At 42.4% G+C, this 283,776-nt stretch overlaps 1 protein-coding gene and 2 long non-coding RNA genes across 6 annotated transcripts; 1 reads left to right on the plus strand and 2 right to left on the minus strand.

The window, feature by feature from the left end:
* Nucleotides 1-50,069: 50,069 nt before the first annotated feature.
* Nucleotides 50,070-57,443, minus strand: LOC309871399. The gene is made up of 3 exons (XR_014315256.1): nt 55,553-57,443; nt 53,525-53,776; nt 50,070-50,160 (listed from the first exon to the last, which is right to left on the minus strand). It is a non-coding gene; the product is annotated as an uncharacterized lncRNA (long non-coding RNA).
* Nucleotides 57,444-61,509: 4,066 nt separating this feature from the next.
* SYNDIG1 (synapse differentiation inducing 1) lies at nt 61,510-240,859 on the minus strand. Of its 3 annotated transcripts, none has more exons than XM_082744373.1 (4): nt 240,353-240,859; nt 158,519-159,078; nt 124,948-125,085; nt 61,510-62,715 (listed from the first exon to the last, which is right to left on the minus strand). In XM_082744373.1, the coding sequence occupies exons 2-4, from the start codon at nt 158,996-158,998 to the stop codon at nt 62,557-62,559; spliced, it is 777 nt and encodes a 258-aa protein (XP_082600499.1). In that variant the 5' UTR covers nt 158,999-159,078; nt 240,353-240,859; the 3' UTR covers nt 61,510-62,556. The 3 variants fall into 3 exon arrangements, with proteins under 3 accessions (XP_082600499.1, XP_082600501.1, XP_082600500.1); XM_082744375.1 differs by lacking the exon at nt 240,353-240,859 and adding an exon at nt 240,198-240,291; XM_082744374.1 differs by lacking the exon at nt 240,353-240,859 and adding an exon at nt 239,880-240,248.
* LOC309871398 lies at nt 170,182-195,528 on the plus strand. 2 transcript variants are annotated; one of them, XR_014315254.1, is made up of 6 exons: nt 170,182-170,375; nt 170,462-170,667; nt 171,818-171,923; nt 176,063-176,213; nt 180,954-181,019; nt 195,242-195,528. It is a non-coding gene; the product is annotated as an uncharacterized lncRNA (long non-coding RNA). The 2 variants fall into 2 exon arrangements; XR_014315255.1 differs by lacking the exon at nt 171,818-171,923.
* Nucleotides 240,860-283,776: the final 42,917 nt, after the last annotated feature.

Here is a 283,776-nt window from a genome sequence, read left to right on the forward strand (position 1 = left end):
GAGCTAACTGCCTACTAGTTTCTTTATCTTTGGTTTTCCCTTTGTTCTTTCAGTTCTAGAGCAAACAGAGCTTTGTTTTGTTTTGCTTTTGTAAATAATTTAATTGAAAAATAACCACTGGATGCCAGAGGCAGCATGTATCAGCTCCTGAGGCTTGATTGTTACATTTTCAGGAATCTTGGGACTGGCTGTTAACACAGCCATTATTAAAAAATAAATTATATTAAATTTACAATTAAATTTTATATTAAAAACAGTGGTAATAAACACTCAAAACTTATCACTTCCTATTTGTTTTACTACATTTTACAGTATCTGTGTTCTTGAGGGCATTTACATCTGTTGTATCTACCACTTCTCCTGTGTTGGTGAACATCTCATTGGGAGCTTGAAAGTGGCCTTGGTTCGGAATATTTATACCACAGAATTTGGCAAATATTGCAGAGAAGAGCTTTTCTGCCTAGACAGCTGGTTGTTAAACATTTGCCAACTCACCATGGGGGATGACAAACATGAAGCGTGTAGAACTTGAGTGTTGTACCCCGTGTAACGAAAACCCAGCTCAAGATGTAGGTAGTTTGCAGGCCCCAGGAGAATCCCTCATGTCCCTTCCCAGCCTACACCACCTACTTGCCACAAGGTAAATGCTGTTCTTGTGTTTCTCACCATAGTGTAGGTTTTCCAGGTTTGATCTTCATATAAACAGAATAATACAGTATATTCTCTTTAGTGTACAACTTAGTTTGCTTTACGAGTGTTGGTGAGATCCATCATGTTGCAGTGTGTAGATTGGTTTATTCCTTTTTATTGCTGGACAGTACTCCATTATATAAATATCCTGTAATGTATTTGTCCACTCCCCTGTAGGTGGACATTTGAGTTGGTTCTAGTTTGCAGTGCTTACGACTTCTGTGGAAATTTTTGTCCATGGCTTTTGGCAAACAAAAGACCTTTATTCCTTGTGGGCACACATTTAGGAGTAAGGTGGTGGGGCTTTAGGGTGGTGTCCATTTATCAGCTACAGATGTGAGCAGGCAGTTTGTTGAAAGCCTATATTAAGGCTCTAGGATTGAGACTGTAGTTGATAGAAGAATAATTTAGAGACATACCCTGTCCTCAAGGCTTATCACCTTTTGGGGAAGATAGACCTATGTGTGCATGATCTACAGCAATAACATTTTGAGAGTTCAGTGAAGAAAGAAGATGCATCTTTTGGGCGATGAGAGGGTGCTGGGGGAAGGCGGCGAGATTGAGGAAGGGTACCAGCACAGAGATTACAGGAAGTGCACTTGAGTGAGTCCTTGTGTGATGGGATAGGCTAGCCGTGGAGAACATAGGGGCACCATGATTGAAGCCACAGTGTCAGTGTGTGTGGCACTGCAGTGAGCTTTATATCCATTCATACTTGGGGTGTGTGTCTGGACTAATGTGCTTTGGTCACTATCCTTTGGGAAAAAAAGGAGATGATATTTCTCAGGACAGCAGGCATGTCTCGACTGGTATACAAGGGCCACCAAAAGAAATTCTGATTCAGAACTTGCTTCACTGAGAGATTCTTTGGCCAAATCTAATGCACAATTTGATAAACCTAAGTGACAAGAAGCTAGACTCATTTCCTTGGTAAATCCTCCTCTCCTTACCCTCTAGTTGTCTTCCTATATCCAGTTCCCTTTTTACCTCCCATCTTTCTGATCTCTGTCCCTCTGCACTTCTCCTGCTAGTCCCTCCACTTCCTTTGTCTAGACCCCTTGATTTGTCTTGGCAGCTCTCCTAAGACCTCAGAATGCCTATTGCCTCTAAAGATCCATCCCACCCATAAACCAGGTATGCAGGCAAATGCAGTTTGAATTTTGGACCCAGGCTGACTCAAGTGCTATAATTAAGGGTTTCATAAATCCAGACAAGGCTAGTTATTCATAGAAGAATTTAGTATTCTTTTGGATATATATGACCCAGGATTACTGTGGTTTTATGTGTCAAACTGACTAGCCTGAATTGCCCAGATATGTGGTTAAACATTATTTAGATGTGTCTATGAGAGTGCTTATAAGTAAGTTAACATTTAAATTGGAGGATGTTAAATAAAGCAGATTGCTGATTGCCCACCTAAATGAGCCTCACACAATAAGTTTTGGCCCTGAATAGAATGCAAAATCTACCTGCTCCCAGCAAGAGGGAATGCTACAGCAGATGGTCTTGAAATATAGCGCGGGGTCTTCTTGGGTTCCCCAGTGAGCTGGCCCTCCCTGAAGATTTTGGGACTTCCCAGCCTCCATTATTGTATGAGCCAATTCCTTAAGATAAATTTCTTTACACACACATACACATACACATACACATACACATACACATACACACACAACACTATTGATTCTGTTTTACTAAAGAAAGCTGACTAAAATAGTTAATTGACCAATACAAATGTGTACACATATTGATCAGAACCTCAGATGCTAAAGCCTGGATGGCAAAAGCTGATTGGATAAACCTGGAAAGAGACCCACAAAAGTCCTTCTTTCCACAATAAACCAGAAGGTCAAGAAAAAGCCTGTAATTTAGGGCAAATCCTCCTAAAAGCCATGACTGAAACATATTCAGTAAAAATCTATTGGACTATAACTCTATAATGTAAATAGAGAAAAGATAAAAATACAGAAGATTTTAAGGATAGACTAGAAAACACATTTCATCAACATTTGAGACTTAAAGAAGGTGCTGACGTGTAAGGCTGAGACTTTCAGGTCATTTTGTCAGTGGAATTAAACTGAAATTGGAGATCTAATCCAAAAACAGAAGATAGAATAGGAAGCAGCCCTTAACCTAAACTCCAGCACCTGGCAGAGTATGTGGGAAGGACTTCAGAACAAAAACAACAGAACCTAGGATAGAGGTACGCCCCTAGGACCCAATAGTCATATGGCCCAGTTCCCACCAATCACCTGCTGACAAGGACACTATAGACACTGTAAGCAGAAGGGACATTGGAATAATGATTGTCCAATTGTACAAAGGAAAAGCCAAGACAAAGAAAAATCATAAAATTCAAAGCATCCAGTATCCTGCTATATACTCTTAAACATGCAAGGTAATTAACTGTAAGTATGGACAGTCCACCTCATTGTTCCTGATAGATGGGGGTGCTATTCCTTCTGCATTCAACTTCGAGTTCTTTGCTCAAGTCCTTCTCATTTTAACATAACATAAAGTGGTCACAGATCTTTGCCATTTCCCAGTCTTTAACTGTAACCCTTGGGCATCTGACTGACAAAGGTTACTTTCTGCTTTGTGATTCCTGGTAACTTAACAGGGTGAGACTTGCTCTGCTGTGGAAGTGTAATTTTAAATCTACACCAGAGGACTATTTCCTGAGGTCCCAGGGGACTCCTTTATTCAAAGTGAAGTGTCTTCTCTGGATACACATTTGCCTCCTCTGCCATGTTTGATACATGGCCCTGATCAAGATCTTGTCACTGTTGGTGATACTCTATGGGCTGTGAGTTCCACTGACAGAGATAAATTAGTTTGAGGAGAACCTATCAAAATTTAGACATATTTTATAGAATGGTTACGCAAATTTACCCAATGTCACATGAAGCAAGAAACAAAGAAAAGTCTCAAACTTAATGGTTTAAAACCTTTTATAGAAAGTCTTCTCATACTCTGCACTATCCCTTAACACTCCTTTCCACCAATAAATAAAGCAAATGGATGAGGATATTGGTTTGTTCAAGATCTCAAGGCCATCAACAGAGCTTCCCTATGGTGCCTAACCCAAATGCCATCCTGCCATCAATTCCTCCTGAAGTCTCTTGCTTCACTGAAGTGGATTTTTGCTCTACATTTTTTAGTTACTTTGAAGGTGGAATTTGGGGAGGATAACAGTGCCTCTGACAGCCATGCCCCAGAGACTCACTGAAGCTTCTTCCTAATCCTTTCAGGTCCTCAATGAAGAGGTTAAAAGATCTAAATATTCTTTGTAATTTAGTTCTAATACAATATGTGGATGATATCTTGTTTTGTTCAGAGAAAGGAAAAGAAGAGAAGCCTATAAAAGATTCCATTTGCTTGTTCTAGCTATGGCAGAAAAGGGACATAAAGTTCCAAAAGATAAATTATAATTCTTCCAGAACACAGTCCATTATTTAGGGCATGACCGATCTCAAGAGGGAAAAACACTCTGTGATGGACAAAAGGCTATCCAAGCTTATCCTAGACCTGTCACAGAATGGCAGTTGAGAGAATTTCTGGTTTAACTGCACACTGCAGACAATGGGAGACAAATTTCTCTGAGACTGTGACACCTCTTTATTAATTGACTAAGTCTCCCATGAGAACACCTCTGCTCAGGGACCCTACACATAAACAGGCTCTGGAACCTGAAGAGGACTCTGAAGAGGGCTCCTCAACAGCCTCCTTCCCCAGGTATCCTTAATTACAAAAAGCCATTTCACCTCATTGTGCATGAGTGATCTAGATAAGCCCCTCGTTGGCCGGCAACCCTGTGAGCTTCCTAGGTAGAATCTGAAACTGTACCCCCTACACAGAGGGCAGGGAGAGGAGGATGAAAGAGGCAGGTACTCCGTGTTGGTAGATGACTTGTCTAATAAGCAAGGAGACTTACATAAAAGTCTTGTCTTGGGTGTAGCAAGACAAGTAGATCTCTGCACCTGTCTGCCATAATCTTAAAGGTTTATATTAAAGTCTTAACTGGGTTTAGTTATATATACTGTCCAGATGGTTTCAACACCACATCACTCTCTCAAGGCTATATCCTTTAAACAGTTCCTATTACGGAATGCAACCTGTGCAGCCACTATGGAAAACAGTATGGAAGTTCTTCAACAAATTAAAAATAGAATCGTCCTATGATCCAGTAATTCTACTACTGGGTATTTATCCAAAGAATTAAAAAACACGAATTCAAAAGGATACATGTGCCCCTATGTTTACTGCAGCATTATTTATAATAGCCAAGATACGGAAGCAGACCAAGGATCTACTGATAGATGCATATAAATTATATTATGGAATATTAATCATGAAAAGGAAGGAACTGTTGCTATTTGCAACAATATGAATCGATCATCTAGAAGGTATAATGTTAAGCAAAAGTCAAAGACAAATACCATATGATTTCACTTATATGTAGAATTTAAGAAACAAAACAAACAAATAAATAGACCCTTAACTACAGAGAACAGAGTGATTGTTATCAGAGGGTAGGTGGGTGGGGGGGGAATGTGTAAAATATATGAAGGGAATGGATGGCAGAACATACATTCCAAGGACAGAATAGGGGGCTCCTGGGCTCAGCTATGAGGTCAACTGACCGTTATGGCTCTTGATGACTTCCTTCAACATTCCATACCTTGTGGCCTTATCTTATATGACCCTCTTCTGCACTGGGCCTGGAGTGGTCAGCAAAGGATTTCAGGAGCATGGCTCCTTTGACAGCTATCTAGCTGCCATAGAAATAGTATAGGTACATGTAGAAGGAAAACAAAGATTTAGGTAATGATCCCAAAATAAGTAGCATTTTTTTTTTCCACCAAGAGCCCTGAACCATGGGGCTCTTAGTGACTTCTTAAGTCCCCAACCTAGGTGTCAAATCACTCAGGGTATTCAGTTGTGTCCTCATGTGATTTCATAAAGATGACCCATTATCAGATTCATCAGGTATGAACACGCAACATTTGGTTGATAACCCTTGCAACTGGTGCCTTTCTGTGAATCAGTAATACTGTTCAAGTTCCTTCTATTCTGGAGTATGGTTTATCTTATTAGAGACATTTTAGTGTTCGGTTAAGACAGGCTTTGTCAGCTTATTGACTTTAGGGCTTGCTGGCTGAATTTATAAGAGCTTCTCTTTGTGCTATATTGTCCTGCAGGCCAATGGAGGGGACAAACATTGTGGTCAGAAGACTGTACCAGTGGAAAACAGAATGTATCCATCTACTTTGAGGAGAGGGAGGTTGTGGCTTTAGTAACTTAACTCGGTTGTAATACCATGCACATTGGCTGGGGGAGGCAGCACTGCCAGGTATGAAGAGACAGAATGGGGGCAGGACCAGGACCCCCACTGTCTCCCTCTTTCAGTGATGCAAGTTCCATTACATGAACAGTGTATTTCAACAGGTCTGGTTTGTAGCAGGGTGATGGGATCTCTGTGGAGACTGAGTAGTTGCCCTCAGGGTATGAAGTAATTTACCATCTGGGAGGGATGTCCCATTGCAAATTCCACTAGATAATTCCTTTCCCAGGTGTGATGGTACTTGGTGTTCTCAGCAACCTCACACATTGACCCATGATGAGAGTTGGGGCAATGGCTGTTTTCCATGACTTCCATACCTTGTGGCACTGGGTGTTTCAACAGGGATCCCCATTCTGGCATATGGGGCAACAGGCCCTACTGGTTAATCACTGAAATGTTTTAAACCCTGGGACAGTACTGTAGTCCTCCCAGCCAAAGTGCTTTTACCTCTTAGTAATCTAACCAGCTGCTTTAATCTTCCATTTTTTCCTTTCTACTAACCCTGCTGATTGTGGATTAGAGGGGGAATGGGACCTCTATTCAATGTCATATTCTTTTGACTAGTCTCACACATGATATGTGACCTCCACTCACTGTCTATTTGATGAGGATATCTGTACATAGTACTCAGCTTCTTTAATCCCCTAATGGTTTGCTTGGGAACAGGGAAAACCTTGGTTTAGGATAAATGTAGTGTCCACCCAAACCTAGACATATTTAGAATCCTTACTTGGAGAGAGGGGACAAATATGAACAATTTGTCTACCCTTCCTGGTTGGGAACTTCAGTGGATATTTCCAGATTTCTTTGGCAGTGTCTTTAAACATTGATTAAAATACATAGGATGTGCTGTTACTGTGTTCACTGAGTCACTGTATCTTAAGGATAATCCATCACCCTTGTCAATAGGCCATGCCACCTGGGCAGTCAATCTGATGTTTCCACTGGTGGATCAGTTACAAGGCCTTATACCTGAGCTGGGCATCCACTTACATTTTCCAGTGGATGTCAACACTTTATGAACAGTAATGTGGAAAAGAGTTGAGAATTGTCTCACGCTTTTTGCAAGTGAAACCAAAAGTCTTTTCATCTATCCTGACTCCATGAAGATTTATTTATGATTATCAGTGCCTCAGTTTCTTATTGTCTAAACCATTGGGGTAATCCATTTAGGAAAGCCCAGCTGACAGAACAAAGGTTTGATGGCCAAGGCTCATGAGTGTTTACCAACCAAACCTCCCCAAGTTCAATCTACTAGTGGTTATGGTTCCTTTCTGTTTCTAGATATCTGTATACCAGACATTAGTGAGAACTTCCCTTTTTCCCTCCCTACAGGCCACAGGGGTCACTATAGGAACAGGGGTGTAAGTATTTGGAGGATCTACATGCTTTACATGTAGTAGCACCTCCATTTCTAGAGACAGTGGCCTGGTGGACAGAGTGCTCCTCTGCTGCAAATAAGCATGCCCCTTAATAAAAAAGGGAGTGGTTACTTGTTACTTGTTAAAATGTGTTTATTGTTACTGCTAATACTTCTTTCTGTTCTTGAATCAATAAACACACATGATAGAACAGGCTGCATTGCTTTAAAGAAAAAGCACTGGGCTCTGTAAGGCTGAACCTCATGCCCTATGGGATTTGTTCATTTGGCCTGAGTTGAGCAGTTGGGGTTTCTGGGGTACTGACCAGGGTTTTAGCTCCTATAAACTTGATGCTTTAATGTCTCCCCTGTTTGCATATACTTGATACTTCTTGCTCCGAACAACCCCATGATATACCTTTGTCACCTTGTCTTGGCCTCCTGTTTACTCCCTACCCCTACTCCCCGAACCTTCTCCTCCCAGGGATGTACTTTTCAAACACAAACCAATCAACCCACAGTCTACACCCCACCCTGCCAACAATGAATAAGGGTAATTTCTCCTTTCCTATGCTACCTTCAGAAACCATATAAAGGCTTAGACCCATACATCATCTCTCTGCACTTCTGGCTCTGTGGCCTGAGGCTTGGTGATTTCCCTATGTGGCCCCTTGCAGTGTGATGTGTACTTCTTGTACTGGGAACCAAGTATAATGAACTACCTTTTCCATAGCAGTCATCTCCCAGTCTGAGGCCTTGCTATACCTAAATAATAATATTTTTAAACACCTTGTTCTTAGACATTTTACAAGGACTATTAATTGTCCTTGGTTTTATTTTAGTGGTCACAATGCTGACTCGTTGTGTTCTACTCAGAGTAATAAGTGCTTCTGCACAGTCTAGCTCTTATTAGATGATGGCCATTATAATACAGCAACCAAAAGGTCAAGGAGGTCTTAAAATATGATTTGCTATGGAGATGGCTGGACACGTTTGAGCAACACAGCTCTGGATCCCCAGCCTCCCAGAACTGGTCAACCACTTGCAAGTGAGAGAATTGCCCAAGGGCGGGGGGAGAGAAACTGATTATATAAATGGACAATGGTTGGGCATTGGGGCAGCAATCAGCCCGAGTGTTCAGAACTTAATAAACAATTGTGTTCTGACTTATGACCAACCACGGAAAGCCAAACATGATACCCAAATAAACCACGAAGACACCCCATTTCTAACTGGCCAGCTTCCAGCCCTCCCTGAGGCCAACAATCTTTAACGAAACCATACCTGAAATCCTTCCCTTTTTCCCACAATAAAGCTTTCTTGCCTACCACCATCCTCCCCCAGCCCCACTGCCTGCCTTTAAGTCTCTGCCAAATGCAAGTGATGCCAAACTCCTGACTTTAGAAAGGAGAGATCTTATTTGAAGCGATTATTTCAAGGGGACTATTGTCATAGTGGGGCAAGGACCAGGGTTATAGGGGACAAAGAAGGATTGCCATGGGCTGAGCACTGGGACCTGAGGTATATGGTGGCCAGAGTCAGACACTAAGGTCTTCCTTCCATAGGGAGGACTGGACAAGGCTGGGAAAAGCCAGCGGTGCAGTGGGGTGAATGTGTGTCACCCCAACATCCACCTGCTCTCAGAGGGGTTGCATGGAGGGCTGTGTGCTGGCTCAGGCTGGAGGTGGGCAGAGTTCAGAGCCTGGGGAAAGGAAAGACTGCTAACCTGAGTTTGACTGAAGAGCACTTTGTTTAGATTGGTTAGTGCGTATGAAATAATTCAGTGGGGTCTGATGGGCCTGTGCTGGCTTCATCACAGGTAGATAGACAGTGTGGGTCTTACCTAAGTTATACAGGGAAGTGGTCCTTTGTAGTAATCCCTTTCCACAAAGGGTGGGAGATTTCTTACCTTCCATTTTTTTTTTTTTTTTTTTCCAGGAGTACTGGGCTCGTAAAGGTCAACATGGTCAGTGCTACATAGTGAGTTCTGGGTAAATCATCTCAGCTTGTTGTCCTTTTCTTTTACTTCCATAGTTAGGAGAGCTCAGGACCCAGGACATCACCTTGGCTTCTTCTTCACCCTCTGTTTCCAAGCCCTGTTTCCTGCCCCTCAATACTACTTCTGTCTTGGTTCACACACTCATTTTCCAGTAACCTCCTTAGAAACAATCTAGGGGATGCCTGGGTGGCTCAGAGGGTTAAAGCCTCTGCCTTTGGCTCAAGTGGTGATCCCAGGGTCCTGGGATCGAGTCCCGCATCAGGCTCTCTGCTTGGCGGGGAGCTGCTTCCCCACCCTCTGCCTGCCTCTCTGCCTGCTTATGATCTCTCTCTGTCAAATAAATAAATAAAATCCTTAAAAAAAAAACCTTAAAATCCATAATCTAGGAAGCTGGCATTTGAGGCTTTGTAAGTCACATGTGTTTTTATTCTTTGATAATTTTTGGTGGTTTCTATGAAGTAGAAGTCTAGATCAGATGTAATTTTCCTTTCAATTTTTCTATCTTTGTTCTTGGTCTTCTCACCTTCCGGAGGTGGCAGGTGAGATTCTAATGATATTTGAATAGATGGTCTTCCATACAACAGTGCAGTCCCTGAGAGGAAAAGGCTGATGGGACTCAGCCACTAGAAAGAGACCTTTCTCTGGTTTCTAATGCAATTAAATGATTCTTTTTGGATTTTTTTCTTTACCTTTATTAATTAAAAAAATTTTTTTTTATAAACATATAATGTATTTTTATCTCCAGAGGTACAGGTCTGTGAATCGCCAGGTTTACACACGTCACAGCACTCACCATAGCACATACCCTCCCCAATGTCCATAACCCACCACCCTCCCCTCCCCCAGCAACCCTCAGTTTGTTTTGTGAGATTAAGAGTCACTTATGGTTTGTCTCCCTTCCGATCCTAATCTTGTTTCATTTATTCTTTTCGTACCCCCCAAACCCCCCATGTTGCATCTCCACTTCCTCATATCAGGGAGATCATATGATAATTGTCTTTCTCTGACTGACTTAAAATTTAATGATTTTTTAAAAATTACAAAGTCATGATAAACATCATAGAACATTTAGAAACCATCAAAAGTAGGAGACAAAACACCAAAAATCTTGACATGGAGAAGGAAGGATGGTTTTCATTGCGCATACTTATTCCCTTTCTTCCTATCTATTGTTAAATGTTTGCCTCTGGAGATAATAGGTGTCCTGCTCTGCTTTAAAAACAGAAATAAAACAAAAAATTGAACTTTAAAAACTTTAAACTGAAGTTTTATGAAATCCAAATCATAAATGAATAGCTCAGAAAATTTTTACAAGCTGACCTCACCTTGTAAGCAGTCTTTAGGTCAGCATGCAGAATGTCTCCAGCCACCTGAAGCGCCTGTGTATGAGGTCCTCCATGCTGCTGTGTCCAACAGCATTACTGAGTCAGTGCAATGAGAAAGGTTTCAATTCTCCTGCAGAAGCAGGGCAATTGGCCAAGTAACTGATGAAATTTTGGCCATGTTGTTTTTTCTCTTTCTTCGTATTCTATTTTCACTCCTTTGTTGTTGTTCCAGATAAGGTGCTGTCAGCAGAACCTTCCTGGTTGACAGAAACATGATTTAATGGGGTTGGGTATAGCAGCAGCCAGCAGGCTTGTGAGTCTGTCCTCATAGGACAGGCAGGGCCTTGGCTCTGACTGGTCCTTGAAAGAGATTTGAGGTCAGCTTTTATGGTCAGAGCCACCTGGCATGTCTGTCTGCTTCTAGAATTCTGTTTCTCAGAAGCTTAGCCACTAGCTGTGCTTGGTTTTCCCTGTAGCTGAGCCCAGGGCCAGGAAGAATCCTGGGATAGGGTGTCTGGCTCTGGTCTTATGGCCCAAACCTCAATGGCAACAGAAGTAGATCTTGGAAGCTTTGGGGAGAGGGCAGTCAGTCAAATCCCACATTCCCTGACCACCTTGAACCATAGTATAGAAATAGCACCTCTCAGCTTGGCATAGGTAGATGTTCTGTAGCTGAGACTGCATAAAGTTCTTTTAAACATCACAGCAGAAGTGACTTCTGCACAGTGTCAAGTCTCCTCAAGGGTATCATATGAGCTAATAGGGCTTGGTGTCCAGTGACATATTCTACCTGGCACACAGGTTCTTTCACAAGCACACTTGAGCCCGAGTATGAACTGGGCAGGGAGAGGTCCCAGGGCATGTGCTTGAGGCCTTCCTCACGACAGAAGAGCAGGTAATATGAACAAGCTGAGCTGTCATTCTGTACCTAAAGGCTCTATCTGAAGGTGGAACCGATGGCCCAGCATGAATGATGTCAGCACCCCTAGCGACCAGGAGCCGACTTTACCCTGACAGCACCTCTAGGACGGCTGGCTAATCCTCTGCATATCTGCCCTACCTTTCAATCTTTTCCCATGGATCAGAGTGCTGGTGACACCTTGATAGTGCCCCCAAGTGCCCTCTGGAAGTGACCCGCACATTGTTGTTCTGAAAGCCAATGGCCCCTGGCCTGTCTGCCGGAAGATGCTTTCCCTCTCCCTGGGCATGCACAGGCAGGCCAGTAGCAGGCAGGAATGACTGTCATAGGAACTTCTTTATATGCCTTATTTTACTTTCTTGGTTGTAGATCTAAAGTTGGGGTCTGCATCTGACACATATTTGTGTCCCCCACAGTGGCTGGCATGTAGTCTCACAGAGGGTAGGTCTTCAGTAAATGCTGACACACAAACATGAATGTGATTATTTGGGAATTGCTCTTAAATCATCAAATCCCAAGACATCAGTGCATTTCCTTATCTGCTTTTCCAGACCCTAGAGGCATAATAAAATTAGTCAGAGGGGCAGAGTTCATGCTTTCCCCAGCTGATGGGAGCATAGCATACACTTTAAGCATCTGACTCAGAGCCAAAAATGTTAACCTCTAATTAACTTATATCCTCCTGACACCTATAATGTTAGGATTATGCTAATCCATGAGGTTATTAATCATGTCTAATTATTCAATTAAGGAAGAGCAAATACCAGTGGAGATGCAAGCTTGTGAATGATTTAATAGAAAAGTCCAGTTTGACAAGCCTGGAGCCTGCTGCTTGGTGGTAAGAAAGAGGATTTCCAGGCACCAAGTGGCTTTCAGGGAGAAGTGAGGCATGGCACCCAGTCTCCCTGGAGATCAGATTCTGTTTGTGGGCTCAGAGCTTGTCCTGCCAGAAAGCATACATCTATCTTTCTTCCTTAGAGCTGAGGGAACTTCTAGCTCCCAACACAGACCTCTGCCCATGGCTGGGTGGGCCTGCTGTGGCCTCTTAGCAAATGGTGACCTATTTAATACATATCAACTCAACATAGGTCTTAAATGTTGTCTGGGTTGTGGGTATGATATTTGGGCCATCATGTCCTGGAGAAAAATGTGGACTCCACATTAATTTGGTAAACAGAAGGTGATGTGGCTTTTCACCTGGGTGCTTGAGTCCAGAGGTACATAGACTTTTCAGTGGGCCTTGGTAACAGGGGATAGTTCTGGATCCCCAGAGTCCATGTGCTGTCTTCCCTAAGTCAGATCAGGACACATGCCTATTCCCTCTGCCATCCCCCAGTAATGATGCTCACAGATCCCTCCTGTCTCCTATTCTTGGAAAGCAGGACCATTGGAACACTGCAGGTGAATGTGGGATCCAAGCCCAGCAAAGATTTTCCCCACATCAAACCTTCACTCTTAGGGTGGCATGTTGGAATGCTCTGAATCCAGATGTCATATATACAGCAGAAGGATTGGTAGACTTTTCCTTTAACATTGATTTAATGGCCATGCCCTTTCTGAAAGACCCACCCCCTCCGTTGTTAACTAATTAACTGCTCTTTTGTTGTGTAAGAGTACCCCTCCTCCCCTTGCAGTGAAAAGACCCTTCCCCCAGGGTTGAATTCAATGTAACTGCTCTTTTGCCTTTCTGTAACTGCTTGGCTTTTAGGGCATGACACTTGTCTCCTGTTTGAACAAGATACCCTCTCCTAATAGCCGGGGCATGGTCACGTAGGCAAGGGGGCTGCATGGTCATGTAGGTCACGTAGACAGGGGGCTGCATAGTCAGGTAGGCAGGCTTTCTTTCTGCTGAGTAATAAGGTCAAACTTCCCCTCTTTGTTTCCCCTTCCTGCCTTTCTATTCGCGCAAGGGGGTCTTCCAAAGCCAAACTGCTAACACCAAGTATGCCTTTTTTCAAATGTTCAAATTGTCAGCCAATCGGCCCCGTCCCATCCGGGACTTGTTTGTACCTGTCTATAAAAATCTTGCACCACCCCAGCCAGGTGTGCTCAGCTAGCAGGAGCTGCTGACCACCCGCAGGCGCGCGCTGACCACCCGCAGGTGCCTGCACCTGCGTAACAATAAAGAACCTCTTGCTGTTTGCATCCTGTGGTAGTGTTGAATTCTTGGGTAAGGGGATTGGGGTCTTTCATTTCCACACGTGGACTGTAGCCAAAGACTGCAGTGGTCTTGGTAGGGTGTCCTGTGGGAACAACGCAGAGAACATCAATAAAAAAAATTGAAATCAATTATTTTTCATGAATTTCAAAGTAACAGCTTCTTCCCTAATCTTGGTGATGCTTGTCATCTGGGTATATCATTTTATCAGAAAGAAAAGTACCTTTGAACAGCCAGAGCAGTTTTAAATATAATTTGAATTTTGGGAGGAATCACCATTTTTTTTTCTTTCTCACCAGTTTTTGTTTTCAAGATATACAAGCTAAAATTTGTTGATTCGAATTTTGTGTGCCTTCTTACAAAAGAAGTTAATGCCCATTTTATCAAATCAGAGGGTGAAACATTATTCAAATTACAGACAATCCTCATCTTTATCAAAATACATATTTACTACTTTCTTATTTTCATTAACAAAAATTATATGCAATCATCGTACCCTTAGGTTTTTAGTACTTTTACCTTCTTTTTTCTTAACTATAAGACAAACTTTTGTCATTATGTCTCATAATGTTGACAAAGCCATTTGTGATTTTAATAATATGTTCTTAATTCTTCCCAAAAGCTTTTATCATATATTTTATGAATGATTTTTTCCTACATATGATATTCTACTATAACAAGTTCAATAATGAGAAACAGCATTTGGACTTATTTTTACAATCTGTTATAACATAAATATGGGATTGACTACATTATTTTTAAGCATTCTTTGTTTTTTAATGCACTTTAAAGTATTACACATTATACTTTAAAATATGCATTCATTTTTATTGTGATAAGATATGCATAACACAAAATGTACCATCTTAAGCATTTTTTTAAGATTTTATTTATTTATTTTGAGAGAGAATGAGATAGAGAAAGAGAGAGATTGAGCACAATTCGGGGAAGGGGCATAGGAGGGAGAAGAAGAGGGAGAAGCAGACTCCCTACTGAGAAGGGAGCCCAATGTGAGAGTGGATCCCAGGACTTCAAGATCATGACCTGATACAAAGGCAGACACTTAACCAACTGGGCCACCTAGGCACCCCATCTTAAACCTTTTTTTTTTTTTTTTTGTCTAAAGAATTAGATTATTTAAATGAAATGGAAATATAGTTTAAGGCAGCAGCTTATTCTTTTTTTAAAAAAAATTTCTTTTCAGTGTTACAGAATTCATTGTTTATGCACTACACCCAGTACTCCATGCAATAGTGCCCTCCATAATACCCACCACCAGGCTCACCAAACCTCCCACCCTCTTCCCCTCCCAAACCCTCAGATTGTTTCTCAGAGTCCACGGTCTCTCATGGTTTGTCTCCCCCTCCAATTTCCCCTAACTTCCTTATCCTCTCCTGCTCCCCATGTCCTCCGTGTTATTACTTATGCTCTAAAAATAAATGAAACCATATGATAATTGACTCTCTCTGCTTGACTTACTTCACTCAGCATAATCTCCTCCAGTCCCATCCATGTTGATACAAAAGTTGGGTATTCATCCTTTCTGATGGAGGCATAATACTCCATAGTGTATATGGACCACATATTCTTTATCCATTTGTCTGTTGAATCTGTTGAAGGGCATCTTGGTTCTTTCCACAGTTTCGCAACTGTGGCCATCGCTGCTATGAACATTTTTTTTAAAGTGCACAATTCAGTGGCATTAAATCCATTACACTGTTGTGCAGCTAAAATCACTGTCCATCCCCTAACTCTTTTCATCTTATAAAACTTAAACTCGGTTGAGTTTCTGTTCCCCCTCCTCCCAACCCCTGGAGACCAACCTTTTACTTCTGTCTTTTGCAAATTTGACTGCTCCAAGTACCTCATAAAGGAAGAATCACACAATATCAATCTTTTTGTGATGGATTTATTTCATTTACTCATTAATGCTGTAGCATATCAGAGTTTGCTTCCTTTTGAAGGCTGAATCATTTTCCATTGTATGGATATGCCACAGTTTGCTTACCCATTCATCTATTAGTGGACTTCTACATTTTAATTATTGTGAATAATGTGGATAAGAACGGGTGGGTGTACAGGTATCTCTTAGAGAGTTTGCTTTCAATATGGGAAGGGATCTAGAAGGGCAGTTTCTGGGTCATATAGTAATTGTATTTTCATTTTTTGAGGACTCTCTCTACTGTTTTTGACAGTGGCTGTCCATTTGGAATTCTGGCCAGCAGTATCAATTCCCATTTTTCCACATCCTGGCCAACACTTGTTTTCTGTTTTTTGATTTTTTGATTTTGGTGTTTTTTTTTTTTTAATTTTTTTAAAGTAACCATTCTAATGAGTATGTGATGGTATCTCACTGTAGTTTTGATTTGAAGTCCCATGATGACCCTGGATGTTGAACATCTTTTCATGTGCTTTTTGGCCATTTGTGTGTCTTCTTTGGAGACATGTCTATTCAATGTCTATTACCCATTTTTTAATTGGGCTGTTTTTGTGGTTGTTATTTCAGAGTTTTTATTCTCTACATTTTGGATACTGATTTTTTGTTAGTTTAAGGGATTATATCCTTTATTGGATTAAGATGATAATAATTTTAATCTTGATCACATTTAGTAATATTTCTTACAAGGTGCATATCACAGTTTATTCATCAGTGATTTTTTTAAAATTTTTTATTTTTTATAAACATTTATTTTTATCCCCAGGGGTACAGGTCTGTGAATCATCAGTGATTTTTATACTGTTTATTGAAAGACACATCCACGATTTCTTTGAGGTGAGAAGTGGCATATGCCTTCAGCCTTGCAGGAATACCCATTTGGCAGTCGACTTGAGCCAGCTGAAGCTGCCACGCTCATCTTCCTAAGCACAGCGTTAGTGGCTCTCCATCATTTCAGCTGGCTGACCCTCAGCCTCAAGGTCTGGATGAAAATATATTTAAAGCATATGATAAAATAAGACCTAATTCTTTCTCTTCATCAGTTGAACCCAGTGCATCTGAATGAAAGCTGACAGGCATGTCCAATGGTCCTCTGCGAGTCATGCAATGGGGTCTTTGTGCAATGTCCCAGACACTGAGTAGTCATGATCTGCACAACTTGGTACCAAAAACCTTTCTAAGTCAGGCGGTTTCTAATTATTGGCTTTCAGTAAAATCAAAAGGAGATCTAATCGCTATAACTAAGAAGGAGTCCTAGGTACTGAATAACACTTGTTGGTGTAGCAAAATCCTCACCTACTCTCAGATGTGAACAAAGTTTCTCTATGTCTACAGGTAGAAAACAAAAACACAAAAACCAAAGAGCACAATAAAATCAAAGCTAAGTCTGTCTTGTTGATTCTAGAAGTAAGCAAATTTCATCCATGTTTTTGCAAAGACAAATTATAGGGCCCTGACAAAATGAATTTGTTTTGTATGAAACATAGGAAGAGGAGATCCAGTAACTTCTGGATAGGTGGTTAAGACACGCTGTCCCTCCCTTTTCTCTCCTGACCTAGGGGACAGATCATCAGGATACAGAACAACTCCAAAATCATCTCCTTGAGAAAAGCATTCCCATATAATTTCACTTATGTATAATAATTTACTAACAACTCTATTCTTTTTTTTTCACCTTTATTATTTACTTTATTATTATTAACTGTGTGGCCCTTGGCAATCTATTTTACCTCTGTGACCCTCATAACAACTCTATTCTATTATCTTGATTTGATCAATTATGTGTCAAGAATAATTGTAATGATAATTCGATCTAGAAAAAACATTTTAAACACCTAAGGCCTTTAATTCATAAGAAATTTCAATTCATATACATGTTTCTGTTGCAGAATTTTATAAGGATGATAATAAAGCACTTTCAAGCATAAATTTTATGACATTAGAATAAAATTCTATGAGGGAAGTGGGGTGAAGCTATGCTCAAGAAGAAAAAAAGAAGTAGTAAGATTTCTGACTCCTAAAGTGGATGCTACCTATCTTATTTTTGTTGCTGTTCATGTATTAAAAAAAATGGATAATGGTGGGTTTTAACTTTCCCTGGTAGGTTTTTGCTGTTGTTATTCTATTGCACAAATTCTAAAGTAAGACCTAAACGTTTTATTTTGAAGCAACAGTATTTATAGTATATAAGAAATTATATATTTGTGTTCAAAAGTTAGGTGGTACCTTAAAAATATGTGAGGGGAACTTCACACTTGTGTTAAATTTTGTTTAGTGAGTGCAGTGGTGGGAGAGCTGCTGAGGCAAAGAGATTGGGCAGGACCCACTATGTCCATCTATTTAGGTAGGGTGGAATGACTGAGTGAAGAGAAGTGGATGCAGTGAGCCTGTGGGTGGGGAGGCATCTAATCATAAAGGCCTTGGGTGAGAAGCCAAGGATTCTGCTGTTTAAATGGGATATTTAAGTGGCAGGCTAGTGATGGTGAGGGCCATCTTAGAAAGTTTGCTTCATGCTGTGATAATGCAATCTGGCATATAGAGAGGGTAGAGGGACAGAGCAGGAATGTGAAGATTTAGGATCTGAGAAATGAGAAAGGCAGAAATTAGGCAGGGTGGCAGCAGGGAAGAAGAGAGGTGGGAGGACACATATTTGGCAAGTAGAAATAACAGGTGTTTGTGACTCAGGAATGGGATGCAGATAAAGGAAGGGGAGGATTCAGTCTCAGGTTTCTGACTGATTCTCTGGGAACAAATACTGTCAAGGATATTAGAAGCAACCTCAGGTCATTAGATGATAACTCAAACTTCTTTAGGCTTAAAGAAAAACAAAGTCTCATTCCTGTTACTATTATTTTTCCTAAGGTGAAAAAAAAGTGTGCTCTTTAGTCTCTCAACTGGATCTCAGTTATGGAATCAGGGGGAGAAGTCTGGAATTGTGCTCCTCTCTGGATAGGTGTGCATTGTGTCATTGCATTTTGACTGTCAAAAGAATAATAAAATTCTGTCTTATTTTAAAGATGAGGAAACTGAGACACAGAGGGAGAAACTGATGGACAAATGTAATAACTGGTGACTTGGTGATGCCTTGGTAAGGAGTGAAATGCATAATAGTTTATACTCTGTGGGTAAAGGATAAAAATAAGTGCTTTTTCTGCTATCTCTAGTGGTGAAGGAAGGTTTCAAGGATCAAACTTTTCAGTTAAAAGGCAGAAATTGGAAGAATAGATCAAGAAGCACGATGCAACCCTATGAGAACTAAGAGACACACTCAAGATTCAAAGATATGAATAGGTTGAAAATAAAAGTATGTGAAAAGATAATCCATGCAAATAGTGACCTAAAAAAAGCTGGAGTGGCTATACTAATATCAGACCAATTGATTTTTCAAATAGATTTATTTGAGGGAGAGGGGATGAGGGAGTGCATGCAAGAGTGGGGGAAAGGACAGAGGGAGAGAATCTTCAAGCAGACTCCCAGCTGAGTACAGAGCCTGATGCGAGGCTTGATCCCATGACCCACAGGAGATCATGGTCTGAACTAAAACCGTGAGTCAGAGGCTCAACCAGCTGAGCAAACCAGGTGCCTCCAGGAAAATGGAATTTAAAACAAGAAAAGATGACTAGAGACAAAAGATATTTTTATAATGATAAAGTAGAAAATCCATCAAAAAGCTATAACAATTATAAATACAGCAAGATTTCCAAAACATATGAAGCAAAACTGACAGAAAGAGAGAAATAGACAATTCAAAATAATAGTTGGAAATGCTAGTACCCCATTTTCTTTGATGAACAGAACAATTAGGCAGAAGATCAGCAAATAGTAGAAGACTCCCAACACTACCAAAGCTGATACCTAATAAGGCAGTCTAACAACAGAAAACATTCTTCCCAATCACACATTAAAATTTCTTCAGGATGAATAATATATTAGCCACAAAATAAGTCTTAATAAATTTAAGAGGATTGAAATCATACAAAGTATGTTCTCTGAGCACAATAGAATTAAGTTAGAAGTTAATACCAGAAGTTATTTTGAAAAATTCATACATATGGAAACTAAAAAATATACTCCTAATTGATCAGTAGGTCAAAAAGAAATCACAAGAAATTGGAAAATATTTTGAGATAAATGAAAATGAAAACACAACATATCAGAAATTATGGGATAAAGTGAAAGCATTGCTCAGAGGGAAATTTATAGCTGTAAATGTCTACATAAAAAAGAAAAAATATCTGAAGTCTGCAGCCTAGCTATCTACCTTAAATTAGATAAAGAAGAGCACTAAACACAAAGCAACAGTAGGAAATAAATAATACAGATAGAGTGGAAATAAATAAATTAGGGAGCAGAAAAATAGCAGAAAAAATATACAAAACTAAAAAATGGTTCTTTGAAAAGATTAGCAAAATTGAAAAAGATGTAGTGAGACTGATTAATGATGAAAGAGAGTGGACTCAAATTATTAAATCAGAAATGAAAAGAAGGATATTACTATGTATTACACAGAAGTAAAATAGATTATAAGGGAATACTATGAATGATTGAGTGCCAACATTTAGATTATCTATATAAAATGGACAAACTGCTAGAAAGATAAACTACCAAAACAGACTCAAGAATAAATAGGAAATCCATAGATTTGTGACATGTAATGAGATTAAGTAAGCAATAAAAAAAAAAAAGCTTCCCAAAAAAAGAAACCCAGAACCAGGTGGATTCACTAATAAATGTTACTAAAATTTAAAGATTAATTAACACCAATTCTTCACAAACTCTTCCAAAAAGTAAAGGAGGAGAAAAGACTTTTCAACTCATTTCAGGAATCCAGTATTATCCTGATACCAAAGCCAAATCTATCACAAGAAAATAAAACTCTACATCAATTTTTCTTTTTTTTTAAATTTATTTATTTATTTTTATTTTTTGATGTTTTAATTTTTAATTTATTAATTTTTTATTTTTTATAAACATATATTTTTATCCCCAGGGGTACAGGTCTGTGAATCACCAGGTTTACACACTTCACAGCACTCACCAATTGCATTCAGTTAGCCACTGTTTAGTACATCATTAGTTTTTGATGTCGTTTTCAATGATTCATCAGTTATACCAATTTTTCTTATGAAGACAGATACAAAATATCCTCAACAAAATACTAGCAATACTAGCAAAATACTATTAAATTACAAACTAGCTATGTGTAAAACTTACCATTCACCATGTCATATTTGTCCAAGGAATGCCAGGTTGGTTCAGTATACAAAAATCAATCAATCAATGTAACACATTCTAATATTGATAGAATAAAGGGTAGAAATCACATAATCATCTCAATAGATACAAAGTCTTGACAAAATCCAAAACCCTTTTATGATAGAAAACACTAAAGAAACTAGAGATGGAAGGGAATTTCCTTAAGTTAATAAGAAGCATCTGTGAAAAACCCTTAGCCAATTCATACCTGAAGGCAAAGGATAGAACTTCCCCCTGAGATCAAGGATAAAACAAGGATGTTGCCTTTCAACACTTATTCTCAACATTGTAATAGAGGTTCTATCCAAGTCAGTTAGGCCAGGAAAAGAAGTAAAAGACATGTAGACTGGAAAAAAAGAAGTAAAAGTACATGTATTTGCAGCTCACATGATCTTTTACAAAGAAAATCTTAAAGAATACACAAATAAACTATTAGAGCTAATGAAGGACTTCAGTAAAGTTGCAGGATACAAAATCAATGTACAAAATCAGTTGTATTTCCACACATTATCAATAAACAATCTGAAAATAAAGTTAAGTAAACAATTTCATTTGTGAAACCACCAAAACTAATAAAATGTTCAGGAATAAATTTGACCAAAGAAGTATAAGGCTTGTATGCTGAAAACTACAAAAAAAAAAAAAATGTTAAAAGGACTTAAAAGAACCCCTAAGTAAATGAAAAGCTATCCCATACTAATGGGTTGGATAATTTGTTAAGATGGCAATACTCTCCAAATTGATTTGCAGATTCTATGCCTGTCTTATCAAAATTACTTTTCCCCCAAAATGGGCAAGCTGATCTAAAATATTTATGAAAATGAGACATAGAAAAGTTAAAACAGTCTTTAAAAAGAACAAAATTAGAACACCCACATTCTCTTGACTCAAACTTACTACAAGCATATGGTAATCAAGACAATGTGGTACTGAGTGGGAGACAAGATGGCGGGGAAGTAGGAGGAGACGCCGTTTCAACCTGTACCCCAAAGTGAGTTGATTACCTACCAAAGAAATCCAATCACCCATGAAATCAGCCTGAGATCAGAATTATACATGTCTGGATCTCTACAGGGGCAGAAGACACCAATGGACAGGTAAAGCAGAGTGGGAACGTCGGACTGATATTGGAAGATAAACAAACGTGGGAGGCAGCCACCAGAGGGGACCTTTTGGAAAGTAACACCCCTAATACAAGAGTGCCCTGCATCTTGGGACCAGCATTAACTTGGAGACTGGTTGAAAGCACTCCAAAAGAGCAAAGGATTGTGGGGGGGGCGGGGATTGTGGGAATCGGGTGGGCTAGGGACAGGGGCTTAAGTCCCTGGACCCCAAGACAGCCTCCCCTGGCACTGAGCCCGAGAGAGTGCTGTGGAGAAACCAGGTCTTGGTCCCTAAGCTGCCAGCGTGCCCGAGAACGTGGGGTCCAGCTTCTGGGAGGGGCTGGGAGCCTCACCAGCTAGCAGAACGCCAAGCCATGCTACACAGCCTGAGATGCACACGCCCCTCACCCTCCCCTGAGAGAGGTGCACGAAGGCCCAAGCCAGCGCTCTTAAACCTGTGCCATTGTTTCAGAGCCTGAGACGCAACCGAAACTCTCCCCTGAGAGAGGTGCGAGAAGACCCAGACTGGTGCTCTCAGACTGCGCCCTGCTCTCAGAGCCTGAGACGCGGGTACAACCGACAGCCTCCCCTGAGAGATGTGCGCTCGAGCCCAGCGCTCTTAGACCCGGAAAGACCAGGCACTCCCAGCCCAGGCCAGCAGGAAAATCTCAGTTTGCAATTGCTGCTTGGAACCTCTCTGGCAGTCTGGAGCTGCCCAGACAGCTGCCCCTGCTGTGGTTTTGGGTACAAGCGGATGATCCTGCATCCCCAGGGACCGCGACCCAGAACCTGCTCTGCCAGTGGACAAGAGGGAATTGAATTTATATGGACTCTGCAACACCCACAGGGGACCAGACTGAGGCTTCTGTATGAGAGGGGGGTCAGGGTGCAGTTTGCTTTCCTCTAAACCTACAAAAACCATCAAAAGCGGTCAAGGCAAGAGAACAACAACAAAAAAAGTGAACAAACATAAAAACCTCCAGAGAACAAAAGCCTGAAAAAAACCAGTTTCCTCAGAGCCCACCCCCTTGAGGGGGGCAGGAGGACTTAACTCAAGGAAAATCATTGACTGAAAACCCATGTGTCAGGCCCCTCCCCCAGAAAACCAACCAGGAAAGAAAGAAAGAAAAAAGACTACAAGAGAACAACCACCACTACATCATAGGACAACTTTTATTTTTAACTCGTTCCCACTATTCTGGTTCATTTTTTTTTAATATAGATAATTTTTTAACCTATTTACCATCACAATGAGATGTCCAATACATCAAATTCCATAATAACCTTCTAACCTGAACTTTTGATACATACACCTGTGTTTTTCTTTTGCATATCTATTTTTTAAAAATTTTTCCCCTAAATTTTAGTTTAGTTTAGTCTTGTTTATTCCTTTTTTTAATTTTTATTTTCTAATATTCATATAGAGTTAAACTTCAAGATACTCCCCTTTCCCCAATCAATGCTATCCCTATAGGTAAACCAATTTTTAATCCCCCTTTATCTTAGGAAAGTTGAGTCCTTTAACAAAGATACCAAGATATATCCAGGAAGAATCAAAACAACCTCCCTTGCCCACACTGAGAATTTATAACCACTCTCCCATCTTTTTCTTCCGTCAGTGTTTCTGTGTTTTTGTGTTTGTCCTGATAGTATATAAATCTTATACTTGGGATTCTTTTTGATGAGGTTCTTCCTTTATTTGCTTAAATATATTTTTTTCTCTTGTCATATACTTTTATCAGTCTTTTTGTTTGTCTGTTTTTGTTTGTATACTTCATCAATCTTACCTTGGGGCCCATTTGGGCTGAACCTTATCTTTTATCTTCCTTTTTTTTCCTGTCTCTCTCTCTCTCTCTTTTTCTTTTTCTTTTCTTTTTTCTCTCATTTGGGTGGGAGCCCTGATTGCTCAGAAGCGTTCCAGGATGCACCTTGACTGCACCACGGTCGATACATCCAGATACATCCGTTCAGTCATCTCTCACCAATAATGACTAGGAGGAGGAATGGCCAACAGAAGAAAAATACAGAGAATGGGCTTTCTGCAACAGAGCTAACGATTATCAACATAGACAATATGTCGGAAAGAGAATTCAGACTAACAATTATCCAGGCAATAGCTAGGTTGGAGAAAGCCACGGATGACCAAATGGAATTGATTAGGGCAGAACTGAAAGCAACCAGGGATGAAGTTCACAATGCTCTCAATGAGTTTCTATCTAATCTAAATTCTTTAAAAGCTAGGGTAACTGAGACAGAAGATAGAATTAGTGATCTGGAGGACAAACAGATAGAGAGAAAGGATCAGGAGGAAACCTGGAACAAACAGCTTAGAAGCCACGAAAACAGAATCAGGGAAATAAATGATGCCATGAAGCGTTCCAAAGTCAGAATTATTGGAATCCCTGAAGGGGAGGAGAAAGAAAGAAGTCTAGAAGATACAGTGGAACAAGATCTTCATGAAAATTTTCCCAATCTTGCAAATGGAAACAGCATTCATGTACTAGAAGCCGAATGATCTCCACCTAAGATTAGAGAGTCCAAAAAAAATCAAGTCACCTCATAGTCAAATTGAGGAATCATAATTGTAGATACAATCTCTTGAAAGCTGCTAGGACAAAGAGGATCCTTACTTACAGAGGAAAGCCCATCAGAATAACGTCAGACCTGTCCACAGAGACCTGGCAAGCCAGAAAGGGCTGGCAAGATATATTCAGGACACTAAATGAGAAGAACATGCAGCCAAGAATACTTTATCCAGCAAGCCTGACATTCAAAACGGATGGAGAGATAAAGAGTTTCCATGACCGTCAAGGCTTAAAAGACTATGCAACCACCAAGCTGACACTGCAGGAAATATTAAGGGGGGTTCTATAAAAGAGGAAAAATCCTAAGAAAAGCACTGAACAGAAATATAGAGACAATCTACGGAAAGAAAGACTTCAAGGGTAACACTATGTCAATAAAAACATATCTATCAATAATCACTCTCAATGTGAATGGCCTAAATGCGCCCATAAAATGGCACTTGGTTGCAGATTGGATAAAATGACAGGACCCATCGAAATGTTGTCTACAAGAGACCCATTTTGAACCTAAAGATACACCCAGACTGAAAGTGAAGGGATGGAGAAACATCTTTCATGCCATTGGGCCTCAAAAGCAGGCTGGGATAGCTATTCTCATATCAGATAAATTAGATTTTAAACTAAAGACTGTAGTCAGAGATCCAGAAGGACACTACATCATTCCTAAAGGGACTATCCACCAAGATGATCTAACAATTGTAAATATCTATGCCCCCAATATGGGAGCAGCCAATTACATAAGGAAACTGTTAATCAAGAGAAAGAGTCATATTGACATGAATACAATCATATATTCATGTATCCAGGAGATCTTAACACGCCTCTCTCAGAAATAGACAGATCATTGAAGCAGAAAACCAATAAAGAAACAAGAGCATTGAATGACACATTGGACCAGATGGACCTCATAAATATATACAGAACATTCCACTCTAAAACAACAGAATACTCATTCTTCTCAAGTGCACATGGAACCTTCTCCAGAAGAGACCAAATACTGGGTCACAAATCAGGACTCAAATGATACCAAAAGACTGAGATTATTCCCTGCATATTCTCAAATCACAATGCTTTGAAACTGGAGCTCAATCACAAGGAAAAGTTCAGAAGGAACTCAAACACCTGGAAGCTAAAAACCACCTTGCTTAAGAATGCTTGGATCAACCAGGAGATCAAAGAAGAACTTAAACAATTCATGGAAACCAATGAGAATGAAGATACTTCAGTCCCAAACCTATGGGATACAGCAAAGGCGGTCCTAAGAATCTCTCAAAAACAAACAAACAAACAAACAAACAAAAAATCCTGAAATATCTGGAATACACCAGCTGTCTCTACACCTTAAAGAACCGGAGAATCAACAAATCAAACCAACAACACACGTAAGAAGGGAAATAATCAAGATTAGAGCAGAGATCAATAAGGTAGAAACCAAAGAAACAGTAGAACATATCAATGAAACTAGAAATTGGTTTTTTGAAAGAATCAATAAGATTGATAAACCATTGGCCACGCTAACCCAAAAGAAAAGAGTGAAAGCCCAAATTCATAAAATTATGAATGAAAAGGGAGAGATCACAACTAACACCAAGAAAGTAGAAACAATCATCAGAAGTTATTATCAACAGCTATATGCCAATAAGCTAAGCAACCTAGATGAAATGGATTCATTCCTGGCAAACTATAAACTCCCAAAATTAAACCAGGAAGAAATTGACAACCTGAATAGATTGATATCTAGTAACGAGATTGAAGCAGTGATCAAAAACCTCCCAAAAAAACAAGAGCCCAGGACCTGATGGATTCCCTGGATCCATCTTTCAAAGAAGAAATAACACTTATTCTCCTGAAGCTGTTTCAAAGAATTGAAAGCAGAAGGAAAACTTCCAGACTCTTTCTATGAAGCCAGCATTACCCTGATCCCCAAACCAGGAAAAGATCCTACCAAAAAGGAGAATTTTAGACCAATATCACTGATGAATATGGATGCTAAGATTCTCAACAATATCCTAGCAAACAGGATCCAACAACACATTAAAAAGATTATCCACCATGACCAGGTGGGATTCATCCCTGGTCTACAAGGATGGTTCAACATTCGCAAATCAATCAATGTGATAGAACAAATTAATATGAGAAGAGAGAAGAACCACATGGTCCTCTCAATTGATGAAGAAAAAGCATTTGACAAAATCCAGCATCCATTCCTGATTCAAACACTTCAAAGTATAGATAGAGGGAACATTCCTGAACTTCATAAAATCTATCTATGGAAGATTCACAGCAAATATCACCCTCAATGGGAAAAAGCTTGCAGCATTCCCTTTGATATCAGGAACACGACGAGGATGCCCACTTTCACCACTCTTGTTCAACATAGTATTAGAAGTCCTAGCAACAGCAATCAGACAACAAAGAGAAATAAAAGGTATCCAAATTGGCAATGAAGAAGTCAAACTCTTCTCTCTTCGCAGATGACATGATTCCGTATATGGAAAACCCAAAAGACTCCACCCCCAAACTACTAGAACTCATACAGCAATTCAGCAACGTGGCAGGATACAAAGTCAATGTACAGAAATCAGTGGCTTTCTTATACACTAACAATGAAAATACAGAAAGGGAAATTAGAGAATCGATTCCATTTACTATAGCACCAAGAACCATAAGATACCTGGGAATAAACCTAACCAAAGAGGTAAAGGAACTGTACTCAAGGAACTACAGAACACTCATGAAAGAAATTGAAGAAGACACAAAAAAATGGAATACCATTCCATGCTCTTGGATTGGAAGAATAAGCAATGTTAAAATGTCCATACAGCCTAGATCAATCTATACCTTTAATGCCATTCCAATCAAAATTCCACTGGTATTTTTCAAAGAGCTGGAGCAAATAATCCAAAAATTTGTATGGAATCAGAAGAGACCCTGAATCGCTAAGGAAATGTTGAAAGACAAATATACACCTGGGGGCATCACGTTACCTGATTTCAACTTTTACTACAAAGCTGTGATCACCAAGACAGCATGGTACTGGCATAAAAACAGACACATAGACCAGTGGAACAGAGTACAGAGCCCAGATATGGACCCTCAACTCTATGGTCAAATAATCTTTGACAAAACAGGAAAAAATATACAGTGGAAAAAAGACAGTCTCTTCAATAAATGGTGTTGGGAAAACTGAACAGCTATATATAGAAGAATGAAACAAGGTCATAGTTTTTAGATATTACATAACAATCATAAAAAAATCAAAGAAAAAACTGGACTTTATAAAAATTAAGAATTATGAGCATCAAAGGACACTATCTAGAAAGTGGAAAGACAACTCAGAAAGTGGGAGAAAATATTTGCAAATTATATATCTGATAAGAATCTATTATCTGGAATATAATAAGAGCAAGTAAAAAGACAACAATTGACCAGAAAAAGGCAGAGGACTTAAATAGCCATTTCTCCAAAGAAGATCTACAAATGGCCAACAAACACATGCAAAGGTACTCACTGTCATTAGTCAGCAGGGAAATGCAAATCAAAAGCAGGATGAGATACGACTTCCTATACCTGAAAATGACTATTATCAGAAAGGCAGTCAATAACAAATATTCAAATAACAAATAACAAAGATGTAGGGAAATTGGAACTTGTACACTGCTGATGGGAATATAAAATGGTGAGACTGCTATGAAAGATAGTTTGGCAGTTCCTGAAAAAGTTATACACAGAGTTACCTATGATCCAGGAGTTTCAGTTGAAGGTGTGTATCCAAGAGATTTGAAAACACATATTCCCCAAATACCTTGTAAACAAATGTTTATAACAGCATTATTCACAATAGCAAAATGGTAGAAAAAGCCCAAATGACCATCAAGTGATAATGGATAAATGGAATATGGTATGTCCATGCAATGAAATATTATTTAGCTGTAAAAAGGAAAAAGGTACTGATATGTGTTACCATGGATGAACTTTGAAAATAATATGTCTGATACAAAGGCCACTATTGCATTACCATGCCATTATGGAAAACCCATGATACCTATGGCATTTATATGAAATGTCCACAATAGGCAAATCCATAGAGACATAAATTAGGTGAGTAGTTGCCAGAGACTGGGGGTAAGAGAGAACTAGAAGTGATTAGTAATGTTGTTGTTGTTGTTGTTTTGGGGGGGGCAGGAGGGAGTTTGATGAAAATATTCTGGAATTGAATAGTGGCTATAGTTGCAAAATCTTGTGAATCTACTGAAAGCACTTGAGTTTTACTCTTTCAGTAGATTTTATGTTGTGTAAAATTTTATGTGAATTATACGTCCAAAAAACAATAAAAAAATCTCTTCATGTTGTGATGATGCCAAATTACATATCCTGAGTTGCTTTTCCCAGTAAGGATCTTGGTTTGTCTAGGTTCTAGGAGGATATATAATAATTTACTATTACTTTTCTCTTTGACCTTGTGTCATTTTCTTCTCAAAGAGCACTAAGCCCACTGCTGGGAAATCATCCTATGCCTCTTCTAGTAAAAAACCTTGTCTTAAGCCTGAGAGAATGTCCTTTATTCTGAGCAAAGAGGATATGGCTGTCTCTATTTCTCTTTTAAGCTGTACCCTGCATGGCATCTGGCACAGAGTGTGTGTTTAATTGCAGGTAACTTACCAGATGTCTTCACAGCATTCATTCATTTACTCATCTGCTCCATTCATCCCTCATCACACATTTCATGTCTTTAACACACATTATGTGCCAAGCAATGCCATTTTAACTCAATCCAGCCAACATTTATTGAAGCACCTACTGTATACCAGATGTCATGTGTGTGGGGGCAGTCAGGGAGTACAGTGAAAGCAGAAATTAGACTCTCCAGTGGCTCATAACAGGCAGTTATAGACCCAAAATGGCTTATACCAAAGTTAAGGTCACTAAAAATAATGGTGGACATTAAAACAAGCACCATGGGACCTGGAAAAGTCTATCTCAGATACATTGCACCAATACAAAGAAGGAATTCCAGAAGAACTTTTGGGCCTCTGCTACTGGAGTATACAAACCAACAATTACCAAATGATTACTGAGTACTCAGATCTCTTGAGTTCAATGACTCCCATGTAAGGCTTTTTTCTGCTGTGCATGGACAGTAAGTTTCACATTCAATTTTGAGGGCACCAGCAGGGGTGGGAATGCTGGCATTTTCTAACCTGGGGAAAGGACAGGAAATATACACAAGGGCACAGCTCTCCACAACATCCTATAAGGAAGATATCATTAATCATCCTCATTCTACAAGTGAGGGCTGGAAGACTCAGTGTGACTTAAAGACTTTCACAAGACCACCCAGCCACAGGTTTCAGTCCTAGTGCAGCAAGTGACACTGGCTAGTCCTGGCTAAGCAGAGGAAGATTTCAAACTGAAATTCATCAATGTCATTTTTCCTAACACCTGGCCCAATCTTTCCCCAAAATGACTAAAATACTATGACTGAGAAACCTCCTAATTAAAAAAAAAAAAAAACATATTCTGTTATGTTAGTCATAATACATCATTAATTTTTTTAAATTTATTTTTTAATTTATTTTCAGCATAACAGTATTCATTATTTTTGCACCACACCCAGTGCTCCATGCAATCCATGCCCTCCATAATACCCACCACCTGGTACCCCAACCTCCCACCCCCCCACCACTTCAAACCCCTCAGATTGTTTTTCAGAGTCAATAGTCTCTCATGGTTCACCTCCCCTTCCAATTTTCATCATTAGTTTTTGATGCAGTGTTCCAAGATTCATTGTTTATGTACAACACCCAGTGTTCCATGCAATATGTGCCCTTCTTAATACCCACCACCAGGCCCACCCATTCCCCACCCTCCTCCTCTCTAAAACTCTCAGATTTTTCTCAGAGTACAGACTCTCTCATGGTTTGTCTCCCCCTCCAACTTCCCCTAGTTCACTTTTCCTTTCCTTCTCCTAATTTCCTCCATGTTATTCCTTATGTTCCACAAGTAAGTGAAACTATGTGATAATTTGCTTTCTCTATTTGACTTATTTCACTCAGTATTTGGCTATTGTGGACATTTCCACTATGAACCTCCTAATTAAAATGGGGGACCCTCTTAGGAAAATGTCCAAAGCTTTTATTCAAAAGCTTCAGCATGATATTCACATCTTCAGTAATTGATCCTACTGAATTTTTAAAATTATAAGTTATATATTACCTCCTTGCAAACAGGATTTCAAGCTGCATATAGAAAGACTTCAAGTAGGTATCTACATCATAAAAAAAATCAAAAGAAGAATTTTGGAGGATAAATGTAAAAACTAGAGTTACTAAAAAAATAGAGTTACTAAAATTGACCTTTATATATTGTTTTGAACATCTTAAGAGTTAAGGAAGTATAAAGGAAACATAATGAGTTATAGAAGTACAGAAGCCTTTTCTTGCACTCCAATTCAACGTATTTAATTACAAGAGACCCTAGACAGCTGTGATGGATAATGGCCTCAATACCAATTTAATGCTTTGTAGCTGAAAATACCAATGTAAAGTTATTTATATTCTATTACTTATTAACAGAAAGAGCCCAAAGAAATGAAAAAAATATTGAAAAGAAATCTCCATGTTCAACTAACTAGAAAAAAAAAAAGCCACCAACTCAAACCACACATCATGAATAATAGCTAGAAAATAGATAAAATTGGGACCTAGCAAAAAATAGAAAGCACAAAGTAATATGACTATCTAGGTGGGGTAAATTACGAGCACACACAGCCATTAACAGATCTGATTAGCTTAAGTAAAAGTTAAGTGATCACAACATGAAGCTATGCACCTGTGTTAGAAGTTTTACCAGCTCAGTCCACGTCCTTTCCTTCCCTGACGTCTATCCCTTCCTTCAGTGGGTAACACTCAGAACGGACCAGCAACTAATGTGTGATGCTATCTCCAAAAGAGAACTTAACAAACAAGGCTAATGAAGGACACATGTCTGAAGACTTGAGATCTAGTAGAAAGGAATTTTGGGCAAAGACTTGTGAAGTCTTTCAACAGTAATTATATCAACAGTAATTGATATCTCAATGTTTCCCTTTTTCTTTTTCAGTTCTCCAGTACTTGGTTGACGATGTTTTATATTAAATTATGTCTATTAAGATGCTGCAGTGGCTTATTTTTCCTTATTGAACACTGACTGATGAAATAAGTTGTAAGGAAAAATAGCACAAAAATATACTAGATATAAGAGAAGAGTAAGACAACAGAGGGATAACATTGGTCTGGGTGAGTTTAGGAAAGAAAAAAAGGTAAAAAATAATATGGTAAAAATAAAGTTGCATTAGCACAAGGTGTTAAAAAAAAAGGCCAACATTGAAAGTATAGACAAAGGTATGGATCACATACTTTGAAAATAACAGAGAGATATAAATAATTAGAGAAAAAATTAAAGAGATCCAACCATATATACATATAAATGGTGGTCAAGAACATAAAAATTTAAGAAGTGGAAGAGAAAAAATATGTTAAAAGTATAATAAAAGAAAATACGTGTGCCTGGGTGGCTCTTTCTGTTAATTGCCTGCCTTTGGCTTGGGTCATGATCTCAGCATCCTAGGATTGAACGCCACATGGGTTTCCCTCCTCCCTCTCCTCCCTGTTCATTCTCTCTCTCTCACTATTTCTCTCTCTCAAATAAATAAACAAAATCTTAAAAAAAGAAGAAGAAACAAAACACTGGAATGAAGCAATCTGACTAAACATAATTAGAAGGAATGTCATGACTTAGGAAAAATTAATATGGAAAAATATCTTCCAAAAAATATCTTGGTGAACATTTCAGAATTTGAAGATAAATATTTCTATAGTGTCTCACATAATACATACAAGAAATAGGAAAAAGAGAAAATCAGTTTGGTCCCAGGCTTCCCTACAGAAATAGTGAATGCAAGTAGATGGCAATGAAATATGTTTGGATTTCTTAGAGAAAAAAAAAACACAAAAATTAATTTTTTGGAAAATTATTCTGATATAAATGCAATAGTAGATATTTCCAAATATATCAGAACTTAAGGCACACCATCTATACATCAACTATTCCAGAAAAAAAGTGTCTTTCAGCTAAAAGTGGAAGTTTTTATAAAAGTAATTAAGTACACAAAGAGAGGAGATGATGTGAATGCAATATACACAAAAGGCAATAAGAAGAGATCCATAGAGGATTCAGATATTGAAGTTATTAGATACAGACTTTAAAATAAATTTTTTTCTATGTTAAAGAAGATAAGAGAACAGCATGAAACTTTTAGTCATAAATCAGAATGTATAAAATGAATCAAATGCAAATTTTATTATTATAAAATTAAAGTAAAATTAAAAATTCAATGAATGAGTTTAATGACAGACTAGATCCTGTTAAAAATAGAATTAGTGAAAGATAAACTTGAGGAACATATAGAGATTAATGCATAGAGAGAAAGGAGTTAAAAGTAGAGAAAAGATTTTAGGAGACATAGAATATATGGAAAAGATCTAACATATGTCTAATTGGAGCCTGGAATGGAGGAAAAATAGAGTATAAATAATATCAAAGAGATAATTGATGAAAACTTTGCAGAATTGGTTAGGCAGATCCAAGATGTAAAAACTCTAGGTAAAATAAATATAAAGTAAACCACATATAGGCACAAAACATTAAGACTATTGAAAAACAAAAGTTAGGACAAAATCTTTGAAGTATTCTGAGGAAGAAGATACATTTCAGTCTAACTTCCCAACAGATAATGGAAGTCAGAATACAATTCAAATAATAAAATGTAAGGTACTAAAAAAAATAACTTCCAACCTAGAATCTATGTTTAGTGAAAATATCATTTAAAAGTTAATGTGAGGGGTGCATGGGTCGCTCAGTGGGTTAAAGCTCTGCTTTCCACTCGGGTCATGATTCCAGGGTCCTGGGATAGAGTCCCACATCTGGCTCTCTGCTCAGCAGGGAGCTTGTTTCCTCCACTCTCTCTCTCTCTCTCTCTCTCTCTCTCTCTGTGCCAGCCTCTCTGCTTACTTGTGATCTCTATCTGTCAAATAAATAAATAAAATCTTTAAAAAAAGTTAATGTGAAATAAAGATACATACAGAAACATACACACACACACAAATGAGAGAATAAATCAAATGCAAACCTACCATAAGATAAATACTGAAGGGAAGAGAAAAATAATCCCTGATAGAGATTTGTAAATTTGGTGAGGAATGAACACAAAATAGGTAAATTTACAGAAATTTAAATATGAATTGAATGCATAAGAATGTCTTGTGGGGTTTAAAATATACAGTGAATTGATACATTCATATAGAATATAATTAGAGGTTGGAGTAAATAGAATTAAAATGTCCAAGTTCCTAGAATCGTTTATGAAGAAGTAAAAACAATAAAAACATGAGACTTTGATAATGATATATAATATAATTTCTATGGCAATCATTAAACAACATAGTAAAAGAATGTATGACTACCAAAATAATAAAAATAGGATAGTGGAATAATAAACAATCTGAAAGAGGCATGAAATGAAAACAGAACAAATAGGAGATACAGAGACTAGAAATGTGGTAGATCACATCCAAACATATCAATTATTTTATTAAATATAAATAGAAAAAATTCTCTAATGGAAAGATGAATAATTTTAGTTTGCATAAGGAAAATAAAACATAGTTGCTTATAATATACTGTCTTTAAATATAAAGAAAATGATTGAAAACAGAAGGATAGAAAGTATATAAATTAAACAATAACCAGAAGAAATCTTATATAGTTAATACTAATGTCAATCAATGTGCATTTTAAGGTACAAAACATTTATTAAAGAAAATTATTTCATAATAATAATGGACATAATGATAAAGGAATGTGTAATTATTTTAATTTTTATATATCTAATAATATAATATCAAAATATAGGGCAAAATTGGTAGAACTAAAAGGAAAAAATACAAACCCACAATCTAATGGGAGAATTCAATATGCATCTCTCAATTATTGATAGAATAAGCAGACAAAAAAAATCAGTGAAGAAACCAAAGGTTTCAACAACATTGAGAAACCTGGTCTGACTGATATATTCAAGTGCTCAGAGAGAATAAACATGGTTTGCTACTGTGGCATAAACATGTCTCTTAAGTTTGAAGGATTGTGATAATTCAAGTATGTTTTATAACAACAGCAGAATTAAGATAGAAAACAATAATCAATATGATTAGAGAATCCCTGTATAAATGGAAACTAATAAACATCTAAAATAATACATAGGAACAAGAAGAAATCATAATAAAAATTTGGATATATTTTGAAATAGCTTAAAATTAAACTTGCAGGGTAAAGCTAAAAATATGATTAGAGGGAAGTTTATAGCTTTAAGTACATATATTAGGAACATATAAGTATATAAGTATCTGCTTAAAGAAATTATAAAATAAATAGCAAATTAAGCTCAAAATAAGTAAAAGGATCAAAATAATTAAGAAAGCAACTACTAAAATAGAAAACATATATATAATAGAAATAATCAACAAAATTAAAATTACTTTCTTGAAAGATTAGTAAAATGTATAAATACCAGTTGGACTGATCAAAAAGTAAGCAAATATCAGGAATAGCAGTGAATGAAACTATAGGTTTTAGAAACTTTATATATTGAAAACAGAAGACCATTATTTTCAATTATTTGTGCAATTATAAAAATTATCTATCTGTTAAACTCTTAGGAAAAGCAATGTATAGAGCAAAAGTTCTATTTTCTTTTTTACCTTTCTCTTCTTTAAAAAAAAGAACACCATATTCTTTGACCATAATGCAATTAATTCGACTTTGATAACTATCTAGACAATAGTAAAGGGAGGAGTCAAGATGGCAGAGAAGTAGCAGGCTGAGACAACATTAGGTAGCAGGAGAACAGCTAGATAGCTTATCTAACCATTGCAAACACCTACAAATACAACCGGAAATCGAAGAGAAGAAGAGCAACAATTCTAGAAAAAGAAAATTGATCACTTTCTGAAAGGTAGGACCTACAGAGATGTGAATCCAAAGTGACGGGAAGATAGACTACGGTGGGAGGGGCTGGCTCCCGTGGCAAGTGGTGGAGCAATGGAGAACAAAATCAGGCCTTTTAAAAGTCTGCTCCATGGAGGGACATCACTCCAGAGGTTAAACTGGGAGGAAGCTCAGGTGAGGTCAGCATAACCCCATGTCCTGCGGGGTCACAGAAGGACCAGGGGTGTCTGAGTGTAGCAGAGCTCACAGGTATTAGAGCAGGGAAGCTGGCTACAGCGAGAAAGCTGAGGAGTAAACTCTCAGCTCAGGGTTACCTTGAACCGGTCGCAGGCTGGGTGAGCTCGGAGCACAGCCAGAGGCCAGGGAGATGGAAGCAACCGGGAGCTTTTCTCCAAGTGCGACCGATTGAGCGCTTTCCTCCAATCGCGACCAGAGGCCAGGGAGATGGGGGCGGTTGGGCACTATTCTCTGAGGGTGGACTGAGGAGTGGGACCCCAAGCTCTCAGCTCCTCCAGGCCAGAGATTGGGAGGCTGCCATCTTCATTCCCATCCTCCAGAACTCTACAGAAAGCGCTCAGGGAACAAAAGCTCCCGAAAGCAAACCCGAGTGGATTACTTAGCGGTGCAATTCCGCCTGAGGCAAAGACACTTGAGAATCACTACAACAAGCCTCTCCCCCAGAAGATCAACAAGAAACCCAGCCAAGACCAACTTCACTCACCAAGGAGAACAGCAGAATTCCAGAGGAGGAGAAAGCAAATCTTATCTGGACAAAATGACAAGGTGGAAAAACTCACCACAAAAAAAAGAGCAAGAGACAGTACTGAAGGCTAGGGACCTAATCAATACAAACATTGGTAATATGTCAGATCTAGAGTTCAGAATGACGATTGTCAGCATTCTAGGGCGGCTCAAAAAAGGCATAGAAGATATTAGAGAAACCCTCTCTGGAGAGATAAAAGCCCTTTCTGGAGAAATAAAAGAACTGAAATCTAACCAAGTTGAAATAAAAAAGCTATTAATGAGGTGCAATAAAAAATGGAAGCTCTTACGGCTAGGATAAATGAGGCAGAAGAAAGAATTAGTGACATAGAAGACCAAATGACAGAGAATAAAGAAGCTGAGCAAAAGAGAGACAAACAAATATTAGACCACTAGGAGAGAATTCAAGAGATAAGTGACACCATAAGACAACAAAACATTAGAATAGTTGGGATTCCAGAAGAAGAAGAAAGAGAGAGGGGAGCAGAAGGTATACTGGAGAGAATTATTGGAGAGAATTTCCCTAATATGGCAAAGGGAACAAACATCAAAATCCAGGAGATGCTAAGAATGCCCCTCAAAATCAATAAAAATAGGTCCACACCTCATCACCTGATAGTAAAATTTACAAGTCTTAGCAATAAAGAGAAAATCCTGAAAGCAGCCTGGGAAAAGAAGTCTGTAACATACAAGGGTAAAAACATTAGATTGGCAGCAGGCCTAGCCACAGAGACCTGGCAGGCCAGAAAGAGCTGGCATGATATATTCAGAGCACTGAACGAAAAAAACATGCAGCCAAGAATACTATATCCTGCTAGGCTATCATTGAAAATGGAGAGATAAAATGCTTCCAAGACTAACAAAAACTGAAAGAATTTGTAAACAGCAAACCGGCTCTACAGGAAATATTGAAAGGGGTCCTCTAAGCAAAGAGAGACCCTAAAAGTAGTAGATCAGAGAAAAACAGAGACAATATACAGTAATAGTCACCTTACAGGCAATATGATGGCACTAAATTCTTATCTCTCAATAGTTACCCTGAATGTTAATGGTCTAAATGCCCCAATCAAAAGGCACAGGGTATCAGAATGGATAAAAAAACAAAACCCATCAATATGATGCCTACAAGAAACTCATTTTAGACCCGAAGACACCTCCAGATTTAGAGTGAGGGGGTGGAAAACAATTTACCATGCTAATGGACATCAGAAGAAAGCTGGGGTGGCAATCCTTATATTAGATCAATTAGATTTTAAGCCAAAGACTTATAATAAGAGATGAGGAAGGACACTATATCATACTCAAAGGGTCTGTCCAACAAGAAGATCTAACAATTTTAAATATCTATGCCCCTAACATGGGAGTGGCCAACTATATAAGCCAATTAATAACCAAATCAAAGAAATACATTGACAATAATACAATAATAGTAGGGGACTTTAACACTCTGCTCACTGAAATGGACAGATCATCTAAACAAAAGATCAACAAGGAAATAAAGGCCTTAAATGACACACTGGACCAGATGGACATTACCAATATATTCAGAACATTCCATCCCAAATCAATAGAATATACATTCTTCTCTAGTGCACATGGAACATTCTCCAGAATAGATCACATCCTGGGATATAAGTCAGGTCTCAACCTGTATCAAAAGATTGGGATCATTCTCTGCATATTTTCAGACCACGATGCTCTGAAGCTAGAACTCAATCACAAGAGGAAATTTGGAAAGAGCCCAAATACATGGAGACTAACAGCATCCTTCTAAAAAATGAATGGGTCAACCAGGAAATTAAAAAAGAATGGAAAAAAATTCATGGGAACAAATGATAATGAAAACACAATGGTTCAAAATCTGTGGGACACAACAAAGGCAGTCCTGAGAGGAAAATATATAGCGGTACAAGCCTTTCTCAAGAAACAAGAAAGGTCTCAAGTACACAACTTAACCCTACACTTATAGGAGCTGGAGAAAGAACAACAAAAAAGCCTAATCCCAGCAGAAGAAGAGAAATCAAAAAGACCAAAACAGAAATCAATGAAATGAAAGAAAAAAGAAAAAAAAAGTAGAACAAAACAACGAAACTAGGAGCTGGTTCTTTGAAAGAATTAATAAGATTGACAAACCCCTGGCCAGACTTAACAAAAAGAAAAGAGAAAGGACCCAAATAAATAAAATCATGAATGAAAGAGGAGAGATCACAACCAACACCAAAGAAATACAAACAATTAAAAGAACATACTATGAGCAACTCTATGCCAACAAATTCGACAATCCAGAAGAAATGGATACATTTCTAGAGACATATATACTATCACAACTAAACCAGGAAGAAATAGAAAAACTGAACAGACCCATAACCAGTAAGGAGATTGAAACAGTCATCAAAAATCTCCAAACAAACAAAAGTCCAGGGCCAGACGGCTTCCTGGGGGAATTCTACCAAACATTTAAAGAAGAATTAATTCCTATTCTCCCGAAACTATTCCAAAGAATAGAAATGGAAGGAAAACTTCCAAACTCATTTTATGAGGCCAGCATCACCTTGATCCCAAAACCAGACAAGGATCCCATCAAAAAAGAGAACTACAGAACAATATCCTTGATGAACACAGATGTGAAAATTCTCACCAAAATACTGACCAATTGATCCAACAGTACATTAAAAGAATTATTCACCATGACCAAGTGGAATTTATTCCAGGGCTGCAAGGTTGGTTCAACATTCGCAGATCAATCAATGTGATACAATACATTAATAAAAGAAAAAAGAAGAACCATATGATACGTTCAATATGCTGCAAAAGCATTTGACAAAGTGCAGCATTGCTTCCTGATTAAAACCCTTCTAAGTGTACGGATAGAGGGCACATACCTCAATATGATCAAAGCCATCTATGAAAAACCCCCTGCAAAAATCATTCTCAATGGAGAAAAACTGAAAGCTTTTCCACTAAGGTCAGGAACACGGCAAGGATGTCCGTTATCACCACTGCTGTTCAACATAGTACTAGCAGTCCTAGCCTCAACAATCAGACAATGAAAAGAAATTAAAGGCATCCAAATTGGCAAAGAAGAAGTCGAACTATCACTATTTGCAGATGATATGATACTATATGCAGAAAACCCAAAAGGCTCCACTCCAAAACTGCTAGAACTTGTACAGGAATTCAGTAAAGTGTCAGGATATAAAGTCAATGCACAGAAATCAGTTGCATTTCTTTACACTAACAAGACAGAAGAAAGAGACATTAAGGAGTCAGTCCCATTTACAATTGCACCCAAAACCATAAGATACCTGGGAATAAACCTAGCCAAAGAGGCAAAGAATCTATACTCAGAAAACTATAAAGTACTCATGAAAGAAAATTGAGGAAGACAAAAAGAAATGGAAAAATGTTCCATGCTCCTGGATTGGAAGAACAAATATTGTGAAAATGTCTATGCTACCTAAAGCAATCTATACATTAAATGTAATTCCTATCAAAATCCCATCCATTTTTTTTTTCAAAGAAATGGAAGAAATAATCCTAAAATTTATATGGAACCAGAAAAGACCTCGAATAGCCAAAGGGATATTGAAAAAGAAAGTCAAAGTTGGTGGCATTACAATTCCGGACTTCAAGCTCTATTACAAAGCTGTCATCATCAAGACAGCATGGTACTGGCACAAAAACAGACACATAGATCAATGGAACAGAATAGAGAGCCCAGAAATAGACCCTCAACTCTATGGTCAACTAATCTTTCACAAAGCAGGAAACAATGTCCAATGGAAAAAAGACAGCCTCTTTAATAAATGGTGCTGGGAAAATTGGACAGCCACATGCATAAAAATGAAATTGGACCATTTCCTTACACCACACACGAAAATAGACTCAGAATGGATGAAGGACCTCAATGGGAGAAAGGATTCCATCAAGATCCTTGAGGAGAACACAGGCAGCAACCTCTTCGACCTCAACCGCAGCAACATCTTCCTAGGAACAACGCCAAAGGCAAGGGAAGCAAGGGCAAAAATGAACTATTGGGATTTCATCAAGATCAAAAGCTTTTGCACAGCAAAGGAAACAGTTAACAAAGCCAAATGACAACTGACAGAATGGGAGAAGATATATGCAAACGACATATCAGATAAAGGCCTAGTGTCCAAAATCTATAAAGAACTTAGCAAACTCAACACCCAAAGAACAAATAATCCAATCAAGAAATGGGCAGAGGACATGAACAGACATTTCTGCAAAGAAGACATCCAGATGGTCAACAGACACATGAAAAAGTGCTCCACATCACTCGGCATCAGGGAAATACAAATCAAAACCTCAATGAGATACCACCTCACACCAGTCAGAATGGGTAAAATAAACAAGTCAAGAAATGACAGATGCTGGCAAGGATGTGGAGAAAGGGGAACCCTCCTACACTGTTGGTGGGAATGCAAGCTGGTGCAACCACTCTGGAAAACAGTGTGGAGGTTCCTAAAAAAACTGAAAATAGAGCTACCCTGTGACCCAGCAATTGAACTACTGGGTATATATCCTAAAGATACAAACGTGGTGCTCCGAAGGGGCACATGCACCCAAATGTTTATAGCAGCAATGTCCACAATAGCCAAACTATGGCAAGAACCTAGATGTCCATCAACAGATGAATGGATAAAGAAGAAGTGGTATATATACACAATGGAATACTATGCGGTCATCCAAAGAAATGAAATCTTGCCATTTGCGACGACATGGATGGAACTAGTGAAATAAGCGAGATAAGTCAAACGGAGAAAGACAACTATCATATGATCTCCCTGACATGAGGAAGTGGAGATGCAATGAGGGGGGTTTGGGGGGTAGGAAAAGAAAAAAGAGGAAGAAGGTGGGATTGGGAGGGAGACAAACCATAAAAGACTCAATCTCAAAAAAAGACTGAGGGTTGCTGGGGGGAGGGGGGACAGGAGAGTGTGGTGGGGATATGGACATTGGGGAGGGTATGTGCTATGATGAGTACTGTGAAATGTGTAAACTGGTGATTCACAGACGTGTACCCCTGGTGATAAAAATACATTATATGTTTATTAGAATAAATAAATTAATTAAAAACGAAAAAAAAAGAAAATAGTAAAAATAATGTCATATAGCTGAAGATGTGCTCAAATAAATTTTTTTTAGACTTTAATATCTATCTTGGTCACAAGAGTAAAGAAAAAAAGAAAATAAAGTTAGCCTTCAAAAAGACAATGCAGGGAACTTAGTAAAATTAAAGCAGAATTTGATGAGTTTGAAAACAGAAAATGAGCAGTAGAAAAGAATCTCAAGAGCCTATTTGAAGATATACATCTGCATGAACATTCACAAGCTCCCACATGCACATAATACATGGGCAGGTAAGCATGTGCACACACACACAATGAATTCAGCAGCTTAAAATGAGGGCAATTCACAAGGAAAATAATGTTTCAAATTCAAATTCAAAAGAATACTTTGCTTAACTTTGTGTAAATAAATTTGAAAATTCATATTGACTGGATGATTGATTCCAGAACACCCAAGAAACCTAAGCAGATCAATGGCCAATGGCTGAGTCTTCAGCTGAGAAATTGCCCAGATTATCTTCAAGAGGCATCACCCAGGAGAAAGGAGATTAAGACCAGGAAGAGGGAGTTGTATGTGTCAGAATAGAAAAGGCTCCTAGGTGCTCTGCCAAGTTGAGCCTTCAAGGGCACATAGGTAGGCACACACCCATATTTAGGGTGGGCTGCCATTGGTGTAAATCATGAGCACATGCACGCAAACGTATTGTTGTGTTTGCATGTACATCTTCTGAGCATCCCAGAGCCTGCACTCAGGAATACTGGGGTCTGGCACACAGGCATGTAGGATGGAAAGAAGCTGATTTTTCACTGCAATTCCTTTATGACCATCTGGGTCATTTTTACCATGCTCTTATTATTTTATAATTTTAAAAATGGGGACAAAAAGATTTTTATAGACAATGCCAGAGGAATCTCCCCATTTATATTACTTATAAACAGTACTGGAAGCTACCACAGGAGAACTTTGAAATGTGAGCTAAAGATGCTGAGAGACAGTCACTGGCACTGTGGCCATTGGTCTCCTATGATGACCTCTGAGTGTCCAACCAGTTACATCCCCTGTTGGTAATAATAATAACACCTGGTGTGAGGCCCTGATTCTTTTTTTGCCAGTGGCAAATTCTAAACCGTTCTTTCACCATGAAATAATAAAATTGAGTTGACGGGATAGTTTCTGAAATGAGAACAGTGATTAATACCCACAGCTGTCAGTCTTTAGCAAAAATTTGTTATATTATCTAAAGAATTAAATTCATCCTCCATTAAAATATGACTAAAATAATTAATTAATTTTCAATGTAATAACTTAAGCAAGCAAATCTTGTATGACAATGAGAGTTTCTGAACTTCTAATGAACTGTTTGAAATGTTCGAATGAAGCTGAATTCAAAAAGCAGCTCTCTGATAATAAGTGCTAAGATCCAAGACTCCCCTAAATGTGTTATTTGGTGAGATAATTTCCAAGCGAATTAATTTTGAAATAAGGACTGATGAATAAGTACAAATGAAGAAGGGAATCAGAGGTTAGAGGTGATGGCAGACTGTTGTATTCTTGGCCCATGAGCCACCTTGCCTGGTGACCTTGCCCTTGAGTGGCCCACTCCCCCTTGCCCCTGGGCTTGGGAGTGTGACTTGTTCAGGATGGGTTATCAGCAAGTGTGATGCCTGCAGAGGCTTGATAAATATTTGCATGTGGGGTTTGTCTTCTTGGAATGTTCCTTCATGGAAGCCATCTTCCATGTAAGAAGTCCAAGTGGCCCGAGGCCACCATGTTGTCAAGGAGCCAAAGCTAGTGTGAGCTAAGGTTAGCTGGAGAGAGAGCTGTGTCTGATCAGCTCTGAGCTGCCCTAGCTCACTCAGCTGGAGTACCAGATAGGTGAATGTTGTGTGCCACAGCACCAGCCGTATCCTACTGGCATAGAGGAACCACCCAGGCCAGACCAGATGAAATTCTTTATTGTTACTTAAGCTGAGAAGTTTTGAGGTGTCTTGTTGGGCAGCAAGAGATAAATGAAACAGGGGACTAGAAGTCTGAGCTGGGACACCTTGAAAAAAAGGTAGTGGTTACCAGAAATGTACAAAGAGTGATAATACTTTTATCAGTAATAGAGTCAGAACACCGACTACCTACCTCATGAAGATCCATGGGTGACAGATCCTTTGGACGAACGTATGGTCCCTACACCAGCAGCCTCAACAGACCCCGGCGTTTGTTAATTTCAGTGAATAAGTGAATGAATGAGTGAATGAGCAGTTCAGGCTCTATCCTGGACCTGCCAGGTCAGAACTTGCTTCTTCACAGGATATCCAGGTGTTCTATGTGCATGTTCAAGTCTGAGACACGCCAGTCTGGATAAAAGAGCAGCAGTGTGGGTCTGCATCCTTGTCTGTAAACTCCCAGGGATGTATTGCTCTGAGCAGCAGGCAGGTGGAAGGCTGTGACTCCCCACGCATGCACCAACACGTATTTGACATATCTGTCGCCACTGGAGGGCTCTGAAAGGGTGTGGAGGTCTTACTTCCAGCTACACATCAAACAATCAGTCTTTTACATTTCAAACTTGTAACTAACCAGGCTACTATGGCCGTTCTTAGACAAAGTCAGTATGGGGCTTTTTATTAACTGTACAAGGAAAGACACTGCTGAGCAAGAAAGGGAGGTGAAGGCAAAAGTGACCCCACCTGAGCGGGGTCTTGAGGAGAGTGGAAAAGACAATGGGGGAGGGTTCCACGGTCTCTGAACCAGTGGAGGTGAGGGGTGGGAATGAGAATTTGCACATTAGTAGACACATAGTTACTAAAAGTCAATGCAGGTGACTCCAGGACCATCCTTTGTAATTTAATTTCAGAAGTAAAGAAATTTGACAGTCAGCGGTGTACTAGTAAACTGGCAACCCAGAAGGAAAATAACCCACAAGGAGACTGATCTGCACTGTCTTCCGATCTCTGTGGTGTAAACATTCCTACCAACGGTTTAAAAATGGGCTCCCCAACTTGCTGACTATTTAACAGTTGGTGCTCAGACTTACCCAAGTGAACCACGTGTAAGAGTGGTTTTTCTTGTTGCAGTATTTATACTGATAGTAACCTTAATTCTGCCTCTTTAGTGTGGTCCGGGCAGCTTACAGACCTCCCCTCCTGTCCCCTGTCCTTGACAACAGCCTGCGCAGGGCAGGGAGGATGAAGGAAGTCCAGGCTTACCTCATGCACCCAGGACTGGTTCTCTGCTAAGTGATGGCCTTGGCTTTCCTCTCTATGGCACTGCTGCCCCTCCAGGAAGATCACCTGGCTCGTACCCCATCTTTGTAGACCTCAGAAGGGAGGACCCTGTCCGCAGCTCCATCGCCACCTGGTGGCCGGGCTGTAGTGCCCAGGTGTTCAGCAAAGGGCAAGGGTATTTCTTGGGATCTGGTCTCCCTGGTAGCTGCCTGGGGCCCACCAGATGGTGCAGTCTACCCAGGTGAGAGATGGCTGTCTCATGGGATGACTTTTGATCAATGGGAGATAGAAGTCAGAGAATGATTTCTCCTTTCCTCTGTGTCTGTCCCACTTGTACAAATTCTTTCAAGACAGCAGAACACATGCCTCCCTGAAGAACCTGGGAGAACTATGAGTGGTGACCAGCTCAGTAATACAGCTCTTTGGTTCTGACCTTCCCTGCCTCACTGCCCTGCCCACTCACGCCTGCTTCCCTCAGGTTGTAATTCTCAGGGAAGTATTAGCAAGGACACCCTTGTTTCAGGCTCTGCTTTACAGGGGACTGAAATTAAGACAAACCCAATTCCAAATCGGGGTGGTTTTATTAGGAGTATGAACTTGTACCTGCCGGGCTCTCAGCATCCCCTCTCCCTGGTAATGCTGTAGGGACTTCACAGAGTTGGTGTCCCCACTCTGGCCAGGAACCCCTGGTCCAGCAGCCAAACCCACCTCTGTCAGGACTGAACATCAGGAGCTGGGAAAGTAATCGTCTTCCCACTCCTGAAAGTCCCAGGGTTAGGAAACTGTGAGGCAAAAAAAAATATTTCTTCCTAAAAGCCTTTTAGTAATGTTTCAAAATCTCAACTACTCAAACATATTTAATATATACGTGTATATCATTATATATAATAATATATAATATTTAGTTTTATTACATGGTAATATATAATATATAACATATTATGTAGTCTCAGCTTCCCAAATGCCCCAAATATATACATAAAAATGAGACGGACACGCTACCTACTGCGCTAACAGTATGTAATATTTATGTATATAAATATTATTTATATACATAAATAATAATGTATTTGGGAAGCTGGGATTTTAAGAAGATACTAAAATACTTTTAGGAAGAAAGACCTCCCTGCTAAGGAAGAAAGTTCCTAAATTATAAAATGTTTGCTATAATTTGAATCCCACAGGTGGTTTAGCACATATTTCACCAAAGCTATTCTTATCTCAATAATTTATGTACACCTATCTAATATAAAGTGATATGACTTTTGCCGCCTCAGATTTTTTTAACTGCTAGTCTCAGAGCGTTTCCAGAGGCATTTGAGCACATGCACTTCAAGGCCTTCAAGGCCCGATGGTGCGTGTACCCTTGAATGAATGCCTAGGATTTATTTCCAGTGTGTTTCATCAGTCCCTACTGTAGGGAGGCATCTTGCATCTCACTTCCCACTATAGCACATACTCTGCTGCTTCCCAAGCAAGCACATCCCAAATCAGAAGTCCTTATAGGGATCAGTCAGAGATCCCAGGACCCCAGGCAGGCTCCTTGGCGCCTCCCAGGCCAGGCTGGTATCTATGTTTCTCCTAGGGCAAACCTCACCATGAGGAGATTCTGAGGGGCCAGGCATGTGAACAAGCTTGCTCCCATTATCTGCTATAAGCCAGAAACACACCATCATGCATTGCTTGTTCAGTTTTGCACATTTGTTGTTTTGCTGTTCTTGAACTGCAAGGCCTCAGCAACTCAGAGAAAAAGCCCAGTCACATTTGGATTCAGAGACTTGAAATAAGGACCAACAGAGCTGCCTGAGAGAGGAACTGCTGTCTCCCCCCAACCCCTGTTAAAATTGACTGTAACCCCATCCTTGCTCACCACCCAGTGCTTCCCACCCCTAGGGCCCAGGCCCCAGGCCCAAGCAAACCTGTCCTTGGAGACACACGCATTGTAGCAGTGTCTCTCCACAGAGGACCGCCCATCCTTCTGGAGCTCTGGAGGCAGCTCCCTGGCTTGAGTCTCTGCAGACTTCCACCCTCAGGTCCCCAGGCTCCACCTGGTTCCCCGCATGCTCATGCTCACTGCAGTTGTCTGTGGCTTCCTCTTGGCGTTTGACTTTTGTTCCAAATTTTAAGATGTCACATGTGCTCTTGTGAGAAAGGACTTGGAAAAATTGCACTTTTGGTTCCAGCAAAGCAGCAGCCCTTGCTCACGATGTAGGAAAGGGAAGGCGGCACTGGCCAGAGCCTATCAGTGACAGCTTCGTGAGAGAGATGGATCAATGGTGTGGGTCAAGGAGGCTGCTGGCTCACTTAGAAGTCTGGGCAGTGGGAAGCAGGGAGGCAGGAGCATGTCAACACAAGTTTTGGAAAACACCCTACCCATGCCTCCCTCAGGCAGGAGCCTGGGAAGGAGAGCTAGCGCTCTGCCTGCAGGCCCAGCCTCCAGGAACCAACAGCCTTGCCTAGAGCTGAGCTGAATGGTTGGAGAGAAGCCCATGAAAGACACGTCCCTGCCTGGACGTGGAAATGTTGGACTCTTAATTAATTTAAATGTACTTTACTCATCATCAAATGGAGCTGCTGATGGGGTTGCCATGGCCACTGAGCTCTGGTGAGTGAAGAGCCCTTCATGCTTTCATGCCATCACTCCACACGCACACGGAGTTCAGGCAGCTCACACTCTGAGCAGCGGCTGCCAACAACAGTTACCGCGAGTCCCCGGTACCTGTTCCTTCTGGCATCCGCAGAATCCCCCTGCTGTCCCATGGCTAGGAACCTGTGGCAGTAGGTGGCTGTGTGGCATTTGTGCCAGCTTCTGTGTGTTCCAGGTGCCTCACAGAGCCACCACTGAGGATGGCAGGGAAGAGGCTCTTCCATCACCCAGCAGAAGGGAAGACGGAGGTTCATGGAAGATCAGCGACTCCCACCAGCTCAGTGCTGATTTGTCAAGGTCTCATGCCTTGTGAGGATGCTGATGCTATGGGCAGTTCTGTGGCCTCAGGTGCAGAGCTGGTGCTGATATTATCCCAGCCTGGGATATGATTTCCCTACGTGGGAAATCAAGTGCAGGTATCATGGTTGCTTTTCAGGTGATGAGAAAGGCCCAGAAATGGGGAGTAACTTGACCCAGGTCACAGGGCAAGTAAGTGGCTGAGCTGGGATTTCAAGGCTGCCAGTACCATGCTTGAGAGTAGAGATGGGGTCCAGGATGTGCTGTTTCCTGTCTGTGGCCTGGCATTAAGAAGTGTCCATAGCAGGGATACTTAGCCCCCCACGCCCCCCACCTCTTACCCCCAATGTGTCACCAAGGGGCTTGGCACTGGAGCAGGAAGGCAGTGAAAGTGGGGAGAAGATTTTACCACGGTCCATGCTTAGATAGGTCTGAGTTCAAGCACAACCTGGAACACGTTCCAATTGGTGAAACACCTCAATCAGACTCACCCTGATTTAGAAGTGAATTCTGCCCAGAAGGTTGTCGTGTCTCCTTCCAAAGAGGGTGAGTCTTTCTGGCCTGGGCCAGCACCCAGGGAGGAGCCAGGCCAGATGTGTGGCCAGTCCTGTGCCAGCTGTGGGTGTGGTGGGGAGCACGTGGGGGAACCAACAAGCAGCCTGCATCTGTCAGGAGTGGCCCCAGCAGCTTGTCCTGCTGTTCCAGCCTTCTAATTAGAGTTTTCTCTTGCTGCTTTTTCAAATTTTTTTTCTTCACCAGGTTAAGTAGGGCTGTTAGACCTAATCATATTACACAATTATGGGCTACACATGGTCAGACATTTATTCTGGGAAGTTAGGTCTTCAGAGCAGGGAACTTCGGCTTACTGGCCTCCCTCTGTGATCTGGGATGAACCTGCCAGTTTTCAGGAAGGGCTGTGAACCCTAGGCTGGGACAAGTTGGAATGGGGCTTGTTCTCTTGCCTGAGGCATGTGCTTGACCAGATAATAGGACCACAGCCCTGTCTTCTCTTCTGAATCCCCTTGTTTTGTTTAGACAGACAGATCTCCCTAATGCCACTCTCCTTGTAAGAATTTCTACAGATAATTTGGGTCTGTCTCAGGACAGGCTGGCTCCCAAAGCAAAAAGACCCACAAATATCCAAAGTCTCAAAGACAGAAGTTTATTGCTTATTCATTGAAACGTCCACAGTGGTGACTTCCTGGTTGGCAAATGGCTCACCTGTTTCTGAAGGTCCCTCCCAGGGATCTGTCCCCCATGCTCTCCATTCTTTAGGGCCTCATCATCCCTCTCTTGATTCAGCTGCAGAAGGGGAAGAAGCATGGAGAAGACACAGCCACTTCTTAAATCCTGGACTAGAGAAGGGCTCACCTCCCTCACCCACATCCCTTTGTCAGGAAATCTGGGGTCACCTGGCTGCACCTGTCCACAAGAAAGGCTGCATTCAGTCTGCTGGGCACTGAGGAGGAGGAGGGAGGACATCTGAGGAGTACTTCTCAGCACAGTTGTGAGTGAAGAGGAGTAGGAGGATGTAGCATGGAGGACATTAGGAGAAGGAGGGGAAAGATGAAGGGGTGGATCAGGAGAGGGAGATGAATTAGGAGAGACTGTGGACTCTGGGAAACAAAATGAGGGTTTTAGAGGGGAGAGTGATTGGGGAATGGGTTGGCTCAGTGATGAGTATTAAGGAGGGCACGTATTGCATGGAGCACTGGGTGTCATACACAAAACAATGAATCATGGAACACTACATCAAAAACTAATGATGTACTGTATGGTGACTAACATAACACAATTTAAAAAAAAAAAAAGAAGAAGAAGAAGAGTAGGAGGATGGAAGGCAGCTCATGGAAGCCTGATGAAGACCTGCTGCTCTCGGCTCTTTTCCTTCAGCCTCCTCCTTTCTTCGCAGTCTGCTAGGAGGGAACTAGGGACAACTCTCCATCCAGGGGGGGCACAAAACTCAGAGAACTGCTCAAGATTACACAGAGAGAAGTAGTAGAGTAGGATTTGGGTGTCCTGTTTCTGGATTATGACAGCCTATAGCCTCAGGGAACCTGCCCACTTAGGGAGACAGGACAGTCTATCTGTTCAGCCTCATTCCTTTGTATGACCAAAAGTCTGAATCACCAATGTTAACACAAGTCCATTTGGTTACTTTCTGGTGCCTAAATAATTCAAGGTAGGCAAATGGATCTCCTTGGGTGGCCCATCTGGAATGGGTGGAAAGCACCTGAGAGCAGAATATTGGGGTAGGTCATGAAGCTGATTGTTCCAGAGGCTGCAGCTTCTGTGTGTTCCAGGTGCCTCGCAGAGCCACCACTAAGGATGGTCAGCCGTTTGATGACAACCACACATCAGACGAATGCTCCCTGGGACCTGGACTCAAGGACCTCCATCTGGCTCCTTTCCTGTGCTCTCACTGCCCTAGAAAATCAAACAGAAACTTGCCTTTGGGAACAGATATCTTGAAGTTTGCTCATTTTTGCTTTAGTTGCAGGGAGTATATTTTTCTATTTCTCAAAGATTAAAAGAAGAAGTTTGTTAGAGCAATGTCACAAAGCAAATCACCTCCAAGGAGACTTTTTTTCTTAATTTTTAAGCAAAGTATTTTCGAAGTGAAGCTAGAGTCTCCAGTTCCCCTCTTGTAGGAAACTAAGGCTTCTGATGATGCTCGCGGGTGGGCTTTCATGATGTCCAGCAACGCTGGACTTCTTTTCCTCAACGCTTTGAACCATTTTCTTTTTAAGTTTGTGGTTGAATTCTCAGAGGCAGAGAAAATCCACTCTCTTTGAATAGTAGCCTTCCTGTTTCTGCATTTTCCTTTATGGTAAGAGGAACCGCCTTGCCCGCTGAAAGGGGCTTCCATCTGACCTCTGAGTCTCAGTTTCCCCACGTACAAACAAATGTCCCCACCTGCTTACTTCACAAGGGCATTTCGCGAGAGGATTAAGTCCAGTCAGATTCAAATATATAAATCACTTTCTCAAATGATCAATTAAAAGGGAAACAAACTAGTGCATGAAATAAGACATCCGTTCTCAAAAAAGTACCCCTGAAACAAATAATACTAATTATATGTTAGTAAAAAAATAAAAATTACAATGTTAAAAAGAGAAAAAAAAAAGAGCGAGGAAGTTATAGTCATGTCAACAACCATGATGCCAGGCGGAGTTAGTAATCATAATGACAACAGCCCAAGCCTGGTGCAGGCTTCTCCCCTCCCAGGCTGTGTCACACTGGGCCTGTTACCTGCCTCACCTCATCTACTCCTCATGGCGGTTCCGTGGGAGACGATGGGCCCCCCACCTTCATGATGCAGTCAAGGCTCAGAGGTGTTTGAGAACATGCCCCCTAGGACCCCAGCACGTCCTGCCAACCTGATGTCTGTAAGTGGAATAGCTCTGTTTCCCTGAAGTTCACAGGCATGGAGACAGGGAGCCCTTGAGCAGAGGGGCATGGTCTTCTTAACTCTTTATGCCTCAAACCCAGCAGTGTGCCTGGCACAAACTAGATCTTTTACCTTTTTTTTTCTTTTTTTAAACCATGAACCATATCATTTGTCCAAGCAATATGCATAATGTGGAAGCTGTCCCCCTCTGCTGACCACCCCCACCCCCGCCAGGGAATAACCACTACCATGAATTGTGTGATTTCCATGCCCCAGCTTTTCATTATACTTTTATCCCCGAGGCATCCTTCATTATGGTTCAATTTTTTCCCCTTTGAACCAGATCTAAATGGATCACAATGTGTATCTTCTGTGACTTGCATTTTATTGCTTACTGCCATGCTGAGATTTGCTCAGTTGATGTTCCCTTGTTTTCAGGGCCCCAGAGTCCCTCCAGGGTTAATGGCCAAGAGTCTGCAATAAATGCTGTTGAGTAAATGAATGGATGAAGGTCTGCATGTGTCCCAGCATGAAGGAAGGAGAGAGAAGTTCTGAATCTGCAGGCAGCCTGAAGGCAGGGCCTGGTAGGTGTCCACACTTACCTGGACCTCTAGGGGTGTGCCCATCTGTGACATGTCCTTGTGTGGGCTGGGGGTGAGGTTAAAGGATGGTGGGGGACCTGGTTAGGACTGGGCATGCCACACTCAGGGATCAGGGATCCAGGGAAAGTAGAATGAGAGGAGCCTCCTAGGGGCCAAAGTTAGGATTTCAATTCCCTATTCCTACTCTCACCCCAGAGGAAGCTCCCAGATGCATGCTGTATGGGGAGGAAAGTCAGGCTCTAAGCACCTCTTAATTCCACTCCCTTCAACATCTCAGAACAGGAGGGCTGAGGTACACACCTAAGGATCACTGATGAGCTCTGAGTTACCAGATTGCCAATATTTGTAGGTGGGATCATGGATGCAGCCATTCATAACGTCTAGAGAGACCATCCGACATGTTTTCTATGTTTGCTTCTTGTGCACATTGATATCCCCAGCTTTTTGCTCACCCATGACTTTCCTCAGGATATCTGTCCATGGACACAGACTGACAAAAGTTCAGGATGGTTCTGGTGAGTGCCAGCAACTGAGGTCCTTTGGAGGACAACTGCTGGGGCCATGTATCCCCAACCTCTGTGGATTTTTTTGTTTTTGCTGTGGGATGGCTTCTGTTTCAGGCCCCATTCCTGCTTGGTGTTTCTGAGGTCAGGGTATGTCCTGGAGAGGACAGGCCACAGAGTGGCTAAACATCAGATGGGATGGACTTGCCCCTCAGGCTGAGGAGATGGAATGCAATTCTGCAGGAAGTGTAGAAGACTTTTAAGTAGAACTATGATATACCACTTGGATAATCTGTTATCTTGTGAGTGTGCCCATGAGGGAGAGAATTAGAGGCAGTTTGCTTCTGGGCCCTTGGGAAATATTCACTTTTAAGTCACTTACTGAGCAAAAAAGAATTAACCTCAAACTTGAAAAAAGTTAAGGAGAAAATTGGTGGCTCAGTGAGCTGGCTGCAGGGATTTGTCAACAGAAAAGCCAGAGGAGGTTAAAGCCACTAACCCTTTGTTCTCATTGTTCAAGTTCAATCAACACTTGGAGAGGACCCTGCAAAATTAGCCCCTGGAGGATGTGAGCAGCATGGGGAAAGATGTGCCCTGCACACTAAGGAGGGTTATCCAGGCATCGGGCAACCTCATCACCTGTTTCTGGGAACTCATGTATGGGATAGGGTTGTGGTGACAGGCAGAGTCCACACACCGTGGTAGGAAACTAATCTCACTGTGTTATAGTCCTATCTTGCCCACCTTTCTCCATGATTATATTAAGTGCCCTCTTTCCAATGTGTGCACAAAAAAAAGAGAAATGCCTCTGCACTCGCCCTCACAATACCCCTTGCTCTCTGAGTTTCTCAGCTGGTCAGGATCACTTTCACATGTCCTGCTTCTGCCAGTGAGCCACTCAGGTTGCTGAAGGGCTGGATTGGGGAGCCTGAAATGGAAGTCCCTTCCTAGTGATCTTAGAATGAATTCATTTTATTTGTAATCAAAGAAGACCAGAATTCAAACTCTGAGAAACCAGGGCTGAAGACAGGACCCTAACATAATGCCAGAGCATGGGGTGCTCCCAACTCATCCTCCTGGATCCTGATTAGAGGTTGCTGGCCCTGGGGGCTAACTGTCAGGACTTGGATAACGGAAAGGACCATTGAGAAAGTCCCTGTGATTGATGATCCAGGGACACTTCCTGTGATCTTTCATTACTAAGACCTACAACCTTCATTCTCCAGCTTCCATATCTTACTCACTTCAAGATGGGCTTCTCCTTTTGGTTTGGACAGGCTTAGCACATCACTCACCTGGAGAGGATGGGCTATGCATAAAATCGCAAATTCAGTTTAATTGAATTCAACAAACACTTAAGGGAAGCCTTCTTTCCACAGCATTCCAGACGTTACAGCAGTGCTCCATCATCAAGGTATTTAATTGCAATGCACTCCACGGATGCAAAGAAAAAGAGAGCTCTGGAGGCAGGGTAGAGGGAGGGACACTCCTTAAATAGTTGTCTCAATCAATGAGCATTTATCTAGAGGCCACAAATGCAATCAAGCCTGAAAAAAAAAATCAATGCATTTAAAGCCAACCCAGGCAAAGAATACAAGCAGTTTTAAGGTTTTCCATCCATTGATGAGGGGGATAAAGAGGTTCCTGAGGGGATGGTCAGTGTGTGTAAGGTGATGATTCCTTCAGTATTCTGAAGGAACAACAGGTGGCCTGACAGAAAACTGACTAAGGGACCCTCAGAAAACCCCATGTCAAGGGTAATGGCCACCAGGTTGGGCTGGCACGTTGTAATATTCCTGCACATGCTGCACTGTTACCCACGGTGAGACACCGAGATGACCCCTTGATGAACGGGGGCCCCTCCCTGCGGTAAGATGAGGTGGGCCATGCTGTGCACAGGGTGCCAGAGCGTTGCTGTGCAGGGCTATGAATCCCAGCTTGTGATACCTGCTAAAATAATGTAAACCTTTTACATTATACTCTTAGTTTATTGGATCTCTCTGTTTTACATTACAAAATGTCCAGGGTAACTTTAACTACATGAGATTTTCTCTTTATGCTCTTTGAGAAACTATTTCAAGAGGCATCCTGTAACACCCAAATATAACATCTTTGTCATCTACATCATCAGTGATTATCGCTGGAGCCGGCATGCGTCACCCCTATGGCATGATAACCTGAACTCACCCCTCATTCCGGCCATCCTAGCTCTTCTCCGCAAGCCTCCCGCATCCTTTGCTGATGTTTACAGAAAGAGGAGCACAGACAACGAGGTACGTCCATGCCTTTGTTAGGAAGGGAAGGACACCAGCCTGGGGTGGAGGCCCTGAGTGAACCTCAGCTGGCTTCAGGCACATTTGTGTGACACCCCTTCACTGATGACACATGAAGTTGGAGCATGCCAGCCATTCATGAAGCTCTAAGCCTCTTACTATCCCAGGACTTTGTGTGTGTGGTGACACCTGAGCTGGCCTCGGGGCATCTCAGTGTCACCCCCTTGGATTCACCATCCCTGCAATCCTGGCCACCTCTGCCTGGCCCCTTCCATGCTCATTCTGTCACTTGCCTTTGTTTCTTCATGACTTTCCCAAGCTCTGCAGTTACTTCAACAGCTGTTGGTTTATAGGTCCACTGTCTGTCTCCTGGTTCTTTCTCTTACTGATCACCATATCCTGTGAGCTCAGATCAGCACTGAGCCCCGAAATAAGTGTTTTGGATAAATTTATGCATCCTTAGTCATGCATATCGATCATCTGGGAATGAGTTCTAGGGGCTGATGTTATATGTTCCAGAGTTCACATCAGGCAGGGGCCCCTGTGTGCTGGGGTTGTGGTCAGAGAAGGCTTTCTGGAGAAGGCAGGCCTTGGCTGGCCCTAAATGATGGGCAGAGTTGTTCATGGGCACTGGATGGGGCAGGAAGATGCTTCAGCTGTCGCAGAGGCTTGTGTGCCCGGACCACCATCAGCCACCTCCCAGCTGCTGTTTACCTCGGGGGCAGGGGGCTATAGGGTCACACTGAGATGCCCTGAGACCACCTGGAACACTCCAGGGCAGTGGTACCCAGAGTGCTTTTCAGGCTGGGGCAAAAACCTTGTCTTTCCAAATCTGAGCTGCAACATGAGAGCTCTACTGGAAGTGTGGGTCTGGAGGACCCCTATTGGATGCTAAGGGAGAGCCCCAACTTGTAGGTGTGGGGTGGGCAGGGTCCAGGGCAAAGATGTGGGCTCCTTATGCCTGAAGTTGCTTGAGGAGGATTCTGAGGATGCTGTCGGGATGCTGGAGCTGCTGAGGAGGTGTGGGAAGCAGAGCACAAGGCAACCCACCTGCTCATGGCTTCTTCGTTGTGGCACATTCCTCAAGATCCATCCTTCAGGCTCCGTGGCTCCACTGTGGCTGGGGGATCTTGTCTGGCTCATTTTTCATGGAATCAAATTTGCTTTTCTAACTTTTAAGTTGCAAAGCACATTTATTTTCACTTTGACATACAACTTAGAAGTGAGGGGAGTTTTCCCGGTTCCACCACTGTAATGCAGCTCTGCTCCCAGAAAAACGAAGCTGGGTTTTAGTTCAGGCATAAGGAGCCCATATCTTTGCCTGGGAGGTGCCCAGGCTTTCTTCTCTGACTGATGCACAAGCAGAGGTGCCGCCATCTAGGAGACATGGGTCTTGTCTGAACTCTGGCCAGCTATGGACCTGCTCTGTCATACAGGCAAAGTCCTGGTCCTCAGACCCTCAGTTTTCTCATCTGTAAAGTGGGAATGAAGAAACTGCAACCACCTGGAAGGGTTGAGGTGAGATTTAAGAGGGAAAGGGGACATGATGATGTCTACTTCCCACTGACCATGTGCTGGCCCTAAGGGCACAGGCTTCCTCCTTCCCCAAGGCCACCACCATCTTCCAGAGATGTGGGAACATGGGCTTGATTTTCCTAGGCTCAAAATAAAATAAGATCGATTCCGTCCAAGGAAGGGTAAGGGGCCAGAAATCTCAGTCCAGGGCAGTGGAGAGAGCATGCTGGACTTCCTTGGTCCTGGGGCTTCACATCTGACCCGTGATAGTTTTGGAAAACTAGAAAGGCCACCCTCTGTTTCTCCTGAGCACCAGTGGCAAACATATTGGATTCTATCCTAAGGAATTTGTTGGAGATTTGACATTGTGAACCTTGGATTCAAGTAGAACAGTAGCGTGATTCAGATTCTTGTTACTTGTGTGACCTGGGACCAATTCTTTCCCTCTCTAAGCCTTGGTCTTCCTGCCAGGATACGGTGGACACAGTAGTGTGTAGCACCTAGCCCCTGGCATGGACAGAAATTACAACCCTAGAGCCTGGTGACTGACAGATGTCCTGCTCTCTGTAACTCCCTGTTATCCTCTGTGTCACTGTTCCTTTATCCTTGGATTCTTAACTAAAGAGGACAACCGAAATCAATTCTTCAGCCACCAGATTATTATTCTGTAGGTAGGTGGCCTTCTTATTCTGTGGAAATCGAGACCTTAGCCTTCAGCTGTGCCCAGCATGAACAGATGTACCGTGATGACCATGCCCTCTTCTAATTTAAAGTCCTTGTTATTTTAAAAAGACCTATTACCTGAGAATGCACAAGGTGCCAGATGGAGATTGGTTTGGGTTACTTGAATAGCTAGATCTTTCTGGGGATGATAATGAGGGGAGAGTCATCTGGGACCTCTACACTTCATTCCATCAAGGACAGAAATGAAGGGTGTGGGATACTGGAGTGACCTGATTTCTGTTTCTAAATCAGGCACTGTTGCTTGATAGTGACCATCTCTTTCTTCCTGTTGTACAAGGATCTCTTGAGGGAGTAAAGGAAAGTCCTATGTCGAGGTGCCCCATTGGGAGACTGCAGCCCTTTACCAGCTCTCATCTAATCCAGGCTCTCTTCCTATTTACTGGGAATACATTATGCACCAAGTCAATAGGAAAATGCATATTTAAGAAAATTTGTTGGGACCATATGCAGGGGATGAAGACATTAATTGATTGAGAAGAATGCTAACTGTTCCCTATCTTGTCCCAGCTATACATCCAGATTAGCTTAATAGAATAGTTTGAATCTAAATATGGATTCTCTGGTATAGACAGACAACAGACCCAAATCCCTGTTTGCTTTCCAGCTGAGTCATGAGCTGCATTAGGTGACATGAGGTGTCATAGTCAAAAGGCCCCAGAAAATGGACAACTATATGTGGTGTGGCCCTCCCACTCTTGAAGCTGTAGTGACATTTTATCTGTCATCTATCAATCATCTGTCAATCAATCAATCATCTGTCTACTAGCTACTTATCTACCTCCCTACCTTTTAAATTGGCCCCAAATGACCCTATTTCAGTGAAAAACCAGGTACTGCCCCCTAAAGCCATCGGGATGCAGTGGACACATGCCCTGGCACTTGACCAGCCCCTCGCAGAATGACTTGCTTTCCATCAGTTTCTAATGGGCAGTTGGACACATTGGCGGGGTGGTGAACTGAGACAGGTGAACCTGCCTCATTGGCCTGGGTAGGCACAGCCCTGCACTCACTGTGTGTTAGAGAAAAGGGCATCTGGGTGACAGAGGGCAGTGATGGCTGTCATCTCGCTCTCCAGAGCCTGGATCTGCCACAGTGACTGCTGCATGGCAGGTCCCGGTGAAGCAGCAGTGGGGACCACAGCACACAGGCCAGAGCAGTCACAACGCTGTTTGACAAGCTCAGTGGAGGCAGAAAAGCTGAGACAGTGTGTCCAACAACACCTTGTGCCTCTCAGCACTGTCTGTGTTTGGAAAGTTCGGGAATGTCTCCAGCCTGGTATTTCTCCCTGGAGGCACCTGCGTTCTCTTCTGTCACCTCCATGATGCTTCCTGAGACAAAGAAACTGCCTTTTCCACCTGGTGGATTTGCACACATCTTTTGAGCCTTCAAGGGCCTGCCCCTGCCCTAAGATGCACTCTCTAGGACAGAGACCTGTGTAGCGCTCCACTCCCTGTGGTTACCATGCCCTGCTGTGTCAGGCTGCTGCACTTGCTCTTCTCATTTCCCTGGAGTTTGTTCAGAGGCTGCAGCAGGCCATGGTCCACCTGTCATCCCTGCAGCAAGGGGCAGTCACTGGCCAGCAGAAGGCTGCTGCACCCTAAGTGCAGGGCCGGCAACTCCCACCCCTTCCCTCCTCATCCATGTGGAGCTCTGACCCCTTGCTCAGCAAGGGGCTCGGCAAGACCTGCAAGGGCTGGTAAACGGGACTCAGCAAGATGACAAATTCCTTACTCATTTTACATGCTTGTCTGGCAGGGAGCCAGCTGTCTGCAGGCCCCGAGCGTCTGTGAGTTTGATGTCCACTGTTGCTTTGCTAGGTTGAACAGAATCTATGGATGAGAACCTCTTGGGAGTGCACCAACCCCTTGAGCAGTGCAGCTCATCCTGGAGACCAGGGAAGGGTTTTTGAGAGGTCATAGCAGTGGGAACATCACACAGACGTCAGAAATGTCTTTCCACTTAGGGCTCTATCTGAGGCTCCTAACCTCAAAAGCAGGAAGAGGTGAGAACGTGGCCTCTAGATAAGAGATGGTACAGCTATACTTCCTGAGAGGGTGGCCCTAGCTCAGAGTATGAATTCTAACATTTATTGCCAAACTGGGTCACCAGATGTCAGCACCTATGACAACAAATACAGGTGAGCTTCGAGGTGCATAAAATTGTCCTCATAAGGGCTATTGCTCAAGCCAGTTCACCAGGGGCCTCTAAGAGACACTATAAAACTTCAAAGGCAAGGCCCTGAAATGAGCTCTGAAAGGCAGTGCTGGCCGTGACTCAGCTGCTGTAACATTTGGCATCATTTCCTAGAGCGATAGCAGCTGTTGGCAAATGGTCAGGCTGGTGTGTTGTAAACCCAGGGGCTGCTCTGAATGAGAGTTCCTCTAACATCTCAAGAGGTACATGGTGACTGGCTGGGTGTTAGGAATGCCCTGTCCCAGCTTTTGGAGAGACCAGTCCTGTTTCCTAGCTCTAGCTGTGACGCCTGACTGTGACATCTTGGGCAGCCGCTGAGGGCTCAGGGACGGATGGATGCAGCCTCTCTCACTGTGTCCTCCATGGGAGTCACTGTGGTTCTCTGGGGAAAGCTGGACTCTCGGCTCAGGCAGGGACACCAGGTGAAGCAGGGGACACCTGATGAATCCAGGGGTACCTAGTGAAGCAGGGACAGAGAGGAGCTTGAGGGGGAACATCTCTAAGGATGAGGGAAGGAGATACGTAGAGGAAGAGAACCCACCCTAACCATGTGTGCCAAAGTCACCTTTTCCAGGGAAGTCAACCCAACCCCCCTCCTCATTCCCACCACCCTCCGGCAAAGATATGCTGTGAAACACAAACCAAAGCTGCTTTTATGTTCCCAAGAGTCTTGACCCACAAACAATGTGATCTGTGCCCAGAGTTTTCTTACTTTGTAGAACCATGGTCAAGGCTGCATGGTTCTTAAGAGAAAACTGATGGTTGGGTTTGCATCTTGACTTTGCTGTTTTCCTGGCATGTGATTCTTGGGGGAAATTACATATAAAATGCTTGTAGTCAGGAGTTCTTGCAAGATTGAAATGAGTGGCTTGTGGAATGGGGAGCTTCTTCTATGGTCAGGAGTGAGGCGGCAGGTTCTATCTGTTGTGTGGGCAGGGTGGCACCAGGCTGGGGAATCTCATCCTCACTGTATAGTTGCCACGTGCTGGCTGAGCTACCTTCTCTGAACCTCAGTTCTGTTGCCTGCCTGACAGGTTTCTTGGGATGATGTGAGCTGATGTGGATCTAGTGCCCAGTGCAGGGCCTGCCTGCAGCGGTCAGTGCCCCATCTGTGGTGGCTGCACTAACTAGAGAAATGTGAGTCTAGAAAGGCAGACGCAACCCTGACACACGAAGATGGCCGTGCTAAGCATCAGTCAGTAATAGCTCCGCTGAGGATGGCATTCAACCACTTCCTACGACACCAAGGCCGAGCCAGTTGTAGGAATGGGCCACAAGGGGTCCACCTGTCTTATAAGCTGCAAGGGCACGCATGCTTCTTTAAGTTGTCCTCTGACTGGTTTGGCCTTGACCCTAACAACCTGAAACTCACAGGGCCACCTGTACCATACGGTCTTGTGCTGGTTCTTGAGAAAGACGGGACAGAACTTGAGAAAGTACAGGGAGGCCCAAGTCCCTTTAGCATGGAGCATTTCCATGTGGAAAGACAGGAGGCTGAGAGAAGATGGGAAGGTGGTACAGCAGGAGACAGAGCATGTGGGCATCAAGGGGCTGGGATACAGCAGCCATGACAATGGTAGTGGAGATGGTTGGGAGGACATAAGGGGTGGATTCTACTTCTTAACCAAATCCAAAGAAATGGAACTTTGGGTGCCTCTTGAACTTAAAATGGACCAATTTAGGACAAATACAAATAGGCCATTTTACACAAGTTTGGTCATGATGAGATATCGGGCTGAGAAGATGGGACACACAAGTCGTGGGATGGGTTGTCCAGAAGACTGAGAGCAAACACAGGGACCCCATCACCAGCACATGAAGTCACCGGTAGTCCTCAGAAGTGGACATTTGTTATCCTTTCCTAGAGATGAGGTTCAGAGATGTGCACCCATAAGGATGACACAGCTGACTTGACCCCAATCCATACACTCCATCACCAAGTTACCCTGACTCTTACAGGGAGCTTTGGGCTTCCTCCATATATTCTTCTTTGGATTAGGGCCTTTGATTATATTTCTGGAGCATCCACTAAGGAGAAATGCTAGATGGAGCTTGGATTTAGCCCAGAAAGGCAGTGCTAAACACTTTTAGAATATTAAGCATTTAAGGTCAAGGGCAAGGAGGCAGGTGAGGGAGATGAAACACGTTGAAACTCTTTTTTCTAGGATGGTGGCTCCTGACTTGTGCTGCATATGGGAATGACCAGGCAGTGGCCCTGGTCAGGGACATCAGGATTTCTGGAGCTGGGATCCAAGTAGCAGGGAGTGTTTAAGTGCCATGCATGGATGGAACCACTGTCCTAGAGAGATGGCCTCTGTGTCCCCTAATATTATTATTAGGATAAGGATACTAACTTAAGCAGCCAGGGGTGTTGTGACCCTTGTCTAAGGAGACCCTCCTACTCTTTTATCAGCTGAGTTCCAGGTTGCTCTGTAGTTAGACAAGTGAAAAGTAGAAATGAAACCCAAGACTGGAAATTCATCAGGAAAAAAAAAAAAGTCTTAAGCAAGAAAGCTAAAAGATAATTTTTTTGTTAAATAATGAACACTCGTAAAACAGCAGTGAAATGGTATTAAAATGTCTGATTACTTATTTCTCAGCATTCGTCTGATAACTTAAGCAGCATGAAGCAGTAGTTGCACTTAAAAAAATGACAAGAAAATAGCTATTCATTTAGTCGACAGGGAAGGTTCATTTCTTTTTAAAGATCACTGGTGTCACTGCTTATCACCAGGGCGAGTGTCAACGCAGGCGTCTTTATGCTGAGACGGTGTCCACAGCTGCTTTGCCTTCAGTTCCTGGAGCAAACCTTGGTCCTTCCAGGAAGGGTCTTTGGAGGGTCTGCAACCTGCCCCCCACCCTAGATCAACGAGGCCCAAGACTGAATATTGCTGCGTGGTGGCTGCTGAGTTTGGACACATTCCAAAAGAGGCTGGATGTTCCTAGGCTGGGGCAGCATGGAGGGAGTGTCCAGTAGGCCTGGGGATAGACCCCATGCTATTCTGGTTTTGCATTCTCAGGGCTGGACCCATCTGAAGTCCAGTGATAGCTGGGAGTTTTGCTGGAAGTGTTGGTTCTCTTCCTGCCAGCCCCATTCTCTTCCTGCAAGGGAGGTTCGTGGATGGGGGAATGCCGGTGGAGTGAAGCAGGGCCACAGACAGAAGTGGCGTGTCCCCTGCCCTCTGCCTATTGCACCATATTCCATAAAAAATAAACACATTTGTACTGTTTGTGTATTGCTAATGCTATGGCATTCCAGGCACTGGCAGGCTGCAGAGAGAACTACACTGTCATGAATCCACCAGAATCCATCCAAGAAGGCCTTGCAGATCAGGATCTCTGGAGCTTCCCTTTGGAAAGGTCAGCAGTGCCCATCTGCCTCGTGCTCTACACAGTGCTGTGAAAATGATATTAAAGGGTAAAAACAAAAGAAATCCACAGGTAGAAAAATCCCAGGGCTTTATGGAGCCGTTCGGCAATAACTGAGAGTGTACAGCATCACACAGGTGTGTCTACCTGCGCGTCCACCCCTTGCCAGCCCTGTCTTCTTTGCATCTGCGTACGACTGGCCCCGGTTCTTCCCCTGTGCGCCTGGATGAAGCTCATAGGTGGTTGTTCTTGGAGAGGTAGGCGATGAGGGCCACAGCCACGCCCACGTAGATGCCGGTTCCGATTGTGATGGACAGCACAGCCAGGAACAGGGCCCGTCGGGAGCTGGTGCTGGCCTGGTGGAAGTCCCCCTTGGCCACGGCTTTGTTCGTCTGTTGGGGAGAAAGGAGGGAGGAGAAAAGGAAATCAAGATGAGCAAGCGGAGCAAACGTTGTAAGTGTAGTGCTCACCTGTGGCGCACTTCCAACCTTGAACTTAGTGACAGCAGACAGGGAGAACTCACTAAGAGGTAACTGGGCATGCTCCAGCATGGTGGAGGCATTCCATAACTGGTAAGGAAGAAATAGAGCAGCTATTGCCTGCCCAGACAGCAAGGCAGTCAAAGCTTTAAAAAAAAAGGAAAGAAAAGAGCCCCTAGGAATGCCCATGGATGGCAGCACTCCACCACCAGTGTGGGGCCTGTGGCCTTCAGCACCAGGATGTGAGGGAGAGAAGACATATGACACCCCCAGCACCCTCATTTCTATAGAAGGCTATCCTTTCTTTCCTTTGAATAACACTGAATTTTTTTTAACACCACAAAATTATTTAATTAGTAAGTGACAGAGCTGGAGTTTGTACCAACATATATTGGTTTCAATCATTGGTTTTTTTTTTTAATTTATTTTCAGCATAACAGTATTCATTGTTTTTGCACCACACCCAGTGCTCTATGCAATCTGTGTCCTCTCCAATACCCACCACCTGGTTCCCCCAACCTCCCACTCCCCGCCCCTTCAAAACCCTCAGATTGTTTTTCGGAGTCCATAGTCTCTCATGATTCACCTCCCCTTCCAATTTACCCCAACTCCCTTCTCCTCTCTAACACCCCTTGTCCTCCATATTTGTTATGCTCCACAAATAAGTGAAACCATATGATAATTGACTCTCTCTGCTTGACTTATTTCACTCAGCATAATCTCTTCCAGTCCCGTCCATGTTGATACAAAGTTGGGTATTCATCCTTTCTGATGGAGGCATAATACTCCATAGTGCATATGGACCACATTTTCCTTATCCATTCGTCTGTTGAAGGACATCTTGGTTCTTTCCACAGTTTGGCGACCGTGGCCATTGCTTCTATAAACATTGGGTACAGATGGCTTTTCTTCTCACGACATCTGTATCTTTGGGGGTAAATACCCAGGAGTGCAATTGTGGGGTCATAAGGAAGCTCTATTTTTAATTTCTTGAGGAATCTCCACATTGTTCTCCAAAGTGGCTGCAATAACACTGAATTTTTAAAAATATGTTCACATTTACCTGATTTAATCTTTACAAACTAGTAGTGGTGTGGGGAAAGAAATGATAGTTCTCATTTCCCAGAGAGAAAACAATGTCATAAGATCATTAAACTGATTACAGTATACTTAACACTTCAGTCTTCAGCTGGCAGCCATGGAATCATGCATTTCTGACTATTATCCTTCCTCACCATAGCTGGTGTTGGTAGAATTCATCCATCAATAAAATATTTGATATAAGAAAATACCCATATTTCTCTTCACTCAGTTGCCTAGTGAAGTGTTGCTTTGGTGATATTCATGTTTCCTGGAGTCATAGGTGGATGGGAACATGGAGATTTTGGATGTTGTATCTGGTTGGGTATTTTGTAGCAGATCCTATGTATCCATCCTCAATTCCTTCCTTTGCTGTCCCCCTCTACACGTGAGACTAGAAGGATGACACAAGAGTGTGGGGACCATCATGTGCTTCAGCTGGAACCACCCTCAGGGACTTGCTGAGGAAAATGGTGAATTTGGCTGATGTGGGTGGAGGCTATCATGGCACCATGACCCTTGGGAGGGGCAAGTAATGCTGAGGAGAGCTAACCCCAATCTGGCTGGAGATTCTTTGTGGTCAGGGTACAGGCAGAGCCTACTCCCCAAGTAGATGGCCTAGGTCATTCTCTGGCCGATCTCCAGAAAGCCAGATTTTCACTGGCTCCCATCTCTGCGTGTCATCAGGGGGTATTTCTGCATTGTGTAGGCTGGTAGGGGAGTGGGTATGTTATTTACTCAAACTTAAATATGCTGTTGCATCTGCCACAGACCACAAAGAGTGAGACTCAGAGGTAACTTATGAAATGGATTTCCACCCTCCACAGTCCTGACCCTGATTGATGAGATGTGGAGCTCTGTGTCAGGCTGAGGAGGGACCCTGGTCTGCTTGGTGGCCTCTCTTCCTCTTCCCCTCTCTGCTGGATTGTGGAGCTCAGTTTTTGCCCTCCTCCCCTCATTTTCTGGCTTGGAAGGGAGCTTGGGAGCTCACTGCTGACAGTTCTTCATGAAGCAGAGCTAAGGGAATGCAGAACGGGAAGCCTCCTAGGACAAAACTAATTAATTAATTAAGCCTTAATGAGCTGCATTTCATTTTATCTAATGCAGTACTCTCAAATACTCCAGCGTCCCATAACATCACAATGGAACTGTCCTTCCTTAGCCAGGCAGTCACTCTCCATTAGAATGGGCCTTTGCTGCTCTGTCTCATGATCATCACCCTGAGTCCCCAAGGAGAGGACACAGTTTAGAGAGAAAGGTAGGGCACGCTGGGAACTCCCTCACCCTCAACACAGGCCCCGCCTGGAGTGCCTTGGTCCCAACTGCCTATCTCATCAGAGCTCACATGTTTCAGTAACTATGTTAGTAGTTGCCTTTCTGGCTCAGCCATAATCTCCAGAGGTAGGTCCATGTCTGCTATGTCCATGAGGTCTGCCTGGAGCCTGGAGGAATGGTAGGAACTCGCTGAGCACTTGAGCAATGACCAGGTGAATGGGCTGTGCGAGATCAGCTCCCTTCAAACTCTTCCAGGTCGTACGGGCCCCAGGTGCATCCTGGTGGCCTCTACAAGGAGGGTAGTGGCGTGGGGCAGGTTTGACCCAAGCTCTGGCCCAACTCCATAGAGCTCCCCTCTGCTGGGTTCTGAACTCACAGTGTCAGCGCTTTCATCTCCAGGAGCAAGGAGTGTCTGCTGGGGAATCAGGCTCCACAGTTGATTCTCATAGCCAAGGCTGGGAGAATCCCATTTGTGATCTGTTTGGTTATAGGGCAACTGTTCCAATGGGAAGAAGAGTGTTGTGTTGAAGGTGTTATCAGCTGAGATGTATCAAAACCAGTAAACAGAGAGAGCCTCATTGACAAGCAGGCTGCTTTTCAACAATGCCTCTCAGTGTCTGCTTTTCGCAGAAGCTCCTGTGAGGTAGGTATGTCATTTGCACTCCACAGATTGGGCATCCTGACCTAACAAAGGTGGTGTCTGAGGCATCCTTTGTTTCAGACAGTAGATCCTGTGGCTATAAAGCAGGTTGCATATCTATCTGAGAGGGTGCAACCACAGAGAAATATTTCTATTCTGAAAACTTTTGGGCTAAGTCTCCAGGATCTTCTTGCTAGGCACGAGGGCAGAGATTCTTGTCCTGGGTCCGGGGGCTTTGAAGCCGTGATGCTGAAAGCAAGACTGTGTGTGCATGTGAATTTTAATGAGATGAGGCTCAGCCATGCTCCCTGAATTCTCAAAGCAGCCCCTTTCCCAGCTGCTCTGACTGCTTCACTGGGGTTGAGTGGGGGGCAGTACCAAGAGGAGGTACCAAGGAACAGAACCAACATGGTGTCTCCTGATAGGGACAAGAGGACGTCACAGGTGCCTCTTGGCTGGAATGAGCAGATGTTGTTTGCTTGTCCTAATTGGGAATCTTACATTGTCTACAACCTAATCTGTGCCTGAAGCCCATGGTTTGTAAGTGATTATGCTGCAGGCACGCTGAGAGCCCATACTCAGAACGGCCTGTGGGTCTCGTTGGCACAAACTGCACTCCGTCAGATGTCTCTGCAGCAGGAGTTCTCGAATCTGGTGCACATTCCAGTTGCCAGGGAGTTTTGAGGACTCCTGATTTCCTGGTAGCACACCAGTCAGGGAAGTCAGAAGCTCCAGGCTGGGACCTGGCTTCTGTGTCTTACATTTTCTCAGGTGATTCCCACATGCAGGCAAGGTCAAGACCACAGTTGCCACCTGTCCTGGCTTGCTCAAGACTGGGGGGATTTGCAGGACTTAGGAACTTCAGTGTTGAAGTAGGGCCAGTCCAGGCAAACTGGGATGAGACTTCCTGCATCACAGAAAGGCAGCCCTGGATCTGTCATGGAGAGCATCCTGGTGACCCACATTTTCTGACAGAAGCATCTTATCATGTCAGTCTCCCTGTGATAGAGCAAACGAAGCTGGGTGAGTTGGAGCTCAGGGGGAGAACTCAGCCTCCTGGAGAGTATCTCCAGCCTGAGGTCCACCCACACGTTTGGTTGTGACAGCTATGTGCCCTTGTGGCCTGTCCAATTGGTGTGCAAGGTGCTGTATTGATTCCTGCAATGTGGACATTTGCAGGAAGGGAAGCTGTCCATATCCGGGATAGTCATAGCTTTGTTTTTAGCTTGTGGGGTGTCATTTCCAAACCTCATTCCCTCTTGACTAGTTTATGGTCCTAGGAGTTTATAATTTGCTGGTATTTCACCTTCTGATTGCCTCCTTTCTAGCGGTAACAACGGGCTCAGCCCTGTGTTGGCAGGGCCGGTGTGCCTTGCAGGTGAGGCCCCCATCCTTAATCCGAGTCTGTCCTGGGGAAATGCCTTCCTCTGTGGAAAGTGACATGTGCTAAAAGAAACGGAAGTCTTACGCCCCATCCTACTTGTTCTCAGACATCCACATGGCTTGAGTGGTCTTGGGCCCCTGCCTCCTGATTTGCTGGCACCTCTCCCACTCTCTCTAAATGCTGCCCACGACAGACCCTTCCACAGCACACCTGCTGTGGCCCCTGCACCCTGCAGCATGGCTTGTGTGGTCTTCTGACCCTGAAACCTGTTCCTGCCCAGCCTCATCTCCTCCCAAAGTGGGTTGGCCTGCCACCAGAGCCCTCCCCACGGAGGGATTGTATGTGACTACTTCAAACCAAATGTTCCACTGACATTAAAGGGGAAAGAGGGAGCATGAGACTCAGGGTTCCCATCTGTGCAGTGGGCCCATGGGAATGAGGCAGGTGTGGTCAGCGGGGGCTCCGATACCGCCTCCTGCCCTTTGCCCTCCAGACCCATGCTCTTCCCACAGTGGCCAGGAGACTGACTTGGTTCCTTCTCTGGTCCCCAGCTTCTCCCTAAGAGCTGCCCAGAAGCACCATCAGACCTGAGGAGGGAAGGGCTCAACCCTCAATTTGTGAGGGTCCCAGCGAGGATGAGTCCTGTAAGTTGTAACCCTCCATCCTGCTCTCTCCAGGCCTCTCCAGGCCTCCACATGGGCCACCAAGCATGCTCTGATGCACCTGCCTCAGTCACTGCAGTGTCCCAGGCCAGTCACCTCTGCAAATCGACCCTTCTCAGATGATCTAGCTGGGGTGAGCCATCTACTTCCTGAATGAACCAGCTATGGTACGGGGGTGATAGAACATTTGCATCTGCCAGGACCCGGCTGTGGGCCTGGAGCAGCCTCTGTGAGGACCTGGCCTGCAGGCTCTTTGTCACCAGTGAGACTCTTGCCGCTGTCCAGACACACAACACAGCCTGCTCTCTCCTGATGGCTGTGCTCATCCATTGCAGAGAAACACATCATCCCCAGCTTGGTGGCTTCAGACAAAAGGAAGCACTGACATCTGTATCAGTTTCTGAGGGTCAGGAATTTGAGAACTCGGGGGCCAGCTCTGACCTGACCTTAGGGGGGTCTGGGCTGTGTCTTCTCAATGTCCTTACTGTGTTGTGGGCTGAGGTGGGCCACTGGGCTGGAGGTGAGGTAGGTTTCACTTGCTCACAGTGTCCTCCTGCTGGAACCTTCTGGGCTCCTTCCTCATGGCTCTGTTCACCTCTAGTCTGTCCAGAGTCCCCTCCTAAGACAGAGGCCTATTCTTGGGGCATCTCAGGATCTGCTCTATGGGCCCCTTCACAGAAGCGCTCTCATGGCTCAGGCTGGCTTCTTCTTGCACAGTGAATGTAACCTCCCATGAAGCCACAGGACGCACACATGATGTCATAGTCCAGGTATCCTCCAGCCAGAGTAGGATCAAATCGGTGCCAAATCATCCAGGCAGTGACCATTTTGGCTCCCCGGACTAGGCTAAGAGGTGCTCCTCCCCATGGAAGTCATGTTTCAAGGGCAGTTGCCTACAGGCAGCTCTCTCTCAGTGCCACCTCTGTCACCCCTGAAGGCCAAACTGTGAGGGTCACCACACTGGGCAGAAGGACATGTGACACTGTGAGCTGACCCCTCTGGTCTAGTCTGCAAAGAGCCCTTCCCATTCAGGCCCCTGCAGAGAGGAAAGGAAATCCCACCTGTTCCCACTTTGGGCTGGGAACCTTATCTCTTGGGACTGGATTTTCCTTCCCTGCCAAAAGGTCATGAGTGAAGTTTGTTACTTTCTTTTTGGGACTTTTTGCTTAGAAAACAGCAAGGTCCTGAGCAGCAGCCAGCTGTACCTTCTGTGGGACCCAGACTTGCACCCTTTGGAAGGAGGCTGAGAGCAAAAGTCACAGGGTGGGGGGAGCATCAGAAGGCAAGAAGCCCTCAGGCCCCATTGTGCACTCTGGAGGCAGGGCTCCGTCACAGCCCCAATTAGAGAAATGTCCTCCAAACCCATACCTGGAGGCATTTAGCCCTTTAACACCCTGCTGCTGGAACATTTCACACTGAGACAGTAAATGTGTGCTCTGGTTCTTTAGTTACATGATTACCCTCACTTATCTGGTTGTGAAGATATATAGAAAATCTGACTTTTAAAGAGCAAAAGGAAAATGTTAGTGCTAAAAGTCATGAAAAACACTGGCTTCCTTTCCTCTCCCTTGAGTGAAGAGATTTACACTGAGGAAATAAAAATAATATCAACAAAGAATTCATAACCAGGACAAACATGTTTGGGCTAAGCGTGAGGTCAGTCAGCTGTACCACAGGGGTCACACCTCCTGAGGCTGGGGCCCGCACAGAGTCAAGACTCTGTGTCAGGGGAATATGCCATGTATCACAAGGCAGGAAACCTCTTATACTCAGTTAAAGCTCATTTTGCTCATGTTTTCATGAGAATGGCCAGCTTGCAGAGGACTATAGACAAATTTATATTTTGGGGGGGGCACTTTTTAATGCTTATGCTTATTTATCTCCCCACACCTTTCTCCAGTGGTGACAGAATCTGTTGAGTGGTGACTTTTAGGGGCTTTATCTGCAGAAACTGTCTTCTCCTAGTGGTCTCCAACCAGATTGGGGACCCTGCTTTCCTCTGATACTTCTTGTGTGTCCCGGTCCTGCTATAGCCAGGGCTACAGCTATCACCCAAGTTATCCAGTTCTCCCCACTTCCTAATATGGCTCCCCTTCTTGCTGCCCACTCAGCTCTGGGTTTACCTGAGATTTATCTTGGCATTCATTGGCATGCTAAAGCCCATGACCATCTTTGTTCACTTTGCCCTGCCTTCCTTCTTCTGCTCACTCACAACAGCTAGAAGTTCTGTCTGAGGCTCAACATGGCCCAGCGATACAGCTGCTCATCAGCCATTGCCGATTTTCCAAATAAGAGAGCAGAACCAGATCAGATGTCTGTGCTTCCATGAAGAAGACAAAGGGGTTGGGTGTTTGGAGGCAGCAGAGAGAATCTGAAGGGATATTATAGCATGCTGTGAGACCCAGGTTCACTCCAGTAGGAGGGTAGGTGTTTGCCTTTCACTTTGGGAGAGCAGATCCAGTGGCTTCAAGGTCAGAGCTGAAAGAAGTGCTTCTCTGTGGGGACAAGACAGGTCCCCTCATCAAGGAGAAGATATGGTGGTCTGCCACAGGGTCTGTCTTAGATCCTGTCCAACAGAGACCAGCTGAGGGGCAAGCAGATCTCCACAGAAAATGCTGATGGAAACCGTATGGCTTGTCTCAAGCCAACTGTAGTTTGAGGATGCAGAATGTGTTTGGGGTCTGCTAAGAACCTACCAAAATGCACAGATGGGAAAGAAAGCCGTATACATCCTCCAGGCCCAGAGGGCATGAGGCCTGGCATGCCAGGCTGAACTAGGTAAGCTGCTCTATTCCCTATCTGGCCATGCTCACGACACCTCACTCCAAAGACGCAGACACCATGGCTGGCAAGCTAGAGGAAGGGGTAGGGGGTAGAAATTGTACCTCTCCTTCCTGAGCGTGCAGGCATGTCCCTGCAGAGTGTAGCTTGAAAGAACAGTGCTGTACACTAACCCACAGGCTCAAATGGAAAAGAGACGCAATAGCAAGTTTTGGTGAGAATGTGGAAAAACCAAATTCTCATATCGCCCTGGAAGGAGTGTAAATGCTTAACACTACTTGGGAAAAGGATCAGTACTTCTTACAGCTGAACATATGGGCGTATGATCCAACAACAAATCTCCTCTTGGTAAATACTTAAGAGATATTGTTTATATGTTCACCCAAGGACATCTACAAAAATGTTTATAACAATAACCATCATAATAGCTCCAAACTGGAAGCCAGCCAAATGTCCAACAGCAATAAAAAGGAATACATAATAATGGTACACAGTAGTGGTAAAGAAGTAAATCTCAGAAACATAATGGGGAACAGAAGAAACTAGACAAAGGATTGTCTTTACATAAAGTGCAAAATATTCCGTGCTGTTAGCGTAGAAGTCAGGTTACTGGATATCTTTGGGGAGGGTCAGCCACTGGAAGAAAGCATGATTTTAAAAAAATCTACTCTTTCACCCCAAGACACTTTAAGAAATGATTCTATGAAAAATTAAATGAGCAGATAAGAACTATTCATAAAGAATAGAGAAACTCATTTTATAAAATTAGTAAAATCTTGATATCAAAACCAAAGAATGAAAGTAAGGGAGAAGGAAAGGAGATGCTTGTTTCTCTATAAACACAAATGCAAATCAAGTGAAGGTGTGCTCTGGCTTCCCTCTTCACACTGTTCACTGGCCTCTGTATTTGCAGTGGCCTTTTAAACCCTTAACTCACCTACTATATCCTCATGGGAGCCCTACATGTCCCTGCTGAGAGAGGGGCTCCTAGAGCTCTGGTGCTTACCATCCTGGAGCCCTACGGCTTCACGTTTCAAGAGCCTGGCCAGGCTCAGCACACATTTGCTCAATGAAAAAAGAACAAAGGGCAGCATGGCATTTTCTCCCGCTGTTTCTGAGTGCAAACATGCTTTGGTCAGAAACATTTCCGCCTTGTCCAGGAACTCCCTGGAGACAACCCCATGGCTGACAATCACTGACCTTATACACAGTCTACAAGCTGATAAGGAAGATATAAACCAGGGATATCCACCAAGTAAATATTTATAACCACGAGGTAAAATCCACTTGACTCTGCTGCTGAGCACCAGGAAGGACGAGGCTCTTGGTGCTTGGGCTTGATGCAATGCTCTGCAGCACAGAGGGTGAGGGGTGTGCTGCCCCAGGTGATCCAGGAGAGGAGGGGGAAGAGAACAGGGTCAGAGGCTGGGTCAGAGAGGGACTTTGTAGGTGTGTGCCTTGCAGGAGAGCTTTCTGTGAGAATGGAAGTGTTTTATGTCTGTGCTGTCCAGCATGGTGGCCATGAGAACATCTGCTTCATGTGACTGTGAAATCTCTCATGGGGACATGCACTGGCCCCAACCAGGCTACCATCTCCGCTTCTTGAGATGATCTGGAATGTCCCAAAGGATCTAGGTTATGGTCCTTCACAGACAGACCAGGAACCTTGGGCCAGCTTTTCTCTTAGCTCTGGGCTGAGTTTCTTATAAGCTTTGTCAATATCTTCACTTCCTTTGGCTGGAAGTATTTGAGGTTCTAGTAAAATCATAATTTTCTCTAAGAAACACCTGCTGCTTTGTTTCTCTTACACTTATTTTGAGGGTAAGGTTGAATAGGGTCAGATGTTTCCACATTTTGTGTCACCCATGGACACGTTCATTCCGTTCCTGTTGAGGAGCAAGGTCCAGGCATGGCTGGAAGGGCCTGAGCAGAAAATGCCAGCACCTGACACCAGTCTCTAAGATTTGTGATGGGCTCCCAAAGACACCTGCTGTCTCCAGAACCATCTCTCTGGAAATTTACAGCACTTTGGGTACTTTATGGCTCATTTTTCCTCTACTACCAATATCTGTCTGACTGGATTATGTTTCTTTGCATTATTGCAAAGGTTATTTCCATTATTTATTACTCTTACCATTCGCTATACACTGACAGGGTACTGAGAGCTGTACTTGAAGAAAAGACAGACTTGTGTAACGTTCTGAATGAGAGCAGCAGGATAATTTGGACCTAAGCCACAAGGATGGAAAGCCTCCCAGAGGCAGGCATGTCACACCAATCCTCAACATGCTTGTTTTTTCCTCTCATGTATTTAGCTCCACATACACTTTATGATTTCCCCCTTTTAAGCAACTGTTCTTGTTAAAGCCATTTAGAACAATGGATCTTCTGTTGTTAGTCGGTCCAAACACCAGAAAGGACAATGGATATGAAACAAGTGTACAACTGTGTAAGGGTAAAACCTGACTCGAACCTTGGTCACCTGGGTGCGGGCACTAAGCATGGGCCTTCACAGAGCCACTCCTCCTGCCCTTGGTCTGGGCCATTGCCCTCGGGTCCAGTCGTCCTCCAGGGACATCCCAGGGCCCCTATCATCAAAGTGATTTCTTTGTGGATCTCATTTCATAGAGAACAAAATTGCAATCACACACATCAATAGGAATAACGGCTGCTGTGCCACACTCATGTGGGATGCATGAACTACTGTCATCTCGCATTCTCCATGCGGATTAGAGAAGCTGCCAAACACTGGAGAGCTCCCAGCTCCTGAGAGGCCTTCCCCAGGGCCTTCCATCATGTGGCCTCTGGTCAGTTGACACTTTCTCCCTGACAGGCTGGCCTCTGGTCACATCGTGAGAGAAGTTTGCCATGGCTCCCCCACATACTTGTTCTGTTTGCCTGTAAGAGGAGTGCTGGAAGACTGGGACTCCTCCAGTGAAAGGCCAGAGAACATGAGTAAAAGCCAGGCAAAATGGGAGCCTCTGTGGAGGGTAAGGGGAGGCCTTCTACTCTTCTCTGCTTCCTGGTGTCTCTCACCACCACCTTCCTGCCCAGGCCACCCCTCTACATTCCTACTCAGTATCCCAGCACCTCCTGCTTCTTCTGGGGCCACAGGTGCTCAGAATGTAGGTTTTTAGGGAATGACAGTGATCACAAGATCATGGGAAATTCTATTATTAGTCAGGATATGGATGAAATAAACTAAAGTCCATTTTTTAAAACTTACTGTCCACCTTCCGTCCAGTGCCCCAACCAATATACCACATTGCATTCAGATGTCAGGTCTCCTTAGGTTCTTTTTGGCTGTGACAGCTTTCAGGACTTTCCTTGTTTTGGATGAACTTGACAGTGTTGAGGAACACTGGTTAAATATATTGTAGGATGCCCCTCTACTGGGAGCTATCTAGAGGATTTTGGGGATGAAGACCACAGAGGTAAACTGCCCTTCTAATGACTTCATGTCAAGGTTACATCCTATCAACAGGGTTTATCACTGAGGTTGCTGACCTTAATTGCCTAGCAGAGATAATATTTGTCAGGTTTTTCCACTGCACAGGCATACTCCTTCCTGCGCACACTTATGATATGGGGCATGTGTTTTACTTCCTTCAGGTAGAGTCCCTACATAAATTATTTGTAATTCATCTGTATGGGAGATGGTTATGTTCTCTCCCAGGAATTGATTCATCCAGTCATTTATTTACATAGTATGGACCCTTGGATATTTACATTATACTTTGGTTTATAATTCAATACTACATTATTTGTTTTGTCAATTTGACCACTGAAAACTCCTTTAGGCTGATTCATTTGTCCCCTTGACATGCTCCCAACCTTTTGCTTTGGGGCACTTTCTCCTTTTTGTACTATAGGATGCTGTTCCAGGTTCATCTTGTATATTTTCTGTCTAAATCCTACAATCAGCCATTTTATCATGGAGCTCTGATCTCTTTTACTGGAAGATTGTGTTAGAAAACAAGATCTGGAAAAATAAAATTGGACCATTTCCTTACACCATACCCGAAAATAGACTCAAAATGGATGAAGGACCTCAATGGGAGAAAGGATTCCATCAAAATCCTTGAGGAGAACACAGGCAGCAACCTCTTCAACCTCAGCCGCAGCAACATCTTCCTAGGAACATCGCCAAAGGCAAGGGAAGCAAGGGCAAAAATGAACTATTGGGATTTTATCAAGATCAAAACTTTTGCACAGCAAAGGAAACAGTTAACAAAACCAAAAGACAACTGACAGAATGGGAGAAAATATTTGCAAATGACATATCAGATAAAGGTCCAAAATCTATAAAGAACTTAGCAAACTCAACACCCAAAGAACAAATAATCCAATCAAGAAAGGGGCAGAGGACATGAACAGACATTTCTGCAAAGAAGACATCCAGATGGCCAACAGACACATGAAAAAGTGCTCCATATCACTCAGCATCAGGGAAATACAAATCAAAACCACAAGGAGATACCACCTCACACCAGTCAGAATGGCTAAAATTAACAAGTCAGGAAATGACAGATGCTGGCAAGGATGCGGAGAAAGGGGAACCCTCCTACACTGTTGGTGGGAATGCAAGCTGGTGCAGCCACTCTGGAAAACAGCATGGAGGTTCCTCAAAATGTTGAAAATAGAACTACCCTATGACCCAGCAATTGCACTACTGGGTATTTACCCTAAAGATACAAACGTAGTGATCCGAAGGTGCACGTGCACCCAAATGTTTATAGCAGCAATGTCTACAATAGCCAAACTATGGAAAGAACCTAGATGTCCATCAACTGATGAATGGATAAAGAAGACGTGGTATATATACACAATGGAATATTATGCAGCCATCAAAAGAAATGAAATCTTGCCACACGTGGCAACGACGTGGATGGAACTAGAGGGTATCATACTTAGCGAAATAAGTTAAGCAGAGAAAGACAACTATCATATGATCTCCCTGATATGAGGAAGTGGAGATGCAACATGGGGGGTTAAGTGGGTAGGAGAAGAATAAATGAAACAAGATGGGATTGGGAGGGAGACAAACCATAAGTGACTCTTAATCTCACAAAACAAACTGAGAGTTGCTGGGGGGAGGGGGGTTGGGAGACGAGGGGTGGGGTTATGGACATTGGGGAGGGTATGTGCTGTGAAGTGTGTAAACCTGGCGATTCACAGACCTGTACCCCTGGGGATAAAAATATATTATATGTTTATAAAAAATAAAAAATTTAAAAAAAGAAAACAAGATCTGGGTGCTGTCTGTCACTCTAGAGTTCTCATTGATTCTGGGCTTTCTCAGCAACAGACCTAGGAATGTATATATATTATAATATGTATATTGTAATTGTGTACACACACACACACACAGTACTTATTGTCTCAAGCCACTCAGTACTTAGCTACAGAGCAAGAGATCACCAGAACATTCACTACTCTGTCCTAGGTACTGGGTCTTAGTACCAAGATGTCATGACATAATGACGGATTATCCTCAGTTACAGAGGAGGAAGCTGAACCTCAGGGAGGGACAGAATCTTGTTCAAAGCCACACTACTCTTAAAGTGATGGATTTGAAACCTGCTGCAGGTCTGACTCTAGAGGAATGCTCTTGCTTTAAGCTGTGCTGCCTCCCCAAAAGGCTCAAAAATACTTTGAAAAGGAAATGAAAGAGAAATTAAAGTCCTCAACCACACCCCCTGGGATCACTGTAGTCAGATGATGATGCTGTGTCAGCGTGGTTCTCTCCTGGCTGGTGGACTAAACCTCCTGTTAGAACAAGGAAGCAAAACCATCTTTGAGCACCCTTGCTCATTATAGTTATCATTATTGTTTCAACTGAAAGGATCTGCACTCTGTTGGATGTGGATCATCTGAATAGGAACGTCAGTCCATTTACCCAAAACACAGATGAGCAGAACAAATAGCTGGTTTTTCAACCACGAGCCATCTTTCCCACGCTGCCAGTCGGGATGTTGATGGATGAATAGGCACCGTCTGTTCCTGTGGCTGCAGCTCCCACTGAAGCAGCCGGGTGAGGGAAACCAGCACAGGGCTCCAGAGAAAGGAGGGGGAGAGGATGAGGGAACAGGCAGGAAAAGAAGTAGGAGGGAGAAACACCTCCCCATTATGTGAGGTGAGCCTCAGCCTTGAGCAGGCTCTCTGGAAAATCAAATGTCTGCACTAACAGATGGTCCTGCTGCCCCTTTGACCTATGAGCTGCTGGTCTATACCTAGGCTGAGAAAGGTGGGGCCAGGGGAGAGAGAACCTCATGCCACCAGTATATATTGCTATCACTGAATTTATCTTGTATTTACTAGGCTGACAATTCTCAGCAAATCCTCAAGTGATACCATCTCAACAGTCTTAGGAACCAAAATATTCATACCCTGGGTCCCTCCTCTCTAATCCAATGGGCTGGTAGTGAGAAAATCTGGTGCTGGCCAGCTGCAAAGGACAGGGTTCTTTCTCCAACAGTGGCTGGCAGGAGTCAAGGCACCCTCTCTCACCAGGTCAAACTTGAAGATTATCTCAGGATGGATCTTAGCATATAACGTTGCTGTACACAGAGCTGTTTCCAGCTGTCTTAGACTTCAGGAAGTTCTCCTGCCCACATGTGGGCTCTTTTCCAGTCAAATTCGGTATCAGAGTAGAGATTTGCCCGTTGAAACCCAGCATCTCATTTTTAAGCCCCCAAATTCATGTTCAAATACCATTCTGAGGAACCCATATGTTTCCTCTGTTGCTGGGAGGTCCTGTGGACAGATAAGGGACCGTGTATACACCCCAGTTCCCCACTGAGCTGCACTGCCTGCATACAAGGATGCTTTAAAATTACTGGCATTACGGGACTTTAAAAACTTCCCTTATTCTTTTAAATCCAATAAAAGCATATTTCCTGTCTTTGCTTTTGAATTCATTCCAACCAAGCAGATTCTCATTAACTCGTATCTGACATCCGGCACTTCATTAGAAGGTCTAACAAAGAAGTCAACATAGGCATATTTGTGATTTTGCACTCTGCTCCCAATCAGGGAGCCTGGAGAACTAGAGTGAGGAGTTTGTGCACACGTGGGTAGAGTGAATTACAGTGTTTTTTCCATAGCTTGAAATCCATGCTTCTGAGCTGACAGGGCAATGCAGTGGAATAAAGGGGACTCTGCCTGCTCTGCATTCATATCACATCAAATCATGCCTCAGAGGCAAACATTCTCAAAATAGGGAAAGGAAAAGCTGCATTATGGCAACATCCTCTTTGAACCAAATGTTTCCTAAAATGTGGCACAGGGGATGTGACCCAACAAGCATCTGTGGAAAAGAACAGGCACTTTTTCCTTCAGGTTGAAAAATCAGGATACTTCTTAAATGACAGCTCTCAAGGACCCAGAGAGCAGGAGATGTATGGACACCTTTCAGAAAATAATCCCAGTTATGACAGCTTGTCCAGCTGGAAACTGGTTTCCAAATGGAAATTCCCCTTTTCATTTGGGATTTAAAAAGCAAAAACAAAACTAAACTTGGGAAATGAGTGTTTTATATTCATAATTAGGTACATGCAAGGGAGGACTGTAGGAGGCTGGGGAGGGATTATAAAGTTTGTATCTTAGCTTGGGTTTTTGTAACACATTACCATAGATCCCAGGAAGCTCTTTCTCACAGTTCTGGAGGCTGGAAGCCTGAGATCAGGGTTCTGGTGAGGACTCTCTTCCTGGTTTATAGATGGCTGCCTTCTTGCCATGTCCTTACATGGAGGAGGGAGAGCACTCTGGTCCTTTTATTCCCTTAGGATGGTACTAATTCCATTATGGGCTCCAACCCCATGGCCTCATCCTAATCCAGTACCTCTGGAAGGCTCCACCTCCAAATGCCATTGCACTGGGGGTCAGGGCTTTCATATGTAGACTTGGGGACACAAACAGTCTTCAGCAGTCCAGTTCACAGGCATGTTCTGGGGGAAAAGATGCAAAGTCAACTGAACTGAAGCCTTTATTTTGAAGTGGACACTTTTCCTTTCAGCAGAGGTGGTTTGTTGAGGTTTCTGTATGATTTACAACTATTGTCCCTTGGGGTATGCCCTCGTGTCACGTCCCAGGGATGCCTGCCATGACCACCTCACCTTCATTCCACTTGACTAAAAAATAAGTTTTGAGACTTGACTACCCCTTTCCCACTGTCATCACACATTTGGGGTTGCCTTAGGTGAGGAATTCTTACAGCAGAAAAATAAAACAAATTGCAGATCCCTAGGAAATAACATTGGAACATACACAATCCCAGCTGGCAGGCCTTGCAGCCAAGCAGAAGGCAGCGAGGTTCCCCGGAAAGAGGCCAGCCAGCCAGAAGTGAGCCCCAAACAGGGACCAGCATGAGCTACTCACTGGCAGGAGACGTGAAACTGTTTTAGCAAGTTCAAATCCAGCTCCTTGCTAAGCAAGCCTTCTTAAGAGGACTGACTGAATGTTAGAAACCAGGGAGCCAGCCAAGTGCAGCAACATGAAGGCCCAGCTGCCAGAGCCAGACACAACCTCAGCAGCAAACACTGTGATATAGCTTAGAGTGGGAGTGGGGGCATCCCGCAGGACACATCATTGCTGCATTCACAAGTCAGCATGGTGTTTGAATTCATGATGGAAAAGGTACTGCTTCACTCAAGCATTTGGGATTTAGCTGCAAAATCCTTCCTAAAATCCTTTATTCATTAAAGGAATACTTTTTTAGCATCATTCTTATGCGAGGTGCTGTTGCATGTTGTGCTGTGTTGAAGATAAAAGGATGGGGAGCTGAACATTAATGTTGAAATGGTTCCATGAAAGTATGGTACAGAGGAGCATGACCTGCCCTGAGGGCCAGGGAAGCCTTCCCTGGGGACTCAGGGGTTGACCTTGGAGATGTCCTGTCCTTTGAATAGGCAGGGGAAAGGGGTACTTCTGGCTGAGGGTGACACACAAGAGAAAGGGCCTGTAAGGAGAGAACAGAATGGAGAGGCAGAGAGGCCCAGCACGTGTAGGTCTGGTGAGTCCCTTAAGGATGGAAGATACTAAAGGTCTGCCTGAAGAGGAGGGAAGGGAGTGTGGGCAGGAGACCATGAGATGTGCATCTTCAGATGTTCCCCATGCCTCTTCCAGATCAGCCCAAGGGAGGGACAGGGATAGAAGACTGTGGCTAGTCAGAGGCAACACCAGTGAAACAGGGGGAATTGTGTAGATTTGGGGGGACAGGGATCCACAGGGTGATGGCAAATTGGCCCTTGGGTCCCAGATTTGAGGTTACCTTTGAGATATTCAAGTAAAGACAAATATTTGCCTCTGGGCTGCAGTTATGAAACCAGAAGTTGACTATATGTAAGTGGCAGTCAAAGCTGTGGGCAACAAAGAGGTGGTCAGGGGTGAAACAGTAAAATAGGGAGATGAAGGGCTTTTGTTGCCCTTTGTTGATTCTTCTAATCCGTGCTCTACAGCCGTGTTCCTATATATACTCGGCTTACTTTTTTCTGCTCAGGACTCAGTGAGTTACTTCAGTCTGACGATTATACCTGTTTTCACTTTGGGCAATTTCTGGGCATTACCATTTTAAATATTACTGTTGCCTCATTTTGTACTCGTTTCTCTCTTTCTGGAATTCCTATTGGTTTCATGTTAGAACTCTTCTTTCTGTGTGCTGTGCCTTCTTGTTTTCCATCTCTCTTTCCTGCATGATTCCCATGTATCTATCTCCTGGCATACAAATTCTTCTTCGGTTGCATCCAGTCAATCTGCTTTTTATTACAGGCATGCTAAATTTTCCAATTCTAAAAATCCAAGCTGTATGTCCATTTTCCAAATTTAGGTTTTTAAATTTTTTTAAAAAATATGATCTTTTATCCATATGGGTTTCTACTCCTTCTTAATCACTTAAATGATTTCAATTATTTTAATCTCTTTGAGTTTGTTATAAAGTACTGTAATAATCTCAGATTAAAGATGAGTTGTTTTGAGATAATTAAAATCTGGAAGTAATAGCTCTGTTTTGGGATGTAAATCTGCTGTATGATTTCCCCCCTTGTATGGATTATAATGTTCTAGTGTGGTTTTATCAAGAGCTAGGATACATTATTTTCTTCCTTGCTGGTTTGCAAAACTGTCAGTCCTTAGAAAGCATCTTTCTTTTGTCTGTAGTATAAATTCTGAATCTATGTGTATTTTAATTTTACAGCAGGGTTCCTGTACATGCTTATGTATAAATTTGGGGCCCACACCTCGGATTAGACTGGCCCTGAGTTTCTGACTGAGCCCTGGTAGTCCAGGACAGATACAGAGCTTGCCTCCTTGTTTCTGAAACCTAGGGGGAAAGTTTCTAGGTCCTTTCATAGATGGCACACTCTGAGGCTATGGATTTGTGCATAGTCCTTCCTGGCCAAACACCATATTCTCTCTCTCCTCAAAAGAATTAGAAACTCAGGCACAGTCCCCAGACCTATATTCCAGAAATAAGTTACCCTGGTTCTGCATGGTTCTGTGCCTTGCCAGGTTGGCCAACTTGCCATCTGGTTGGAAGGCAAAACATATTTCCTTGCATAGATGAATACTGATGACAGTAGCTTGTATTGTAAGGATAAGTAAGTATTCCTGAGAGCAGATCTGAGATCCAAGAAAGAAAACACAAAAGATCAAAAGGAACCCCTCAGATGAGCTTAAAGGGAGGGCATCAAAGAACAGTCAACTTAAATTGGAGCAGAAAGATAGAAGGAATCCATAGTTTGTCTGATATTTGAAAAAATGTATATAGAGGCTATTGGTGCGTGTGGTAAGAAAGATTAAGTCCATGAACTACAGTAATTGAGAGCTGAGAGTAACTGGACATCCTCAGAAGATAATGAGTTAATTAGATGCTGTAGTGACCATATTGGGAGGATGGGATGGGCAGAGGTGTGGAGGCATACACTGCAGGGACAGAGGACTTCTGTAGGAAAGCAAGTCTTTATTCACCACAATGGTTGGCCAGTGATAAATTAATAATAAGCCAACCAATTAAGGAATAAAGACCTTTCATAACTTCTTTTTTTTTTTGACCTTTCATAACTTCTTAAGAAGTTAGTAAATACCAGACATATCCAGTAAAATGTTCCAAATGTGTCTGTGAAAGGGCCTTGGATGTTGGGAAGGACTGGTGAGACCGCCATGGATTCTTTGTGCTACAAACCTTTAGTACAATGTATTTATTAGTTGTGACAAATGGACACACCCTAAGATGCCAACAAGAGGAGAGACTGGACAAAGAGTAGATGGGAACTTTCTGTACTGCCTTTGTAAATTTGTATAAATCTAAAATGGTTCTAAAGTAAAAGGTTTATCTAAAAAACAATGCCAGGCTATGGGATAGAAGTAGGTGAGAGGAGGAGCGGTGACTACAGATGGAGGTCCTCCTTTCTGTGCTCCGTTCTTGGGGACCTGGAAAGCAGGACAGGGTTTTGGAGAGGCATTCCTAGCTCAAAACCAGGGCTGACCCAACCTGGCTCAGCCCTTGAACTACTCATTATTTTTTGAGTACCCAATTTTATTCTCACCAAAACAGAGTATGATCCCTATTTAGCTGGTTGTTGTGACAGATATTAGCAATGATGACATACTGACTTACTTCTTTATGTGAGACACCACACTGACACTTGACTTGTCTCATTTCATTCCTTCTTTCCACAGCACCGTGAAGTATGTGCCATTATTAATACTGTTTTCTCTAACACTGTATTATGAAAATTGTCAAGCATACAGAGAAGTTGAAAGAACCTACAGCAAAGACCTATGTATCTACCACGTCAGCTGGCTAATTGTATTTTGCTCTATTTATGTTATTAGATGTCTGTTCATCTGCACAACTCTGCCCATGCATCAATCTATCATTCCAGAAAAGGGGCTCATTTCAATAGAAGTTGCAGATACCTCCTGCTAAACATGTCTGCATGTGAATCCATCAATATGCTCCTGGAAATGTGAAATTAAGGATCAGTGAGATGAACTTTTATCCAAGATCACAGTCATTGAGTGACAGCTTCCAACAGGTGTCCATCAGTGGAAGCTACTGCCATCATTTTCAATCTCTAGGCAAAAGTCCCTCTTGTTTCCTGGAGATAAATGGTGGGGTGGAGTGCAGAGATGAAAGATTTTTAAAAGCTAGAAGATGAAGCACAGATCTTTCCCTTAAATCCTCAAAGTCCCGGGACATATACAAATTCTCAGGAGCACAAAGTTTGGACATTTTAGATTGATCAGTTGAGTCCAGGCATACCTGGGGTCTCCTGCGGTGTCTGGGGTGCTTCCCTGTCATATGTGTGGCAACTGGTTTGCCTGTGGAATTTGGTCAGGGTGTCAGTTACATGTCTCCACAGAACTGGGGAGTTCTGTGGAGAACTGTGATGTCCATGTTGTGATGTCCAAAAAAGAGAGCCCCAGAACTCGAACTGATGTGCACACTGAACTTTCTCGTGATGCTCTAATATGGGTGACATGTCAGTTCTCTTGTTCCTCTCTTAATACCCTCCTTCCAGTCCATTTAACAGAAAACCAATTACATAATAAACAAAACACACTTGTTTTAAAAAGTACCCCCCCACACAGTAGGGGGCTAGATAATCAGGAATTAAATTGCTTTAATCACGTTAAGAAAAGCTTACTTATTAAAAAAATAATAAATTAAAAAAAAAAGAAAAGCTTACTTAAAAAAATGAAAAGCTTTTTTCTTAAGAATTGACAGTAAAGACTAGCAAAGATTTAGGTAAAACATGAAAGAAAAAACCTACCAAGTGTTATTTATTACACTGGAAAGTTGGGGGAAATCTAAGGGCTTAATTTAAAAGGTGAGTAATTCAATAATCATGTTATCTCCCTAGGATAGGGTATTTGGTAACAATTATGGTCACTGAACATTGCTAATTATATGAAAAATGCTCACAATATCAGTTAAAAACAGTAGCTTTTAAGACTTAATCTTACTTTTATATAGAATAATGGATAGAAAAAGGGGCTGGAAGAAACAGACTAAATTCTTAAATGTAGTTGTTTTTACAGTTTTCTCCATTGTTTTCATAGTTAATGCACCACCCAAAATTTCAGTGGTGGTAAACAGTAAGCCAAATTGATATGCAAGGGTCATTTTCTCTAGACAACCTCAGGCTGACCACTCAATTCATCTGTGAATGTGTGCAGGTGAGAGGTGTTCGTGTGGGTCCTCCGGGTGGGGGGAGTTCAAGTGCAGAGACCCCAAACATTCCTCCAGCCCTGAGGATGCTGAGATGTGACACAGAACCCAGCGCCCTGCTGTCAGTGCGTCTGATCTGACTGCACTCTCTGACCCTGATGTACACCACCTGCCTGGACCTGGAACAGGCCTCCCCTGGGGATGCGGGTCCCCTGCTGGCTGTTTGACAGCCCTTTCCTAAACCTGGTCACACTCTCCTTGGCCACCACTCGCTTCACAAAGACAAGCTTTTTGTGCTGTTCTGTACCAGCCTCTCCTGTCTCCACATTTCAGAGGGTGGCAGGTGGCTCTGTTAACATCATGTGAACATCTCTGTCTTTCTTGCTGTGAGGACCACACCTCCCTCACCTCTAATTCCTGGGCCCCCTGTTCATCTTCCTACACCACCCCTGGAGAGAGGAGTGTGAGGAGAGCAGGTGGCTTTCTAGACTCAGGTGGCCTGATGATTCAGTGCAAGGCCTAAGAGCCTGGCCTTTGACCTTGGGCATTTGTGGGCTGTTGGGGGGATATTTCATAAATAACACAGTGTGTTCACTCTGCACACTTGGAAAAGGAATGGATCACAGCCCTGAGCTGAGAGTCATGGGGAGCCCAGGGCTCTGGTTTCACATTTACTACACCAACAGCCCTGTCCTTTTCTTTGGCTTGGTTGGTTGGTTTTCAGTAGCAATCACAACTACAGATATTCATCCAGGGCCACATTTTAAAAAAAAACACGCCAATTCTATTTTTACCTTCCACCATATTGCTGTTCTCAATAAAATTTGTGCATTCCTCGGTTATTGTCTCTTCTTGCAAAAAATCTCATTTTGCATCTAGAGCAGAAAGATGAGAGCTGGCGAAGAGGCCCATGTGTTCCGGGGGATGACCTCACCTTATGTGCCAGGGTCAGGGATGCTCTGCAGCCTCCTGGGCCTTCTGTACCACACTGGGTATCTATTCCTTTCCTCACAGATCCTGCTCTTCCCGATGTGTGTGTCTCAAATAGGGTGTTGTCAAGACCTTGGCAATTGGCTCCCACTCCTGTGTCCTGTGAGGTCCGGTGTGGTTAGCTTCTGAGACTCGGAGAATCTCCATCTCTGGAAGCCTCACTCCTCCTGGCATGTGGTGGTATGCCAGGAGCCAGTTCAGGCTTCCATAAGTCCAGGCTTCACCCAGTCTGGGTGTCACACCATTTCCACCAAGTTGGCCAGCATGGCCAATCCATCCTGCCTTCTGTGGGAGCTGGTTTGCTTGTCCTGGCCGTGTCTGGGTTCTCTGTCACCTCGGTTCCTTTCAGCTGTACTGTCCCTGAGGGGCTCAGCATCGGTCCTATCAGTGGTTGGTTGTGCTGGTAGATTTCTTCTTCTATGCTTAGAGGACCTATTTGCCTTAATGTTTTATGATCCTTGTTAGGTTAGGGAATGTGACATCTGGAGGGAGCACTCTCACTGACACTGGATAGGCAGGTAGGAGTCCTGGCATGGCATGAACCAGCTGTGGGCTTGGTCAAAGCATTTAACCCCACAGGGTCTCAGCAGGGTCTAAGATGTTTCCATGATGGATTGCGTCCAAGGAGTTCTGACTACACAGAGTCCACAGGAACTAGAGAGGTTTTCTGGAGAACAGGATGGAGGAACTGTGAAGTGAACCAGGTAGGTAGAGAATGAAGCCCACTTGCCTTCATCTCTGTTCCTGCAGCCCCTCCTTCTGGTGAGACCTGCTGCCTCTGGCGCTGGATCCCTGGATGGTGCTTGTTGGGGAAGCATGTTTCATTCTTTGCTTGTTTGTTTTGTTTCTGGAACATCTGCCTTCTCCTTTCCTTGATTTGGAATTTAGGACTTTAATGAATTGGTATATACCACATTGAGGGATATCAGCACTTGAGAAAGCTGTCCCCTGTGACAGGAGGCTAGGGAAGCTCACACTTTGCGGGGGGTGCTCCATGTTAGCAAGAGGCTTCTGAAGAAGATCTGATGGCCAGGTGGGGCCTGGAGACACACGTCTCTGAATTGAGGGAATGTCATTGCAGCTCCACTTTCCCTCTTACCTCTCCAGCATCCTTCTTTTTGCTGGGGAGAGATTATTCAAGTGAGGGAAAGAGGCAAGGGACAGAAGGTGGTCTTGAGGAAAATGCTGCTCTGGGTGGAAGGAATTTTAAGTTATCATATATACACATGCACAGGGTGTTTTGTTGCTCTTTCTTCATTCACTAACCTGTTCACGATATACCTGACACCTCTCCTCTATATGGTGGATCTATGGGGGCGGTGCCCTGACTCCTCAAACCCTCTTCAAGGCCAATGCCTCCTGTTTGACTGCAGGAAGAATGGGTTGTTGATGACTCCCAGGAAACTGTCTGAAGCTGTAGGGAATTGCCTTCCTCAAGGTTCCCCTTCAGGGGAAGGTTGACCAATGCCTGGCAGATGTAGAGGGGGGCATTCTCAAGAGAATTCTCTATAGGATTGACCAAGACAAGGTTCCCTTATAATGCTACATTCAAATTGCTTTCAAAATATGTATGATGAAAAAGAGTTAATTGTTTTCTTCAATAAAGGAAGGATCTTACATCCAGGTTAGTCTTAAATACCAGTAAATAGGGACATAAACTTTCACCAAAGGCTACATTTGACTGGAACTTTGTTCATAGTAACCCTCCTCCACTAATCCAGAAGGAGTAAATGCACTATGATGGAAGATAGTTGAATGAATTGCAATTATCTTCCTGTAGATTTCTGCATGGATGTTAAAAAGAGTAATATGAGTTTAGTAAGAAACTTCAAGAGTGTTGGGAAGTATTGTCAGAGAAAACAATGAGATGCAGTGTGTCAAATCTTATCTAACTTGAAACAAATGATAGGACCCCCACACAGGTGGGTGTACTTGATGCAAAAGTGCACAGATGTGTGCATAAAAATGGCTGAGGATAGAGGGGTCATCTGGGCATTTGAGGCATTTGAGGTTGTTAACATAGATGCCCAGTGAGGGAACTAGTGTAGGGACCTGAGCACAACACGGAGGGATAAAAGATTGCATGGAGAAATATGGAGTGTGTACGAATAATTACATTGCTGCAATCATGCCAAATTATGTATGTTTTTAAATTGCATAGAAAAAAAAATAAAGGCTGTAAAAAGTATTCCTTTAGGGTCCTCACTAAGATTTTTTTTTTTTCCATTTTAGAAGTATTTAACATGAGGCAGGAGAACTTGGGGAAAGACTGAGTAGCTCCCAGAAGACACCACATTGTTCATTTAGGGAAATGAACTAGCACCCAACTAGTCTTTACCATGCCCATCCCTTCCTTTCTTCAGCATCGCTGCTGGGAAATGATAAAAGACTACAAGAGCATGAAAAGTCAGAAAAGTGGAAAATCGCAAAACCTGTGAATAAGAGAAAGTAGAATAAATAAAAGTTGAAATAAGAAACTGCCTCAGTAGGAGGTTCTGTGAAGCATGTGTAGGAGGTGCATGTAGAAAGAAAATGGGAGCTGAGCAAAGGGTTCTACAGCAGGACAACAGGGCTCTTCTGCACACGGTTTTCTCCTCTTCTGCCTGCATGTCATGGCGGGAAGAAAGTATACCCGATTCCACATGAGTTCACAATTCCCCAACCTGAAACGAGCCCAGTGTGGAACAAGTCGTGGGCTTTACTACTTTTCTTCCCATGTGCTGGAGGGCCTCCTGCTGGAGGGACGGGCAGGTGGAAGCCCAATTTTCCTCCCCTCTGGGAAACACAGGTGGCTACAAAGTCATGCAGCCAGGCTGCTCTTGGGGCTGCTTTGTGGGAGAGGCTGATTCAGATGGGGTCTGTGAGACACCGGCACTATTTTCTGCTAGGTCATGGTGTGGTGCTCAACAACCTGCCCATGTCAGCTGTGCACACTGGACCCCGTTCTCTCTGAGTTTCCTTCCAACAACCACAGAGAAATCCCAGGATTTCTCTGTATGGCAAACACCACTACTGACAAGTCTGCTGGGAGGAAATGGGATGATAAAGCTAATGGCCAATAGACTAATAGTTACAATATGAAAAGAGTATCTGCCAATCAATAAAATGTAAAAGCCCAATAAAACGTAGTTAAGGGTATGAACTAGCGTGTTATAGAGGAAATAGAAAAACAGCAAAGATGTTTAACATGGTAGTAACTGATGACATGCAAATTGAAAAGTGGTAAGGTCTCTATTTTTATCTGTCAGATGAATGAAAACTGAATCCTGGGCCCTGGTGGGGAAGATAGTGAAATCTTCTTAGTGGCACCAACTCCTGGAGGTCAATTTATAGTATCTACTGAGTGTACATGTGTGTGATCTTTGATTCAGTGGGTTTCACTTGTGGGTGTGCTTGCAAAAGGAGAAATCGAAATGAGTTGTATGCCCATTTTTTAGGGAAATGGTTAGACAGTGCATATTCATATGAGAACACCAGAGAATCACTAAAAGCAGCGATGTTAATCTCTATGTATTGACACCAAAAGTACTTGAAAAGCAAGTTCGGTGCATGTTGGTCCTCTTTTATTTGTAAACACAAACTGCGCTGTGCATGGATTTATAAATGTGTAGTATGAGGACATCCTCTTGGGGCTGGCTTTGAGGAACAGGCATGGAGAGCGAGATTCACTTTTATCCTTGTTTCTCTGTTCTCCTCTTCTTTCTGTTTACTGTAAGAGTGTGATGTGTCAGGTGTGATGACTGAATGGTGTCATATGTCCGTGGGTTTCCTGATAATTAAAGGAATATGGGGCAGAGAATGGTGGATGCTGGCGAACTTAATGGAACTGGGTCTGGAAAGTACCAGGTGACAGTGTGCTGATGTGAGCCGTCAATCATGACTTAGAACAGGGCATCTGGTGCAGGGTAAAGTGCTTGGCACCTTCTTCCCATTTCCTCCTAGTGAAATGTGTAAAGCAGAATAAAGCTCTCCCACTCAAAGGCTCATTGACAACTCGAACCTTAGATTTTACTTTTGTCATAATGTACTGTTTTTTTTTTTTTTATATACTTTTGGGCAATCTCTTCTGCTAGAGAGGAAAAAAATAACACTACTTCCCCCCAATATACAACTAACTAATAAAACTGCCTGTTAGAACTCATCTCTCCAACTCAATTCTGAATGCAGTCCCAACCATGTACCAGCCATGGCAGCAGACAGCAGGACACCTGAACAGGTGGGGGCCCACCCCATCTCAGGTAGCCCACAGGTGAGAGCAGAGAAGCACACCCTGCATGGCAGGGCTTTGACAGGAGTCCACGCAGACCACAAGAAGTAAGTGATGGGGACACCTGACTCAGACAGAGTTTGGGAGGTCAGAAGGCTATCTGTGGGGGGTGCTGTCTGAGCTGAGTCCCACCTTTCTCATAAGGACCAGCCTGGTGATGAAGGCATTCCAGAAGATAGCTCAGTGAGAAAGTCTGGAGATGAGGGAAGGTTTGACTGGTCTGAAACCCCAGATGAGAAACTTCAGAGTTGGATGATGTTGGGGAGGAAGGCAAATGCCAGTGATCCCATATTTGCATTTAGGGTTGTAACATCTGCCCAAATCAGCAGGGTAAGGGTGTTCTTGGTCTAGAGATGATCTTTGATCAGCGGGAGACAATCTCCAGGCCTGTCTACTCACCAAATATTTATAGCAGCAGTAAACTTGCCACAGGCTACCAAACCACATCATATTCACATTAAACACAACCCATTCATCGCTTCTGATTATCCTGGGGAGACAAGGACCAGAACGGAATATGAAGAGCCACTGGAAATGATGGAAAGATTACTCTGTGCTACAGAAGGTGACAGTAAATTTATTAGCCAAGAAGAAAATAAGAAACATCACATCATCCATGGTAGTACCCTCCAGGGCCTTTGAAATGCAATGGTTTCTTTCACGTTGTTTTAGCTTCTCACAGATTTATTCTAGAAGGGAGCAAACAGTCTCTGAGCCCCTGTTTGTGGGCTTCTCCAGCACCTGCCTTTCTCAGTGCTCTTTGTATTCTCCAAAAAAATTTTAGGGTTTGTTCTGTGGCCCAAAATGTGGTCTATCTTGTTGAATGCTCTGTGTGCACTTGAGAAGTGTGCTCTGCTGTTGTTGGATAGGGTGTTCTTTTAATGTCTGTGGGGTGAGGCTGGTTGACAGTGTTCATTCTTATGTGTCTTTACTGATCTTCTCTCTGGTTGGTCTATCAAGTCCTGATGGGGGTGTTGAAGTCTCCTACTGTAATTGCATCCAGTTCTCTACTGGTTTTTGGCTTAGATTTTGACTCTGTTCTTAGGTGCATACCTATTTAGGGTGGCTATATTTTCCTGGAGAATTGACCCTTTTACATTGAGCAATGTATTTATTTATCTCTGATAATCTTCCTTGTGCTGAAGTCAGTCTCATCTGAAATTCATATAGACATTTCAGCTTTCTCTGTATCTTTACTTTTAATATTTAGCTTTAGTGTATGTGGGTCTTTACATTTTAAGTAGGATTCTTTAAATGTAGACAGAACATAGTTTATATTGTAGACAGCATATAGTTGGGTCTCATTTTTCTTTTTCTTTTAACCAGTCTGATTATCTGTTTTGCAACTAGTGTTTTTAAACCCCTTACCTCTAATTGATTAATAATATAACTGGATTAGTATCTGCCATCTTTGCATATTTATTGTATCTATTATTTCTATTTTCCTCTTTATGTTTAGCTTTCCTGGCTTTATTTGACCATTTTATACGATTCCACTTGATATCCTTTATGCTTCTTTTAAAATATATATATATTTTAAATTATATATATTTACATATCATATATTATTTATTAATATATATAATTAATATAATAAATCATATATAAGTAATATCATATTATATTATGATTATAATTATATATAATACATTATATATTATACCTATATAATATATAATATTAATTATGTTAATTATATTATATTAATAAAATATTATATTATATTAATATAATGCATTATATTAATATATCAACAATATATTAAAATATAATTCATATTTATTAATATATTAATTATTATATAATAATATATAAAATATATAATTAATTATATATAAAAATATATTAATATATAAATATATATTAATATGTATAATTAATATAATATATTAATATGATATTATATATTATATATGTAAATATATTATATATTAAGATATATATTAGAATATATCTTTATATATATCTAATATATAAGATATATATTAGAATATATCTTTATATATAATATATTTACATATATAATATATTGGTTGTCTCAAGGGTTACAGTAACAGTTTAAACCAATTCAAGTTTACGTTCAAATAACACATTGTCCCATGTGTAATGCAGGTATATCTTATGACATAATCCTCCCTAATCGTTCCTCTCCTCCCTTGTGACATGTTGTTAATTCTAACTTTCACATGTGTATAATTATCTGATACACTGTTACTATTTTTGTTTTAAATAGACAGTAAGTCTTGAGATAAATTAAGAAAAGTAAAAGACTACATTTAACTTTTATTTCTTCCTTTATTTTTTATTCCTTTTTATTTATTCCTTTTTAAAATGTAGATCTAATTTTCTCACTGTATCATCTTCCTGCTGCCTATAGAAAATTAATATTTCTTCTAGACTCCAGGTTACTGTCAATGAAATCCTTCAGTTTTTTGTCTGAAGCAGTTTTTATTTGTCCTCACCTTCTGAAGGATAGTATCACACATTTTTTTTTTCTTATTGAAGGACATACAATTCTAGATTTAAGGGTTATGTTTATTGGTTTTAGTCCTAAAACACTTTAACAGATTGTACTCAATTGCATTCTTAGCTGCATGGTTGCTGATGAGAAGTCTGCTGCAATTTTTATACTTGCTTCTCTATAGATCAGATGTTTTCATGCACCTTCAGGAATGTCTAAGATTTTTCTCTTTGTTTTCAAATTTCTACAGTTTAAATATGTCATAACTACTTTTTGTTTCTTTGTTTCAGTCCTGTTTGGTGGTCTCTGCACTTCTTGGAACAGGTCACTGATACTGGAAAACGTTTGGCCATCAGTTCTTTAAGTATTTCATCTGTTTCTTCTTCTTTTGGTATTTCAATTATATTACATGTTACATCACTGTATGTTCCCATAGTTCTTGGATGTTCTGTTCCTTCTTTTCCCCCATTCTTTTTTCCTCTTTGTGTTTTAGTTTGGATGACCTCTTTTGACCTATCTTCAAGTTCACTGATTCTTTTCTTATCTCTGTTAAGTCTACCAACAAAAATGTTCATTTCTGTTGTGGTTTTTAACTTCTTCCTTTTTACTGTTTTCATCTTTGTGTGCTCATTACCTGTATGTTCTTGCATGTCTTCTACCTTTTTCATTAAAGCTTTTTCATTATAGCTTTAACATATTGATCACACTTTTAAATTCTCTGATAATATCAGGTGACATCTGAGTCATAATTTGAGTTTGGTTCTTATGATTGCTTGTCTTTTCAATCTTTTCTTGACTTCCAGAATGCCTTGCAATATTTTGTCATCTAGGGCAGTAGATATTGAGGTAAATAAGCATTTAGCATGGCAATTTTTATTAATTTGGCCAGAAGTGGAACATTTTTGATGTTTGTTGTAGCTTTAGGTATGAAAAGTTTCAAAATCCTCTAAGGTCCTTATTTTCATCTTCCCTTCTGGCTTTGGGGCTTCTGTATATACTGTTCTTTAAACAAAGTTTATGTCTTTCATCTCTCCCTGCTCAAATCCATGGTCATTATACTGGAGGCTTATGCAGCAGTGACAGGATGTGAGAGGAGGGGTTGTTCTCTGATCTTCTGATTAAGTATCATTTTTTGGAGTGCACAGTGGGCCTGAGGTACAGTACATAAAGAATGACAAACTCTTTCTGCAATACTTCCAGGGTAGAGATATCCCCCCTATCAAAAAAAATCCAACCAATCAACCAACCAACCAAACAACAACAACAGCAACAAAAACAGAGACCACCTTGTAGCAGATAAGAATAGAGGAAGTAATGAGATCCTCACAGACCTATCATCAAAGGAGCGTGGGCCCAATTAGCAAAAGAGTTATTTAAAAATATGAAATAAGCAGGGTGTTGACTTAGAAATGTAGTATTTCAGCAAATCTTAGATGATACATTTTGCAAATGGCCACATAAAAAAAGAGAGTGTGCCCAATTGGTGTTAACCTTGTGCTAAGCCAAGCTCAAACCTTGGAAGCAAAATGCACTTATAATGTGATAAATTGTTTACTTAAGTAGCAAAAGCAAATAGGATAGGTTTTCCTGGCACTTTGATTTTAGAATAACAAATGAGGTTCATGTTGAAGATGAATAAACGCTTTAAGGTAGCTCTTTTGTTGACACAGTTTCTATTTCTTTTCTCTACATACACATAGCATCAGGTGGTAGATATTTATAGAAATGTGCCAACTTGGCTTATTTTTAAAATAATTTAAAATATTTAATGCTATTATTTAGCCTTGCTATCATAGTGCTGTTTGCTTTGCTGATCAAAGATTCACAAGATTCTCAGCCCTTCTATCTTCATTAGGCAATGTGTTTATCATCATTTTTATCATGCCAACATCTGCTGGTAAATATAATAGCTTCTGAGTAAAGATGCCTGTAATAATGCCATGACTTCAGAAACCAGAAGGGATTTTAGGTCTCAAAAGTGTTGTTAATTTGACATATTCTTTTTCAATATAATATTTAGGAAAGAAAGTTGTTCTGTCATTATTCATTTTCCTATAAACTTGACAATGCAAATATATTATGTGACTAATTTTCTTCGTCCCTACAAAAGCGGCTCTGACAGACTATATTTTCCCCCAAAATGGCTGCTACAATATTTACTATCCCTCATATTCTTCTAGAGCCTTGACATCTATGTTTTCTCCCATGAGTCTGGATGGACTTTTACAAGTTGTACCAGTACAGCCTAGCAGAAGTGATGCTACCTGGTTTTGAAGGCTAGCTCATGCAAGGTCTCGTGCTCCACCTTGATAACTTGAGACACTTTTTCTGAGAATGTAACTTCCATGTTGTGAGGGAACTCAAATTAGTCCATGTGGAGAGACCACTTGGAAGGACACACAGTGGATACTCCTGTGGACGATCTGGTTAAAGTCCCAGCCGACAGCCAGCCTCAGTTAGCAGACATAGTTGCAAAGATAGCACATTTGTTGCCAGCCCAAGCTGTGAAGGCATCTCAGACTTGAACCTTCCCAGACATTTTGAGAGCAAAGACAAACCATCCAAATGGTGCCTTTGGAACTCGTAGCACACAGAAACTATGAGCATAATGAAATGGTCATTTTCTGCCAATAGGTATAAGGTGGTTTATTTTCCAGAAATAACTGGATCAGCATCCTAAGTAAAATGTAGAGGTAAAACTCAATTTTCACTGTAAAACCCGGAAGAATAACATAGATTGTGGGAGTTTGCAGGAAATGATACAAGATTCCTGAGGTAGAAGAATTCACATCTTCCTGGAGGAGTCGTAGGGTAGTTCTCCTCTTACTAGCTGCTAGGATTTTGAGTCCATATTTAAATGGCCTGGCCCTCAGCTGCTCCACATGCAGAAATTGACAACGTACCAAGCTCATGTAGGCATCATGAACACAGAAGACTTACTTCTACCCCTTCTCCTCCATCCCGATGATGCTCTGAACCAGAGAATACTGAACTGCGTGAGTTTAAACAAGAAGTCCGGGTTGGGCTGCACCACATGGAGTCAGGGATATGGCATGCTCTGGTCACTATCTAGGAGATGACCATCCTTTTACCCCTAAATATTTGTTTTCTGTTAGCTAATGAAAATATTATAGTCAATAATAGGTTATACTATTATATGATCCCAATGCTACATTTATTTGACTTACAAACATTAAAAATAAATACAATGTATCATAAAATTCTTAAATTGTGGGTGTATGTGTGCTCACATGCAAATGCAGTTTCCTGTTTCTAGATACCAGCTTCCATGAGACTCATCTAGGAACAGGAACACCTAGATGGCAGCTGGAGGAGGAAAACATTGGAAAGGGGAATTTGAGAGGTGTCTCTGGCCCGTAACTTCCTTCCTGTTCTTCCTTTGTTGTGTAGCTGTGTCTTTTGGAAGACTCAACATCCTTGCCACCCTCTTTCCCATTGTAAGAAACAAGAAAAATCTCCAGAATAAAAGGTCCCTCCTGCCTGGAGAATTAGTACAGAGAGAATACTTTAAACTTTGCTCCTTCTTACTTCCCACTCCCTTCCAGACAATTCCTTTTGGTAAGTCCCATGTTGGGGCCAGGTATAAACAGACTGACCTCTGTCTTGTATCTCTTATCACCTCCTGAATGCTGAAGAATGAAAGAGGCATGATTAATGCTGTACAAGTGACTTGCTGCCTCCAGTTCCCTTAATAATGGCAACATTAAAAGAACAGACCTAACTATGACAAGTGACAGTTAAGGACAGAGCGGCCTGGGGGTGCCTGCTTCTTAGAAGAGGCACAATCCAACTTGCTGCCCAGTGAGGAGCATACAAGGACATGCTGCTCTTGTCCTATCCAGGTCCTCAGTACCCACCTTGGTTAAGGATCCTTGGGACCCAGTAATTGTCAGGCTCAGCTGGGGGCTCCAGTAAGTCAGACTTTCACGCTTTACACACTTTTACACTTTTCCATCATTCATAAAGGTGATACATTATATACTTTAAATATGTCAATTTTATTTGTCAATTATACTTCAATAAAGCTTGGAAAAAATGATAAACCCAATATCATAACCTCCCTCTAGACCCTTTTGACAGATCTAAATTATAGGAGTCTAACTGAAACAAAAGCCCTCCATCTGGGTTGTGAACTGTGCTTTTATCTGTTCCCCAAGATCTGAATCTTCTCATACAAAAATGTGATATTTTAGAGAGGTCATAACTGGAGGAAATGAGTGCTTTTGTTTCCCTCTGTATTATCGGATGATTCCCTTTGTTATTATTGCTTCATTGAGGAAATACTAATTCCAGAAGATACCCTGGTAGTTTGGTTATAGGGGACTGACATCTGAAATGGAGGCGGGGGGGAAGGCAAGGTGGAGGGAAGGAGTGAGAGAGGGGAAAAAAGAGAGAGAGAGACTCTTCCAGAAAGAAGAAAAGGTCACTGCATCTATTTTCAGTGTGTAAACTATTCCATTAGCTTTATTATGTAGAGGACATTAGCATTATGCATGGCAGGAAGGAACATTTTAATACAGAACATCTTTTCCTAGCTTCAAAAGACAAGAGTAAAATGTAAAGGTAATGAAACTGCTGTTGGGATGATGTCTTTTTCTCCTCGGGGTCTTTGAAGGTTGGCAGAGTAACAGGCTAGCAGGAGCATAATTTTCCTGGTCAGAAATAACCCTGGCAAGCAGAGGAGAGGCAGGCAGGGCCCTCAGTGCTGGGAAGGCCGAGTGCTCTGATTTGTAGAGAGGCTGCTGGACCCCCCTCTTGGGCTCCCTTCTGCCCTCAGACAGGAGGAACCAAATAGCTTTCCTGGGTAAGCCCAGGGACTCAGATCCCCTCTGGTTCCCTCATAGTAAATGGGCCTTCTCTGGAGCTTTAAATTCACATAATAGAATGCAGAAGCTTACAGTAGGAACCAAATACACTGAAATAAAGCTGTGAAAAAGTCATAATTGTGATCGTGTTAACAAATGTGCTACTTTATTAAGGGACTAAATAGTAACTAGTACTTGGGTTTTCAAGGTAGTGATGAACATAAATAACATCTTGGGATGTGTAGAGCTGTGGTTTCTGCTGGTGATGTAGCCACCACAGTGTGGGTTGTTGCCTACATTCATAATCGAAGAAAACATCACATTTTAGTTAGAGGTTGGTAAAAATCATGATGTACTTCATTTCTCATTCAAGCTCACGGATGCTACAAATGATCCCCACCAAACTCTTAAGGTCCAGGGAGGAAAAGGAGGACAAGCTTATGTTCTCTGGATTGACAGGAGGACACTCAGGGCTCTGGGGAGCAGCATGTTGGATGGACCAGGTAGAACATAAAAGATCCCACTAACCCTTTGTCTCAAGGACAGCAGTGTGGGGATAAACTGAGGACCTGTAAAGGTGCATGTGAGAAGAGATCACCTGGAGAGGAGTTGGGGTGTGTTCTGGACAGGGAGGAAGACTGCTGAGCCCTGGACCTTGGGGAAAATGGGGAGGGCACAGTAGTGTCTGGGTGCTCCCAGGCCCCCTGCAAGGTGTTAGGAAATTCAGATGTGGCCTCTCACACTTGGGTAGGAGCCCAATTCAGGAAGAGGAAGGAGCTCCAGAGAAGACCCTCAAGGAGGCAGGGTCTGGGTTAAGAAGACCAGGCCTGAGTTACCAACCAGGGATTTTAGGTGGGTCATGTGGTGTCTCTGATTCTCAGAGTTGTGTCTCCTGACACACTAGAATAACTCCTATCCTACGGCTGATTTCAGATGGGTGTCAGGGTACCCAGAACTCTGTAAGAGCATCATGTGGGAGGGGTAAAGTATTAAGACAAAAAAAGCTATGAGGACCAATTAGATGGATGTTAAAATATTAGCAAGGAAGCTGTCGTAACTACTTTACATTAATGTCTGTAAGAATTTGATAAACATTTACAAATCGTTTGTTAATTTCAATGATTAGCTTTCATTTATTAAAGTAGGTCATTGAAAAAACTCCTTTGAAATATAAACTGGTTAATTGCCAGGTGGTAGAAGTCCTTGAAAGTAATAATGCTCCATTAAAAATACCTCACCATTCATATCTTTTAGGACTTTTCCAAATACATAGTCCAAACTCTAAGCTATTGTTACATTCTGTTCATTTCCTTTCCCCAACATGTATGTGTTGAAAAGAAAGGCTCCTGTATTTGAGTTACATTAATTTCCACATGGTAAATATTCTAAATATATTCTGAGTATTTAAGTAGGCAAAGCAGGACTTCACCTTGACGACAATTTGTCAATTAACACTTTAATCATATTTATGTCTTATTTATACCCTGACAACCTCCAAAAAATCCCAGTGGAGGGTTTGCTCATTTCCTGCATGTAAGTGATCCTTCTCATTGCATTTCCCTAGCCCCAATTTCTAAGCTCTAATTGCATATATTGCCTTGATCACTCCAGAATCTTAAATTAGGGACTTTAAATTAGTTCTCCCAGATTGCCTTTTTCAGCCAATGAGAGTGGAAAGCTTTGGGGAAATCACTCTTGCTTGCCAGGTCCTTTATTCTTGAAGTGTTGCCTCCATGTCTTAGTGTTTACACCAACCAATCAAACAGAGGGACGAGTATTTATTATACTCCTTTGTTGGGCCACAGATCCCATGAATACCAAACACTATAATGATACATGTTGGGGTTGTAGAGGGATGCATAACTCCCTTGATCACCCATGTGTTCTCCTTTGTCAACTTTAATCAGCACTGTGAGTAGCCCTCACCCCACTTGGGAGAGACCGTGTCCTTTCTGTAGAGCCACCCCAAAGCCTTATCATATGCCCATTCTTTCCTGACTCCAGATGCTAAGTTTTAAGACTCCAAATCTTATTTACATCCTTGTCACCTGGGGGTCACATTCTTTTCACATAACTGGAGAAGATCTTCCTGTCCCAGGGGCTATAAGGCAAGGCAGACAGCAGATCTCAAAGATGTCAGCAAAGAGGTGACTCACTCTCACATAAGCATATATTCTGCATGATGACCAGAGGGCAGGCAAAAAGAAAGAGCCTCTGAGTGGGGGCTCAGAGGCGGGTAGGGCAGGAGGCTTTGGCAATTACAATGAGTGGGAGCAGGCAAGCTGGATGCAGGCAAGACATCATGGGCATGCTGCCTTCACCGTTGTGGGCTGAAGTGTTTGTATTCTATTCTGGGGGCCCTGCAAGGCCTCAGTGTTTCTCAACAGGGGTCCCATGTGTGTCTTAGGAAGTGGATCATGGGGCCAGCAAGCAGATTGCATGGGGCTTGGGGGATGCTCCTTTGTTCAGGGAGGCAGATATGGACATGGGGAGGCTGTCCAGGTATAAGATGGTGCCATTCCACTGAATATGCAGAGAATACATATTCACCCAGGGCACACAATAGCTCTGCAGTGCCAGGATGGTGCTGTGGCCTTAACTGATCTGGTCTTGTCTTATCATAAAGCCCCTGGAAAGCTGAGAAACTTGCTCTGGGTCACAGAGCTGGGAACGAATGTCATTGAGATAGTTTTGAAAATTCTAATCCTAGGGACCCAGACCCTTTATCTGAACAGCATGGAGCTAAGATATCTTCTGGCTTGCTCTGCAGAGAGGTGGGTTAGAGACATGTTGAACAGAGAGACAAGAGTCCCGACTGACTGATTTTCTCTGAGGGTGCAATGAAGAGTGGGGCCCTGAGTTTGTCATTCCCCTGGGGCCAGAGATTAAGAGGCCACTGTTTTCATTCTTGTCCTCCAAAGCTGTACAGAAAGCTTTCGGGGAACAAAAGCCACTGATAACAAACCAGAATGGATTACTTAGCCTGGTCCCTGGTAAGGGTGGTGCAGTTACGCCTCCAGCAAAGACAGTTGAGAATCACTGCAACAAGCCCCTCCCCCAGAAGATCAGTAAGAACATCCAGCCAAGACCAAGTTTACCTATCAATGAGAACTGCAAAACTCCAGTGCTAGGGGGAATATAGAACATAGAATTCATAGCTTTCCCTCCACATGATTCTTCAGTCTTTCAAAGTGAATTTTTTACATTTATTTTTTTTTTACTTTTCTCATTTTTCTATTTTTTTGAATTTTTCTTCTTTTTCAAGTAACATCTTATCAATTATTATTTTTTTTTAATTCAGGAGGGCATGTATTGCATGGAGTACTGGGTGTGATGCATAAATAATGAATTTTGGAACACTGAAAAAATAAAATAAAGTAAAAAATTACATGTATTTGGGATAAAAGAAAAAATAAAATCTTTTAAAATTTTCATTTTATAGTCATCTTCTATCCTTCATTGTATTTAACCGTATTTTTTGTATATACATATACATTATATATATATATATATATATATATATATATATATATATTCTTTTTCTTTAAAATATTGGGATATAATTCCTTCTAACAGACCAAAATATATCCTAAACTTAGTATATGGCTTTGTTCTAGTCTCCCACCTGATCACATTCTCTCTCTCCCTCTTTTTTTTTTTTTTGTATGTTTAAAAATTTTTTTTCTTTCTTTTTTCAACCAACTTTTTATCTTCTCAATTCCTTTTTTCAAATATTTTTAAATTTTCATCTTTACAGTCATAGTCCATCCCTTCATCATATTTATCCTTATATTTGTATATAAATAAGTTCTTCTTTCTTTGAAATTTTGGGAGACAGTTTCTTCTAACAGACCAAAATACACTAAAAATCTAGGGTGTGGTTATGTTCTATTAACCAGTCTGATCATATTCTTTTCTTTCTTTCTTTTTTTCCTCCCCCCAACCAATTTCAAGTCTCTTCTGATTTGTTCAGTTTGTATTTTTCTGGGGTTGCTGTTACCTTTTTAGCATTTTGTTCTCTCATTCATTTACTCTCCTCTGGACAAAATGACAAAATGGAAAAAAACCTCAGAAACAAAACAAAACAAAACAAGAGGTAGTACTAACTGCCAGGGACCTAATCAGTATGGACAGTAATAAGATGTTGAACTAAAGTTCAGAATGACAATTATAAAGATACCAGCTGGGCTTGAAAAAAAAACATAGAAGATATAAAGAATCCCTTTCTGGAGAAATAAAAGAACTAAAATCTAAACAAGTCAAAATAAAAAAGACTATTAATGAGGAGTAATAAAAAATGGAGGCTCTAACTGCTAGAATAAATGAGGCAGATGAGGGAATTAGTGATATAAAAGACCATATAATGGAGAATAAAGAAGCTGAGAAAAAGAAAGATAAACAACTACTAGATCATGAGTGGAGAATTTGAGGTATAAGTGATACTATAAGATGAAACAATATTAAAATGATTGGGATCTCAGAAGATGAAGACAGAGAGAGGGGGGCAGAATGTATACTGAGCAAATTATATTGGAGAACTTCCTTAATTTGGGGAGGGAAACAGGCATCAAAATCCAGGAGACACAGAGAACCAAACTCAAAATCAATACAAATAGGTCAATACCCCACCATCTAATAGTAAAACTTACAAGTCTCAGAGACAAAAAGAAAATCCTGAAAGCAGATCAGGATAAGAGGTCTGTAACCTACAATTGTGGAAACATTAGACCTATCCATAGACACCTGGCAGGCAGACAGGACCGGCCTGATATAGTCAGAACACTAAATGAGAAAAATATGCAACCAAGAAAATTATATCTAGCTAGGCTTTCATTGAAAATACAAGGAGAGATAAAAAGCTCCCAGGACAAACAAAAACTAAAAGAATTTGCAAACACCAAACCAACTCTACAGGAAATATGAAAGGGGTGCTCTAGGCAAAGAGAGAGCCTAAAAGTAACAGACTGAAAAGGAACAGAGACAATATACAGTAACAGTCACCTTACAGGCAATGCAATGACACTAAATTCATATCTTTCAATAGTTATACTGAATGTAAATGGGTCAAATGCCCCAATCAAAAGACACAGAATATCAGAATGGATTAAACAAACAAAGAAACAAACAAAAAACAAGATCCATTGATATGCTGTCTATAAGAAACTCATTTTAGATCCAAAGACACCTCCAGATTTAAAGTGAGGGGGTGGAAAAAAATTTACCATGATAATGGACAGCAAAAGAAAGCTGGGGTGGGAATCCTTATATCAGGTAAATTAGATTTTAAGGCAAAGAGTATAATGTGAGATGAGGAAGGACACTATATAATACTAAAGTGTCTATCCAACAAGAAGATCTAACAATTTTAAATATCTATGCCCCTAACATGGGAGTAACCTATTATATAAGCCAATTAATAACAAAATAAAAGAAACATATCAACATTAATACAAATATAGTAGGGGACCTTAACACCCCTCTCACTGGAATGGACAGACTATCTAAGCAAAAGATCAACAAGGAAATAAAGGCTTTAAATGATACATTGGAAGAGACGAACTTCACAGATATATTCAGAATATTCCATCCCAAAGCCACAGAATACACATTGTTCTCTAATGTACATGGAACATTCACCAGAATAGATTACATCCTGGGTCACAAATTATGTCTCAACTGGTACCAAAAGATTGAAATCATTCTCTGCATACTTTAAGATCATAACTAAAACTCAATCACAAGAGGAAAGTTAGAAAGAACTCAAATACATGGAGGCTAAAGAGCACCCAATTAAAGAATGAATAGGTCAGCCTATAAATTAAAGAAAAATTTAATGGAATTGTTTCATGGAAACAAATGAAAAGGAAAACACAACTGTTCAAAATCTTTGGGATGCAACAAAGTGGTGCTAAGAGGAAAGTATATATCACTACAATCCTTTCTCAAGAAACAAGAAAGGTCTCAAATATACAACCAAACCCTTCACCTAAATGAGTTGGAGAAAGAACAGCAAATAAAGCCTAAATCCAGCAGAAGAAGAGAAATAATAAAGATAAGAGCAGAAATCAATGAAATAGAAAGCAAAAAAAAAAAAAAAAAAGCCACAGAATAAATCAATGAAACTAGGAGCTGGTTCCTTGAAAGAATTAATAAGATTGATAAACCCCTGGCCAGACTTAAGAAAAAGAAAAGAGAAAGGACCCAAATAAATAAAATCATGAATGAAAGAGGAGAGATCAGAAACAACACCAAAGAAATAAAATTATAAGGACATATTATAAGCAACTACATGCCAACAAATTAGACAACCAGGGAGAAATGGGTGCATTCCTAGAGACTATAACTATATATATAAACTATCACAACTGAACCAATCATAAGCCTGAACAGACCCATTACCAATAAGGAAATTGAAGCAGTCCTCAAAAATCTCCCAACAAACAAGAGCCCAGGGCCAGATGGCTTCCCAGGGGAATTCTACCAAACATATAAAGAAGAATTAATACCTATTCTCCTGAAACTGTTCCAAAAAAATAGAAGTGGAAGGAAAACTTCCAAACTCATTTGATAAGCCCAGCATTATCTTGGTCCCCAAACCAGAGACCCCATCAAAAAGGAGAATTACAGACCAATATCCTTGATGAACACAGATGCAAAAATTCTCACCAAAATAGTAGCCAATAGGATCCAACAGTACCTTAAAAAGATTATTCACTATGGCCAAGTGGGATTTATTTCTGCGCTGCAAGGTTGGTTCAGCATCCACAAATCAATCAATATGATACAATACATTAACAAAAGATATGATACTCTCAATAGATGCTGTAAAGGTATTTTACAATGTACAGCATCCTTTCTTGATCAAAACTCTTCAAAGTGTAGGGATAGAGGGTACATACTTCAATATCATCAAAGCCATCTATGAAAAACCCATAGCGAATATAATTCTCAATGGAGAAAAACTGAGAGCTTTTCTACTAAGGTCAGGAACATGGCAGGGATGTTCATTATCACCACTGCTATTCAACATAATACTAGGAGTCTTAGCCTTAGCAATCAGACAACAAAAAGAAATTAAAGACATCCAAATCAGCAAAGAAGAAGTCAATCTATCACTCTTTGCAGATGATATGATACTTTTTGTGGAAAACCAAAAAGACTCCACCTTAAAGCTACTAGAACTCACACAGGAATTCAGTAAATTGTCAGGATACAAAATCAATGCACAGAAATCAGTTGCATTTCTATACACTACCAACAAGACAGAAGAAAGAGAAATTAAGGAGTTAATCCTATTTACAATTGCACCCCAAACCATAAGATAAGTAGGAATAAATCTAACTAAAGGGGAAAGAATATGTACTCAGAAAACTGTAGAGTATTCATGAAAGAATTAGAGGAAGATACAAAAAAAAGTGTAAAAAAGTCCCATGCTCATGGATTAGAAGAACAAAAATTGTGAAAAGGTCTATGATATCTAGAGCAATCTACACATTTCATGCAATTTCTCTCAAAATACTCTCAAATTTTTTCAAAGAAATGGAACAAATAATGTTAAAATTTGTATGGAAACAGAAAAGACCCTGAATAGTTGGAGGAATGTTGAAAAAGAAACCAAAGCTGGCAGTGTCACAATTCCAAACTTTAAGCAATATTACAAAGCTGTAATCATCAAGACAGTATGGTACTGGCACAAAAACAGACACATAGATCAATGGAACAGAATAGAGAGCCCAGAAATAGACCCTCAACAGTATGGTCAACTATTCGGGACTTCATGAGATAAAAAGCTTTACACAGCAAAGTAGATAATCAACAAAACCAATGACATCTGAAAAAATGGGAAAAGATATTTGCAAATGACACATCACATTAAGGGGTAATAGCCAAAATTTATAAAGATATTATCAAATTCAACACTCAAAGAACAAATAATCCAATCCAGAAATGGGCAGAAGACATGAACAGATATTTCTGCAAAGAAGATATCCAAATGGCCAACAGACACATGAAAATGTGCTCCACATCCCTTGGCATCAAGGAAATACAAATCAAAACCTTAATGAGATACCACCTCACACCAGTCAGAATGACTAAAATTAATAAGCCAGGAAGTGAGGTGTTGGTGAGGATGTGGAGAAAGGGGAACCCTCTTACACTGTTGGTGGGAACGCAAGCTTGTGTGGCCACTCTGGAAAACAGCATGGAGCTTCCTCAAAAAATTGAAAATAGAGCTAACCTATGACCCAGCAATTGTACTAATGGGTATTTACCCCAAAGATACAAATGTAATGATCCAACAGAGCATGAGTACTCCAGTGCTCATACCAGCATCGTCCACAATAGCCAAACTATGGAAAGAACCTACATGTCCATCAACAGATGAATGGATAAAGAAAATGAATATTGTGCAGCCATCAAAAAATAAAATCTTGGGGTGCCTGGGTGGCTCAGTGGGTTAAAGCCTCTGCCTTCCGCTCAGGTCATGATCCCAGGATCCTGGGATCAAGCCCCGCATCGGGCTCTCTACTCAGCAGGGAGCCTGCTTCCCTCTCTCTCTCTCTGCCTGCCTCTCTGCCTACTTGTGATCTCTGTCAAATAAATAAATAAATTCTTTAAGAAAATGAAATCTTGCCATTTGCAGCAACATGGATGGAACTAGAGGGTATTAAGCTAAGCGAAATAAGTCAACTAGAGAAAGACAATTATCATATGACCTCACTGATATAAGGAAATAGGGAAACAAGACAGAGAATCATAAAGGAAGGGAGGGAAAAATGAAACAAGATGAAACCAGAGAGTAAGACATATCCTAAGGGACTCTTAATTTCAGGAAACAGAGTTTGCTGAGTGGAGGGTGGTGGGAGAGATGGAGTGACTTTGTGTTGGAAATTGGGGAGGGTATGTACTTTGGTGAGTGCTGTGAATTGTGTAAGAATGATAATTCACAGACCTCTACCCCTGAAACAAAAAATACATTTTATGTTAAAAAAAAAAAAACAAAACACAACCCCCCCCCCAAAAAAACAGTGTGTGCTCTGAGGCAGGTCTCCAGCCCAGGTCTGTGTCCTGATCACTGGCCGTTATGGTGTGGGGGCCTCAGACAAATTACCTAATCTCGCTGAGAGTCGGTTTCCTTATCTATAAACCAATTCTCCTGTCAACTAAGCATCGGAAGGGGGCATGTGTGATAATACTCATGAAATGCCTATCCCTTGCCTGGCGCATGCAAATGCTTGGGAGACCATGGCCACTGTCACTATTTCTGTCCCTGCGGTGGCTGCTGGGTGACATGCCCTGTCTCTGAGTGACCAACAGTGATGTTTTAGATGAGGGATACTCTCCATTCCCCAAGTGCCTAACTCTTAAAATCATTTGCTTCTCGACCCCCATGTGCTGAAACCCTTAATTCGCACTTCTTGATGGTGACAGACTACTATTATAATTCTATGTTGGGAGCTAAGGGGGACTCATTCTGAGTTAAGATATATTTAGAGCCACAGCTAAGGTTGAGTCTGCTTTAAGCCTTTCCCCCTAGCTTCTGAGTTCTGTTAAGTTCTTGGGCCATAAAATCAGCTAAAATCACTTGCAAGCCCAGCTCCAAGAGCCCTTCTTTGGTTTCTTGGCTTGTGACACACCATGTCACACAGGATGGGCAAGCACTTCTTTTCTCCCCAGCTCTAAGGCAGGAACACCAAGAAGTCTATGTCAGAAGGCTAGTCACCATCTTCCCAGTCAGATGGGGGCTTGTGCTTGGGACACACTTGATTTCTGTCCTGGACACAAAGAGTTAAAATCCTAACTCTAAGCCACCACTTCTCCATTACTTTCACCTTTAGCCAGACTGTCTCTATTTAAGGGAAAAAGCAGCATTTATCTAGGGAAGACCTCACTTAACTTGTGAGATATAGCAACTCACTTTGGGGCCTCCTTGCTCATGAAGTGATGAGGAATGATAAAGAATTTTTGGAAAGAATTGGTCTTTCTCTGAGAAAGTCAATTGTCATATAGTTTTACTTACTTGTGGAACATAAGGAATAGCATGGAGGACATTAGGAGAAGGAAGGGAAAAATGAAGGAGGGGAATCAGAAGGGAAGATGAACCATAAGAGTCTGTGGACTCTGGGAAACAAACTGAAGATTTTAGTGGGGAGGGGATTGGGGGAAGGGGGATCCTGGTGGTGGGTATTAAGGAGGGCACGCATTGCATGGAGCACCAGGTGTTATATGCAAACAATGGATCTTGGAACTCTACTTCAAAAACTAATCATGCATTGTAGTGACTAAGATAACATTTAAAAAAAAATTGTTCTTTCTCATGAAAAGCTGTTATAACAAGAATGGAAGCAAGCAGAACTCACCTGCACTTAACCAATCATGTGCTTAAGAGACTCGATATATAAATTAATGCAATATTCACCAGGGCGATATTTTTTTGTCTCTGACAGGAAGAGGTTATGTAATGCAGCACAGTCACGCAAGTGACTTGGATAAAGCAGGAAGACTCCCGTGAAGATGTGAAATTACAGGACAGCAGGGAGGGCTCCATGTACTCCCTGAACGTTGTGTTAGAACTCCTGAGTTATAGGTTTATCCCATCCTGGGGATAATGTTTGACACCCACAGAAAGATGGGTCTGGCCCAATTCCCTATGAGTCTTGAGCCACGTTGGTCCCCTCACCCATCTGAGATGGGCACCAGGGAACGGAAACAGCCAGGAAGTACTAGAATGTTTCCCTGGCGAGGCTGTATTATATGAAGGCCTGGGTAGTCCAAGAAGGGCCTGAGAGAGGGCACCCAGCATGGAATTCTGCAGACCAAATGAGTAAACCACAAGGTTGGAGGGACAAAGCCTCCTGAGGAGGAGGTGGCAGGTGAACCCTAATATGTCTTAGGGCTGAGCGTAGGATAGGCTGTTGAAGGTAGAGACCCAAGTCCAGGCAGAAGGTCTCCAGTCTGTTCTACAGACCGGCAAGAGCCCCTGCAGTCTGTGAGCTGGGGACCCACATGGGCTTATCTGTCTTGACAGATATATTAGTAATGGAGGCTCCAGAACAGGGTTATGGGCTGAAACATATTTCATGTCTCAGAAAACAAGTCGTGAGGCCCTAGAGTCAGACAAAGGGACTGAGGGAGGCACAATGATGACAAGAGCTTTGTATAGAGAGAGTTTGAGGATTCCCAGAGGATGTGGTGGGCAGAGTGGAGGGAGCCTTGTATGTGGGCAAACGCTACTTCCACAAACAGAAATCAAGACAACTCTCACGTAGCACCCAGACTATCCTAAGCATCTCCAGATTCACACATAGGAGAGATTCTAGATAATCTTCCGTAATTTGTGCCTGAGAACCCACCCTGGACAGAAAATGTCCCTCTGACCCAACAACTGAGATGCCAGCTCCCCTTCCTAATTGGACAGAAGGTCCTACAGGGAAGAGAGAAACTTTCTCTAGAAGACCAAACTGCCTGGAACAACTCCCTTTCATCCGTGGCACAAGGCCCCCTCCCTGGGAGGTGCCAAGTAAACGTCCAGCAAAGAACACCCACGGTTGTCTGAGTGGGACAGGCCAGCGGCTGCACTCAGGGCTCTGGCTTCCTTTAGCATGTCAGCTGAACTTTGGGCAACTCCATTTCTCATGATTCAACATTCACGCATAATAAATCATGCCATGCTGTAAGTGTTCCTTGCGAGATACCTTGCCAATTACCTAAAACCAGCTTGAGGGCCGGAGCAATCAGGCACTGCATAAATCTGAACTTCTTTTGTGGGTGGTGCGTGTGACTCAGGCATCCTGCTGTGGAATCAGATATGGTGCCATTACCAGAGGTCTAGCTGATTAGCACTGGCTCTCTCATGTGTGATGCTACATGCATAGACCTGCTCCCAGGTGCCCTTGACAGGGTGATTAAAAATTGCGTGTGGACACAGATGGCTCTAGAAGGAAAATTTGCCTGTTATAAGATTCATTTGGTTTTCAAACTCTGCATGTCATTTCCAAAGGAATGTGAGGCACTGTAACAATCAAGCAAAATATTCAAAATCATCTCAGGAATGCAGATAATTTTTAATTTAATTTAATTTTTATTTTTATTAAAGATTTTTATTTATTTTAGAGAGAGAGAACGAGTGAGAGAACATGACTGAGGGGAAAGGGCAGAGGGAGAAGGAGAAACAGAATCCCTTAATAGGCAGAGAGCCTGATGCGGGGCTTGATCCCATGACCCTAGGATCGTAACCTGAGCTGAAGGCAGATGGTTAACTGAACTGACTGGGCCTTCAAGGCATCTCGAAGTGAGCTCTAGAAACAGTCTTAAGATGTCTACGTCTTTACCAAACTATCATGTCTCCACAGCATTTTAGAATTTCTGGGATGATCATAAAGTATTGCCAGTGTGTTTTGCGGGCTTTCTGTGCCTGCAGACCATCCCAGGACAACCTGGAAGTTCCTGGGACTCCCTTGATGATAAAGAAGAGACCACCAGCGGTGGTGGTAGGTCCTGCAGTCCTGGGAGGGGGCAGATGGCCTTCAAGGGTATCAACTTAGTAAGGCTGGGGGATAATGGCAGAATATGGGTAATGGAGAAGCCGTGGGGTTCATGCTTGCTTTGAAAATGCCCAGTGAGTTTGAATGGAAGGTATAGTAACAGGGAGGCTCCTGTTGGGTGATATTGTTCTCTTGGAGGCTGGATCTTGTAAGGGGAGCTCAGATAGGAAAGCTAAAGTGGAAAAGCTTTCTGGAGAGCCACAGTTGTTCTGAGATGCAGGATGGCAAGGGTCCAAGACATGGCCAAAGGAGGTGACTGGCCCCAACAGCAGCTGACTCATACTCATAAATTCAGCACATATATTTCACTGTGCCCCAGTGCACAGCCAGTTCTAGAAGACATCTCTCTCTGTCTGTGTATCTTGCTGCTACCTAGTCCCCCAATCAAAGTGCAAGCAAGTCATTCAAGAACTCATTGCTTCATCATTTATCTTTGAATTACTTCTGGGATAACCAGCCCCACAGCTCTTCCCTACTAGCTCAGGAGCTACCCCTGTGGGGCTCTCAGTTCTTGCATGGGCTTGCACATTGTGGCGATGCAAAGCTCAGGTGGACAGAGATACAGAGGGACATAAACACATTCTGAAGTTGTGCTCCAAAGACTCCTTACTATTGTATGTCAACCTAGACAAGTTAAAAATTTAGAGGGCCTCATATAAGAAGAGACAAGGAAAGTTAAGATGAGCAGTATAGTGTGCATGCTCTGCAGGTCATAGTACATGCTGGGCTCAGTACATTACATGCTGTACAGTACATTACAGAAGTACAGTACACGCTGGGCATAGTACATGCTGGGCTCAGTACATAGTACATTTTCTCAGCTCTAAATTTAGCATCTGCTAAGCTTTATGTCTGAAGTTCATATGATTCTCAAAGTTCCCGAAAATGCTCAAGTTCATCAAAAAGGCAAGAAAAGGGAGATTATCTAGAATACCCACCTCTAGAGTCATCAGTCAGGGTCCTGTCCTCTTTCTATATCATTTTTTAAAAAAGACTTTATTTATTTACTTGTGAGAAAGAAAGAGAGAGAGAGAGAGAGATTAACAGGGAGGGAAGAGACAAAGGGAGAGGGAGAAGCAGACTCCCTGCTGAGCAGGGATCCTGATGTGGGGCTCTATTATAGGATCCTGGGATGAGGACCCAAGCTAAAATCAGATACTTAACTGATTGAACCACCAAGGTAGCCTCTTCTGTACCATTTTTTTATGCAGAGGTGAAGATGGTAATGTTATAAAATACAAGATTGGCCCTATGGGTGAGGTAGTCAGGTAAGGGACTCTCTGACAGTGTTAGAGACTGAATTTCACTGATGTCAAAATGGGAATATCAGAGATATACAAAAAATTGCCCTAGATTCCCAGGAGGATCTACAATGTGCTCATCAAACAATGACTCACCAAAACCCTTCTTGAATTGGTATGTTCAGCTTGCATCAATACACATGTGAGCTGAAACAAAGGAAATTGCTGCCCTCTATGCAAGCTGGCAATTGCTGGTATGAACAGCAAGCTGGATCAGTAGCATTGGCCTGTTCCCAGTTCAGAGGAGAGGGAGGGGGGTATCCCACTGACCACCCCTGACAAATGCTGACTTGAAGCCATCTGAGGCTAATAAGGGCTGTCCATGTAGCTGCATTTGGAGACATGTGTGGTGACCCTTTGTTGCCTCTGTCATGGACCAGGGCATGCCTGGCTAGGCTGGACTCAGCACTCAACAGCTTGGCCAAGGGCCACTGCACAAAACCAGGAGCCTGTGGTGTTGCAGGTCTGTGTTAGTTCTCAGGATGTCACAGGACTGGTGTAGGCACCTTAGTCTTAAAAGAGATGCAAAAGAAACAGGAACAGCCCTTCTTTTAGAGGCACACTATATCTTCAAAACTTTATATACATCCTCTAAAAAGAAAAAAGTTTACACATTTGGAAATGTAATTTGAGGCAACCCATACAGCCACATGGAAGAATGCAAAATTTAATACATTGAGATTTTAAACCTAGATTGAGAATCTGCTGGCATTGTCTGGCTCTGCCCTTGGACAATCAACATGTGGGTTTCTCTGCTACAGACAAATGATCACAAAATCAAGATACTAATTACTGAGATAATGCATCTTCTATATCTGAAAAAAAAAAATCCCTGTAATACACTCCAGGGAACAAAACAGACATGATGTATTTGTTCATTTATACACTGAAACCAGTTAAAAATCAGTAACTTTTATCCAACAGTAGATTCTGGGACATGGAGGGAACAACAAAAATCAGAAATCTGATTTGTCTTGGCTGCCCCAGATCATTAATATTTATATGGAATTGTTTAAGGTTGCAAAACAACTTTCAGAAGCTACAATCAGCATATTAAATGTGCATATGAAGACAGAGATATCCATTGAGCCGGGGAGAGGGAGGGAGGAAAGAACGGAGGAGGAGAGAGGGAGAGAAGGGGAGAGATCTTTTGATGGTCACTGAGCTTCCATTGCACATTTTCCTGATAGAAGGTAAAATATATCCATCTTATATAGTTAGACCACTATTTTTTGTGTGTGTGTTTTTAAATCATTTGTCTGCAAAGTCAACTATATTTCTGTGCCAGCCTAGGCTTTTGCAGCCCTGGGTCTCCCTCCTCATAAGCTCAATTGACATGGCACTCACCTTGGGAGACTGAGGTGGACTTGTTTCAAGTCCTTTCCATTCATCTGTCCCTTGGTAGCATTTTTCTCCCCTTGTGACCCCTTCACCCCTGTTCCTCTGCACCCACTGGGGCAGAACTGTTTTGCCAGGCCTTTTTCCTGGACTCCAGCACAGGTTTTGTGGCATTAGTGGTTACCCGGCTGAGCCAGAAAATCTCTACCTCTCTGTCTATTACCTTGGATGACTGGTGATTCTCAAGTGGAAAGTCAGATCCTACGCTAATGCAGAATCTGCTAGTGCCCACAGATGCATTCATTAGGTGATATATTCAGTTTACTATGAGTCAGGGGACATTTGATATGATGAACTTGAGGACAAAAGAGAGGTGTGTTGAAGTGTGTGAAACACGGACTCCAAAATGAGTCGATGATTATAAATAGCACCATTTAGCATGTGTGGAATAGGCAAGGGTCCAGTTTTATGTAAATGCATCTGTTATAAACACACAACTTTGGAGCAAAAAGAACAATGACCATTTCAGAAGTCTGTCCTTATGACTGTTATAAACACACAACTTTGGAGCAAAAAGAACAATGACCATTTCAGAAGTCTGTCCTTATGACCTTTCAGAAGGTTTAGACAGGAGAACATGAAAATGCTGGTTTGTTTTAGTAAGAGAAGTGGTTAGAAAGATGGACAGAAGACAGCTTCTGAAAACACCCAAAGCATTTTTCTACAAACATTTGAAAAGATCCCAGTCCATTTTCACACCAGTCAAAGGTATGCTGTAACTAGCGTCTGGCTGATGGGAAGGTGAGGGGAGATGAATGGACCAGGGTCTTCCTCCATCTATCTCTAGTGACCCCAAGGGTATAAAGAAACATCCACAGAGACCCCCACAGTGCCTGACAAATGTGTCTGCTCACTTCCTTGCAAAATGATTTTTTAATCTAGAGATGAGTCTATTTTAGAACATACTGTTTCCATTCTGTGCTTCCTGACTATTCTTCAGGTTGTAATTCCAACCTGTTACTCTCTGGTTTAAAATGCTCTGTTAACAGGCAGACTCTCTGCTCTGCATTCAAGGCTCTCTAGCCCTTCCCTGCATTCTCAGTCCTATGTCAGTCTGCTTCCTTCTGCAGCATAAAGCTGATGTCAGCGTGACTTATTCCTCCCCCCATCCTCAGTCAGCTCTGTCTTTATTTTTCCCAGGTATGATGTGGGAACAAGCCAGATGGGGCAGAGAATTAACTGTCCCTGATAGCTGCTCCCAACTAATGTCTGGAAGCACCTCCTCCTTTCAGTGGAGTGCCTTGGAGGAAGGAGCAAGATGTGCTCTGTCTCCCAGAGGTTCCCCATTGGCTTATTGCTGTTGTCCACTGTCCTTCATGAGGCATGTCCCCAGAGGATTATTCGGAGGCCTGATTTAGTCTCTGTCATGGCCAACTTCTCCCAGCTGTGTCTGAATATCCCTACGTGATACTACATTTATAAGCCACATGGCAGAACATGGGTGTTTAGGAAAAGACCAAGCAGAACATGAGTGTGCACATCTCTGCATCAGACACAAATGTAACCAGGATTCAGTGAGCCTCTAAGTGCCAGACCCTGTACTTGTTATCATTTACACCAGGATGTGATGTCCTCTGAGTATGCATAAGACACAGATGGGCTTTGTCCCATTTTCTCACATACCTGTTGACTGCAGTAATTTTGTACTTGGTCACTCATGCAGAACAAAGATCCAGTTGAACTTCCTGTTAGCACCAGAAGGAATGGGCATTCAAGCAACAGATAATCTAAGTTCTTCAACCAAGCCTTCAATTTTCTAATTAAAAAAATATTCCTTTCATGAAATAAATATATTCCCCATATAAACAATTAAGGAAAGAGAGGCATGCAGACTTCTACTTCTGGTAATGCCTCTAGTAACTTCTCTGCAGAAGAAAGCTAAAAGCCCTAGAGCAAACATTGAAGAACATTTTTATAAGTATCAAAAATATTGAAAACAAAATGAGATGTTATTAGCCAGAGGGAAGGCAAGAATCTGGAGGGGTAGACCAGGCACCGGGAGACACTTCTGTCCTGGTGATGTTTGCTGACCCACAAGAGGAGCCTGAGTGAGAGTGTTTTGGTTACTTTTGGGGCTCAGAGCCCACTAAAGACAGAGATCCTGGCAAACCAGCCACTGCCACAGGATAGGGCACCAAAGAATTATCATTGAAGAAATATTGAAGTGAAAGGATATCTGTCCTCTCATGAATTACAGCCTGGCTTTGCATCTACCCAAAACTTGAGCTGGGGGCTCGCTGGGTGGCTCAGTCAGTTAAGTGACTGACTCTTGGTTTCAGCTCACGTCATGATCTCAGGGTGGTAAAATCAAACCCAAAGGCTGGCTCAGTGCTGGGCTTGGTGCTGAGCCAAGGGTGGGGTCTGCTTAAGAGTCTCTCTTCCTCTCCCTCTCCTCGGCCCCTACCCCGCTCATGTGCACATGGTCTCTTAAAATAAAATAAATCTTAAAACAAACACAAAACAAAACAAAACAAACAAACAAAAAAAAGTTGAGTTTGGACTAAGGTGACCCTGAATTCTTTGTGCCAAGTCCTAACAAAAGCAAAGAAATACCTATCTGAAACTAAGTGGCATCCTTCTAATCCTCAAAACATTCCAGTAATATGTTTTAAAAACATTTTATTTATTTATTTGACAGAGAGCAAGAGCATGAGCGAGCGCACAAGAAGAGGGACCTGCAGGCAGAGAGAGAAGCAGACTCCCCACTGAACAGGGGACCCTAAGCAGGGCTCAATCCCAGGGTCCTGGGACCACAACCTGAGCTGAAGGCAGATGCGCAACTGACTGAATCACCCAGGCATTTCTTCATGAATACTTCCCCCCCCCACCCCCCGCCAAATAATGACCAGCATACAACAACAAAAATCTAAAGAACATATGTCATGAGTAAGAACAAAGAGAATTTAAAAAATAGACTCACAGGGGGCACCTGGGTGGCTCAGAGGGTTAAGCCTCTGCCTTCGGCTCAGGTCATGAACTCAGGGTCCTGGGATGGAGCCCCACATCAGGCTCTCTGCTCGGCGGGGAGCCTGCTTCCCTTCCTCTCTCTCTGCCTGCCTCTCTGCCTACTTGTGATCTCTCTCTCTGTCCAATAAATAAATAAAATCTTTTAAAAAAAATAGACTCATAGGATTCCCTGACATTATAATCATCAGCCATAAACTATAAAAGACCTCTGCTTACTATGTTCAAGAAAATAAGAGGTTTAAAATTCTGGCAGCTAATCACTCTAAAAAAAGTGTTACAGCAGATCTGAAAAAGAGCAAACAAATTCTAGAGCTGATGCATTAAAAAGAAAAAGAATATTCTAACTTCGTGAATGGTTTATCAGAAGCTTCACTACAACTGAAGATGGAACTGCCACCCAGAATTCCATATCTAGTGAAAACACCTAGAAGAATGAAATTAATAAAACGATATTTCCAATGACACAAAACAGATAGCATTTCACCAGTGACCCATATTCAAGGAAATTCTAAAGGATATTCTCTAGATAAAAGGAAAACCATGCAAGCCAGAAGGTCAAGGATTCAGGGAGAAACAAAAAATGAAGTGGAGGACGCAGATACAAGCAAATAAATATTGACAATATAAGACAGTAACAATAATATCTTTTTGAAGGCACATCTGTCTACCCACCCTTCTATGTATATACAGGCCCAAATTGATACTTTGAAAACATTAATAAATTTATCATGTAGATGAAACTGACAAAATTCTAGAAAAATACAACTTTCCAGAATGTAACTTAACTTATCAATGTTAAATACATTAAATCAGTAATTAAAAACCTTCCTCCAAAGAAATCTCCAGGCCCAGATGGCCCCATCAGTGAATGCCACAAGAGAGACAACAAATAAATAATTTCAGTTGTATATAAAATTTCAGGGAACAGAAAAACAAGACAATGAATGCAAGCTCGATTTAACATTTTTCAAACAGCAAAGGCAATTTGCCTCGTTGTAGGTTGAAGGAAAACACTCATATAATTTTTTTCATTTGCACAAAAAGCTTTTGATAAATTCAACATCCTTTCATGATTAAAAAATAAGATATATGAAAGCTCTTATGTCAATATTAAGATTGGAAATTTTCCTTTAGACACCTGAGACACTATAAGGATGTCACTTATACTCATCACAGCTTTTGCAAGTGCAGTCAGGAAAGATAATGAGGGCTTGGGAAAGTAAACGTAGGGAATAAATAATAAAAATGCAAAGAAGCGAGCCCTATGTAAGTCATGACCATACTCACTGATGGAGTTAGGGGCCAAGGTCAGAAGGGAATGTGGCAGGGGACATGGAGGTGTTGTATTTCTTGACCTAGCTGATGGTTACTTGGCCACCTGCTTTAGACTAATTTGTTAAGCTATGTGGTTATATATGTGTACTGTTCTGAGTGTTATTTTCAAACTACGAATGGTTTGAAAATCACATTCACATTACTGGTGTTAAAATAAACACACAAATAGGGGCACCTGGCTTGCTCAGTTGGTGGAGCATGCAACTCTTGATCTCGGGGTTGTGAGTTTGAGCCCCTGATGGGGGTAAATACTACTTGAAAATAAAATCTTAAAAAAACCCCAAAGAACACACACACACACACTTGAAAAATAAACACAAACACACTTGTACAAAGGAGAGAAAAGCTAGTCATTGCCTGTATTCGGAGTTATTTTCTTTCCAGTCCCTTTCCGTTTTTCTGACTTTCAGAAATGTATAACAACATATCCCACACTTGGAGAGCTGAACGTTGTAATAAAGGAAGACTTAAAAAAGGAATCAATTGGCTGATTCTTCCAACAAACAACATTGGGATAATTTTTCAAGCCACAAACTTGTTCTTGTTGGAAGGATAAATGGGGACTGATAAGAAAATTAATAAAAGATAATTTTTACATGGGAACTCAAATCAATCAGCACTAAATTAAAAAAATAAAGTGATCATGGATGAGACTGAATTAGAGCTTCTCGGTACCAAATGCCGGTACAGAGGAACTCTCTTGGCGCTGCAGTGATTCTGTACAGCCTCACCCCCAGGACCCCCCTTTTGGTGTGCCAGTGAACCTGCTATTGTGATCCTGAATAAACAAACTTGCTAAGCTTCTGCTTCCTTACTTGCTGGGCCCAAGAGAACCTGTGTCTTGGCCAGTGGTCCTCATGAGGATGAAATGTTATCCATGGTAAACTTCCTCTGCAGAAGTGGCTCTGAGTGTATCTGAAAGATTCATAAATAGCACAGACCCGGATGTCAACAGGGTCTATCCACCTTTGCCAGTTGTGCAGTGGTGGTAATATTGCTACCTCATTTTATAGGGCCTTTGTGAGAGTTAGGTGCCCATAAAGCACATTGCATCCTGCCCAGCTTGAATTTAAGACAATGCTCTTACTGTAGTTCTCACTCCATGGAAGGGTGACGCTCTTGCCCAGTACAGGATAAAGGCTGGATGTCAGCTTATTATACCACCACTTTCCTTTTGGTGTCAGGTCAGTGCAGGCCACAGAGAGTCTTCCTGCTATATTGTCAATGCTCCTGTGTTCGTGGAGGAGGGGCAGCCCTCCAGCGATAACGGGACAGAACCTCAGGTTGCTGATACCCAGGTGACTAGCTCAGCACCTGTGCACCTGGAGAAGGGACAGGAGGAGGGGCATGAGACACATCTCCTGCAGCTCAGAGTCCCTCAGCCTCCTGCCTCCTGCCTCTGCATGGTCACTGACTGCTTTGGCCCAGGCCTTTCCCCCACCACAGCCCAGGAAGCATGACACTCCACCTGTGCAGGCCATGGGAGTGAGACAGCACTCCCTCTCCAGTGGCCCCTGCCGGAATGGTCCTATGAGCTGGGAGGTGGTAACCAGCATGGTAAGGCACCTCCATGTCTTTCCTTCCTTCTATGTACCTCTAAATAAAGCACCCCGACCTTGCTGTAGGGTGCAAGTCCAGGAGGGTGACAGATTTTTCTGCTTGGCGCCCATCAGCCTGCTGCAGTGGTGTTAGGCATCTCCCAGGGCCGCATTCCAGCTCCCAGGCATTCCAGCTCCCAGGCCTGGGCACGGCCCGGTCATCCACTGCAGCAAAGGCTCACTCTCTTTCAGCCCACCATCTCCTGGAGAATAAGACCAAAACGGATACACTGCCTACCTAATAACTGTAGTTCTTTCAGAATCAGACATAACAAGGAATGGGGCAGTCCTTGGAGAAGTTGAAGCATGTCCTGAAATACTAGAACAGAAATAAGGAAAAACATACGCAGCCTTTCCCACAACATAAAGCCAGAATCTCTTCTGCACAAACTATTTCTTCCCTTCAGCTTGCATTTTTAGCTGCAGAAAAATGCACAGTGTACATCCATCATCTGTCTCCCAAGCAACGCTGCCAAGGCGGCTCCTCCAAGGCATCCTGGAAGACCTTGAGAGGCCTTGGGTGATAGGCTGGGGGTAAGGAAGGAAGGATGAGTAAATTCAGGGCCAATCCCTTTCCTGATCATGGAGGAAACAATCCCATCACTTCAGCATGCCCCAGACACCACATGCACCCCAGCAACAAGGGCCTTCTGCATGAGCCACACTTGTGTACAGGGAGTGACACTGGAGTGCCCCATAGTTGGCACAGAGACTAATCATGTAAACTTGAAGGTGACCAGTTGATGGTCATATTGACGTCTGGGTGTGTGTGGGGGAAGAGCAAGGACCCAGAAACCACATGGAGGTAAACACATGTGTGGGCACTGTGGAGAAGTGATGTAACAAAGAAAAAGGTGTCTTCACATTTAATCATCTCTCCAGGTGGCAAAATAAACACACACACACACACACACACACACACACACACACACACACACACACACACAGAGATAAGCAACATGGGAATCATTCCAGCTACAAGAGGTCAGAAGTCTAGGCAATGAGCAGAAGTCCCTAACAGTTTCCTGCTTCATATTTTAAGTCATCTGACCAATCTCGCATTTTTCTAAGAGCAATCAGTTTGTTCCTTCGATGCCAATAAAGTGGAGGATGGAACAAGTAATCCAAGTCCTGATGGCCCCCTGGGTTGGTTCTTTTAGCTCCAGTAGAATGGTGTCTCAAGAACCAGCTAGGGAAGCAAATCCAACAAACGGCATTATTTGGCAGTCTGTAAGGAAACTGTGTCCTCACCCTCTTTGAGAGGCACGTCTCGAGAGTGATTACAGAAAAGTTTGGGGTCTTTCCAGGAAATGGGGTGAAAACATTGACAAGAATCCTATGAATCAGCTGTAATCAATTAATGTTGATATCTAAGGTGGAGATTCAGGGGAGAAGCATTTCATTCCTGCTGGACAGTGATGCTGACCCTCATGTCTTCTCCCAGGGCTGATCTGAGCAACAGGTTTTTATGCCCCAAATTCCATAATTGTTTTCTTCCACCTTTGTAAAATTTACACAGTCACTTATTCAGAGGGGGAAAAAAAACAGTTTACAATGTACCCAACTTGTGTTTCTACTCTGCTAGAGAAAGTAAAATTCAGGAAAAATAATAAGTACCTTTAGTATATATTACTACTAAGGATTGCTTGGTTCTCTCCCATAATTTAGTATTATCCAGTCCTACTGGAGTCAGATGGGGAAAGGACAGACACATCCCTAGGAGCTATTATCAGGGTTGTTATTTCACTGAGAAAACAAGAGGGGAGGATTCTATGGTCTAGACTACTGCTGGATGATTATACCAGTCTCCAGCAAGGTGTCCCAGTTTCTACCTCATCCTCTACAGGCTCGCTTGATAGAGTATACACAGGTGGTGTCTTTCCTCTGCTCCAATACCCCAGTGGCTTCTTGGCCCAAATAAAAAGCCTGAGTCTCTGTTACAACCTAAAGGGCAGCACTATGAAGTCTGCCCCCACCTGCCCCGCTCTTGGCTCATTTTCTCTTCCACACCCAGAGGGCACCTGCTGCAACCACACTGGCTTCCACATCATTTCCTGTGTGCACTGGGCATGTTCCCCACTCTTCCTTTGCGCTGGCGGTCCCTCTGCCTGAGATATTCTTCCTCAAGAGGTCCACATGGTCAGTCTGTAATTTCATCATGAAATGGCACTGCCTCAGCAAGGCCTTCCATGGACACCTATTTAAAAATGTATGCTTCATATCCATTTCCTACTTAATTTTTCTCTTGTATAATGTATCCCTATTGGACACTTGAAGTTTATGTTTACGTGTTCTCCACTTTCCTTGATGAGAATGTTGGCCCTGTGAAGGTGGAGTTCTGCTTTGTTCACCGCTGCATCCCTGCACACGGAGCAGGGCCTGGTGCATAGTATGTGTTCAATAAATAGCAGATGAATGACTGTATTTAAGGACACTCTTATAGGTTAGGTTGTACTCTCATTCTTCTATTTTTCATATTGAGGGATTCCTCTTTTTTTCTCCCTAATTTGTCTAATTCCCTTTGCTGGTGCTATTCATAATCTGGTTTTAATCTGGTTTCAATACTCCTTTCTCATTTAATTTCCGTTATAATGTTGCAGTTAGTAAAAGAAAGAAACTTTTTTTTTAAGATTTTATTTATTTGTCAGAGAGAGAGAGGGAGAGACAGCGAGCACAGGCAGACAGAATGGCAGGCAGAGGCAGAGGGAGAAACAGGCCCCCTGCCAAGCAAGGAGCCCAATGTGGGACTCGATCCCAGGAGGCTGGGATCATGACCTGAGCCGAAGGCAGCCGCCTAACCAACTGAGCCACCCAGGCGTCCCAGAAGAAAGAAACATTTTATAAAATGGAATGAAATCAAGACATAATAACTACTGGAATGCAGGAGATGTTTGCTGCAGAGGCAGCCCATGCAACCCTCCAGCCTGTCTGGGGCTCAGCTCCAGACCCACGGCCTCCTGGGGGAGGATTCCCAGCCTCTGTCTTGATAGCACCTGCCCTGTGGGATTGAGTAAAGGTAAAGGTACTGAGGGCATGCACCACTATCCTGTCTAGAATGGACCTTTCTTTCTTAACTACAACATGCTTTAAGCGTGGTAAGGCATGGTAGATTCAGAAACAAGTACTGTACTACCATTTTTGTTTGCAAACAGATAAAAGTCAAACTATATTGCAGAAGATTGGGTTTTCAGGGTTAGAAATATTGCTATTTACCTCATGTACCCATACTTGCTATCTCTCCAATTTCCATACATCATTTAACCCTTTGAAACTTCAGTTTTCTCATCCATAAAATGATAACAACTGCCCACCTTTCAAACTCATGGCCAAGAGTAAATAAGAAAAGATGTGCTCAGTAACCAGCTCCCAGCAGGCACTCAGCAAATTAGGGCTTCATTTCTATCCTCCACATTATTCAGAAACCTCGGTTCCTAGATGGAGCTACCAACATTGCACATGACACTTCCTGCCCTATGAACTGGTTTATAAAACCTGCTTGCATTGAGAGCTGGGTCGGACAACTGATGCAGCTGGAGTAAAACAAGGCTGTGGACGAACGCCACGCCCCTCTCCCCACCGGCCTCCATGTGGACTCGTGAGTCCTCCATCCCCGTGGGCCCAGGAAGCTGCCTCCTCCAGCGGTGCTCTGCACCAGGCCATACCAATAATCTCAGTGGATGGCCAGACACCCCTGACCTTACGACAACATCCGACTTTGCTGAACCCTGATTTCACGGCCCAGAGAGTGATATGATGGCAGTGCTGCATCACAGATGCCCTATGCTCAAATGCAGATTACAAGGCCCTTTTCCCAATGCTCTGCCCAAAGACCCTAGCAGGTCTTTGGTGAGGTCAGGCAACGTGCATTGCAAACTGTGCTGCTGTGTTGATGCTGTTGGTCAGGACCAGGACCCGAGAAAGCATGTTCACAGTATTTAACATGGGACCAGCACCTATGACGTGCTCAGCAGCTGTCATCTAGCTTGCTAACACCTTCAGTACTGTTGTTCCTATTACTTAACTAACCTTATTTGAATTATAAAATCTGTTGGAGAAAATATTCTCTGTCTCCTTCCAGGTCTCCCTTCACGAGGGACCCACATGGGTATAGACAACTGGGATTTCCAGTAGAGCACGGTCAGCCCCTGATACTTTGCAGGAACCTTGCAGGGACCATCTCTCTAAGTTCACTTCTGTGGCCTAGCTGGCTACATGCTGTAGGCTATTCTGATACCATTTTGTGGATGTGGAAACTGAGGTGTGGTAAAGGTGCCTGCTGACCTGGACCCACCTGGGATAATGCAGAATAAAAAATAAGCCAGGTTTTGTAAGTCCAGGGAACCTATTAATTCTCCTCCCCACTGCCCTGTGTGATCTATTCATTGAGATTTGCTTTGTTTTGTTTGCCTGGAATGGACTCACACGTTTCTGAATGGCTTGCTGGTGATTATTTTGACAACGCACAGACATGATGTAATTGTCAGTAACTACACTCAGATCTGATCTATGAAAAAAGGAAAAGAAATCACCCCAAATCACACTTAGGTGTCGAAGATTTCCTTGTGAATAGCATTTGCAATGTGAGGGGTCCTGTCTTCCCAGATGGCTGTAACCTCCCTGCCTCAGTACTCCCACACCTGAGGGCAGCAGGAGGCCCTGGGAGCAGCCCACAAAGGACCCCAGAGAAATGGGGTTGGCTCTGGGCTCTCCTCTCTCCAGTGCATGCAGGGAGAGCTCCCAGCTGGCTTTGCTCAGGAAAGCACTGATTTAATCAAGAGTAATGACTCTCAGAGTGTCTGTTCTATGGCGTGCCCATCCTCTCCCCTCCAATGCCTGCTGAAGATTTTGTGTCTGCAGTTGGGCTGAAGAGACACACAGAATGCCCAGCAGCCTGATGGCTGGGCTGGAGCACCATGTGCCTGGGGCTGGGTGTCCCCCAGATCTGCAGGAAAGCCGTGAGCTGCCAAAGCTCTAGGTTGTCAAGCAGCAAGCATTGTGGGAAGAAGGTTTGGGACATGGGACCTGTGAAAGGCACTAACCTGCAGAGAGTTCTCCAAAAGATGTAGTACCCTTTCTTTCCTGGGGTTCCACTGAAGAAAATCCATGCTCACAGTACTAGGAAAAGAAGGACTGAGAGCCTGGGAGTTGGAGGGACCCTGGAGCCTGTCCTCTAATTTCAATGCTGTAGGCAACCTCTCAACTCCTCAAAAGTATTTGCTTTTCACTTCAGAGCAGTGTGACCAGAGGCCTCCACAGACACTGCATTTCACATTCGCTGTGAAACAAATAATCAGAATGGTCTTTACAACCAAAGGTGTTAACCGTCATGAGGCATCAGGCCCAAGTAAGAGGTTCTTAAGGTGTGAAGAATAAAATTACTTTCCGAGAAAGAACCTAAATGCAAGCCTTGGCAGTTGTGGTCCTGATATTTATTATAGTTGCAATCTTTCAGACAGAGACCCTGTGCACAGTTCGTCCTGCTCCAGAGATGGGGCCTCACCTAGGATGTGAAGTAGCCAAGACAGGGCAGCCTCTCCAGCCTTTTTCTGTTGCCAGTCATTTACCAGAGCTCATTTCTGCCCAGCGCCCTGTCTGCACATTCACGCTGATGTCGGCTGCCACACCTTTGAGCAGGTAACATCTGCCCCCATAGAATCCAAGGGGAAAATATCCCATTGTAAAATTTGGCAATTAAAATATAGCTCTGATGTCAATGGTACTTCCCAACAACCCCAGACAAGGTAGGTAAAGGGCTTTCTTAGCTGGGTTGACCCAGGAGGCTAAGAGTGACCTGCCCCACCTTACCACTACAGTTGGCGGGACTGGGATTCATGGGAGAAGGCTGATATCACACATAGCTCTCATGGGAAAAGCCTGAATTCCCTGTGATATGGGAGAAGCTGGTTCTCTATGTCCCATACTCCTGTCCTTCCTTTTCTAATAGTGAGACTACCCTGGCCTCTTTGCAGCATGCTCACGCATGTTCTGGGTGCAGTTTACACAGGAGAAGACAGGCTCTGGGCCTTGGGGATCTTCTTCAGAGCATGTTCTGCACACTGAGGGCATCTGTGTACATGTCTCCCAGTCCCACTGTGTGTTCCTATCCTCGCCCATGTAGTAGTGCCCATGTCCCTTTCTTGGGGACGAGGTATACCCAGGTCTGACTCCCCCCACACAGCTACCCAGGCCTCTGCCAGACCTGGAGTCTTGCTCCCTGGCCCATGCCTAATTCCCCAGAGAGGGGTGTTTTTGGCATTTGTAGGATAAACTCACAAAAGTGAAGGTCAGACAGACCCCCCCAGACCAAGCTGGATAAGGAACAACCGCTCAACACAACCTCAGCAATGCAGGACTGTCCCATCCTCCATCTCGCCCCCCCCCAATAGCTTGTAGAATCTGGACCACAGAGCAGGGCTGGGAGGTGGGCCTGCTTCATTCCTTCCTGGAAGGGTCTCTCCAGAGTCCCTGCTAAGAGGCATCTGTTCTCAGGGGTGTTCACTGCTCTTCCCTGGTCCTCCGTGATGTCACAAAAGGAAGGAAGAGAAAAAGGAAAATGTATCAAAGGACTCTCCTCTCACCAAACAAAACGAGGTCAGCACAGAACCCTGCAAAAAGCAGTGAGAGGTCACTGTTGGACTCAGCCAGGAGACCTGTTTTCAAGCCAGGAGAAATAAATATTTCCAACCCAAGACCTGCCAGAGTCCCAGAACCCTAGAAGCAGGAAAGGGAGCACTGACTGCTGAGGGATGTTCGGCATGCCCCAAGAACACACGTGATTGTGGGCTCTGCGCTCACCCCACTGATTCAGAGAGCCACCTTCCTATGGTCTGGCTGGGATGATGGTGTGGGTGTGGGGATGCTGACACACTCTCTGGCTGGCAGACTAACAAACAGGGGGAGAGAGACTGTTTCTGTGCGAGTATTCTTCATTTGCTAGAGAACATCTTCCAAAGCCTGGCTTCCATGAAGGCACAACAAGAAGGATGCTTTGCATGACAAAGGCCTGGGTACCGACCCCCAGAAGCCCTCATGCTGAAGGAAGGAGGGCAAGATTCACCATCTGATGGGCTATGTCTTCCAGCAAAACTTCATCTAGGGAGGGGCACACATGGACTGCTGGAAACTAGAACCTAATTTATATGAATGAGACTGACTGCAGAGAGATCCACCCCCATGCCCCACTTGCTTTCCCGGCAAGTCTAGGGTGTCTCCCAGGGCTGAGTCCATCCCACATCCCAGCCTGCTTTTGCCAGGAATCCCCCTTCCTGAGGACAGCCTGCCTTGTCCTGGTGGCCATGAAGCAGTCCCAGCATGCTGAGGTGAGGCCTCCTGATCTCTCTCTTCTGGGCCTGTCCTCCATACAATGCAGGCCACGTGGGAAAACCTGAGCTGCACAGTCTTCTCAGGATCTCCTCCTCAGTGGCCTCACTGTGCTGCATGTGGGGCCGATGGAGAGAGGCTTACCTCATGGGACAAGTAGAAGGCCGCGATGCCTAAAGGCCAGAAGCAGCAGAGCATGGAGAAGACGCTGAGGCCCAAGTGGTCCCTTGGGGGCATCATGAGGAAGTTGTCCTCGCTCTCTGTGTCACTCGAGTAGTCACTCTGCAAGAGAGAAATCGGCAGGGATGAGCAAAAGAAGAGATCATTAACAATGTAGTCACTCTACAATGCCCCAAATGTAGTTGTCAAAACTGGGATGGTCACTGATGTTACCATGCAGTGATGGGAAGGAAAATTCCTTCTCCGAGAAAGGAAGAAAGGAAGGCCCCAGTTAAGGATATCAAGAACAGGAGAAGAAAAATCCCAAGTACTTGGCTCTTGGGTTCCATAGAAGACCAAATCCTTAGAAGTCCATTATTTCACAGATCTTTGGGATCCAGGGACACAGGGTGGGGACAGAAGTTTAACCTATGCGAGGATGGGATGGGCACATTCAGAAGGCACACTCACCAGCGTGTGGACTCCTTTCTTTATTCTAAGACTTCAAACTGGTTTACAGGGCTAGGCAGGGGTGGTGTGGGGCAAGGGGACACTCCCTGAACCCCCTCCATTTCCTCAGACTCTGATCTGAGTTAGGAAATTGCTGGGCCTAGTGTCAACCCTGGGTGTCCATGTTCCTTCCAGAGGAGCTGATGGCTGCTTCGTGAGAAAGCAGCTCTGTGTTGAGGCCACTTGGCAAGCCCATGGGCTCATTCCCAGGCCTGGCAGAACCTCCTAGGGAGTCTGGTGCAGGGGTCAGAGACTGGCACAGAGATTTATAAAAAGCAGCTCAGAAGACTCCAGCACGCACCACGTATGGGAGCCATGGATCAAACCTCCCTGCGGAAGGCTCCCTAGCTCCAGGATGCTAGACAGCTTGTGTCCCCCCCCCACCCCCACCTCTAGATGCTGCGCCTACAGGATGCTTTCAGCCTCATGGGTTGTTCCATTTGTTGGGTCCCCATCATGAATCTTTTCTCCTCATTAAAACATGGCACACTTATGCTGGTTCATCCAAAAACCTGGGCCAGCGTATCTCCGTGCTTATTTTATACAAAGACAGAATCACATTTTACTCCAGATTTTGTTTCCTAAAAAAAACCCAGAGCATCTCTTCCTGAGAGGGTCATTAGCTTCCTCACTCCCTTTGCCAGCGCCAGAGGTGGTTAAACACACAGCCTCTGGCTGTAGGGAGGGCAAAGGCACTCGGTGCACACTGCAGACAACCTGGTCACTGCCTCAGGTGGCTTCAGAGCAGGCACTGACCTGAGGCCCCAAAAACCCAGGTGGACACTGAGTGTGAGTGAGCCTTGTGCTATGTGGATGCCATCACTGCCACAACCACCCCAGCAGTGCCACTGTGTGCTGCCCCTGACATTCCGGTGCACAGACAGACAGACAAAGTCCCCAGGGGGCCATGGGCCCCCTCCTTATTTGGGTTAACTTAATGCACATAACACTACCATTCAGAGCCTCCTGTCAGTGTGCAGACAGCCACAGGGCTGCAGGGAATTAATGGGAACTTCCCGTTAGTATTCTGTTTCTGTGTTGTTGAGGGAGAACAGGCACATTCTGTTGGTCTCATTCAAATCACAAACAAGGACCCTCTCCAGGGGCCCAGTGCTTGAAATGGGCTATGCACTGTCTACACAGCCCCCATCCACCCATCACACACTTGCACATATGCACACCGCCCCCCTTCCACCATGGGTCAGAGACTGGGAGGGATCCCTTGCCACAGGGAGCTGGCTCCTTCCTACCAAGCAGGTTCTCTACCCTAGGAAGACACTGGCCCCTGGGGTGCCAGCCACTCCAGAGTCTGGACCACAGGGGTTCCCCAAGACAGAGCCCAGTCTGTGAAATTTCTATGCTTTTCACTCTGTAGCACTGCTTTCCATAAGGTCTCTCAAATAATGAAGGGAAATGAGAATCATGGTCCTTATGACTATCTGAAATGGCACTGAGCCACCCCTGGAATGGACAATTCACAGGTGAGACCTGGGGCTGAAGGGCTGGCCAGGGAGAGATGTGCATGTGTCAGCCTGCTGGGAAGCCAACATCTTTGATCTGAATGGAGGGGTGCAGTATTCTAGGCTGAGCCTGAGTGTCTTCGTGGCTGTGTGTCTCCAGAAAAGCTTCCACATGTCAAGGCTCTCCTGGCCTCCAGACTCTCACTCTGGAAACAGGAGAGTGTCAGCACCATTGGGTGGCTTAGCCGCAATGCAAAGGGTCCCCTGCACGAGGAGCTGGCGAGCTCTGGGAAGGGAGGCACCTGTAGTGACAGTCCCAGGGCAGGGGGCACGGTGACCAGAGGCCCTGGGAGGGGTGGAGGATCAGGTATAAAAGAGCAGCCACTTCTCCTAGCATTGGACACAGACATGGAGCTAATGAGCTTTACACCAACCCAACAGGATGCTACAGGTGGAAGTGCTTGCACATGGCCAACAACTCTGTATATGGGTATTTTTGTTTCTTAGCTTTTGTAGGGCTGTTTGTTTGTTTCAGTTTACTAAGAGTTTTATATACCTGCACTGGATGGAGTCTCACAGCAACTCTGGAAATAGGTGTAGTTACTATTTTTATTGTTATTTCTATTTATGAAGGACAACACTGGGCTCTGAGAGCTAAATGTCTTGCCAAATCCCAGAACTGACCAATCAGTGGCCACTCCTTCTAGAACTGTGCTGTAAAACTGTGTTGTAAGCTGTGCTGGACAGCAACCCCTGCTGAAAGCAAACCCCATTTTGGCTCAGGTGCATCTTGCCCAAAGGTGAGGTGTCTTCTCTGCCCTGCCCATGACAGGGATTCCAATGACTGGTCTGGACTGGTCTGTTTCATGGCGGCAATAGGGTGGCCAGGGAGAGTAGTAGACAGTGAGAGCTTCCCTAGGCAGGTGCCATGTGAACTGTTGCCACAGACCACATAGGTACACTGAGATCCAACTTCTGTTTTTGGAATCTGCTTAGAATTACACCTCCAGCCCCTGGAGCAAAGAATTAGATTTCAGGGCACTCCCCCCAAATCTTCACAGATTTTTATTTAGAAGCATAAGGGAAACACACTCTGTAAATTGCAAAGTTGTGGCTACATGGTACCAAAATAATTAGCCAATTTTGATTAAAATAGATTTTAAAACTTCAGGCAAATTACAGGGCAGACAGAAACAGCCCGGTTCATTTTATGTTCTGTCTTCCATCGGCGGCTGTTCTGTGGGTATAAGTGGCCGTGGGCATTGTGCCACAAACAGGGAGAAGAGGAGATAAGAGAAGGCCAGCCTGGGCGAGGCTGCATGGATACCAATAAGCCAAATAGGGAAACACACACACAACCACCAGCACCAAGAAATTCATCACACACAGCAGCTGTTCCTAAAAGTCCTCTTCATGGGTCATCAGATTAGAGAATTGCAAATAAGACTGAGAGCATTCCAAGGGGGCTTACAGTTCCTGCGGGAGCCTCCTCTGCAGCAGCCAGCACTGAGCGGGCACCAGCAGAGGAAGGGGATGTTGAGTCCCTTGGCTCTGCCTGCTGGTCCACCAGCACCTCATACAATGGGCCCATTCTCTGCCCAGTTCTAATACCTCCACCCAGGGCAACAGCTCTTGTCCCCTTGGGGTTTTCTTCCTTAGGATATTTTAATAAAATCGTCATAATGCCAGGCATGATGTTCTGTATTTCACACATCCCAATTCACTTGGCTACTGAGCCTGGACTGTGAGGATGCCATTTTTGAGGTGCAAAGCTGGGCTCTGGTGTGTCATTTGGAGTCACTCAAGACCTCACATAAAGTCCCCCTGTTGACCCCCTCTGGGCCTTGCATTGCCCTCCCATTCCCCCCAAATTCTGCTTGCTCATCTGGCACGCTGTTCTGTGTAACACCAAGGAAAGAGTGGGAGCACACAGAGCAGGGCGGGACAGAAGATGGGTGGCTCAAATGCAGGGCTCCCCACAGAGGGTCACTCTCTAGGAATGGAGGGGTATTTGTTCAAGAGTGTTCTTAACAGCACTATTTAAAAACAGCAAAATCCCAGAAGAATTCTACATAGAATTCTATAGATTCATGGAAAACGATGATATAAATGTTTACTTGTTGCCCTAGAAAGATGTTTATAAAAACTCAAATGAAAAATTAGAGTAGAATGTTAGAAATTAGATGATTCTGGATGGTGAAGACATTGGTGATTTTTTTCTTTCTGCATGTCTGGGCTTTAGCATTTTTCTACAAGCAAGGTCATTCGACAATGACAATTATAAAGGTGTAGACCTGCTCATAGGTGCAGGGGCTTCTGCCACTCCTTCCTCTTCATATGGAATCCTGTAGAATATGGTTTCTCTGAGATTTGGTATAGAGAAATCGCATAACGTGGGGGGCCCAGTGCCCAAAGAGCAGCTGGCAGAGCAGGGTCAGAACTGAACACAACACCTGAGCTTGCTCGCTGAGACATGGGTCAGACCTGACCTCATCCCTGGCCCCTTGTGCTTGTCTCACTGAGGGTCAAGACCAGAGGCCTCCAAGCAGCCAACAGCACACATCTGGGCTGACTAGCATGGCAGCCATAGTCACATGGAACTACTGAAACTGAGATTACCTAAATCAAATACAACTAATGATTAGTTCCTCAGCCAAACCACCACATGCCACATGCTCAGCTGCCACAGGTGGTTAACACCTATAGCTGGCAGTGTAGACCATTTGCAACAGCTCAGAAAGTTCTATTGGACAGCACTATCTTGTAAGATCTGACTCCTATTAACTCTGACCTCACTGTCTTTCACCCACAGGGAACTCTGTGCTATTCCTGCAATATGCTCAGTGAGTACCTGACTTAGGGCTTTTGCACTTGATGCTCCCTCAACCTGGAACTCTCTACCCCAGAGACACAGAGACACACATGACCGACTTCCTCACTTCATCTGGGGTTTTACTTAAATGCCATTTCTCATTATAGCTTCCCCAGATACTCTATAAGACTGCCATTACTATACCTTTCCCTGCCTGGTGTGTCGCCTTTGCACCACAGGTGGCATTGGCTTCTTTACTGTTGTACTCTCTTCCTTGAAGCATGAGGAGGGTAGAAAGTTTTGCATGTTTTGCTCACAGCTGCATCCTGAGTGTTCAGAGCAGTGCCAGGCACATTGTGTGCCCCCAAAGCACGTGTTTTGAGTGAAAGTATTCACATGTGCACGTAGCCAACACTGAAGCAAAAAATCTCCCAGGATTTGATTAGAGAGCACTGGAATAACCAGGGGATTCGCTCCATTTGGGCTATTGGTGCCCATGAATATACTGCCTCCAGCACTGCTTCCCACCTTGGCTCCTCTCCTTTTCCCCTTTCAGTGCCTTCCCTTTGCAGTCCAGGATACACATCCTAATCATTCATTTAGGGGAGACCACAGGGAGGGTGGAGGAGAATGATGACTTGGTCAGGTTCAGGGCTGTCCTGCTTAGGGAAGCTGACTAGCAGAACAGAGGAGAAGGCAGCACAAGCATGCAGGTAGGGGGATTCCATTCCCCCAACCTCTGTGTGCCTGCCAGAGTCAGACCCAGTGTTCTGTGGTCTTACAGCTGGCATGGAATGTGAGATCCCCTGTCCACATTAAATTATTCACTAATTATTTTGGGCATATAATTTAATTTCTCCTACTAGGTAGTAATTATCTTATAAACAGAAGTTATTTGCTACATCGGTGCAGTGGGGGCAAGAATAAACCAACAAAGTTTTCTGCTTTAACATGTAAGACTGCTTCTTCAGGCACTTCTTGGAAGTGCTTGTCTGTTGGTTTGTTTTCCTTCGTGTGTGTGTGTGTGTGTGTGTGTGTGTGTGTGTGTGTTATGTTAGTTACCATAAAATGCATCATTAGTTTTTGATGCAATGTTCCAAGATTCATTGTTTATATACAACACCCAATGCTCCATGCAATACTTGCCCTCCTTAATACCCATCACCAAGGCAACACATCCCCCCACCTCCCTCCATTCTAAAACCTTCGGTTTGTTTCCCAGAGTCCACAGACTCTCATGGTTCATCCCCCGCCTCTGATTTCCCCTAACTCAATTTTCCTTTCTTTCTAATGTCCTGCATACTATTCCTTATGTTGCACAAGTAAGTGAAACAATGTGATAATTTACTTTTTCTTCTTGAATTATTTAACACAGCATAATCTCTTCCAGTCCCATCCATGTTGATACAAAAGTTGGGTAGTCATCCTTTCTGATGGCTGAGTATTATTCCATTGTGTATATGGACCACATCTTCTTTATCCATTTGTCTGTTGAAGGGCATCTAGCTCTTTCAACACTTTGGCTATTGTGGACATTGCTGCTATGAACACTGGGGTACATATGACCTTTCTTTTCACTACATCTGTATCTTTGGTGTAAATATCCAGTAGTGCAATTCCTGGGTCATAGGGTAGCTCTATTTTTAAACTTTGAGGAATCTCTACACTGTTTTCTGAAGTGGTCGCACCAACTTGCCTTCCCACCAACTATGTAAGAGGGTTCCCCTTTCTCTACATCCTCTCCAATGTTTGCTGTGTCCTTCCTTGTTAATCTTTGCAATTCTAATATCCAGGATCTATAAAGAACTTCTCAAACTCAACACCCAAAAAACAGATAATCATGTAAAAAAAATGGGCAGAAGACATGAACAGACACTTCTCCAATGAAGCACTTGTTTGCTGACTGTATTGTTTCATTTGAATAGCTCAGTGGAGGATGGAGCAAAGCAATAGAAAGAGCCCCACTGCTTCTGGGCTCCCTAAGGAAGCCTGTGTAGGAGAGGGAGTGTAAGGGAGGAGAAGAGATGGTAGGTGAGGGTGGGTACAGGCCTGGGGTGCTGCTGAGGGAGAGCAGCAGGGTAGAGACCATTCCAGAAAGGATCATGTCTGTCATGTCTGTCATCCCTTCCTGGTGCTCAGCAAGGGCCAAGGAATTTGTGAATTCAGAATTTGGGAAACAGCCCAGACAAGGAGCAAAGCATATTATGAAGGCAGAACTTTGGCCTTGCCCCAGTCTCTTTCAAGTATGAAATATTCAGACCACATGCTTCACAGAGCAGCTCCTTACTGCCCTGCCTGGTGACAGCCCAAAGCAGGTGTGACCAGATTTTCCCCAGCAACATTCAACAGACATTGCTCCAAAGCTCATGTCCTGGCTCATCTTTGGAAGGTGAAACTATGTGCAGTGTTAGTAAAGTATCACATGTACTTCACATGCTATTTTAATTCCTAAAATCTGGGAATTCAACTTCTTTTTTTGTTTTTTTTTGTTAATCAACTCCTCAATGACTAGGGGGAGTTGATTGCTTCAGTAATGACAATCAATGCTTTTCTTTTCAGGATGGAACATCACAGTGTGCATGTCATTGCATATGCTGCATTGTTTTTCACTTAATTGGGGGGTGCCTCCATTCTACATTTCATGCAGCGGGCCAGGGGCCTCCTGAAAGACAGTCCTCAGACCCCAAATTACCTGCACCTAAACAACTCCACCTCTTCTTATATTCATGTTGGGTTCCCAAGTAAATGTTTATAAAACAAATAGCTCTCAACTGAAGGAAGGAAGGAAAGAAGGAAGGAAGGAAGGAAGGAAGGACGGAAGGAAAGAAGGAAGGAAGGGAGGAAGGAAAAGACTGAAAATGAGGGAATTTATGCATCACTCAGAAGTAAACTATCCCCCCTGCCGCCCGGTAGTTTCTGGCACAATATTCCCTTAATGATTTTATATTCCTTGAGGAGGGAGTTATTTTTAGAAGATGATAATCTGATTAAGAGCATAGAAATATGAAATTTTTCTGAAGACAGGGGAAAAACATAGTTAACTCAGAAGGGATATCCCAGGGGCACCTGGGTGGCTCAGTGGATTAAGCCGCTGCCTTCGGCTCAGGTCATGATCTCAGTGTCCTGGGATCAAGCCCTGCATCAGGCTCTTTGCTCAGCAGGGAGCCTGCTTCTCTCTCTCTCTCTCTCTCTGCCTGACTCTCTGCCTACTTGTGATCTCTCTCTGTGACAAATAAATAAATAAAATCTTAAAAAAAAAAAAAAAGAAGGGATATCCCATACTGACCCATTGTCGTCCATGTTCCAGGATGAATGAGACTCAGTTCCCATGACCCACAGTCCAGGATACCTCTGTTTAAACAGGCACACACAATGCAGGGTCAGCCACCCCTCAGCACTCACCTCCCACCTTTCCTGTCTCTTTGGGAAGCTCCAACTTTGATTCCAGGGTTACAGAGGATTGACCATAAGTAATGTAAGGAGACTATTTGCAAGGAGACTGAGGAACAGACCATCACTGTGTGCAAATGTGATACAGTGGAAACTAAACAGACACCCATTTCTGGGTCACCTCTAAGAGCCATGTTCTTTGTTCTATTTCTTCTAAGTTTGTTTTCTCCTTTGTGGTGGGGCTTCAGGTTTCAGCTCCTACTATAGTCCCATGAAGGCTATATTCCCATGGTCAATAGATTTGATTTATCTGAGAATTTAATTCCTTTTAAAAAGTTTCAGCCTTGGGGCGCCTGGGTGGTTCAGTGGGTTAAAGCCTCTGCCTTTGGCTCAGGTCATGATCTCAGGGTCCTGGGATCGAGACCCACATCGGGCTCTCTGCTTAGTGGGGAGCCTCTTCCTCCTCTCTCTCTCTGCCCGCCTCTCTGCTTACTTGTGATCTCTCTCTCTGTCAAATAAATAAATAAAATCTTAAAAAAAAAAAAAAGTTTCAGCCTTTAAGGGCAGGTGTCTGGTATCCAGAGGGTGACTCCAGGGAGAGTCTAGGCCAGGCTGCATACAGTATTCATTACTTTCAGACAGCCAACTCAGCAAAGGTGACAGATGAGACGGGACACACAAACACAATTTCCTGGGCCAAGTCTGCAGTACTCTGGGGACACAGACATTCTTTCACACAGAGTTATTGTCAAAAAGGAATCTTCTTCTGCTGATTGTTACTTGTCCTGGATAAAGTGCAAACTCATCTCTTGTCTGGGAAGTGTCTAATTATCATCTAAGGACAGTTGATGCCTTAACATCTGTAACGTTCTGGAAATAGGAGTTAAATGAAGCAAGGTTCATTAAGATTTATGTCTGGGCATTGCTCCTGGTTTGTTCGAAATTAGGGTATGCTGTGGGGCGCCTAGGTGGCTCAGTGGATTAAAGCCGCTGCCTTCGGCTCATGATCTCAGTGTCCTGGGATCTAGCCCCACATCGGGCCCTCTGCTCAGCAGGGAGCCTGCTTCCCCCTCTGTCTCTGCCTGCCTCTCTGCCTACTTGTGATCTCTCTCTCTGTCAAATAAAATAAATAAAATCTTTAAAAAAAAAAAAAGAAATTAGGGTATGCTGGTTAAGACATGATCACTCTACAGGGCGATTCAATATGCTTGCATTAATTTAAAGCCGGTTTTCTATCAAGATATGGGTATTTGATCCATTGGGTAGAGTAGGAGGACCAAATCTCTACATTCCCTGCCCCCTCAGGTCAGGTCTTCTTGCAGTCTGGAGTGCTCAGGGGCTCTGGGAATCAACTTATAGCAAATGCTTGCTTGAGACAGATCATAGTGTGGCTCCACTTAGAAGCAGATTTTGAGCAAAAGACTGGGGTGCATTATTTTCCTGGGAGATGATGACAGGAGATACTGGCAGGAAGGAGAAGTGGGACCTGCCTGGGAACACAGCTGATAAATGGCGTGTCACTGAGGCAGGCACCTGTATGACCTAGAGCCTGGTCCTGTTGGGACCTCAGAGGGCCAGAGTTAGATCATTCCCCAAGTCAGCCCATCAGGAGGAACCATCTCCTTGTGATTAGTAGGTGGAGGTTGCTCCTGGGGGCAGAGGTTCTCCAACACTTTGCAGATGATCCCTCAGGTCCTCAGAGAAAGTCCTCAGCTAGGCAGAGGCCAGGCCAGGGGGCTTCTTGGTCCTCTTCTCCTGAGGGGCTATGGAGAACACCTGTTACAGAGCCTGTGGAGAAACTGAGGATGTTCGTAGACACCCTAGAATTTGAATCAGAGCAATGCTAGATGGAGCAAGACTACCACACCCAACCAACACCTGGGAGGGGTGAGGAGATGGGAGCCCACAAGGAATGTGGGAATCCGGGATGATAAATCTCATTCCTGCCAAATAAATAAGCACAAAGCACAATATGCATCATGTGTGTAAGACATGATATAAAATAACACCCCACGAATGAGGTAAAACTGATCTGGACACAGCAAGCAATCACTGTGTGTTGGTAATTAGAATACTTTTTCACCGTCACATTTTTGTGTTTTATCCATAGTGTGGATATAACTGAGTTGTACACTAGACTTCAGATTTTGTGAAGAAATTTAGATTCCCATCTGAAGGCCCCTTGCTTGTGAAGGACCTGGGGGCAACATGTGCAAAGGCCTTGGGTCAGGAGCACTGTACACAGACAAGGCTCTAGACAGCGAGAGAGAAAATGGTGTGAAGTGGGAGCAAAGAGGTGCTCACAGCCAGACCATGCAGAGTACTGGCCATTTTCCACAGCTTGAGAAAACTAGAGCTTATTCAGTATCAGGAAATAAACAGGAAGCTAATGTTTTATGGCTAACCCAGAGGGTTGGTTTACCCAGTCCTAACATGTCTAGTTATCATTAAATGCCGACCCAGTTTCTAAAGGGGCATCCCTGCTTCTAATCTGTGCTCTTTGCATGTATGATTTTTCTCCACAGAAAAACTGTGTACATCATTGCATAAGGTGATGATGCTTGTTTATCATCTACATCTACATTACATTTGTCTGAGGAATGCAAAACATCATCCACCAAGTTCCTCACTGTTTTCAGAAGGAAAGTCCAAATAGTTGTAGAAATATGGATTTGAACCGGTTTTAAGGTAAAGAGGGGAACTAGGACTGAACTCTTAGCCCAGCGTCATTGCCACTGTGGTGCTCCTCACTCTCAGAGGCCCTCATGCGCACGGCCAGCATCTGAGATGGGGTACCACCTGAGTTTTATGACCTGGGCATTTGTCCTGCCTCCCCCTAGTCCAGGTGGAATTATGCTCAACCTCACTCTCAGAAAGAATGAGGAAAACTACACCAAGAAACCATTTTTCACCTATTGAGTTGTCAGAAATTAAAAAGTACAATCAAGTTTATTATGAGTTAGGCTGTGGGGAAACAGGCTGATTAGGATGCAAATTGGTATAACCTTATGAAGCATATTTGTCGATATAACACAATTAAACTTGTGTTTATTTTGGACCTGTAATCTCACTTCTAGGAATGTATCCTGAAGGTTCACCTCCAGTCATATGAAAACACATGTGCTTGAAGTTATTTGCTATAGCATTATATGCAATTGTAAACTACTGGAAATGACTGAAACGCTCATTCAAAGGAGAATGCTCACATAAACTGTGAGACATCCACACCATGGAATGCAGTGAAGCTTAAAACAGCATGAAAGGCACCACTGTGAGCTGACTGGACTGAAACTGAGAGTATCTATTTCCATCAACCTATAACACACAGTTATATAGATAAATTTATGTATTATATGTACGTGAGTATTTCCCAGCTCAGTCTGCTAAGAGTGCCTGGAAACAGCAATCCTCTTCCCAGGGGCAGTGAGCAGACTTAACACTCAGATGTTGGTTTCTAAATACCGTTCTCCAATAAAAACAGCCAGGGTTCTTTGGGGGAATGGCTGATTTCATAGCTGGGGTTGCCAAAATAAAAGATACATCTAAAAGAGCTTGTTGTACTAGAAAATGATGATGCAGATGATTAAGGAATGATGAGTTATATCAAAAGGACACAGAAGCCGAATTGAAAGGACTGTCAAGAATATAAAAAAGTAAGCATCATAATAAACACAAAATAAATACTGTAATAAATGGAAGAGTAACCCATTGAATAAAAAAAGAATCAATGACCCAGCCTGAAATAAAATTCTAAATGAGGAAAACAATTCTAAATGAGGAAACTATGGGGACATCCTATATCTCACTAGTTATTCTACTGGTTTTAGCATTCTCCCATAACAGGTAATCCCATAATTCATTCTGTAATACAGAGAATGCTGAAACCAGTAGAATAACTAGTGAGATATAGGATGTCCCCATAGTCTCATAGTACCACCCTACAAGATACTGATTGACTGTAAAGAAACACTATCTCTTGGCCAGTGAGAACATTGGCCAGCACCATTGTCAACAGGTGACAAAATAATGGGTCACACTGACACCATGTGCCTCTTGATGCCCTATGCCAGGCTCGCTTCTGTGGTGGTCTTGCCCAAAATGCAGGAGTCAAAAACAGTGTGGAGCCAAAGATCCAAATTGTGGAAATAGCTGAGATGTCCATTGACACATTAATGGGTAAAGAAGATGTAATATATATATATATATATATATATATATATATATATATATGCAATGTAATATTATTCAGCCATCAGAAAGGATGAATACTTAACCATTTACATCAACATGAATGGAACTGGAGGGGATTATACTGAGTGAAGTAGGTCAATCAGAGAAAGACAATTTACATATGGTTTCACTTATACATGGAATATAAGAAACAGCCCAGAGGATCATAGGGGAAGGGAGGGAAAACTGAAGGGAGAGTCATCAGACAGGGAGAAAAACCACGAGAGACTATTAACTATAGGAAACAAACTGAGGGCTGCTGGAGGGGATGTGGGTGGGGGGATGGGGTAACTGGGTGGTGGGCATTAAGGAGAGCATGTGCTGTGATGAGCACTGGGTATTATATGTAACTGATGAATTATTGAACACTACATCAGAAACAAATGATGTGCTATATGTTGGCTAATTGAATTTAAATTACACACACACACACACACACACACACAATAAAAACCCTCCAAAACCTGAGTGGGTCAAATATGTGGATTTTTTTCAATAAATACAGTACTGTAAATGTATTTTATCTTATGGTTTTCTTAATAAGGTTTTGTCTAGCTTAATTTATTATAAGAATACAGTATATAATGCATACAACACACAAAATGTGTTAATAGTTGCTGGGTTTTTTTGTAGTTTATGTTATCTTGAGGCTTCTGGTCAATAGCAGGCTATTTGTTGTTTCATTTTGGGGGAGTCAAAAACTGTATGTAAATTTGTGATGATGCGGGGTCAGTACCCTACCCTTTGTGTTGTTCAAAAGTCACCTGTATATGGATAGAGAGAATGATGAAGGAAGTATGGGGAACTATTGAGACTGAAGAAAACAGGGTGACAAACATACAGAAGTTCTTATACTGGTCTTGAAACTTTCCTGTATTCCTAAAATTATTTCAAAAATAAAAAGTAAAAAAAAATATATTCCCTACCCATGCCATTTTAGAAGGAGAAAACATACTTTAAATTGATTTTTTTTCCTTTTTTTTCCTTTGAGGATTGCATACATTGTTTTCTTTTTTCAGTTGTGCTTTAATGGAAACACTGCGAGCATTATGGGAAAAAAATGGAAAAAATGTTGAATTCACTTTTTTCATGAAGCACGAATAATTCATTTTCCATTGAAATTTGGTATTCTATCAAACTTGTCCTTTTCATGCTTCCTCAGAGAAGCTACTTAGTGGTGTTTTGGTGTCACACACCTGCCCACAGGAGCATAGCACATCAAACACCTCAGAGATGTCTGGCTGAACTAAACAAGGCCAATGGGGCTTCCAAAATAAAGCACAGACATCATGCAAAGTCAGAGGTATCATTTCACAGGACAGGGCCACTGAGTGCCACTGCTAGGGGCCAAGGGAGCAAAAGGAGCCTGGGGGAATCTGGCAGAGGATGGCTCATTAGTGCCCACAGTGAGGCTATTTACTGGGGAATCCCAAACTTAGGAGCTCAGAGAAAAACAGTTAATGAAATTTCAGGCTGTGGAGGGTGAGGAAGGACTGGCTAGGAACAAGAGGAGCCTGGCAGAATGTGAGTCCTCCTAAGCTTATGGGAAAGCTTGGGGTAATGAGGTATCATCCATCCAAACGATCCATCTACCCAGCAAATAGTCTACATGTCTCTAGTAAGAGATTATTCTAGATGCTATGGGAGGGGTGCAGGTGAACAACACAGCACCCCTTCTTTTAAGAGATCATGGGTCATCATCTCTGCTCCCCCTAACTTGTCCAGCCTTGTTCTCCACCCCAGGGTGCCAGAAACCTCTTTTGCTTGAGAGAGAGGCATGCCCGTCTTGCTCCAGAATGTGTAGAAGGTGGATCCCCCACCTGGCTTGTTCAACATCTCTTCTGTCCCCTCAGAGTTTCAGGCACTGGTCAGTCACAAGCCCCTATATGCTGTAAGACCCATGAATTCACATCTTCCAACCCTACAATACAACTTCCTGAAACATGGGATCAGGGAGAATCTGGTGTTTACATGGTTACAGAAGCCACCTGCTTGGTCTCCGCTCACTGAGGGCCCATGGACCACAACCACATATATCTGGAAGTACCTGTTGGCCCACGTGGGCTCCCTAGTTTGTAAGAATTAGAATATTTTCTAAACAGGGGCACCTGGGTGGCTCAGTGGGTCAAAGCCCCTGCCTTTGGCTCAGGTCATGATCCCAGGGTCCTGGGATCGAGCCCCGCATCAGGCTTTCTGCTCAGCAGGGAGCCTGCTTCCCTGCCCCTCTCTGCCTGCCTCTCTGCCTACTTGTGATCTCTGTCTGTCAAATAAATAAATAAATAAATAAATAAATAAATAAATAGAATATTTTCTAAACCAAAGGTTGCTTCTGTGCAAAATCCAATTATAGCAAACCTCTGACTACATATCAAGGGACTGACAGGGGTGTTTTAGATAATCAGATATAAGCCATTTTAAAAAAATCATTAATTTCCCCATTTTCTTATTGTTCTAAAATATTCTGCTTTACTAAAAGGAATCTAAGTTGTATCTAAGTGTTTTTTTAGTTAGTTTTTGAAACCTATAGAGAGAATTTTAAAATTCATTAGCAATGACCTCATACAATATGTATACGTGTATATATGTGTATATGCACATATAAACTATTTCAGTGTGTGTGCAATTGAAACAATTTTAGACTCACATAAAAGTTTCAGAAATAGAATAGAGTTCCTGTAGAAATTGCAAAGATAGAACAGAGAGTTCCCACATACCCTACACTGCCTCTTACATAACCGCAGCACATGACCAAAACCAGGACATTGACACGGGAACAAAGCTAAACCAGAGACCTAATCAGATCTCACAGCTTGGCCAGGCCTTTTTTTGTTTGTTTGTTATCTATAGCCCTATAGGTTTGTTGCTGTGTAGATTATGTAATTACTACAACAATCAGGATATAAGGAAGGTCCCATCACCTCCAAAAAACTCCTTGTTATTGCTGCCTTTTTATAGTTACCTTCCTTCCCCCAACCTGAACCCCTGTAAACCACAGAGCTGCTGCCTATTGCTACACTTTTGTCCTTTGGAGAATGTCAGAGCAATAGAATCAAACAGTGTGCCCCCATTAGAGACTGGCCTTCTCTGCTTAGCACAATACCTGTGTCAATCAGCAATGCATTCCTTTTATGCCTGAGTGATATGGCATGATGAGGAAGTGCCACAATCCATGAATGAAACCCGTCCATTCATCCACTGGAGGATGTTAGTTTCTAGGTTTTGGTTATTACAAATAAATGCTATGATGTACACATACATGTCTCTGTGCAGACATAAGTTTTCGTTTCTTTAAAGCAAATACTCAGGAGTAGGATTGTTGCACCAAACTTTTCCAGCATGGCTATAGCCTTCTGCATTCCTACCAGCTATGAATGAGAGTTCGTGGCTTCATCCTTTCCAGCACGTGAAGATGCATGTCCGCCATTCTAACAGGGGTGCCCTGCACCTCATCATGGTTTGAGTCTGTGTGTCCCCGATGGCTAATGATGCCGAATTTTTTTTTTTCCTGCTTACCTGCTATGTGCATACCCCTATTTGATGAAGTGCCTGTTCAAATTGTTTGCCCTTTTATTTTTTTTTTAATTTTTAAAAGATTTTATTGACAAAGAGATAGAGAACACAAGTAGGCAGAGTGGCAGGCAGAGCTGCAGATGGAGAAGCAGGCTCTCTGCTGACCAGGGAGCCCAATGGGGGACTTGATCCCAGGCCCCTGGGATCATGACAGGAGCCGAAGGCAGCCGCTTAACTGACTGAGCCACTCAGATGCCCTCTTTTACCCTTTTAGAAGTTAGATTGTTTAATTTTCTACTTTTGAGCTTACAGAGTTTTAAAATATACTCTGGATACACATTCTATGTCAGACATGTGATTTGCAAATATTTTTTCTTGCAGTCCTCAGCTTGTCTGTTCATTACATAAAGCATCTTTTTTCAGAGTAAATTTCTAATTTTGATGAAGTCAATTTTATCTATCCTTTCCCTTAGGGATTGTGCTTCTAATTTCACATCTAAAAACTCTTCACCTAACTCTAGGTTACAGAGATTTCCTATGTTTTCCTCTAGACTTACACACTTCACATTTAAGTGTGAATGTGGCAGCCCATTTCTTTTTCAGAGAAAAGTTGCCACCATTTGTGCAGTAAATTGACTCAACCACAAAGACATATTGGCCTGTCAACACAAACTCCAGAAATAAAATATGACCCTGGGATTCGTGTATGATAATTGTGAAACAGAAGGTTAAGAGTGGATTACTGAATAAATGGTTCAGAGACAACAGCTTTCTTAAACCTTACATCAACATGCACTCCGGATGTGCACGAATAAAATGTGCATGGCAGTGGAAATAAATATATAGAGAATCTACACATCCTTCACTCAGACTCTACTATTATTATCATTACTCTACTGACTTTATGATATAGTTACCAATTTGTTCATTCTTCTATCCATCCATCACTTCATCTAACCTTTGCTAGGATACATTTCAAAGTAAGCTGAAGACATCAGCACACTCCCCCCTAAACACATAAAACATGGATGTCACCAACTGAGGTTCGGTATTTGTTTTCCAAAGTAAAATTGACAAAAATTGATTTTCTAGAAAGCTTCTGATTTAGATAATTTAATCAATATGACTTAAAGATACCAGTTAGTTATTATAGTAGAATAGAAAAAAGTAAAGGATTTAGAGCTCAAGTTTGATCTGTCTCTCCTAGCTGTGTGATCTTGGGCCAGTCACCAATGTCCTGAGGTCTGGTTGTCCTTGGGGGTTCACTTAGGTACTTCAAGATTCCCAATGCTTGGGTCTTCTGATGCTTTAAGCATCAGGAATTTGTAAGTATTATATGTGATTCTAATATGTGTATGCGTATATGTGATTCTAATATGCAGCTAAGATGGAAAACCACTCTCTGGAATCTCAAGTTCATGATCTGTAAAGTATGGGTACCACATCTTCCTCTTCAAGCTAGTGAAAACACTAGGGATGGAAGCATGCAGGACATGAGTCACTCTTCCTTCATATACTACCTGAGTATTGATTCATTTCTTTTGCCTTTTATTTGATCCATATAGAAACTCTCCTCATATGGTTCAAACATAAATATCCTTAACAAGTTAAGGGTAGGGAGCGAGGATAACTGTCAGTTTGAAGACATTCCAGAATTTATATTTCTGATACTAAGAAGGGCCAATTTCCCTTTCAACAGGTTAGCTCTTGCGGGGCATGCACACTTTCTGTCTCCTGACTGGGGTGAGACAGTTTCTATAAGTAGATTTTGTGATGAGCTAGGAGGCATTAACCCAGCTATGCAGCACCCCTTGCCCCTGCCACAGCTTCTTGGGCCTTTACAATGAGTTATGTACTTATACTGTCTCAGAGAACTCCAGTTTATCAAGTAGTGGACTTGGTGACTCCTGACACTTCTTTTTTCTATTAAATATTTTATTTATTTATTTGACAGAGAGAGAGAGGGGGAGCGAGCGTGCATAGGCAGAGGGAGAAGCAGGTTCCCTGCTGAGCAGGGTGCCTAATTGGGAACTCGATCCCAGGATCCTGGGATCATGATCTGAGCCAAAGGCAGATGCTTATCTGACTGAGCCACCCAGGAACCCTGAATCCCGACTTTTCTAAGAAGTTTGACCAGTCGGCTCAGGATCACACCATTTGTTCAGATGAATCAGTTTAAGCTGCAGTGAATCTTCTGAAAGAGGATAACAAAAAAAGTGGTACCATCTTGTTTCATCCCCAGCCTGGAGACTAGCCCTTACTGATACAACAAATACTATGACTACCCTTCCCCTTCTGATAGCACATTATGAGAGTTTATGGAAACATAGCAATTTTAAAAAAAGATTTATTTATTTTAGAGACAGAACAGGAAGGGGAGGGAGGGGCAGAGAGAAAGGGAGAGACAGTCTTAAGCAGACTCCCTGCTGAGTGCAGAGCCTGAGATGAGGACCTGAGCCAAAACCAAGAGCCAGATACTTAACTGAATGAGCCACCCAGGCTCCCTAATAAAGAAATTGCTAATTTTATCCTGTCTTGAAAATCCTCTCTGCTGCTTTCAGATCCATAAAGGTGACTGGGATGATATGGGCCTCTCATTTGTTTGGCAGGTGGCTTTTCAAAACTCCCTTCACATTCCTTTCATTTTATTGTGGGACTTCTGAATACTGAAGTCCTGCCAGCAAGGGTGATTCCAGGTGCTATGAGAAGGACATCCAAATAGACAGATCAGAGACAGCTTCCCAAGGGTATCAAGTTCCAGGAGGTTGATATTCATACCTCCTCCCTAGTGTACACTAACAACAGACAGATGGGGCTGTTACAAGGGACAATTCCAGCTGGGATAATATGGCCCAATCTGCTAGCAAAGCAGACAGCTGTGTAAGTCCCTTTTATGAGCACATTTATCTCCTCCAGGTCACTGCCTAAAGCAAAGATAAAACCTGAACCTCCAGGAGCTACCTCTTCTTCTTCTCTATAGAACTGGAGCAGTGGCTGGCATTTTAAGAAGCATGTGAAAGAGATGGATCCGAGCCATATTATAGCCAATACCTCAAAGGGGGGCTGAGTGTCAAACCATGTGAAGGGCCCATCCTTGTTGTGGAAAGAGCAGCAGTGGGAGGCAGAGGTCAGCCGTGAGGGAGGTAGATCCTGCCCAGATGGGCACAAGGCCCTGGCAGGGCTCACAAACCACAGAGTGGGGAGGAGTTCCAAGGAGGGAAGTAACCAGAAGGAGAGGCAGGAGGCTCCTGTCAGCTTCATGCAGGTCAGATCACTTATGGATTATCTATTTCTTGGTTCACTTCAAGAGGGGTCCAGAGTGATCTAGATGAGCAGAAGAGTAGAAGAGTATCCTAAAATGAAGAGTGGAGATACTGGATATGTGGGGTGGGTGTTCTGTCTAGGCCCTGGCAGTCTTGGTGGTGACAGCAAAGGGTGTGAGGGACCATCTTAGAAGAAGACAGAAAGGAATCCCTGGGCTTCCAGAAGCATCTGTAAGGGGTAGGTCTACCTCTGAAGATGGAAAATATTTCCAGTAAAGGTTGATCTTGAACGTTCTCTGACCATAAGTGGATTAGGAGAAGCCATCTGGACCACTGGTCAGGGAAGCTCTCTGTCCTTGCTGCTGAGTGGTCCAGGGGTAGCAGCAGCATCACAAGCTTGGGGATGTTAGAAATCCAGACTCTCAGTCCCCACCTTCACCTTCAGGAAGTGATTCTTTCGCACACTCATGCTGGATGAGTTTTGTTTTGTTTTGTTTTGTTTTGTTTTGTTTTGTTTTTCAGAGGAACTCTTTCTTTTATTTTTTTCTCTCCCATTTGGGGAAGGGGATTCCATTAATGATGAATAATCTTTCCAGAAATAAAGTCAAAAGGTATTTATTGAAATATACTTGAGTATGCTGGGCTCAGGAATTTGAAGGAATAAAAATAATTATTAGTTAGTTAATTAATGGAATGGTATCTGACGATAAGTAGCTTATGTGTCACTTTGATTTATCATCAGAAGTGGGTTTTTTAAAAAATTTCTTTTCAGTGTAACAGTATTCATTGTTTTTGCACCACACCCAGTGTTCCACGCAATCCGTGCCCTCCCTAATACCCACCACCTGGTTCCCCCAACCTCCCACCCCCCACCCTTCAAAACCCTCAGATTGTTTTTCAGAGTCCATAGTCTCTCATGGTTCACCTCCCCTTCCAATTTCCCTCAACTCCTTCTCCTCTCCATCTCCCCTTGTCCTCCATGTGATTTGTTATGCTCCACAAATAAGTGAAACTATATGAGAATTGACTCTCTCTGATTGACTTATTTCACTCAGCATAATCTCTTCCAGTCCCGTCCATGTTGCTACAAAAGTTGGGTATTCATCCTTTCTGATGGAGACATAATACTCCATAGTGTATATGGACCACAACTTCCTTATCCATTCGTCCATTGAAGGGCACCTTGATGCTGGATGAGATTTAGAAGAAGCGTGTGGACAATTAGTCATCAGGGATCGCTCCTTCCCTGAAAGCTTCTCTCCAGAGTGGAGCACCAAGGAACCTCTTAGCTGGGACCCTCCCCCGCTTTCTGCCCTGAGCTACTTGGCTTTTTGTCCAGCCTCCACTTTGGCAAGCAAATAGCAGCAACAGTACAATAAGCTAATAGCCTCTCCCCTTGTTCTCCGCGCACAGTTCAGAGTCCATCCCTCCTCCAGGACCCTCAGGCACCATGAGCTTCTTCATTTTGTTTCAAGAGGGAGTGTCTCCAGGTGACAGTGGCCTTCTGGAGCTTGTCTGCGCTGACTTAATCCTGCACCGCGATGCAGGTCCTCATGACAGGGCCTGGAACGACCGTCACAGGCACTTGGCTGTCACATAGCTCACCTGGAGGGGTGCCAATTGGCTGAGGAACAGCTGGGCCAGTGTGTGCTGTGACACACCGGTTCAAGAGACCAGAATCGATGGTGTTTTTGAAAACCAAATGGCTCAGGGTCAAATTAACCCAAGAATCAATAAATTAAAGGCAGCCATGTGAATTTTGACACAGCCAAAACTGGCTGATAGGACTTGCAGGGCTGTCACTTTGCAGGAATATCAGGAGTGTCTAAGGGTTGTCAAACCCTTTCTCTTTTTCCAGGTGAGTGTTCCGTGGAACCTGTTTTAAGTTGCCAGGTTTGCTGCCTGCCTCCAAATCTACTTGGAACAGGCCCACAGTTCATGGGATAAGATGTCCAAGAACAGCTGTTTTGGTGAAGATCGTGGCATATACAAATATACGAACGTGGTGTCACACTTCTGGGACTTAAATTAGAGCCACTTGTAGCCTTTATGAAGAATATTGACTCCAGCGATTGTGATTTGATTGGTTTGGGGTTTGACCTCTGAATCACTGGGTTTAAAAGCTAAGGAGGACATGGATGCCAGTGGAGAGTAGGGCTCTGGACTGAGGACAGGCATGGGAAGAAGGTGGGTGTTGTCTGGACCCCCAACGCGTTTTGGTTGCTCCAGCTTTTCTGTGGCTTCTCCCTACTCTACAGCCCACAGAGTGAGAGCCATCCGGGCAAAACCACTGTGGGATTTTTTTTTTTTTTTAAATGAGACACCAACGGTGTGTCATTTATAACATTCATGTCATGTTTCCCCGTTATTCCTTATTTGGAGGCTGTCTTTGTTTTTGTGGTTTATGAAAAACACAATCTGCTCTTGTGTTGCAACACAGGACCAAAAGTTCCTCAGGAGCCGTTTGACTGGCACCGCTAACCAGCAGTCCCAAGACGGGAGATATGCTGATGCTACTGCAGTGCAGCTCACCATGTGCCAGGAGGACGTCCATCCTATTTCTGTTTCTTGCACTTGATACAGGTGACTTCATAAAGAGTGTATCAAACAAAGTCAAGGTTATATGAAATTCTTGCTAAGAAAATTCTTCAAGGAGCTTGGGTGCTCACATAGTTTGGCTTCATTACTATTAAAAACAATCTTAGGAAACTGATGTTGGAATTTCCCTCCCTCTTGTAGATTCATTTTTTTCATTAATAAAGGAATGAGCACAAATCCTAATTATGTGCCTACCCTGTGGAGTTGGGGGGTTAAGCACTGGAGACATAAGTGGGAGTTTATGCTTCTGTTCCTCACTCTGGAGGTTGCAAACCACTCACTGACAGCCCCTGTGGGAGAAGTCGTCCTCACACCACCAGTACCTGACCATACTGAGGACTCCCAGGGCCAGGCTGGGACCCCCTCAGTGAAACGTAGCCTGAAACTCCCCTCCTAGGCTGCCTCTCCCAGTGGGCTGGTTTGTCTTCCCCAAGAGCAGTTCCTTAGTCAATCTGAATCCTCACATCACTGTCTACTTCTGGCCAACTCAACCTCAGACAGCTGGGGCAAAGAAGACAGAAAATAAAACAGTAAGCAAACAGATAAAGAACTGAAACTGCAACATGGGTGCTGAGAGAAGAAGGCAGGCCAGCGAAGGGCAGGGGAAGGAACATGCCAGGCATCAGGAATGGCTGCAGAAACCCCATGGTCATGGTCGAAAGACTGAAGGAGGCCCCTGAGGCTCAGGTGGTGGGGAAAGAGCAGGGGTTTGGAGGCCTTGGGGGAGGAGCACGACTCATGGCCTTCCTAAAGGCCCACAGGGAGTCTGTGTTTTATTGAACTCTGGGTGATCTGCTACCTAGCTATAGTTTAGAAGAGATAAAAGCAATAGTCCTGGAAGGGGAGCCTCAGAGACTGATTAACCTATCCCAAGGCTTGATTTTTCCTCTATTTTCCAGCAGAAGTATCAGAGTAAAAGTCCCTGCAATCTACTGTATTGAAACACACCCAGATTGCACCCAGCCAACACAACATGGACAGGTTGCTAGAAAGAAGGCCATTCTCTGGGATCCGACTTCAGTTTAAAGATGACCACCCCCACCCCCGCCCTGTCCCCTCCATCGACAAGCCTCCCAGAAACACCTCCATCTCTACTAAACACCTCCATCTCTACTAACTCATTCTTGAATCTGTATCTCACAGTCTAGACTCAAAGGCTAATATCTTATTTAAGGTTATAAGATTCCAGGCAATGTATTCTGTTTCTAAATATATTTCTTCTAACTGTGAGGACTGTTCCCTGACTCCACACATTCAATTTGTCTTATGATGGCACAGACTTCTACCATTTCCCCTGGTAGTTCTCAACTTCCCAAGCATGAAATTCTAGTGACTTGTCCTTGGACATATGACACCACTGTCCACTGTAGGCTGGCTTACATTTTGCTCACGGGTACTTTTGAAGCTCCATGTGAAAACTTACTGAAGACTCGGATTAACCTTATGGAGGGGACATTTTCAATTAACATCAATGTACAACAGTATATACATCTTATTTTATACATGCATTTCTTATTAACTGGACAGAAGCTATTTATCCTCACATAATCTAGCATTTGTCTGGTGACAGGTTCTGGGTCAACCATGGGGTTTTTTATCACCTAGGAAAAACAGCTTTTCTTCTGAGATCTTCAGCCAGCTCCAAATTTCAGGACAGCCACGGTGGCACCAGTATGCTTCGTCCACTCACAAATGAGAAAGATGAGCGTGGCAAGAATCACTCGGCATACTTTCCACACTGAAGGCCTCCTTCTTACTTCCTTCCCTCTCCAGCTCCTCCACGTGCATAAAACACAGGCCACATGCACCACGGTAATTGATTCCACTGAAGATGGCTGTGCTTGTTCTTCCTCCGTGAGGACAGAGTCTGTCTCACCCTTGTGATGATTGAATAGAAACAGCTCCTTGATGCCACAAAACGCCTCTTGTCATGGAAATTTCACTGAAAAAAATCCCAGCACACTGTGTGGCAGGAGACCTACCATGTTAAGTTAGTGATGCATTCCAGACCACCTGTTTCACTTGTGTGATTTTTTTCCTTCTATTTTTAAGAAGCACTGGAATGATTTGCTGGCGAAGAAAAGTAAAAAAAAAATATTGGTTTAAATAAAAGCTGGGCTCACATCAGATTTTAGTGTTGTAGCTGTCACTGCTTCCCGGTAGCATGATTCATGAATGCTGAGCTGTGCTGGATCTAAGGACCCTACTTCCCAGCACATTTGCATCACCAGACACTTTGAATACAAAGGATACATCTCTCTAACAAACTTCAATACCTGTCGTTACTTTCTTTTTCTTATGATATGGTAAGAAGGAGATGATGTTTTTTATCAGCATTGGTCAGGGTTACATGGTACCACCAATGTCTCAAGTCTAATCACCAAGGAAGTCTGCCTCACACACTTACTAAAGAGTCACCAGAATACTGAGGTTAGTAGTGGTCTGGACACGGAATGTTTTCATGAACAAACGTGCAAATTTACATTACATGGATCTCTAAAGGATCCTGTCTGTACTGGCTTTCATTCAAATGAATGTTACCAGAGATAAGTGGCCCTTCAGCTAAGCTTGGGGAAACTTTATTAAAATACAATTGGGTTTAGAATAAACATTTTGCTGGTATTTGCTCAAAATAGAGTATGACGGAAATTCATCAGAAGCCTGAGTCTTCTCTTCGCTGGTATTCAGACTGCATTTACCCATGTTAGAAAGCATTTAGCTCACAGCTACAAGTAAATATATAAAAACTGATTTCATTACAAGAAATACAGTCTTGCAATGACAGAAGATTCCAATTCTCTGGCACTGGTTCCCTTCGTTAAGGCAGCTGTAGATATGACAAGCCCCTCCTCACCCACAATTGTGACGAGTGGCTCAGAAGTCCCAGTCAAGAGATCTGGTCAGCACAAATTTGAAAAATTAAAAGAAAAAAAAAGGCTTTTATTTATTTGACATATAAATTTGATTTGATGCTCCCACCCTTTTATATATTGAAGAGTATTTCAGAGGAATATGAAAAATGATCAGCTTGCACTATTACGACAGATGGATTTATTATCTTGGGAGATTCTCTTCCCATCTAATGGCTATAATTACACACTCCACTGCCTTTTATTGATATATAAGATGAGACTAAGTTAGACGAGAACATAAGAGATTGATTTCTATTTTTTAAGAAACGTGCCTTGAATTTCACATTCAAATGAGTTACCCTTAATACAAAAGATTAAAACAATAAATAGCATACTATTATGCTAATCACGTTTATATTTCACAAAATAATTTTGAACTTTTTTTCTTTGGAAGTGGTATTTAGAATGCCCTCATTAGTGGAAAATATTTCATAAAAGTATATTTAATTTCTAGATGAGTCAAACATACTCATACAGTGCCCTTTGAAAAAATAAGGTGGTTGCTGCCGTTTGGGCAACACAAATGAGTTATGACCCTAATAAGATAAAACTATTCTTTCATTTTGGATCCACAGGTGGATCCAAAATAAACTGGAATATCTAAATATATTTAATTTCAGACTGTCCTAAGGGAGTAAAATGATAATTTAATTTTCTAATGCTATAAGCAAATATATGTCATATTATTTAAAGATAATTAATTTGATTAAAATTCTTAACCTAACTGCAAGCCATCTGTGGACATTTGAACATATTCTTTGTCTGAATCTAGTGATGCTGGAAAATGCATGTCTAATACTTCAGGCAATATCCTAGCAAGGCTTCTTGTATGATGGCAGTGTCAGGAGGTAGGCATATGTTATCTTCCAGACACAACTAGAAAAAATTGTCAATACAGCCTTATAAAGGCTCTCAACATTGACCAAAGACCAATAGTATTTGAGAAGTATTTACTTACCACCCGCTGTTAAAATCTGAGTAAATACAGTGGGGGTCTATGCCTGGCCCCCATGCTTGGCCCATGCAGTATTTCTCTGAGGGTGGAGCTAGCCATGGGAACTAATCACTTCATTGTTGGAGGGGCTTAACTGATTGGGAATAGAATGGAAAATCCATTCCCAGCTATGAATGAGAAAACCTTAAAGCTCTCCCAACCTATGGCTATAGTCCTGGTTGGGTCAAATGGCAGATTGGAGGACAACCCAGAAATTTAACAGGGAACTCCTGGAAGTGAGAGAACCACAGAGGGGTTTTGTAAACTCTCTTCACATCCCTGGCTGACATGGTGGATAACATTAAAAAGTCAGGAAGAGGTAAAAAGAAAACAACAAAACCAAGGAAAAAGTAGAAAACAACAAGCAAAATGGCAGACAGAAACCCAATCATATAAAAATTACATTTCATACAAATGGACTAAATAGTCCAATCAAATGATAGGCTGGAAGACAATTTAAAAAAAAGGAAAAAAAGAAGGAAAACAAGATAAACTATATGTTTTCTATAAGAGATATACTTTAAATTCTGAGACAAAAAGAAATTCTAATCAAAGAGATGGAAAAAGATGTATCATGCAAACAGTAATAATAAGGAAGTGGGGTTGGCTATATTAATAACACACAAAATAGACCTGAAGACAAAAAATATTATTAGACATAAAGAGGAACATTTTATGATACTAAAATGGTCAATATTTAAGCAAGATATAATAATAATAAGAGGGACACCTGGGGGAATCAGTCAGTTAGGCACCTGACTCTTGTTTCAGCTGAGGTCGTGACCTCATGGATCATGAGATTCAGTCCCATATTGGGCTCTGCACTCAGCAGGGAATCTGCTTGAAGATTCTCTCCCTCTGCCTTTCCTCCTGCTGTCTCTTTCTTTACCTTTCTAAAATAAAATAATAACTCTTTAAAAAATAATAAATGTGCATGAACCTACCAATGGAGCCCCAGAATACATAAAGCACACACTGACAAAATCAATGGATTAATTAGGCAGATAAACAGCAAGGACAAAAGACATGAACAGCACCATCAGCTAACTTGACCTAATAAACATTTATAGAATACTTTGCACAATGACAAAATACACATTCTCTCACAAGGGCACATGGCACATTTCCCAGAACATATTATATGCTAGGTCCCATATCAAATCTCAATAAATTTAAGAGAGAAATTATACAAACTATGTTCTTCAACCACATGAAATAAAGTGAATAAATAATAAAAAACATTGGGACACTTAAGAATATTTTAAAAATCAAACAATACTTTTATAAATAACTCATTAGTAAAATAAGAAATCACAATGGATATTAGAAAATATTTAAAAATATTTAAAATATAAAATATAAAAATATTAAGAAATGAAAACAACATATCAAAATTCGTAATCAGGACAGTGTTTGAGGGAAAGTTATAGCTTAAAAATATATATTATGAAGGGAAAAAACTCAAATCAGTAACTAAGCCTCATGTAAAGAAAGTAAAAAAAAAAAAAAAGACAATTTTAACCCAAAGGGAACATTTTGGGTAAAATGGAAAAATCCCTAGAATGACACAAATTAATAAACTTGAGTCAAGAATAAAGGAAAATCTTAAGATTTTCTTTAATACAATAGATTTAAAACAATAAAAAAAATCAGATCAGATCTGTAATCAAAACTCTTCCTACGAAGAACAGCCAAGATCAGATGTCTTCATTTATGACGTCTAATAAATGTTAAAAACAAAACCAAAAACCATACTATGCAGAATATTTCAGACAAAAGAAAAGGGAACCCTTTTTAACTCTTTCTAAAAGGCTGATACTCTTCCTTTAAGGCCCTGATACCAAGGCTAGGAAGAGATATTACAAGAAAAGAACCACAGACTAATATCACTCATGGACAAAAACATAAAAATTCTTAACAAATTATTAGTAAATCAAATCCAGCAATATTTAAAGTAGAGTATATATCATGACCAAGGGATATTTATCCCCCAAAGTAAGGAGACTTTAATATTTGAAAATCAGTTAATGTAAGAGATCATATTAATAGAATAAAGGTCAAAAAAAAAAAAACCCCACACATGATAATGTAAAGAGAGAAAAAGCATTTGTCAAAATTAAACGACTATTTTTTATTTTAGAAAGACCAAATTGTTCAAAGAAGTTGTGATGGAAGGGAATTTCCTACTCCTGATTAAGAGCATGGACAACATTATCCTTCATCAGGAAAGTCTGAGTGCTTACCTAAGATCAGGGGCAAGGTAAGGATGCCTCCTGCTCACCATTTTCCTTCTACATCCTATCTGTTTCTAGCCAGTGCAATGAAGCAAACAAAGAAAATAAAACCCCAAATCCCCCTGTCCCAAATCTCTCAAGGGAGACTAAAAATATTTTTTATAATATTGTCAATTATTTTCTGAATTATTTGTTTCCTCCGGGTCAACATTTCTATTGTTGTTGTTTTATTTCATTCATGTTTTGAATTTTCTTCAAGTGTTTGTTGAATCCCTCCTCTTTACTCACATTTATGAAAGGGGCACATGTCAAGGCTATATCACAGTTGTGAAATTCTGCCTTTCCTGACAGGCTTCAAATTTGTAATAGGAGGGCAGACTCCTGGTATTGGGAAGACCCAGCTGCAGGCTCATGGCAATGAGGAAGTGGTCTTTGACCGCCCCAGCCCTGCCTTCTTGTTCTTTAACCTGTGGCCTCTGAAACAGCAGTTTACAGTAACATGTATATCCCTCCCCCCCCCCCCGCCCCAAAATAGGAGGACAGCATCGCCATTAGGCCGCAAGAGTCTGAAATCAGCATGTCTCAGTTCTAAGAGCTGTCAGCAGAGCCAGCTGTGTGACCTTGGACACTTCCCAAGTTTCAGTGCCCTTGTGCACAAGGTGAGACAAGACCAGTACCTGTGGCCCAGTGCTGTCAGGGGGTTACCTGACAGCGGGGTCATGAAGGGCTTGGCACAGACTGCTACTCCTTCAGTGGGTCCTAACTTCCCTTTCCTTCCCATGGTGAAGAAACAGCTCCTCCCACCACCTTGGACACTGTTTCTAAGTGATGATATTCCATGTGCTCTAGGATCCTGAAGGGGTTGCAATATTACAAATATAAGGGTAATAATTGGCCTTTAAACATTGGATAAGTATCTCTAACAGCAGCAGGGAGCTTAGGTCTCTCTAGCCATGAACTCCACCTACTTTATTTCATAGCTTTAAACTCAAATTTTCCATTTCATAGAACTGCTTTATTACCCAAGCCTGAAATCACTGTTTGAGTTTATCTGTGTGAAAAGAAGTGGTTTCCTGCTGTTGGTGTTCTTGAAACCTGCAGTTTTAGCAGTGGCCTGGACACTAGATGAAGCAGTAGACAAACACCAGGGAGGCAGCCCTGGGTTTTGGAATACCAAGCCCCAAATCATGCACCCAGAGTGGCTAGATGGTCCCTCCTGGGGAGGCCTGTCTGGTCACACTGAGTGCAATGGGCACCCTATGCAGAGGACCTACCTCTGCACTCCCATGATCCCTCAGAGACCCCCTGAGTTCTCCTGATCTGATTCAGAGCCCCAGCAATTCAACATCTCTTGGATAGAGCAGGACAAATTTCAGTTTCTGAGGCCTTTCCATAAAGATTCTTGACATTATTTACCCAACCTACTCACACTAGTAAAACCTTGAGGGTTAACTGAAAACTCCACATGTTCTTGCAGAAATGTGCATCAAGTGAGCAACCCTCTGTATCAGGGATGTCTTCATTATAAATGTCTGGGATGAACCTCTCTAGGTAGCGTGATAAGGTAGGAGGCATGTTGTCTGGTACACAGGAACTCTAGTGACAAGGACCACTGCTCTTCATCAGTACAATGGCTTTCTGAAAATTGCAGCTTTTTGGAAATAGTATCAGTTTGCTATAGACTGAGTGAAGAAGTTGAATTCTTATTTTTTGTTGTTGTTTTCTCTGAAGTAGTGCTGTCTTCTGGGAAGGGCTTCAGATCAATATCTACTGTGTTTTCTGTTTAAGTCACAAAATAACTATGGCTGTTGTCTCTCTGTTCAATAAGATGATCTTAAAAAGAAAAAAATAGACCTCAAATAGGCCAAATGTTTTTGCTCTGTGGTAGACTACAGACTACAATAATTAGTATCCAATTTGTTCACATATTGTCATCCTAAAAAGTCCCTCCCACACTGACTTTGGTCTTAGCCATGCACCTTCCTTTGGGCAATAAGACAATGGCATGCATAACACTAGCAAAGACTCGGAAAGGCCTCATATGCAGGGACTCACTCTCTCTTGCTGCTCCTGGGATCTCTATCATGACTGCTATGTGGTGGAGTGACCTGCTGGATGATTAGAGACATGTGGTCCAGCCACCTCTGTCATCTCAGTCAATGGCCAGACAGCAGTCTCTAGTACAGCTGCATAGCTGAGCTGCAGCTACCTACAGACTAGTGAGGGAAACTGAGTGAGACTAGCAGAGCAAGAACCATCCAGCTGACACCAATTCCAGTTGTTGACCCCAAGAATCATGACCTAAATAAATGTATTAAGCCATTAGGCTTTATAGTATTTGTTATGCAGCAAATGCTAACTGATACTTATTCCTTTATTATTTCATGGAATGGAAAAAACAGTAAACTTTACAACAGCAGCTGCATGCACACTGACTCTTCTAGCTACTCATTGGTTTTTCTTCCTAAATAAAGACTGCCATGGCTACACCATAAGAAAGTTGCTGAAAAAATATCTTGTTTTTACAGAATTCCTCATGGACCAAGTCAACCACTTTGGATTTCCATGGCTATATTAAATAGCACTGAAGGAATGACAGGAGACATACTGAGTCTTGATTCTTTCCCCTCAGAGCCTGTGCAAGGAGCCTTTTCTTGGTCTGGGTTTGCCAACCAGAAAGTCTCTGATGAGGCTATCCAACTTTTAAACAACTTATTCCACCAATGTCATTGGGTGTGCCCTTTCTGGCTAAGATATGAATGCCAGCATGTTTCACCTTATTGTATCAGAAGTGATTATAAACATGTTAATACACAGTAAGTACTACATCATTTACTCATGAGAACTACATCACAAGTAAAGAGTCCAGCTGCTGTGTCATTAAAGTTAACTGTTTCTTTTTTTTTTTTTTTAAGATTTTATTTATTTATTTGCCAGAGAGAGAGAGAGAAAGTGAGCGAGCACAGACAGGCAGAGTGGCAGCAGAGGCAGAGGGAGAAGCAGGCTCCCTGCTGAGCAAGGAGCCTGATTCAGGACTCGATCCCAGGATGCTGGGATCATGACCTGAGCCAAAGGCAGCCGCCCAACCAACTGAGCCACCCAGGCATCCCAAGTTAACTGTTTCTGATGGGCTATCACTACTGTTGCCAGGACAGGGAAACAGACTGGGTGGGAGAGCTCATTTCCCCAGAAACCTGTATTACCTGTCAAACTCTTAGACTGACCAGGTAGGAAAGCCTGTTGCACCAGCCACCAACCTCCTAGCATTTACTTTAAAAGATTGTCTCTAAGTATGTTCTGGTCCTCTGCAGAGTTCCGAAGGCCATATTTACTGGTCAAGGTCATTGTCTGAAAATTGTTGCCAAAAAATGGACTCAGTAATTGCCAAAAATGTGATTTGAGACATATCATGAAATGACTATTTGTACTTAAATAATGGCTGTGTTTATGTGCAAGCTCAATCTGAAGCCCATGCTAGTCTGAAAGAAAGAGGAATACAATTCCTTTTAGTGTAGTTCATTATGAAGTCTCAGAACAGAAGTAAACTAAGGACTAAGAAGATAAGTTACTCACCTGTTCATCCTCACCTACCCTGGTGAAATGTAATTATTCAAGGATATGGACTTTAAGTTGATGGATATAAGGAGAGGGAGGGAGGAATGCAGCTCACACAAGTGACAAAGTGATGATGGAAACATTCACAGATTTCTTTTACATTTTTAGTATTATTTATTATTTTCCAAATATTCCTAACAAAGCTGAAAATCTTCTGATGGCCAGCTTGACCATTTGAAAGCTTAGGGACATCTCTGCACAGGACAGACCTGACACCTTCTTTCCCATTGTGGCTAAACAATGGCAAACTTCACTTCTTCTTCACTTCTAGTACTGTCCTGATTCTCTCACCATCTCTTAGAACAAGTCCCAATACGCTCTGTAAATCCAGTCTGGTCTTAGCCCCATACCCCTCCCCTCTCCTCTCTATCTCCCCACTCTGTTCCACTCTGTAGCAACAGCAGCTTCTGAAAACTCAATTTGACCCCAGCCCTCCTGTCTGAAAACCCTCAGGGATTACCCCACCCATGACACCCACTGGGGTGCCTAGCAGTGTGGTCTATGAAATGCAGCAAGCAGCACTCCTATAGCTGACAGTGAGCCTGGACTCTCAAGTCTCAGGCCATTCTCCTCAATATAGGGCTCCTTCTTGATGCTGTTACCTGTCCTTACTTTTGTAGGCATCTAGGTTTGTGATCTTGCCTAAATTCCAGCCTCTCTCACAAGGCTGGTATGGTCCTGTCTCCCCAGCTTTACCATGATCCACAGGTCTTAACTATTGTAAACAGTTACAGCCCCCTGCAGACCTAGGTTGGATGCCTCTGTGTTTTTTCTGCTCATGATATCCCCTTGGATCAGAGTTCTCCCACCACCACTCCCCATAAGCCATTTTGCTCTGGTTCTTTTCAAGATGTAATGCGGGGTTGCTTCTTCTGTAATGACTCCTGACCCTCCACATTATACTTGGGAGTCTCATCTCCTCTCTCCTTTGATGCTCTCAGAGCAGGATTGGTACTCTACCATCATAACTCCTGTATTTTGTGAAAATTGCTTTTTTGTGTATTTGTTTCCTGAATTTCATGCAGGCCAAGCGACATTCATACTTTTGCATTTAGCAATGCCCTCAGGCCTTGAAAACAAATGGACATGTGAAAAAGGCTTGTGAATGGAAGCCAAAGTACTTCTTGCAGCTTTCTAAAAACTTCAGCATTGCCAGAGCCAACCCCATCCTATTCCCCTTAACAAGTGTCCCCAAAGGGTATAAAGGTCTCCTCTGATGGCCTCTCCTACAACTTGACTTCTCTGGACTCCCTCCCAGCTGGTTTTCATAGGCTCCATTTATAAGAATCACTACAAAACATTTCCCATTTCTGAATTTCCTTTCTGATTAAAACCATCTCCTTCCAGTTAATTATGGTTCTCATTCCACCTCCAGGCCCGATGCTTCTGGTTTCCTTGGCTGCTGTGTTGTGTTATACCATGCCCAACATAACATGTTTCAAAGCATGTAACCCAAATGCCCTTACCTGCCTCCAGTCTACTGAAGCAGTGACTCTTGTAACAACTCAACTGATCTACCCTTTAGGCCAGCATTCCTACTGTTTCTACCAGCAGGCTTAGCTATACCAAGTTTCCCTTAGTAGGAACTCTGGAATGCCAAATTAAAGAAACTGTTGGTGACAGCAAAAAATCTTCTTAAATTGTCCCTACACATGACTTTCCAGCTTCATGTGGCACTAGGACCATGTACTAGGTCCTCTCACCTTGATCACCTTTGTCAATGACCCCTCTCTCCCAAGTGGGAGCCATTAGGAGGAATCTCCAGCTGACTTCTGGTGCTGGCAACACTTTAGTTTACTAGTAGCTCCATCCTCATAGCTATTCCCTTGGGTCATCTCTACCAGCATCTCTGCTGAAGCTCCTACTAGTCTTTCTCCACTTCATCTTCAATTAATATTTAATAGTGCTTCAGTTTCTCTGCATTTCTGCACATTAATTGCAATCCCTAACTTTTGCCAGGCACTCATAAGTCCCCACCCAATCTCTATGTCCCGTTCCCAAAGGCTCATGATAAACACATCCTCTGACCTCTAGCTCCTGGAATTCCTCCTCCTCCTCCACATCATATGAGAGGGTGTGGATCTTGATGTCATCAGCCGAGAGGTCGATGAACTTCCCATCAGGGTACTCCAGACTCTCTTTGGTGGGTGACCGGTCCTCAATGAAGGTGGTCTCGCAACAGTCGGCAGCCACGCCATCCCCCCAAGAGCGCAGCACGCCCTCTGAGTAGAGGATAATGTTGGGTCGGAAATGGGACTCCACAGACTGTTGAAGTGTGTTGGGGTCCAGCAGTTGCTGGACCGGCTCATTCCTGCTGTTATCCAGGCTGGCTGGAGCTGTGTTACCCACTACCCGACAGCTCTGGTACTGTGGTGCTGGGTAAACGGACACCAGGCCATCTCTGCTCTCGGCCATGAAGTTTCTTGTGTTAATTAAGCCATTCCTCTTGCCAGCATCACTGATTTTACTGTGCACCAGCATGCTCTTCTGTTCAATTATGCCATCCATGATGCTCTCCCTCCCTGACTGGGCGTCAGGCTGGCAGTCTGCACTCCAGGGTCACACTTGCCTCATGGGACCCATTTCTCCTGGAAGAAGAGAAAACAGAGATGAGATTTAAAAAAAAAAATTGCATCTGAAAACAAGCTAATCACCTGCAACCTTTCTGTTTCAGCTTGCACTAGTCTGCTGATATGCACAGGAGCTGGGGGGTGGGGGTGGGGATCCAGTCAGACAATAGTCTAATCCTACCTATGCTACCAATTTTTAAAAGGCTCTATCAGGGCAACTAGTCAGATAAAGCCAGAAATTGACTACTCACATCCCTATAAAGTCTTTGCTTCCAAATAAAGGAGGCTCTGCAGAAATTGGAACCACTAGAAAACATACAACCAAGGAAGAACAGGTTTAAATAAATGTCCCACACAGATTTAGAAGATAAATGACAAGAAAACACACACCATTAGTTCTGTATATAGACAAAATTCTCCAACTAAGGAAACACTCACATGTACATTCTAACGTATGTATTAGCACTAGCTCAATGCTCACACGTGCCTACTGGACTTCCAACACAGTTGCAGAATTGAACTAGAAGTTCCCTGCCTTAATGGTACTCAACTTATAGAAACATCTACATATATGGGATACAATTAAAAACCCCTCTAAATTATTTCTCCCTAAATAACATTCTTTCCTAGCATATTGAATGTTCCAAAAACAAACAAACAAAATGTTCCAAAAAAAGAAAGAAGAAAGAAAGAAAAAAGAAAGAAAGAAAGAAAAGGAGGAGGAGAAAGAAAAAGATACCAAAGATTAAGATTTTGGAGATAATGCATTTCCTTGCACAGCAAAGAAAACCCTCAACAAATAAAAAGACAAAAAATATTTGCAAATGATGTATCTGATAAAAATATGTAACTGATAAGAGGTTAATTCCAAAATATATGAAGAACTTACACAACTCAACATCAAACCAAACCAAACCAAATAAAAAAAATTAATTAAAAATGGGCAGAGGACCTAAATAGACATTTTTCCAAAGAAGACATACCTATGGCAAACAGTCATATGAAAGATGATCAACATCACTCATCATCAGTGAAATGAAAATCAGAATCATGGTGACCTCATACCAGTCAGAATAGCTAGTATCAAAAGGACAAGTAATAATAAGTATTGGCGAAGATGTGGAAAAAGGGAACCCTCATGCACTTTTGGTGGGAATGTAAATTGGTGCAGCCACTATGGAAAACAGAATGGTGCTTCCTCAAAAAATTAAAGATAAAAATACCGTATGATCAAAATACCAAATACTACTGGGTATTTACCCAAAGAAAATGAAAACACTAATTTGAAAATATATATGCACCCCTATGTTTATTGCAGCATTATTTACAATAGCCAAGAATAGAAGCAACCCAAGACGTTCATCAATATGAGTGGATAAAGACGTAGTGTGTGTGTGTGTGTGTGTGTGTGCGCGCGCACGCACGCATGTGTATACACACGTATATACATACACACATATATAATGGAATATTTCTCAGAGATAAAAGAGAATGAGATCTTGCCATTTACAACAACATGGATGGACCTGGGATTAGGAGGTACAATTCTCCAGTTATAAAATACATAAGTCATGGGGATGAAAAGTAAAGTAATAATGTTGTATGGTGACAGGTGGCAACTACACTCATCATGGCAAGCACTGAGTAATTCATAGATTTGTTGAATTACTATGTTGTAACATAAAACTAAGATGGTATGTCAACTACAGTTAAAAAAGAAATAAAAAATACTTTAAAAATTTTAAATAAAATAATTTAAAATAATTTAAATAAAATAATAAATAAAATAATTTAAAAGCACTTGAGTAATTTCCTGTAAGAAAAAATAATGATGATGTAAGGACATTTTCTTAAGATTTATAAATGCTTAGACTTTTCCTAACAACAAAAAGAATGAATTTTCTCAAGAATTTCCTCTTTGTGAGTTAGTAGCTATTATGAAAACTTTTCCATCTTAGGGACTTTGAATACTCTAGCTTTTTATTAGATCTTGGAATTTTCTGATACCATAATTGCTTTATTGGTGGTTGCTACAAGAATTTAAAATTTCAGACTGGCCGAGAGAGAGAAGTCACCTTTGTGACTAACTGGAAAATAACATTTTAGTAGACTTGACAAATGACTAGTCAAGCTACAGCATATGCACGGAGAGATGGTGGGTATTATTTATGTGACACTGTGTCAGATTTAAGAGAGGTCAAAAAACACACTGTCACATCTGCTAATGTGCTACTGAGAAATACTTAGTCTGGAGACAAATTTACAGTCTGAGAGCTAAAAACATTAATTAAACTATTTAGACAAGATCTTTTGAGTACTGGCAACATGCAAGGCACAACATGTGTCAGCATCATCTCTGGGATTGATCATCTTCCAAGCTAGCACAATATGTTCATTGAGGTGCTTCTGATCCAAACCCTCAAACTCTCTAATCTTGTCCTTCTACAGAGAAGCCACTCAAAATCTGACCCTTTGTAGGGTTTGTGATTGCCAGATGTACTACAAAGCTTAGAATAATCTTCTTGAAGTGTAATTTGGTTCCTCAGACTGAGCTCCTTCTCCTCAAATCTGTTTTAAGTATCTTACAAAAGAGATGTGGATGCAACCGTTCCAACTCCACATCTTCAATAGAGTTGCATGTTCTTGCCCAGCTAGAAGGACCTCTCCCATTTCTGGTGTGTTCTCAGCCGCAGTATCAGTTTCTGTTATGGCTCCTATTGCCTCCTTCTCACAAACATGACAGCTGCTAATACAAACATCCTCCTCCAGCCCTCGGCCCTGCTCTTCTCCCAGAGCTCCTTGAGACTAAAGAACCAATATTACCTTTTCCCTCTCTAGCACCTGGTATGCAGCAAGTACTCAATGAACAGTTGAGTACTGTTCAAGTGTTGTGTAATTAGAATAATCCCCACTTAGTAATCTCCTTGAGCTGCACAAGATGCAAATGTGAATCTGATGTTACAGCATCTTGTAGGCACAGCTTAGGTCTCTGAGGTGCTGTCCACAGTTTGATACCTCAAGTACCAGCCGAGACCTGGCAGCATCAGCACCACCTGGAAGTTTGTTAGAAAGGTGGACTCGTCAATACACCTGGGAGCACTGAATCAGAATCTGCACCACAGAAAATGATAATTCTGAACATAAGGTTGAGGCTTTTTTTTGTTGTTTCATTGTATATAGTGCAAGTTTTGGCCTGCTGCACTAGTTGGCTCCATTGTACATTGGATAATTTACTCTCTTTTAAAAAAAGTCTTCAAATAAATATATCGAACACACTTAAATTCACTTCCTCTTTTGGTGCATGGCTATCTATGATTCTTTTGTTTTGTTTTTGTTTTCTTTTTTTCCAACTATGAGCATCATACGTTATAATTACTTCGAGATGAAAGAAGCTGAAATCAGTGAAATCTTATCTTTATCACTTGCAGCATCCTTCACTATGTCTTTAAACACAGACCAGCTTATTATATATATTGTATTTCACTTGATAATTCCTATTAGCTCATTTCCTCTGTGTTCACTTCTACCCCATCCTCCCTGAGAGCAGGTTTCCACCAGCGGGAGTTTAGCAGCTCAGAGATAACAAGGAGGGAAAATGTTGCTACTTGTTGGGGTAACCCACCAACCTCCTCCTCACTGCTTTCTGGAGTCCTAATCCAGTGACTGTGCTGTTCTTCCCAGGCTCCTTACAATACATATAGGTTTATATAATATCACTTGTTATATTGTATAACAAATAATACTTTGCTTATTTTATATATATTTTTTCTCAGTCCATGATATTCAGAACCAGTGGCTGTCTCTTATTTGACCCTTGATCTGCTTAAATAGCCTTGACTACATCTTGCATGCTGCCTCCTGTTGACAAAACTCTTTCTGGAGTGCATCAATGGCCAATCCCCCAACTTCATTCTCTGTGTGAAGTCTTGGAGGCTATTTCTATGCGTCCAGCACTGGAAGCCAGTTGGAAGTCATCACACCAGTCAGTTATGCTGCATCTTCTCCTCTTACAGCTGCTGGTAGGTGGGGGTGGGAGAGTGGGGTGAGGGGGCAGCTCCATATGTCTGCCTGTGATCCCCAGTTACTCCCCCTTCCCTAGTTCTTGTTATCTGCAACAGTGTTTGAAGAACCCTCCTGTTCACAAGTTTAGATGAATACCAGACAGATAAGAAAATGATGCGATCCAATAATTACATTACTGGGTATTTATCCAAAAGATACAAACAGTGATTCAAGGGGACACATGCATCCCAATGTTGTTTTTTTTTTAAAGATTTTATTTATTTATTTGAGAGAGAGACAGTGAGAGAGAACATGAGCGAGGAAAAGGTCAGAGAGAGAAGCAGACTCCCCGTGGAGCTGGGAGCCCGATGAGGGACTTGATCCCAGGACTCCGGGATCATGACCTGAGCCGAAGGCAGTCGTCCAACCAACTGAGCCACCCAGGCGTCCCACATCCCAATGTTTATGGCAGCATCGTCCAAAATAGCCAAAGTATGGAAAAAGTCCAGGTGTCCATTGACAGATGAATGGATAAAGAAGTTGTGGTATATACACAATGGGATATTACTCAGCAATCAGGAATGATGAAAGCTTGCTATTTGCAGTGCTGTGGGTGAAACTAGATGATATTATGCTAATTGAAATAAATTGGTCAGAGAAATAGAAATACCATATGACTTCACTCATATGTGGAATTTAAGAAACAAAACAGATGAACATAGGGTAAGTGAAAGAAAAATAAAGTAAGACGAACACTGAGAGGGTGGCAAACTATAAGAGATGCTGGACTATAGGAAAAAAACTGATAGTCATTGGAGAGAGTGGGGCGAGGAGGGATAACTGAGTTATGGGCATTGAGGAGGGCACTAGATGTAATAAGCACTGGGTGTTAAATGCAACTGATGAATCACTCAATTCTATCTCTGAAACAAACAAACAAACAAATAAGTAAAATTTAAAAAAATGATGAATCTAAGTAACCCAAGCCATTACGATCCTTTCTACTTAGGATCAGAATATCACATCTGATGTTTCAAAGTACATGGGCTTCCAAGAGATAAATTTTATGGCTCAAGTAAATACTTTCAGTGAATTGAAAAAGAGAGAGAGAGAACCGATAGAGATTGTGAAAAAGAAAAAAAAAATAAAACGAAAGTAGGTATACAACATCTGTACAAATTTCATATCATATGGAAACAAGTTTTCCTTACTTTGGAACTGTCATGATACAAAGAAAACTATTCCAAGAGCCAGGAAACCAGGGATTTAGTCACAGCTTTGATACTGTGTTTGTGTAATCTTGGGCAATTTGCTTATGAAAGTGGAATTGTTAATAAAGTAGTTAAGCAATAGAAACTTTAAGGTCCCTTTCAGCTCCATGATTTGTACCTCTCGCCCAGGAGTCTTGGATTTTATGAAATTCGACAGAACTTTCCACAAGGTAGTGAAAAAAAAAAAATCTCACACCGATCATAAAAAGTTAGGTTTCAGTTTAACAGAAAAAAAGGTGTGTGTGTGTTTGTGTGTGTGTGTGTGTGTGTGTGGTGTGTGTATAAAATTTATTATTGTAAGACACCATGTTAGGTTCTTATGGGAGATAGAAAGATGAGTTTCTAATAGTAAAGGTCAAATCAATGAAAAGATAAGCAATGACATAAACCAATTAAGAAAATGATAGATATTATGAGCAAACAATATTTATCAGAACTGGGGAAAATTCAGAAGCAATGTAATTTGAGAATAGAAAGAGTTGTGAACAGAACCTAGGAAAGAATTTGAAAGAAAGTAATTTCACAAGTCAAGGCTAAACCAGAAGGGACACAGGAGTGGAAAAGCACAGTGGGTCACACCTTAAAAGAAAGATAACATGTAATGTTATGATTTAACATATTAAATTTGAAAAGCATGAATACTTCAATTTATATGAAATTCTAGAGCAGACAAATTGTATTGTAGAAGTAAAGGGAAGGTTGTTTGGCTTAGGGTGGGGACAGCTCCATCATGGACAGGGCAAGGGAAGGGTCCTCAAGTAATGCACATAGTATGCATCTTGGGGGAGCAGAGGTTCCAAAGCAAATTCAACTGTGACACTAAAGATGTACATTTCCCTTTGTGCATTGGGAGTGCTGAAAACATTCTGAAGGAAAATAAGGCATATAGAAAAGAGACAAAACAAAAGGAGACTTTAGAAAAGCAAACAAACAATGGAAAAGAACAAATGTTAAAACTATGATTTAAGAAAATTTTCCTGTAATTAATACTAAAGGGGTACACTGAGTACCTGGGAAAAGTAACCCAGAATAACTAAATCCAATATAAATTATAGTAAGTCTACCTAACTTTAAAGGAAAACAAACAAAAAAACACCTTTGGTTTTCTGGGAATTAAAACAAAAACAAAAACAAAAACAAAACGGAATTACCTGAGTCACTAAAAAGAGTAAGAAAACCAGATTATTACTAAACTTGTGAATAAAAATGCTTAATCACAGAAGCCAGTAGAGCGAGGCAATGAATGCTCACTAAAGCATAAGTTCAGGGTTTTATACCCAGTCACACTGACCTCCAAGTATAGGGAAGCCAACACAAAGAACTAGAGAAATGCCATTCACAGATCTTCCTATGGAATCTAAATGAATATAAACTACACTCAGATAATTAGACAGGTGTTATATAAGGGCTGGTAGTTGCTGATGGCTGCTAGCAGGGCAAAAATAAAGACAATGGACATTATAGGCTTTCTGATGACAACACATGCCAGCACCCATGATAAAGGAAATTCTCAGCTTTTAATGCCTGTGGGCCCTGCTCCTGGGCTCCCAGGGAAGCCATACTTTAACATTTACCAAGGTCAAAACGACTTGGCAAAACCTGAAAGCTGTTTCTGCCCTCAGCATACGTTGTACATCTGCTTCATTAGAAAAACAACTAAAAAGGAGTATTCCAAACACAAAGATAAGAAAAGCAAAAAAAAACCTTTCCTGGTTCCTGTAAGATTAGAGTCCCACAGCCTTGCACATAATACAGACACAAGATAAAGTCAATAATTTTCTGGTGTGTCCTTTGTAATGATAATTTGTAATTATCATTTATATTTATATTAAAAAAAAACAAAAAACAAAGGAATCATAGATAGCCATGCACCAAATGTTCCTTCCCTGGATCACTTTCTTCTTTGTGAAGATTGTATATTCCAGGCAGCTGTTCTCACTTGGGTTTCAATAAATTTCCTTAACTGTCTCTTTAAAATTTTTAAAAATGATTGTTCATTTTGTGTCAGCACCCACAAAAGTCTTCATGCCAAACAAAGCAAAATGAAGCAAAACACAGCCTTATTTTAATTGAATCTCTATATCTAGCTACCTATTATAGGAAATTCAGAGGACAGGAGAACATATAAAATGATATCACAGTTGTATGCAATCAGTAAAATCCAGAATGTGGACAACTCTATAGGAAGAATGAGAGAGAGAGAAAACACAATAAAGATTCTGTATTTTAAAAAGACTTAGAAGACATAGCAACTAATTGTGTGTGTGTGTGTGTGTGTGTGTGTGTGTGTGTGTATTAAAGATTTTATTTGTTTATTTGACACAGAGACAGAGAGCACAATTAGGCAGGGCGGCAGGCAGAGGGAGAAGGAGAAGCAGGCTTCCTGCTGAGCAGAGAGCCTGACACAGGTCTGGATCCCAGGATCCTGAGATCATGACCTAAGCCTAAGGCAGATGCTTAACTGACCTAGCCACCCAGGCACCTCCTAACTTACATGTTAATCTTATTTCATTACATTTAATCTTATTTCAATCTAATCAAACAAATGAACTGACATGTTTTTGTATGTACGTGTGTATGTACATGTCTCTGTATATACACAAACACATCCATATACTTCTACAAACATACTCAGACATAAGAGTCTCTACATTTATACATGCATTTGCATACATTTCTATATTAGACATTGGAGAAATGAGAACACGGGCTAGCTAGTTGATGACACTAAAATTTTCCTGTAATTTTTTTTTAGGCATTGTTGATTTTTGAAGGTATATGATGAGTACTACAAAAGAGGTACCTGAAAAAGGAAGAACTTCCTACTTTCAGAGATTCATACTGAAATATTCACAGATTTAATAAATGATGTGATGTCTGGGATTTGTTTGAAAACCATCTGTTTTAGGAGGAGGAGTGGGTAGCATACAGAGAAAACAAGATTGGCCACAGGCTCATTATCAGTGAAGTTGGTTGATGGGTACATGGTCTCCATCCATTGTCCACTTCTTTCTACTTTCGTGTGGGTTTGAAACTTTCCATAATAAAGAGTTTTTAAAATATCAGGTGATGATGTATAAGACAGATGCTATAGGCAGAGAGAAGAGCATGAGACCAGGCAAAGGGGCAGGGATGCATGCAGGTAGTGTTGGGACAATTGTGGCAGGAGGGAAGCTAGCAGAGAAGTTGAAAGTGGAGGGGAGAGAGGAGAGGCTTCATTAGGAGGATCTTGAATGTCAATGCATAAATAAACTCTACTTTGGCAATGGGGCCTGTGGAAGAAAGGTCCTCGAGTGGAATATGAGGAATATGGAGGCAGCTGGGTCTATGGACAGCATGGGAAATGGGTACCTGAGAAAGCACTGCCAGCACTGGGGGTCTGGCTCTGATGCAGAGAGAACTCTGTGCATATTCAGTTGGCCTCAGCACAATGGGGAGGGACCAATGCCCTGCAGGAGACTTTAGGGTGCCATGAGTCAAGAGAGCACTGATTAGGATTCCTGGGGTTTGTGTATTTCATCCTTTTGGCAAACTGATCATGAAGAGGTAGTGTGAGTAGTGACATCAGTGTTCAGAAAAGGCCTAGCCACCAAATCCTGGTCTGCTGCTGTCACAGCAGATGATGAGACCTCCATGAGAGTCCCAAAGGCCCTGCCGGAAAGCAGTCACTTCTCTTTGTGAGTCCTTCTGATATATTTATTTTTTTTAAGATTGTATTTATTATTTGATAGAGAGAGAGAAACAGACTCCCCCCTGAGCAGAGAGACCAAAGCAGGGCTCAATCCTATCCCAGGACTTCGGGATCATGACCCGAGCCAAAGGTAGATGTCTAACCAACTGAGCCACCCAGGTTCCTCATGAGTCCTTCCTCTTTAACTGAGGGGTTTCTGTGTAAGTGTGTCTGACGACCACAGGTGTGCTCTTACTCATCCATCACAGGTACAAATACGACTGTTCTCCCAGCTATGGGTGGTTTTCCATTTTTCAGAAGATGGTGTTCAGCTAGGTTTACAAATACAGGGTTTCAAACACTGAGATGGCTGTGTCCTGGGGCCATCTCCCAGAAGCCCTGCGAGAGCTCTGGAGGGGCAGAGTGCTCACTGCACAGCCCCCATGACCCAGGAGCACTGACCTGGGTCCCTGGGCTGTCCGTCCGTCTCCCAAGACACAAGGCAGCAGGCAGCCTCACTTACTCAGGGGTGTCTCTGTGAATGACAAGATAAGTACTAACCGTAGCTCATTCACTGGTTTAGAGGCAGAGTGGGGCTCGACCAGAGGAAGTGAAGGCGACAAAGCTGGCCCCAACTCCTATCGCTCACTACTCTGGTCAGAGGCAAGGATTTCCATGGAATAATTCATGGGAAAATATTTATGAATAGCCTGTCAGACAGAGGACTCACCCAGAAAGAGAAAACAGCCAAAATCGACGATCATGAGGAAGGGGAGGTGGGGCACAAAAATTGGGAGCACAGCTCAGGGTAGAGCTCTTGGTCCCCCCACCCATTTTGTTGTTTTCATTTGTTTATTTGCTTGTTTACTTGGTGTTTGATTCTTGGTGCTTCTTTTGCCAATAAACCGAGTTTCAAAGTCGCTCTCCACATGGCTCATCCTTCCAATTTCAGTTTAGAAGCAAGTCTCAACATATTTTTTAAATTATGTTATGCATGTATAGTAGTACATCATTAGTTTTTGATGTAGTGTTCCATGATTCATTGTTTGCGTATAATACTGTGCTCCATGCAATATGCGCCCTCCTTAACACCCATCACCAGGCAAACCCATTCCCCCATCCCTCTCCCCTCTAAACCCTCAGTTTGTTTCCCAGAGTCCAGGGTCTCTCATGGTTCATCACTCCCTCTGATTTCCCCCTTCATTTTTCCCTTCCTTCTCCTAATGCACTCCATGCTATTCCTTATGTTTCCCAAATAAGTGAAGCCATATGATAATTAACTCTGCCTGCTTGACTTATTTCACGCAGCATAATCTCCTCCAGTTTCATCCATGTTGATGCAAAAGTTGGGTATTCATTCTTTCTGATGGCTGAGTAATATTCCATTCTCAAATTTTTACTCCTCTTCACTGTGCCCTGCAGTCACCAATTCTGTTAGTGTGCCTCAGAGATGCACCTCAGATTCATGCCACCCAGAAAGCCCTCCTCAGCTGATGGTCAGACCAAAGGTCTCCAAGGCAGTGCTCCCCATGACCCCCAAGCCTGACAGGAACACATGGATGTCTTGGGGCAGTCTCTGGCTCCTGATACCTGCCTGCTTCTGTCCCTGATGAAATGTGTTTTTATGCTGCCACTTCTAATTTTTCAAAATACACTTCAAGAAGAGATGTTTGTGAAAAATCTCCCAAATTTATTTAGGTTGACTCACTTTTGCACAAAAACTATGAATGGTGCTCTCTGTGTTGACAAATACTGTTGCTCACCAAGTCCTTCCTCAGCACTGTTGATGTTAGGGACGGGATTACACTGGGACTTGTGATTATGTCTCTCCTGAGAGGCATGTCATGTGAGCCTACCATCCAGACTCCATGCTTGAGGTTAGACTATAGGCCTGATGCCCCATCTCTCACTTTACTGAAGGCAAATTTATGCTCTGAACTGGTACAGACCAGAGCCCACTGAGTGTGTACTGAGCCCACTGGGTGTGTCATAATCTCCTGTCCCTGCTTTCCCTACCCTGCCTTCCTGTTAGCTCCATGTTAACTCTGTGCTATGTATCACCTCCCCCATGGAGTAGCAGCCAGCGCAGGCCTCTGTGACATCACCCACAATGCTCTCTCTATGATTCACCTTGGACAGGGTTTTGTCTCAACTGGTCTGTGAGCTCTTCCAGGTCAGGGATCAGCAGTCCCACCCTCCTTGCCATTCTCAGAATGGGTCCTGGGTTATCCACGGGGTCCACAGGGGCTTGACAAATAACTAATGATGCCTTGTCAATATAGGCTTCAACTGGATCCTAAAATGTGTGTGACAAAAACTTCACTGATGAAAAAAAACCTTCTTTATCACTGCATAGTCACTAACCTAGAGAGGTAGGTATTTTAAGAGCTCATTTATCATAGGATGAGTTATTGAGTGCTATGGGTTTCCTTGATTTATAAATAATCTTTTCACTTAGGAAGAAGCTACTCCAGCCAGAGATTCTATATTATATAGGTGGAAAACATATTTCCATACATTTGGTGATGAGAGTTGGATTTTCATCAAGCCATTTCCTAGAACTTCCTTTGGCACAAAGAACAAGCATTCTGTTCTCATCTTGAAAGTTTTTGCACATAAGCCAGCTGTAAACCAGCAAACTACTATGATCCTTCTCCCAAACAGGTAATGATTCCCATCTCATTCCTATTTTAATTAAAAATAATTATGTCCACAGGTAATAGAAGTACTGTTTTCCTAGGAGTCTGGATGCTGAAGCCTTTTTAAGTTGGACCAGCAAACATTCCCCATGCCAAGCGACAATGATCTCTGTGTCTGAGGTTGGAGAATCAGGCTCTGGGGCAATGAAAGCCAGCTCTCCAGAGCAGACTGTGGCCGGAGCATAGGTGGCCTCAACCTTTAATGCAACATCCCCAGAGAAGTTTCCAAATGGAATTTGAACTCCCTCCCCTAAAACCAGGGAAGGAAGGACGTCAGCATGTATCTAGCACCTGGCATGTGGTGAACACGTACCAGGCACTTCCATGTATACACCTGACAGCATTTAGTGGACACAGGAGAAAGACTGTGAATAAGCACTAAAGTGTACCCAGTGATCTAGACAAGGAGAAGCCTGCCTTTAGAGAATACACAAAAAACTAGGAGCAATTACCCAGAATAAAGATTGGGAAAGAGTCTCCAGTGGAGCTGTCACTAAAGATAATGTCTGAATAGTGAGGAGGAATTAGGGGTCAAGATGGGGGAGAGAAGAGTGTTCCTGGATGCCAAATGCTTTAGGGTTCAAGGCAGGGAACCAGCATGACAGGGAGCAGTGCAGCTGGATGGTATAGAGTGTTGGGAGAGAAAAGAGGGTGGGGATGGTGGCAGGAGCAATGGAAACTTCCCTAACAACCTCAGGAAGCCAGTGAGGGAAAGGGTGGAGAGGGAGGCCCTCCAGGTATATCTGAAAAGGCTGGATGAGGGCATCTCAGCTGAGGTCCTGGTGGCTGGACCTCAGGAAAGTCCATGAATGGAGAAATGTGTTCAGTCCTGGAGCATGTACAAAACAGAAACAACAGACCTGAATGCTTCCTTAAATATGTATAATGAGGTAGGGGAGTGGAGAATATGGGAATGAAGCACCCCTCCTTCCGTCCCAGGGCCCTGGTGGACTGAGATTCTATTGTCAAAGTAGGAAACAATGAATGAAGGCTGGATTTGGGAAAGTAAGAGGGATGATGATGAGTTCACATATGCAAGATGAGTTAAATCCATGGGTGTCCCTGCCCTGGTTCCTACCATTCTGAGACTGATGGCACCATTTTGGCTATCATAGGCCAGGTCAGAGGGGTAAAGGCCCCTGATGCAGCTCCAGCTAATGACAGATGGGAAGTGGATGGAAGAATGCCCAGCATCTTTGTCCCTTGGTGAGACAGTCCAAGGCAAGTGTCCTGCACAATCTCTCAAGGCCCCAGCAGCCTGTCCCCTGAGTTGCCCAGAAGTTATCTTGCTGTGAATGTACCATTTGTTGGCACCTTCCCTTCCTGTCTCACTTCCCCTCTCCTCTACTGATACTCTTGAACTCTCGTTCTGAGGCCTGCTTCTTGGGAAGGAACCCAAGGCATCAGACTATTGTCCAACAAGCCTGGGAGGTACTACTACCACTTCTATAGAGAAAAGATAACTACGTGAGCCAGTCACCTTGAATGTCTACACATTCACAAGATATGAGATTATTGATTGACTGAACTCATTTCTCTTGTCAGAACTTGCAGAAGAGGCATCCATCTGTCTTTATATACCCACATAGAAGCCACTGAAGGAGACAGAAGCCCTCCTAGGCCAGCCAGAGCAAAGGGCAGCATGTTGGTTTGGATGAATGTGTTTTAAAACAAAAATTAAAAACAGACCTATGGGGCAGTTAATTCTCTTTGAAAATTCATAAGTGGCCTTATTACAGGGACAGGGTGTGTGAGATCACTCATACAGGCTTCATGCCCTCAGTCCCCAACAGAGCAATTCTTCATTGCTAATTGATAAATTTGCAATCAGGGTCCAGAGAGCAGTCTCAGGTAGGATAATGTAAGTCTGCCCTCTAAAAGATGGATTTGCTCACGAGTTGGGAATCAGTTAGGTTTTCTGGCCTCTAACACATGGGCTGATTTACCAGCTTTCTTCACCAAGAACCTCAGGGTTCTCAGGGATTCAGGGGTCACATCTCTTGTGGTGTCTTTCAAATTCTACAAGGTCCTAAATCCTTCTTGTGAATGATCTAAATACAAACAGAGAGGATATTTCAGTGAGGGAGATGAATAGGTGAGATTTGAACCCAGGTGTATTGGACTCCAAAGCTTAGGGTCTCCTCATTTGGTTGTAATCATGGTGACACATCTGAGAAGCTGGGAAGACTGTGGGCCTGCATCATCAGCTCTCACATCTGAAAGGCACGAACTATTTCAGGAAGATCCTGATTCTGTTGCGTGCGCACTCTCTCTCTCTCTCTCTCTCTATCTCTCTCTCTTTTCATTAGTAGATTTATTCATTTTTTTAAATAACATCATTATTCAGTTATATTGCACAATATAAAATTCACCTAACTTTTGAAGTGCACAATTCTGAGGGTTATAGTATATTCTGAGGTGTGCAGCCCCTCACTGTTATCTAACTCCAGAACATTTTCATCATTTCATAGCCTGTAAGCTGCCACTCCCTATTCTTCCCTTCTCTAGCCCCTGCCAGCCACTGATCTACCTTCTTTCTCTATGGATTTGATTATTCTGGACATTTTACATAAATGGAATCATATAGTATGTGGTATTTGTACCTGTCTTCTTCCACTTTGCACTACACATATGATGTTATTGTATTTATCAGAACTTCCCTCCTTTTTATGGCTGAATAATAATCCATTTTAGGGATATATTGCATTCTGTTTACTGCTTTCACTGGGGGGTGGTTGTTACCACTGGATTCCTATGTTATACTGGGGTAATTATGATTGATCTCTCTTGTTGAATGGTTGATAAAATAGTACACTCTTTTTCTGCCAAATATATTGTGAGAATGAAATTGTCTTAAAACAAACAAACAACAACAACAACAACAACAACAAAAAAAACAACACAAAACAAAGTCCCTGTCTTCACCTCTGGAGTGAGGAAAAGGCATTTCACATATGGCTGGGAACACTGACTGATGCACAGTATAAATGTTTAATAAGCAGAGGTGGGGTCACTCAAACATTAGCTGGACCAGAGAAGCCTCACTGGCAGACAGGCCATGTGATCTGCTGATGGACAAAATACTACAGGCTAAGCCTGCCGCCTCCTGTGAAATAGAGCTCTCAGACACCCAAATGTAGCAGATGGTTTGGTATAGCTGAGTTTCAAGTCAGAATAGGCAGCCCATGCTGCAGCCAAAGTATCCACCTTCCTTACTAAGAACAGGATATGAGCAATTTTGTGTTCTACCTGCCTCTAGCCCCTACAACCTACACCCTTTCTAAAGAATCCTTAACATGCTCCACCAGGAATTATATATTATGACTATGGTAGAATAATACATGGACCTATCCATGGAGAAATTGGGATTATACATTATAGAATGCATTTTTCTCAAACATGTCTTTAATGTTTAATAGATGCTTTGCTCTGAGGAATAACTAGAAAAAAATCAAGTGTAAGTTTCAGGAACCAGTGTCCTAAGTACCATGATTTCCAAACAGACATGAACATAGACAAACGGAAGTACACTCTCTAATATTTTTCTTTATTTCTGAGCCTGTGAACAATTATAGATTTTTAATAATTCTGCCTCCTGCCCTCCCTCTCCCCCTTAATAATTCTGTCTCCTGCCCTACCTCTCCCCACTCCCACAGGAACATTTAAAGATTTGCACTTTTAGGCTTAGAATTCATTTAGTGTGCAGTAGAAGGGATTTTACAAAATAGTATCTAATATCTGCACCTGCATGGCTGATTAACGACCTTATACACCACAGATTTTGTGTAGTAACAGTTACATTTAACACATAAAATAACCTTTAGAGCAATATCTCCAAGTAGAAACAGATCAGAGCAAACTATGCAACTGATGTGGAAAATTAACTAATTAGCAGTTAAGTTTAGCCAGGATGCATGAGATGTGTGACAGGCATGGATTGCTCCTAACACTTTTAATCCTTTCTCATACGGCTCAATTAAGGAAACCATTAGGGCACAGGTGCTAGGTCTTCTCCAAATCCCAGCACTGTTAGATGCATTTTGTGCAAACAGAAATACTTGCCTCCTGCTAAGCAAATGATGTATGTGTTTCTGCCAGTGCCCAAGTGTTGAGAGAAAAGAGCTGCTTGCAAATCCTCATTAAAACAATTAAAATTTGCTTTTAGCAGAAATACATAGAAAAGCCTGTGATTTGGCAGTGGAGATAGTTAATGAAGCATTCAGAACCAGATCAGTTATTGTTATTTAACATTTAAATGGCACTTTACAATTGCAAAATGTTGCATCATCGAAATTATCACTTTGGGTGACCTGGGACTTCCTGTGCACAAAGCCAATCCAAACTTCTGCTAGTGAACAAAGCTGTGTCACAATATCTCCAGGAAGAGTCTGAAGGAATTCTAAGTCTGATTCACTAATGATGAGAGAAGTGCAGAGGAAGTGCTGTGATACTGGAAATGAGAAACCTGTGTATTAAGATCATTGCTGCCATTAAAGTTATGCTAACTTGCTTTAGCTTTGTGGGTCTCCATCTCAGTTTTAAGGAGGATGTTAAAGGAAGGTGGCTTCTTCACCAATAGCACCTACATGCCCCACTATACTAGTTCCACATTTATCACCTTTAGTAACATCATCTACCACTGCCTGCCTTCACCACCACAATCACCTCCACCACCATCATCACTACCACCACATTATCAGCACCACCACCACCATATCAGCACCACCACCATTAGTAGGAGAAACATCACCATCATCACCACCATCACCACTACCACCTCATCATCTTCATCACCACAATCATCATCATCACCACCAGCATCATCTCCATCTGTCACCACCACCACTATCATGACCACTGCCATCACCACCACCACCACCATAACCACCATTACTATCACCATGAATGCCATCATTTCCACCACCACCACACCCATCATCATCACCACCACCATCGCTGCCACCACATCACCATCATCATCATCACCATCAGCATTATCATCATCAACACCATCATCTCCATCACCACCCATCACCGTAACCTCCATCACCACCACCATTATCTTTATTACTACCACCATCACCATCTTTATCTTTATCATCACCACCATCATTTTTATCACCATCATCTCTATCACCACCATGATCACCTCTACCTTCTCCACCTTCTTCACTACTACTTCACCATCTTTATTACCACCATCATCATAGCTGCCATCACCACTGCCACTACCACCACCATCATCATCCCCAACACTAATATTACTACCAGGAACTGGCAAACTGTAGCCCACAGGACACATCCAGCACACAAATTTGTATAGTCCACAAGCTAATAAAGCTTTTTTTTTTTTTTTTAAGGTTTTATTCATGACAGAGGGAGAGCACAAGCAGAGGAAGGGGCAGAGGCAGAGGGAGAAGGCAGCTCCCCATCCGATGTGGGACCCAATCCCAGGATTCCAGGATCATGATATGGGCAGAAGACAGATGCTTAACTGACTGAGCCACCCAGGTACCCTGATTTTTGTATTTTTAAGTCTCAGTTGAAGTGATTGAAGAAAAGTATATTCTAAGGCACATGAAAACCATAGGAAATTCAAATGCCAGTGTCCACAAATAAAGTTTTGTTGAACCACACTCACATCCATTCATTCATATATGTCTATGGCTATTCTGTACTACAAAGGCAGAGTTGAGTCATAGAGGTCATATGTGTAAAGATCATATGGTTTGCAAAGCCTGAAATACTTATTGTCTACTATTTCACAGAAAAAGTTGACTAATTCCATAACCCTTTCCATACCACCATCATTACTACCACCATCCACAATCACTACCATCGCCACCACCAACACCACCACCTCTACCATCACTATCAACAGCAGTGGAATCCTCACCAGAAGCCCACACACCATTCTATGGTTTAGAGATATAAAGACTGCCCATATGGTGATGAAAAATTAGTGATAAGACTATGAAGGTGGACACAGGCTCAAGCAAGAAGTCTTCCTTCCCACCAGTGAGTAAGAGAGACAGGAAAACCTTGAAGTTATTTTTATCTCTAGAATTCTTATGGGTAGCCTGTTGTTTTGGAGAGTGCCAGGGTGACTTCAGCTCTGAAAATTACTAACCACGAGCCTACACTCACACTCAGATTTCACACCTCACTGTGCCTTGAAAAATGCAGTCAAACACTTAGATTGGTATGTTTGGGGCTGGAAATCTCGCACCCTGATTCTTGGCAGAGGCAAATGCAGATCCCTTCTGGAAGAATGTGTTAAAGATAGTCCTCAGAAAATGCCCATAGATACTGTTGAAAGAAACCTCAGTTTGAAATTAAACATAATAAGAAAATGAGCTACAATTAGCAAGGGTGAGCAAAAATATCACTTAATTAGAACTCAATAACTGTAGCTATTGATATTATCAGATAAAGGTTATAAAATAAATCTGCTTAATATGCTTAGAAATGAAGAACTTAGAATTTAGGGATAAAAAATACATTTGTCCAATTAAAACCTCGGTGGACAGAGTGTCACTTGCAGCATTATGTAGCTGACTTGATGCTCTGAGGGCTTCTCTTACTACAAACTGAGACCACACTTTGAGATATTGCTGGTTGAAAAGGAAAACAACAAGATTACCACCATTCCATAAAACTTTACTATAAGGGGGAGAATTGTATTGATTTAAAATGCCAACAGTAACAATGATAGTAAATTATATGGTCTAATTAGAGACACAAGATGAAGAAGTCGAGACTGAATCCTCATGCTCAGCTAAGATCTTTATGGAAGTTCTCAAATTTTAGCATGCCTTAGAATTACCTGGAGGGCTTGTTAACTGTAGATTGCTAGGTTTCAACAGCAGAGTTTCTTATTCACTATGTAATGGCATCCAAAATTTTTTGCTACTAAGAAGTTTAAACTCATCCATGAGGGCTGGAATCAACTTCTTCCAACTTGTGATAATGTTGATATTTTGGCCTTTTTCCATAAATCACAAATGTTCTTAGTGGTATCTAGAGTGGTTAAGGCTTTCCAGAAAGTTCTATTTACTTTGCGCAGAACCATCAGAGAAATCAATATCTATGTAAGAAATATTTCTTAAATTATAAAACTTAAAAGTTGAAATTACTCCTTGATCCATGGATGTTGTGTTAGCAGGCAAGAAAATATTAATCTTGTTGTACATCTCCACCAGAGGTCTTGGGTGGTTAGCTGCATTGTTAATGAGCAATAATATTTTGAGAAGAATATATTTTTTTAATAGTAGGTCTCAAGAGTGTACTTAAAATAAACCACGTTGTAAACAGATGCGCTGTCATTGGGCTTTGTTGTTCCAGTCAGATAGTAGGGCAGAGTTGATTTAGTACATTTCTTAAGGGCCCCGGAGTTTTGGAATGGTAAATGAGCATTAGCTTCAACTTAAGTCTCCAGCTGCATTAGCGCCTAACAAGAGTTAGCCTGTCCACTGAATCTTTGAAGCCAGGCATTGACTTCTCTTCTCCAGCTACGAAAGTTCTAGATGGCATCTTCTTCCAATAAAAGACTGCTTTCATCTATGTTAAAAATCTATTATTAGTGTAACCACCTTTATTAATTGTCTTCACTGGATCTTCTGGAGAACTTGCTGAAGCTCCTATAGCAGCACCTGCTGCCTCACCTTGCACTGTTATGTTATGCAGACAACTTAAACCTTTTGAATAAAAAGACTACATATCAAAACAAAATACATATCAAAACCAACAGATGTAGCTGAAGCAATACAAGAGATAAACACAGAGTCTTAAATGCATATATTAGGGAAATAAAGGCTAAAATGTAAGGGGTAGACATCCAAACAAATAAGTTAGCTAAAGGGAGAGAATACATGTGACAAGTGGTAATAAAGATAAAAGTAGAAAATAGTGAAATACAAAGCAAAGCTACAACATGGAGAATCAACAAAACTAGAAGTTTGTGTTCTAAAAGCAAGCCTATGATGAAACTAACCAGAGAGACAGAGAACCATATCCATAAAGAAGCTGTCCTTCTCATGCAAGAGGGAGCATTAAGCACATTACTTTTCTTCCCTCTACTGAAGACCTCATTAAAATGTTCATAAAATAATAAAAAAATAAAAGAAGAGAAAATAGTAACAAATACTTAACAAAATAACAAATTTTAAAAAGCCACAATAGATGTAGTGAAAAGAAGGAGCACATACACCCCAATGTTCATAGCAGCAATGTCCTGTGGAAGGACCCAAAATGCCCTTTAACAGATGAATGGATAAAGAAGATGTGGTTTGTATATACAATGGGATATTATTCAACCATCAGAAAAAGATGAATATCTACTAATTGTATCCACATGGACGGAACTGGAGGTCATTATTCTAAGCGAAATAAATCAATCAGAGAAACATAATTATCATATAGTTTCACTCATATGTGGAACATAAGGAATAGTGCAGAGGACAATGTGGTGGGGAGGAATTGAATGGGAAGAAATTAGGGAAACACACCATTTAAGACTCTTGGCTCTGGGAATAAAAAATTGAAGGTTGTGGAAAGGGAGGGGGTAGAGGGATAGGGTAACTGTGTGATGGGCAATAAGAAGGGCATATGATGTGGTGAGCACTGGATGTTATATTGAACTGATGAATCATTGAACATTATGTCAAAAATCAATTATGTACTATACCTTGGCTAATTGAATTTAAAAAAAAAACAAAAAACAAAAAAACCCCAGAGTAGATATCAAGTTGCACAGACTGCTAGAAAAAGAAAGTCAGTGGAAGCCCAACAAGGCAGCTGCAGGCCAGACTTGGTGAGGGAGGTGGATGGCGGCTGAGAACATGGGGTATACAAGCTAACATAGGACTTCCCGTTATAACAACCCATGCTGGAAAGACAACCAGGTAATGCCTTGAGGGCTGACAGAAAATCTGTTAAGTTATGCACTCAACCAAGAAATCACCCAAGATTGAGCAAAAGCAAAAAAGGAAACAAAACAATGACAAATATTTTCAGCACTCAGAAAATTTATCTCACAATACTCTCCTTAAATAAGTAACTTATAAATTTACTCCAGAAAACAAACAAACAAACAAAAAACACACAATAACAACGAAAAGAAAAAAAAAAAACTGATAGCAGACACTAAGGAAGTGGAAAATCAGGGATAAAATAAACAGTGAATAATTCCAGAAATGACTAAAAAGAAACCCGTGTATGGCAGATATCTACCAACAGTGTGTCCAACTTAAAACAAATACCTGTGAGCTTCACAAAAGCCATCTTCCTGAGTAGGAAAGGCTGAACAAATGTGAAGCTGGAAGATACAGGTATACTTGGAAGAAAATGTGAGTTTCTTCTCTCAATGTTAAAAGAAAGTCCAAAAACTTTAGAAAAAAAATTTAGAAACTTCAAAAAACACATACACACACCAGCAGAAAAATTGTATATGAATTTTGTAGAACTAAATAGAAAGCAAAACAAAATTTCCCATTCCACTTCACCTAGACACTAAAAATATTTTCTTACTTCTGGTATAGTGGTTCATGATACCGGAAACCAGAACTAAAGAAATATTTCCTCACTGTAACTTGGGCTTACAGCCCTAGTGTTTATAGAATCATGATGAAAACTGTTTAATAATTTAACATTTGGAATCAACATAATTAAAAAACAGATTTTAAAGGTTATGAGTCCTGACAAAGTCACCATCATCATCATCATTTTGACCAGACACCTAAATGCATGACAAGCACTGTGGCATATTTATAAGGATTGCCTTAATTTTCAAAATAACTCCATGAGGTAGCTATTGCTATTATCTTCATTTCACTGATATGCAAACTTATCAGGAAGCTCAGTAACTTGCTCAGTATCTTCCTCCTGTAAGCAGCAGAGCCAGATTAATTTCCAGGAAGTCTGATCTTAGGGTCTGACTCATAGCCATTAAGCTAGACTCACTCATCCTAATGTAAAAGTGAGGACACAGCCAACCTTGATGGGAAGGCAAATAGGACCAAAGAAAGCAGAGATGAACAAGCCTGCCACTTACAGTCTCATCCTGCCTGGTAGGAAGACAGGAGATGGAAGTTTAATGATGTTCACTTAAAGATATAATAGGAACCTATGGGAGAACTCAAAATTTTACAACCCTGAAAACTTAGAGGAGGTAGGATGTGGGCAGTAGTATTATTAACTATTATTAACTACATGCTAACTTTGAGTAAGCTAAATTCTACTCTTTCAAAATAGGACACCCATTGGACAGAATCTAATGTCAACAGATCAAGAAATAACTGGATGAACGCAAGAGTCCAGGTATGGCTTATGACAGTAACTGTCAAAAGAGAAAAATGAACAGGAGCTGCCTCTGGGTAGCAGGTTGGGGTTATGGAAGAGTATGTTAGAGTTGAGGTGAGAGATTTGGAATTTTTAGTACTATGTTTGTGTACTACTTAATATTTTACATGCCATTATTATGCTAGCCAAAATAACCACACATACACACACACACACACACACACACACACACACACACACAGAATTTTTAAAATCACTTCATCTTGGATAAATTGGAAGCCTCATCCATTGCTGGTATGTAAATGGAAATGGAAAATGGCACAGCCCCTGTGGAAAATAGTCTGGCAGTTCCTCAAAAATGAGACGTAGAATTTCCCTATGATCCAGTAATTACATTTCTGGATATATATCCACATAATTGAAAGCAGGGTCTCAAAGAGATACTTTTAGGCCCTTAATCATAACAGTATTATTCACAATAGCCACAAAATGGAAGCAGCCTAACTTCCTTCAACAGATGAATGGATTAACACAATGTAAGATATCCATACAAGGGAGTATTATTCAGCCTTAAAAAGGAAGGAACTTATGACACATGTTACCATATGGATGAAACTTGAAAACATTATGTTAAGTGAAATAAGCCAGACGCAAAACAAATACTGTATGATTCCACTTACATGAGGTATCCAGAATAATCAGATGTATAAGACAGAAAACAGAATGGTTGCCAGGGACAAGCAAGGGAGTAAAGAGGAGTTATTATTTAATGAAGACACAGTCTCAGTCTGAAATGATGAAAAAGTTCTAGAGATGGTCAGTGGTAATGGTTGTATAATTATGTGAATGTACCTAATGTCACTGAACTGTACACTTTAAAATGACTAAAATGGTCAATTTTATGTTACGTATATTTTATCACAAAAAACTCACTTTCCTCAAAAGAGGAAGCAATAACTTTGGCCTCCATGCCAATAAGATATGGTACTTTTGAACTTATTTGAGTTTAATATAAATTGGTTCTTTTACCATTTCCTGAAAAATAAAAGAAATTTAAAGCATGTTAATTCTTATGATAGTCTTTCAATTTAGCACTATTGTTCTTATTTTAATTATATGTAATATATAGAGTATTATAAAGAAGATATATAATTATATTAAATATATATAGTTAAGCCCTATAACAGTTTATTGTTATTTATACAGCCAATATTCACAAAGATATGCTCAAGGAAAACTTTGTCATATTTCATACAGTCTCAGTAGCCTTTGATTGTAAGATGCATCCTTATTTCAGAATTTCAGGAATGTTAAAAAGTGAAAGAAATTTTCATGTTATAATTGTAGAAATATTATATTAAAAAGAAAATAAGCTAAAGAGAGAGAGCCTCAGAATGTAACATTTACTCAGAAAATGAGTTGTTATTAAACAGGATTAATCTTAGCAATTATATTCTGTGTTTTGTGTGGTGGTAGGTGTGAGTATGTGTTTGTGTGCATGTCTGTGTGTGTGTGTGTGTGTGTGTGTGCACATGCAGGAAAGAGAGACAGAGGGGAAGAGTAACAAGGGAGAAGGAGAGAGGAATCCACTGTGTACCAAGGGTTTCTCATAGATCAGAGTTTCACAAGGAATATAAATTATCAAGGGATCAAAGAAACAAATTGGCCTTCTCTCTGTATCAATAGTAAAGACACAGGACAGAACTAGGATAGGGATTGGTTGTTGCTAGGATCCATTCCATGGAAAAGGGTAAAAAAGGAAACTGCAAGAAACAATGAACCCCAAGTGAAAACTTGTCCAGCTCATCATCTACATCATAAATCATCTTCTAGAAGATACTTAGAATGCAACATAATTAATCCCAAATACCCACAAAAACAAAATGGTAGATTGATTTGCTATTTCCAGGATACTGGTTCTACTAAACCTCAGATTTACTAAAATAAACTAAAAGCATAAAAACTAAAAACAATATCTCCTCACAGTGTTCCAATAACAAAGAGCTTAGAAACACAATTTCTTTCTTACAAAGATTCAGAAATGAATGCACACCCTTATGGGTGGCATCCATGGTCTACCTTCCAATTAATTAGCATAATAAACTCAGGCTGCTTCCTGAACTTTCATGCAACAAACAGAGGGCAGCTCAGGCTGAGAAACACATAAGAAAAATCAGTAGCTGAAATTAATTCTTCAGAGTTCTGACATAGAAAATGAGTCACATTTCAACCAAGTGTCTCTATGCTATTATCTCAAGTTTATTCCCATGGCCATTTACTCTTCAATTATTCTCTGCCTGTCAGTGATGGGTTTCACAAACCTAGTGAAGGTCAAGGAACACAAGCTGGAATGAGGCACACGCTCCAGGGAATCTGCTCAGCCAGTCTCCTTTCACATTGGGGTGTTCGGACCAACAAAAGTAAATAAAGTTTTTAGGAGAATGGGGTGGGGATGGCCTTCACCACAGGTCACCTGACTGCTTCATCAGTTTCATTGCATTGACAACAGAAGGGAGCTGCTATTTCCTTAGGTTAATTCCTCAGAAAGAGTGAAAATATAGCATATAAAGAGTGAAAATATAGCATTAAGAGATATACTCAGACAGTGAATATGGTGAGTCACATATATGAAAGCTTTATGGCCCTTATGAATCAGAACTTGGCAGGAAACCAGAGACTGGAACATGGGCAGGGCCAAGAAGCTAGTTACTCCTGCTGCAGGAGCTTCAGAAGAACTGTACTTTCATTTGGAACAGGGATTTCTTTTTGACAGAAACCGTTCACCCTAAGAGGTGAGAAAACTGAAAATCAGACTTAATGATTGCTCGTGCTATAATGTTCGGGACACAACATGGAAAACCCCCATGACGGGACATGTTTCTGCATAAGAAACCTACTACAGCTAGAAAACTACTTTCAATCTGCTTCTGAACAAATACAGGTCTTACCAGTGGTGGTCCCAGCTCTGCTTGGTTCTTCTACCTCCTGAACACAAGTTACTGAGATTTCCAATTATTAAACTATGTATACTTCTCCACAATATCATTATGGAGTGACATCATTGTGGTTTTCCTTCCCCAATTGTTCCTGAGAATCATTTAGCACTGTCCTTTTAAGAGCCTTGAAGAACCTTCTCCTCCCTGCTGAGGATGCTCCCAAGATTCTCTGTTGCCCATTTGACTTGCTGCAATAGCTAAATATAAGCAATTTTATTTGATTACAGGTACTCCTGTTGGTCTTCAGCTCGTGGGCTATGACAGAAGTGAGCCTCAAAGTTAGAAATATTAGACACCTTTCAATGCTGGATCATAAATACCAACACAGGGATGAGAATAATATTGCAAGTGACAACTTAGAGACTGAACACAGAGCACACTCCCCCGCCTAAGGTTCTAGCCTATTTCAGTCCTGCTGAAACAGACCTGGTGTTGCCAGATCTTAAGATTTCTTAGGAGAAATCAGCTTTAATCATGGAGGCTGACTACACAATGTGAAACCTTCCTGCAACACAGTATCTAAGCATCTTACATAATACAGCAAAGATTCCTTTAAAAGCATAGATGAGCTCACAAGAAAGCTAGGGAAATATTCAGAGGCAAAAATTAAAGAGAGACTGAAATATAGAATCTGAAATGCAAGCTGTTTCTGGTACTGAATACACTTTTTTTAGGGTGGCTGGGGGTGGCAAATAGGGATAGGGTCCCTGGGTTATGGACACTGGTGGGGGGTTATATGCTAAGGTGAGTGCTGTGAAATCTGTAAGCCTGATTATTCATATACCTGTACCCCTAGGGCAAATAATACATTATATATTAATAAAATATTATTTTAAGTGGACAAATGAATGAACAAACAGGAACTAAAGAACTGGAATGTGAAACTAATGATACCAGGAATCAAGCACAAGATAGAAAATACAAAACAGAGATTAAAAAGTAGAAAGATTTAGTCTAACAATGTCCCTCAGTCATCCAGTAGAAATTCTGGAAGAATTAAGGGGCCTCATTACAGAATGAGAGAATACTAAGATTAGGAGAGAGGCAATGTCTAAAGAGATTTGAGAATTAATTGGAACTAATGAAAGATGTGAGTTTGCAGATCCAGAAACACATAATGCAAATTAAATGAAATGGATTCCACACCTATAGATCTTGTAGTAAATCCATACAAAAATATATAGATTCTCTATAAGAAAAAAGCAAACCAAGAGTACATTTCTCAACAACAGCTATATGAATCATAAAAAAATAAAAAATATGACATGATACTTTATGTGGAAAACCTAAAAAAACTCCACCCCCAAATTACTAGAACGCATACAGCAATTCAGTAATGTGGCAGGATACAAAAATCAATGCACAGAAATCAGTTGCTTTCTTATACACTAACAATGAAACTGTAGAAAGGACAATTAGAGGATTGATTCCATTTGCAATGGCACCAGAAACCATAAGATACCTTGGAATAAATCTAACCAAAGAGGTAAAGGATCTATAATTGAGGAAGTACAAAACACTCATGAAAGAAATTGAAGAAGACACAAAAAGATGGAAAAACATTCCATGCTCACGGATCAGAAGAATAAACATTGTTAAAATGTCTATGCTAAAGGAAACAGTCAAAAAAACAAAGAGACAATCCACAGAATGGGAGAAGATATTTGCAAATGACAGTACAGACAAAAGGTTGATATCTAGGATCTATAATGAACTCCTCAAACTCAACACACACAAAACAGGCAATCATATCAAAAAATGGGCAGAAGTTATGAACAGAGACTTCTCCAATGAAGACATACAACTGGCTATAAGACAAATGAAAAAATGTTTATCATCACTAGCCCTCAGGGAGATTCAAATTAAAACCACATTGAGATATCACCTTATGCCAGTTAGAATGGCCAAAATTAACAAGACAGGAAACAACATGTGTTGGAGAGAATGTGGAAAAAGGGGAACCCTCTTACACTGTTGGTAGGAATGCAAGTTGGTGCAGCCTCTTTGGAGAACAGTGTGGATATTCCTCAAGAAATTAAAAATAGAACTTCCCTATGACCCTGCAATTGCACTCCTGGGTATTTACCCCAAAGATACAGATGTCGTGAAAAGAAGGGCCATCTGTACCCCAATGTTTATAGCAGCAATGGCCACGATCGCCAAACTATGGAAAGAACCAAGATGTCCTTCCACGGATGAATGGATAAGGAAAATGTGTTCCATATACACTATGGAGTATTATGCCTCCATCAGAAAGGATGAATACCCAACTTTTGTAGCAACATGGATGGGACTGGAAGAGATTATGCTGAGTGAAATAAGTCAAGCAGAGAGAGTCAACTATCATATGGTTTCACTTATTTGTGGAGCATAACAAATATCATGGAGGACAAGGGGTGTTAGAGAGGAGAAGGGAATTGGGGTAAATTGGAAGGGGAGGTGAAGCATGAGAGACTATGGACTCTGAAAAACAATCTGAGGTGTTTGAAGTGGCAGGGGTGTGGGAGGTTGGGGTACCAGGTGGTGGGTATTATAGAGGGCACGGATTGCATGGAGCACTGGGTGTGGTGAAAAAATAATGAATACTGTTATGCTGAAAATAAGTAAATTAATTTTAAAAATGTCTATGTTACCCAGAGCAATCTATACTTCCAATGCCATACTGATCAAAATACCAGTGGCACTTTTCAAAGTGCTGAAACAAACAATCCTAAAATTTGTATGGAATCAGAAGAAACCCCGAATTGCTAAGGAATTTTTGAAAAAGAAAAAGCTAAGGACATCACGTTGCCTGATTTAAAACTTTACTACAAAGCTGTGATCATCAAGACAGCATGGTACTGGCACAAAAATAGACACATAGACCAATGGAACAGAGTAAAGAGTCCAGCTATGGACCCTCAACTCTATGGTCAAATAACTTTGAAAAAGCAGGAAAAAATATCCAATGGAAAAGAGACAGTCTCTTCAATAAGTGGTGTTGGGAAAATTGGACAGCTATGTATGGAAGCATGAAATTCAACCATTCTCTTACACCATACACAAAGATAAACTCAAAATGGATGAAAGACCTCAATGTGAGACAGGAAGCCATCAAAATTCTGGAGGAGAACATAGGCGGTAATCTCTTCAACAGCAGCCACAGCAATGTCTTTCAAGACACTTCTCCAAAGGCAAAGGAAACAAAAGTGAAAGTGAACTTTTGGGACTTCATGAAGATCAAAAGCTTCTGCACAACAAAGAAAATAGTAAAAAAAAAAAAAAAAAAAAAAAAAAAACAAAGAGGCAACACATGGAGTGGGAGAAGGTATTTGCAAATGACACTACAGACAAAGGGCTGATATCCAAGATCTATAAAGAACTCCGCAAACTCAACACCCAAAGAATAGATAATCATGTCAAAAAATGGGCAGAAGATATGAACAGGCATTCTCCAATGAAGACATACAAATGGCTAACAGACACATGAAAAAACGTTCATCATCATTAGCTATCAGGTAGATTCAAATCAAAACCTCACTGAGATATCACCTTACACCAGTTAGAATGGCCAAAATTATCAGGACAGGAAACAGCAAGTGTTGGAGAGGATGTGGTGAAAGGGGAACCCTTTTACACTCTTGGTGGGAAAGCAAGTTGGTGCAGTCACTTTGGAGAATGGTGTGGAGATTTCTCAGAAAGTTAAAAATAGAGCTACCCCATGACCTGGTGATTGCACTACTGGGTATTTACCCCAAAGATACAGACATAGTGAAAAGAAGAGCCATATGTACCCCAATGTTTATAGCTACAATGTCCACAGCTGCCAAACTGTGGAATGAGCCAAGATGCCCTTCCACAGATGAAGGGATAAAGAAGATATGGTCCATGTATACAGTGGAATATTATGCAGCCATCAGAAAAGATGAATACCCAACTTTTGCATCAACATGAATGGGACTGGAGGAGATTATGCTGAGTGAAATAAGTCAAGCAGAGGAAGTCAATTATCATATAGTTTCACTTACTTGTGGAACATAAAGAATAATGTGGAGGACATTAGGAGAAGGAAAAGAAAAGTTAATTGGGATAAATTGGAGTGGGAGATGAACAGACTGAGGATTTTAGAGGGGAAGGTGACCCTGGTGGTGGGTATTAAGGAGGGCATGTATTGCATGGAACACTGGTTGTTCTACATAAACAATGAGTCTTGGAACACTGCATCAAATAATGATGTATTTTATGGTGAATAAAATAACACAATAAAAAATAAATTAAAAAATTAGTAAAGTTCTAGAGAGGAAAAAAAACACTTTCAGCCTAGAATTCTATACCCAGCTAACTATTAAGTCACCAATAAGAATAATGTCTTGGTTAAAGACAGAGAGAATGAACTCCTATGAGATCTTCATTAAAAGGACTAGGAAAGTGTAACTTCGAGACCCGAGGAGAGACATCATAGAAAGCAGAAATAGATGCAAATATAACGTAATTGAGGAACATGAGTAAACTTTAATAAGCATTGACTATAGAAAATAATAGCAACAAGAGTGACAATAATAATGATGAATTTTGGTATGTCAAAAGTGAGAAGGAACTAAAATTATGAACAATAATGTAACATGGAAAGGTGATTCTAAGATCCTTATACTCTTAGGGTGAAGGGTGGTAATGGCATTTAATCTGGAATTTGTACATTAAGGAGTGCATATTAAATTTTAAGCATAATATCTAATGATAAAAATAAAACACATACATTTTATTTTTTTAAAGATTTTATTTATTTATTTGACAGAGAGAGAGAGACAGCGAGAGAGGGAACACAAGCAGGGGAAGTGAGAGAGGGAGAAGCAGGCTCCCACCTGAGCAGGGAGCTTGATGTGGGGCTTGATCCCTTGACCCTGGAGCCGTGACCCAAGGTGAAGGCAGATACTTAATGACTGAGCCACCAAAAGCCCCTAAACATTATACATTTTAAATAAGTTGAGGGACAGGAGAGGAGCTTGAATGGCTCAGTTTGTAGCAGCTAACTCTTGGTTTCTGCTTAGATAATGATCTCAGCGACCTGGGATCAAGCCCTGAATCAGACTCCATTCTTACCCAGGAAGTCGGCTTGTGGATTCAATCTCTCTCTCTCTCTCTCTCTTCCTCTATCTCAAAAATAAACAAACATGTGCCCTCCTTAACACCTATCACCCGTGCTGAAATGAGAGAACTGGTGTTAAACATAATGAATGAATCATTGAACACTACATCAAAAACTAAGGATGTACTATATTGTGGCTAACCAAACATAAAAAAAAAAAGTAAAAGAAAAATAAACATACAAATAAATAAATATTTAATAAGTTGGGGGACAAGAAAAGAATAGCGAGTTTAAGAGAAACTAGGATCTAGACTTTCTTTAAAATGACAATTGAAGTGTGTATACGAGCCCATGAGTGTGTGTGTGTGTGTGTGTATGTGTGTGTGTGTGCATGTGCACACATGGCCCTTGAATTCCTCCAAGTATAAAATAAAATATACTTAGAGCACTTCAGGTTGTAACCTCTAAGTGACAGGTGTTTGTGCCAGGAGTTTCTACAAAAATTACAAGGACTCAAGGACATCACACAGAAAACATACTCCAGAGAGATTTACACATCAAGCCAGTGAAATCCTTTATATATTTTATTTATGGTCTTTTTTACACTCTGTTAGTTTCTTAAATCACTATGAATTTATTCTGTTGCAGGACTTGGCATCTAGGCAACTGTCTTTTTAATTTCTTACTGACTTAATAGCAATACTCTTAATTTAAATTTCAGGCTCCTTACTTCTACATCTGTTTATTTCCTTTCTCCTTCAGGTCTCACAATTATTCCACTGTGGGGAATTATTCCACTGTGCCTGTGGGGAAGGTGGGCTGGGAGTTGGACAATCATATTTTTTCTTTCTTTTTTTTTTTAATCATTTTAGAAGAACTGTATGTATTTAGCTTCCAATTCTTAGTCTTGTTTTAACATTTACTTCCTCATTTGTTTTTTGTTTTTACTTTAAAATACAATCTTTAACTTCTGGGTCTCCCATTTATTGTTTCTATGTTTTTAAAAAACATTTATTTAAAAATATAGAAAATAAATAAAACATTAATTTTAGAGCACCTGGGTGGCTCAGTGGGTTAAGCCTCTGCCCTCGGCTCAGGTCATGATCTTAGGGTCCTGGGATTGAGCCCAGCATTGGGATCTCTGCTCAGCGGGGAGCCTGCTTCCCCCCCTCTCTCTCTGCCTGCCTCTCTGCCTACTTGTGATCTCTGTCTGTCAAATAAATAAAATCTTTTAAAAAATTATTTTAAATCTATTTTATTTCATGTACCTTTTTATTCATTAGAGCTTTTAAATTATCTGATATTTAAATATTATTCCCCTTAGTTTTAACTTTCTATTCACTCATTGTTACCATTGTGTTAATCTTTTAACTTTCTTCTACCTTTCTTTATCCTCTCTTTCTCTCTGAGAGTTTCTTTTTTCTCCTTTTTTGCTAGCTCACTTATTTACTTATTTACTTATTTACTTATTTATTTATTTATTCTAAGCACACATTAAGTGCCTTGAGGAGATTGAGATTCTTCTATTTGTGCCTGAGTGGCCCCTTTGTGCTGAGGCTCTTAAGATGGAGGATGGCAGCCTGCTGACCTTTTTCTTGCTTAGTGGTTCTAGATTTGTGGGAACAGTGCACCTCCCCACTAACCCCCTGGCCCATCTCGGTAATGAGTTCCTTGTTTGGGATCCACAAATTTTAAGCAAACTATCCACAGCCTGTCCTGGACTAGGAGAAGACAGATGGTTAAAGGAGGCCAGTTTAGGTTGTTTCTCTCCTACAGGATGGTGGAGAAGGCTTGGCCAGGCTGCAGGTGTCCTTCTCATATGCTACTAGCTCCCTTTCTTTTCTCTATCACAGAAGTCCTTAAAAGCCATAGGAGGAAACTATAGCCTCACTTAAACTTATCTTGTGTGTTGAGTAGGTCTGCCTTGGGGGCCCTGCAGCTCCCTTCCCTCTGGGCTCCCATGGTCACAGCAGTCTAACCATGGCGAAGTTTGGGTTCCTGGTGGTGCCCAGGGATAAACTAGGAGTAGGATTTCATACAAAACAAGGGCCTAAGTAGTGAGCTCCAATAGCATCTTCTTGAAAAGCCCAGGCTCTCACCAGCCAGGGGTAAAGTGATACTATTGTTCCCTCTTCCCTCCAGAACCACTTGGGAATAAAAATAGTGAATCAGAAAAAGTTGAGACATCTCTGTGTTGCAGATGCTGATGGTCCCTCCCTGCACACCCTCAACTCTCATCCCCACAACATGCACTGATGCTTCCTACCTCAAACAATTGAAGGCACTGTCTTGATCCACATGCTTGGTGAGCTTGGAGGGAGTCAGTACCCACAGGAGCAGCCTTGGACACTGTGCACTGAGAGGTGGAGAATGAATCCACCAGCCCTGGACTTCAGACATGAAAACTCTAAAGAGATTCTACTCCAACTCCCAGAACTCACCCAGCAGGACTGACCCCAGCTACCCATGCTGGTGATGACTCTGGATGTATAGCTATTAACTGGCCCTCCCGTTCCTACTCATTTTTCCACTGTCCCCCTGAATCATTTCCTAAGAAAACCACACACACACACACACACACACACACACACACACACAAACCCTTGTCCTAGAGTCCTTTACCCCAGTCTCTCCTCTGGACTAGATGAGGGCCAAATCGTAGGTTGCCTCGCCCTCTGCCCAGCTGCTCTCCTTGTATGGCAGACTTGCATGTGCCCCTGCCACATGATCTGGGTGACGAGGTGCACTCTCTGAAAATCACAGTATAGTAGACTTTAAACAAGCCAGAATAAAACCAAAAGGAATTTTAGTTTAGGAGAGGACAATTTCCAGATTTCTGGCCACAGATCCTCTCCAGCAAGAAGGCCAGGTTGGAGCTTCCAGAAAAGGGCCTTGTCTGGTGGTTGTTAATAGTATGTGACTCTCAGAGACTTGAATTTTTAGAAGTTTATAGTTTAAGATCTCGTTTCTCCAGCTTTCAAGGGCAAAAAAGTGGCATTTTATGAGGACATTGGCCACCCCGGTGGCATCAAGAGGACTAGCGTCACATTTTCCATATCTTCCAGAGTTTTTCTTTCTTTCAAAGGTGACTTGCTTTGTTGACAACTTAAATGTGTTACCTCACTTGCATTTTTTTTTTTCTTCCTGGGGACCTTAGTTTGCTGCTGTTTAGACACATGACATGTTTTGGATAAAGGTTTCACTTTACCTTATTCCATGTGTCCTTGCTCTCAAAACCTGCTAAAAATAGGGGTGCCTAGATGACAGACCCCTAACTGGGTGTGCTTCCAGCCACAGATGGAAAATTCCTCCTGGGGGTTATTGATGAATGGAACCAGATGGAGCCAAATTGAAACACTTGGGATAAATTGTGGTTATGGGGGTCTAAGTCATAGCCCAAGCCTCACAATTAGCATTGAGATAATGCCATAGCTCTCTTTTATTTCTTCCATGCTGGGACACTTATTCTGGATGTGTTAAAAATATATATATATCTCCCTGTAGCAATGTTGTTCTGAAGCTGGCTTCTGGCTAGTTAACCCTGGACCACAGCATTCAGCAGGATATGGAGACTGAGGTCATTGTGAAAGAGTGAAACTTTTAATGATGTGTCACTATCTAGACTCTTAAAAACTTGCTAAAAGTGCTGAAGGGTATGGTCTAGCCTCTTACTTTCTGTGTTGAGATTTCTGATCCCCTCAATAAGCCCTGGCCTCACTATGCTGTGGTCTAAGCTCTGGTCTCCTCAAAAAGATACTTTGTTCTGCCATCAGCAGACACACCTTAACCTGGTGGATGGAGTACTGTATGAAACAACAGATACAAATGAAGACTTCCTGGAATTCTACTAAATTTAAATTTTATCAAAAATGTTGTAGGGCCACTGAAAATTGAATCCCATGGTACAAGAAATCAATGTGGATACCTCAAATCTAACCAAAATTAGCTGCAATGGCAAGTGAAGAGAGAAGATCTGGGGCAGGGGTGTGCAGGAACCAATCTGGTCCCCTCCCCACCATTCCTGAGAGAACCCAAGGCCTAGATGTGAATGAGACAGAAGGAGATTTTTACACCTCACAATGCTTGACTTCTCAGAAACATGACCCCCTGGCAACTTCCTTCTCCAGATAATTTTGCCCGTGGCTTGTCTGGTTACACCTTTTCCTATGTTCCCTGCTTCCTCCTGAGGTCCTCCTACCCACTCTCTGCCAGGTCATCCTTCTCTGCCCGGCCTTCAAATGTTGGGTTTAAATCCTTTCTTACTCATCAGTCTTCCTGTAACTCATGGTTCCAATGAACACCAGACCCACTAGAATCCCCCCCAGGAGCTCTTGAAAGCGTCAGACTCAAGGAGCACCAAGCTCTCAGCTGATTCATCACTCCACCCTGTGTCCATGGACTACTACCGATCCAAGTCCCAAACCTTGCTATTTTTGTTACCACTGTCTCCTCAAAATCAGGCCACTGACAAGTCCTGCTGATTCTTCCACTTGTCTCCCATGTCACCCTAGACCAAGTTGTCACCATCCCTCACCCAGACCATCTCAATATCTCATAGGTCCTCCCTGACAGCTTCACTGTGCAGCAGGGTCTTTCAGACATATAATTGATCTTGTGACTCCCCTGTATACATTCCTTCAGTGACACTGCTCCTGGGGTACAGCCCAAAGGTCTCAGCATACCTTAGGAGGCCCAGTATAAACAAACCTTTGTCTTTCTACCTTCATCCCACCCCCATGGCTCCAAACTATTCCCAACTTTCTGTTGATCCCCACTGGCCTTCTTTTACTTATTTGAAGTGAAATATAATCTTTATGAACTATAGATTTCAAATTTAAAGTTTGATCTACACAGAAAAAAGGTGAAAATTAAAAGTTTACATGCTTCACAACAGGGCAAATAAACCCCAGGACCCAGCTCACCTGTAGCCTCACAGCCACAGATGGAGACACATAGCCAAGGTTAGGGATGGTCAGCACTCAGGTGGCTGATGGTGGCCCAGCCCAGCTTATATGGGACTCTTCCTTTTGTTATAATCTTCAATGTCCCCCATTTTCCTTTCAATAGGCTTTTAAAAATATTTAGTATTTATGCATGCCCTTTAAATATGTGCATCTATTTGATCCTTGGATGAGGTACACCACAATCTACAATACACAGCCATCAGAGACCCATGTACCATGAATGTCTGCAGAGCGTAAAACTTCCCTTGCTGAATCCCTTGGATCCACTTTGTAAGGAAAACCCTTGATTAAATGAAATTTCTCCAACCAAATTATTCAACAAATACAAACTGACCAACTGCCCTGTACCAGACACTGCTCACCATACTGGGGACACATTGGGAAGCCAGCCAGGAGCCTCTGTCCTTGCCAAGCTTATGCTCTGCTTAAGGGTGGGGTGCATGCCATGAATTTATTATTTTTCTTTTTTTATTATTTTTTATTATGTTATGTTAGTCACCATACAATATGTCATCAGTTTTTGATGCAGTGTTCCAAGATTCATTGACTATGTATAACACCCACAGCTCCTTGTGATATGTGCCCTCCTCAATACCCATCACCGAGCCAACTCATACCCCCACTCCCCTCCCCTCTAAAACCCTCAATTTGTTTCTCAGAATCCACAGTCTCTCCTGGCTCATCTTTCCCTTCAGACCATGAATTTAATTAGTGAGTTATGTAGATAAGGGTCAGGGAAAAGGTAGAGCAGGGCAAGGGAGACTGGAGATTTGGGGGAGGTATTCCCAGTGGGTATTTTTGGGGATGCTGCTTATTGCAGTACAGTGTTGCTTCAATGAGAACTTTGCATCTCATCTCAGGAACAGAAATAGATGAGCTTCTCATGAGTCCTTGGTCTATTTTTACCACTTGGACACTGTGAGTCATGTTGCTGATTGTGTCTCCCTCTTTGCATTGCTGCTGGTGAGCTTACAGCCAGTTCTGGACATCAAAATATATATTTGGAGTACTGACTTCTCTCCTGGTTTTATCTCGTTTTCCCCCTAATTTTTTTCCCCTTCATTTTGTTAGCATCACCTACGTATTTAATTGGCTGGTTAACCTATCTTGTTATATTCCCACATGCCTTTGTCATGCCCTGGGTGATAAATACCATGTGTTAGCAATCCACTCCTGAGGTATACTTCCATATATCACCAACACTTTTTCTTGCAGAAGAAACAATTCCTTCCATAGTCTCCAGAAAAGAGGTACTGAGAAAAAGGGAAAAGGCCTTGGTTTGCTCACCAGTCTCACCTGACCACAGAGCTTCTGAGACCAGACCATGAATCTGGGACAAAGGATCATTCACATATCTGGGATGAAAGATGTTTGAAATTTGGAGAGCAAATGTGATAAGCTTAATGCTATGACTTCTAAATGAGCATTGAGCATAATTTTGTAAAAGTCCATATCCACTGAAGTTCCTAACTAGTCAGAATTTGAAGTAGAATAAATATAAATGCAAATAAAACTCTCTTGAAGGTATTTTTCGGATACATCAGAAACAGATCTGATCACACTTTAAATCATGCTTGTTGGCCCACTATCTTACTTCAATGACCTTTGTATATTATTATCTTTACTGGCAGAAGACAGCCCTGCAGGTCTTCACACCTTTCTGATCAGAAACCAGAGGTCAGTGAACTGTGGTGGATATGCATTTGATCTGGAAAAGCAAGTTAACATGTTCTTAAGAGATTTTAGATGGTACATCTATAGAATGACACTCTTAAAAGTCATTAAGATAGCTGTGAAGATCAAATGAATGATTGTTTCAAAGTCAGATTATTTCCTATTAGATCTACAGGGGAACATTGATTTGTGAGGATCTAGAGAAATTCTGTCTCCCTGCGATTCACTCTTGATGTGCCTTGGATGTGATTCCCCCTGAAGAGGTTGTGAATCGGAGCAGCATCAATGCATGAACAAAGCTACATGACACTGTCTCCGGTGTGACGCAGTAGTCCCTGCTTCCCACTGGTCCTGTGACAGAACTCACTTACAAGAAGAGAAGCTCATATGCAGAACAGGCCTATCATTTCAAAAAAGGCTATGACTCCTTGTCCATAGTGATATCCAAGACTTGCCATTAGCAGCTCTGAAACAAGAATTGGAATATAAATCATTTATTTGGGGAGGGTGGTTCCAGGAAGTGCTGGACAGGTAAGCGTGAGTAGGGCAGGGGACAGAGAGAAGATAAGAAAGGATGTCCTATTAAAAAGCAAGATGGGATTGGGAGGGAGACAAACCATAAGTGACTCTTAATCTCACAAAACAAACTGAGGGGGAGGGGGTTTGGGAGAAGGGGGTGGGATTATGGACATTGGGGAGGGTATGTGCTTTGGTGAGTGCTGTGAAGTGTGTAAACCTGGTGATTCACAGACCTGTACCCCTGGGGTTAAAAATATATGTTTATAAAAAATAAAAAATTATAAAAAAAAAAAAGCCAGTTTCTGCTGTAGGCAGCTAGTGCTCAGTCTTTTGGGGGAAGTCTGAGAGACCATGTCATACATGTACTCAGTGTAATCTGACCTGAGGATCAAGGGAACTGGGGTATTTGTACACCAATTTTCTGTCCATCATTGGTCAAAACCTGATCCCAGGGCATTCACTCTCTGACCCTTGAAACTTGTCCTAATATAGGCTGAGTGGTCTTCTACTGCTAGGAAAGTGGTGGAAAGCTGGAGCTGTTAGCCTGTAAGAAGCTTTTGACTTGCAGAGGTAGTGTGCAGAAGATACACCTGTACATAAAACTCCTGGATGAGACCTGATAAGTGAAATTCTTCTTTAGATCCCTAAGGATGGACAATGTCAGAGGCAACATGGACCAAGCACCTCACAGTTCAGTATGTCACAACCATCTTGTAAAATGGTCCTTATTATTACCACTGTCATAGTCAGAAGAGAGAACGGAGATACAGAGAGGTAAAGTCAGGTCTGACAGTCAGACAGGTAATAAGTGGCAAAGCTGGGATTTGAACCCAGCCAGTCTGGCCTCAGAAACCCTGCCCCAGCCTCTGCTCCATACTGTCTCTCATCAGAAACACAGTAGGCCATGCAACGGCCTAGCTGTGAACAGCCTAGGTTAGGGCTGAAATAAATGGAATCCAACAAATGAGTGGGAAAAGTCTTCATTAGCTGCTACTTCTTGGCAGTGTCACATATGACATCTTAGCTACTACCCAGGGCCAGTGACTGTGGGTAATAGAAAATCCTCTTGGGCTGCGATCAAAACACTACAGAGTGGACAGCTTAAACTGCAGACATTTATTTTCTCACAATTCTGGAAGCTGGGAAGCCCAAGGTCAAGGTGCTGGATGGTTTGATTTCTGGTGAAGGCCTTCTTCCTGGCTAGCAGAAGTCCGTTTCCTCCCTCTGTCCTCACATAACCTTTCCTAGGTGTGTACCTGTGGGGAGACAACAGCAGTTCTCTCCCTTCCTCTTGTTATAAGGCACCAATCCTATCATGAGGACCCCAAACTCATGACTTCAAATAATCCTTTTCACATACCAAAGGTTCCATCTCAAAATACCATTGTATTGAGGGCTAGGGCTTCAACATAGGGATTCTGGGGGGACAAAAACATTTAGTCCATAGTGCAATGAGGTAAGGACTTTCAAGAGTCTTAGTATAGCATCTATAGAAGTACAGTTTTCAAAGCAAAACACATACTACTATATAAAGTACAAAATAGAATTTACAACATAATAAAATATATGAAATATGCAAATATGTTATTTACCTAGATTAGTAGATAAAAAGAGATATATTTTCTTTTCCTAAAAAAATTCAAGTTATTTCACATTCTTGCTAGCTTGAGGAAATCTCATTTTTACTCATTTTAAAAAGTGTTTATATAGTAGAGTTGGTAAGCCACCTGCTTCCATTTTCAATTTATCTTCACTAATTAGAAAATCCTCCCTTGGGCCACCCCCTTGGGTGGTCCTACTGTCCTACTGTCAGCATCAAATGATGAGTACAATTCATTTTGCTTTATGGGAAATGGATCTCCCACAGCACAGACTTCTGAGTAGAGACCCCATGTTCTTTGTCTCCTGCTCCTCTGGGGCAGTGTTCATGCTCTGATAGACAGGACTGATATGATCAGGATTTTAAAAGCTATGCTTTAACTAAGCATGTGGTAGAGCAGGATGACAAAGCCACATCTACAGCATAATAAATAATAGGAAGGGGCACATTGCTTCAATCAAAACAGAGGGGGAAAAAAGAGTATTTGCTTTTGTTTGCCAACTAAGAAACATCAGATTCTCTAAGTTGATATAGAAATGCCCAAATAGCCAAATATCTTGTGAAAATTCACAGACAAGGGATTAAAAACAGAACTTGGAGGAAAGGAAGGTGGTGAATCCTTGTTCTTCTTTTTTTTTTTTTAACTTATGTGGTGTTTCTACGTTTTCTGGCATCTTCTTCCAATTTTATTTATTCCAGTTGCATTAAAATATTCAAAGTAATATTTGTTTATTTCTAAAGAAACATTACAGTCATCATTTGGTATTTTTTTAAACGCCATTTGTGGGCTGCCTGAGTGACTCTGTAGGTTAAGCATCTGTCTTTGGCTCAGGTCATGATTTCAGGGTCTTGGGGTCAAGCCCCATGTCAGGCTGTCTGCTCAGCGGCGGATCTGCTTCTCCCTCAGCCTGCTATTCCCCCTGTTTGTATTCTCTCTCTCCTTTTCACTTACTCTCTCAAATAAATAAATAAAATCTTTAAAAAAAAAAAAAGTAAAATGCCATTTGTGAGCTGTAGATGGGCAAACTGACACACTCCCTGGAGGACAGGGCTGACACACAGCCCTTGAGCTTCTGTCTGTGCAGAGCTACAGACACTGGCTCCTCAGTCTGGGTGATGGAGGACTAACTGGCCCATGTGGTCTTCCTCTCCTGATACTTGCAGGCCATCTGACTTCCTGCCTGACCTCAGAGGAGAGCTGGGCATGCAGTCACTCTGGGAGTGACTGTGGCATTCACAACGGCAGATATTTGTATTAGGAACACGCTTTGCTCAGAATCATTAAAATTAATGGCATGATTCACACGGCATCTATTATCCCTGTTCCCTAGGCTGATAATGGGAAATCAGCTGTTTATATGGTTTCCAACCATTCGTAAGGAATTACATCTCATTCTGGAGATTTTTTCAAATGACAGGAAAGGGGTCACTCTTTGCTTTATCAGGAGTGCTTCTTTCCCTTGTTTCTCTCCCACCGGTGAGCAAATCCTGCCTGCAGAAGGCAGGCAGAACTTCTGTTTGCATGGATAAGATTCTCTGGAAGCTCATGAATCTAGACTGGTACTGACCCATCCTTTGCATGTGATTTCTAATTATTAACACTAAGTGACAGAAAGGTTTATGTCACGACAGGTTGCTTTACATCGGTGCTTCTTGTGTGCTCATATGGCCACTTACTTCAGGCTTGCCTGGGACCACAGAGGTGAGCGCTGGAGAAGGGGAGGCCATTACCCTTCCTCCCTACCTGAAGTTAAAACTGAGTCACTAAGCGTGAGACACTGCATTCTTCTGTTCCTCTTCCGATCACTCATGCCTATGAGCGGGATCAGGAAGGCCTTCCTTCTCTCCCTAACAGGGTAGTGCTCAGTGCTCATCAGCATGCTCCTTCAGGGTCTAGGCTCTGACGTCACCCTGTGGGTAACACCACCTGCAAACGAGGCTGAAGGCTGTCAGAGCATTAGCTGCAGGAGACTGAACACAATCTCCGCCCCACAGGAGAGCCTGCACTATTTCCAACGGAAAAACACAGATTGTGGCAGTGCAAGTTGGGAAATCCATTTCTGATCCTACTTAGCTGTCAACTTACCTGTCACGGAAGTGAACATACATGTCACATTTAAGATCAGCATGGCATACGATCCTAAGATTCTCAATAGAATTAGCTAAATTCTGCCTGTCGGCTGCTGTTGTTGATATCTTCTGTAGCTCGTGGGTTTTCTGTCTAGGAGCAATAGTCCCCAGTGTTGATTAAAAACCCCTGTTCCTATTTAACTTTGGGAAAGAGACCCTGAGTTCCTTAAGAGGATTTGCTTTGACAATTCTATCCCTCTGAGTGCTGGGGGAGCACGTACCCCACCACGCTGCATGCAGTGTGGCATACACAGGGAGATGGCAGCTTGTCCCCTTGAGGCCAGGTCATCAGGTCTTTACTAGGTTTTGAAACCTGAGCCCTCTGTACAACAGAAAGCACTGAATTAAAAGAAGGGAGACAAAGCTTGCTTGATTTACAGGGGCTGGGCATCAATCACCTCAGGTATTAAACATGGTAAAGTCTATTTAAAGATAGAAGAATAGAAGAATTTTGATAAAATTCCATGCTTCTAAGAACATATGAGCTGGTAATGAGATAATAAATGACGTGAATTGCATTAGTACAACTTTGGGGGAGAAAATTCTTTAATAAGCCCACAAAAGCCGGATGTAGGTCAAAGAATCTCAAGAGGATTTTTTTTTTGAGGGGGAGAAATTGAGAATTATAAATAGATAAAAATTGTATCACTAAAGAGAAAAGAAGGGTGAAAAATATTTTTAAATATCTGAAGTACAAAAGTAGGCAGATGTGTGTCCCAGAACCACGTTGTGGTGCTTTGATACAGCACACACAAACACAATATCATGTGTGGAATGGTAACAAGTCTTACTGCAGGTTTAGTGAAGGAAGGAACCCAACTAATCTTCACCAGCACTGTGCTGTGTGCTTTCTCGCACATCTCCCAACGTGAACAGTTTGCCTGCCCCAGCAAGAAAGAACTGGAAGGCCTACTTTGTACATGAGGCCTACTTTGTACTTGAGGAAACATATTCAGAGAACATTAGTGTCTTGCCCAAGGTGCAAAACTAGTCAGTTAACAGAGCCAGAATTTGCACCCAAGTCTGCTGGGTGCTGGAGATCATTCCATTATTCAAAACATCACACTTATGGAATCCAGAAGAATAAAACTCAGGGATCCATGTAACAAAAGATGTGTAAAACTTGTATACCAAAGATATAAGATGTCACTGAAGGAAAACACAGAAGAGTTAAATAAACAGAAAGGCGTTCTGTGTGCACGAATTGGAAAACAACGTTGCTAAAATGACAATAATGCTCAAATTGATCTACAGATTGGATACAACCCCATCAATATTCCAGCTGGCATTTTGGAAGAAATCGAAAAGCTTCCCTTAAAATTCAGAGAAATGTAAGAGACAGGATTCCTTTCTCGCTGCTCCTGCAACATGCAGTTAACCTAACAGCTTTTGAATATAAAAATAGTAACAATCCCCACTTGTCAGGCAGTTACTATTAGCCTAAGGGGTTAGCAAACATTGCCAGTGTGTTCTTGTTCAAATTCCCTTCCGAACCTTAGGATTATATTATTCATTTTATGTTTAAAGAAAGTTTGGTTCAAGTCCCTGGATTTGATCCTAGTTCTGTCCAAATAAATTCCCATTGGCATTGTTACAGAGGGACCTTCTCTAGTGTCTATTCCAACTGTGACCAGCACAATCTAATGTTTGGATTGTCAATTCATTATGTCTCAGAGGAAGGCTGTGTATCAAGGCTGCCCCTCTCGTCCTGCCCATGTGACCCTCGAAGCCTCACTGTCATCACCCTACAGGGGGAATCAGTCAGTTTGGGAATGGAAAGACATGGCCTCAGATTATAAACCAGGGTTACATCTGAGACATAAGCAGGAATAGGGGCAGGTGCAGCAATAAGAGATGGGTGTTTTGTGTCTCTTCCCTCACGAAAGGTTGAGATGGGAGGGGGGTTGCTCATGGCCATCAAGTGGCTGACGTTCAGCAGTAATGGAGGGTCGGTCTGAAGTGGGTTTACTATGTACTGTACCTATCACTTGAAACATCTGACAAGGAACCTACCCTACCCCTCCATGTCTCTGAGCATGTTGTTAAAACCTGGGCCCCCAAATTTAACTGGCCAATTCTATCCTAGCAGAGGAGATATATCTTTATCTCCTGTGTCCCAGGCCATATCCTGGAACATTCCCCAAAACACTTTTTAACCAATCAGTTTAAGTCTGTATAACAAATGAGAATCAACATTTCTGGGATCTTGAATTAAAGAGTATAAACCATTCTTATTGGGGAGGTGCCCCTAAATAGACACAGGAAGAGCACTGAGCAGGACCTTTTTTGGGTGACCAGCAAGACCTGCAGCAGGATAAAGGGCATTTGTGGGTCACACCAGAGAGAGTACGCAGGCCTGCCGAGTGCCGCCCTCAGGCATGGTATGAAAGCAAGGACTACATGGTGTCTGCCATGCCCTTGCTCCCCTCAACCACCACAGTCAGGGCCCTATTAGGGCAGCCACTCTGGCCTTCCCTAGGCAGAAGAGCAGGGGCAACTAGATTGGACCCTCAGGGTCCCAGACACACCCTTGTGACAGTCCTTTTTCTGCCACTTGGAATCTCTCAGAGTTGGGTCTTCCTTTCTCCATCACAGCCTACTGATCCTTCAGGCTCAACCTCAAAGAGATCTTCAACAGGAATCACTCACAAATGGACAATGTCAGCACCTGGCCACTTCCTCTTCATCTTCCAACACTTAGGTCACTGTTTTGTGACTTCACTATTCACTGCTCCCCCACCCCCTCTGGATTCTCAAGGGCCCTGCTTTCCCTTCATCACTACTCAGCCATCTATGCACAGGGCATTCCTCTACCTTTGCCAGTTCCCCAGCATCCCCCCACCTTCCCAATTCCCCCCAAGATCTATATCCCAATGAACAGGCAGTGTGGTTGAGTCACACCAGCCAAGCTTCTACAGGGTCTTCCAGATGCAGATGTCCACAAAAACACTACCATGTTTCTCTCTGAGCATGCAGCTGCCTGGCACCCTGCTGGGAGAGAACCCCCCCCCCCCCAACACTCAGAGCCACAAGACACAACCTCGCTCTCTCTCCACCACTCACCAACTCCACATAAGCACTGGAGCACTGGTGCATGCCTGGCACAATCCCCGGCCTGGCATACGACATGAACAAACCAGACAGAACCCCTGCCCCATGGAGCTTCCAAGTAACTCCGTCAACCCAAAATCCCAGAGCCATTCTCCGTTCTTCTCTTTCTGTGCTGATTCTCAGCAGCCTAATCCTACCCCGCTCATCCCCAGCATCCCCGGCACCCCACTTCACTCACAGCTGCGCCCAACCTGGACCAGGACAGCCATCCTCCACCCGCTCTCCCTTGAGCCTTCACATCCAGTTCTCACAGCAAGATGGCCCTAGAAATGGTAACCTGACCCTCCCCTTCCTCTGCTTATAGCCTGCAAGGGTCTCTGTCTATGTTTAGAATAAAGTCCAAACCAGTTAGCCTGGCCTGCAGTCCTGCACAATCCAGCCTCTGCCAGGTGCCCCAGGCCCACCTCCTACTTCTGTACCCCCAAGCACTTGGAGATTCTTCAACATCAGCATCCACACCATTGGCCTCTTGGTGCCTGCTCCCAAAATACTGGTTTGCTTCTGGTTGGGTCCCACCCCACAGCCCTTTGCACATGTCTTGGCATGGTTGGATCCCTCTTGTTTCAGGATCTCAGCTCCAAAATCATTTTCTTTTTCTTTCTTTCTTTTTTTTTTTTTTTAAAGATTTTATTTATTTGACACAGAGGGAGATCACAAATAAGCAGAGAGGCAGGCAGAGAGAGAAGGGGAAGCAGGCTCCCTATGGAGCAGTGATCCCAATGTGGGGCTCCACCCCAGGACCCTGAGATCATGACCTGAGCTGAAGGCAGAGGCCCAACCCACTGAGCCACCCAGTTGCCTCTCAAAATCATTTTCTTAAAGATACTGTCCCTGACTGCCACATACATTGTTCTACTCTCCCCCAGTCAACCTGCCACTTGAAACTGTTGTCTTCATAGTACTCACCACGGTCTACAACTTGTTTTCTGTGCCTGTCTCTTCTCTGTGCCTGTTTTTCTACCTGCCCCCAGGGAGTGTGCACTCCATGATGGCCGAGACATTTTCTGACCCACTGTCAGATAGGACCACTGGATCCTATGCATTTTATGCTGAGTGAAATAAGTCAAACAGAGAGATTAAATTATCATATGGCTTCACTTATTTGTGGAGCATAACAAATAGCATGGAAGACAAGGGGAGATGGAGAGGAGAAGGAGTTGAGGGAAATTGGAGGGGAGGTGAACCATGAGAGACTATGGACTCTGAAAAACAATCTGAGGGTTTTGAAGGGGCAGGGGGTGGGAGGTTGGGGGAACCAGGTGGTGGGTATTAGGGAGGGCATGGATTGCGTGGAGCACTGGGTGCGGTGCAAAGACAATGAGTACTGTTACACTGAAAAGAAATAAAAAAAATTTTTTTAAATAGCCTTGTATATTGAAAAAGAAAAAAAAAACTGTTTAACTGTTGGTCAGATGAAAAAAAACTAAGTCTTTCTGGGAGATACCAGACCACACTTTTCTTGATGCTTCTTTCACTTAAACTTTTACCTAAGACCCTGAGCATTTGGCTCTGGCATGACTTATCATCCAGACTGGCCACTTCTGGGCATGGAAAGGTCCGTGACCAGAGGGACACCAGTCATATGAAGCTGTGAGGTCACCCGTTTGGGTCTGCTCTCAACCAGTCTAGTTACAAGCGTGAGTGTTCATCATGCAGTCGATAGCAGCAGCACTGGCTTTACTTGCTCACGATTCTCCTGGGCTCAGCATGCAATCAGGATGGAGTGGGAGCTCACAGCCCCTTCTCCAGCAGAGGAGGTGAGGAAATCACAGACCAAAGTAGCCCCATATGTGAGACTTTTATTGAAAGATGGTCTGGAAATCTCCAGAAACCTATGTTAAAATGAGAGATTATTATTTCCAAAGAATATTTGATATTGGGAGAAAATCCAGTTAAAATAAATCCACTCCACAATAGTATGCATGTGCACATGTGGGGTGTATGCCAGAAAAGGAAACCCAAAGCTATGTAAGTGAGTTCATTCAATCTTTAACAAGATTTAGATTATAATTACAAATGTGTGCTAATTCTCAGAGCAAAGAATGATAGAGTGTTGTTTAGGTTTGCTGGTGTAATTAATTCTTCCAGTGAAACTGACTTTGATGCTAATTGGAAAGAGAATGATTTTGGGGAAAGTATTCAAGGCTTCCCTAACTACTGTGAGGATTTCTCAATACTTGGATAGCTTTGTATTACAAAGTGCCTTACCTGTCAGGAACCTCCTAGATTGTCTCTTCCATTAATGGGTTAGCACAGTGGGACTATCATAATCACTGCTTTGCATGAAGCCAGTAACCCAGAGTCACCCACACTGACACCGTGAACTCCTGCCACTGCACAAGTTATGTGGTTTCTCTTTGCTTGGAGGATCTGGTTGGCAGCAGGAAGCCCCTGCCCCATGGCAAGGAGAGGTGCTGGTATGGGAAGGGAAGGGCTGCCTGAGGGTGCTCACAGGAGATGAGCTGGTCAACAAGCCTTTCCCCATGTATCCCCACGACCAGGGAGGATCTTCATACCATTCCCTGTGGGAGGAGGTAGGGTGGTTGGGGCGGGGAGGTGGCGAGGCCACTATCTCACAGGTCCTCCTTGACTCTGCCTTTATACTCTCTGTACTCTGTGGTACTGGAAAAAAGGGGGTGTGCAAATCTGACTCAGCCCATTCTGTGAAGAAAACAGCATTCCTGTCATTTATCCTGCAAGGGGGTGATGGGTGACATTTTGTTGTTTTTTTCTTTGGGACTTGGAGGTTTACCAAAGTCTCCCAAGCCAGGATGAAAATACACATGTCCTCTGGAGGGTCTAGGAGCACATCTCCGACAGGCATCTGGTCCAAAGCTACAGCTTAGCTGAGCTGAGCCTGCCCTTCCTCTTGCTCACCTGCCCTCCCTCTCCTGTCTAGTGATTCCCCATCTTTGACCTCTCACTCAAGTCATAGCTGGGGAGCTGCTTCCAGGGTTCAGTGCTGCTCTTGGCAGGGCCCGACACCGACAGAAAACCGTAATGCCAACCAAGAACCAGCAAAGGAGTGGGCACATTCTGAGGGGCATGTTTGGAGAAGGTGCTACTCTGTGTCCATGTGGGTGCCTAGAAGTTCACCATCAGCAAAAAGGCAGAAGAGCACAGTGGTCAACAGCCTTAGCTCTCACTAGGCCCCCTGTTATCTGGGTCTCCCAAGCAGACCTGTGTCTTGCTGAGTGTTAAACAGAAGTAGCAACATCTCCTATCATGCCCATAATGGAGTATCTATTTTAGCCCTGCTTTTGTTCCCTTTACCCATCCTTTGCATTTCTTATTATTTTTTATACTTTTCTTCTTCTTCTTCTTCTTTTTTAATGTTTTGGTTTCTTTTGATGTATTTGAGTCAAAGAAAACTATCAGCTTCCCAAGGGAAGGTACCACATCTATTTTCTTGTGTTCCCAGAAAGCACATTGTATGTAGTGGGTGCCCAATGAATTGGGACTCTGAGCAAATGAACTGAACCATCTTTACTCATAACCATACTTCTGATTTCTTCAAATATTCTCAAATGCTGTCAAGTTGTTGTCCTTTGTCAACATTTGATTAAGTTTCCTGTGTTACCATTTGATCTTAACATGAAGTTCATATTGGGTGCCCATCTGGGAGCCACTCCTGGGATGTGCCCGAAGTGTGTCTATACCCCCAGGCTTCAGAAGTCCTTGATGGACATGGCGTGAGTTCACCATGGGAACAATGATGAAAGCACCTCCACATGCAGTGGTCCCCATGACTACCCCTGCATGCCCTCTGCTGTGGGCCCGCCTCTATGATGACTGTCTTTGTCAAAATCAGCTGCTGGTAATGTTCAGGAGGTAGCATGTGAAACTTCCCCCCGTTAATCCACCATACCTGTCAACCTGTCAGCCTGCTGAGAAAGATTATGCATTGTTCTGACATGACTTTTTCTGTACAAAGACTCCACGAGTGTCCTGCCTTCTCCAGGCTATTTGCAAACTGTATTCTCCCAGCCTACAGAGATCTAGAATCTCCAGGGGCACCTTTGCTTTGCTTTATTTAGTATTCCACTCCCACCACTTATACATTCAAAAACTCCCTAATCATTGTAACTGACCTTCCATTCACTCCAGCCAATGGATTGGTACCAAAGGGCCAAATCCACGGGGCCTGTTAAACGAAGCACATTCGGCCTATTGAAAGCTTATTTTCTGTAAGTTTTGTGGTCTTGGACCACTGAATGGCTCCACTTGCCCTCACCTGCTGCAGTAGTCAGACCCACAAGGCCATGAGTATGGCACCTCACTAGAGGCCCCAGCCCTCTCTGCTGGGCTCAGGAAGGTTGCTCTGGGCCAGTTCCTCTGGGATTTGCTTCCTCCCTGGTTCTGCTCCCACTCAGATGGTTTGAGTTAAAATGTAGGTGTGGCATCTACCTCCTCACCGTCCGTATCCACCCAGAACCTGGCATTCCAGGCCCCAGCATTGCCTCACCCACCATACCAAGGCTTCTGACCAGCCCATCCTCCAGAGCTGGCCTCTGCTAAGGCCCCACATGAGCAAATATTAGTGACAACTATGGCATGCTAGTCCCAAGTTGTCAGATCATGCTGAGGGCTACTTATCTCTCACCCTGCATAATCGCCATGACAACACATGCATGGGTAACTGGGGCCTCCTCTTCATTCACAAAGAAACTGAGGTACAGAGAGGTTGAGTGATTTCCCAGAAAGTAAGGGATAAGTTGGAGTCACCCCTTATCAGACTGACTGCAAAGGCTCCAGGCACAGACTCATTTACTCCCCCACTGCTTTTCCTCTCTCTGCACCAGCAATCGACTGACCCACCCCAAGCCACTGTGCCTTGGTTCCCTTCTTCTCAGACTCTCTCTATTTCCCAGATGGCACAAGCAAAACCCATCCTTGCAGGCTCATAGGCAAAGGTGAAATAACTCTCTATAAATAAAAATCAAGAAACCACAAGAGAAGATTTTCATAAAGTACTCCAGGAACTATAATCTGTGTGCTTTTTGTTAGGCATGGAAACAAACTGATTACCCCCCCACCCCACCCCCCAAAAAAACACACATAAAAGAAGAGTTCTCCTTTGGCCCTTATCCTAGTCATTACTAGGAACAAAATGGAAAGAGTCCACTTATATACAAAAGCCTAGAGTTCCAAATTGACCTCATGGTCCTCACCTGACAGTTCATGTTCTCAGGCTCCTGGCTGCCCTCCCTCCCTGCGTGCCACCCCTTTGCTGTTATTAATGGGCAGGGATGCAGGATGCAATGGACCCATCTCTGGGGCTTTGTTTGGATCCTGCCAGCTAGATGAACCAGGGACTCAGATGCACCCAGGCAGGGGGTGCCTCTTGGTGAAGACATGAAACGTGCCATGAGGCTTTTTTAACACAGTATAGGAACTGTGGCCAGAAAGTCTAAAGCTCAACTACATACATACAGCTATCTGTGCCTCCAAGTACTGTCCACTGGCTGGCTGCCTGCCAGGCTCCCCAGGAGCAACTTAGTGCATCAGAGATGATCGTGGTGGCTGGGTTTAGTGCCCAGCGTGTTTGTGTGCATGTCTATATGTATCCATGTGACTGTTAATGTGCATATGTGTGTTTGTGCGAGTGTGTGTGAATTGTTGTACCTGTGTATGTGTGTTGGTATGTCAGTGTGCGTGCCCAAATATGTATGTGCCTATGTGTGTCTGTATGAAGGAATGGGGATAGGAATGTTGAGGATATTGTCTCATAAAAGAAGCTGTACATCCAGTTCTAGGTCAGGGCACCTACAGGAATCTCAGCCTCCACAGGCAGCTTAGACTTGCCAAGACCACGAACAGGACTGAGTCACTGCAGGGGAAAAGAGGATTAACACAAAAAAGGCTTTTTATGTACTATAGGGGGGGACATCCTGACCCAAGAATCAATGCCCTATTCTAGAACAGCAGATTGATGTCAATCCTTTCATCCCAGAGCCCAGTAATGCCCTGACCCAGGCCTGGTGTTAAGGGTAGAGGCAAGTCCAGGAGTGATGTCTTTAGCTAAGAATCCTGGTGGAGAGTCTTTTTCCATATTTACCTCTTATTTTGCAAAACACTCACACTTTGGTCTCACTTAGATCATTGATATGGCACATTTGGTCTTCCTGAGGAATAAGAGAGTTCTCCACAAAGGCTGAATAAATGGGAATTCATCTTTCCTAAGCAGGAACCTAAGCAGTGCACAGGGAAGGTCTCATTGTCCCCATGTTTACAGGTCCCAGGAAAGAAGAACCCTGCCTCTCTTTAGCTTGCTGCTGGAATCTGGGAATGGTTTGGAGCCTGGAGAAGGAAGAGGCCAAGGCAGGTGATTAATCATCACTCTACTCAAGTGCTTGTCCATCTGGTCTACCTTATTTTCAACATACCATCAGGTAGTGTGAACCACTGTTAGGTGACAGTGACATCAAGTGTGGATAAGAAAAACAATTACTCCATAAGGCACTGCATTAAGCACTCTGTGTGTCGGAAGGATGGAAATGTCTGGCTTTCTAGGGTCTGGTTTAGTGGGAAGACAGCAGTTTGCATGGTCCCAGCTTGGACTCTTTCACAAGCTGAGACCATGTGCCAAGTCCAAACAAATGAGTTCAAGATATGAAGACTTTGTGAATCCTGACTCAGAACTCATGCACTGCCACTCCCATCTTATTGTGTTGATCAAAGTCAGACACACATCCTGTCCAGATTCAAGAGAGGGAAAACGGTCTCTTCTTGAAGGGGGTGGTGAAAAGCAGAGTATGTGGAGAGATAAGAGGGAGGAAAGATGTGTGCAAACAGTCTATGTTTTTTATCCATATCTAATTCATACAGACAAAATAATAAGGAGGGAAGGAGGTTAGCATGCATGTATATTCATACATGTACTCACACATTTATACATGCACATGTGTGTGCATGCAGACACGTGCATAAAGATACTTATGTAGGCATATACATATTCATTTATTCATTTAGCCTCATGCATACCAAGAAGTGTGCTAGACTCTCTGCAAACTTCACGTTCTTTGAGATAACTGCACTTGTCTCCAGTTTAGAAGTGGAGAAACCAGAGCATAGAGGTTAAGTAGCTCAGATAGTCATGGACTAGTCTCTTCTGAGCCTGGGCTCTGATTATGTGCCCTTGCAACACATACCAATAAACCCAAAGACAGAGTAGTCACCAAATCTTGGATCTGTCTTTCTATCTCTGAAGATTTAAATAAATAGAACACTGAGAATTTGTTTCTATTATGTATTACATAAGACAAACTTTAAGCATATTATATTTCTTGACCCCAAATCCAGGTTATGTAAGTTTATTTAAGATAAGTAAAACCATATGTAAAAGCCCTCAGCAAGCCTACACTGTTGGCATCTTCAGCTGAACAGCTGCTACGCTCTCTTGACTCAGACCAGTGACAACAGAGGAAGTCCATCTCTTCTGTGCCCCAAATATCACCCATCTCCTCCCCTTATCCAGTACCATAATCTGAGCCTTTACTACCTGGATGCTTAAAGTGCACCCCAGGAACAAGTGGCATTGTCATCACCTGACATTTGCTAGAAATGTAGGCTCTCAGGCTCCAGGCCAGATCTGCTGAGCCAGAATCTCTTTGTCTGCAAATCCCCAGGTGTTTTGTATATGCATTAGAGTTTGGGGAACACAGCCTTTTTTAAAAAGATCTTTTATTTAATTCATTTGAGAGAGAGAGAGAGAGCTTGCCAGTAAGAGCACTAGCAGAGGGAATGGTTAGAGGGAGAGGGAGAAGCAGACTCCTTCCTGAGTAGGAAGCCTGACAAAGGGCTACACCCAGGACCCCAGGTTCATGACCTGAGCTGATGGCAGACATTTAGCTAACTGAGCCACCCAACCACGCCAGAAACACAGCTTTCACAGATATTTCAGTAAGCAAAAGTGATTCAAATTTAATATTATTGACCGAACTTGATTTATATGTTTTACATTATTTGTGTGCAAGTCAATTTTTCAATATCCCCAGATGAGTCTATTGTGCAGTCAAATCTGAGCACCACCTGGACCTGGGATACTCAGAGTGAGGCAAGAGCACAAGCTAGGAGTGTGGTGCAGGTTCAGGAATCCCCATCCCAACCCTTTCATCAGAATCTGCACTCTACCAATGCCCCAGATGTGCTAACTTAAGCTGAGCAGTTCTGCTTGGCCTCAGTCCAGGTCCTCTACTTGGATTCCCCAGCCTAAGCTCAAGCTTTGCCACCCTTCTTTTACCCACCTGGATGTCATCCCTCCCACACACACTATACACAATTTCAGTGTCACCAGCAAACCACTGATTGTTCTTTGTGTTTACATGTGTTCTGGACTTCCCATCCCACATGATGTCCCTTTGGGGCTGGTGACAGTCACAGGCTGAGTAGAGTACCCACCCTAGGATATCCTCATCCTTAAACCCAGGCATAACCAGGAGTGGCTGAAGACACAGCTCTAGCCAAGGAAAACTTTGGGCAAATGTTTTTGGAGGGCTCTGTCTATGTCTCCTACTTCTTGCCTTGATTTCAAATCTGATGCCTTGAGTTGCAGCAGCCATCTGGGGCCCAGGAGGATGGTAGTGTTGCAGCCCTGACTACACTGAGCTGTTGAGTCTGTACCTCCCACCTCCAACATCTTCATCTGCTGCTACCCTCCCTTTGGCTTGGTCAGGGACTACTGATGCAGTCCTTCTCTTGTAGGCTAGTATCGCTAGTATCATGTCAGAATAATAAATCCTATAGTTCAGCTCCCGTGTGTCCCTGGTTTTCTGTTATTATTGCAGTTTCAGTTTGTGAAACTGAATTAAAAAAAAAACTCATTTAAAATAGAGCTGAGAGAAAAGCAGCCTATGGAATAGAAGATATTTGTAAATGATATATCCAATGAAGGGTTAGTATCCAAAATATATAAAAAACTGATGCAATGCAGCACCCAAAAAACACATAATCCAATTTAAAAATGGGAAGAAGATGTTTCTCTATGGAAGACATCCAGATGGCCAACAGATACATGAAAAGATGCTCAACATAACTTATCATCTGGGAAATACAAATCAAAATCACAATGAGATGCCACCTCACACCTGTCAGAATGGCTAAAATCAAAAACACAAGAAATAACAAGTGTTGACAAGGGTGTGGAGAAAAAGGAACTCTTTTGCACTGTTGGTAGGAATGCAAACTGGTGTAGCTACTGTGGAAAAGAGTATGGAAGTTGCTCAAAAAGTTAAAAGTAAAACCACCCTGCAATCAATTATTACACTATTAGGAATATACCTCCAAAATACAAAAACACGAATTCAAAGGGATATGTGTACCTCTATGTTTATTGCAGCATTACCTATGATAGTCAAACTATGGAAGCACTCCCAATGTCCATTGACAGACATATGGATAAAGAAGATGTGATGTGTACATACATAAACATAAGTGACTCTTAATCTCACAAAACAAACTGAGGGTTGCTGGGGGGAGCGGGTATGGGAGAAGGGGGTGGGATTATGAACATTGGGGAGGGTATGTGCTTTGGTGAGTGCTATGAAGTGTGTAAACCTGGTGATTCACAGACCTGTACCCCTGGGGATAAAAATATATATTTATAAAAAACAAAAGATTAATAAAATAGAGTATTACTCAACCATAAAAAAGAAGGAATATTTGCTATTTGCAACAATGTGGATGGAGCTAGAGTGTATTATGCGAAGTGAAATAAGTTGGTCAGAGAAAGACAAATACCATATGGTTTCACTCATTATGGAATTTAAGGAAAACAAATGAACACAAGAAGAAAAAAAGAAAGAGACAAACCAAGAAACATACTCTTAATGTAGAGAAAAAACTGGTGGTTACTATAGTCGAGAGGGTGGGGGGATGGGTGAAATAGGTGATGCGGGTTAAATAGTACACTTATCATGATGAAAAATAAAATGATATTAAATTTAAAAAGTAAAAGAAAATGGAGACAAGCCCCATTATTTTGATAAATGGTAACATAATCATAATTCAATCTGAACTTTAAATAAATGGCATTTGTATATTTTATTGTTTTAATGAAAAAGCCACACAATTGGAAAAAAACAAAACAAAAACACAACTGACCATAACATGCCTTTCTAGGCAAATTCCAGAAGTTAGAGTATAATAGCACAATGTATGAACCATGGGTCTTCTACCCCTTCTAGAGCTTCAATACTTTAAGTGATAAGGTCTATCATTATAACCAAACACAATGTGAGATGGTCAGAGCTTTCTGAACTGCTGCTATATTAGGAATCATTTTAGTTTAGCTGTATTTAATTGTTTTCTAATGGTTCTTAGCCAGATTCCACATAAATAAATGCTTGTTTGCTGTATGAAAGTTTATAGAACTACTTTATAATTCTAATGAGGTAGAATACTACTTGCATGCTAACTGACAACCTACAGAACAATTATCAGAATGTGCATCATCATAAAAAAGAAAATAAAAATAGAGTCACAATGCCAGAAAGGGGAGCATTCATGCCCTCACACTCCTAAACTTCAGACTCCAGAAGGAAGGTACCTTACATTTTCCATCAGTAAGAACTCTACTAGATCCATAAGAAGTAGAAAATATTTTCTCCTTGCCCAACAACAGTCCAGCCAGTGAGAAACTGCCACAACTCGGCCAAGAAGAAATCATCACTGCTATAAAGGCTCATCCTCCCTCAGTGGACTTTCAAAAAAGCAGCCCCTCCCAACTTCTTCATTTTTCTGTATAAAATAATGGTTTCTTTCCTTTGTCCTTCAGACTTGCCTTTAGTTTGGCCATGGCCTGCATGTCCTAAATTGCAATTCCTCTGCCATTCTCAAATAAATGTATTTTGCTGGTAAAATAATCAGCCGTTTTATTTTCAAGCTGGATAATTTTTTTAAGATTTTATTTATTTATTTGACAGACAGAGATCACAAGTAGGCAGAGAGGTAAGCAGAGAGAGGAGGACAGGAAGCAGGCTCCCCACTGAGCAGAGAGCCCAATGTGGGGCTCGATCCCAGGACCCTGGGATTATGACCTGAGTCGAAGGCAGAGGCTTTTACCCATGGAGCCACCCAGGCACCCCCAAGTTGAACAATTTCTAAACTATGTGCTCACACAATTGCATAAAGAGATCTTTGTATTTTGCATGTCAATAAAAGAGACAAAAAAAAAAAAAAGCTAGATCCAAATCAGCTTTGCCACAGATTTCTGTGTAAATCTGGAGAAGTTATTAGACATACAAGGACATGAAACTTCCAGTTTTTTTTCTCACCTTTCCCTTCTATGTCTTCAGTAAAATTACTGGGGAAAGATGGAATTGAACCAAATTCCTAAGACATATAATTCACTTCGTAATAACTAACCCGCAGAATGTACAATAGTGGTGCTATTAACCTGTGCCACAGTTTCTGACTATGAACCTAACAGAGCATCACACTCTAGAATATACTTTTGAGAAATAATTTAACATGCTAAGAATTTATATTGATATTGGAAAATAAGTGAGAAGCTATGGAAGAATCTACACAGTAAAAAGATGGTTTTAGATCATTTGCTGTTGAGAAAGGGTTCCAATTTTCCAATTTTCATTGTCTGTGATCTAAAGACCTACCATGAAGAAAGCACATCATTTCAGTATTTTACTTTTCAGTATTTGTGTCAGATAATTTTTTCCAAAAGTGGTATAACAGTATTTTCCATCCCACAATTGTTTCAAAATGTGTCCTTGGTGCTTCTGTCATTAGAAGGTGGGGGCCCTGTGCCCTTCCCTGAACCTAGGCAGGCTTGTAACTTACGTGTAATTGATGATTGTGACAGGAGAGCATTACGTGACTCCTGAGGCTATGTCAGAAAAGTGTTTGTGGCTTGTGTCTTCTGCTTGAAAAGCTCTATGAACCTCTGAGCAGTCATTGAGGAAGCCCAATACCTCAAGGCTGCCATGCTTCAAGGAAGCCCAATGCAACCCACATGAAAAGGCCACATGGAGAGTTCCTAAGGTTTAACAGAGCTTCCTAGCTGATGTCCAGCTGCCCAAATTCCCTAATCTTCCAGCTCTAGATACCCTCTGACTACACCTTAACAACAGACCAGAATTGGACATACCTACATGCCAACTCTCCGAATTGCCAACTCTCAGAATGTGAGTATTTTATGCTAATAAGTTTTGAGGCAACCTGTAAGTAGCAATAGGGAGCCACAGCTGTCTGTGACTTAATCTGTCTACAGTTTTCCATCCAGTCTTCTAGATTCCAGTAAACACCATTGTTGCATATCAGGTTCTGAGGCCCTGCAGAAATGCCATATCTGACCTTTGATCCTTATCCTGAACTCTGCCTAGAAGAGTCCTTCTTTCTACTTCTTCTCTGGTCTAACCCTTCCATTGTTTGAGTCCTGGATGAACCTTGCCACAACACCCCCACCCCTTGCTCTGACTGAGGTCTCTCCAAGTCCCACAGATCCTGTACCCACTGTATCATCCTGCTTGCACGCGTGCAGAGAAAGTGAAGCCCCTTAACATCAGATAAGCCCTTGAGGGTACAGTGAAGATCCCCAGGTTTTCCTCTTATCTCTGACATCTAACACAAATAGAGCACATGGGAGGCACTGAGGTCTCTCCAAACCCCACAGCCCCTGTACCCACCTGTAACATCTTGCTTGCATGCATGCAGAGCAAGTGAAGCCCCTTCCCATCAAACAAGCCCCTGAGGGGGGCTTCACAGTGCATGTCCTTCACAGTGCATGTCCCAGTGAAGGTCCTCTTAGAAGAGGGAGAAAACAGAACCCTGGGGAGAATAGCAGACAGGATGCCAATGACGTGAAGGAAGACGAAGGAATCAGCACTCCGTCTAGCATCATAGCACCATATAAATGTCATATGCAATAAAGGCTGTTTTCAAAAAAAGGTGGGGGAGCGCCTTGGTGGCTCAGTCACTTAATGCAGACAGTCACTTAACTGTCTGCATTCCGCTCAGGTCGTGATCCCAGGGTCCTGGGATCAAGCCCCACATCGGGTTCCCTGCTTTGGCTGGGGGCCTGCTTTCCCTCTCCCACTCCCTCTGTTCCTATTCCTGCTCTCGCTATCTCTCTCTGTCAAATAAATAAGTAAAATATTAATTAAAAAAATTTTTGTTCTTATTTTTGACATCTAACAAAAGATAGAGCACATGGTAGGTACTTGAGATATGTTGAATGAATGACTTCTAAGGAGTCTCCACAGTTGTAGGTTTTAGAGTCATGGGAGAGGGCTTGCATGAGTGTGTGCAGACAAGAGGGTGAGAACTCACTCAAGCTGGGGATGCTGGGTAGGAGCATAGAAAGACTTTTTCCAGAGGAGGAGAAGTCAAGAGAGGGCAAACATTTGACCCAGCACCTCCCACTGTGTGCAAGGCTCTAGGCACAGGACATAAGAATACAAAATAGAGAAAGGACCAAATAACATCTTCTCTAAAATTTTTTGCTTGCTTTAACTCAAATGGAAATAACTGATCATTTATAACATTAGAAAAGTACATAAGGAAAGATAAAATCTGCATATAAGGTATTTTCCAAGCACACATGAATTTTTCTCTTTCTGCATATAAGTACATGCAGTTTTGAGTTCGGCATCACTGCAACCTGAACGTGTATTACTCACTTTGCATGAACACCCTTTACTCCCCTTCTAGAAGGTCCCAGGTTTCCCACTTCCCCCAAAGCATGTATGAACATGTAACCAAAAAACTTTATCCAGAACTGTGATTATTTCCATAGGGTAGATTTTTATTTTTTATTGCAAAAGCAGCATATGTTTATTTTTATACATTTATTTTTTTTTTCCAACTCATTTATTTGCCTTACTTCAGAGTTAGTCAGATGTCATGGGACTCACAGTTGTTGTGTTTTCAACTTTTGGATGTTTGTGCCCCACTGCTTGCACAGAGAAGAAGGGAGAGGGACTGTTAGATCCATGGGCCCTCTTTGGGCTCTCCCTCCAGGGGGTTCTTCTGATGTGTCATTTTTTTGCAGCTGTTCTTCTTGTTCCTGACATTTTGTCTCTTTAAATATCTATCTATCTTTTTGAAGGTAGAAAGTTTGTTTATTCTCATAACCAAAGAGATTTATATATCCTATTTTTTTCTTTGAAGTCCTTTATGTATAATCATACAGAAAATAGTGTCCACCAAAAATATAAATTTAAACCATGGTAGTGTATATAAAGTAAAAAACAAACAAAAAACATGAATGTTCCTACTTTTTCCCTATTCCTCATAGCTACTATTGATAATTTGGAAAACAGCCTTCTAACATGTTTTGAATGAATATATAAATCACAACCCCCTCACGCAGAATAATGCATTCACACAATTTTTAACATATTTCTTTCTAGATTTCTATCTTTATTATCTTGTAATGGATATGCATCTGTTTATATTCATACCAGGCATTGTCCAAGTCAATGGACCAAGTATTGAGTCTCTTATTATTTTTTGGAAGAACTTCATTATTTTACATATTTAATCTTTTCATGTCAGACATTTAGGGCTTTTTCCCTAATATTTCATTATTTCAAGTCTAAATATACATATTTTCCAGGTATCTTAGAATTGCTACCTAGTGGATTCATGTATGGGATCCAGGAGGTAACAAAGGATCTGGATGAACATTTCACGATAGCTTTTGAGGCAAGGACTGACTCAACTCTGCCATACAGAGAACCAGAGAGCTCATGTCTGCCTCAGGTGTCCTTACTGACATGAACAGAACCATCTTGGAGCCTATGCAATTTTTTTGGAAGGAAGATGTAGCTTCCCAAACTATTTTTTTTTATTTTCACAAGTGAGGATAAACACTTTTATATATATTTATATATTGGTCATTTCCATTTCTTCTTAACTTCTTCTCTATGGCACGTGCTCAGTTTTTGATGAGATTGTTTGGGTTCTTATTACTTGCTCTACAAGGATGTAGCATTTGTTACATTTGTCACAAATGTTTGGTTCCAGGTTATTTTATGCTTTTTAATTTTGCTCACAGTGTTTGCATTGCACAGAATGAATAACACATATTGGTTAATCTTTATCAATATTCTCCTCATTTAGAAATGCTGCTAAGACATTCAACTGTAGGCTGAATTTATTTATGCTTTGTGTATTTATTTATCAATACTTCTCTATTTATATTCATTCAGATTTTTTTTATGATGTGGAAGAGATATAATTCAACTTTATACCCAACTATCTAACTTCCTACATTCTAGTTGTTGACCAGTCTTGGTCTTGCCTTGATTATCATGCTGCCTTTGCCAATACAATAACCTCTGGGGACTTGGAATCTATTCCAGAGTTCTTTATCTTACATATCATGGCAGACTGAATGTGACCACAAATTCTTTGACATGTCTCCCTTCAGCAAGTTGGCTCTACTTTGCCTCTCCTTTAATACGGGCTGACTTAGAGACTTGCCTCTAACCAACAAAAAGGGGTTGGGCTGAATAAGCTTGTACACTGTGCCTCATTCATGCTCATTCTTGGAGTGCCAACCACGGTACATGAAGTCTGTCTACCTTGAGTCCAGCATGCTGTAAGAAAGCTTCAGGGAGAGGCAAGGTGTAAGCACTGCAAGTGACATTCCCAGCTAGGTCCAGTATTCAAGTGAGCCCAGCCCAGGCACCTAAGCTATGGAGTGAAGAAGCCCCCAGTGACTACAGACTCAGCCATCAGAGTCTTCAAGGCTGAAGCCCCAAATGTTACAAAGCAGAGACAAGGCATCTCTGCTGTGCCTTCTTGGAATTTATGACCCATATATCCATGAGCACTAAGTTCTGGGGGCAATTTATTATGAACAATAGATAGCCAGGAAAATCTGTCAATTATTTATTAGTAATTAGAACCTTAGAACTCCAATGAATGTGAGGTTTATCTTTAGTGTGATAAAAAGACACAACATAAAATTTGCCATCTTAACCATTTTCATGTGCATAGTTCAGTAGTGTTAAGTAATATTCACATTATAAATAAGATTACTAGAATTTATTGTTTAGCCCTGATAAATAGTAATAAAGGATGGATCCTTTATTTGCATTTCACAATAACTCTGTGAAGGAGGTAGGTATATTTTCCAATTTATAGATGAGAAATCACCAGTCAGTGGCGTCATCTTGTCTCCTGGATCTTAAGCAGAGGGCATCTGGATCATCTGGTACCCATCCCACAGTTCTTGTCCAGAAATGGGGTAATTGTGAACATGAAAAGCAACCAAGCAACTGGTCTCACCATTTTGTTTCTTTTAATTAGGATATAACTGATATATAACATTATATTAGTTTCAAGTGTACAACTATTCAAAATTTGAATATATTGCAAAATAATTACCACAATAAGATTGCTAACATCCATCACCATGCATAGTAACACCTCTTTTTTCTTGTAATGAGAACTTTTAAGATCTACTCTCTTAGCAACTTTCAAATATTCAACATAATATTATTGACTATAGTCACCATGCCGCATATTACATTCCCTAGGACTTATTAATTTTATAACTGAAAGTTTATACTTTTTGAACATCTTCAGCCATTTACCTCACCTACCTACTGCCCCAACAATCACCAATGTGTTTTCAGTACCTATTGAGATCAGTGTTTGTTTAGTGAGTTTAGAATTTGTGTGTGTGTGTGTTTTAGATTTCAAAAATAAGTGAGATCATATGATTATTTGTTTTTCCATTTCTTATTTCACCTAACATAATTCCCTCAAGTTTCACCCACATAGTGACAAATGTCAGGATTCCCTTCTCTTTTTATGGCAGAATAATATTCCTGCATGTGTGTGTGTGTGTGTGTGTGTGTGTGTGTCTATACAATTTCTTTATCCATTCAGATGGACACTTAGGTTGTTTTCCATGTTCTGGAAAGGTTCTTTTCATGTTCTGTAAATAATACATCAGTGAACACGGGGATGTAGATATCTTTTTGAGCTATAACCTAACTCATTTTCTTTGGGCAAATACCCAAAAGTAGAATTTCTACATGGTAGTTCTATTTTTTTTTTTTTGAGGGGTATCTATACTGCTTCCTATAGTAGTTGCCCAATTTACATGCCCACCAATAGTGCACAGGGGTTCTCTTTTCTCTACATGCTATTTCTTGTCTTTCTGATAACAGCCATTCTAACAGGTGTGAGGGGGTATCTCATTATGGATTTGATTTCTATTTCCCTGATGATCAGTGATGTTGAGTACCTTTTCATGTACCATGCATATGTCTTCTTTGGAAAAATGTCTGTTCAGATCTTCTGCTCATTTTTAATCAGATTTATTATTGAGTTCTATGAATCCTTTACATATTTTGATATAACCCCCAACAAATATATGATTTGCAAAAATTTTGTCCCATTTGTTAGGTTTCTTTTCCATTTTGTGATTTCCTTTACTGTGCAGAAACTTTGGAGTTTGATATAGTTCCACTTATTGTTTGCTTTTGTTTGGTTTTATTTTTGTTGACTTTGCTTTTGGTGTCAAATACAAAAATCATTGCCAAAACCAGTGTCAAGGAGGTTACTACTTATTTTTTCTTCTAGGAATTTTATTGTTCTATGTCTTATGTTCAAATCAGTGGCCCATTTGAGTTAATTCCTATGTATGATATAAGACGGTGGTCCAGTTTTACTAACAATAAAAAAATTAATCTTTAATAAATGGTAGTCCATTTATTAAAGAAACAGTTTTTTGCCATTATATATTCTTGGGTCCTTTGTCATAAGTTACTGGATCAAACATGCATTGGGTTCTCTATTCTGTTCCATTCATCTATGCATCTTTTTGTGTCAAAATCATACTGTTTTAATTATTATAGCTTTATAATCATTTGAAATCAGGAAGCATGATGCTTCCAGCTTTGTTCCTTTCTCAAGATTGCTTTGGCTATTCAGGGTCTTTTGTAGTTTCATATGAATTTTGGGATTGTTTGTTCTCTATGTGAAAAACACCATTGGAATTTGATGGGGATATCATTGAATCTGTAAATTGCTTGGGGTAGTATGGATATTTAAACAATACTAAGTGTTTAAATCCATTTGCACAGAATAACCCTCTATTTATTTGTGTCTTCTTCAATTTTTATCATCAGTGTCTTACAGTATTTAGTGTATAGACCTTTCACTTGGTTAAATTTATTCCTAGGTATTTTATTCTTTTTAGTGCAATTGTAAATCAATTTTTTTCGTAATTTTGATTTCTGATAGTTTGTCACTAGTGTATAGAAAAGCAACATATTTTTGTATATTGATTTTTGTATCCTACAGCTTTACTGATTTTGAGTGTGTTTATGTGGAGTCTTTAGTGTTTTCTCTATATGATATCATGCCATCTGCAAGTAGGGACAATTTGCTTCTTTTCAATTTGGATGACTTTTTTTTTTAATTTTTTATTTTATAAACATATATTTTTATCCCCAGGGGTACAGGTCTGTGAATCACCAGGTTTACACACTTCACAGCACTCACCAAAGCACATACCCTCCCCAATGTCCATAATCCCACCCCCTTCTCCCAAGCCCCCTCCCCCCAGCAACCCTCAGTTTGTTTTGTGAGATTAAGAGACACTTATGGTTTGTCTCCCTCCCAATCCCATTTTCTTTCATTTATTCTTCTCGTACCCACTTAAGCCCCCATGTTGCATCACCACTTCTTCATATCAGGGAGATCATATGATAGTTGTCTTTCACTGCTTGACTTATTTCGCTAAGCATGATACGCTCTAATTCCATCCATGTTGTCGCAAATGGCAAGATTTCATTTCTTTTGATGGCTGCATAGTATTCCATTGTGTATATATACCACATCTTCTTGATCCATTCATCTGTTGATGGACATCTAGGTTCTTTCCATAGTTTGGCTATTGTGGACATTGCTGCTATAAACATTCGGGTGCACGTGCCCCTTTGGATCACTACGTTTGTATCTTTAGGGTAAATACCCAATAGTGCAATTGCTGGGTCATAGGGCAGTTCTATTTTCAACATTTTGAGGAACCTCCATGCTGTTTTCCAGAGAGGTTGCACCAGCTTGCATTCCCACCAACAGTGTAGGAGGGTTCCCCTTTCTCCGCATCCTCGCCAGCATCTGTCATTTCCTGACTTGTTTATTTTAGCCACTGGTGTGAGGTGATATCGCATTGTGGTTTTGATTTGTATTTCCCTGATGCCGAGTGATGTGGAGCACTTTTTCATGTGTCTGTTGGCCATCTGGATGTCTTCTTTGCAGAAATGTCTGTTCATGTCCTCTCCCCATTTCTTGATTGGATTATTTGTTCTTTGGGTGTTGAGTTTGCTAAGTTCTTTATAGATTCTGGACACTAGTCCTTTATCTGATATGTCGTTTGCAAATATCTTCTCCCATTCTGTCAGTTGTCTTTTGATTTTGTTCACTGTTTCCTTTGCTGTGCAAAAGCTTTTGATCTTGATGAAATCCCAATAGTTCATTTTTGCCCTTGCTTCCCTTGCCTTTGGCGTTGTTCCTAGGAAGATGTTGCTGCGGCTGAGGTCGAAGAGGTTGCTGCCTGTGTTCTCCTCAAGGATTTTGATGGAATCCTTTCGCACATTGAGCTCCTTCATTCATTTTGAGTCTATTTTTGTGTGAGATGTAAGGAAATGGTCCAATTTCATTTTTCTGCATGTGGCTGTCCAATTTTCCCAGCACCATTTATTGAAGAGGCTGTCTTTTTTCCATTGGACATTCTTTCCTGCTTTGTCGAAAATTAGTTGACCATAGAGTTGAGGGTCTATTTCTGGGCTCTCTATTCTGTTCCATTGATCTATGTGTCTGTTTTTGTGCCAGTACCATGCTGTCTTGATGATGACAGCTTTGTAATAGAGCTTGAAGTGCGGAAGTGTGATGCCACCAACGTTGGCTTTCTTTTTCAATATCCCTTTGGCTATTCGAGGTCTTTTCTGGTTCCATATAATTTTTAGAATTATTTGTTCCATTTCTTTGAAAAAGATGGATGGTACTTTGATAGGAATTGCATTAAATGTGTAGATTGCTTTAGGTAGCATAGACATTTTCACAATATTTATTCTTCCAATCCAGGAGCATGGAACATTTTTCCATTTCTTTGTGTCTTCCTCAATTTCTTTCATGAGTACTTTATAGTTTTCTGAGTATAGATTCTGTATCTCTTTGGTTAGGTTTATTCCTAGGTATCTTATGGTTTTGGGTGCAATTGTAAATGGGATTGACTCCTTAATTTCTCTTTCTTCTGTCTTGCTGTTGGTGTAGAGAAATGCAACTGATTTCTGTGCATTGATTTTATATCCTGACACTTTACTGAATTCCTGTATAAGTTCTAGCAGTTTTGGAGTGGAGCCTTTTGGGTTTTCCACATATAGTATCATATCATCTGCGAAGAGTGATAATTTGACTTCTTCTTTGCCGATTTGGATGCCTTTAATTTCCTTTTGTTGTGTGATTGCTGAGGCTGGGACCTCTAGTACTATGTTGAATAGCAGTGGTGATAATGGACATCCCTGCCGTGTTCCTGACCTTAGCGGAAAAGCTTTCAGTTTTTCTCCATTGAGAACGATATTTGCAGTGGGTTTTTCATAGATGGCTTTGATGATATTGAGGTATGTGCCCTCTATCCCTACACTTTGAAGAGTTTTGATCAGGAAGGGATGCTGTACTTTGTCAAATGCTTTTTCAGCATCTATTGAGAGTATCATATGGTTCTTGTTCTTTCTTTTATTGATGTGTTGTATCACATTGATTTGTGGATGTTGAACCAAACTTGCAGCCCTAAAATAAATCCCACTAGGTCGTGGTGACTAATCCTTTTAATGTACTGTTGAATCCTATTGGCTAGTATTTTACTGAGTATTTTCGCATCTGTGTTCATCAAGGATATTGGTCTATAGCTCTCTTTTTTGGTGGGATCCTTGTCTGGTTTTGGGATCAAGGTGATGCTGGCCTCATAAAATGAGTTTGGAAGTTTTCCTTCCATTTCTATTTTTTGGAACAGTTTCAGGAGAATAGGAATTAGTTCTTCTTTAAATGTTTGGTAGAATTCCCCCGGGAAGCCGTCTGGCTCTGGGCTTTTGTTTGTTTGGAGATTTTTAATGACTGTTTCAATCTCTTTACTGATTACGGGTCTGCTCAGGCATTCAACTTATTCCTGATTCAGTTGTGGTAGGTTATATGTTTCTAGGAATGCATCCATTTCTTCCAGATTGTCAAATTTGTTGGCGTAGAGTTGCTCATAGTATGTTCTTATAATAGTTTGTATTTCTTTGGTGTTAGTTGTGATCTCTCCTCTTTCATTCATGATTTTATTTATTTGGGTCCTTTCTCTTTTCTTTTTGATAAGTCTGGCCAGGGGTTTATCAATTTTATTAATTCTTTCAAAGAACCAGCTCCTACTTTCATTGATTTGCTCTATTGTTTTTTTGGTTTCTATTTCATTGATTTCTGCTCTGATCTTTATGATTTCTCTTCGCCTGCTGGGCTTAGGGTTTCTTTCTTGTTCTTTCTCCAGCTCCTTTAGGTGTAGGGTTAGGTTGTGTACCTGAGACCTTTCTTGTTTCTTGAGAAAGGCTTGTACCGCTATATATTTTCCTCTCAGGACTGCCTTTGTTGTGTCCCACAGATTTTGAACCGTTGCATTTTCATTATCCTTTGTTTCCATGATTTTTTTCAATTCTTCTTTAATTTCCCGGTTGACCCATTCATTCTTTAGAAGGATGCTGTTTAGTCTCCATGTATTTGGGTTCTTTTCAAACTTCCTTTTGTGGTTGAGTTCTAGCTTCAGAGCATTGTGGTCTGAAAATATGCAGGGAATGATCCCAATCTTTTGATACCGGTTGAGTCTGATTTAGGACCGAGGATGTGATCTATTCTGGAGAATGTTCCATGTGCACTAGAGAAGAATGTGTATTCTGTTGCTTTGGGCTGAAATGTTCTGAATATATCTGTGATGTCCATCTGGTCCAGTGTGTCGTTTAAGGCCTTTATTTCCTTGCTGATCTTTTGCTTGGATGATCTGTCCATTTCAGTGAGGGGAGTGTTAAAGTCCCCTACTATTATTGTATTATTGTTGATGTGTTTCTTTGATTTTGTTATTAATTGGTTTATATAGTTGGCTGCTCCCAAGTTGGGGGCATAGATATTTAAAATTGTTAGATCTTCTTGTTGGACAGACCCTTTGAGTATGATATAGTGTCCTTCCTCATCTCTTATTATAGTTTTTGGCTTAAAATCTAATTGATCTGATATAAGGATTGTCACTCCTGCTTTCTTCTGATGTCCATTAGCATGGTAAATTCTTTTCCACCCCCTCACTTTAAATCTGGAGGTGTCTTCGGGCTTAAAATGAGTTTCTTGGAGGCCACATATAGATGGGTTTTGTTTCTTTATCCATTCTGATAGCCTGTGTCCTTTGACAGGGGCATTTAGCCCATTCACATTCAGGGTAACTATTGAGAAATATGAATTTAGGGCCATTGTATTGTCTGTAAGGTGACTGTTACTGTATATGGTCTCTGTTCCTTTCTGATCTACCACTTGTAGGCTCTCTCTTTGCTTAGAGGACCCCTTTCAATATTTCCTGTAGAGCTGATTTGGTGTTTGCAAATTCTTTCAGTTTTTGTTTGTCCTGGAAGCTTTTAATCTCTCCTTCTATTTTCAATGATAGCCTAGCTGGATATAGTATTCTTGGCTGCATGTTTTTCTCGTTTAGTGCTCTGAAAATATCATGCCAGCTCTTTGTGGCCTGCCAGGTCTCTGTGGATAAGTCAGCTGCCAATCTAATATTTTTACCATTGTATGTTACAGTCTTCTTTTCCCGGGCTGCTTTCAGGATTTTCTCTTTGTCACTGAGACTTGTAAATTTTACTATTAGGTGACGGGGTGTGGGCCTATTGTTATTGATTTTGAGGGGCCTTCTCTGAACCTCCTGAATTTTGATGCTTGTTCCCTTTGCCATATTGGGGAAATTCTCCCCAATAATTCTCTCCAGTATACCTTCTGCTCCCCTCTCTCTTCTTCTTCTGGAATCCCAATTATTCTAATGTTGTTTTGTCTTATGGTGTCACTTATCTCTCAAATTCTCCCCTCGTGGTCCAGTAGCTGTTTGTCCCTCTTTTGCTCAGCCTCTTTATTCTCTGTCATTTGGTCTTCTATATCACTAATTCTTTCTTCTGCCTCATTTATCCTAGCAGTGAGAGCCTCCATTTTTGATTGCACCTCATTAATAGCTTTTTTGATTTCAACTTGGTTAGATTTTAGTTCTTTTATTTCTCCAGAAAGGGCTTTTATATCTCTCGAGAGGGTTTCTCTCATATCTTCCATGCCTTTTTCAAGCCCGGCTAGAACCTTGAGAATTGTCATTCTGAACTCTAGATCTGACATATTACCAATGTCTGTATTGATTAGGTCCCTAGCCTTCGGTACTGCCTCTTGTTCTTTTTTTGTGTTGAATTTTTCCGTCTTGTCATTTTGTCCAGATAAGAGTATATGAAGGGGCAAGTAAAATACTAAAAGGGTGGCAACAACCCCAGGAAAATATGCTTTAACCAAATTAGAAGAGATCCAAAATTGTAAGGGGGGAGAAAGGGGATAAAAAGAGGTTCAAAAAGGAAGAAAGAAAGAAAAAGAAAAAAAAAAGAAGAAAAAAGAAAAAAAAGAATTTAAAAAAAGAAAACACCTAAGAAAAATATAAAAAAGAAAAAATATATATATTAGATAAACTAGTAAAAAATAGTTAAAAAAGAAAAAGGTAACAGTTTTAAAAAAAAAAAATTACCCGAAGGCAAGAAAAAAAAAAACAAAAAATGAAAAAGAAAAATTTAAATTAACCGCAAGACTAAAAAAAATCACAGGGAAAAAGCCATGAGTTCCATGCTTGGCTTTCTCCTCCTCTGGAATTCTGCTGCTCTCCTTGGTATTGTAACCGCACTCCTTGGTAGGTGAACTTGGTCTCGGCTGGATTTCTTGTTGATCTTCTGGGGGAGGGGCCTGTTGCAGTGATTCTCAAGTGTCTTTGCCCCAGGGGGAATTACACCGCCCTTACCCAGGGCCGGGGTGAGTAATCCGCTCGGGTTTGCTTTCAGGAGCTTTTGTTCCCTGAGCGCTTTCCATAGAGTTCCAGAGGACGGTAATACAAATGGCGGCCTCCTGGTCTCGATCTGGAGGAGCCGAGAGCCCAGGGCCACACTCCTCAGTGCGCCCTCAGAGAACAGCACCCAGTTACTCCCGTCTGCCTGACCTCTGGCCGCGCTCCGAGCTCACCGAGCCTGTGGCCGGTTCAAGGTAACACCGAGCTGTGAGCTTACTGTCGGCTCTGTCTCTGCAGCCTGCTTTCCCATTCCAATGCCCGCAAGCTCTGCGACACTCAGACACCCCTGATCCTTCTGTGACCCTGCGGGACCTGAGGCCACGCTGACCCCGCGTGGACTTCGCTTCGGTTTAGCCTCTGGAGCGAAGTCCCTCAGCGGAACAGACTTTTAAAAGTCCTGATTTTGTGCGCCGTTGCTCCGCCGCTTGCTGGGAGCCGCCGCCCCCCCCCCCCCCCCCCCCCCCCCCCCCCGTCTATCTTCCCGTCGCTTTGGATCACTTCTCCGCCGGTCCTACCTTTTAGAAAGTGGTTGTTTTTCTGTTTCCAGAATTGCTGTTCTTCTCTTCGATCTGCCGATGGATTTTCAGGTGTTTGCAATCTTTAGATAAGCTATCTAGCTGATCTCCGGCTAGCTGAAGTAGTCTCAGCCTGCTACTTCTCCGCCATCTTGACTCCTCCCCAATTTGGATGACTTTTATTTCTTTTTCTTACCTAATTGCTCTTGTTAGGACATCCACTACTATGTTGAATAAAAGTAGTGAGAATTGGAATCCCTGTTTTGCTCCTGATCTTAGAGGAAAAGCTTTCAGCTTTTCACTGTTGAAGATGATGTGAGAAATGGACTCATCATATATTGGCCTTTAATATGTTGAAATGCATTCCCCTTATACCCAATTTGTTGAGTTTTTATCATAAGTGAATGTTGAATTTTGCCAAATGCATCTGTCTTTTTCTGCATCTATTGAGATTATCACATAATTTTTTCTCCTTCATTTCATTAATGTGATGTATCACACTGATTTGAAGATGCTGAACCATCCTTGCATCCATGGTTAAATCCCACTTAGTCATGGTGTGTGATCCTTTTAATGTATTGTTGATTTTGGTTTGCTAATATTTTGTTGAGGATTTTGCCTATAAGTTCATCAAGGATATTGTGATTTTCTTCTCTTATGTCATCCTTGTCTAGTTTTGGCATCAGGGTAGTGCTGGTATTGTACAATTTTTTTGGAAGTGTTCCCTCCTCCTCCTCTTCTTCTTCTTCTTTATTTTTTTGAAGAGTTTGGGAAGGACAGGCATTATTTCTTCTTTAAATGTTTGGTAAAATTATCAGTGAAGCTATCTGGTCCTAGACTTCAGCTTGCTGGGAGATTCTAGAATCTTTTCATTTTGCAAATCTGAGACTCCATACCTATTAAAAATCCCCCCCCTTTCCTCTACTAGTAACCACTCATCTATATTTTGTATCTATGCATTTGACTCCTCTAGGAACCTCATATAAGTAGAAGCATACAATATTTGTTTTCTTATGATTGGTTTATTTCACTTAGTAAAATTCTTCCAGGTTTATCCATGTTGCAGCATGGATCGGAATTTTCTTCCTCCTTAAGGCTGAATATTCCATTGTATGTAGATACCACATCCTTTTAAGTCAATTCGTCCTTCAATGGACATTTGGGTTTCATCCTTGAATTCCACCTCTTGACCCTCATGAATAATGCTGCTATTAACATGAGTGTGCAAATATCTCTTCAAGATTCCACTTTCAGTTCTTTTAGATATATATTTAAAAATGGGATTGCTGGGTCATATAGTAATTCTATGTTTATTTTTTTAAGGAAACTCCCTACTACTTTCCTAACAATTGCACCATTTATAGTCCCACCAAAAGTGTACAAGAGTTCCAATTTCTTCACATGCTCTCCAAGACTCTTTGTTGTCGTTTTTAATTTTATAGTAGCCATCCTAATGGGTGTAGTTTTGATGCTCTGTTTCATTATCTGAGAGGCAAGTCCTCCTTCATTCCTCTTCACTTAAAACAAATAAAACAACAACAAAAAAAAAACCTTAACATCACAGCCTGATTATTCTTTTATGAAGTTTTAAATAATTGTATCAAGTTCAAAAGAAATTATAACATCAGGATTCTGACTTAAATGACGTTAAATTTATAAATTAACTTGGTGAAAATGATGTCATCTTATTATTGCGTGTTCTTATCCAAGAGCATGGTATTTCTTTCCACTTATTCAAGTTTTTTCTTATTCCATGAGTAAAATTCTACAGTTTGTTTTGTATTGACCTATATAAATTTCTTGCCAAAATTATTTCTAGGTATCTTTTACTCCAGTTGTTTTGCTAATACCACACCAGAATGAGGTGGGCGCAGGTAACAAGGAAGCCCAGGGGTAGGGACACTGAACTTTGACAGAAGGGCATCACTAATGGCCAAGCTAAGCCTTGAAGGAGATTAGCAAGAGGTGTCAATGAGAACAGGGAGAGGCATGCAAGCATGTAGCATATGTGTGTATGTGTTTGTGAGTGTGTGTTGGGAGCAGGAACGACCCAGTGTTCTGGGAACCTAAACAGGTGGGGATAACACTGGAGGGAGAATAGTGTGTCAGGGACAGCTTGCTATCCTCTCAGGCAGACTGTCCTATTTCACCGAAGATGAGAAGCAGATGATGGTCTTCAAGATGAGGACCATTAAGGCAGAGATGTGTTTTAAATGGTCATTCTTCCAATAGTCCTGAAGGCTGGACATGAGAAGCACATGGAAGTTGGTAAAAGAGACCTTGCAGGAAGCTGCTGAGAGAACTTGGAAGGATGTGAGTGTCTAGATGGAGCTAAGGTAGAAGAGATGTAAAGGAGAGGTTTAAAAAAAAAAAAAAAAAAAAAAAAAAAAAAACCTCAGAAGAAATCTGGTTATGGGAAAGAGGAAGGGGGCTAAGAAGTAAGCTGTTTTCTGGTGTGGATATCTTGATCACTGTGAGTCATCACCAGGAATGGCATAGGCAGGGAGTAACAGGTCCTGGGGAAGGCCGAGGGGGTATTCTCTGAAGCAGTTGCCCCAAGGGAGATGCTAGCAGGCATGTGGATAGACAAAGCTGAGCCTTGGGAGGGCTTAAGGATAAAGAAATCTGGGAGCCAGCTGCCTAAAAACCGCAGCCAAAAGTTTGACCACAGGATAGTTTGGTTAGTAGGAATATAGGCGGTATTAAAAAACAGTGGCCTCCTGCCAGGGCTCAGGCCATTCTGTCAGAAAAGTCCTAGTCAGTGAAATCAAGGAGGGCCAAGGAGGGGAAGGAAGAGTCAGAGGAGAGAGAAGGGCATGGTCAGGATGGTGCTCCCAAGACATCCTCTGCGGCTAAGTCACACTGCAGTGGATACAGAGAGCCTTTGATTTTTGCCCCAAGAAACAAAGAAGTTCATCTGTGTTTTACTCTCTAAAAAGGCATCAACTTAGTCTTAAGAAGAGAGACATAAGCAATGGGCAGATTCCAATTCCCTAAAATACACTTTTGAAATATATAAAGTTCTGAATACAAATTCCAGGAAGACCAGCATTTTTGGTAGTGTTGAAATGTCCAGGATATCTGCATCTTCTGCGAAAAGCCTCATGCTGAGAGCAACAAGAGGGCAGAGTGTCCGCAAAGTCTCGCTGGGTGACCCGCTGTCCTACTTAGTTTATTTTGATGCTCTCTATAAATGTCTGGGGCCCGTGGCATTTAGAGGGAACAGGTTTTCCACTGCTATATGTTCTGCAGGAGATTTCTGTTCTGGTCTTTTCTAGGTACACAACTCCCTGGCCTGGCCTAACCCAGCTTCCCCTTCCCCCACACTATCGGTCACAGTTTGCTACTTGCTGTGGGCACTATCCTCTAAGGAAGCCACCAAACAGCACAGATGGAGAAATGATCTAATTACATTTTGTACTCCTTGGGCTTTGTTGCAAAGTAGAAGTGTCTGCATCTGTTTGTCTGCCCAATCATTACACAGGATTTTTTATTGTCCTAAGCATTAAGCCAGATACTAGCAATGTCAGGAAAACTGAGTGTCATGGGTGAGAAAGCATGAACTTTAGAGACAAATACAGGAGAAAACCCTAAAGATTTGAGTCCATGCACAGAGGCTCTACAACTAACAGTAAAATATCACAGAGCAAGCTGAATAAACCTTCTGGGTCTCAGCCCACCAAGTATATTATGCGGGCATCCCAAGAGGTTACCCAGAAATTAAAATCTCATAATATACATATTTCAAGTCTTCATTCCCCCCCTCTTCCTTTCTCTTCCCTTCCTCTTCTTTTCTGAGAGAGAGATATGGATCGTATAATAAGACACAAGCAGTAGAAGGCATCCATTTGTTATCCTGGTAACCCTCATGACAAGCTACAAACAAGCTCTGCAATCTTGAATGTGGCCTCCAGAATTCAGCTCACTCTGCTTCTCCAAATTCTTTTACTCCCCTCCGTTTCATCCAGACGCCAGAATGGTGAGGCTGCCCCTTTCAATGCAGCCAGCCCAGCTTTGCTGTGAGGTGCCAGTGGGTGCAACACCTTCCCTCCGAGAGAGTGGAAAGTGGAAGTCTACGACTCAGGGAGTGGTGCCATACCCAGCCCTCAGAGCCAAATCTTGAGATCAGGAAGGCTAGAAGACTGCATTGGTGCCATAGGTCCAGATGGGCCAGCCCTTGGCATCTGGAATATCTGTAACTGTGCAGAAGTGAGGTTATTCCTCACCCTGGTTATGGGCTCAGGCTTGCCTCTCCATGAGCCCCTGCATCACCCATCTCTCACCCCCCACCCCCAAACACTTCAATTTCCACTGAAGTGAAAGTGAAAGGGTCTGGAAACTCATGTTCATCACTAAGCACTTCTTTTGCTCCTAAAGTATGCCAGTTTCACCTTAACACTGCCACTACTCAGTCCTTGGTATGCAGTTAGCTCACATGCATACATAGGCCCCTGGGCCCTCACCTGAAAGATGGAAAGAACCTTTCTAGGTCTGAGGATGGTGTTCCAGAGAGATCACATGGCTTTCTCCCAGGAGTGCAAAAGACAAGCCCAGGAGCATAAATCCTGAGTTTTGGGAAATCTGTCAGCTGTGGAAGCTGAGTTTCCATTCTGCAGAAGCAGAGAAGTTCAAGGCTGTGGGGCTTGGGGCTAGAGTCAGGAACTGTGCTATGGGAACTGTGCTATCAGAAGCTACCAGGAGGATGTACTACTTCATGTGGGTGCCTGAGGACCTGGGGTCCCTCCCACCAGGCAAAGTTTCTCCAGCCCAAAAGTAAGCCTAAAATTGGACATAGCTTGCAATTCAAAATTGGAGTAGAAATTTTCAAAGGTCATCAGAAACCTTTGCAGGTACCAAGGGACATTAGGATAGTTAGAGCACAAGACATAGGGAGGTAGGGCCGTTCCAGATGGATGACAGCTCAGCTAACTAATCCTTATCAAGGGGTCCCCCGGAAGCCCTTTGTTCACACCATCTGTGAGCTTCTTTGCTATAGTTCTGGGTGCACAGAGCAGCTGGAGACAGGCAGTGCTAAACTCTGAATGGGACGGAATGGCAGTAGACCATCAATGGGAGGTAGCCTTTGCCTGCAGAGGAGATTCCAACTGGAGGAATGCAAAAAGGTAAATAGGAAGGGAGAAGGGAGGTGCCAGCTAGGTGTGACATTCCAAAGCATGAACTTTCCAAAATAGAATGCTGATGTCATAAAGTTCTTGAACATGGAAAAATATCTCTGCTCCGGCAAAGAAAGAGGGTGCTTGAGGTTGGGCCATGGTCAAACACCAATAGAGAGAGGGTGCCACCATGCTGGCCACACCTTATACAAGGGCCACACCTTACACAAGAGCCACACAAGAGGTGACATGTGCTGTGTGGCCCTGTTGGCCTGCAGTGCACAACCTCAGAGCAATTGCTGGAATCTGGAATGAAAGTATATGTTTGGGACCCAAAAGTCTGAAAGATATGTTATTCCTGGAAAGATACTTGCCAAATCAGCTACTCAAGGTCTAGTATCAGGAAATGAAACTGCATTATTCTTCAGACTTTCAGTCAACAAATACATTTTTCCACTTGCTTTAGAATAAACTGTGATGTTCCAAAATGCTCCTATTCATAGTTAATATAGCTACACCAAGAAATACTCAGATGAGCCATCGTGCCAATGGATATTATGCAAGAGGACCCCAACAAGTAGGGTCAAAGGAAATGACAGAAGGATCAGTGGCCATCAAATCAGTGGCCCCCCTCACTCTGAGTCACTGAGTGGGACGCTGTTGCAGGTTGCATGGCCATTCCCTCCCAGAGGCAGTTAGAAGAGGATTCCAACAAAAGCCTTGATGATCTAATTCTGAAAAAAAGAACAACAATGTGGTTGCCCCATGTCCACAGCTTTAAAAAAAAAAAAAAGAAATCAATATAAGAATAAAAGGAGGGAATGAATTTGGAAACAACAAAACAGATGGTTCCCCTTTACTTAAAATCAGCTTCTACCAGGAATCCACGTTTGTGAAGGAGTTTAATGTACTGTACTACACTGGAGTGCTGATAAGGAATGTGCTGTGTCTCTGGGTTTAGTGTAGAAAGAAAAGCTGTGAAATAGTATGCATATTAATTAATCTGCTCACAGCTCTTTGTGGAGGAACTGTTTGTGCCCAAGGGCACCACGGGAAAGGAAAGAAACTGGGGGAGAAAAGTGAAAAAAAGATTGAATGCAGGCAAGAGACACTGGCATGCATTTCAGGAGTGGGCTGGGAAGTGGTGGGACTGGCGAGAGCAGGGTCCTGTCCACTGGCTATGTGCGCGCGGAGGCTACAGGAGACCTGGAGCAGCTGGGTGGCTCTTAAAATACATCTATGAATGTCTGAGCTACTAGCACAGGACAGACCCTGGGCTTAGTAGGTGTCCAGACTCAGTGTGCACTGTTTATCTGTCACATCTCAACTTTCTTGACTGCCCTACAAGACACGGTCCCTGTACACCAACTGATAATCACAAGATCCCTTCTAAAGGAAACAGGGAAAAGGGTCAGGCTGAGATTTCAGATATTAAAGTTGCCTACAGAAATGTTCTCCCTTATCTGTGGTTTCAGTTTCCACAGCTTAAGTTACACACAGTCAGCTGAGGTCCAGGAGCAGATGCTCCTCCCCTGACATGCAGTAAGAAGGTCAACAACAGCCTACATCACAACGCCTACTCATTCACCTCACTTAAGCTCATCACGTGGGCATTTTATCATCTCACATCATCACTGGATGGGGGAGTACAGTTCAGTAAGATATTTTAAGAGAGAGAGGGGAGACCATAACCACATAACTATTAATAAAGTGTATTGTTTTAGTTATTTTATTTTATTATTAGTAATTGTTGTTAATCTCTTATTGTGACTAACTGGTTAATTAAACTTTACCATAGATATGCATGTGTAGGAAAAAATATAGTTTATATAGGGTTTCAGGCATCCACTGGGAATGCTGGAACACATTCTCTCCAGATAAAGGGGAACTACTGTACTTTATTTAAAGGCAAGTTTAGGCATGGCGAATAACAAAATGATTGGTAGCAATCCATAGCAATCTATAGCAGGGCACCTTCAGGGTCCCCCCTAATGCTAAATATAACCTGAGCTCCCCCCTCAGAAATGCTACCGGTTTCCTAACCCTGTCCCAGGACTTAACCCATTAGGAGCCCAAAAGCAAATCCTCTTATTTCAAATACCTACATCAACTGAGAGGCTATGCCACTAAGGTCTGAGAATAAGTGTATAAGAATAAGTTAAAAACTGCATACTGTATGAATGCCTGGATGGCTCAGTTTGTTAAGTGTCTGACTCCTGATTTCGGCTCAGGTCATGATCTCAGGGTTGTGAGATCCAGCCCTGCACTGGGCTCCATGCTGAGTGTGAAACCTGCTGGAGTCTCTCTCTCTCTCTGTCTCCTTCTGTTCCCCTCACCTCCCATTCACACTTGTGTACACTCTCAAAAAAAACAAAACAAAACAAACAAACAACACACACACACACACACACACACACACACACCCTGCATATTGTATACAGGGCAGAAAGGTGAATTTATGTAACATATTTTTTGTTTGTTTCCCTGAGCAGAGGTGAAGCTCCAGAATATTCGAGATAAAATATTTTTTCTCTTTCAGAGTATCTTTGGCTTAAAGTTGAGACAATGGAATAACATATTTGTAGTTCTAATTGTCTGAAATGTTTATTTGCTCCTTTGTTTTGTTTTGGATACAGACGTTCCCCAATCAAGAAGAAAATTAAAGAGGGAACAGAAGGGAGGTGTGTTTGAAAGTGGCTACCCAGTGAGGCTGATTTTCCCGAATATGAATTTAAACTAAGCAGGCCCTTTCGGAAAGACTCACAGTGCAACCAGGAAATACCTCCCTTTCCTTTTCCACGGAGTCACACCCCCTAAATGTCACAACATTATAGCATTATCAAGACCTAAGTTCCAAATGACTATGAACAACACAAGAATTGATTGAGAACTGAAAACTCAAAACATTTCACACCGACTAAACATTGATTTGAACCTCCAGGGCAAAACTCCCCATCTCTCTGGAATAAAGTTAATTGAACTCCTAGATAAATTCTTCTCACATGAGTAAATATGCAAAACTGTTCCCTGGGTGGGTCTGAAGTATACTTCCAGAAGCAGCTTCTATCACCTGTATTTTCTACACATCTATGCTATTTCCTATTCATGTTACGCTTGGTTCTGACCATTACCTTGGATCCCAATGCTTATTTGTTACTCTTGGTCTTCAGTATTTTATGTAATACAATTTAACAGGTTATTTATCATAAAGTGATTTAAGAAGACTTGGACTTCTGATCTAAGCAAAGTTTGTAATTTAAATCACCATGTGCCTTGGTGCTTTGTGGCTTGCTGATAATCTCTTGTTAAGATGTTTTCTCCTAGAGCACATGTTTCATGCAATTTTTATAATGTGATATGAGTCAAAATTGATTTGTGCTAAGGATATATTTCTGCTCACATGTTTTTCCTGTATATTCCCTGTAAACCCCACCTGACATGAATGTCTGCACCATTCAGGCATGTTCCTACATGAGAACACATGCCCAGAGGAATGAGTGCACACTGTCGTCACTGACACTTGCTGAAGAACCAAGGGCAGAGCACGGTCTTTTCTGAGCTCTCAGAGGGCCCTGGGGATGCAACTACACCAGAAGAGACTTGCAGTTAAGGCACTAAAATGTTCTCAATACCAAGTCTTCCCTGTTTAAAAAACTGTGCCAACCATAACAATTTTATTTTCATAATCCTGGAAAGAACAGAGATGAAAAGAAACAGAAGCTTGGAAAAGCTAAGTGAGCAGTCTAAGATCAACAAAAAGCAAGTGGCAGAACCCAGAGTTTGAAACCTGTCACCTCACAGGCCCTCCATAGAGGCAGTGGGGTAGGTGGCTGCAGACTGGGGAAAATCCCAATGTGTATTCCCCACTTGTTCCCCCTGCATACTCAGCTGAAATCCAGTACACTGGCTGGCAAATAAAACCACTTTGGAGGCACTGATTGTAGCCCAGTGACTGAAAGAGTTAACTGCCCCTTCTAAAGGCATATTTATGAACTCAAAAAACCTGGAAATGTCTATACACCTTGCAAGGAGAATGTTGAGGAAACACGTTTGTTAAAGCATCTTGCTACTGCCTTCATTGTTTCAATTCTGGTGACATTGGCAGGAACCTGGTCAGCCTATCTTTAATGTTTGGAATATTTAATGTATGCATATTTTCAATGCGCTGCTCTTTTGACATGTTGGTGCCACATCTCCAGTGTAGTGATGCTGGGTCAAAAGCTCTGACACCATATCACCTCACATCAACCAATTTCAGCAAAATAACCCCAGGACTTCCCATTGAATGAACAAGTTGTTTTGCTACTGATTTAGCCTCACTGCTTTGCTGATGCTGACAAATGAACACTCCACTCTTCAATCCTTGCCACCTCCACCCACTCACTCCAAAGAATCTTACTGGTAAGATGAAGTCTGCTCAAGCTACAGGTCACAGTATTGCAATTAGTCTGTGTTGGTCATGAGACTTCCCAGTGTGCATGGGGCTGGGGGCTGCAAAGGCCAAAATGAGGGGCTCAAGGCCATGCTGGTATCATGGAAAGGCAAGATTTTACTTAAAACTGCTCACTTACAGGATGGTTATTCATATTGCAAAAGGTTAACTAAGGATGCCTTTAAATAATGCACTTTATACAGGTATTCAAAAGTCTGCCTGAATCCTCCCAGAACATTGACAATTTTTAGGAGCAGCTTTTATATAAAAGAAGGCACAGAGGTGGCAGGGTAGAAGGGAGGCATGTAAGAATGTGGGGGTGGGGGGATCCCCTCCCATTGTTTATGGAGGTCTCACCATGCTATTCCTCTCCAGCCAACAGAAACAACATTTGGACTCACATCTTTGCAAACAGAGTATCTCCCTACATGGTGCATCAGATGTGATGGGTGTGATGACCGAACACTTTCTAATTGAGAGATGAAGTATTCAGTACTGCTCATGAACCCCAGAATAGCACCAACTAGTGTCTTGGATAGAAAACTTACATAAGAAAATACCTTTTTATTCTCTTAGAAATAACTCTCTAGAAAAATACAGGTCAGAGTTAATGAGAAAGATGAGTCAAGTCCAGGGTGTAGCACTTTTAATTTATGTCACGCTAAATTGCTTCCGATTTATGGATTGAGTTTAAAGTTTTTACAAAAAAGAAAAATCTTTCGCCTCTCATGGTTCAGCTGGAATCCTTTTTATTCCTTGCACATCAACTAGTATAAGTCAAATCTAATGGTTTCAAATGTCTCTTTTTCCTCAGGATCTGGATTTCTCTTTCCTTCTTCAATCCCACTGTCACAAGGAACATCAGCAGATTTTCTTCTACTACCCCAAAACAAAAATGGAGGTACCTTCATTTCCTTTTTAACATCACCTAGGTTCTAACAGAATCATTTAAAGTACGTTTTGTGGGGGGTTTTTTGTTTTTGTTTTTTTGTTTTGTTTTGATGATAGGTGAAAATTGAACAAAATGCCATTAGGTGGAGATACACAGGGATACATTTAGAGATGATGTGGGCTTGGAAAGGGTTTTTAAACCCATCATCAAACATGGCCTCCAAAACTCTGAGGAGGGATGATTAAAAAGAGGTCAGGAAAAAGGGTCAGTGAATGTGGTGCTGGATGAAGGGTACACTGGGGGTTCAGTGTATTATTCTTTCAACTTTGGTGTACCATTGAGACTTTCTATCATAAAACAAAACAAAACAACTTTAAACACAGATTTTCCCATTTCCCCCCTTTATTTAACAAGACCCTCTTGGCTATGGAGATTCCATTTTCATGCCATAGGTGGGGCAGGGTGGGAGAGAGCACCAGACCAGCTACAAACCAACCTTTGCTTCTTGTAAAGGAAACAAGGATGTTGGATAGAGGGAGGAAAGGAAGGAGGTGGAGGGCTCTTTCTCACATTCTCTCACAGGCTTGGCACCTGTGGTCTGATTTCCAAAGACAGTGCACACAACAACCAGGCACACAGTATGCAATAATTCATCCGAAAATTTGGCTCCCATTACTTCCTGTCCTAGCCAGAAGGGACATCTGACTGCCGCGGGGCCACCTCGGAGGCTCATCTTCAGTTCTGTGAGGATTTTGGAGTCGGACCCCTCTCGGAGGACCACATCCTGCACCAACGCAGACTGTCCTGGCAATCACACACACCTCAGCAAGGAAAAGTTGGCTCGCTCTGGGGTTTGTTACCAGGCTGCTCACCCCACAGGCTGCCGGTCTGCGCAGCACGCCTCTCCCTTTGGGCTCTGACTAAACACGCTGGCCAGGAGGAGGGAGACGGACAGATACACAGACAGGCGCGCTCGCACCACCGCCTGAGCCCAATTCTAACTAGAAAATGGAGCCACCCACCCACCCTCTATCCTTCAAATCAGCTAAGCCCTCAGCTGGTGTCTGCTGTACTGAGCACCGGGACAGGGCCAGGGAAGGCGCAGACGTGAGTCCCGGCCGCTAGCCCGGAGGCGCCCGCGCATCTGACGCCGCAGAAGGACTGCGCTCACCTGAGGTCTGGATGCCAGAAGCCCAAGCCTCTGCGTGCAAGGGGAACCCCCCCCCCCCCGCCACACACACACACACTAAGGAAATGAAGGCAACCAGATGAAGCTTTCCTCTGATCTTTCAGAAAAGCCAAGAGACCCCACTGGCATCCTCTCCAAAGCAAGACTGGAAGCGCCCACTCTACTGGAGTCTTGCAGAAAACGCGCAAGCTATCAAAGCCCCTTCCCTTAGAAAAGTGCCTAACTCTGCCGGTAATCCATTCCTCTCTGTCCGCAGCGCGGAGAGCACACACCGAGAGGTAGAAATCATGTCTAGGGAAATCGAGACTAGAACTTGATCCCTAAAAGCGTGTCCACTCTGTCTCCTCTCTGACCAGGGGCTGGCGACTCCCAGGGCTGTGGGCTGTCCTGGCTGCCAAGGACCAGACAGCTATCGGAAGCAGGGGGCTCCAGGAGTCCCCGCCTTCGTCCTGGTTCGAGGTCGGAAGTCCCCATCCCAGCGCGCTCGAGCCCTCGCCTTCCTTTTTCCCTTTGCTTGGCGAAGGCAATCCAAGCCGGTTTCCCTTCCCGGTCCCATTTGGACCTCGGTCCCCAGCTCCGCGGCTGCCCCGCTCACCAGCCCCAGCCGGTCTCCTTTGGGTCGCTTCAGGGGGTCGCCCGAAACCGCAGAGTCAAAGCCTGCCGCGCGCCGTCAGGGCCTTGGGCAGTTCCGCTCCTCTGCGCTCCCAGGTCTGGGTCTCACTAGCTCCCAGCGACTTTGCACAACAGCCCCTCCGTGTCGCTGGGGCGCCTGGGGTGGCGAGGCGCCAAGCTGCAGCCGAGGCTGACAGCAGCCGGCCCCTTCCTCCGCATCTTCCTCGCCCGCTCTGCTCTCCCCTCGCTCTTGGGGACCCCTCGCCTCCCAGGTCCAGCCGCCGCGACCACCCGGACTCACCGCGGGCAACGCGCCGCCGCTGGGTCTGCGCGCTCCCAGGCGGAGCCAGGGCGCCCTCCCGCGCAAGGGCCGCCTCCTGCTCCCGCCCGCAGCCCCCGCCCAGCTCCTTGCGGGCCCCTCTGCCCGCCCGCGCTGCCGGAGCGGTCGGGACTTACCTCCCGGACAAGGTGACCCGGCCGGTGCGCCCAGGCGGCCGCCCGCGCGTCTCCGGAGCCGGCGAGCGTGCGGGGCGCCGAACAGTGCGGCGCCCGCCTCTGCTCCCCAGCTCCCCAGCTCTCTCCTCCTCTGCCCTCCCCCCTCCCGGCCTCCCCTCCGCGCGGCTCTCCGCCCTGCGCTAGCCTCCCGCGCCCCTCGCTGCCCCGCGCGTGCTGGAGCGCGGGGCTAGGGGCAGCGGCGGCAGCCCAGGGCAGCCGGGAGCTCGCGCGTGGCGGCAACCGGGCGGAGCCGGGCCCTCCAGCCCCTGGGAAAGGAAAGGGTGCGGGGAGACGCCCCCAGCGCGCGCCTACTACGCAGGTTGGGCGAGGGGCGTCCCGGGACGCGCCACTGGGCTAGCCAAGCCTGGCGACACACGTGCTGAAGGCGGTGGCCAGCAGGCTCTGGGGGAGGATGGCAGCTAGGAAAAGGGAACGGCCCCGTGGAAGGCGGCCACCAACTTTGCACCAAGCTGACTGGGGCCCTGGAGGTGATCAAGTCTGGCGGGTGGCCCGGGTCCGGTGTCTGGGAATGTGAAAGCGACAGAGACTGGAGGAGGGGGTCAGCCTCTGGGCACTCGGAGGACAGGGATTTGCAGCTTGGCTGTGAGAAATGACGGTTCCTCTTGGTCCTAAAGGCCTCCCCAAAGCTCCTGTATGGTTTTGAGGTTCAGAAGGACCCATCTTCAGGGTCTGGCATCTGTTCAAGCCCTGAGCAGCCAGCTATCCAGGGGAAAACAGGTGCTGGCCCAAATTCCTAGACACCTTGCTCAGCCCCAAACCAGTCTGTTTTCTTCCAATGTTTGCACTTTGGCAGTTGGAATTAAAAGAAAACTAAAGCTGTGGGCGTGGGCAGGCTGGGGGGCATAATCCTGGTGAGGAAAATGGGAATAGGGTAGCAGAGCAGAGTGAGGATCACCTCCCAAGATATCCTGCATTTGAAGTGTTGGGGGAAGGGGAGAATAGCGTCTTTAGTTTGAATTCTATAGACAAAGAACCTGAATGAAACATCTATCAAAAAGGGGGTCACAGGTTATTTAGGAAAACATTCTGTTGAGCCCATTGCTATCTCAGGCGCAGTCTTGCTAGCTGAGGCCCTAATGGTCAAAGCTGGTTACACCCACTGAAACCCTCCTTAGCACAGAGCCCTCCCTCCTGCACACCAACCCTTCGCCCCTGAGAAGGCACTGCTTCACCTGGCAGGCTGCCTCTAGCAGTTTCCAAAGGGCAGGAGTTGAAGGTGGTACAAGAACCACAGGTGCCTCCTTATGCCCCCTTTGTGGGGGGGGTTGTCACCCGTGGAACATAAGCAACCTAAAGAAAATGCTGAAGTCCGAGTGCTGCTGTAAAAGGCGTTTGGATGGAGGGGTCATCAGAATCAGTACCATCTGTGGTTTGCCTTTACCCACCTGAATTGCATCCCATCTCTGTCTCTTCAGCCTGGCAAAGGCAACTGCGGTTTCTTCCTCTAGATACGCAGAGCTATAAAGTCATGATTTGATACATCTCTTCCATCTAGGAGAACTTCTCAAATGGGAAGAACCTGCTTTCCCCACCTTACATTAGCAAAGTTGCTCCTTGTTCCTAGAGTCCTTTCCAGAACAAAAAATTTTCTCTCTGAACTACTGGGTTGAAAAGACGCAGTTAGACTCATTCGATGTGCAGAATCATTCCCTTTTATCAGATAAAGAAGCTGAAGTCTTTCTTTGCGAAGGTTAACTAAGATTTTTTATAGCTACCCAATATACAAAAGTAGGCTGTAACTCAGGTTCCTGCCTTTCAGGCGGCACACTTTTGCTTATCCCAGCTTTGGGTTGGATTTTGGAGGGCAGTTTTGTTTTGCCAAGAGAACACTTTGACTCTAGGTATTGTTTGAATTTTGAATTAGGCCTTTTCTAATAGAGTAGGCAGACACCTTCTTTTTTGCTATATGAGAGGTGATCACTGGTTACCACTGGTTACCACTGGTTGCCTGTGGAGTGTTCCCTCCAGAAGTGAGGACTGTAGAAGTTATGGGAAGAAAACACCTTTTGACTGAGTTTTGTGGACTGTCTTTATGTCCTAGGTACTTTGAAATTTTTCAGGGTGATACTTTGGAACTGTATACCCTGGCTTATCTGGATGATGCATTGAGAAAGGATATATTGGTGGGGGATGGGGGTGGGATTGCATTTCCTAATATTTTCTAAGAGTTGGTTTTCATACCGTGCCTCATTCAGTTTCACACCTAAATATTCACATTTTCTTTTGTTGTAGAATGCATATGTAAACTTCTCTCTGACAGTTATATGGGTAGACTCCCTTAAGGCACTGTGTGTTATATTTGTAAAGCCAGCACTTTGCAGGTACTGAAGAAATACTCAGTGATTGATAATTATTGAAAAGACCACATTGGATTGTGAGGTCAAAAAACAGATGTCTCTGAAAAAAAAAAAAAAAGGGGGTAATTTGAAAGAAATGAAATAGTTCACAATGTGGTGTAAACTCTCCTCTTCCTCCTCCTCCTCCTCCTCTCTTTCTTATTGATTTCTCCCATGCCATTCATATAGCTTCAAGATCCCTGGATATTTATTTTTTTATTTTTTTATTTTTACACTATCCCACTGCCATGTACCCCTTTTAGTGTTTCTACAATCCTGATTGACCTTACACTTTACTGCAAAATAAACTTACCAGGACCAGGAATCTAAAACTTGAAGAGAGGAATGTCAGTGCTCCCAGCCAATGTGGCGACTCAGGAAGGGATCCAGGCTTCCTCGAGCCTGAATGATGGTAAGGGCAGTTTGTCTTAATTGTGGTTCCCTGTTTGTTGATGGGAGTGCTATCATAACTATTATACATTATATAACATTGAAATGAAAAAGTAAATGAGGGGTGGCTGCATGTTGGGCAGTGGGACACAGTAGAAACTGGGTAACCTTCTCAACAATGCTTATCTCTTATGGGAGATTATGGAACTATTTAGAGCTAGGAGAGGCCCTGGGGGCCGATTCATGTGTTGTGGAGAACTGTCACAAGGTTCTCAGCAACTTTCAGGAGAAGCTCTTACCTGCCTAGAAGTAGATGGACTTGATGAGAAGAAATACAGAGTTTCTTCAAATAAGAAATATTGAGTTTTTCAAGTAAGAAATATTCCTTAAAATGTCTTGAACTGAAAGGCTTTAGCCCAGGGGCTGTGGTTCTGTGCAGCGTCTGGAGGTCAACAGTGCTCATTCAGAAACCATCTTTAGATCAAATGTATAAAATCCTCTGCTCCAAATGTTGACTGTAGTATTAATGATGATGAATGGTATATGCAGTTTTAAGGCAAACCAATTAAAATAATAGTTTGCTTTTCTCTACCCCGAATTTATTACTAAATTATTTATTTTAAGTTGATGACATCCAGGAATTGAAAAGGTGCAATGTCTTATGCCAGTAGAATCCTTTTTATTTAGAAGGACAGGCGAGTATTCAGATGTTCAATGTAGAGATGATAGGCAAGTTTCTAAGAAAAAACGTGCATTGTATCAGAAATACAGGGATAAAAAGCCAAAACTGAGGGAAGTTTCTGAGGCCATGTTGACATGAGAATTTTGTCCATGGAAAAAGATGAAGTAGAATGTCATAACGTTGGAGTGGAAGAATTCTTGGTGACCACCTAGACCTAGCCTCTGATTCTCCCCATGAGGAGACAATTCCAGAAGGGATGTGGAGGGGCAGTAAGCCACATCTGGGTTCCTGACTTCCAGATTAGTGGTGCTGCCTCTGTATCATTACATCACTTTGGAAAGAATCAAAGAGAGAAAGTTAACAGGTATAAGTTATAAACAACTTCAATAGTGCCAGAGTATCCCTTATCTATTACTACATAACAAGCTTCCCCCAAACTCACTGGCTTAAAATGATAACCCCTTATTTGCTCACAATCCTGAGGGTTGGCAAAAAGGGCTAAACCCACTGGAATGGATTGCCTCTGTTTCACATGAAAGAGGCTCACTCAGATATGAGTAGTCAGCTGGCAGTCAAAGCCTGACTCACCTGTCTGGGGACTGGTTGGTTGTAGACTTAGTGATGAGCTGACAGGGCCATAAGTCTGCCATCTAGAAGGCTGGTCCATCATTCCTTACAAAACTGTGACCGCAGGGTGCCCAGTGGCAATGACTTCAGTGCACAGATTTCAAGCTGACTCCACATTAACTAAGTTCTTGTTGACCAAAGCAGGTCAGGGTGCCCAGCTTCAAGGCAGGAGATGGGGGAAATAGCTTTCCCTTTTGATGGATGGTGCCATAAAGTTACATTGTAAATGGGCATGTATATGATAAAATGTGGGAGGAATTGGGGGTCATTTTTGCTATTGACTGCATCTAGAAATGAAATAGATTCTTTATACACGTAACTTCATTGAATTCTGATCTGAACTCAATGGGGCTGGTAGAAGTGATCCCCGGAGCTTGAAGAGTCTGAAGTTTAGGGACCGAACAGCTCACCTGTCATCATATAGCTTTTGAGAGGAGGAGTGAGGTGCAGATCCAGCCTGTCTCCTCTTTCCCTATTAGCCAACATTAACAGAGGGAGTCCATTCAGAGTTGGCAGTAGGCTTACCATTGAAGTTAGGTACTCAGATGTTTACCTGGGCTCCAAGAAAACATCTGCCACTTCTTATCACTCTCTGTCTTCACTTACAGAACCTGGATTTCTACCTATATAAAATGAGTATAATAATATCTGCTACCTGGCATTGTATGAGGCTTGAATGTGTTCAATGCATTCAGCCTGCTTTCCTGACCAGAGTTGGCTGGTTATTGTTCTTAAAGACAGTTCGCAAGACAAGGTTACAGAGTACTTTCTCCAGGTAGGTGAGAGGAATGGTAAATTCTGGATTTGGGGCACAAAACTGGTGCTGGTGCTTGGAAGGACCCCAGAATGCTGCATAAGAGTGGTGATTAATATATCTCTCTCATTTAAGTGCTTGTTTTGAAGGGGCAGAGGCTGGGTGTGGCCAACAACATTGTGTCCCTTCAGATCCCCCTAGATCCCTTGGGCAGATTCCATCTGCCCACTCTCCAGCTTCTGTAGAATTTGCTGCTTATGACTCATACCTACATAATTCTTCGACATTATGCTAATTCCTGGGACAGCCTTAATTTCTCTTATAAGAGCATGAAAACATGAGTTTCCTGCTCCACCCTGCCCCAGGCCTTTAAAGCGAGAAACTGAGAGACATACGAGCACGTCTCATATGACACATAGGACCACAAAATATACCATGGTACAATGGACATTTCCCCACCTCCTCAGCTTCTCAAAATATCAGTTTCTCCATCTGCAGCATGGGTATAGCAACATTTGCCGTGGACTGTTAGTCTGGGAGACTTATAGGAGTAGAGATGGCGAGGAAGGATTTGTGGTTGTTAGGGGTTGGGTGAGATGTGCTGGCAAGTTTTGCTCCAGAGTTCTCCCCTATTCCCTCAAGACCCACTGAAACCAAATAGCAGGTTTTGCTATCTATTCTCTTGATGTCCTGATTTTCATCCTCTCTTGGCGGGCTTTTGCTCAGAGGAGCTCATGATTGTGCATACTTGATTAGAAAAGCCATCACACCTCAATAAACAGAGGCTTCAATATTCAGAATGGTAGTTTGGCCTGGGTCTCCTTTTCTGAGACCAGAGCCTGAAGGTGCAGTTAGGCTTTTATTGGGGGAACTAATCCCAAGGACAGGACGCGAAGGACCACCAGCATGGTCCATGGTGAGGCAGGTGGAGCCAGTCCAAGGAGAAACTCCTAAGGTGGTCACAGTGTGTGACAACCAGCTCTCCATCCCCTGAGATCACTTGAAGAATGAAGAGTGTTTCTCAGAATCACCCAGGGGAAGGATGAAGAGGATATTCATGTCTGGGAGTCAGCATCCTCCACTGGACCATGAGGTACTGGCACCCCACATTTCTGGACAGTGTCTGAATATATGTCAAACAAGTTTCTTCTGGTACAAGAGAGTCATCTAAATAGGATCCTGGAAAATTTTGCTGCATAATTTACTGTGCAAAATTCCTATATCCTTCATGTTTACTTTAAGGATCTGCCTTCACTTCAAGATGTTAGGTGTCAAATTGCTCTTTCTTTGAATGTGGCCCTGTGTTAAGACTCAGCTACAGGCTGCTCATCTGTGTTACAGATAAACACAGAAGTAGGTTTGGCTATGCTATCCAGTTGAGGAAGATCCCATACCTCTCCCAGCAAATAAGCCATATACACTATGCAGCCAGAAATCAGTCAATAAAGAGAGGTCAATTTCAAGTGCCCCCTCTGTGCTCAATGCAAAAATTGTGGCTCCTTCCCACTATTATATGCTTGTCTCCCACCCTGAATTTATTCCCTCTCCTGACTTCCACAATTCACTTCTTCTTCCTAGACTGTCACACATTGTCTTGGCATTTCTGGAGATTTCAGGTAACAACACAGCCTATTCACACCAGAGTCCCCAGCCCCTGCTCCCTGTGTCCCTGATGTGACTGGTCCTCATATCCCCCAATACCACCTCACCCCTGTCCTGCCTTGGCAGATGGCTTCTACTTGAATTTTATCTAGTTACTAATTTCTATGATCTACCTAATGATCCATGACACAAATCTATTATTATGACAGAGTACAGTATCAGAATAATCAGGATCTTTGAGAAAATGCAGTCGCCAAACATTGGAAAATATGGCTGTTTCCAGGACTGTTAAAGAGAAGGAAAATTAGCAAAAGCTTAACTTTACAAAACCTTGCTTTCAGGGTTGACTGTGAGGCAAGAATTTGCAGCATGTGCTCAGAACACTAGACTCAAAAAATAGATTCAGATGTCCACTTCAGTCTCCATGCTGAAGTGGACAGGGCAATGTACTTTCTTCACTGAAATGGAAGGAAAGCATGTTTTCATTGTTGTGAAAAGAACTATATGTACTAGTGTAGCTCTAACATAATGACAAGCTAAGAGGCTGGCATCATTGAAAATATTGCTGTTGCAGAACTAAACATTTAAACATGTCATTAATTATTAGTATAATTTCTGGCATTTTCTAAAAGGCTTAACAACTTGTTTTTGGCACAAGAAAAATATATATATATATATATATTTGCTGCATGTGCTCTTTTTTTTTCTGCAAAAAGAAGGAAAGAAAAAAGATTCTATTGTAAAAATAACCACTTCTGTAATTTTGCAGGATGTGGAAGTAGAGGGAAAAAGCACAAAGGTAAGCAATTTCACTTTTGTGATTCCTCTTTTATCACTCATATTTCAGGAAAAGAATGTCTCTTAAACAAAGAACCTCAGTCAGGCACATGCCAGAACCAAACCGCCCAGCATTCTCCTCTGTACTCTAGGCGTGTTCTCTGGGTGATTGCATACATGCAAGTAGGGGCCCAGAGAAGAGGGGTTTGGCAGTGCCACGGCTGTCCTATCAGCCAGTCCTTCCCTCTTAAACGTGGTTGACTTGTGCTTAGGATGTCCTCCCATAACAGGGGGTGAACATAGTCACACAGAATCTATTTCATTTGCGGGCGCAGGACTAATAATCCCAGGTTGGCAACAGGAAGGAAAGAGTTCCCTTGGTCCAAGGACCACCTGACAATCCCAACTATATCCAAAAGATTTTTTTCAGCTAAGGTATAACTTTTCAAATAAATTTAAATTATGTCCCCACAAACATGGAAGGAGTAATAAAATGTTTGACAAACAATGGAAAACAGGAGTAACTGAAATAGTAGACTGCTTTGGGCAGCCAAGTGAATGGGTGGGTCTTTCCTGGCCTGTGTGCTTGTCTTGATTCAGCAATGTTTGCTGGTATCTACTACTGGGAAGGTATGAGCAATGGGGGTGGGGAGACATGATAGGTGGGTCCTTCCCTTAAGGACAATGGGCAATGGCTTTATAGATCCAGAGTTGCTTTTTTGGGGAAACAACAGGAGATCAGTGGAACCAAGAGGAAGGGCAGCCCAAGGAAGCTGGAAGTAATCAGGACAGCTGAGTCCTGAGTGAGGAGCAGGAATTAAAGGCCTCTGTATGGGTGCTTGTGCACATTGGGTACCAGGGAAGGGGTGCTCTGGGGCTGAGTTGCCTTTATAGATTTTCAGGTCAGAAGAAGTATGGAGCATTAGTGTAAGCTGGGTGAGTTCAGGAGATCAGTTTGGGGACGGAGGCAATGGCCTGATCACTAAAGGCCTCATACTAGGTTTAAGGAGGTTAGACCTCACCCTGGGGCCACAAGCAACATTCCTCTAGAAGAATGACAAAATCAGATTTGTATTTATAATCTGTGAGTGGATCTTTCAAGCCAGTGTAGGAGGACAGTAAGCTTTGAAGAATCTTCATATGGCTTTGAAATCATCACATAGGATTTTCTCATACTTTATGTGATGTGTTTCTTTTAGAAAAATATCTTAAGGCAAATGTCATGAAGTTCTTGTTCAATGTCATAGCAGGAATTCCCATCACTTTGTACTTTTGGCTAGGCATGCATCTCCACTTGCTCCCTCAACTGCCTCACCACTGCCTGCATGGCCATCCCACCCAAAAGCAGGCTTGTCTCCAACATTTCCACTCCAAGAACACAAATTGGGGCCACGGCCTTCTTTTAAGAAGGGAATTCTCTCCTTGGCTGGACCACTTCCTGCCTGGAGTCCAGTACTTTATTTGCCTTATTATACTTACTAGACAGGAAACTTCGCAGGTGAGGACTGCATGTGTGTGTGCACACATGTGCACATGCTTGTGTGAAGGTGGGCATGGGTAGGGGGAGTTGTTTTGGATACTGTGCTATGCTTCTGCACATTCCTAGCAGCAGCTTCCCTGAACGCTGTTTATGGTAAGAGCTAAAGTGTATTAGAGACTGAGTGCAGACCATTTGAAAACCGTGGGGCATTCTGGCTGCAAACAAACAAATTCACTTATTTCCCGGCACCTATATACATTATGTGTTTTTTTCCTTTTTTTATAAGTATATTTGATAATTAAATAATTGCCTTACCTGTAACAATAATGTAACTTTTTTTTTTTTGGTCAAGGTTTTCATTGCTGTGGGCTTTCAGTAGGGGCACCTGGGTCTCCCACTAAGCAGGCAGCAAGTAGCTCATGGTTGGAGACACAGCACTGGAATAGTCAGCAGGGTCTGCTGAAGTCAGGCCTACTCCTCCCACACACCCACAGACTAGCTGTGTCCACAGCAGTGCATTCTGTCTTGTCAAGAAATCCTATCTAACAAAGGAAATAGTCAACAAAACAAAGAGGCAACCCACAGAATGGAAGAAGATATTCACAAATGACAATCTGAGAGTTTTGAAGGGGCAGGGAGTGGAAGGTTGGGGGAGCCTGGTGGTGGGTATTATGGAGGGCATGTATTGCATGGAGCACTGGGTGTGGTGCATAAACAATGAACTCTGTTATACTGAAAAGAAATTAAATAAAACAACAACAAAAAAAAAGAAAAGAAAAGAAAAAAATGACACTATAGAAAAAGGGCTGATATCCAAGATCTATAAAGAACTCCTCAAACTCAACACCCAAAAAACAGATAACCATGTCAAAAAATGGACAGAAGACATGAACAGACACTTCTCCAAAGAAGACATATAAATGGTTAACAGACCATGAAAAAAATGTTCATCATCATTAGCCATCAGGGAGATTCAAGTCAAAACCTCATTGAGATACCACCTTATACCAGTTAGAATGGCCAAAATTATCAGGACAGGAAACAATGAGTATTGGAGGGGATGTGGAGAAATGGGGAACCTCTTACACTGTTGGTGGGAATGCAAGCTGGTGCAACCACTTTGGAAAATAGTGTGGAGATTCCTTTAAAAAAAAAGATAGAGCTACACTATGACCCTGCAATTGCACTACTGGGAATTTGTCCCAAAGTTACAGATGCAGTGAAAAGAAGGGCTGGCCATATGTACCCTAATGTTCAGAGCAGCAATGTCCACAATAGCCAGACTGTAGAAAGAGCCAAGATACCCTTCAAGAGAAGAATGGATAAAGAAGATATGGTCCATATATATAAAGGAATACTACTCAGCCATCAGGAAGGATGAATACGCAATATTTTATCAACATGGATGGGACTAGAGGAGATTTTGTTGAGTAAAATAAATCAAGCAGAGAAGGTCAATTATATGGTTTCACTTACTTGTGGAGCATAAGGAATAACATAGAGGACATTAAGAGAAGAAAAGGAAAAGTGAATTGGGGTAAATCAGAGGGGGAGACATGAGAGGATATGGACTCCAAGAAACAAACTGAGGGTTTTGGAAGGGAAGGGGATGAGGGGAGGGGTGAACCTGGTGGTAGGTATTAAGGAGGGCACAGATTGCATGGAGTACTGGGTGTGGTGAATAGACAACAATGAATCTTGGAACACTGAAAAAATAAAATTAAATTTTAAAAAAGAAAAAAAAAAGATATCCTGTCTAGGCACCAAAAATATCAACGTGTAGAAAAACATGTTTTATTGCTTCACTAAAGACACTGAAAATACACTTTTCAATAGAAATATGTCTTTTTCCTGCCAGTCAAGGTCTCCCTAATTATGAAGACAAAAGAAAACTCTGGAGGAACCACAGAGATGCCAAGGCTGCAAGGTGGTGGCACCTGTAAGCCTGCATCCTTTGGCTGCCCTCTCCTTTGGGCGTCTTCTCAGCACTGTGTATGGATGGGAGGCATGCAGGGCACAGGCTGCAGGCTGGCACCCACGATGGTCTCATGGCACAGAAACCACACCACAGCCTGTGGTGGCCAGTGGCTTGGGTGACATCATGCAGACAGAAAGCAGCTGTGCCACTCCTCAGGCTGGCAGACCTCCCCACTTCTTCCAAAACTAGCAGCAGTCTGTGCTTAGACAGGGCGCGCTCCTGTCTGTCTCCCTCTGGAATCTAGTCTGATTATTTCAGCTCTGGTGCTATCTCCCTCCAGCCCCTCAGCATCACCTCCCCTCCTCTCACTGCTCTTTTTTTTTTTTTTAAATTTTTTATTTTTTATAAACATATATTTTTATCCCCAGGGGTACAGGTCTGTGAATCACCAGGTTTACACACTTCACAGCACTCACCAAAGCACATACCCTCCCCAATGTCCACAATCCCACCCCCTTCTCCCAAACCCCCTCCCCCCAGCAACCCTCAGTTTGTTTTGTGAGATTAAGAGTCACTTATGGTTTGTCTCCCTCCCAATCCCATCTTATTTCATTCACTGCTCTTTTCTGATCAGTTCCAGGGGGAAAAGAAAGTAAAAGTCCTGATATGTCAAGTGACCTTGATGCTCCCTGCCCCCAACCTGGGGGGCACCATAGGCAAAACTGACAAGGCTTGTTTGCCTAAGAAGCAAAGGATGTTTGCATTTTTCCTTGACACAGTCTTCAGACCCCTGACCTCTCACTGTCACAGAAATAGCTGCTACCCCAAAACTAAAATAGTAACAGGAGAGTCAGCCAGTGTCTTCAGACTCAAATGCCCACAAAAACTTCCACTGTAATTTAAATGGCAGGCTCTAATGGGGATCCCCTTGCAGCTTGGCCACGTCCTCCTCCTTGCAGGGGACAGAAAGGGCCATGAAGGGAAGAGCTGCCTGGTGGCCAGAGCAGGGCCTCCTGCAGAGGAGATGTCTTGGGCCAGCCGGCTCCTTCCCTTCCCTCATTCTGCATTGTTGTGAAGAATGGGTGAGTCCACAGATAATAAGAAAAGTAGGAAAGCCCACAGCAAGTAGTTGAGAACATCTGCAGTTTATTAGAGAGGCTAGGAGGAGACAGGGGAGTCTCTACCTTCTCCAAGGCACCCAGAACTTCCCTGTCCCCTGGCACTTAGAAGGGGCTCCTCATACCTGTTCTCTCCACTCCTCTGGGATGGGCCCTTTAATCACACGTGTCATTAGCTCTGTTTTGCAGAAGAGGCCTGGGTCTTGGGAGCTGCCCTGTTCTGTGAGGAGCTTCACTCTGAACCACACTTCAAAACCTGTTTTTGCCCCTGACTCCCATCTGTGTTTACTTCCCTAGCTACTGATCTAGCTCCTTACTTCCATTCCCCTTATTGGGAAGTCTCAGAACTTAACGCCAATTTTCCTCTGCAGACCTCAGCTTCTCCCAGCCACTGTTCTGATGCTGGACACTGGCTGTCCTGCTTTGGCTAACTCCTCTCATGTAAGAGCCGGAACTCTATTCCCCGAGTCCCTGTGAGCAGGGGAGGAATACTACTCATCATCATTAGCCATCAGGGACATTCATTAGTCATCAGGGATATTCAAATCAAAACCTTATTGAAATACCATCTTATACCAGTTAGAATGGGACCATGACCTGACCTGAGCTGGCAGCACTCAGACCTTGATCTAGCCATGGCCCAGGGACCCAGAGCTGGGGACACCAAAGGTTGCATTTGGAAAGTGGCAGGGATGGTATTTGCATCGAGGCCTCCTAACTGGTTTTCGCCCATCCTCATCCTGCACCTTGTACTCAAGACTGAGAAGTCCCTTCAGTTGACACCTAGAATTGCACCCAGGGTGTGTGATAATGTGCCCTACCTACCCTATGCCATTTATTTCCTGCTCATAGGGCAGTGTCTGAGGTGTAGATCAGGGCACAGTGTCAGATTCCATATGCCAGGACTCTGGCCTGAGTTCTGAGATTTCCATATCTCCCCTCTGTGCTCATTTGTCACCCCTTTCCAAGAAACACCCATTCATTTTTATGAAGACAGGAAGAAAGAAAAATACATTTCAGAGCAGGCTGGGGAACAAAGCGCTTTGCAGGCTTGGCTCACGGAATGGAAACTGGAGATTTAAGGAAGGAAACCGGCAGCAAAGCCTCCATTTCTCAGTTTCTGTATCTGCAAAATGGAGATGCTAGTTTACCGGTTTTAGCTCACACCCCAGGGCTCTGGAAGGATGAATGAGCTTTCATTTCCACATGGCACTGATGTGATAGAAGGTGCTATGTCAATAGCTGGAAGAAATATAAATAGTATGAACCGGATATTCAGGACACTGGGGAGTCCCTTGATGATGAATCAAAATAAATTCTGCTCCAACAAATGAGTGTTTTAAGCAGTGAAAGTCCCTTTTCAACCAGGCATGGGCCTGGATTCACGGTTAAAGAACCCTCCTACTAATTTTGTTATTTGTTTGCAGCTCTGAGTGTGTCTGTGTCCACTGGTAGCACCTGGCAGGAGCCTGATGAGGCGGGGACCAGAGTCACTGCCATCCTTTGTATGGGAGAGGGCTTTGAGGACCACAGAGGTTAAGTAATGTCCTGAAGTCACTCAGCTGACAAGGGTCATAAGCTGGAGCAACCTGATGCTGGGCCATGCTTGGAAGGATGAAACTTCTGCTCCCCTCATTCAGGGATGATGGGGTGTGAAAGGTCAACTCTTCCTGGCTTTTTCACATGCCTGTCTTCATGTACCTCTGCTCCCAAATATGCATCTTTTCCGAGAATCTCAGAGATGTTCTTTGCTGTCATGCTACCCACATTTGGAGCCAATCACTTCAAGAGGGACCCCATGCCACCCTGCCCAGCAGATCCCAGTCATGATGAATGCCCCTCTCTGAGGCTGATTGTTCTGTCACACAATTTTCCTTCCTTCCTTCCTTCCTTCCTTCCTTCCTTCCTTCCTTCCTTCCTTCCTTCCTTCCTTCCTTCCTTGTTTCTTTCTTTTTGCTTGATTTAGAGAGAGATCACAAGTAGGCAGAGCAGCATGCAGAGAGAGAGGGGGAACCAGGCTCCCCACCAAGCAGACAGCCTGATGCAGAACTTGATTCCTGGACCCTGAGACCATGACCTGAGCCAAAGGCAGAGGTTTAACACACTGAGACTCCCAGGTGCTCCCTGTCATACATTTTCTTGTAATATCCAGCTATGCATCCTGGTTGTTGAATTAGCTGTTCTTGTAGTAAGCCTCTGTTTACCCACATGTCACTGTTACTCTGTTCTTGGGGCTATTAAATATTCAAATTTTGCGAACTTTCTTTCAGAATCTATTTCCAATCTTCTTTTTATTAAGTTTTTTTTTTCTAAGATTTTATTTATTTATTTGACAGAGAGAATAAGAGAGCATAAGTAGGGAGCCCGGCATGGGGCTCGATCCCAGGAACCTGGGACCATGACCTGAGCTGAAGGCAGACACTTCACCGACTGAGCCACCCAGCCACTCTTGTACTTCAAATCTTCTCAACCAGTTTATCTGCATGCTTTCAGACATTCTTCCAATTCCTCCCCACTCCCTCATGAGGTTGTGGAGTTGTATGGCAACAGGGCCTGCTTCCAGCTTTGTGTGGAAGCACTATACTATCCACCAGGAGCCAGTGCCATGGAGCTTGGCAGTCTCCACCTGGATAAACCCTGACTCCTTTCTCTGACCTGTGCACCCACCCTGCAGTTTCTGCATGCTTTTCTCCTAACTCCAGCATGTGCACTGACTTCAGAGGACTTGGATCACAGGCTCAGAGAGCTGGGGACACCTGTGGATTGATGTCGTCCCTGGTAGCCTGTAGCCAGGATGGACTGGTAGGGGTATAAAAGTCCAGCTTCAAGTCAGGGTAAACTCAAAGGCATTCCTTACTCACTCAAAATAGGGTCTGCCAGTTCTAACTTTCTGAAGCTTCACCTAAGGTCCATAAGGAGAGGCTGCTTTAAGGAGGTATCATGACATCATGGAGCTAGATCTCCAGGACAAATGTTGCTTTGGGCAAGCTGCTTAATCTCTTCAGGCCTGTGCTCTAAACTGTACAATGGGGACAATAATAGCATCTTCATCATTTGGAAGGATAGCATGGCATCACCCTTGTAATATGTGTGTGGCATGGAGCCTCATGCTTGCATTCAAGATGCACGAAACAGTGTGTCTTTTACACTTTTCCCATTGAAGCCATAGCCCTGAAGGCATCTGGGAACGTTTCTAGGGGGGATTCTCTCCCAATCATGGATCTCAGAGGCCCTCTCCTGTTCCCTGACATTGCAAAAAGTGGAAAGACTTTTATGTCAAGAGGATGCTCTCCTTGGTATTATGCAAAGGTACACAGGGAGCTGGGAGATGCATAGCCAGTTTCCAAGGTGAAGGAAGCAGACACCACAACTCATGGGCTGTGGGGTGGGCACAAGCATCTGGCACTGGCCTTTGCAAAGAGTCAGAAGAAGGATGACTTCAGCTCTGTGAGGGACAAGAAGATATTCATTTTTGGGACAACAGTTAAAAAAAAGGGGGGGGGAACAATTTACCCTTGCCTTTGGCTTATGCAGCAAGCACTGCTTTATAATTAGAGGATTTTGCCAGGGAAGGAATGTCAGAAATTTATGGCACCAGTGCCTGCTCATTGGATGCCCGCATATAAGAGGAAAAGGACAAAACACTCAGGAAAATTAGAAACCATTTAGAATATAAATCCCTAAGGTATCTGTTGAATTTCAATTGGCGGAGAAACACTGCTACTTTTCCTACTATACTTTCTTGTCTCTTTTCTCTGCCCTAATCAGGCCACACTTTTGAAGGGATGGCTGAATCCTTGGCTCTTGATCAGCAGGAACTCCTGAGTTGTCATAAAACCATACCTTGATAAGGTGGGTTCTGAATCTACAGAAAGTTTCCTGTCTTCAGATCAATAGGTAGGCAAAAGATTCATTTCACTTGAACATATAATGAGTACAAGATGTCTTAGATGTTACAGAGCATATGAAGGTGATTGTAATAGAACCTCTGCCTGTAAGGGCTTATAATCTAGGGAAGAGAGAAAACCAAAAACATGCAAAGCAAAGAGAAAAAAGTTCTGTGAAGGAATTGCAAAGTGGGAGAACTGGGGTCAAAGAAAAAAAATTGTTTCTGACCTGAAGGCCTGGACTATAATGGCCCCTGCCTCAGCACCCCTCACCACCAACCCCCACCCCCAACCAGATGGTTTCCAAGTGGCTGGAAGGAGCCCCTGAAGTCATAATGCTTATCTCCCTACAGAACTTTTTAATTAAACATATGGCCTGAAAACTTTAAAAGCATGCATACTTGCAGAGATAGTGTTTTATTTTATTTTCATGTAGCTTTGTGATCAATTTAAATATTTTCATGATATAAATGTTCTTCCCAGAAAGAAGATTCCATTTTATTGCATCATGAATATGGAAAGCAATGGTCTGAATCAAGATGACTTGATTTTGAGCTCTGACCAATGAGGGTGGTTAGTTAGCTATTGTTGTAGCTTGATTTGGAGAAAGCATTTATCAACATTTTCTCATCAGCCTCTGAGCCACAGTGTCACATGCTGGTCTTTTTGGACATAACACAGGTGGCTGGCGATACCCCTTTCCTCAGGTTCATCTGAGCTTGTTCTTTGTGGGCAGACCACTAAGCAAGTAACTGTATATTCTTCCAGCCACCAACTTCCTCCCACATATTTAACAAAATCAATATATTTTTATGATTTTTTTCTAATCAGTTTCCTTATTTCAATTTCTAATTGGATACAGCATCATTATGTTGCATTCTTTAGAACAAATCATTTGATTCATTAATACATTCATTATTCTTAATATGTTTCACTCATTGCAAAAACATTAGATTGATTCATTAAACTAGGCTTAATAGTTTGAGTAATATCATTAATCATGCAATGTTTTACATTAAGATAAGAATTAGTAGCTAACCGAGAGAAGCAGGAAGTCTTTCAGGTCTGCTCCCCTGAGGACTGTGGATTCAGCATCTGCTGAATATCCAAAACTTTCTTTCCATTTACACTTTTCTGAATAGACTTCTTTTCCCACTCATTCAAACTTTCCTTCCTTGTGACTAATGTTAAGAAGTGAAAGCAGAATGATTTCCAGTCCCTGTGTAAGAACTCTGGGGGCACCAAAGCAAATGTGCAGACACAGTGACAACAAGGCTGCATGCTCCAGGAAACCCCTCCTTCTGGAACGTAAGACCCCACACAGATTCTATTCTAACACTTTCCATTTGCTGTGCCCACAATCCAAATCTCTTGTGTCAACTCTGCCCAATTCCAGTCAATTACTCACTTTTCAAGACCTGCCTAAGAATCACTGAGCTCATTCCCTCTCACCAATACCTACTGTCCCAGCTTTGCCTTTCTGAGCACTGCCAATACCATGTAGGTGGGCCTTCCTTTCTGTGGTTGGTCCTTTCTTGGAGTCCTTTTGAGAAGCTGGAACGGACAGTATTGGGGACAGGGGTGAAACCTCCATTCAAGGTGTTTATCAGCCTTGGATGAACAATTGATTCACATTTGCGGTTTTAATAGCTACTAATACCTGAGCCCTTCTCTTAAATAATTAAATCAACAATTCTGGGTTTGGGACCCTGTTGTTTATATTTTTTTAAAGCTCCTATTTGAGGGACGCCTGGGTGGCTCAGTTGGTTAAGCAGCTGCCTTCGGCTCAGGTCATGATCCCGGCGTCCTGGGATCGAGTCCCACATCGGGCTCCTTGCTCAGCAGGGAGCCTGCTTCTCCCTCTGCCTCTGTCTGCCATTCTGTCTGCCTGTGCTCGCTCTCTCCCTCTCTCTCTCTGATAAATAAATAAAATCTTTAAAAAAAAAATAAAGCTCCTATTTGATTGTTTTGTGCCTCCAGTGTTGATAAACACGGATACAGAAGGTTAACATTTGTCACTCAATTATTTAACTATTAATTTAACAAAAATATTGGCTGCCTTATATGTGCCTGGTCACTTTCTGGGCACTGGAAATAAAATATGCAAAAAAATCAACTTGGTCTCTGCACTCAAGGAACTTATATTCCATTGAAGGAAAAAAGAACACAATCCCATGATTAATGTATGTGTTGGGGTGCCTGGATGAATCAGTTGGTTGAGCATCTGCCTTCAGCTCAAGTCATGATCTCAGGGTCCTAAGATTGGGTCCCTGCTTGACTCTGAGTTCCTGTTTGTTTCTCCCTTACAATCTACAACCCCCTCCTACCCCTGCTTGTGCATGCCCTCTTTCTAACAAACAAATACAATCTTTAAAAAAATAAGGTAAATGCCTACGTAGATGATAAAAACAGGGTGATGAGTGAGGGGTAACCAGGTTGATGAATGGTCAGAAACCTCTATAAAGAAACATCCTAGGAGCTGAGCCCTCTCATTAGAAGCCACAGCCATGTACAATGGAAGCAAGGGCAAAAATAAACTATCAGGACTTCATCAAAATCAAAAGCTTTTGCACAGCAAAGGAAATAGTCAACAAAACCAAAAGATAACTGACTGAATGGGAGAAGATACTCACAAATGACATATCAGATAAAGGGCTAGAATCCAAAATCTATAAAGAACTTATCCATACCCAAAGAACAAATAATCCAATCAAGAAATGGGCAGAAGACATGAACAGCCATTTCTGCAAAGAAAACATCCAGATGGCCAAAGACATAAGAAAAGAAAAAGTCCTCCACATCACTTGGCATCAGGGAAACACAAATCAAAACCACAATGAGATACCACCTCACACCAGTCAGAATGGCTAAAATTAACAAGTCAAGAAATGACAGATACTGGCAAGGATGTGGAGAAAGGGGAACCCTCCTACACTGTTGGTAGGAGTGCAAGCTGGTACAACTACTCTGGAAAACAGCATGGAGGTTCCTCAAAAAGTTTAAAATAGGGGCACCTGGGTGGCTCAGTGGGTTAAAGCCTCTGCCTTCAGCTCAGGTCATGATCCCAGGGTCCTGGGATCAAGCCCGCATCAGGCTCCCTGCTCAGCAGGGAGCCTGCCTCCCCCAGCCCCCCACCTGCCTCTCTGCCTATTTGTGATCTCTGTCTGTCAAATAAATAAATAAAATCTTAAAAAAAAAAGTTGAAAATAGAGCTACTCTACAACCCAGCAATCACACTACTGAGTATTTACCCTAAAGATACAAATGTAGTGATCCAAAGGGGCATGTGCACCCAAATATTTATAGCAGCAATGTCCACAATAGCCAAAATATGGAAAGAGCCTAGATGTCCATCAACAGGTGAATGGATAAAGAAGATGCCATGTATGTATATATATATATATATACATACATACATATACACACACACTCATACATACATATAATGGAATGCTATGCAGCCATCAAAAGAAATGAAATCTTGCCACTTGTGATGATGTGGATGGAACTAGGGGGTACTATGCTAAGCTAAATAAGTCAATCAGAGAAAGACAATTATCATATTATCTCTCTGATATGAGGAATTTGAGAGTCAGGGCAAGGGGTTGTGGGGTTGTGGGGGGTAGGGAAGGAAAAGATGAAACAAGATGGGATCAGGAGGGAGACAAACCATAAGAGACTCTTAATCTCGTAAAACAAACTGAGAGTTGCTGGGGGATGGGGAGGTAGGGATAGGGTGGCTGGGTGATGAACTTTGAGGAGGGTATGTGCTATGGTGAGTGCTGTGAAATGTATAAGCCTGATGATTCACAGACCTGTATTTCTGAGGCAAATAATACATTATATGTTACAAAAAATTAAAAAAGCAATAGCCATGTCATCATCTGGGGAGAACAAGCAGGAGCAGGAAGGACACATGCACAAACCCTAAATCAGGTGTGAGCCTGGATTATTTAAAGAGCAGGAGAACAGGTCATTGCAGCTAGACTGCACTCGACCAGGAGGAAAGAGGTCCATGAGAGCCTCATAGGCCATAATAAGAGGCCTGGATATTACGGCAAGTTCAGTAAAAGCCTCTGCAGAGATGCGGGATTAGGGAGGATTCTCAACAGGACCGTGCCCTGATCTGACTTCTCCAACACAATCACACAATTTGCTGCACAGAGGATGGATGGGAGGGATCAGGGGAGGGTACTGGGAAAGTAGCCATGAGGCTACTATAAAGGCCCAGAGTGGGATGATGGGGAAATTGAGCAACATAGGGCAGTGGAGGTAGTAGGGAGATTGGACCTGTCCAACAGGTTCTTGCAGGCAGAGCCATGAAGCATGCTTATGGTGAGACCAGGGCATGATGGAAGGAGAGAAATCAAGAGTGATTCCTCGGTTTGCGGTGGCATTCAGACCTGGAGACTGGAATTTGGGAGGTATAGGAGTCATCATCAGTATCTCAATGCGTCGACACCCATATCACTTTGTAACATCACTTTGTTTAAGAACAAAGGTGGGGGACCGGATGGGCCTGGGACCAAGAGCTAGAACATACAGGCTCATCAATGGAGGGACAATGAAGGAGAGATCCACAAAAGAGGTGGAGGGTGAGTGACCACAGGGATGTGGGGGAGGCAGGGGTCAACTGTTGTCACCACCAGAAGGACAGAGGGTTTCTGCATGCAAGAAGTGTTGGTTAATCTAAGCAGAAAGGAGACTCTTGGACGAAGTAAGATGCAGCCTGCCAATTCCAGGCTTGCCCCAACTCCATGGGGGCACCAATACACCATTTAGTCACACCCCAGAGTGCAGCGTGTGAGATGCTTCCCGGACATGAGCAGTTCTGAGCTGAAGCTCACGGAGGTCACTGTGGCCTGGATGACAGTAGGGTCATTGCAGGGATGGGGCCGGAATACCAGTGCAGTGCGGTGTCAGACAGTGGCCTCTATCCAAAACGAGGGCATCTCCTGAGTGCAACCAGAGCCATGTCCTATATAAAAGCAATTATTTCCACCTAGATCTGCCCTTGGAAAGTGGGTTATATTTTGGACTCTTTTCAAGACAAATCTGGAGTGAGGCTGGCAGAGGATCTGGAGCAGCAGACAGAGCAGAGGTGGCAGAAAGAATCAAGGAGTGAATGTCTTCAGGGGGTGCATACAGAGTGTGTGGGGAGACATTGCTAAGGGTGAAGCGTTGGAGGTGTGTATGAGTGTTTGTGGGAATGTAGGTGGCCATGGATAATTGCCACAGTGTTAGGAAAGAGATCTTTGACTCAGCCCTTGGTCTGTCCAGTCTACCATCTTCATAAGCAACTGGCATGAGACAAACTTCGCATATTTAGACACAAACACAAATTCTGGGAATATAAGGATAGAAATGCATTGCTGATTTTCTCTACCAACCTGCAGGATTCAAAGTGGACTTGAAAAGCCAGAAGTTGGTAGTAGAAGGTCAGATAGTAGAAGGTCAGATAGTAGAAGGTCATGTTCAGATCCAAGGTTGTGTGAATCTGGACAAGCCACTTAACTAAATTGAAAAGAACAAATTTAAGGGGATAACCCTGGCTGCTCTATGTAGACAGGGACACAGATAAATCAGACCCTGCTAGTGGCACATGGAAAGGATGCATAAACGTGTGCTCTGGGGAGCAGGGACACGACCTGTGGTGTTGAGTCCACAAGAGACATGGTAAAGAGAGCAAGGAAGCAGTGTCCTCATGCGTGCTGGGCTTGGGTGCTGGACCAGCTCTGCCTCCAGCAGAGTTAGAAGTGCTGGTGACAGCAGTGTCAGCAGCTCCCAAGGGAAGGGTTGCACCAGCACACTAGATTCTGAGCAAGCTACAGAGGTGGTCCCTGTGCTGAGGGGCTGAGGGCCCTCAGGCCCTTTTAACTCAAAGATTTTTTGTTGCACAAACACAGTGAGAAAATCAGAATTTCCTAAATGTCACCAGAATTTCATAAAACCAGAAACCAGAATTTCGTAAATGTCACATGGGTCGTGTGACAACACCCTTATACTGGAGATAGTAGAAGATCATGTTCAGATCCAAGGTTGTGTGAATCTGGACAAGCCACTTAACCGCTTTGCCACTCCATTTCCTCATCCATGGTATGATTCTAAAGATTCCAGTGATTTCCAGCACCTCGGGGAACTCTTGCAGGGGAAGGGTGAAGGGCAGGAGACCCGTGCAAGAAGAGAAACAAAACCTTGGTAGCTTCACAGAGTGGCTTAGTTGCTCACCAAGGACAGTATAGTGAGCAAGTGAAAGGTGTTGAACAGAGCCTGTGTCATGTCTCTCCTTTTTGGTAATTAAGGTTTCCTTGATGGGGCCGTCCAAACCCTATTTCATATTGGTGGTTGTAAGACCAATGTTAATGAAGAGGATTCAGTCTTCTGTCTTCTGGACCATCTGACAGACACCAAACAGGGGCCAGGCAGATAGCAACATTTCAGCTTTTTGTTGGTAAATGCTAACCCAGAGAACATGGGTTGAATAGAGGCCAAAGCAAGGTTTCATACATCTTGCCTACTAAAAGGAACTTACACCCAAGCAGGGAAAACTAGCTGGAGCCCTTGTCTTCAGGCCATTTTTAAAAGATCTAACACCCATCTGCTCTTTCTAAATGAAGTATAGGTAATATAACTTACATGCATACATCATTTCAAATACTTCAAAATTGAGGTTTCTTTAATGCCCTAATTGTAATATGAAGAAGAGGTGAAAAAGAGTAAGTTGTGGTGAGCTCCTATCATATAAATTATTGGGCACAAACATACATGGTATGGAAACGAAAACCCAGGATGGGGTGAACACCAGATTAAAACCAGTTCCTGGGAAAAGCAAAAACACCAGAACTGTTTGTATTTGCTTGGAGGACAAGGTGTCCCACGTTCCATGAGGTGAGGATAATGGGGAGGGAGGAGGTGAAGCAGTATGGTGCTTGGTCTATGCATAAGCACAATCAATGGGATTCCTCACACCACATGTAGTGTGGACATGATTCCCCATAGTATCACCTCAGATAGGGGTAAGGATGATATGGAGCCTAGGAAACATATCTTCGGACTTAAGTCCCCACATCTCTAAGCATTTATTCCATCTCTAGTAGTTATAGACCTTGGATGGCATAATTCTTTCGTGACTGGCAGAAATAGAAATTGGATGTTTTCCACTAGACCCATAAGAAAACAACTGTGGCCCCAGAAGAAAGAAATACATTTAGTATGTTATCCTCACAACCTAGATTTTCTAGCTGTGGTTACATGCTTGCACATCCACACATATGCACACATATATTTTATGGGAATTATATAAACATTTAAAAAATAACTTGTTGATAAAATCAAGCAAGATCCTTGCATTGCATGTGTCTCTGCCAACTTGAAAGTACCTGCCTGTAGGGCTGTATGAAGGGTCTTCATTCTCTACCTTACACGGTGGCCACCAAGACCCATAGGTCCTACATGAATGTCCCAACCTATAGGGTAGGGGAGGGAGAGGACAGGAGGAAGGGCAGGAGAGGGCTGTGTGCTTAAACATTTATGAGCCATGTTTTTGATATAAAAATCAATGCATATCTTTTTAAATTTTCTCTAGAAACATGGAAAATTATAAAAAAAAATAAAATTCACCCCAATGACCAGATAGAGCCACATTTAACACATTTACAATTTTTTGTCTTTGTATTTCTCCTGTAATGAAACTGGATTCATACCCCATAGTTTTGTTTTTCCTCAAAACATTGTATTATCACAATTTGATCACATTATTTTTTTTTAATTTTATTTATTTATTTATTTGAGAGAGAGAGAGAGAGAGCATGAGAGAGGAGGGGTCAGAGGGAGACACAGACTACCTGCTGAACAGGGAGCCCAATGGGGACTCAATCTGGGGACTCCAGGATCATGATCTGAGCCGAAGGCAGACACTTAACCAACTGAGCCACCCAGATGTCCCGACCACATTATTATGCCTTGTTTACTTTATTCTTAGACTATACCATATTGTGTTATCTGATCTTACCATATGCTTTACCTACCACCTCCCCCCTTCTTTATGGACAATTCTGTCTTATACAGTGTGTAATGCTTATAAAAAATGCTCTTTTCATCATCACATTTGCTGCAGCAGAGCTACCTGGCCTGGGTACGTCATCTGGAGCTCCAGGATGACATTTTTAGCTGGACAGCCCCACTTTACTGTAAGGAATGTAAGCCTCATGGAACTTCAACTAATTTTTTTTTTTTCTATTTGATTCCTATTAAAAGCATCACAAAGCGCAATAAAGATAAATAAAAGTACCAATTTTTCCAATAAGAAATAATTCAACAAAACATACTGAGATCTAGGATGCCTCCCAGGAAGTGACACAGAGAAATTTGAAAATTTGCTTGTAATTCCCAGAGACATGCTACTGCTAGAAGGGCAAATAAGACATATAATAAGAAGAAAGCTACATGACTAAGAAATGCTAAAAATTGGGGGCACCTGGCTGGCTCAGTGGGTTAAAGCTTCTGCCTTTGGCTCAGGTCATGATCCCAGGACTCGGAGATTGAGCCACATGTTAGCCTCTCTGCTCAGTGGGAAGCCTGCTTCCCCCCACCTCTCTGCCGGCCTCTCTGCCTACTTGTGATTTCTGTCTGTCAAATAAATAAATAAACTCATAAAAAAAATAAAAAAGAAATACTAAAAATTGTAACTAAACTAGATGGTTAAGAAAGTCCAAAGGCCTAAGTATGTGTGCTACAAACACAGAAAGTGGGGGCAGGGCTTTATAAATTCCTTTGGCAGGCATAGAAATGCACTAGAATCCAAGGTTCTTAAAATGCATGGAAGCTATGACACCAAAAGCACAAAAAGATAAACTAGGCCTCATCAAAATTAAATACTTTCTTCATCCAATGACATTATCAAATAATGAAAATGCAACCAACCAACTGAAGGAGAGAGAATATTTTCAAATTGTAGATCTGATAAGAGGTTGATATTTGGAATACATAATGGCTCTTACAAATCAACAACAAAACAACCCAATTTAAAAATGGGCAAACCAAGACATTTCTCCAAAAAGGATAAACGGCCAATAAGCATATGTCTTTGACAGCACTAATAATTAGGGAAATACAAATCAAAACCACTTGTCACACATCAGGATGGCTATTAAAACAAAGCAAATCTCAAATCCCAAAAATAATAAGTCTAGGCAAGGATGTGACGAAATCGAAATTGGAAGCCTTATACAATGTTGTGGGGAATCTAAAACAATAGAGCTACTATGGAACAGTACAGAAGTACGGTACTCAGTACTTCTCAAAAATTAAAAAAATTACCATATGATGTGGCAGTTCCATGGCAGTTCCATGGCAGTGTACTTGAAAGAATTAAAAGCTGAAACTTGATCAGTTTTTGTATGTCCATAGTGATAACATCATTATTCACAATAGCCAAAAGACAGAATCCAAGTGTCTATTGATAGAAGAATGGATCAACAAAATGTGGCGATGCATATGAAGGAATGTTGTTCAGCCATAAAAGGAAATGTTAATGCATACTATAACATGGATGGACCTTGAAGACATTACACTAAGTGATATAACCCTGTCACAAAGATATAAATACTATATGATTCTTCCTATATGAGATACCCAGGGTAGTCATACTCATAGAGACAGAACATTAGAAGGTGGTTCCAGGGGCTAGGAGGAGTGGGAACCAGGAGTCATCGTTTAATGGGGACAGAGTCCCAATCTGAGATGTTGAAAATGTTCCGGAGTTGGATGGTGGTGTTAGTTCTACAAAAATGTGAATGTACTTAATACCGTTGAACTGTCCACTTTAAAATAGGTAGAATGTTCAATTTTGTGTTTATGTATATTTTACTACAATAAAAACTTCTTATGGGGTGGGTGATGTAATGTGCTATGTTAGTGGTACAACAGAGACACAGGTCAGGAAGCTGTGGGGCAGGGGTGTGAGGATGCAGTTCCATGTAGGAGGTCTCTAAGCCACAACTTCCAGGGGAGCCATAGTCCCTGGGAGAAAGAGATGTACAGAAGCTAACATTTGACTTGAAAAGAAGGAGCTGAACTAATGGATTTGGGATAAGAAATGAGAAAGAGCTGGTGATATAGGCAACAAGTTGAGTGAGAGAGATAAGAGGCTAGTGTGGGGCTGCTGAGACAAGGACAGGGGTGTCATAGGATGGCAGAGGAGACAGCCTAAAAACAACCCACTTCCACATCAGCTTGGCAAAGGTCACCTTGTCCTGTGGGAATCCTGCCAGAAACCTAGGCTTGCCCTCTTATATTGGACATTCATTTTCTCAAAGTCTGTGTTGACCTTCTACAAGGTCAATCCTATCACAGGGATACAGTTCTATTGGAAAAGGGATTAATTGCATGATTTAACATGCTTTCTCTTTAATCCTTCCAGATAGAGTAAAATAAAGAATAAAAAAGATAAGCATTAAATGTAATAGAAATTCACTTTTGAGATTTATGGTCTATGGAAATCCACATGGAAAACGCATGGCTGAACAGCAATAATCTTTCTTAGGCTTTAGTCATTTTAAGACAATTTTGCTGACTTCCCTACTGGAATATCTTTCTTTTTCATTGCAACTGAGAACAATAACTTGACAATCTGGTGTGACTTCAAGGGCAGTTCATATTTACTTTCAACAAGTGTTTTGGCTTCCTCCTTACTAGTGCACGTGTGTTTCTTTGGTGTGTGTGTCAGAGGTTGTTAATGGTATGTGAGTGTGCATGACAAGGTAAGGCTCTCCAAGTCCCACCCTTGGTTCAAGGGGCTTGAGTTGGGAACAGAGTAAAGAATGGGAGATACGGTGGGAGGTTGAGTTGGGGCAAAGGCTCCCTGACAGCTGAGGGCCTCCCCTTCCTCTCATGCTGTTGTTGGTGCTGATGGTCCAGAGGTTTTACTTCTTGGAAGGCTATGAGGACCATGGGGCCACACAGTGGTTGCTATAGCCAAGCTAGTTACCATAACAGTCCAGGAACCTGATTGAAAGGTTATCCAGAGTAATGTTTGCCTCAACACCAAAGTTGGAGGAATGGATGTCACTGTTCACGTCTCAGAAGATAACTTGGTCCTTATTGAAGCCAAAATGGCCTGTTGGGGTCCCTCTGACTCTTCATTTGTTAATGTCATTATATTTAGCGTATTTCTATAAATAAGCAAATCAGTTTAATGGCAGACCTACTGGGTGTAGAGGCAGGGAAGACTGTGCAGTGAGTGCCCATTTCAGCTCAGGGGTGGCACTGCATGCCAGTGGATGCTGAGAAGGTGCTTGAGCAGCTTCATGTCCACCTTGTCATAGTTATCCAGTTTTGGGTGGCAGGATGATGTCAACCCCAGTATTGGATGTCCCCATGATGCTGAAGTTGCCTGGGGGAAGGGAGGGCAAGGGTTCATGTTGCAGGAAGCATTGCTGAGTCTGGAGGGAGTTGTGCACATATTTGTGGACCTCCATCACAAGCAAGGGCATCTGCAGAAGGGCTTAAGATGATGAAACTTTGGCTTCACCATTTGGGTGAGTCCCACATTCTCTAAGGAGGTGATGGTAGAAGTAGACTCCACAGTGCTTCCCTCACCCATTGCATGTTGGCTGGATCCTTGCCCTTGACTTTGAAGGTTTTCTTGAACTTTTCATGGGTAGGATTGTACTGGAGTGTGGAGACCTTGGAGTCAGAGTCAACACAGAAGTGATCAGTCACTTCTGTGACTTCACTTCACTGTGACTGCACTGTGACATGACTTCACTGCATTCTGTCAGCGTTGGAAGCAGGCCTGGTTACTGAGTGCCCAGTCTGAGCCTCAAAACAATGGTAATGTTTTCAGCTCCAAACATCCCTCTGATCTGATCTCTTCCACGCAGGCCACTAACCTCAGCAACAAAAGGAAATGATGATTGTTTTTTGGGTGCCTGGTGACTACTGCTTCAGCTCAGTAATGGAAGTCCTTCCCCTTTTGTACTTATCACCAGATGAAGAACACAAAGTTTGGCCACCTGCTTGGAAGAGGCTAGGGAGAGAGCAGGGGTCATTAGCAATGAGAACAAAATACTATTTCAGTAAAACTTGTGGTTGCTTTGAGTCTTTATCAAGTCTTATGAGTGGACAGAATTCTTAGTGGTGACCTTACTTCACTCAGCCACAGGAAACCCCTGTTAAATAGCTAGATATGGTTTTGTCCCATGGGAGTTCCTTGATAGGGGCCACAGGTTTCACACTGGGGGCCAAAATGTTAGCTGCCAGTAGGTATGTGTCTTGTCTAGGCTGTCATAGCTGAACAAATGGGAAACTGGGCCTTAAGCACAATCTTCCATGTACAGCCTTCCAGGTTCTCTCTGGCTACAGCAATGGCCTTGGTGTACCTCTCTGTCTCTACCACAAGAACCTAGCTTAGTCAATGTTAGCTAAATGAATATATGCAGTTCCAGCTGATGACTCTGATTTCCTCCTTCAACTGACCCGTGGATTGCCATGATGTGCACTATCGTACTGCCATTTTTTACAAATCATTGCCTGCACTTGTTAATGAGATGTAAAAATTGGTTGTTGTTACTTCCTCTCCTGGTTGGCTTTTTAATTTCCACATTTCTTGTCCTGGACCCCAGGACTTGTGTTTTGTTTTGTTTTGTATTCCTTTGGCAACATCCTAAATCCATGGCAAGCCTTGGGCCCAGGTTGCTCTGCTGTGTGGTCCCTGGATTTCTCCCAGGGGAACCTCCTTGGTGAATGCTTTTTTAATTGCCCACCTGGCAAGTTTCCTAGTTGTAATGGCTGACTAAGGTCATTTTCAGATGTGGCCTAGAGGAGAAAAGTACTCCTAGGTTCACCCACTAGAATCTCGTGAGGAGGAACCTTTAGAAGGTAGTTGGACTGCACTCCATCCTCGAACACCCACATCAGAAACCCTGGGGCCTAGGACTTTCATCTGAAAGGAGCCAGCTGGTATCGGTGGAGCCAGACCTGTGTTAGAATACATTTGCAAACCCTGGTTTATGGCAAAGACACAACATGACAATTTGTTTCACTTGGGAGAAAATATAACTTCATCCTGCTTGGTCATGTTATAAACAGACCAGTTCAACAAACTATTTAAATATTTGTTGAACTGGCAGGCAGAATTCTAGGAAGTTCCCAAGGATCCTGCTCCCAAGTGATCCCTGTATCCCACTCAGCAAAACATGACACTAGGGAGTGCTGAGAAAGAATCCCACAGATGTAATTAGGGTTTCACAGCTGTCCACTTTAAGATGGGGAGATACTCAACAGTCCTGATCTGATGATTGCAGGATCCCTGGCAATCCCATCTAGAGTCAGGAAATAAACAGGAGAGTTTCTCCACTGAGGACTCAGTGGCCAGGTGGTGAGTACCCAAGCATGGCCTTTAGAAGCTGAGCATGGTCCCTGGGACCACTTATAAAACAACACAGGCCTGTAGCTCAAGCAACCTGAATGAGCCTAGAAGCAGTTTCCTCCAGTCATAGCCTCAGGTGAGAACTCAGAGGCCTGGATGCCACCTTGGCCTCCGCCCTGTGAGACTCTGAGTAGAGAACCCCACCCACCACACTGTGCCTAGGCTCCAACCCACAGAACTGGGCTGTAATACATGGGTGCTGCTTTAGTGCCTCAGCCCATGGCAATTTGTCACACAGCAAGAGAGAGCTTGTACATGTACCGCTCACAATGTTACACCCAGAGCTGCAAAGACAAATGAGCAATTCATCCTGCATGGAGAGTTGGAAGATCTAGGGGAGTAACACTCGACCCCACAATATTGGAAGCTGCTATAACGATGAGGTCCATGTGCATGAGAGGCCCATTAAAGCACTTAGAAAACAAAGTCAGGAGGAGGTCATGCAAACTTTCCAGGTTACCGATAAGCTTTGTGAGAGATGAGTACAGCATCCAGGCATCCTGTTTGGTATGATTGTGGCTGGGAGGGGCTTTTGGGAGGGCAGGTCCTTGGACGTGCTCTCTCATGCTGTAACTTTCAGTGTTTAATGAAAGAAGCAGATGGGACTTTCCATGAAGGTCTGTTATATCCAGGCCTGAATCTCTAGGAAAACCGCTTTATATTGAGCAAGTACAGCTCTGGTCCTCGAAGGAAAGAGGCCACTTGCTGACCATGCAACACCTAAGAGGGTTTACCAAATGTGCCTGGATGATAAAGCTCAAACCAGCCATTAGTGATGCCAGGTTTATATCACACTTAAAATCACAACCAGTTTCCCAAAGCACCCCTCACACATAGGATCATATTCACACTTCGAGATGCCCTCTAAGGGAATTATTATTGAAACTTCATTTGTTGTTGAGGAACTGAGGTTCAGAGAGGTCACTGCTCACCCACACTTGCTCAGCTGCTGTGGTGGAAAAATAAGCCCCATTCTTTTTTTTTTTTTTTTTTTTAAAGATTTTATTTACTTATTTGATAGACAGAGAGGCAGGCAGAGAGAGAGAGAGGGAAGAAGTCTCCCTGCTGAGCAGAGAGCCCGATGCGGGACTTGATCCCAGGACGTTGGGATCATGACCTGAGCCGAAGGCAGCGGCTTAACCCACTGAGCCACCCAGGTGCCCCAAAATAAGCCCCATTCTAGTGATCCCCCTGTCACACTCTGGCATTCTCTTTTCTCCGCCAGCTCCTCCTGAGTAATACCCCTCCTCCAGTAGCACTGGGCCAGTTTGGAAGCTGGGAGCCTCCCTTTGCTGTTATCCATGCCCTGTGCCCAGACAGGACAGACTGTCTCTTCACTAACATGACACAGCACACAGCATGTGAGCAGAGAGTAAGCAGTCATTGCTAAGCTTCTTAACAGACAGAAAGGGCCCACGGCCTTCCCACATGGAGCTGAGACAGCCACCCAGATGTACTTTGATGTGTGCCCTGATTAAGGGGAAGCAGCCACTGTATGTTGACCTGTCACTGAGGCTTTCTCTGCAGTGAGTGTCAGATGGCAGCCCTCTCTCAGAGACCATGGTGGGGAGCACCTGTCAGCTGCTCTTACAGAAGCTGCTCTGTGACCAGCCCAGGTCTGACAACAGGGAAAGAAGAGATTAGGAAGGCACTGTTCTGATTCACAGGTACAACTCCAACCTGAACTCCATGGCTAGGTGGGAGGGACTCGGGCCAGGACTGGGATGCTTCAACAACAGGAACATGGAAGGATTTCAGAACTTACTTTCTCATAGACATCCTTATGGTTACTCCTTTACTCACACTCAGGTGCTTCTGCTATCTGGAGGGGAATTCTCAACTATTTGGTCCTTATCTACTGAATGAATGCTGCTTAGCATATATCTCTAAGCTGTCACAGAGAACAACTTTTAATAACTTCAAGCTCTTAACACTTGTAAATTTGCAGGGTGACACCTCGGGCCCTATTTTCATTGTGCTAAATGGGAAGAGGTAGATAGAACAGTGGCTCCTCTTTTAGGTGAGAAGGTGTGCATTTAAGGTCAGGGACACTCCACCGTCCTGGGCTAAGATCATCACAGAGCTGGTGAACCACAGTGGATGTGGGAGACACTATCGAGTGTTCGTCCCTTGGGGAAGCCTTGTTGAGTAAGTGCGAAGACAGAGAGATGTTGAGACTCTCAGTGAAGAGCACTGCACTGGCCCGCTGGTCTACCCAGATTAGCAACAGGGGAGCCTTTCCTGATAAGGGAGACATGGCATTTTCTTTCTTGGGTTGTTCCTTATGCTCTTCAGCCTAGCTCATTGGAAAGACTATGTGTTTAACTCCCAGCTGAAATGAAGTGGAGTCCTGGTGCTCTCTGCCTCAGTAATGCATGGCCAATCTTTCTCAGTCTCACCCACATAGCAGGGACACTACTTCAAGGTTGTCATGAGAATAATCAAGGCAGTCACCAAGCCAGCAACCACACACAACACATTTTATTGATTATATAATAGATTATCGATGATCATTGTGCATGATAAAATATTAATACCTCTGCCTCCTGCCTTTATGGTCATACTACATGCTTCCTCTTGGCTAGGTGAGGAGAGAAAAATAAACATGAATCAGTCTGAATTACAAACAACATTGCATTTGAGAGCTATGTGTAGAGAGGTTCTGCCTCTGCAGATGTCTTTTGGACATACAAGTGGTCTGGCCTTCCTCTGGAGTTTGGGTTCCAATCTCCCACCTGGAGTGTGTAAATGACCCGGGAACCTTCCTGCTCCCCAGGATCCTGTGTACATGGCACACAGAACAAACTATTAATGCTGTCAGAGACAGCACCAGCATTATCTCCCAGGTGAACTCCACAAACACGCATTAGCTCTTTTCTGGCTCAAGGCCTCTGGCATACCTTCACAGCATGACTGATGAGCAGACACAACTCTGTGCAGTGGGGCTTTGAGGAACACTGTCTGAGTTTCTGCGACAGATTGTATTCTCCAAAGATGAAGCTTATGGCTTACTATGTGATGCTCATAGTACTCACTGTGGATCTGGCCAGGACTTTGACTATGGGCAAGGAATGATGCAGAACTTAACAGACAAAAGTATCAGAGGTGGCACAACCTGTTTCTGAGCACTTGGATATTCACTCTTGAAGCAGCCACTATACAGTGAGGAAGCCAAGCAGCCCCACGGAGAAGCTGTGTACCCCAGCCGCAGCCTCGCTCTGCCACCAGACAGGTAAGGGACAAGCTGGCAGGTGATTCCATCTCCCAGCCTTGCAGCTGTCCCCGCTGATGTGCTATGGAAACAAACTGACCCGCTGCACGCTGCACAAATTACAGATTTGTGAACAACCTGAATAGAGTCATTTTGCTAAACTGCTTAATTTTGAGGAAGTATATTCTTCAGCAACAGGTGGCTGGAACATCTGCCCTTGATACATTAGAGCAAACTATGAGCCACAGAGGCATTAACCTTCTCAAGTTTTTCAAAGACTGTGCCAGTCTTAGAAGAGATGCTTAGGGGGGCACCTGGGTGGCTCAGTGGGTTAAAGCCTCTGCCTTCAGCTCGGGTCATGATCTCAGGGTCTTGGGATTGAGCCCCGCATCGGGCTTTCTCACAGCCCTGCTTCCTCCTCTCTCTCTGCCTGCCTCTCTGCCTACTTGTCATCTCTGTCTGTCAAATAAATAAATAAAATCTTTAAAAAAAAAAAAAAAAGAAGAGATTCTTAGCTTGTTGAATGAATGAATGAACGAACTATTCATAATTGCTATCCCTCAGAGTCACAATTAAGCACAATTAATGCTACACCCTGTCTCCCAACCTCCCTATCACAGAACAACATCTGTAGTATGGATGGGATGGAGGTAGTATCCACTACAAGTAAGTTGGCTTATAGAGCAAAGAATTCCCCCTGACTATTACCAAACACATCGTCATTTAACCAAAATTGTTATGATTGCTATTGTGCTGTTTTCTCAAGACCCACTTTGCAGGTTGGGGAGAGAATAGGGGATGTGGTAGTCACTCTTCTAGAAGAGGCATAAATATTTGAGCTGAATCATCTACAAACTGGTGGTCAGTTACTTCACCTCAGACTCCCAATTCCCTCCTTCATAAAATGCAGAGGGATGTGGATGAAGGGTTAAGTATCCCCAAGCATGAGGTCAGTTCTCAGCAAATTTTATATATATATATATATACATATATATATATATTGAACTGTAGGTGGTTGCAATAAAAACTGACCATGGCTCAGACTTCTTGATGTTAATATAGGTAGAGATGGCATTTAGCTTCAGCTGCTCTGACATGAGAACGGTTATACAAGGAAAACCAGAGACATTTCACTCTTGGGCAGAAGTAATTTCCTTCGGACCATGGAGTGAACCAAGACTTTCTAGTTTTTATTTTAATTTCATTCCAGATGTAGTGTAGCTCAGAATTTTTCTCTCCCACACAGTATTTTTTTTTTCTCCTGAATGTGGGTAATACCAATTTATAAGATCTGTCCTACTTACTTCCTGTCCTATCTGGGATGCCAGAGAGCATCTTGTGTTGGCTGGCATCATTTTATCCATGAACCATTTAATATTTATTACTCAAAATAAAGAAAAACTTTAAGATTAAAAAAAAAATCAAAACAGGAAAAATGGGTAAATGAATAATCTCAGATGGTGATTTTCCAAGGTGTGCTTTGTATATCTTATCTCAGGTTATTGAGCTTGTCCTGCTCCCCAGAACAAAATAGAGGAACTGAGTCTTCAAGTAGAAGGAATGACCTTCTTCTATGATTGTTCCAAGTCAGTGACCTCAACTCCAAGAGGAGAGATTTGGAAATTATCACCTCACTCTCTTCAAAAGCAAATGACCTCTCTTGTAGTTTATGCCAAACCCTTCTTGTTATACAATGGGGAAAAATAATCTGATTCAGATGTTGAATAAAAAAGTAGGGGTACGAAATATGTACCCAAGATCCGTGCATATAATGTCTTTAAAAAACAAATGGGGTGGCTGGGTGATGGACATTGGAGAGGGTATGTGCCATGGTGAGTGCTGTGAATTGTGTAAGAGTGATATGATAATTCACAGACCTCTACCCCAAAACAAATAATACATTATATGTTAATAAAAACAAAACAAAACAAAGCAAATGGCTTGGAAGAGAAGAAAAAGATCAGAAGGGGCTCATATTTAATAGTGGTTATTTGGTAGTATGAAGACTCTAGTGAATTTTTTCTTTAACCTGTTTTCTAAGTTGTTTGTTTGTTATTTTGTTTTGTTGTCCTAAGGTGAGAAGAAGTTAGTCTTCTCTCACATTCCATCAGGCTCCCCACACATTTAAGTTTGCACTGGGGGAATGCCGGTACCCTAAAACCACCTGTGTTGGTTTCCTCTTATATGTCACAGTCATGTCTACATTGTCAGAAAGTAACTGTACTTTCAATCCGACAGTGACTGCATCAGACCTCAGGCCTCAAGCAGGAGTGGGAAGTTCTCACACCAGCCTGCCACTGCAAAGGCTTTGTCTCGTGGCGTCATGGTTTCTTCCTACAGAGTGACTTCACCTCTGTGGTGACAGCCAATTCTGGGCTCTGGAATTCCAACTCTGAAGATGGCACAGAGCCACTAACTAGTTCCCATATTAATCTCGCAACAGGCCTTTAGCCAGAAGAAATGAAAGTCTCATTTACAGAAGGGACCACTGCCCAAAGGAAAGGGGAAACATAGGCTCTAAGGTAATCATGGGTAGGGGTGTGGTTAAAGAGGACACTCTTTAGAAGAAGAATAAAAAGAACTGGGATAGCTGATGAGCCCTGGACAACCAGGCAACCCCTTACTTCTTATAAAGTGAGATGAATCAGCTTGGTTATCATTAAAACTATTTTCAGTTCTGTCAGTGAAGAATCAGATTCTTGATTTTGGCTCAGGTCCTGATCTTAGCATCCTGAGATCAAGCCCTGCATCAGTTCTGCATTGGTCATGGAACCTGTTTAGGGTTCTCTCTCCTTCTGCCTCTCCCTCCACTGCTTGCGTGCACTTGCGGTACACACTCTCTCACTCTCTCTCTCCCTTTCTCTCTCAAATAAATAAATAAATAAATAAATAAACTATTTTAATTGTGAATTCTGGTCCTTGCAGGAACATACATACTATTAGATGTGATATGCCTTAACTAATACTGTCTTTTTGAGAAAATATTGAAAGAGTCTGGATCCTTCTTTTAGCAAAAGAGGTATGAAATTTAAAACATGAGAATTCAGCTTATTATCTTCTGTGATCAAACTTTTATAGGAAAGGATTTAGAGGGCATAAAAGTCCACTTATCAATAATAGTATAAAGAAGGTTTTTCTTAATAAATTACACTTACAGTTGTAATAATATTTTCTTACATGTGCAATCATTTCATGACACTTAGGCAAAAATGGTAGAGATGCAAACACACGAGCTGGTCCAGGGAATTTTTCCTAAAACAGCCAAAAGTAAGTATCTTAGGCTCTGTGGGCTAGACTGTCTCTGATCTAGATACTCAGCTCTGTTGCTGTACTCAAAGTGACTATAGATAATACCTAAACAAATGAAACTGGCTGTGTCCCAGTGAAATTTTATTTGCAAGAACAAGTAGCATGTGGAGTTTGGTGGTCAAGCTCTCATGGGCTGGCTCCAGAAATGAGATTCTAGAAAATCAAGACAAATGTCAAGAGCAGGTGACATTTGTCAAATTTTAGGCACCCTTGGCAGTTTTATGTATATTGACCTGTCTTCATCTTCATAGCAACTCCATAAAGAAGATAACCAATATTTAGAGAATCAACTAAATTGTCCAACATTAAATGCTTAGCAAATGACAGAGCTATATTTCAAACCTAAAGCTCCAAGCATCCTCCCATGTTTTCTGCTCATTTTGGAGAATTTATGTTTCCCACCCCCAGAAATGATATAATACAACCAATGACATAATTAGAGCTGGTACTTAAAAAAGTTTACATTTCATGATTTCTCTTAAAATGGACTCTGGGTTTGCACTTCTCCCACATACCTGCTAAAACAATTGCTTTGCTTGAGAAGGAGGGAAGAGTTGCAGGCGGGTGTAGGGAACTACAGGTCTGGCATCTGCCTTAAGCACCTGCAGTTTTGCACTTAGTATGGTTTAAAATGTTGCCGTGGAGGCAGTCTCCATAAGTCCCTGCATGACAGTCAAAGGAAACCTGCACATTTCCTATGGTAGGTGGATCCTACCAGATTGTACCAGAGCCTATGGTAGGTGGATCAAGTAATCTGTTGCTCAGCCACAAGCAGATCAGTGAACATTTGATTTATCTCCAATTTCCAACTTATTATAAACCAAACTGTGGTGACATCACTGTTGCATTTATCTTTCCTCACCTGCAGGAGTTGCTAGGGACCCTATCACTCTTCAAAGTGCTGCATGGATTTATCTTGCCAAAGAGGATTCCAATTTATCTCTCTTTTGGTTATGGGGTGGGTAGAGGTCATGCTCTTGTGTTTTACTTTGAATGCTTTTATTAGACTCAGATTCTGTGCTCCTGGACCGAGAATCTCACAAACAATATCTAAATTAATAACTTTGAGTTTTATTTTCTCCTACCCACAAAGCCATTCAGAGCTCCCTAGAGAAGGGAAAAAGGCAAAAGCAATGTGTTACAACAAGCAGCAGGGAGAGCTTGCTAGCCATAGGGTCAAGGATAGGAAGGTCTTGCAAGAAATTGCTGTAGTTCTGCCCCTTAGACGCTCTCCTGCATCTGCCCAGGTGGGCTGGGTTGCACAGCCTTACAGCAATGGCAGAATTAAACAACTGATTTATTGTCCCTGAGATTTTAGCTCCTCCAGCATCAGCTCAGCTGCTCTGATCCTTGTGTGTGTGAGTGTGTGTGTCCATGTGTGTGCATGCATATGTTTATCTTGTGTATAGAAGAAAAGAAAAAGGTGTAGGATTGACTCAATCATGACATGAGCTAGATACAAAACCATTTTACTTTATTTTGTTCCATTTTTGTATATTCACACATTTGCACACACTATAGAAGAGTAAGATTTTATATATTATTCAATCAATGTCTATTATTAATAATTGAATGTTTTACAAATCTGATGGGTGAAGTATTATTAGTTTCATGGCCATTCCCCAGATCTCATTTATTCTTTTATTTATTTTCATTTGCTGGTCATTTGAACTGCTTATTCTGGGAATTACTGGTTCTCATACTGTATAATTTTTTTTTTGATTTTTTTTTAAATGGTATTGAATTTAATTTATTTTATTTTTTTTTTAATATAATTTTTTTATTTTTCATAAACATATATTTTTATCCCCAGGGGTACAGGTCTGTGAATCACCAGGTTAACACACTTCACAGCACTCACCAAAACACATACCCTCCCCAATGTCCATAATCCCACCCCCTTCTCCCAAACCCCCTCCCCCCAGCAACCCTCAGTTTGTTTTGTGAGATTAAGAGTCACTTATGGTTTGTCTCCCTCCCAATCCCATTTTCTTTCATTTATTCTTCTCGTACCCACTTAAGCCCCCATGTTGCATCACCACTTCCTCATATCAGGGAGATCATATGATAGTTGTCTTTCTCCGCTTGACTTATTTCGCTAAGCATGATACGCTCTAGTTCCATCCATGTTGTCGCAAATGGCAAGATTTCATTTCTTTTGATGGCTGCATAGTATTCCATTGTGTATATATACCACATCTTCTTGATCCATTCATCTGTTGATGGACATCTAGGTTCTTTCCATAGTTTGGCTATTGTGGACATTGCTGCTATAAACATTCGAGTACACGTGCCCCTTTGGATCACTACGTTTGTATCTTTAGGGTAAATACCCAATAGTGCAATTGCTGGGTCATAGAGCAGTTCTATTTTCAACATTTTGAGGAACCTCCATGCTGTTTTCCAGAGTGGCTGCACCAGCTTGCATTCCCACCAACAGTGGAGGAGGGTTCCCCTTTCTCCGCATCCTCGCCAGCATCTGTCATTTCCTGACTTGTTGATTTTAGCCACTCTGACTGGTGTGAGGTGATATCTCATTGTGGTTTTGATTTGTATTTCCCTGATGCCGAGTGATATGGAGCACTTTTTCATGTGTCTGTTGGCCATCTGGATGTCTTCTTTACAGAAATGTCTGTTCATGTCCTCTGCCCATTTCCTGATTGGATTATTTGTTCTTTGGGTGTTGAGTTTGCTAAGTTCTTTATAGATTCTGGACACTAGTCCTTTATCTGATATGTCGTTTGCAAATATCTTCTCCCATTCTGTCAGTTGTCTTTTGATTTTGTTAACTGTTTCCTTTGCTGTGCAAAAGCTTTTGATCTTGATGAAATCCCAATAGTTCATTTTTTCCCTTGCTTCCCTTGCCTTTTGCGTTGTTCCTAGGAAGATGTTGCTGCGGCAGAGGTCGAAGAGGTTGCTGCCTGTGTTCTCCTGAAGGATTTTGATGGATTCCTTTTGCACATTGAGGTCCTTCATCCATTTTGAGTCTATTTTCGTGTGTGGTGTAAGGAAATGGTCCAATTTCATTTTTCTGCATGTGGCTGTCCAATTTTCCCAGCACCATTTATTGAAGAGGCTGTCTTTTTTCCATTGGACATTCTTTCCTGCTTTGTCGAAGATAAGTTGACCATAGATTTGAGGGTCTATTTCTGGGCTCTCTATTCTGTTCCATTGATCTATGGGTCTGTTTTTGTGCCAGTACCATGCTGTCTTGATGATGACAGCTTTGTAATAGAGCTTGAAGTCCGGGATTGTGATGCCACCAACGTTGGCTTTCTTTTTCAATATCCCTTTAGCTATTTGAGGTCTTTTCTGGTTCCATATAAATTTTAGAATTATTTGTTCCATTTCTTTGAAAAAGATGGATGGTACTTTGATAGGAATTGCATTAAATGTGTAGATTGCTTTAGGTAACATAGACATTTTCACAATATTTATTCTTCCAATCCAGGAGCATGGAACATTTTTCCATTTCATTGTGTCTTCCTCAATTTCTTTCATGAGTACTTTATAGTTTTCTGAGTATAGATTCTGTGTCTCTTTGGTTAGGTTTATTCCTAGGTATCTTATGGTTTTGGGTGCAATTGTAAATGGGATTGACTCCTTAATTTCCCTTTCTTCTGTCTTGCTGTTGGTGTAGAGAAATGCAACTGATTTCTGTGCATTGATTTTATATCCTGACACTTTACTGAATTCCTGTATAAGTTCTAGCAGTTTTGGAGTGGAGTCTTTTGGGTTTTGCACATATAGTATCATATCATCTGCGAAGAGTGACAATTTGACTTCTTCTTTGCCAATTTGGATGCCTTTAATTTCCTTTTGTTGTCTGATTGCTGAGGCTAGGACCTCTAGTACTATGTTGAATAGCAGTGGTGATAATGGACATCCTTGCCGTGTTCCTGACCTTAGCGGAAAAGCTTTCAGTTTTTCTCCATTGAGAATGATATTTGCGGTGGGTTTTTCATAGATGGCTTTGATGATATTGAGGTATGTGCCCTCTATCCCTACACTTTGAAGAGTTTTGATCAGGAAGGGATGCTGTACTTTGTCAAAAGCTTTTTCAGCATCTATTGAGAGTATCATATGGTTCTTGTTCTTTCTTTTATTGATGTGTTGTATCACATTGACTGATTTGCGGATGTTGAACCAACCTTGCAGCCCTGGAATAAATCCCACTTGGTCGTGGTGAATAATCTTTTTAATGTACTGTTGAATCCTATTGGCTAGTATTTTACTGAGTATTTTCGCATCTGTGTTCATCAAGGATATCGGTCTATAGCTCTCTTTTTTGGTGGGATCCTTGCCTGGTTTTGGGATCAAGGTGATGCTGGCCTCATAAAATGAGTTTGGAAGTTTTCCTTCCATTTCTATTTTTTGGAACAGTTTCAGGAGAATAGGAATTAGTTCTTCTTTAAATGTTTGGTAGAATTCCCCCGGGAAGCCGTCTGGCCCTGGGCTTTTGTTTGTTTGGAGATTTTTAATGACTGTTTCAATCTCCTTACTGGTTATGGGTCTGTTCAGGCTTTCTATTTCTTCCTGGTTCAGTTGTGGTAGTTTATATGTTTCTAGGAATGCATCCATTTCTTCCAGATTGTCAAATTTATTGCCGTAGAGTTGCTCATAGTATGTTCTGATAATTGTTTGTATTTCTTTGGTGTTAGTTGTGATCTCTCCTCTTTCATTCATGATTTTATTTATTTGGGTCATTTCTCTTTTCTTTTTGATAAGTCTGGCCAGGGGTTTATCAATCTTATTAATTCTTTCAAAGAACCAGCTCCTAGTTTTGTTGATTTGTTCTATTGTTTTTTTGGTTTCTATTTCATTGATTTCTGCTCTGATCTTTATGATTTCTCTTCTCCTGCTAGGCTTAGGGTTTCTTTCTTGTTCTTTCTCCAGCTCCTTTAGGTGTAGGGTTAGGTTGTGTACCTGAGACCTTTCTTGTTTCTTGAGAAAGGCTTGTACCGCTATATATTTTCCTCTCAGGACTGCCTTTGTTGTGTCCCACAGATTTTGAACCGTTGTATTTTCATTATCATTTGTTTCCATGATTTTTTTCAATTCTTCTTTAATTTCCCGGTTGACCCATTCATTCTTTAGAAGGATGCTGTTTAGTCTCCATGTATTTTGGTTCTTTTCAAACTTCCTTTTGTGGTTGAGTTCTAGCTTTAGAGCATTGTGGTCTGAAAATATGCAGGGAATGATCCCAATCTTTTGATACCGGTTGAGTCCTGATTGGTAATATGTCAGACCTAGAGTTCAAAATGACAATTCTCAAGGTTCTAGCCGGGCTCGAAAAAGGCATGGAAGATATTAGAGAAACCCTCTCGAGAGATATAAAAGCCCTTTCTGGAGAAATAAAAGAACTAAAATCTAACCAAGTTGAAATCAAAAAAGCTATTAATGAGGTGCAATAAAAAATGGAGGCTCTCACTGCTAGGATAAATGAGGCAGAAGAAAGAATTAGTGATATAGAAGACCAAATGACAGAGAATAAAGAAGCTGAGCAAAAGAGGGACAAACAGCTACTGGACCACGAGGGGAGAATTCGAGAGATAAGTGACACCATAAGACGAAACAACATTAGAATAATTGGGATTCCAGAAGAAGAAGAAAGAGAGAGGGGAGCAGAAGGTATACTAGAGAGAATTATTGGGGAGAATTTCCCCAATATGGCAAAGGGAACAAGCATCAAAATTCAGGAGGTTCAGAGAACGCCCCTCAAAATCAATAAGAATAGGCCCACACCCCGTCACCTAATAGTAAAATTTACAAGTCTCAGTGACAAAGAGAAAATCCTGAAAGCAGCCCAGGAAAAGAAGTCTGTAACATACAATGGTAAAAATATTAGATTGGCAGCTGACTTATCCACAGAGACCTGGCAGGCCAGAAAGAGCTGGCATGATATTTTCAGAGCACTAAATGAGAAAAACATGCAGCCCAGAATACTATATCCAGCTAGGCTATCATTGAAAATAGAAGGGGAGATTAAAAGCTTCCAGGACAAACAACAACTGAAAGAATTTGCAAACACCAAACCAGCTCTACAGGAAATCTTGAAAGGGGTCCTCTAAACAAAGAGAGATCCTACAAGTGGTAGATCAGAAAGGAACAGAGACCATATACAGTAACAGCCACCTTACAGGCAATACAATGGCCCTAAATTCATATCTCTCAATAATTACCCTGAATGTTAATGGGCTAAATGCCCCTGTCAAAAGACACAGGCTATCAGAATGGATAAAAAAACAAAACCCATCTATATGTTGCCTCCAAGAAACACATTTTAAGCCCGAAGACACCTCCAGATTTAAAGTGAGGGGGTGGAAAAGAATTTACCATGCTAATGGACATCAGAAGAAAGCAGGAGTGGCAATCCTTATATCAGATCAATTAGATTTTAAGCCAAAAACTATAATAAGAGATGAGGAAGGACACTATATCATACTCAAAGGGTCTGTCCAACAAGAAGATTTAACAATTTTAAATATCTATGCCCCCAACGTGGGAGCAGCCAACTATATAAACCAATTAATAACAAAATCAAAGAAACACATCAACAATAATACAATAATAGTAGGGGACTTTAACACTTCCCTCACTGAAATGGACAGATCATCCAAGCAAAAGATCAGCAAGGAAATAAAGGCCTTAAACGACACACTGGACCAGATGGACATCACAGATATATTCAGAACATTTCATCCCAAAGCAACAGAATACACATTCTTCTCTAGTGCACATGTATAATTTTTTTAATCCATTTATATTACTTTTCTTAAGTGTTATAATATTTGTTTTCTATAATAAAGACACTATTCCTTTGCTAACATATGTTAGGTATATTCTTCCCCAAGCTATTTTTGCTTTTAATTTTGTTTTTTTGCGCTTTTTTTTCCTTCAGAACATTTTTATTTTTTGAAATAAAATTTATCCATCATTTCATTTTCTCGCTTGTAGATTTTATGTGTTGCTTTGAGAGCTTTCCTCTACCTCAAATGCATGCACACATTCTATCAAAGCTTCTCTTATTCCTCTTTCCCCCAACATCTTACAGGGGTGTGTGTGTGTGTGTGTGTGTGCACACGCATGTGTGTAACTAACTAAATGTTTTGTTGTACTTGGCCCGTTAATTAACCAGAATTTATTTTTTATGCAAAATGAGACAGAAATCTTACTTTTTTTTTTTTTTTTTAAGATTTATTTATTTGACAGAGAGAAATCACAAGTAGACAGAGAGGCAGCCAGAGAGAGAGAGAGAGGGAAGCAAGCTCCTGCTGAGCAGAGAGCCCGACGCGGGACCCGATCCCAGGACCCTGAGATCATGACCCGAGTCGAAGGCAGCGGCCTAATCCACTGAGCCACCCAGGCGCCCAGAAATCTTACTTTTCAAAGTTGTTTATCAATTTCTGATTGCTGCATAAGAAATTACCAAAGATTTGTGGCTTAAATTAGTACTAAGTTTTTATATTATGATTCTGTAAACCGCAAGTCCAGCAGAGGCCTCAGTGGACCAAAATCAAGATGCTGGCAGGGCAGCATCCCTTCCTGGAGGCTCTAGGAGGGATGCATTTCTTTGCCTTTCTCAACCTGTAGAGTCAACCTGTATTCCTTACATCTCCTGACCTCTTCCTTCATTATCAGAGCCAGTGGCATTTCATTTCCCTGACCTTCTTCAATGGTCACTGACTACAGCCAGGAAAGCTCAGGTTTTAAGGGCTCATATGATTCAGTTGGGCCCTTCAGGATAGTCCAGGTTAATCTCCCTGTTTCAAGGTCTATAAACTTAATCACGTCTGTGAAGTTCCTTCTGCCATGGAAGTTAATAGAGTTTAGGGAGTAGGATG

This window comes from Mustela nivalis (genome assembly GCF_964662115.1).
Source record: "Mustela nivalis genome assembly, chromosome: 8".
Taxonomy (NCBI): Eukaryota; Metazoa; Chordata; class Mammalia; order Carnivora; family Mustelidae; genus Mustela; species Mustela nivalis.

Excerpts from the sequence above, each read along its gene's own strand:
- SYNDIG1 (XM_082744373.1), bottom strand. The coding sequence starts at position 158,998 with ATGGATGGCATAATTGAACAGAAGAGCATGCTGGTGCACAGTAAAATC. Across the intron at positions 125,086-158,518 it reads AGGAATTCCAGGAGCTAGAG|AGTGACTACTCGAGTGACAC; the intron begins GTCAGAGGATGT and ends TCTCTCTTGCAG. Across the intron at positions 62,716-124,947 it reads CCTTCTACTTGTCCCATGAG|ACGAACAAAGCCGTGGCCAA; the intron begins GTAAGCCTCTCT and ends TCTCCCCAACAG.